Consider the following 271,262-nt stretch of genomic DNA (forward strand, 5'->3'; position numbering starts at 1 on the left):
AGGGTTCAGATCAGGTGAACAAGGAGGCCATGTCATTAGATTTTCTTCTTTTATACCCTTTCTTGCCAGCCACGCTGTGGAGTACTTGGACGCGTGTGATGGAGCATTGTCCTGCATGAAAATCATGTTTTTCTTGAAGGATGCAGACTTCTTCCTGTACCACTGCTTGAAGAAGGTGTCTTCCAGAAACTGGCAGTAGGACTGGGAGTTGAGCTTGACTCCATCCTCAACCCGAAAAGGCCCCACAAGCTCATCTTTGATGATACCAGCCCAAACCAGTACTCCACCTCCACCTTGCTGGCGTCTGAGTCGGACTGGAGCTCTCTGCCCTTTACCAATCCAGCCACGGGCCCATCCATCTGGCCCATCAAGACTCACTCTCATTTCATCAGTCCATAAAACCTTAGAAAAATCAGTCTTGAGATATTTCTTGGCCCAGTCTTGACGTTTCAGCTTGTGTGTCTTGTTCAGTGGTGGTCGTCTTTCAGCCTTTCTTACCTTGGCCATGTCTCTGAGTATTGCACACCTTGTGCTTTTGGGCACTCCAGTGGTGTTGCAGCTCTGAAATATGGCCAAACTGGTGGCAAGTGGCATCTTGGCAGCTGCACGCTTGACTTTTCTCAGTTCATGGGCAGTTATTTTGCGCCTTAGTTTTTCCACACGCTTCTTGCGACCCTGTTAAATATTTTGAATGAAACGCTTGATTGTTCGATGATCACGCTTCAGAAGCTTTGCAATTTTAAGAGTGCTGCATCCCTCTGCAAGATATCTCACTATTTTTGACTTTTCTGAGCCTGTCAAGTCCTTCTTTTGACCCATTTTGCCAAAGGAAAGGAAAGTTGCCTAATAATTATGCACACCTGATATAGGGTGTTGATGTCATTAGACCACACCCCTTCTCATTACAGAGATGCACATCACCTAATATGTTTAATTGGTAGTAGGCTTTCGAGCCTATACAGCTTGGAGTAAGACAACATACATAAAGAGGATGATGTGGTCAAAATACTCATTTGCCTAATAATTCTGCACTCCCTGTAAATAGCATTTAACATATTGGCTGCAGCTCCACGTGATTATTCAGATGCAGGTGTGCCCCTCTTAAAATAATTAGTTACTTATATAAGATCTTGTAAAGCCCAATAAACTTAGGACCCAACTTCCAGGAGGGAACCTTCAGTTTGATATTCTTTGTAGACAACCACACCAGATCACCCACATTTAGGTCCGGACCAGGCACACGTCTCTTATCCACCACACGCTTATATCTCTCACTCATCCTCTTCAGATTACCCTGAATCTTTTGCCAAATAAATGACAAAGACGAGGAAAATCTCTCCTCATCAGGTAAACCAGAAGACCCCTCTCCAGAGAATGTCCCAAACTGCGGATGAAACCCATATGCACCAAAAAATGGTGACTTATCAGAGGACTCCTGGTGACGGTTATTTAAAGCAAACTCAGCAAGAGGCAAAAAAGAATACCAATCCTCCTGATTCTCCGCCACAAAACAGTGCAGATATGTCTCCAGATTGTGATTGACGAGTTTGGTCTGACCATTCGACTGTGGGTGAAAAGCAGAAGAGAACGACAACCGAACCCCCAAGCGAGAACAGAAGGCCTTTCAGAATCTGGAAACAAATTGCAGGCCCCTATCAGAAACGATGTCTGAAGGATTGCTATGCAATTTAACAATGTGATCAACAAACGCTTGCGCCAGCATCTTAGCTTTGGGTAACCCAGGAAAGGGAATGAAATGCGCCATTTTGCTAAAATGGTCCACTACCACCAGAATCACAGTCTTCCCCGAGGAACGAGGCAGGTCCGTAATGAAGTCCATGGACAGATGTGTCCAAGGACGGGAAGGAATGGGTAACGGGAGGAGAGAACCCGATGGCTGTGAATGAGGGAACTTGGCACGAGCGCAGGTCTCGCAGGCTGCCACAAAACCCTCAACCGTCTTACGAAGAGCCGGCCACCAGAATCTCCAAATATCGAGATCCACTGTGGCTCTTCTCCCCGGGTGCCCAGCAAGGACAGTATCGTGGTGCTCCTTAAAAACCTTGTGTCGTAAAGCGAGAGGCACAAACAACCTCCCAGGAGGACAAAGATCAGGAGCCTCTGCCTGGGCTGCCTGAACCGCTGCCTCCAAATCAGGATAAAGAGCAGAGACGACCACCCCATCAGCCAAAATGGAACCCGGGTCTTCAAAGTTCCCCCCTCCCCGAAGGGTATCCGCCTTCACATTTTTAACCCCAGGACAGAACGCAACAACAAAATTAAACCTAGAAAAGAACAAAGACCATCTGGCCTGTCTCGGGTTCAGATGCTCGGCCGATTCCAAGTAGGCCAGATTCTTATGGTCGGTAAACACGGTAATAGGGTGTCTGGCTCCATCTAACCAATGGCGCCATTCCTCAAAAGCTAATTTGATGGCCAACAACTTCCTATGTCCCACATCGTAATTTCTCTTTGCAGAGGAGAGTTTCCTTGAGAAACAGGCACACGGTCGCCATTTGGCAGGAGAGGGACCCTGCGATAAGACCGCACCCACACCCACCTCAGAAGCATCCACCTCAACAATAAAAGGTAGAGAGACATCAGGTTGTACCAAAATGGGAGCGGAAGCAAAACACTCTTTAATACTAGAAAAGGCTTTAAGCGCATCTACCGACCATGAGGAAAAATCCACCCCCTTTTTAGTCATATCAGTAAGTGGCTTAACAACAGAGGAATAATTCAAAATTAACTTTCTGTAATAATTGGCAAAAAACAAAAACCCCATCAGTGCCTTCATGTTTCTCAGGAAGCTCCCAATCAAGCACAGCGCGGACCTTCTCAGGGTCCATCCGAAAAACCAGAAGCGGAGAGTAGAAAACCAAGAAATTGAATCTCCGGAACCGCAAACACACATTTTTCCAGTTTAGCGTACAATTTATTCTCCCGCAGAATCAGCAAGACCTGACATAGGTGGTCCCGATGAGTCTTGAAATCAGGAGAAAAATTCTAAATGTCATCTAATACACCAGTACAAATTTCCCCCATTAAATGATAAAAAATGCTGTTCACAAAATTTTGGAAGAGGGCATAACCAAATTCTCGAAATGACGCTCAGGGGTATTGAAGGCCGTCTTCCATCCGTCCCCTTCCCTGACTCTGACTAGGTTGTATGCCCCTCTTAAATCCAACTTAGAAAAAACTTTAGCCCCAACAATCTGGTTAAACAGGTCCGGGATCAGAGGAAGCTGATATGGGTCACGAATCGTGATACTGTTAAGCTCCCTGAAATCCAGACAAGGTCTTAAAGAAGCATCTAAAAACAAAAAACAGCGGCAACAGGTGACTTTGAGGGTCGGATGTGTCCCTTTCTCAGGCTCTCAGAGATATAAGTACGTATAGCAACTCTTTCAGGTTGGGAGAGATTGTATAATCGTGATTTTGGCAGCTTGGCGCCTGGGATGAGATTAATAGGGCAGTCGTACTCCTGGTAAGGGGTAACTCCTGCACACTACTCTCGGAAAACACATCATAAAAATCTGAGAGAAAATATGGTACAGTCTTGGTAGAAACCTCTGAAAGAGACGCCGTGAGGCAATTCTCTCTACAAAACTCACTCGAATCATTTATTTGCCTTGCTTGCCAATCAATGGTGGGGTTATGTTTAGTGAGCCAGGGTAGCCCAAACACTAGAGGAGTAGGTAATTCGCTTAAGACGAAACATGACATATCCTCAACATGAGCGTCAACCACAGTGAAACGGCTATTGTGAACTATGCCCTTTAACGATCTTTGAGAAAGTAGAGAGGAATCGATGGCAAAAACAGGTATATCCTTTTCCAAAGTGCACACCTGGAAACCATGCGTTGTTGCAAATTGATTATCAATGAGATTGACAGCTGCTTCACTATCTACAAAAATCTCACAAGCAATGTTCTTGCTGTCCAGCGCCACCCTGGCAGGTAGGAGAAAACAGGAACTACAAGCAAACGGCAAACCTTCAATTTCCGCATCAACCTTGCCAATAGTAGCAAATGGAAAGTTTTTAGAGGGTTTATTTCTTTATTTTATTTTTTTATTACCCATTTATTTTTTTATAACTCCATGAACCTCCTAGAGGGGCAAACATTAGCCAAATGATTTATACCCCCACAACAGAAACAAACCCTCCTCTGAGAGCTGAATCCTCTACTATCAGAGGCAAGCAAACCCAGCTGTATGGCCTCCTCCTCAGAGGGGATTGAGACAGACTGAGACCCCTGCGCACTGAATGAGTACAGCCCCACTGACCTTGGGCTGAATAAGACAGGAAAGAGTAGTCTCCTCTCTCTCTCTAAGACGCCTGTCAATACGAACAGCTAGCAACATGGCAGACTCTAATGACGCTGGTCTCTCATGAAAAGCAAATGCATCTTTCAATCTTTCCAAAAGACCATGGCAAAATTGACTTCGGAGTGCAGCATCATTCCAACCAGTATCAGCTGCCCATCTCCGAAATTCAGAACAATATATCTCTGCGGACTGTTTACCCAGGCATAAAAGACGCATTTTAGATTCAGCCAGAGCAATACGATCCGGGTCATCATATATCTGCCCCAGGGCTACAAAAAATTCATCTACTGATCGGAGGGGTCGTGCCCCCACCGGCAGCGAAAAAAGGCCCAAGACTGAGCGTTATCCCTGAGCAGCGAGATGATGATGATCCCCACCCTCTGCTCCTAATCACCAGAGGAATGGGAAAGTAGGCGAAAATGGAGTTTGCAAGCCTCTCTAAAGCGAACAAAAATCTCACTACCCCCGGAGAATGTATCTGGAAGCGAGAGCTTAGGCTCGGAACAAACTCCATGAACGCAAGCAGAACCGGTCACCTGAAACTGAGACACAGTTTTACGGCGTTCTGCTACCTCCAGTGAAAGACCTTGCATGCGGTCAATCAAGGCTGAAAACGGATCCATGCTTAAGCCGGTTTTGGCAGTTTATAATGTCACGGGTGAAGTTGCAGATAGCTGGAACTTATAAATAAACGATGGACTGGCTTGATCCCAAACTAAGGAGCATATAGGTGAGCCCTTTAAAACCCTAAGACCTCTCCCTGCTTGCCATGCACATGCAAGGGTCTCAATGGTAGACGATTGCATGCCCACGTACCTAAGACTGTGTGACACCTGAAAACCCTATAATAGTGAGCAGACACGACCACCGGCTCCCTGCACTTGAAACAGATGAAGTCAGGGTTACCTAGAATCAAGCCAGCAAGGAAACACAATAAAGGAAAAGACTTATCTGAGTAAACAGGAGCAGCAGCCTCCAGCAGTGAACACTTCATCCAGGAAGTAGTATAAACCTCAAAGTGAGGCAGTATGGGAGGGAATATAAAGGAAGACGATTAGTCTAAATAAGTGACACCTGGCAGAAGGAAAGGAGATGACAAAGTGAAACCAAAACAAAGAACATCATACAAGAGGTAGAGAAGAACATCTGTCAGACCTTCTCACAGAACTGGCGGGTGACAGTAATCTACCTTAAGCCACATACTTTCTTGTTCTTTCCTGTCTGCTGAATGTATAATTTTTGGGGCCTGTAGTCCACTGGCCTGCTGTAAAATTGATATCCAATGACCGTGTAATCTACCTCCAGCCACATACTTACTTGTTCTTTCATTTCTGCTGAATGTATAATTTTTGGGGCCTGTAGTCCACTGTTGATATCCAATGGCCGTGTAATCTACCTCCAGCCACATACTTACTTGTTCTTTTCTGTCCACTGAATGCATAATTTTGGGGGCCTGTAGTCCACTGACCTGCTGTAAAATGTATATCCAAGGACCGTGTAATTTACCTCCAGCCACATACTTACTTGTTCTTTTCTTTCTGCTGCATGCATAATTTTTGGGGCCTGTAGACCACTGGCCGGCTGTAAGATTGATATCCAATGACCATGTATTCTACCTCCAGCCACATACTTACTTGTTCTTTTCTGTCTGCTGAATGCAGAATTTTTGGGGCCTGCAGTCCACTGTCCGGCTGTAAAATTGATATCCAATGACCGTGTAATCTACCTCCAGCCACATACTTGTTCTTTTCTATCCGCTGAATGCATTATTTTTGGGGCCTGCAGTCCACTTGCCTGCTGTAAAATTGATATCCAATGACCGTGTAATCTACCTCCAGCCACATACTTACTTGTTATTTTCTGTACAGTGAATGAATAATTGTTGGGGCCTTGGAGGAATTCAACACCAGCGATGACCATGTGTTATCGAATTTCAACTATTATCATTAGGATTTTTTTCAAGAGGGGGAATTTCATTAGCCATGTTTTTAATCCAATTTTATATTTTTAGTTCTTTTAAACATATGTATTTGACCTGCATTTGTACTGGCCTGGAGTAAAATTGATATCCATTGACCGTGTAATATACCTCCGGCCACATAATCACTTGATCGTTTCTGTCCGGTGAATGCCTAATGTTTGGGGCCTGTAGTCCAGTGGCCTACAGTAAAATTTGTATCCATTGACTGCATAATGTACCTCGAGCCACATAATCAGAATTTCTTTTATGTCAAGCGAATGTCTAATTTTTAAGGCCCGTACTCCCATGGCCTAAAATAACATTTTTCTAGGCTCCAACAGGGCACATTTCAGAGAATTTCCCTTTAAGACGCGTATAAATGTACCCTGATTAAGATACATGTTTTTTGTTGTAATTTTTGTCATTGATCCCCCTCTAGTATGTCACTGTCCATGTTGTGCAACTATTTGTGAACATCTACTAAGTATTTGGTGGCTGCAAATATGAGCTGAAGGTTTTTCAGGTTCATTCACACGACATGCACACGACAGTTGTTTTTTGTGCCCGCAAATTGTGCGTCCGCCCCAAAAAACGGATGCAGCATCCGTTATTTTTTTGGGAGGATCCGTTTTTTTTCCCACAGATCCCTTGTAATAAATGCCTATCCTTGTCCGCAAATGTGAAAAAAGTAGGACATGCACTATTTTTTTTGCTGAAGGGAAACACGGACAAAGGACGCGGAACACAAACGGATAAACTATCAGCATTTTTTTGCTGAGCCATTGAAATGAATGGGTCCCTATCCTATCCGCAAAAAAACGGAACGGAGGCCGAGAAAAACAACGTCGTGTGCATGAGGCCTACATCTGTGTTAGTGAGCATTTCTCTTTTGCTGAGATAATCCGTCCAACCTCACAGGTGTGGCATATCAAGGTGCTGATTAGACAGCATGAATATTGCACAGGGATAAAATAGTAGTTCCATAATGGGATCAAAAATAAAATTATATAGTACAAAATAAAAATTCAAAAATATACAAAACACATTGTACCGTGCACATATTAAAACACACACTACACATTTTAGGCATCCACAAGAACCTGATGAATTAATTTATCAAGTTATTTAGTGCAAAACATAAACAGTATTAAAAAAAATAAACAAAAGAACAGTACTGAAAAAAAGATTCTCTATATTTACTCAGGCAGCTATAAAAAGTTAATTTTCTCCCTCATAAAACAAGGCCTTGTAGAGCTATATCAATGAAGAAATTTTAAAAAAGTTATGACTTTGTAAATGAAGATGAAAAAAAACTAAAATAACAAACAGCGTTCTCTTTTTTTATACCAAATGTTAACTCTAGAAGGCAGCTTATTTTCACTTTTAAACAGTGAAACATTTTTAAATATCACTTTCTCCTTGATCATGAGGCTATAAGTGTAGTTACTATGTGGGTTAGATTATTGCTGTATAGAAGAATGAACTGTGATATAGACAGGCAGATAGATAGATAGATAGATAGATAGATAGGTAGGTAGATAGATAGATAGATAGATAGATAGAGAAAAAGTTGATCTATCTATCATTCTAAATTCAATACCCCATAATGACAAAGTGAAAACAGAATGACATTTTGAAATCTTTGATAATTTAATGGAAAGAAAAAATAAAATATTGCACTGGGATAAGCATTCAGACCCTTACTTAGTTAAAGTCCCTTCAACAGTGATTACAGCCTCCAGTCTTCATGGATTTGGGGATTTTCTGCCATTCTTCTCTGTAGATCCTCTCAAGCTCTGTAAGGTTGGATGGGGACCATCGGTGGACAGCCATTTTCAGGTCTTTCCAGAGATGTTCTATTGAATTCAAGTGAGGGCTCTGGCTGTTCGGCTCATTCAGAGTTGTCCTTAAGCCACTGCTTTGTTGTCTTGGCCGTGTTCTTAGCATCATTGTCTTGGTGGAAGGTAAAACCTTCAGCCCAGTGTTAGGTCCAGAGCACTCTGGATCAGGTTTTCATTAAAGGGGTTGTGCAGGATAGTTTATCAATATCTGATTGTCGGAGGTCCGACACCCCTCTTCATTACACTGCACATCATCCCGGAAGTGTAGTGTAATGCAAGTACTCACTCCATTCACTTGAATTGAGTGACTACTTTTGTATTTAGACTATGCCGGTGCTCTACAAGAGACTATGCATAGTGTAATGACCAGGAAGCAGTGCTCGCATAGAGCACCACTTCCTCTTCAAACAGCTGATCGGTGGGGGTTCCGGGGGTTCAACCCCCGCTGATCAGATATTGATGATCTATTTTGTTGCTCACAGTCTGAGAGTCCTTGAATGTGCCATAAATCCCATATTGGTGGATGCTGCATTGATGGTTGACCTTCTGGAAGTTTTTTCATCTGCACACAGGATCTTTGAAGCTCAGCCAGAGTGACCCTTGGGTTCTTAGTCACCTTACTAAAGCCCTTCTATCCTGGTTACTTAGTTTGGCAAGGGGAGTGGGCATATGGCAGCTGTAGGAAGAGTTCTGGTTGTTCAAATTTCTTTAATTTAAGAATTATAGTGGCCACTGTGCTCTTGGGTACATTTCAGTGAAGTAGAAATTGTTTACCCACTTCTCCAGATCTGTGCCTCCACATAATTAAGTCTCTGGGCTCTACAGGCTGTTTTTGGTCTGATATGCATTGTCAGCTGTAAGGCCTTGTATAGGGGTGCGTCTTTCTAATCATGTACAATCAAGTTTACCAAGGTGTAGAAGCATCTAAAAAATTATCAAGAGAAATGGGAGGCCCCTAGAGCTAAATTTCAAGTGTCATAGCAACGAGTCTAAATACTTTCTAAATTTCTGTTTTTGTTTTTGATTTCTCATTATGTAGTATTGAGTCCAGATTGAGGGGGAATTTTATTTATATTTTTTTAACACAAGGCCTGCAACATAACAAAATGTGAAAAAAAGTGAAAGGGTATGAAGTCTCTCCTAAAAAAGGGTAAACTGTGACACTTGCAGAATAAAAATTAATTATTTAATCCATTTAAACATTCAGAACATATAAGCGTTGTAACCTACGCGTTTCAGATGATCATCCTTATGCTTAGTCATGGTTATATTATAAATACAAAACTACAAAACGTGAAGTTAAAATAACCTGACGTGAACACATCACGTCCCGTTCACACAGGTTAAAAAATATAGTCTGATTGCTACCCAGGGGCAGTATTGGCCTTAGACCCTACATGGAAATTTCCTGGTGGGCCGATTTCTAGGGGGCCACAGAAGCCCTCTTGATGGCCGAAGGCCAGGTACATAATGATATGATGCTTAACGGCTGCAGGTGCCCTCCTGAACTCAACTGTATTACTGTCCTCAAGGTGGTGATACAGTTAAATACTGTGGTGAGGGCAGCAGTATGTTGTGCTGTCCTGTAGTATTTGGTTCTGCTGGGGTGGTATTCTGGGCTGCACTACGATATTGCAGGTCCCACCTACTACGGTTGTCCGCACCTACTTGGGTTTAGAACCCACCTACAACATGTTTTTTTTTTTTTTTTTCCAGGGCTACTTTTAGATCCCAATTCGCCCCCGTTACTACCTACTATGCTATTAACCCTTCTGTTCTCAATCTGAACAATTATGAAAAATCCAAAGTATCCTGCTGGACTTAACATGCAGTCTGAACATAATACAAAAAAGTTTTTCTAACACCAACTTGTTATTTAGAACATTATTAATAGAAATACATTAAATCAGTGAGTAGATTCAGGCCATGTGGAAACCTACAATTCTGATTCAAGGTCCACACGGCCTCGCAGTTGTGTACTTTATATTTCCAATTACCACCTCGCTATTTGTGCACTTTGTCTTCTCCAATCACATGGAGTTTATCTGTATTACTATTGAGACACTGCACAAAATGTTTACATGTAGCTGACATATTTCATTTTTTGGAAATATCCCATAAATGCTCCCCAAAGTGTTTACACAGTGATCTTGTAGTACCTCCAATATACTGTAAACTGCAACTATCACAGTTAATAAAGTATATAACATGGGAAGTGCTGCAATTGATAAATAATTAGAATTGTTGATTAGTACTGTAAAATGTTGACTGATGACATTTAAGCATATACTTGCATAAAGAACATCGATTGCTGGTTCATTTCTGAGAACCTGTACTACTTAACCAAGTTTTTTTTTTGTTTTTTGTTTTTGTGTGTGTGTGTGTTTTCTCACCTAGGAGCAAACTAGGAGACAGTTGATTACTTTAAGGGGTTATCCAAGAATTGATAATGATGACCTATCCTCCGGACAGGTCATCATTATCACATCGGCCGGAGTTCTGTCATGGGGCCGCTCCTGCTGTTGTCACATCCCCACTCTGTTATGGGGCCACTACTTGAATCTTGGGGCACTGCACGGTTAAGTCCGCTGCGATAAATTAGACCTGACGGTAACAGAAGGGATTAAAAAGCATGTGTTTGGACTGCCACAACATGCATTAGACCAACATTTATTTTTTTCTCCACTACATTTATTTATTTTGTTCCACTAAGGGGAGGCAATGGGCCCCTATCCAGAGGAAGGGGGGAGTATACTTATTTAAAATATGACTTTTAATGTATTCTAGAAGTAACAGATTAAAAAGACTCACTAACAGTAAAGACATACATACACGGAAAGGACCAACTTAATGGTGCCCTGCTGGTTTAGATAAAAAATTCTGCTCCGTCAATGAAGACGCGAACAGTCTTACCAGACCCTTGGTAGATGGTCGGTGAGGTTCCTTGATGACAGGAGGCAGGAAACACTGGGTGTATGCCAGGCGGGAAAGAGGTGCTTCTGCTGTGTAGTCGGGTAGATCAGACAGTAGGAATGGTCCTATATAACCCTATCAAGGTGAAGGGGCTATTATGCTACTACCTGTCTACACAGAGCACTCGTCTTGGAAAAGGCGACCCCGTCCGGTAGCCTGTCCCTGTAGTGGACCTGTACCCTAGAGCTACAAAGAATATACCAGTGATAGATGGATGATGATACTTCCAGTGGTCTCCCGACGTGGCACGTTTCTGTCCGTGACTTCTTTAGGGGAACGACTGCAGGAGGTAACAATGTAGCCAGCGTGTTTCTGACCTTAGGCTAATTGGACACTGGGGAAAAGGAACAAGCTGTAAAGGCCTGTATTCTGCTTAACCCAGGATGGGATGCAGTGTGGCAGCAGGAGGGGTAGTCCTGTGCTAGACGGTCTGGGGGATATAGTAATCCCAAACACATGGAACCCTTATGGTTGGGGGTAACAGTATAGTAGACCAGCCTGCCCATTTTAGCAGCAGTTTCTCAGAAAGGCATCAATGAAAAAAACAGCCATTAAAAATGGTCCCCTTCTATTGTATGGGGGCTGTTGGTCTGTGAAAATGGACAAAAAATTACGACCTACTTTTTGACGGCCATTATTCACAGGCCATAAAAAAACGGCCACTTTGAATAACCCATAGACTACCATTGTTCTTAAAATGGCCCTGTCTTATACTCTGAGGTCTCCTAGGACTGAGACCTCAAAGTGTCAGACACAACTTTGCAGGACAATCCGAGCAGCTTCAGTTTGGGATGAGTTTCTTCATAGACAAATCAAATCTTCCAACTGATTCCTTAGGATTGGAGCAAAAAGAAATGTCAAGAAATTTGCCAGGATCTAAAAGTAAAGTTTAATTATTGCAGAATCAATGGAACCTGTTAGGGACCTTATTATTAGATATTCTGGATTATTGGATGTTTATAGAATAGCAGGTAAAAGGGATATGGAAATGATAAGAACTCATTAGTAAAAATAAAGGGGGACAGTTACTAATCTATTTATGTCACTTTTGTGGTGTAAATAGGTTGCAAATGTCGCATGCTGTTTATGTAAAATTTGCAACATTGTCCCCTTGACACCACTTTTCAGAAGTGGCGAGAAAAGGGTGCGTGCCAAGGGTGGGCATTGCCGCAGGCCTGCCACATTTATCTTTCTGGCATGAATAAAGATTTAAATCTACGACAGCTAGGAGGCTGCTATAGATTTGTGTGTCGCACTGCACGGCTGGAAGATACGCCAAATATGTGAGATGTGTGCGCCTCTGCATAAATTTGGCACATCCTTCGGTAGTACAGGTGAAATCATGAACCAGCATACAATACAATAAAATAAAAGCTATACAAGATAGTGTAATGACCCAGAGTGCCATTACCACTTCTGTACTCCACTACTATCTCCTTTGGTTAACCTAATGTCATTCTGTATATTTATTGCAGGACTGTCACACTGTGCATTTCCTATTTCTTCAAAATGTTTAAGTTATCATGTAATGTGCCTGGTTCACCAGCAGGTGGCAGCATAAATGGCAGAGCTACAGGTACAGAGAATGGAGCTTTTCTTTCCATTCTAAGACCCCCCTCTGTGGTGTGGTGGGCATGTCCCATTTGCTGTAGGAAGGGTGGGGACCAGTGAGAGTCAGTTTAGCTTACCCCCTGCTAAGGCAGAGTTGCAGTTACCCCCTGTTTGGGGAAGGCAGCAGGTGCATGTCCTGCTGGACGTGCCTTGTCTGGGCCAGCTAGAGCACCTTCTGCTCTGCTGGATGTGGCGGCAGAAGCTTGAAGCCTCTGAAGCCAGGAGTAAAGTTCCCTGGACCAGTTTAGAGACAGACTACAGAAAGAAGTTGCAACTTGCAGCCTACTGCTAAAGTGAAGTTATACAGCTATCCTGTCAGTGCAGCAGAGAGCAACTAATGTAGCATAGAGGAGTTTAACTGCCACAGGTAATGCTAACGCCTGCTGGAACCAAGATAAAGCCTGTAAATCATTTTGGAGAAACGTTCACTGAAAGTAAAGTTGTTATCAACTTCATCACAAGGTCTGGACTCAATTTATTTCATCATCCCCTTCATCAAAAACCCCCTTGTTCATTGCTTTGGAGTCAACACCTGGGGTCCAGCATATCCAGGTAGGAGCACCGTGAGACAGGCACCAACATTAAGGGACATTATAGGCTACCTGGGGGGAGGCGCCCATTGCAATAATAATAATGTTTATTTATATAGCGCCAACATATTCCGCAGCGCCTTACAATTCAGGGGTTCATGTACAAACAGTCATAAATAACATAGTAACAGACAAGTCGATTATTACAACAAGAGGGATGAGGGCCCTGCTCGCAAGAGCTTACAATCATATGCTTCCCCAGGATCATCTGTTATAATCTAAGCAAATCCCATCCACACTGTGAGTATTACTGTTATAAAAATTACTTTAAGATTAATTAGAGGCCATTTACAGATGAGCATATTACAGGTGCATATGTGTGCCCGTAATACGGGCAATTGTACCGGCCTGACCGCAGGCTAACTGACCCAAATCCATGATGCTGTGATTTTGGGACAGTAAACTCATGGTCAGATTGGGAAACTCATCCATATTATACGTGCAGATATATGCCCATAATACAGTTATGTGAAACTTGGGGTAAGTTCACACATAGGTTTTTGTGGCAGTTTTTCTTGCAGTTCAGCCACAGTTGAATCCAGGGAATGAGAAGTACGGTATTTCTTTCCATTAGATTTTTCACTCTCTTCCAACCCATGTCTTCATTTGACTTAAAAAATTGGCACAAAAACTTATATGTGAATCCACCCCTATTCTGTAAAAAACAAACTGCATTCCAGTGTATACTTATTATTTTCCACTAGATGGCAGTATGACCTTAAACAAAAATATAAATTGCCCAAACACACAGATTTAACACAATATATAAAATATGAAAAATAAATCATGAAACATTATTGTGAGGCTCTCTTCACATTGCATTTTTCCTGCACATTCAGGCTATTGCATGGCACTTTACAATCAGAGGGTTCATGTACAAACGAATTCATACATTACATAGAAAAACAACAAGTCATCAATTACAACAAGAAGAATGAGGTCCCTGCTTCCAAGAGCTTCCAATCTATGAGGAGATAGGGTTCATATAAACAGTAAAAAGTGCTTGTTCTGTACAATGGTCCAGCCATTTTAGAGGGGTTCTCTCACTTCAGCAAGTGGCATTTATCACGTAGAGAAAGTTAATGCAAGGTTAATACTAATGTATTGTGATTGTCCATATTGCTTCCTTTGCTGGCTGAATTGATTTTTCCATCATGAAGGGTGGTCATAACCATGGAAACGAGCATTGTATAAAGTGATGGAAAAATGATTCCAGACAGAAAAGGAAGCAATATGGACAATCACAATACATTAGTACATGCCTTGTATTCATTTTGCAGTGTGTATAGTACAGGTAGGGTGGTAGAAATAGATGAGTGTGGAGATATAGGGGATAATGCAGCACCAGTTCTGTGGAGAGCTTTGTCAGAGTGAGCATTTTAGATTGAATCCTGTACTGTATGGGTTATCAGAGTGGAGGCATCTGCGTAGCGGTTAGACATGTGGATGAGCCAGGCTGCTGCATTCAGTATAGATTTGAGAAGGGAGAGTTTAGTGAAGGGAGAGACCAATTCGCAGTGAGTTACAGTAATCAAAATCAAATTTTTGTTGTTTCCAGGGTAGGAAAAGGCAGATTAGAGATGTTTTGAGGTGTAGGTGGCATGATCAGGAGAGAGATTGCATATAAGAAATGAAAGAAAGATCAGTTTAAACGTGACGCCGAGACAGCTGGCGTGCTGCCTAGTCGCTATATTACTACCACACATTTCAGTTGTAAGTAAGTAAGTAGAATGAAAAAAACACAAGTACTTCAGTTTTTGAAAGATTCAGTTTCAGGTAGAGAAAGGACATGGTTAGTGTTGAGCAAATTGAAGTATCTGAAGTGGAATACAATCCGATTTTCTGGAAAAAATGTATTCGCTGCAAAGCCAAATTTCCTTGCACTTCATAGTTATGAATCATTTCTCCCTGAAATGGTGGTGGGAAAAAATACATACTCAGCTCATTCATTTGAGCGTAAAGAGGTCCCCGTGGCCATCTTGATTGAAGATACCGCATGATTTTGTGTGCAGTGTCTTCAAACAAGATGGCCACCGCGGCCTTTATGCGATCAAATGGATAAGGTGATAGGTAGTCACTGGTGTTCTGAAGTACAGCATGAGTAAGGTCACAAGAAGAAGGGTACAGTTGGGTGTCATCAGCATTCAGATGGTACTGAAAACAAAATCTCGTGATATTCTGTCCTATAGGGGCTGTGTACAGAGTAGGAGAGGACCTAGGAATGAGCCCGAGGAACTCCAACAGCCAGAGGAAAAGGAGAAGAAGTAGAGCCAGCAAATGACACACTGCAAGAGCAGCTAGAAAGATAGGAAAAAAACAGCAGTGTCCTTAAGTCCAATAGATTGGCGTATACTAAGTAGAAGTTGGTGGTCTACAGTGTCAAAGGTGCTATTTGTCACTTTGGTAAGGGCAGTCTCTGTAGGGTGTGGAATGGAAACCAGATCGTAAGGGATCAAGGAGAGAGTTAGAAGAAAGATGGGGGATGAGGTGGGAGTAGACCAGGCATTCCAGAAGTTTGGAGATGATGTAACAGAGTTATGACAGAATGTTTGAAAGAGGAGGGGTAGATACCACAAGAGAGAGAGATTGAAAGTTTTAGTTAGCTGAGTAATGACAGCCGAGAAGAGACACAGGAGAAGGTTTAAGGGAATGGAGTCTGTAGTACATGTGGTAGGTTGAGAAGATAAGAGGTTCCTGGAGACTTCTACTGTGATTGGGTTAAATGTAGAAAGAGAAACAGTGGAGGTGTGGGAGGTAAGGGGATTGATGATGTTTTGAGACTGGGAGCTAATTTCATGCAGGATGTTTTCAATTTTCTCTTTACAGTAGGTGGCCAGATCTACAGTACAGAGGTCAGAGATGGGTGCCTTCACTTTATGATGCAGGAAGGAATGAAAGGTGTCAAAGAAGTTAGTTTTTTTATTTTTTTTATTTTTAATTGGATAGTGAAGAGATCAGAGAGGTGAAATAGGTCTGCTTGGCAAGGTTGATGGCAGTTATAGGTCCTTAACGTATAATGGAGAAAATCTTCTGGTATATGAGAGTTTCTACATAGGCATTCAGCACTCCTGGAGCATATAAAAATTCTAAGAGTAGAGACCAATCTTCTTGGGCAGATTTACTAATTCCAGAGATAGTGTAAACTTTGGCAGCCTAAAGATGCGTTATATTTATCCTAGTAGTTCATGCTGGATACAAAATTAGGTCTAATGTTAAAACACCTATTGGTTGACTTACTTTGCAATTGAATTTTGGAGCAAGATTTTGGCACAATTTTTATATAAAATGTTGCATATTAGGCCATGCCCCTTCTCTACTAAATCTCATCCCCTTACTAGGTCACACTCACTTTGCAAGTTTAGCACAGTGGATTCCTCTAAATCTATGACATGATATCAGCCTAACCACATTAGCAAATGCAGTAAATGAGTAAATAAATATAGTTAAATAAAGTTACAAATTCAGTAATAGATTTAATAAATAGCAGATAAACTGAAAAATAAGAATACTTTCATATAAACATTTTAGCTTTCTTTGCCTCTTTCAACAGCTCTTAGTCAGAAGTAATTCACAGCAACCTGGCTGGCCCTCCCCCCATAACAGCAGTCTGGCTGTGTAGTCTGGACCTCCCCCTATAACAGCAGACCAATTATGTAGTCTGGACCTCCCCCTATAACAGCAGACCAATTATGTAGTCTGGACCTCCCCCTATAACAGCAGACCAATTATGTAGTCTGGACCTCCCCCTATAACAGCAGACCAATTGTGTAGTCTGGACTCGGTTCTCCTATAACAGCAGTCTGATTGTGCAGTCTGGAGGTTTGCCTATAACAGAAGTCTAATTGTGTCGTTTGGAGGTTCTCCTATAACAGCAGTCTGATTGTGTAGTCTGGATCCCCCCCCCCCCCCCCCCTATAACAGCAGTCTAATTGTGTAGTCTGGAAGTTCCTCTATAATAGCAGTCTGGTTGTGAGAGCTACATATTTCCCTATATTGGCACCTTCACTGTGTAGTCTCAAACTTTCCCTATAACATATAACAATGACAGTTGTTTACAAGACTGCAAAACATGACTTTAACTACGGTATAGCAATTACTTTCCCAAGTCCTAATCAATGACGCTTGGTACTCACTCCCTATAACTTGAGTAGTGCAGAATTATGTAACAACTGGACAGTCATTAAAAAAGATATTCAAAGCATGTATCAGATTGAAAGATATCTGTTACAGCAGTGGGTTTTCAGCCACTGTGGCAACCGACTGATTTGGCCTTGGGCTACTCCTAAGGGTGTATTCACACGACCATATTTCTGTGCCCCCATCCGTTCTGCAATTTTTCTGAACGGATGTGGGCCCATTCATTTCAATGGGGCAGCAAAAGATGCAACAGTACTGTCCGCATACATACTTTTGTTCTGCGGCCCCGCAAAAAATATAGAGCAACGCAGGCAATGAAGTGTTCATACAGAGATCAGGCACAGGTCAGGCAGCAGAGGGTCATAATCCAGTAAACGGGCAAAAAGTTGGTACACAGGCAGACAACAGAAACAGCACACCTTCACAGGACACCAGCAAGGTGACCAGCCATTGACTAGTGTGAAGTAGAATACGTGTGCTCTGTCCCTTTAAGAGCTGGAGAAAGTACGTGTGCCTTAGGGTCCATATAGACATCCGTAGAATGGGTCCGGATCCGTTCTGCAATTATGTGGAACGGGTGCGGACCCATTCATTTTCAATTGGGGCGGAAAAGATGCGGACAGCACACAGTGTGCTGTCTGCATCCACATTTCCGGTCCGCAGCCCCGAACTTCCAGTCTGCGGCTGCGGACAAGAATAGGAATCCTCCCCCTATAACATCAGTCTGGTTGTGTAGTCAGGACGTCCCCCTATAACAGCAGTCTGCCTGTGTAGTCTGGACCTCCTCCTATAACAGGAGTCTGGCTGTGTAGTCTGGACCTCCTCCTATAACAGGTGTCTGGTGGTATCGTCTGGATCTCCTCCTATAACAGGAGTCTGGTTGTGTAGTCTGGACCTCCTCCTATAACAGCAACTCCCTCAAACACAGTTAGTGAGAAACATATATGAAATATCTGTTACTCATTACCTATCGGCAGTCTGGCTGTGTACTCTGGACCTTCTCCTATAACAGCAGTCTGGTTGTGTAGTCTGGACCTCCCCCTATAACATCAGTCTGGTTGTGTAGTCAGGACGTCCCCCTATAACAGCAGTCTGGCTGTGTAGTCTGGACCTCCTCCTATAACAGGTGTCTGGTGGTATAGTCTGGGCCTCCTCCTATAACAGGAGTCTGGTGGTATAGTCTGGACCTCCTCCTATAACAGGAGTCTGGTTGTGTAGTTTGGACCTCCTCCTATAACAGGAGTCTGGTTGTGTAGTCTGGATCACCCCTATTACAGCAGTATGGTTGTGTAGTCTGGACCTCCCCCTATAACATCAGTCTGACTGTGTAGTCTGAACCCCCCATCCCTATAACAGCAGTGTAGCTATGTAGTCTGGACCTCCACCTATAACAGCAGGATGGTTGCGTAGTCCTGGTCCTCCCACCATACGAGAATTTTGGCTGTGTAGTCTGAACCTTCCATATAACAGCAATCTGGGCCTCCCTCTATAGGAGCAGTCTAGTTTTGTAGTCTGAACCTTCCCCTATAACAGCAGTCTGACTGTGTATTCTGGCCCTTACCCTATAAGAGCAGTCTAGCTTTATAGTCTGGACCTTCCCCTATAACAGTAGTCTGGCTATGTAGTCTGAAACTCCCCATAACAGCAGTCTAACTGCGTAGTCTGGACCACCCTTATAACAGCAGTATGGTTGTGTAGTCTGGACCTCCTTTTATAACAGCAGTCTGGCTGTGTAGTCTGGACCTCCCTCTATACGAGCATTCTGGTTTTGTAGTCTGAACCTTCCCCTATAAGAGCAGTCTGACTGTGTAGTCTGAAACTCCCCATAACAGCAGTCTGGCTGTGTAGTCTGGACCTCCCACTATAACAGTAGTCTGGTTGTGTAGTCTGGACCTCCCAATATAATAGTAGTCTTGTTGTGTAGTCTGGACCTCCCCCTATAACATCAGTCTGACTGTGTAGTCTGGACCCCCATCCCTATAACAGCAGTCTAGCTATGTAGTCTGGACCTCTACCTATAACAGCAGTATGGTTGCGTAGTCTGGTCCTCCCACCATACGAGAAGTTTAGCTGTGTAGTCTGAACCTTCCATATAACAGCAGTCTGGGCCTCCCTCTATAGGAGCAGTCTGGTTTTGTAGTCTGAATCTTCCCCTATAACAGCAGTCTGACTGTGTAGTCTGGCCCTTACCCTATAAGAGCAGTCTAGCTTAATAGTCTGGACCTTCCCCTATAGCAGTAGTCTGGCTATGTAACCTGGACCTCCCCCTATAACAGCAGTCTGGCTATGTAGTCTGAAACTCCCCATGACAGCAGTCTGACTGTGTAGTCTGTACCACCCCTATAACAGCAGTATGGTTGTGTAGTCTGGAGCTCCCCCTATAACAGCAGTCTGGCTGTGTAGTCTGGACCTCCCTCTATAAGAGCAGTCTGGTTTTGTAGTCTGAACCTTCCCCTATAAGAGCAGTCTGACTGTGTAGTCTGAAACTCTCCATAACAGCAGTCTGGCTGTGTAGTCTGGACCTCCTCCTATAACAGCAGTCTGGTTGTGTAGTCTGGAGCTCCCCCTATAACAGCAGTCTGGCTGTGTAGTCTGGACCTCCCTCTATAAGAGCAGTCTGGTTTTGTAGTCTGAACCTTCCCCTATAAGAGCAGTCTGACTGTGTAGTCTGAAACTCCCTATAACAGCAGTCTGGCTGTGTAGTCTGGACCTCCTCCTATAACAGCAGTCTGGTTGCGTAGTCTGGAGCTCCCCCTATAACAGCAGTCTGGCTGTGTAGTCTGGACCTCTTCCTATAACAGCAGTCTGGATGCATAGTCTGGAGCTCCTCCTATAACAACAGTCTGCCTGTGTAGTCTAGACCACATCCTATAACAGCAGTCTGGCTGTGTAGTCTTGACCTCCTCCTATAACAGCAGTCTGGCTGTGTAGTCTGGACCTCCTCCTATAACAGCAGTATGGTTGTGTAGTCTGGAGCTCCTCCTATAACAGCAGTCTGGCTGTGTAGTCTGGACCTCCTCCTATAACAGCAGTATGGTTGTGCAGTCTGGAGCTCCCCCTATAACAGCAGTCTGGCTGTGTAGTCTGGACCTCCCACTATAAGAGTAGTTTGGTTGTGTAGTCTGGACCTCCCAATATAACAGTAGTCTGGTTGTGTAGTCTGGACCTCCCACTATAACAGCAGTCTTGCTGTGTAGTCTGGACCTCCCAAAATAACAGTAGTCTGGTTGTGTAGTCTAGACCTCCCACTATAACAGCAGTCTGGCTGTGTAGTCTGGACCTCCCAATATAACAGTAGTCTGGTTGTGTAGTCTGGACCTCCCAATATAACAGTAGTCTGGTTGTGTAGTCTGGACCTCCCACTATAACAGCAGTCTGGCTGTGTAGTCTGGATCACCCTATAACAGCAGTATGGCTGTGTAGTCTGAAACTCCCCATAACAGCAGTCTGGTTGTGTAGTCTGGATCACCCCTATAACAGCAGTCTGGCTGTGTAGTCTGGATCACCCCTATAATAGCAGTCTGGCTGTGCAGTCTGGATCACCCCTATAACATCAGTCCGGTTGTGTAGTCTGGACATCCCTCTATGACAGCAGTCTGGCTGTGTAGACTAGACCTGGCTGTGTAGTCTGGACCACCCCTATAATAGCAGTCCAGCTGCATAGTCTGGACCTTCCCTATAACAGTAGTCTGGCTTTGCATTCTATTCTATACCTGAACTGTAATATGCACCATAATTCACTTGGATGTGTATGTTTACGTTGCTGTTTTGAAAAATGCTTCAATAAAAGGCTTGCTTCAAACTGTTAAAGAAACTGATTTTTGGCATGTACAGGGTGAGGCAAAAGCATGGATGCAGTCTTTTAACTGGTGTAGCATGCAGAAAATTGACTGCCAGTGTGTGAGAGTAATAATTGGGAGGGAGACTGCATTATTTGGTGAAGGAAATATTTTCAGCCTCCATATTGAAATCCGCCAAATAGAATTCAGCTCAGGGTTTTAATGTGATATATTAGTCTTATCTAGAATTTACTCTGAAACACAATAACACTGTCAGTTTTGACCCATCTTTACTTGTTTAGGGGGTTGTGAGGTCATAGTTTCCTACGGTGATTTACATGACGTGTTCAATGTATCCAGTAAAGATTTGATATATTACATGATCCCTTTTCCCAGTGGAAAAACCTGAGCTGAATTCTATATGGCAGATTTAAATATGGAAGCTGAAAATGTTTCCTCCACCAAACAATGCAGCCTCCCTCCCAATTATTACTTTCATACATTGGAAGTCAATTTTCTACCGATTATACCAGTTAGAAAGGTGTGTCCAGACCTTTGCCTCGCTATGTATGTCATAGGCACTTATGCAGCGGAAAATTCTCTTGAAATCAGCTCTGGATCAGTATATGATATCAGTATCATATTTTCAGCTTGACTATTGAACACAGTATGGTTTAACATCTTCTTAACAAATCATACAGCTTTGTGGCATTTTATAATTCTGTTTTTTGAGCCAAATCCAGGAATGGATACAGTAGGATGGAAAAGTATAGTTCATTTCAATATATTTTCCTACCTTTTGAATTCACTTTTGCTTTCAGTTAAAAATGGGAATGTGTCATCAGAAATGACCAATTATAGACATGTGGCAATAGGACTGAAATAAACACCTGAATACCGTATTTTTCGCCCCATAAGACGCACCTAGGTTTTAGATAAGGAAAATAAGAAAAAAATATTTTTCATTACACCTCATGTCAGACCACCAATCAGACCCCCAATATTAATCAGACCTCAGCTCACAGCCCCAATCAGGTCCACAATGTTAATAAGACCTCAGATCACACCTCAGATCAAAGCACAATATAAAGAAGACCCCATGCCTCAGTTCCCAGATGAGACCTCCATGCCTCATATCAGTCTTCCATGCCTCATAAGCCATATGTGATCAGCCCCCAGTTTAATATAATTCATCCCCCAGCCATATGTAATCAGCCCCCAGCCATATGCTAATCAGCCCCAGCCATATATAATTCCGCCCCCAGTATTATATAATTCATCCCCCAGCCATAATGCAGCCCCAGCCATAATGCAGCAGCCCCCAGCTTCAGATCACAAAAAAATAAAGCACTTACCATATTTTTTGCCCCATAAGACGCAATTTTTCACCCCAAAGTGGGGGGGAAATGCCCCTTCATCTTATGGGGCGAATACTAATGAGCGCTTCCAATATGGAAGCGCTCATTAGTACTGGAGGACCAGGAAGCAGTGAAGGCTCTGTACTCACCGCTTTCTGGTCCTCGGCTGTCGGCTGTGAAGGCTGCGTACAGCGTGAGGGCGCTCTGTGACCTCACGCTGTGCACGCCAGTTCACAGCACAACCGACGGAGGAGGAAGAAGATCGCGGGTGGTGAGGAGAGGCGGCGTCCAGGAGCAGGAGAGGTACCGTACTTGTGTCCGTATAGTGTATTTTAATATAAAAGGTTGATTTAAATAATGGGTTATCAGTAATTAGTCACAAAGCTAATTTTTTTGTAAAATTCGGCGAAGCAGCCGAAGCAAATTTCCTATTACTTAGCTTATCTCTAGTCATCAGTATTAAAGTCTTGGACAACCCCTTTAAAATCATTCCCTCCCCACCACTGGCCCCTTGATCTAAATAGCTAATTATAGCCCTAGAGATCACAAATGCATCTACACTCTTTTTATCCCAGTTTACCGAGCCTTATGTGTAATTCAGTTTATATTGCCTCTATATATAGTGGCTTGTTTTTATTGATTTTATTCTCAATATATCTGAATGAAACACGTTTGGATCTCATCGTCCAACGGACACGAAGTCTAACAAAGATAACTGTTCAGTTGTTACCAATAAAGTTAATTGAAGGGGGGGGAGCAGTAGACAGGCGTGACAAAAGCGTCCAAAAAAAGAGAGAGAATTGAGCAGCTGTTGTCTGGATGGGAAACACACTGACATTGTCTGCCTGCTAGCATCATCACATAATCAGCCAGCCCTGCAAGCTTAATAACCTCCTCAGTGCTGGAGCCGGCGGCACCGTCAGGCTAACGATTCCTTTATTAGAAGACACGCAAAGGTAAGCTCTGATAATGGGGGCTGCACGGCTTGGAACTTGCATGCATCCCCTCTAGTTCTAGCTGCGGAGCTCTTACAGGGTCTTGCATTGAGACATTCACACAGACCTACCATTGAATGTGTGGTAGGAGGATATTGCCATCATGGAGAAGATTCTCTGCTTCTGTACAATGCAGCTTGTCAATTATTTAATGCGTTATGCAATCATCGCCGGCCTTTTATTTTATATGAATCGTATATCAAACCCGTCTCATCATATACGTCTCGAAGGGGTGCATGCCATGTCTGTTAGAGGATAGCTGGGGTCGCATGTCCTACATGTTTCCGCTCCCCTGCTTACATCCCAGTGATTAAAGGCAACAGTGAGGGATTCTCTGGTTTAGTGTCCTCCATAGGGCGCTCGCTATGCAACAAAATCTTGAGACCTCCTGGTAGATGATTAATTATTGAAATCATACAACGGCCTCTTTTTTTGTAGCATGTGCACTGGATGGGGAAAAGAATCCTGCTAGCCATTGGTTCATAGGACGGGTACCAAGTAGGCCATGCACTGTTACCAGGCAACAGCATCTGCTGCTCCTAAATTACAGATAAGCATGCACAAAGCAATCCAAAAAATTGAGGAATGTTAATGTTTTTAATTTATATAATTTTTTGGGGAAAATGACTTGAGCAAATATTTGTCACTTAAATACTTGATTTAAACTAAACTACCCCCGCGCCTTCTCAGTCAGCGACGAGCTGCTGGTAAATTGCCGGGAAATTTTGGGATTTGCTGGGAAAGTGATCTATTATTTAGGCTATGTTCATACTATGTTTACAGTGGTTGCATGCCGTATGCGCTGAAAGCGTATCCATAGGCCTCTATTTATCTGACTGAAAGGTTGTCCTTTTGGCCTCCATCGGGCATGTTCTCCTGTTTGGAATAGTGCAGGCTCAGCTATTCCATGCATAGGCTATCTTCAAAATATACCATATGGGGCCTATGAACGACATTAGTCAATGTGTGCTTATCCAGTATAAACTATGACATCTGCCAGAAGTATATGTCAGGAAGTCCTCCTGATGTATATATCCTGACGTAACCTGTTATAAGGGGGCATGGAGCAAAAGGAAAGAAAAGTCACCTGTAACGAGCACTTTGGTCCAACACCAAGCTCCTTTGCCCTCTGGACCAAATGTTTGACGGGCCGTGTACATGCACTTGACCACTGCCATCCAATGAATGTCCTCAGCCATGACCTTTAGACCAAAGCCATAGGTTCTGGTCTTGGAGAACCCCTTTAAAGGGTAATTCCAGCTTAATAATGCCTACTCTGCAGAATTTCATTGATCCCCTTAACATCATCCTGACTGAAGCAAGTTGTGGCAGAAGCTATTCACACTTGGTCAGGTCTCAAACAATGCCTGTTGGACAGCTGTTCCCTGAGTTACTAGAATATGTAGGAGGTTAGTTGAATCTCTGTGAGGCACAGCTTGATTTTGTCAGATCTACGATTATAATAAATGTTACGCTACTTGTCATCTACATGTATTTTTTTTTTATAAAACAGGTTGAGTGAAATTAGGTCACTACTCTAAATAGCAGTAAGTAACCAGAAGTAGTATAGGAGCCAGCTGAAGACTAAGGAAAATGCACAATTAGTCATATCTTTTATTTCAAAGCCAGATGACAATAAATATGGCTACCATTATAGATCACATAGCTTTCTTGAAGCAACAATATAGGTATAGGTATGCAACAATATAGGATAAACTAATGTATCATTGACTAACAAGAGTAATTTTTCATTCATGTCTCTTGGGACATTAACGGGAAATTAGGTTATTCCTGTAAGAAGCTGGATAGCGCCAAAGGAATTTTTGACATCTTGGCCGAAATACACTTAAAGGGGCTTTCCTGTACTCAGGATAGTCTATCAGTATTTGATTGGTGGGGTCCAATAACTAACACTCCCATCAGTCAGATGTTCTTCGTGGTCCTTCCATCCATTATTTAGTGGACATAGCTGGTTACTGCAGCACTACTCCCACTGAATGGAATAGGTGAAGCACTACAGTAACTAACTCCGTCCACGGCAAAATGAGAGTGGGAGATGTTACTCGACAAGTGTACCACGGTTTACTCCGATTGAGGCAATAAACTTGACGGTTGCATACAGTATTGTAGTACTGTGCGTGGTGGTTATCTGTAGCCTCTATGTCTCTATGTGCAAGTATATACACAGGTAGTTGCCATCAGTAACAGAGCAGTCTCTATACTTCCTAAATGGTTGCTACTGGTATCAAGACAGTCTCTATACTCCTCCATGTTTTTGTCAGTAGTAACAGAGCAGTTTCTACACTCTCCAGGTGTTTGACACTGGCCTAATGATGGACTCTATTCTCCACAGAAAGATGCCACTGGTAGCAGGACAGTCTATATAGATTCACATAGAATACATGTACCGGGCAGTTTTCCCTTGTAACAGGGCAGACTTCTCCACACTCGTAGTCTACTCACAGCAGGCTTAAAAGGTAGTCACCACTGGCCAGCCCAGTCTGTTTACTGAGCTCACGTTGTGTCTCACTATGCATCTTAACAATGTCATTATTCACAGTCCTCAGTACACAGAAACTAGGTGGTCGCAGGGCCTAGCAGGTTGGCCGAGTCACAATCTCTGGTCACTATTTATTTAACAGTATTAGGTTGGGTTCAAACCAAATTATAATCTCTAGGCCGAAAATGGTCTGGAACCACTTGTGTTATCCAGGATGATCTCCTCCTCCTCTCCCAGCAGCCCAATCATTGCTTCTCAAACTGTGAGATGAACATCACTTGTTCGATTCCGCAAAGTTGTTGGTGAAGGGCATGAATCGCAACAGGGGAGGCTTGTTTCAAAGAATATTATATATTGGATTGATGAGAAAGATTTGAAGATCATTGAAGATGGTGTTGGGGAAGTGGGTATGTCAGAGCTGATTAAGATTCTGTGTTTACTGTCAAATAACCTGCAGGATATTGCAGGCAAGAACAGCAATAATATGCATATTGTCCCCCCACCAAACCAGCCAAACCCAATACCAGCAACAGCCCCTGTTTAAAGGTGCCGTGCAGCCATTAACAATGAAGTAGAACTATACAGTGCGGTCTTCATTATTACGGTAAATGAAAAGCATCTGCAGGTTAATTGGCCAGGCAGTAGAGTGGCCTGGGTATACCTGAATTCTAGCAATTCGTGATGAATTAATTCAGAACTAAGCAAATTTCTTGCCAACTTCGGCAAAGTCGCTGAATCAAATTTTTAACAACTTCGCTTATCTCTAGTATTTTGAATAACCAGTGATATTAAACCCTGACATCCATCTTTAACTTTAATCTTGATCCCAGGGGTAGTCATGGTGGCTGATATCAGAATACTACCCGCAGTGACAACATGGAGGCGGTAGTCTTACTCGCTTACCTACACTATGCTCACACCTGTAGTTTGACATCAGCACGGTGTAAGTGACTAAAGTAGGAGAAAGGGTTGGAGGAGGAATGGCGGAGACATGAGATAAAATAATCATAATGTAAGGTAAAATAATCCCAGTAAAGACTATGCATACATTGTAGAGGGATGCAATATTTAGTGGTGGTAGGACTGCAGCGCATACTGTGCATTGTTCTAATGCTTTGTACTCTGACTCTGTACTAGGCTCAAGGGACTGACACCATCTTTTATTGGTAGCAGTGGCTTCTCACAACTGTATCTGCATCTGAAAACAGTAGAAATGAAATGAGCCCAACTCGTGGCTTGGCAACTCGTAGCCTGCTATGTGGAGTACTGGGGACCAACTAACCCCTCGCTGATGTACAATCTCTCCTATAGGCTGAAGCTTCCCCTAGCTATCTTTATGGGGAGCCTTTTGTTACCTGTTGCTTGAGAAGGGTGCTCAAACCTGGAGACATCTGCAAAGTTTGGCTTATTATATAGTGTTTATAGTGTTCATGCTATGTACTGTGCACAGGACTAAAGGAGAAGGAGTTACATGGCTACAGTGATAGAGAGAGACAGCAAGGTAACCCCTCTTAAGGCAATCCAGTCCCTGCTGCTGCAGAGGGATAACAAGTTAAGACACCCTATGGACCCCAGAATAGTGGACACTACAGCCATGGTTGCCAGAGCACAGCTAATATCCAGGGATCCCTATAGCAGATATTTTAGGCCATGTAATTGGGCTGTAGTTGTCTGCTTACATCATGGTGGGACATCTGGATGGACTTTGCCTTGTATACAAACTACTGCTGTATGGGCTACAACTTCAAACCTGCATACAGTAAAGAAAAACTAAACCGGTTTCATCTATCTTGCTTTCTGACACTCTTAAAGGGGTTTTATGAGACTTTTATACTTATGACCTATCCTCTGGACAGGTAATCACTATCTAATCAGTGGGGTCTGACACCAAGGACTCCCACGGATCAGCTGTCTGAGAAGGCACCAGCACTTGTGGTACAACCATGGCCTCCTCACAGCTTAGCCTAGGTCATGATGACATCAGGTTCATGAGTCACATGGCCTAGGCGCCTCCTAGACCCATTGAAGTGAATAAGGCTGAGCTGCAATGCCAATCACAGCTGCTGTACAATGTATGTCTCTGTTCTTGGTGAGCTGAGAGAAATTACCATCAGGCAGGGAGCCCACAGCTACAAGGAGTGCTCCAAGTGAACACAGGGTGACTCTCCTTCACTACACTGACCCCAGAGAGGGAGTACACCATGACACATCAGCATCAGGGCCACCACCACTCCCATCCTCTACTCTCGGGCGCTCACTGCATTTTCTGCACTGCTCTTTGGCACTCACTCTCCTCTGAGGCCTCACTTATCTGGCTCTACCTGGATCCTCTTCTGCTACTTCTAGGCAATGGAGAGGTAAAGTCTAGCGGGTACCTGTGTCATAGTTTTTTCAACTTGCTCTCTCTTTCTAATAAAGACAAAAAGACTCAAACTAAAAATACCAAGGGCATGTACGTATGTATAATATAACCAATATAACCTACAAATATGTTCCCAAAAAGAACAAAAGGAGCACACCCAAATTTGTAAATAAACTAATATCAATTTATCAAACAAAATCAAAAATACATAATAAAAAGCGTACAAAGTTTTAGCAACGTCAGAAATAGGTGACAATAACCTAATGTTGTACTGAATCACTGGCCACAGGCCTTACAACCCCTGAAAAGAATATATAACATGTCCAAAAAGGATCACGGTGAGACCCAGTTGTAGTAGACATAGTATGTATGCTTTGGATAGCCTATGTCAAATACAGTCAGGTCCATAAATATTGGGACATCGACACAACTCTAACATTTTTGACTCTATACACTACCACAATGGATTTGAAATTAATAAATGAACATGGTGTGCTTTAACTGCAGACTGTCAGCTTTAATTTGAGGGTATTTACATCCAAATCAGGTGAACGGTGTAAGAATTACAACAGTTTGCATATGTGCCTCCCACTTGTTAAGGGACAAAAAGTAATAGGACATAATAATAATCATACATCAAACTTTAAATTTGTAATACTTGGTTGCAAATGCTTTGCAGTCAATTACAGCCTGAAGTCTGGAACGCATAGACATCACCAGACGCTGGGTTTCATCCCTGGTGATGCTCTGCCAGGCCTCTACTGCAAATGTCTTCAGTTCCTGCTTGTTCTTGGGGCATTTTCCCTTCAGTTTTGTCTTCAGCAAGTGAAATGCATGCTCAATCGGATTCAGGTCAGGTAATTGATTTGGCCATTGCATAACATTCCACTTCTTTCCCTTAAAAAACTCTTTGGTTGCTTTTGCAGTATGCTTTGGGTCATTGTCCATCTGCACTGTGAAGCGCCGTCCAACGAGTTCTGAAGCATTTGGCTGAATATGAGCAGAAAATATTGCCCAAAACACTTCAGTATTCATCCTGCTGCTTTTGTCAGCAGTCACATCATCAATAAATACAAGAGAACCAGTTCCATTGGCAGCCATACATGCCCACGCCATGACACTAGCACCACCATGCTTCACTGATGAGGTAGTATGCTTAGGATCATGAGCAGTTCCTTTCCTTCTCCATAATCTTCTCTTCCCACCACTCTGGTACAAGTTGATCTTGGTCTCATCTGTCCATAGGATGTTGTTCCGGAACTGTGAAGGCTTTTTTAGATGTCGTTTGGCAAACTCTAATCTGGCCTTCCTGTTTTTGAGGCTCACCAATGGTTTACATTTTGTGGCGAACCCTCTGTATTCACTCTGGTGAAATCTTTTCTTGATTGTTGACTTTGACACACATACAGCTACCTCCTGGAGAGTGTTCTTGATCTGGTTGTGAAGGGTGTTTTCTTCACCAGGGAAATAATTCTTTGGTCATCCACCACAGTTGTTTTCCGTGGTCTTCCGGGTCTTTTGATGTTGCTGAGCTAACCGGTGCGTTCCTTCTTTTTAAGAATGTTCCAAACAATTGTTTTGGCCACGTCTAATGTTTTTGCTATCTCTCTGATGTATTTTTTTTTTTTTTTTCAGCCTAATGATGGCTTGCTTCACTGATAGTGACAGCTCTTTGGATCTTATCTCGAGAGTTGACAGCAACAGATTCCAAATGCAAATATCACACTTGAAATGAACTCTGGACCTTTTATCTGCTCATTGTGATTGGGATAATGAGGGAATAATACACACCTGGCCGTGGAACAGCTGAGAAGCCAATTGTCCCATTACTTTTGGTCCCTTAACAAGTGGGAGACACATATGCAAACTGTTGTAATTCCTACACTGTTCACCTGATTTGGATGTAAATACCCTCAAATTAAAGATGACAGTCTGCAGTTAAAGCACATCTTGTTCGTTTTATTTCAAATCCATTGTGGTGGTGTATAGAGCCAAAAATGTTAGAATTGTGTCGATGTCCCAATATTTATGGACCTGACTGTATATAATAAGTCAAGAGGGGGCTGTCCCAATCATTTTCAAGTAACAAGTAAAGGCTATAAAATAATGTCACATCAAATACTACCACCCACAAGATCCACCTGTAGACATGATTAGGGGAAGGAGACCAAAAAGTGGCCAGACAAACGCCTTGATGCGCGTTTTGCTTGCTCAGCTTCGTCAGGAGGTCCTCTCTTTCTAATGCTCACTATCTCTTCACTCTGCAGCCGTGTGCTGCCCTTCCTAACATCTTCACGGACTCTTTAGGGAGGTCTGTAGGAAGGTCTCTCATCACTGTTCCTGACGTGGTGGTCAGTTGCCTGTAATGGTATGTCAGTCCCATCCATGTTGTGGATGTCAAAAAGCTTGCCCTGGGCTACACATGCCCTAGTTATTCAAAACAAAAAACAATTAATATGGCAGCTGAAAAATAAGTTCTGGCACCGACCTCCTGTTAACAAGCTTGGAGGCAACCCTAAGTAATATGCAGTCTTCGGAGGGAATGTGACTGGTATAATATGTACTGAGTATATCTGCAAAAGGTTAATAAAATAATACTTGTATTTGTCTTTATGCTACAAAATATACAATAAGTAGGTTAATAGGTTAAAGAAGATTCTGAAGTGGTAGCCATCTATGTGCAAGCGGCAGCATTTAGATTAACAGGAGGGCAAAAACACAAGTGTCTTTTAGAAGATCTGGGAGAGTTGACAGTTCATTCATGTGCTAGATTCTTACATAATGTTCTTATCAGAGAGATTTGGTTAATTTTGATTAGAGACAGATTATATAGCTTGTGACTGTGTTCTGTTTAGATAGGATCTTCATTTCCTAATTGTCCCCGCTTCTCACATTCCTGGTCAGTTGCAGCCCTTTTAGACAAATATATCTAAGAAGGCTTCATGTATATGATATCCATTTTGCGGTCTGCAAACCACAGATCCGTGAAAATCAGACACAGGCGGTGTGCATGCTGCATTTTTCTCACTCCCTTCACTAGAACTGCCTATTCTTGTCAGCCAAATGGACACAAATAGGACATATTTTATCATTTGTGGATGTGGACAGCACACATATGACATCTGTGTGGTGTCTGGAAGTTTTGCAGACCCATAGAAATAAGTGGGTCCACGCGGACCAAAACCACAGTTGTGTACATGAGGCCTTATACTGATATCAGAACAGCACTGATTGCCTTGAAGGGGCTATCCCATGATTAATGTGAAAAATAAAAGTCAGACATCATATAGTACATGACAATCTCTGTCTAACAAAGCTAGAACCAGCCCTGTACCTGACATGGATCCAGAGGTCTCCCCATTCATTGCTCAAGCTGGCAGCTCAAGGGGAGTGTCCTTTCTGCTGCAGCTCTCTTCCTATCAGTTAGGCAGTTGAAGTATGAAACTGAGCATGTGCGACCATCTCAGTAAGCCGGATACAGAAATAGGAAAGAAAAACAAACAGCAGGTGGCGCTATACAGATACATTTTATTGAATAACTCAGTACAAAGCACAGTCGCTCTTTAATGTACAGTATAGTGCAGTGCTGGGTATCCTGTGAGGAGGCCACAGAGCTCACCGAAGCGCCGCCGCCTCTTCAAACAGCTGATCGACAGAGCTATCGGGAGTCAGACTCTAACCGATCAGACATATTGAATTCCTGGAAAACCCCTTTAAAGCGTATGCCAGCAGCAATGCCAAGTGCCTGGATTCTATATAGAAATACAAAGAGCCCCTACTGGTCTGTATGCCAGTCCCTAAGGGACTGGGCATATTGCCTCAATGAAGCAGTATATCCTCCCCTTAGATGAAATACTGTTAGGAAAAAATCGGGCACATTTATTTAAGACACTGGTCTTAATAAAGCCCTGCGCTGGAGGAGGATCCACCACAGTTATGTAAAGGCGCAGGCCTCTCCATATCTTCGGTGCATCCAGCGCCAGTTCTAGTTATAAGACAGCTTCCTTGCTGATTTACATTTAGACCATTTTCTACACCTAAGGCTACTTTCACACTAGCGTTCGGGTTTCCGTTCGTGAGCTCCGTTTGAAGGAGCTCACGAGCGGACCCGAACGCAGCCGTCCAGCCCTGATGCAGTCTGAATGGAGGCGGATCCGCTCAGACTGCATCAGTCTGGCGGCGTTCAGCCTCCGCTCCGCTCGCCTCCGCACGGACAGGCGGACAGCTGAACGCTGCTTGCAGCGTTCGGGTGTCCGCCTGGCCGTTCGGAGGCGTGCGGATCCGTGCGGATCCGTCCAGACTTTCAATGTAAGTCAATGGGGACGGATCCGTTTGAAGATGCCACAATGTGGCTCAATCTTCAAGCGGATCCGTCCCCCATTGACTTTACATTGAAAGTCTGGACGGATCCGTCCCAGGCTATTTTCACACTTAGCTTTTTTTTGCTAATATAATGCAGACGGATCCGTTCAGAACGGATCCGCCCGAACGCTAGTGTGAAAGTAGCCTAAAACAGGCGTAGAAAATGTCCTCTTCCCCGTCCGCGCCCCCACGGGAATAATAACATTTTTTATGTAGAGGCACAACACTCATTTGTGGAATATAAGCATAATGGGTACAGTTTCCTTCATAGATGCACAAACTTGACGGTTCCTCTCTCACTTGTTGGGTAAATACACAGTAGAACAGCAGGACAGTTCAGAAAAGTCTACAATCTCTATTGGTCAAGTTGCACCCAAGGCTAGCAGCTCTTGCTTAAGCCAGGCTACGTCCTACGCAGCATGTCCCACCTAGGTGTTATTCCTGGAGTTGCACCAGGTTCTTGTACATTAAGCCTTTGCCATAATCTCATTCACCATTTCACCGATATAAATAACATTACATTTCTTATAATTACAGATACCCCAGGTCTGAGGTATTGTACCTGTATCTGATCCCGTATTAGATGCCAATCTGGTATAAGTTTCTCCCTACTGTGGCCACCAGTAGTTACAGTATGTTCCCTTGCTTTCTCCACTCGCAGCACACTCTCTCATAGTCTGAGTCTCTTCTGGACCTATGGGTAGTGTAAGGGATCGCTCTCTCTCAGGGGTCAACAATGACAGACTTCTCATCAAACAGGGGGTTTTCAAGCTGAAACGGTGCTTTATTTGTCACACAGCACATGACATTTCCAAGTTTGGCATCGCTCGGTACCATGAAGTCGCAGCTTCACCTCAAAATCTGTTACATTAACACAAAACAACAAATGCTTACCCGGCTAGGCCATCACTATACAGAGGTCTCCCTAACTCACCTCTAAGATGCAGTTCAAACTGTGGTATTGTCACGACCCTTGGTCATGGTCGTGACTCTTGTGGCCGCATGCAGTTGCCTGCGGTCTTGGTGTTGTTGTCAATCACAGGTGAGGGCTATAGTATGTTGCCTCACCTGTGGTTGCCGCTGGCAACATTGGGTATGCGGCAGCAGAGCAGCGTGAGCGGTGCTAGGCAGCTTGCTGCAGTAGGCATGCGGTTGCATCTGGCAACCTCTCCTATAGGTGTGCCTTTTATCAGTGTGCACGGGGTGTTGTATGTATTGTGTGCACTTCCCCTTTAAGTTGATGTTTTCCCTTCCCTGGTGTTGGAAGGGTTAACTTCCTTCTTTCTGTGTGAACCCTGGGTGTGTCTGACTGTTGGGTGTGGCTACTTGGCCCTATATAGCCTCAGTGTAAGGCAGTAGTCAGAGAGGGTGCTTCAGCCATGCTTGCTGGAGACATCCTCCTGGTTACTTTACCATCTGCCAGTGGGGGCCACCCTTCTGGTCATAAAACTATGTTACACGGTGTTATGAAGGTGTGTGTGGGGTTTCCTTATTATTGCAACTTATGGTCCTGGGTTCCTGTGTGATGTCTGGTGTGTGCTGTGTTCGTTTGTGTTCTGAACAGCAGCACTTGCACATGGGTTCCAGGTTTTGTTGTCTGTGGCAGGTGAGTGTTGTGTTTGTTGCATTTGCCTGTCACTGCCATAAGTTGTTTCTGTTTCCCCTTGTAGCTTGGCCAAGTTAGACTCCTGTTTCTCCGTGTCCAGGAGGAACGGGCTGTCTACCCAGCTCCTAGCTCAGGGAACGACGGAGGGTCAGTAGGGATCCGAGGTTCCTGAGTATGGGCCCTCCAACCTTTAAGGGCGGCCCATGCAGCTAGGAGTTAGGGTCAGGTTAGGGACACTTTAGGAGGTGACCTGCTCCCTAATCCTGTCGTCCTGGCCGAGCAGCCTAACATCTTCTGGCATCGCACGGCTGAGAGTTTTCCCCATCCGCAGCCGTGACAGTATGACCAGAAAGGCTCCTCACCTGGTTTCCCTCGAAAGAGGGTGAAGCATGCATCGCCATAGGCTGATGGGGTGCATGCGCGTTCTCCGGAGGGAGAGCGTTATGGGGTTTACCGTTAACGGCGCGGTTGGTGGCTTTTTCCCCGCCACCTTGCTAACCGTGTCCGTGTTGGTGACCCCTCGTCCCTCTCAGGGTTCCTATCTCTGGTCGTCTGCTGGCAGCATTCCTTTGGTGTTCCGGCGGTGTGCTGGTTGGGGAGTGTCTGCTGGCAGCGACCTGGAGTAGGAACGTTTTCCTGAGTTGGACGCGGTGTCCAGTGTCCCTCCTCCAGACTGCTTTGGTGGCTGGCTGCCTGGGACTGAGGTGTTGGTCCGGGTATGTTGGCGGCAGTTCTGGAGGAGGATACGGGTACCTGTCTGGCAGTGCCTCCAGTTGTTCTTTCCTCCAGTCTGCTTTGGTGGCTGACGACCTGGGACCGTTGTGTCGGTCCAGGTTTGTTGGCGGCAGTTCTGGAGGGAGACACTGGTGGTTATCAGCCATTGCCCCTCCCCCCCTCCCTGTTGTTTGGCCCCACCAGCTTCCCTTTTCAGTTGGGGGGGCTTTGAGGGGTGGGAGTGTCACGACCCTTGGTCATGGTCGTGACTCTTGTGGCCGCATGCAGTTGCCTGCGGTCTTGGTGTTGTTGTCAATCACAGGTGAGGGCTATAGTATGTTGCCTCACCTGTGGTTGCCGCTGGCAACATTGGGTATGTGGCAGCAGAGCAGCCTGAGCGGTGCTAGGCAGCTTGCTGCAGTAGGTATGCGGTTGCATCTGGCAACCTCTCCTATAGGTGTTCCTTTTATCAGTGTGCAATGGGTGTTATATGTATTGTGTGCACTTCCCCCTTTAAGTTGATGTTTTCCCTTCCCTGGTGTTGGAAGGGTTAACTTCCTTCCTAGTGTGTGTGTGCACTGGGTGTGTCTGACTGTTGGGTGTGGCTTCTTGGCCCTATAAAGCCTCAGTGGAAGGCAGTAGTCAGAGAGGGTGCTTCAGCCATGCTTGCTGGAGATATCCTCCTGGTTATTTACCATCTGCCAGTGGGGGCCTCCCTTCTGGTCATAAAATTATGTTACACGGTGTTATGAAGGTGTGTGTGGGGTTTCCTTATTATTGCAGCTTATGGTCCTGGGTTCCTGTGTGATGTTTGGTGTGTGCTGTGTTCGGTGGTGTTCTGAACAGCAGCACTTGCACATGGGTTCCAGGCTTTGTTGTCTGTGGCAGGTGAGTGTTGTGTTGGTTGCATTTGCCTGTCACTGCCATAAGTTGTTTCTGTATGTTGTATTTGTTCCCCATTCCTTGCAGCTTGGCCAGTGAGACTCCTGTTCCTCTGCGTCCAGAAGGAACAGGTCGTCTTACCCTCACTCCTAGTTCAGGGACCGGTTGGAGGGTGAGTAGGGATCTGAGGATCCTGAGCATGGGCCCTCCTACCTTCAAGGTCGGCCCATGCAGCTAGGAGTTAGGGACGGATTAGGGATGTTCTAGGAGGTGACCTGCTCCCTAATTCTGTGGTTCTGGCCAAGTAGCAACCTTACCATCACCTGGCACCGCACGGCTGAGGGTGTTCCCCATCCCCAGCCGTGACAGGTATTCAGCTTCGGTCCGACAGCCTCCTAGCTGTCGCCCAGTGCAACTGACCAGTCCTCGTGGTAGAAGCAGCTAAATACCTTGGGGGGATATGGTCCAGCAATCCTCCTGACTCCTCCCTTCTCCAGGCGTCGCTGGGTCCCCCCAAACTCAGGCTTTCTCAGACTTGTAGCCCCCAGCGCTCCTGGCTGGAGCCATACAGACCCATCATGATCCTGAATACAGGTGAATCTCTGTGGAAATGGAGAATATGAGGAGATATAAGAGGAGGGTGAGGTGTGGCTAATGAGCAGCAACACTTGTTTACAGTCTCCATTATCACAGCCCCACATTACCACAGTCTGTCCTGTCTGTCCTTTCTGTACTTCATGTCTCCTCATGAACTAAATTCCCCAGAGATTCAGCTAAAGTTCTTATCATCTGTATTCAGGATCATAATCCCTGACAAGTAGAGAGGAGGATGAGGCACCTCTTTACCTCAGTGTTGTAAAGTAATTTTTCCTCATTTGTGATCAGGACAGGTTTTGTTTGAACTAATGGGAGAGCGGCCATTTTGTTTCACCTGATGATTGCTCCCCAGACAAAACAAGCCATTATAAATAATGAAAGGTATTTGAGAATATATTTATAATAAAGTAATATTTAGGTATTTTCATTTTCTTAATTCCTGGAGAACCCCTTTAAATGATACAGCAGCTGGCTCTCTTCAATAGTCTCACTCTTTCTTTTAAACGCTGTGCGACCCTCCGGAAGCCTTCTAACTCCAGACGTTGCCTTAGACTCTCTCTCTCTCTCTCTCTCTTAGAATGTCGGCAGTACACCAGACCTGGGGGTATCTGCTAACGCTGTATATTGTTATGTCATGTATTTTAATGTTTTGGCCATTCATTCTACCTAGAAGAGATATGGTTGGCAGGGACAAGGCTAACCACCTTGTTCCTCCCCTCTTGGTAGGAGTGGGTTGGTCCTGCTTCCTGCCAGGAGGGGGAGTACCAGTCCAGACAGTTACGGTAAAGGAAGCATATGTAAGAGCTCCTGGGAACACTATCTAATTCGCCTTTGAGACCAAAACGACAGAGAGACCATCAACATCCAGGACATAGCTTTAGGAAAGCACCAGTGTGTCAAGACAGCAGAGTGATCAAGTATAGAATTGATTACAGCTTTACAAACACTGCTGCAAGGTGAGTGATAATGGCTCAGACACCCATCACACCCACTAGGCCAGACTAACATCAAGTCTGTATTACAGTGGACACCTATATTCACAAGTGCCTGCTAATGTCAATCAATAGCCATCCAACCAGATGTAAAATGTATTAGAAAAGTATATGTTTTTTTTTGTTTGTTTGTTTTTCAAAAGCAGATCCATCCTTGTTGATAGGTTGTAACTGGGATTGCAGCTAAGCCCCAATGGTTGTAAATGGGGATACCACAGACCTCTTACAGATAAGAGTGATGCCCCTTTTGGAAGGCTGCAGTTATTTAACCGCCTCCGGACCGCCGAACGCAGGGACGCGTCCTGGAGGCGGTCGATTCATTCCTCCTGGACGCATATACGCGTCCTCTCACGAGACGCGAGATTTCCTGTGAACGCGTGCACACATGCGCGCGCGTTCACAGGATCGGAAGGTAAGCGAGTGGATTCTCCAGCCTGCCAGCGGCGATCGTTCGCTGGCAGGCTGGAGATACGATTTTTTTTAACCCCTAACAGGTATATTAGACGCTGTTTTGATAACAGCGTCTAATATACCTGCTACCTGGTCCTCTGGTGGTCCCTTTTGTTTGGATCGACCACCAGAGGACACAGGTAGCTGTGTAAAGTAGCACCAAACACCACTACACTACACTACACCCCCCCCCTGTCACTTATTAACCCCTGATCACCCCTGATCACCCCATCTAGACTCCCTGATCACCCCCCTGTCATTTATCACCCCCCTGTAAGGCTCCATTCAGACGTCCGTATGATTTTTACGGATCCACGGATACATGGATCGGCTCCGCAAAACACATACGGACGTCTGAATGGAGCCTTACAGGGGGGTGATCAATGACAGGGGGGTGATCACCTCATATACACTCCCTGATCAGCCCCTGTCATTGATCACCCCCCCTGTAAGGCTCCATTCAGACGTCCGTATGATTTTTACGGATCCACGGATACATGGATCGGATCCGCAAAACACATACGGACGTCTGAATGGAGCCTCACAGGGGGGTGATCAATGACAGGGGGGTGATCAGCTCATATACACTCCCTGATCACCCCCCTGTCATTGATCACCCCCCTGTCATTGATCACCCCCCTGTAAGGCTCCATTCAGAAGTCCGTATGATTTTTACGGATCCACGGATACATGGATCGGATCCGCAAAACACATACGGAAGTCTGAATGGAGCCTTACAGGGGGGTGATCAATGACAGGGGGGTGATCACCCATATAGACTCCCTGATCACCCCCCTGTCATTGATCACCCCCCTGTAAGGCTCCATTCAGACTTCCGTATGTGTTTTGCGGATCCTATCCATGTATCCGTGGATCCGTAAAAATCATACGGACGTCTGAATGGAGCCTTACAGGGGGTGATCAATGACAGGGGGGTGATCAATGACAGGGGGGTGATCAGGGAGTGTCTGTATCTTTGATATGCTTTAATAAAAAACTTATTGACTCTAAAAAATAAAAAATTCTAGGAACTCACCATGCCCCTCACGGAATACCTTGGGGTGTCTTCTTTCCAAAATGGGGTCACTTGTGGGGTAGTTATACTGCCCTGGCAATTTAGGGGCCCTAATGTGTGAGAAGTAGTTTGAAATCAAAATCTGTAAAAAATGGCCGGTGAAATCCTAAAGGTGCTCTTTGGAATGTGGGCCCCTTTGCCCACCTAGGCTGCAAAAAAGTGTCACACATGTGGTATCGCCGTACTCAGGAGAAGTTGGGCAATGTGTTTTGGGGTGTCATTTTACATATACCCATGCTGGGTGAGAGAAATATCTTGGTCAAATGTCAACTTTGTATAAAAAAATAAATGGGAAAAGTTGTCTTTTGCCAAGATATTTCTCTCACCCAGCATGGGTATATGTAAAATGACACCCCAAAACACATTCCCCAACTTCTCCTGAGTACGGCGATACCACATGTGTGACACTTTTTTACAGTCTAGGTGGGCAAAGGGGCACACATTCCAAAGAGCACCTTTCGGATTTCACCGGTCATTTTTTACAGATTTTGATTTCAAACTACTTCTCACGCATCTGGGCCCCTAAAATGCCAGGGCAGTATAACTACCCCACAAGTGACCCCATTTTGGAAAGAAGACACCCCAAGGTATTTTGTGATGGGCATAGTGAGTTCATGGAAGTTTTTATTTTTTGTCACAAGTTAGTGGAATATGAGACTTTGTAATAAAAAAAAATTAAAATTAAAATAAATCATAATTTTTCACTAACTTGTGACAAAAAATAAAAAGTTCTATGAACTCACTATGCCCATCAGTGAATACCTTAGGGTGTCTACTTTCCGAAATGGGGTTATTTGTGGGGTTTTTCTACTGTCTGGGCATTGTAGAACCTCAGGAAACATGACAGGTGCTCAGAAAGTCAGAGCTCCTTCAAAAAGCGGAAATTCACATTTTTGTACCATAGTTTGTAAACGCTATAACTTTTACCCAAACCATTTTTTTTTTTACCCAAACATTTTATCAAAGACATGTAGAACAATAAATTTAGCAAAAAATGTCACTTTTTTGCAAAAAAATCGTTAAATTTCGATTAATAACAAAAAAATTAAAAATGTCAGCAGCAATGAAATACCACCAAATGAAAGCTCTATTAGTGAGAAGAAAAGTAGGTAAAATTCATTTGGGTGGTAAGTTGCATGACCGAGCAATAAACGGTGAAAGTAGTGTAGTGCAGAAGTGTAAAAAGTGGTCTGGTCATTAAGGGGGTTTAAGCTAGCGGGGCTGAAGGGGTTAAAGGCACACAGGCGCGCGCGCTCACAGGAACGGAAGGTAAGCGAGTGGATCTCCAGCCTGCCAGCGGCGATCGCTCGCTGGCAGGCTGGAGATGTGATTTTTTTAACCCCTAACAGGTATATTAGACGCTGTTTTGATAACAGCGTCTAATATACCTGCTACCTGGTCCTCTGGTGGTCCCTTTTGTTTGGATCGACCACCAGAGGACACAGGCAGCTCACTAAAGTACCACAAAACACTACACTACACTACACCCCCCTGTAAGGCTCCATTCAGACGTCCGTATGATTTTTACGGATCCACTGATACATGGATCGGATCCGCAAAACACATACGAACGTCTGAATGGAGCCTTACAGGGGGGTGATCAATGACAGGGGGGTGATCAATGACAGGGAAGTGACAAGCTAGGCCTCTATAAGCTATGGGTAGGTCCGTGATACCTATCATTAGTAGCGCCATCGAGGGAGAAGGGGGGTACAGAGTCTGGAGTGGGTCTGAGAATTGAGCAATAAGGGAGAAGACTTCCTTCCAAAAGGGTTTAACTATTGGGCAATCCCACAAGATATGAAACAGTGTGCCCTTATGCCCACAGTTCCTCCAGCAAAGGGGGGAAACAGACGGATATATGAGATGCAGCCTTTCAGGGGTGAAATACCACCTTAACGTGGTCTTAACAAATGCCTCATATTGAGTCACACAGGTTATGTTTTTGGTGAGAAACTTAAAAGCTGATTGCCATTGCAAAGGCGTGAACTTAGCATTTAAGTCTCGTTCCCACGACAACAGTGGTGCAGACATCGTGAACGTGTCTTTGCGATTGAGTTGGGAATACAAGGGGCGGAGGGTTTTTTCGGTCCGCTTTGGTGATGACCACATCTCCAATATCCGTCCGTTAGCTGCAGGAATGGAAGGATTCTCAGCCAGAAAATGCCTAATCCTAAGGTACTTATAGAAGTCAACATTAGGGACATTAAAGTTGTGATGAAGGCTTTCAAAGGTGTCAAGACTTCCATCTTGTAGTAACTGTGCAATTTCTGTGATACCATAGTTGCTCCAGGCTACCACTCCTAGGTCTGGGATAAGGTGTTCTAGGACTGCTAGCGGGATTGGGCCCAGCGTGGGAAGGGTCCCCGTGGCAGTGAGGGTGTGATACCTAACCCAACAGTCCAGGGCATTGGAGGCTAGAAAGGATAAGCATGGCTTTACAAAGGACTTTGATAGGGAGGCCATAAGTAAGGCTCTAAGGTTACCTCCTGGGACTTCTGCAGAGTCTATATGAGTCCATTGTTTGGATAGGTCTATCCTCCACCAGCTCTCCAGTTGGGCTATTTGGGTCGCCAGGTAGTAGTCATAGAGGTTTGGTAGGCTGATGCCACCCAGTTGTTTCTTAACATGTAATATTTTTGATGCAATTCTAGGTTTCCTGTTCCGCCAGAGAAAGGTGTTTAGCATTTTGTTACACTGAGAGAAGTAGGATACAGGAAGCTTTATAGGGAGAACCCTAAAAAGGTAAAGTAATTTAGGCAGGCAAAACATTTGGAAGGTGGCTAATCTGCCAAGCCAGGATATTTCATATTTGTCATATAGTTCCAGGTCTTTCTTTAGATCCGAAAGCAAAGGGGGGTAATTGGTTGAATAGAGTTTATGTATGGAGGAGGTAAGGTTGATGCCTAAATATTGGATTTGGTCTGATTGCCAGTCTAATATGAATTTTTCCTGGAGGAGTTTGATTGTTTGAGGGGCTAAAATTAGGGGCAGGGCCTGGGATTTGGATGAATTCAATTTATAATAGGAAAGTTGGCCAAATTGAGAGATAATGTCAAGGGCTGCAGAGAGAGAGGAGTCAGGGTCAGTGAGTGTAAGTATCACGTCGTCTGCGTAGAGACTCAGGGTGTGAGTACGATCTGCAATCTGAACTCCCGTCACTCCCCTCTCTAGCCGCAGAGCCTGTGCAAGGGGTTCGATAGATAAAATAAACATAAGAGGGGAGAAGGGGCACCCCTGCCTGGTCCCGTTGGAGATGTCGAAAGGTCTGGACAGGGTTCCATTTACCCAGACTCTGGCAGAGGGATCTTTGTATAATGCCTGAATAGAGGTGAGTACAGGGCCCTGTATTCCCATTTTTGAAAGGACCGCATAGGAAAAGGACCAGCAGATGCGGTCAAATGCCTTTTCGGCATCCAGTGTCACAAAGAGCGCTGGGGTCTTTTTACGATGGAGATGGGAGAGTATGTTTAGGACTCTTCTAGAGTTTTCTTGGATTTGACAACCTTTAACGAAGCCGACCTGGTCAGAATGTATTAACGAGGGGATAAGAGGACCCAGTCTAGATGACAAGATTCTGGCAAATATTTTCACGTCTGTATTCAGGAGGGATATGGGACGAAAGTGTTTTGGGTCATCTGTCGGCTTGTTGGGCTTGGGGATGGTCACTATTAAAGCTTCAAGCATTTCTCTGGGGAATGAACCAGTTTCTCTGGCGGATTGGAAAGACTGCAACATGTAGCTAGAGAGCTGGTCGAAGAATGCCCTATAATAAGAGTTCGACAGTCCATCAGGACCTGGAGCTTTGTGTGGAGGCAATTTCCTAACAATGGCGCGGAGCTCTTCTATATTCAGGGGGGCATTGAGAGATTGTAGTTGGGCAGCGGTCAGCTGCGAAAGACCCAGCCTGTCAAGGAAGGCCTCAATGAGCTCTGGTTTTGGTGGTGTGACTGTTTTGTTTGAGGACAGGTTATAGAGGGAAGCATAGAAGTCTCCAAAAGCGTCGGCTATGTCCGTAGGGGACACTAATTTCTTCCCTGTTGTTGAATCTAGGAGGAAAGGTATCTTAGACTTGGCTGCTCTTTGTTTTAATCAGTTAGCCAACAACCTGCCTGCCTTGTTATCTTGAGAATAGAAAGAGGCCTTTGTCCGCTTCAAACGTAATTCATGCTTATAAAGGAGACAGGCAGATAGTTGAGATCTAAGAGATTTGAGATCATCCGACAGTGTAGGGGACGTAGATTTTTTATTAAGGGTCTCAATTTTCTTGATCTCTTGCAATAGTTTCCCTATTTTTTCTGTGCGTTCCCTCTGAAGCCTACTTCCTATCTTTATAAAGACGCCTCTAATAAACGCTTTATGGGCGCACCAAAGGGTGGAGGGATTAGTGACAGAGCCTTCATTTAAATGGAAGAACTCTACCAATGCGGTTCTCAGTTCCTGGGAAAGTTGTGGATGTTCAATAACATATGTGTTATTTCGCCAGGGAGAGTACGGTTTGGTTAAGTGGGACTCCTTAATTGATAGGGAAATCGGGGCGTGGTCTGACCATGTGATCGTGTGGATAGATGATAGAATTGCATTAGCAATCACTGACCTGCTAGTTAAGAACATGTCAATTCTAGAATAGGATTGGCCCGTTGGTGAGAAGAAGGAAAAATCCCTCTCTGTTCCATGCTGTATCCTCGAGATGTCATACAGGTCTTCCTGTAAAAAAAGGGATGTAACATCTTTCGGGGTATCTCTGGAAGGATTCGTAGAATCTACGCTTGGGTCCATAACGGAGTTGAAGTCGCCACTCCAGATCACATGGCCAGACCTCAGCCCTCGCACCTTTGACGCCAGACGCCTAAAGAAGGACAGCTGATGTCTGTTGGGGGCATATAGAAAAACTAGTGTATAATCGACATTGTTGATAGAGCACACTAATATAACGTATCTACCTCCTGGGTCTATAAACTGAGGTTCGTAGAGAGAAAGCCACCGAATGGCTCACTGCCACTAGCACACCTCTTTGTTTTTTAACATAGTGGGATTGAAAGATGTGTGGGAACTTAGGGTTATGTATTCTATAACTATCCGAGTGGAGTAAATGGGTTTCAGTGGCGCAGAAAATATCGCATTTTAGTTTGCGGATTTCCCTCCATAGCATGGACCTCTTAAAGGGGCTATTCAGCCCTTTAACATTTAAAGCAGCAATGTTAAGGACCATGTCTGCGGGAGGAAAGGCGAAACTGTTAGGTGGGGATCATATATACTACTGAGCATTTCAAGGTCCCCATACATCTACACTCCAGTACATGTAGCTCCGGGGTCATTCCCATTGGTACGTGAGGATAACAAATACAGAATCTATTATGGTAACAGTAAAAGAACAGCGGGAGGGGTAAACATAAAAGAAAAACCAAGATTGAAACAATAGAAAGGCACCTGAAAGCCATCAGGCACAATGGTGTGGGCTAATGAGGCAGTTTCTGCCCGACTGACCACTCGAGCCCTACACAGGATGAATACGACAGTGAAACATACTGACAGTTCCCCGGTCAACGTTGCAATCTGCGCCTTGATGCACGCAATTCACTCCCCTGGTCCGTCTGCCACTCCGACACGATCTGTTCTGGTCCTCTTGATTGGAGATTCAGGATATCTTTAAAAGGAATGTTCCACTCCGCTAGTAACTTTATACCCGAGTCCAGGGAGTGAATTGCGTGTAGTGTGCCTTGGTGTTGGATAAGCACTTTAGTTGGAAAGCCCCAGCGATAGGGAATATTGTGATCCCGCAACGCAGCGGTGAAGGGGGCCAGGCTTCTTCTTTGCTGAAGGGTAGGGGCAGACAAGTCTGCGAAGATTTTAACTCCTTCATGTGGGGCCGGCAGGGGGCCCTTCTTTCTGGAAGCATTCATGAGCATTTCTTCAACATGGAAAAAATGGACCCTAGCAAGGACATCTCTGGGGATGGAATCCGGAAGATGTTTCGGGCGGGCCACTCTGTGTGCCCTGTCCAGGGTGAGATCTTTATCGCTTGTATTCGGCAACAATGAGTGCATAAGGTCCAGAATGTAAGCTTCTAGTTCCTTCGGCGGTACATCTTCAGGTATACCCCGCAGTTTGATATTATTGCATAGGGACCTATCTTCTAGGTCCACCACTTTGTTCCTAAGCCTCTCCACCTCAGAGGACAATTCTTCATGGGAATCCACAAGGTGATTGTGGGATGCCGCGAAATCCCCCATTTTTGACTCAACATGCGCAAGTCTCTTATCTGCCTCAGTGATTGAGGCCTGTAGGGGAGACAGCAGGGCCGCGAGTTCTTTATGCATTGAGCGGCTAAACACCACCAGCATTTCTTTGATCATGCTGCCTGTAGCCAGGTCATCTGTGGTGGGGAAGTCTGCTATAGACGGGATACCCCGGTCACTCACTTCCGCCGGTCCCTGCACGTCCTCATGTAGCCGCGGTTTCTGCTTCTGCGGGCTCTGGCTGGGAGAGCTGGGAGCGCGGGCCTGCAGGCCCGACTGGCTGCATCGGTCCGGTGTGAATATCCCAGGCAGGGTAAGGGGAACCGCCGCCGGCGGCGATGTAGAGGGAGGTCGAGAGGGAGGAGAACTTCTCAGTTGGAGTGGAGGAGTATCTGGGGAGGCATGTTCCGTGGAACTTGGAGAGCGCGTGGAGGCAGGCGATCCCGCGCCATCTTGGTTTCTCAGCCTCTCCACAAAAAAGTCCAATTTCCCTTGTTTCTTGACCGAGCGCTTCCCCCTCGTCATCATGGGTATGAAGCGGGAGACTTCTGCTCCAGGTCTGTGTGGAAAAAACCGGGTGTCAGCTAGTAAAAGCTTGCAGGTCGCTCGGCAGGGCTCGGGAGCTCACAGCTACAGCGGCCATCTCTCTCGGCTGGCAAACCACGCCCCCAGAATTTTTTATTTTTTGTCGCAAGTTAGTGGAATATGAGACTTTGTAAGGAAAAAAGAAAAAAAAATCATCATTTTCCGCTAACTTGTGACAAAAAATAAAAAATTCTAGGAACTCGCCGTGCCCCTCACGGAATACCTTGGGGTGTCTTCTTTCCAAAATGGGGTCACTTGTGGGGTAGTTATACTGCCCTGGCATTCTAGGGGCCCTAATGTGTGAGAAGTACTTTGCAATCAAAATGTGCAAAAAATGGCCTGCGAAATCCGAAAGGTGCACTTTGGAATATGTGCCCCTTTGCCCACCTTGGCTGCAAAAAAGTGTCACACATCTGGTATCGCCGTACTCGGGAGAAGTTGGGGAATGTGTTTTGGGGTGTCATTTTACATATACCTATGCTGGGTGAGAAAAATATCTTGGCCAAATGCCAACTTTGTATAAAAAAATTGGAAAAGTTGTCTTTTGCCAAATTATTTCTCTCACCCAGCATGGTTATATGTAAAATGACACCCCAAAACACATTCCCCAACTTCTCCTGAGTACGGCGATACCAGATGTGTGACACTTTTTTGCAGCCAAGGTGGGCAAAGGGGCACATATTCCAAAGTGCACCTTTCGGATTTCACCTGTCATTTTTTACACATTTTGATTGCAAAGTACTTCTCACACATTTGGGCCCCTAAATTGCCAGGGCAGTATAACTACCCCACAAGTGACCCCATTTTGGAAAGAAGACACCCCAATGTATTCCGTGAGGGGCATGGCGAGTTCCTAGAATTTTTTATTTTTTGTCGCAAGTTAGTGGAATATGAGACTTTGTAAGAAAAAAAATAATAATAATCATCATTTTCCGCTAACTTGTGACAAAAAATAAAAAGTTCTATGAACTCACTATGCCCATCAGCGAATACCTTAGGGTGTCTACTTTCCGAAATGGGGTCATTTGTGGGGTGTTTGTACTGTTTGGGCATTGTAGAACCTCAGGAAACATGACAGGTGCTCAGAAAGTCAGAGCTGCTTCAAAAAGCGGAAATTCACATTTTTGTACGATAGTTTGTAAACGCTATAACTTTTACCCAAACCATTTTTTTTTTTTGCCCAAACATTTTTTTTTTATCAAAGACATGTAGAACAATAAATTTAGCGAAAAATTTATATATGGATGTGGGGTTTTTTTGCAAAATTTTACAGCTGAAAGTGAAAAATGTAATTTTTTTGCAAAAAAATAGTTACATTTTGATTAATAACAAAAAAAGTAAAAATGTCAGCAGCAATGAAATACCACCAAATGAAAGCTCTATTAGTGAGAAGAAAAGGGGGTAAAATTCATTTGGGTGGTAAGTTGCATGACCGAGCGATAAACGGTGAAAGTAGTGTAGTGCAGAAGTGTAAAAAGTGGCCTGGTCATTAAGGGGGTTTCAGCTAGCGGGGTTGAAGTGGTTAAAGGTCCATTCACACGTCCGTAGCGTGTTGCAGATAGTGCTGCACAGTTAGGCAGGTTGGCCAGTCAGCAGACAAAACTTGTCATGAATGTAATGTGGACATGAATGGTGGTCAGACTTCAAAAATCAGTAGGTAAAGGAGCAGATATCATAAAGAAACCAAAGATTAAAGGGTCCCTAGAAAGAGGAAGAAGAAGCACTTGCATATCACGCTCTCTCCTCTCTGAATAAGATGGGCTCCATAGAAGTCTAAGGGCCCATCTCAATTCAATCCTCTGCAATGAGGAGAAAGAGCGTGATATGCGCACTCTTCTCTCCCCTCGTTCGGTGAGGGTCTAAGCCAGGCATGCTCAACCTGTGGCCCTCCAGCTGTTGTAAAACTACAACTCCCGGAATGCCCTGCTGTAGGCTAATAGCTGTAGGCTGTTCAGGCATGCTGGAAGTTGTAGTTTTGCAACAGCTGGAGGGCCGCAGGTTGAGCATGCCTGGTCTAAGCACTCAGACCTCCATTGATCTAAATTTTTGATATGTCTCTATGACATCAAAAGATTTTGGAAAAGTTAGTGAAGTTTTCTGGGTGATCATCATCTTTGCCCCATCTTGCTCAACTCCCCCCAACAGACGTATCTATCACGATCAATGGCTGCACACTCTCCCAGGTAAACCAAGTCCGCTGCCTTGGAGTGACCTTGGATTCTGCCCTCTCCTTCCGACCACACATCCAACCCTTTCTACCACCTGCCTTTCATCAACTTTAAGTCTGCGAGAATTCTTGTACATGGCCTCATCATATCCCGCCTAGACTACTGCAACCTCCTCCTCTGTGGCCTTCCATCTAGCACTCTCGCACCCCTCCAATCTATCCTCAACTCTGTGTCACGAGGGTGTCAAGAGCCACGTCTGACTCCGTTATACCCGGGGTCAGGAAGTCGCAGCGGGTGGCTGCGCGCTCTATCTCTAAAGATCACAGTGTTTCTTAGTGTTTGTTTTCTGTGTTTGCCTTGCTACCCTTTTTGTCTCACTCAGGGATCTGTAGCTTCTCCTCCTCAGCTGTTTCTTGTCTGCCACTCCCAAACTCCTTATATTCTCCTCTCACACTTCTCTTGTTGCCAGTTATAGAGCTTCCTGCCTGGACATCTATGCTGACCCACTGGAGCTGAGAATCTGGTTGTTGTTCCAGAGTGCTACCCTCCGGATCCCTGTTGGGCTTTTGTTGTCTCCTGTTTTTGCCCTCCTGGGATTATATGTTTAGTTTGTATTGTCTGTCCTCCCCTTGGTGTTTTCCTTTAGAGCTAGTGGTGCGGACTAGTGTTCCCACCGCCCTGTTCACTATCTAGGGCTCATCCTAGGGAAAGCCAGGGTTTTAGGCACTGTGATCGGCGTACGGGTGAGGAACCCGTCTAGGGACGACAGGGCAGCCAGGCGCCAGTCGCAAGGTGAGTCAGGGGTCACCACCTTCCCTCTCACTAGGGCAGGGCCTCCCTCTTTTCCTCCCTCCGTGTCACGTATGTGACAGTTACGCCGATCGTGATATTATAACTGGCCCTTATTTTTTTTTTGAGAAAAAAAAAACAAAAAAAAAAATATATAATTTTTTTTTTTTTCTCTACTTAGAATCCAATATGGATCCTATTGCTGCTTTGGCAAAACAGCTTCAAGGCCTGTCTTTGGAGGTGGCAGGATTGAAGGCGTCTGTCCTCCAACAGCAGCAGCAAGTGCAGCAGACCGTAAGCCCAGCGGTTGCTATGGGTAACCAGGTTGTTACAGAACCCAAGGTTGTTCTTCCTGACAGATTCTCTGGGGGAAGGGACAAATTTGTGCTGTTCCGTGAGGCCTGCAAGTTATATTTTAAGCTGCGCCCTTACTCCTCAGGTAATGAAGAACAGCGGGTGGGGATTGTTATTTCCCTGCTTCAGGGGGACCCGCAATCCTGGGCGTTCTCGTTACCCCCTGGTTCCCAGGCTCTCCGGTCAGTGGAGGGATTTTTTGGGGCTTTGGGTCTCATATATGATGACCCTGACCGTGTCGCCCTGGCTGAGTCGAAGTTACGGAGACTCCTACAGGGAGATCGGCCAGCAGAGGAATATTGCTCAGAGTTCCGCAGGTGGGCTACGGATACTCAGTGGAACGACCCGGCTCTCAGGAGTCAGTTCTGCTCTGGGTTATCCGAAAGGGTTAAGGATGCGCTTGCGCTGTATGAGACCCCCCTTTCCCTTGATGCTGTTATGTCCCTCTCTATCAGGATAGATAGACGTCTTAGGGAGAGATCGAAAATTCCTGAGCAATCGGTAACCTCTCCCAAGCAGCAGTTAGTCTGTACTGACTTGGATGAGCCTATGCAGCTAGGAGGAACTTCTCGTCAGGTCCGTCCTCCTGAGGTTCGCCGTAGGTGGGGGGCTTGTTTTTTCTGTGGGGGGAAGGGTCATTTCATTAATGTCTGTCCCTCCTTTTCCCAAAAACAAAAGACCGTCGGAAAACTACTAACCCCAGGCTGTGCAGAGGATGTCAGCCGGGGGGTATACGTTTCCTCCATACGAACATCTCAATTTGTGTTGCCAGCGGTTATTGTTTTTGGTGTTAAGACGGAGTCTATTTCTTTTTTTCTAGACAGTGGTGCAGGGGTAAATTTGATAGATGCCCATTTTGCCCGCACTATGGGTTTGTCTCTCTGTACGCTGCAGAGACCCATTCCCATATTCGCTATTGACTCTGCTCCTCTGTCTCAGAGAAACCTCACTCACGTTGTCCATAACTTACATCTTCGGGTAGGGGACCACCATAAGGAGCGTCTTTCATGTTACGTTCTGGAGGGCCTTCCCTCTCCTGTGGTATTGGGTCTTCCCTGGTTGGTAGCGCACAATCCAGTGGTGGATTGGCAGGCCAGGGAGATATTGGAGTGGAGTGAGCATTGCAGAGAGAATTGCTTAAATAACAATTGCTTAATCGCCTCCATAGCTTCCCTACCTACATTTATTTCGGACTTTGAGGACGTTTTTTCTGAAAAGGGTTGTCAGAAGCTACCACCTCATCGTCCTTATGATTGCCCGGTTAACCTGATTCCCGGTGCAAAATTACCCAAGTCCAGGTTGTATAATCTTTCGGGTCCCGAGAGACAAGCCATGAAAGATTATATCTCCGAGAGTCTGGCCAAGGGACACATCAGACCCTCTTCTTCACCCGTGGCTGCAGGGTTTTTCTTTGTTAAAAAGAAAGATGGGGGCCTGCGTCCTTGCCTAGATTTCCGTGAGCTAAACCGGATAACCGTCCGAGACCCATACCCTCTTCCTCTCATTCCTGACCTTTTTAATCAGATTGCGGGTGCTAGGTGGTTCTCCAAACTTGATCTTAGGGGGGCCTACAATCTGATTCGTATCAAGGAAGGGGATGAGTGGAAGACAGCTTTTAACACCCCTGAGGGGCATTACGAAAATTTAGTCATGCCTTTCGGTCTGACCAATGCCCCTGCTGTCTTCCAACATTTCGTTAATGATATTTTTAGTCATCTCATCGGCAGGTTTGTAGTCATATACCTAGATGATATCTTAATTTATTCGGCTGATCTGAAAACACATGAAGTACATGTCAGGCAAGTACTGCAGGTCCTACGGACGAATAAATTATATGCGAAAATTGAAAAATGTGTCTTCGCCGTTCAGGAAATACAATTCCTGGGGTATCTATTATCTGCTTCAGGTTTCCGTATGGATCCTGGGAAGGTCCAGGCAATTTTAGATTGGGATCTTCCTGAGAACCTTAAAGCTCTACAATGGTTTTTGGGTTTCGCAAATTTCTACAGAAAGTTTATTAAAAATTATTCAGTGATCGTTAAACCCCTTACTGACATGACTAGGAAGGGGACTGATTTTTCTAAATGGTCTGACGCCGCTAAAATTGCATTTTCCTCTCTAAAAGAGAGATTTACCTCGGCACCTGTCCTAATTCAACCTGATGTCTCCCAGCCTTTTATTGTTGAAGTTGATGCGTCGGAGGTGGGAGTGGGGGCTGTATTGTCTCAGGGTCCGTCTCCTGGCAAATGGCGTCCTTGCGCTTTCTTTTCCAAAAAATTATCTGCAGCAGAAAAGAACTATGATATTGGAAATAGGGAACTGTTGGCGATTAAACTGGCGTTTGAAGAGTGGCGTCACTTCTTAGAGGGAGCAATCCACCCCGTCACGGTAGTTACGGATCACAAAAACCTTCTGTACCTAGAATCGGCTAAGCGTCTCACCCCTAGACAAGCTAGGTGGTCGCTATTCTTTACCAGATTTAACTTTGTAATCACCTATCGTCCTGGGGCAAAAAATACCAAGGCAGACGCATTGTCTCGTAGTTTCCCTGGAGGGGGTAATGTTAGTGATCCGGTACCTATTTTACAAAGAGGAGTGGTTGTCTCTGCTGTACACTCTGTTCTAGAGGGAAAGGTGTTAGAGGCCCAGGGGGACGCCCCGGCCTCTTGCCCCTCAGAGAAATTGTTTGTACCGTTAAACCTGCGTCTTGAGTTATTGAAGGAACATCATAATTCGGCACTTGCTGGGCACCCGGGTAGTAAAGCAACCTTGGAGCTATTGTCTCGTCGTTTTTGGTGGCCAAGGTTGCGTCAGGATGTAATAGATTACGTGTCTACTTGTTCTACTTGTGCACGCGCGAAAGTCTCTCATACACGTCCAGCAGGGTCTTTATTGCCACTTTTCATCCCCAATAGACCATGGACACATCTATCAATGGATTTCATCACTGACTTACCTTTGTCTGCGGGTAAAACAGTTATCTTGGTAGTAGTAGACAGGTTTAGCAAAATGGTACACTTTATTGCGCTACCCGCACTTCCTAATGCTAAGACTCTTGCTCAGGTGTTTATCAGTGAAATCGTGAAGCTTCACGGGGTCCCTTCCGATGTGGTTTCGGATCGGGGAACCCAGTTTATTTCTAAGTTTTGGAAAGCTTTTTGTACCCGTTTAGGGGTACACTTATCCTTTTCCTCAGCTTTCCATCCTCAGTCGAATGGACAGACTGAGCGTACCAACCAAAACCTAGAAACATATTTAAGGTGTTTTGCGTCTGAAAACCAAGAGGTGTGGTCATCATATTTACCGTTAGCCGAGTTTGCCATAAATAATCGCCGTCAGGAATCCACTGGCAAGTCACCATTTCTTGGTGCATACGGTTTTCATCCCCAATTTTGTACTTTCAAAGAGGGGGGGTCTTCTGGGGTTCCCGAAGAGGAACGGTTTTCTTCATCTCTTTCATCGGTATGGCAGAAGGTGCAAGCTAACTTGAAAAATATGAGTGGTAAATACAAATGCATGGCCGATAAGAAACGGTCGCCAGGTCCGGACCTAGGAGTGAATGACTATGTGTGGTTGTCTACTAGGAATATTAAGTTGAAGGTTCCCTCTTGGAAACTGGGTCCTAGGTTCATTGGTCCTTATAAAATTGTAGCCGTCATTAACCCTGTGGCTTTTTGCCTGGAGCTACCTCAGACTTTTAAGATCCATAACGTCTTCCATAAGTCGCTGCTCAAGAAGTATGTTCCACCTCTAGAACCATCACCGCTGCCACCTCCTCCTGTTGTTGTGGATGGTAATCTGGAGTTTCAAATATCCAGAATTGTTGATTCTCGTCGGGTCCGCCGCTCTCTTCAGTATCTGGTGCATTGGAGGGGTTACGGTCCCGAGGAAAGAATGTGGGTTCCAGCGTCAGAGGTAAACGCCAACAGGTTGATTCAGGCTTTCCATGTCTCTCATCCGGAGAGACCTGGTCCTGAGTGTCCGGAGGCCCCTCGTGAAAGGGGGGGTACTGTCACGAGGGTGTCAAGAGCCACGTCTGACTCCGTTATACCCGGGGTCAGGAAGTCGCAGCGGGTGGCTGCGCGCTCTATCTCTAAAGATCACAGTGTTTCTTAGTGTTTGTTTTCTGTGTTTGCCTTGCTACCCTTTTTGTCTCACTCAGGGATCTGTAGCTTCTCCTCCTCAGCTGTTTCTTGTCTGCCACTCCCAAACTCCTTATATTCTCCTCTCACACTTCTCTTGTTGCCAGTTATAGAGCTTCCTGCCTGGACATCTATGCTGACCCACTGGAGCTGAGAATCTGGTTGTTGTTCCAGAGTGCTACCCTCCGGATCCCTGTTGGGCTTTTGTTGTCTCCTGTTTTTGCCCTCCTGGGATTATATGTTTAGTTTGTATTGTCTGTCCTCCCCTTGGTGTTTTCCTTTAGAGCTAGTGGTGCGGACTAGTGTTCCCACCGCCCTGTTCACTATCTAGGGCTCATCCTAGGGAAAGCCAGGGTTTTAGGCACGTGATCGGCGTACGGGTGAGGAACCCGTCTAGGGACGACAGGGCAGCCAGGCGCCAGTCGCAAGGTGAGTCAGGGGTCACCACCTTCCCTCTCACTAGGGCAGGGCCTCCCTCTTTTCCTCCCTCCGTGTCACGTATGTGACAGTTACGCCGATCGTGATACTCTGCTGCACGACTAATCCACCTCTCACACCGTTACTCCTCTGCCTCTCCCCTCTGCCAATCCCTTCACATGCTCCCCATTGCCCAGCGAATTCAGTTCAAAATACTAACAAATACATACTAGGCTGTCCACAACCTGTCCCCTCCCTACATCTCTGAACTACTTTCCCGATACATCCCAATACGCAATCTACAATCCTCAAAAGACCTCCTACTCTCCTCTCCTCTTATCACCTTTTCCCACAATCGCCTCCAAGATTTCTCCCATGCATTCCCCACACTCTGGAACTCGCTACCCCAACATATCAGACTCTCACCTACAGTGAAATCCTTCAAAAGAAACCTAAAAACCCACCTCCTACCTCTTCAGACAAGCCTACAACCAGTGACCCATGCTGCCTCTATACTGCCATGACCAGCTTTACCCTCTCCTACTGTGTCCTTCTGCCATACCCAGGGCCGGCAACCCAGGGCCCCAATCCTCTAAAGGGCCCCCTGCTTCAGTCCCCCAGATGGCAGAAGGTTGAACAGTCAGTTAGGAGTTCCTGCTCTAACTCCATATATGGATGTGTCCATATATGGAATCAGTGTTATAAGCAAGAAAGGGGTATTCCCAAGCAAGGTCATTATGCTTGGGGACACCCTGTGAATATAAATCGAATTTAGACTCTATTTTTGAAATGTTTGTGTGGGGATTCAAACTCGCAAACATCTACATTAAAGGCAAAAAACCTTAACCACTGGGCTATGGAGCTCAATGCTATGTATTTTCTGAAAAACCTCATAGAAGTTTCTCTTGTATAATACAAGAGAAACTTCCATACGTTTTTTCAGCAATGATTTAGCCTTGAGCTCTATAGCCCAGTGGTTAAGGTTGCCTGCCTAGAAGTTTGTGTGTTTGAATCCCCACAGAAACTTTTTAAAAATAGAGGATAAATAAAACTTAAATACACAGGGTGTCCCCAACAGTGAAACATTTGATTTTATTGAGAGAAAAAAATGGAGCAAAAAGTTAAATATGATCAAATAACACCCATATTAACCCACACCAACCTTTTTAACTTGTGTAACCAGTATTTTTTGTTGTGAAAGGTGGCAAGCCTAACAGCTCAGGACCTCTATAGGCCCACTCACTGCAGCAAGCTAAACCTCATCAGGACTCACTTCGTAAAAAATGATCATTGCGATATTATGACCCTCTTAACTTTTTTATAGTTATGTCTACGGAGATGTGAAGGGGCTAATTTTTTGCTGGACGTTCTTTTGTTTTTGACAATACCATTTTGGGGTGTGTATGACTTGATCAGTTTTTATTCAATTTTCTTTGGAGATAAAGTGATGAAAGAAATGCAAATCAGCCTTTTTTTTAAAAAAAAATTCTGTTATACCATTCACCATATGGGCTAACTTTTTAAAAATATTTTAATAGTATGGGCGTTTTCGCATGCGGCGATGCCCATAATGCTATTTTTTGTTTGTTTATTTTTATTTTGGGGAATGGGGTGATTTTAATTTTAAATTTTTTAAATATTTTCAAAACTCTTTTTTTTTTTGGAAGCCTAGTACAGGCTGGGGCTTATTTATAGAACAGGGTGCTTTCCCCAATCTCCGCTGAGGGAAAGCGTGCCTGAAGAGGAATATTACGCTTCCGGTTTTTAACACTCTCAGATGCCGTGAGTAAGGAAAAACTCACTGCTGGGAGGGTGTGGAAGTCGCAGCACTATTTAGGGCCTTTAGGGCTGTTAGAAGAATTCTGATATCTCTGACTTTTAGTCTAACCAGACTGTCTGTTACTCTGTAATTCCTCTAGCGCGTCTCTATGGAAACAGTAGGTTTAGAGAGCACACCAAATTCTTGAAATAACTTCTTTATTAACTTCAACTTGTCTTCATATAACACTGCCGCCTCCGCAGCAGATAGTCCATTTACAAAACATGTGTTGCATAAAGATTCATAAAATGGCGGTATACATAAGATGGTGGTTCAACTGTTAAATCTTGTCATTCAACATAAAATGGTGGATATGTTTCTCTCTTCAGTATCTGTACTCTCACTTTAAGTTATTTAAGCACTTTATGATCTCTCTGAGAGGTATATCTGAGGTCTAACTAATAGTTCTACTTGCTGAATCTGGTCGCAATTTGCAGTATGCAGTCAGCAGTAACTATTTGCAGATTGGTTGAGTATGATCTGGTATAGTTGTATGCAATTTGGATTGCAATATGGAATTTGAATTTGCAATTGGTGGAACTGTGAGTAAACACACATATAATTGGTTCAGTATACAGTTATAATCACTACATTAATAATAGGAACATTATATAACTGTTCTAAATACATATTTTGGCCTCTCTGCTTCCATAAAACACAGCTCTTAGTGGAGTGAATGTCTGTTCAGCTCCTCTACTCTGGTGTAATTATCCTGCTAGGGGGATTTCCCACACAGGCTGTGTGTGAGAGGCTGGCTGTGATTGGTCAAACTCCTGCTGTGTCTGAGCTTAGCTTACATTATATATCTTTTCTGCTTCTGTGAACACAAAATATAACAGTTATATGACATCCAAACATGAAGTCACTGTAAATAACTCTGCTTTTGTCTTTAACACACAAAGGTACGAACTGTATTAAGGTTATTGGCAGGTCTAGCTGTATAAACACACAAGCTATATTAGCAACCTAGGACAGGTATTAGCTGGCCAGCTACACTCCCACCAAAATTACCTATAATTCTATGTTCTTAGTGGTAGGACTTAAACATGAATTTGAGGAATTTTCCATCAGGTTCTCAACTTCCAAGTGTCTTTTATCACTCTCAAGTAGAACAACTTTTGTATAGGACGTTCCAACTTGAGTGGAGTAGTGAGACGTCTTCCCTTTTTGTCAAGTTTTGAGTCTCGTATTTGTAACAACACTCTTCTTACTAGTCTGTCTTCATCCTTTTGAACTTCTAGAACTTTGGCCAATTTCCATTGACTTCTAGGTACCGTGTTTTTGCCTTATAAGATGCACTGGCCCATAAGATGCACCTAAATTTTAGAGGAAGATAATAAGAAAAGAATATTTTCTATTTGACCTAAGGTCAAACCAGCAATCAGACCCCCAATATTATTCAGACCTCAGCTGACAGCCCCAATCAGACCCCCCAATGTTAATAAGATCCCAATAAAACCTCAGATCATACCCCCAATCAGACCTCAGATAAGAGCCCCAATATAAATGAGACCCCGATTCAGACATTAGATCAGCCCCCAGCTTCTCATCAGCCCCTAGCCTCTCATCAGCCCCCCACCAGCCCCCAGCCTCTCATCATCCACACAGCCTCTCATCAGCCCCCCACCCTCTTATCAGCCCCCCAGCATTTTATCATCCCCCCAGCCTCTTATCATCTCCCCAGCCTCTACTCAGCCCCCCAGCCTCTTATCATCCCCCCAGCCTCTTATCATCCCCCCAGCCTCTCATTAGCCCCCTAGCCTTTCATCAGCCCCCCAGCCTCTCATCAGCCCCCTAGCCTTTCATCATCCCCTAGGCCTCTTATCATCCCCTTCAGCCTTTCATCATCCCTCATACCTTGTACACGGGTGCAGACAGAGGCGGAGCAGGCATGTGTGGCAGAAACGCCTGCTCAGCACCTCATCTGCCTCTCCTGTGCTCCCACCAACGTTGTTACTGAAATCTGCCAGCAGGTCCCTGTCAACAAGTCCGAGACAGGGTCGGACGGTCTCTGACAGCGTACACCCTGTCTACATCCTGCACGCCACGGCCGGTCCCCATCAGCAAGCCCACGCTGCGGGCGTTGGGCTTTCTTTCTTCAGGTAACTGTTGGGTACATCGCAGACTGATGTTCCTATGCACAGCAGGCTGCGATGTACCGCGCATAGTCAATGCGGCGCACATTTGCTATTTGTTTGCACTGTATTCACCCCATAAGAGGCACTAGGGTTTTCCTCCCATTTTAGGGGGGAAATAGTGTGTCTTATGGGGCGAAAAATATGGCAAATCTTCTTCTTTTACTAACACTATGTCACCAACTTGGACATTTCTTCTGGGTGTTTGCAATTTGCTTCTTAGCATCAGATTAGATAAGTACTCTTTCCTCCATCTATTCCAAAACTGTTCTGATAGATATTGAACTCTTCGCCATCTCCTTTTAGCATATAAATCCTCTTTGGTGAACTTGCCAGGTGGTGGCTGTATGTAATCAGACTTAAGTTGAAGTAGATGGTTGAGAGTTAAAGGGTCTAAACTTGTTGGGTTGTTGATGTTATCAACTGTAAGTTGTCTTTCTCAAAGTCCTCCTGTATGGCTTGCATGTGAAGCATTCATGTGAAGATCACACTGTTTCTCTAACAAATAGTTACTTTTTCTTTATCAATCTCTTTTAGAGCTTTCTTCAATTTATTCTTTGCTCTGACAAAATTAGATCCTTGGTCAGATCTAAGCTCTCTGACAGTACCTCTAATGGCAAACATCTCAAGGCATTGATGAATGCGTCAGTTGACATACAGTATCTTCATACATTTCCAGGTGAATTGCTCTGAAGCTTAGACATGTAAATATTAGTCCATATCTCTTGTACTCCTTGCGGTTCTGTTTGGTGATGAATGAGCCAAAACAATCCATTCCGCTATAAAGAAATGATGGTGATGGGTTTACACGATCTGCCGGTAAATCTGCCCTTCTTTGCTCTTCGGTCGGTCTACGTGCCTTTCTGCAGACTACACATTTACTTATATACTCTGGTATAACTTTGCTTCCTTTCACTTTCCAGTAACCACCTGTCACAACCAGACAGCTGAGAAGCTCTGACAGAGGCCTTTCAGAACCTCCTCCTTGAATTTCTGTGTTGTGGTATTCAGCTCCTCCTCTCGTCAGCCTCTCTCAGCTGTCATGTCTTAATTGCTTCCCTTTAAATGCCTCCTCAGAATGCTTTTCTGGGCGGCTTATATTTCCTCCTGGAGTGTGTGTGCACGCTGATCTGTCCTCCTCTTTGCTTCAAAGCTAAGTGTACTTTTATATGTTTATATCTGTTTGCTGGATCCCAGATGACCCTGACTCCCTCCGTGTCTTGTGTAGGGAGCCGGTGGTCGTGTCCCCTCACTATAGTAGGGTGCTCAGGGCTTTATAGTCAAGGTTCGTGGATATGCAAACCTCCACCATTAGGATCTTTGCATAGGCTGAGCAGCCAGGGAAAGTGCCAGGTCTTCTGCAGGGGTCTCCCTTGGTTCCTTAGTTTTTGCATCCAGCGAGTCGTTTATACATGTTGCTTTGCCTTGTCACCTGTACACATTCCGTGACATTATAAGCCGCCAAAACCGTCTTAAGCATGGATCCGGTTTCACTTTTGGCTGAACGCTTCCAGGGTCTTTCATTGGAGGTAGCTGACCTCCGTAAGACTTTGTCTCAGCTTCAAGTGACCGGTTCAGCTTGCGTTCATGGAGCTTGTTCTGAGCCTAAGATCTCGCTCCCGGATACGTTCTCCGGGGGTAGTGAGAATTTTGTGCGTTTTAGAGAGGCTTGCAAACTCCATTTTCGCCTTCTTCCCCATTCTTCTGGTGATGAGGAACGGAGGGTGGGGATCATTATATCGCTGCTCAGGGGTAACGCTCAGTCCTGGGCCTTTTCGCTGCCGGAGGGGGCACGGCCCCTCCGTGCAGTGGATGAATTCTTTTTAGCCCTGGGTCAGATATATGATGATCCGGATCGTATTGCTCTGGCGGAGTCTAGACTACGTCTCCTATGCCAGGGTAAACAATCCGCAGAAATATACTGCTCAGAATTTCGGAGTTGGGCAGCTGATACTGGTTGGAATGATGCTGCACTCCGAAGTCAATTTTGCCATGGTCTTTCAGAGGGATTGAAAGATGCATTTGCCTTTCATGAAAGGCCTATTTCTTTGGACTCTGCTATGTCTCAGGCCGTTCGTATTGACAGGCGTCTTAGAGAGAGAGGAGAGATCTCTCCTTCCTGTCATACTCGGTCCCAGGACTGTGCAGCGGTCCCATTCTCTGCGCAGGGGTCTCAGTCGCTGTCAGCCCCTTCTGAGCAGGAGCCCATGCAGCTGGGGTTGATTGCTTCTGACAATAGAAGATTCAGCCCGCATGAGAGGGTTTGTTTTTGTTGTGGAGGTATTAATCATTTGGCAAATATTTGTCCCTCTAGGAGATTCAGGCAGTTTTCTGGGAATAATAAAGAAACAAAGAGGAAAAAATCTTTGAAAAATGTTCCGTCTGTTACTATTGGCAGGATTGAGGCGGAAATTGAAGATTTTCCGTTTGCTTGTAGTTCCCGTTTTGTCCTGCCGGCTAGGGTGGCGCTAGAGAGCAAGAACATTTTTTGTGAGATTTTTGTGGATAGTGGAGCAGCGGTTAATCTCATTGATAATCAATTTGCTATAACTCATGGTTTCCAGGTGTGCGCTTTGAGAAAGGATATTCCTGTGTTTTCTATCGATTCCGCTCCACTTTCTCAGAAGTCATTAAAGGGCATAGTTCACAATATCCGTTTAATTGTGAGTGATGCTCATGTTGAGGATGTGTCATGTTTCGTCCTTAGCGGTTTGCCGACTCCTCTAGTGTTGGGGCTGCCCTGGCTCACTAAACATAACCCCACCATTGATTGGCAAGCAAGGCAAATAAATGGTTGGAGTGACTTTTGCAGAGAGAATTGCCTCACGACATCTGTTTCTGAGGTTGCTACTAAGACTGTACCATCTTTTCTCTCTGAATTTTCGGATGTCTTCTCTGAGAGTGGAGTTCAGGATTTGCCCCCGCACAGGGAGTACGATTGCCCTATTAATCTCATCCCAGACGCCAAGCTGCCTAAATCTCGTTTATACAATCTTTCCCAACCTGAGAGGATCGCTATGCGTACTTATATCTCTGAGAGTCTGAGAAAGGGACACATACGACCCTCAAAGTCACCTGTTGCCGCTGGTTTTTTCTTTGTTAAGAAAAAAGATGGTTCTTTAAGACCTTGTCTGGATTTCAGGGAGCTGAACAATATCACAATTCGTGACCCTTATCCGCTTCCTCTGATCCCGGACCTGTTTAACCAGGTTGTTGGGGCTAAAGTCTTTTCCAAATTAGATTTAAGAGGGGCATACAACCTGGTCAGGGTCAGAGAAGGGGACGAATGGAAGACGGCCTTCAATACCCCTGAGGGCCATTTTGAGAATTTGGTTATGCCTTTTGGGTTGATGAATGCCCCAGCCGTTTTTCAGCATTTCGTGAACAGCATTTTTTATCATTTGATGGGAAAATTTGTATTGGTGTATTTGGATGACATTTTGATTTTTTCTCCCGATTTCAAAACTCATAAGGAACATTTACGTCAGGTCTTGCTCATCCTGCGGGAGAATAAACTATATGCGAAACTGGAAAAATGTGTGTTTGCGGTTCCAGAAATTCAATTTCTGGGGTTTCTTCTCTCCGCTTCTGGTTTTCGCATGGACCCCGAGAAGGTCCGCGCTGTGCTTGAGTGGGAGCTTCCTGAGAATCAAAAGGCGCTGATGCGTTTTTTGGGCTTTGCCAATTATTACAGGAAGTTCATTTTGAATTATTCTTCTATTGTCAAACCACTCACTGATATGACCAGAAAGGGGGTAGATTTTTCTTCTTGGTCAGTAGAGGCGCGTAAGGCCTTTTCTGATATCAAGGAGAGTTTTGCTTCCGCTCCCATCTTGGTGCAACCTGATGTTTCATTACCCTTCATAGTTGAGGTTGATGCTTCTGAGGTGGGTGTGGGGGCGGTCTTGTCTCAGGGTTCCTCTCCTGCCAATTGGCGACCGTGTGCCTTTTTCTCAAGAAAACTCTCCTCCGCAGAGAGAAATTACGATGTGGGAGATAGGGAATTGTTGGCCATCAAGTTGGCTTTTGAGGAATGGCGCCATTGGCTAGAGGGGGCCAGACACCCTATTACCGTATTTACTGACCATAAAAATCTGGCCTACTTGGAGTCAGCCAAGCGTCTGAACCCGAGACAGGCCAGATGGTCGTTGTTCTTTTCTAGGTTTAATTTTGTTGTCACGTTCCGCCCTGGAGTTAAGAATGTGAAGGCAGATGCCCTGTCACGTTGTTTTCCGGGAGGCGGGAATTTTGAAGACCCGGGTCCCATTTTGGCTGAAGGTGTGGTGGTCTCTGCTCTTTTTCCTGAATTGGAGGCAGAGGTGCAGGCAGCCCAGTCAGAGGCTCCTGATCTTTGTCCTCCTGGGAGGTTGTTTGTGCCTCTCGCTTTAAGACACAAGATTTTTAAAGAACACCACGATACGGTCCTTGCTGGGCACCCGGGGGTAAGAGCCACACTGGATCTCATCGCTCGGAGATTCTGGTGGCCTGCGCTTCGTAAGTCGGTTGAGGGTTTTGTGGCAGCCTGCGAGACTTGCGCTCGTGCCAAGGTCCCTCATTCACGGCCATCAGGTCCTCTCCTTCCCTTACCCATTCCTTCCCGTCCTTGGACACATCTGTCCATGGACTTTATCACGGACCTGCCTCGTTCCTCGGGGAAGACTGTGATTCTGGTGGTGGTGGACCGTTTTAGCAAAATGGTGCATTTCATCCCTTTTCCTGGTTTGCCCAATGCTAAGACGCTGGCGCAGGCATTTGTTGATCACATTGTCAAGTTGCACGGTATTCCTTCAGACATAGTCTCTGATAGGGGCACGCAGTTTGTTTCCAGATTCTGGAAGGCTTTCTGTTCTCGCTTGGGGGTTCGGTTGTCATTCTCTTCTGCTTTCCACCCGCAGTCGAATGGCCAGACAGAGCGCGTCAATCAGAATCTGGAGACATATCTGCGTTGTTTTGTGGCGGAGAATCAAGAGGATTGGTGTTCTTTTTTGTCCCTTGCTGAGTTTGCTTTAAATAACCGTCGTCAGGAGTCCTCTGATAAGTCACCATTTTTTGGTGCATATGGGTTTCATCCACAGTTTGGGACTTTCTCGGGAGAGGGGTCTTCTGGTTTACCTGATGAGGACAGATTCTCCTCGTCTTTGTCATCTATTTGGCAAAAGATTCAAGAGAATCTAAAGAGCATGAGTGAGAGATATAAGCGTGTGGCTGATAAGAGACGTGTGCTTGGTCCGGACCTGAATGTTGGTGATCTGGTGTGGTTGTCTACCAAGAATATCAAATTGAAGGTTCCCTCCTGGAAGTTGGGTCCTAGGTTTATTGGGCCTTACAAAATCTTGTCTGTCATCAATCCTGTTGCATACCGTCTTGATCTTCCTCAGACTTGGAAGATCCATAATGTTTTTCATAAGTCCTTATTGAAACCTTATGTTCAACCCATTGTACCCTCGCCTTTGCCTCCTCCTCCGATTATGGTTGATGGGAATCTTGAATTCCAGGTCTCTAGGATTGTGGATTCTCGTCTTGTCCGCGGTTCTCTTCAGTACCTTGTTCAGTGGGAGGGGTATGGTCCTGAGGAGAGGATGTGGGTCCCAGTGACGGACATTAAGGCCTCTCGTCTCATCAGGGCATTCCATAGGTCCCATCCTGAGAAGGTGGGCTCTGAGTGTCCGGAGTCCACTCGTAGAGGGAGGGGTACTGTCACAACCAGACAGCTGAGAAGCTCTGACAGAGGCCTTTCAGAACCTCCTCCTTGAATTTCTGTGTTGTGGTATTCAGCTCCTCCTCTCGTCAGCCTCTCTCAGCTGTCATGTCTTAATTGCTTCCCTTTAAATGCCTCCTCAGAATGCTTTTCTGGGCGGCTTATATTTCCTCCTGGAGTGTGTGTGCACGCTGATCTGTCCTCCTCTTTGCTTCAAAGCTAAGTGTACTTTTATATGTTTATATCTGTTTGCTGGATCCCAGATGACCCTGACTCCCTCCGTGTCTTGTGTAGGGAGCCGGTGGTCGTGTCCCCTCACTATAGTAGGGTGCTCAGGGCTTTATAGTCAAGGTTCGTGGATATGCAAACCTCCACCATTAGGATCTTTGCATAGGCTGAGCAGCCAGGGAAAGTGCCAGGTCTTCTGCAGGGGTCTCCCTTGGTTCCTTAGTTTTTGCATCCAGCGAGTCGTTTATACATGTTGCTTTGCCTTGTCACCTGTACACATTCCGTGACACCACCTTCTCTCAAACAGCTTTAGGTAAAGCTTCTTCCTTGATGCAAGGATTTGTTGTGGTAGTGATCAATAATCAATCTTGTGAAGGTAGAGTTTTTGGGTAGAATTGTTGGATGCTTCACTCTGCTAGGTAATGATGCATTTTCCAGTCTCCCTCCCACCTTCAGTATACCATCCTGCAGATCAAGATTAAGCTTGTACAATGGGTGGTTGTTTGGAAGCCTTTTAGGTTTTTGACTAAGTCTCTTCAACTCTTCACTGTAGAATCTCTGTTGAATGAGTCCTATTACAATTCCATCTTTCCGATTCCCTTTGCCAAACGTTGAATACAAGCTACTACATTTATGACCGTATTCCATTTTGACCGTAATCCATCTGGCTAGTCTTTCAAGTATGTCATCTTGACACTTGGCAACAGTGCTCAATGTTTGTACAACTTTTACTTCTGGATCACCCATAGACAATTCTGTGTAACCTTTACTGGGCGTGATTTCCTTTTCCCAAAGGAAATCTGGACCGGTGAACCAGTTTACATTTTTCAATTCAGTTATATTTAGGCCTCTTGAAGCATGATCTGCTGGCTTATGCTTTGTGTCAATGTGATGCCAATGTTCTGGATTTGTTATTTCCCGAATTTTCTCAACACTGTTGGTGACAAAGATATGAAATCTTCGAGCTTCTTGTTTATGTATCCTAGGACAACTTGTAAGTCTGTCCAAAAATATTCTTCATCTATTTTCAATTCCAGTTCTTCTTTCAGAAACTTGATTACTGATGCTGAAACTACAGCTGCTTTAAGTTCAAGTCTTGGTATTGTCTGAATACTGGTAGGTGCAACTCTGGCCTTCCCCATAACCACAGTGTATCTTTTCTTCTCCTATCACTCTGATGTAGGAGCACTGACCATAACCATAACTACTGGCATCTGAAAAGTGATAAAGTTCTATTTTCTTGTACTTTCATAAATCATGAGGTACAAAACATCTGGGTATCCGAACTTCCCTCAAGTTTTGCAAGTCTCTTATCCAACTCTCCCACCTTGGCCTCAAATTTTCAGGTATGGGCTCGTCCCATCCCAACTTCTGCCTGCATAATTCTTGTAGTATTTCTTTTGCTCTGAGGATTACTGGGGCCAAGAATGCCAATGGATCATATCTAGAAGCCACTGCGGAAAGAATCTAGTTGCAAATTTCTCTTCAATAGATACTTCAAAGAAGAACTTGTCATTCTCTACATTCCATCCCAATCCAAGTATGTTCTGAACTGGAAGATGATCATAATTGAGATCTACATTCTTCATTGTTGATGTAAGTTCAGAGTCACTGATGGATTCCAGTACCTCTCTGTTGTTTGAGATTAATTTGTGAAGCCGCAGGTTTCCACTTGCGCATAACTCCTGGCTTTCTTTCACTAGTTTGATTGCAGATTCTGTGGACTTTAGACTTATCATCTACATAAAAGTTTTTATTTGGAAAATTTGCTGCTGATGGGCAATCCTTTTCATTCTGATTGGCCAGGTAATTCATACCATAATTGGCGCATCCTGGCGATGCTGCTGCTCCAAACAAGTGTACTTTCATTCTGTATTCTGCCTGCTCTGTATCTGTATCTCCGTCCTCCCACCATAGGAACCTCAGGAAGTCTCTATCTTCATTCTTCACATGAAACTGGTGGAACATCTTTTCAAGTCACACATGACCGCTACGGTATACTTTCTGAATCTACAGAGTACTCTAGGCAGAGTGCTTGTAAAATCTGGTCCTTTTAATAGATGATTGTTCAATGCAACACCGTCGTACTTTGCTGAGCAATCAAATACTACTCTAATGTTATCTGGTTATTTTGAGTGATAAACACCTTGATGTGCGATGTACTACACTTTTCCTTCTTTAGGTTGATTATTAACTTTCTCTGCATGTCCTTCTTCAAGGATGTCTTCCATGAATTTCAAATAATCATTCTTGAGTTTGGGATCTCTTCCTATCCTTTTCTTCAAACATTTCAATCTTGCTAGGGCAAGATTTCTGTTATTTGGCAGACAAGGTCGTTCTCTAAAATGTAGGGCATTTCAAGATGACCTTGTTGATTCTGCTTAATACTTTCTTCTAGAGTGTGTACAAACTTTATGTCTTCTTGGGATACACTCTTTTCTTTAGAACTTATGTCTGCAAAGTCGGATTCAAGGATCTTGATTACTTTTGCTGGACTTACAGTTGGTAACTCTTGAACAGATATTCGATTACACAAACCTGTCACCTGTTTTGAGTTTGCGATCTGCTGTTTTCCTCCAACAACACATCCTAGATTAGTTTGAACAGCGTAGGGTTCACCCTTTCCTCCTGTAAATATCTTTCATGGTACCAAGGCTTCGGGACAATCGTAGCCTATCAACAGTCCAACACCAAACTCCTTCAGCGGGACATTTCATGAGATATGACAAATAGGTGCTCCCATTTATTGGCATTTTCATAGGTATGTATGAGATCTCAATCTATAGGTATATCGTCTTTTGTATAAGCTGGAGGTAGATCTAATGTGCAGTTTGAATGAAGTCCTCTAACTCTCAGTCCTTTGACCCTTTGTCTGTTCACTAATATGTCTCTCCCCGTCATTGTGGTGAGTCTGAGCTTCACTGGTTCTGTAGCCACTTGTAATTTCTTGCAGATTCCTTGATCAATGAAGGTGACTTCACTCTGGGCATCCACTAGCGCATAGGCGTATACCTTCTTGTTCCTCCTTTTAGGATTTGAAATGCAAACTGGTACAACCATTGATGTGCCGTCGCTTTCTCCTTCCCTCACTCTGCAAGAGAATACAGATACTTTCTTTCCTTCCTCAGTATCTTTAGGTATTGAGGATTTATCCTTCTTTGGACATTCTTCATATAGTGGTGTAGGATGGTGTCTTTTGCAAATGCTGCATGTGGCCTTTTTCTTACACTCCTTAGTAACATTGCCTTTTCTTAGACATCCGAAACACAGTTGTTACAAACCTTTTCTTTTCATCTGGGGACTTCTCCTTCAATTGTTGGCACTTGTGTATGGAGTGGTTCACTCCACAGAACATACCTTTGAAGGTAGTCTGAAGATTTGTCGCTTCTGTCTCTCTACTGATCCCAGTAGTGACTTTGGACTTGCTCTCGTAGGTATCTGGACCTTTAGCTGCTGTGTTGGTTGCAAAGCTAGTTGCTCTTGCACGTCTTATATCTCTCACAGGCCTTTCTTCTAAGGGTTTTAACCCCTTAAGGACTCGGCCCTATTTCACCTTAAGGACTTGGCAATTTTTTGCAAATCTGACCAGTGTCACTTTAAGTGCTGATAACTTTAAAACGCTTTGACTTATCCAGGCCATTCTGAGATTGTTTTTTTGTCACATAGTGTACTTCATGACACTGGTAAAATGAAGTAAAAAATAATAATTTTTAGTTATAAAAAAATAGCAAATTTACCCAAAATTTGTAAAAAAAAATAGCAAATTTCCAAGTTTCAATTTCTCTACTCCTATAATACATAGTAATACCTCCCAAAATAGTTATTACTTTACATTCCCCATATGTCTACTTCATGTTTGGATCATTTTGGTAATGATATTTTATTTTTTGGGGATGTTACAAGGCTTAGAAGTTTAGAAGCATATCTTGAAATTTTTCAGAAATGTTCAAAAACCCAATTTTTAGGGACCAGTTCAGGTCTGAAGTCACTTTGCGAGGCTTACATAATAGAAACCACCCAAAAATGACCCCATTCTATAAACTACACCCCTCAAGGTATTCAAAACTAATTTTACAAAATTTCTTAACCCTTTAGGTGTTCCACAAGAGTTAATGGCAAATGGTTTTAAAATTTCAGAATTTCGATTTTTTGGCAAATTTTCCATTTTAATCCATTTTTTCCAGTAACAAAGCAAGGGTTAACAGCCAAACAAAATGCTATATTTATTGCCCCGATTCTTTAGTTTGCAGAAACACCCCATATGTGGCCATAAACTACTGTACAGGCACACAATAGGGCGTAGAGGGAAAGGTGCGCCGTATGGTTTTTAGAAGGCAGATTTTGCTGGACTGGTTTATTTATACCATATCCCATTTGAAGCCCCCCTGATGCACCCCTAGAGTAGAAACTCCATAAAAGTGACCCCATCTAAGAAACTACACCCCTCAAGGTATTCAAAACTGATTTTACAAACTTTGTTAACCCTTTAGGTGTTGCACATGATTTAATGGAAAATAGAGATACAATTTCAAAATTTCACTTTTTTGGCAGATTTTCCATTTTAATATTTTTTTTTCCAGTTACAAAGCAAGGGTTAACAGCCAAACAAAACTCATTATTTATGGCCCTGATTCTGTAGTTTACAGAAACACCCCATATGTGGTCGTAAACTGCTGTACGGGCACACGGCAGGGCGCAGAAGGAAAGGAATGCCATACGGTTTTTTGGAGGCAGATTTTCCTGGACTGTTTTTTTCGACACCATGTCCCATTTGAAGCCCCCCTGATGCACCCCTAGAGTAGAAACTCCCAAAAAGTAACCCCATTTTAGAAACTACGGGATAGGGTGGCAGTTTTGTTGGTACTAGTTTAGTGTACATATGGATTTTTGGTTGTTCTATATTACACTTTTTGTGAGGCAAGATAGCAAGAAATAGCTTTTTTGGCACCGTTTTTTTTGTTATTTACTACATTCATCTGACAGGTTAGATCATGTGGTATTTTTATTTGTGTAAGTTTTACACAATGATTTCATTTTTGAAACAAAAAAAATCATATTTTAGTGTCTCCATAGTCTGAGAGACATAGTTTTTTTCAGTTTTTGGGCGATTACCTTGGGTAGGGTCTGATTTTTTGTGGGATGAGATGACGGTTTGATTGGCACTATTTTGGGGTGCATATGACTTTTTCATCGCTTGCTATTACACTTTTTGTGACGTAAGATGACAAAAAATGGCTTTTTTTTTAATTTTATTTTTATTACGGTGGTCACCTGAGGGGTTAGGTCATGTGATATTTTTATAGAGGCGGTCGATACGGACACGGCGATACCTAATATGTATACTTTTTTTTATTTATGTAAGTTTTACACAATGATTTCATTTTTTCATGTTTTAGTGTTTCCATAGTCTAAGAGTCATATTTTTTTCAGTTTTTGGGCGATTATCATGGGTAGGGTGCGATTTTTGCGGGATGAGATGACGGTTTGATTGGTACTATTTTGGCGTACATGGGACTTTTTTGATCACTTTTATTACCTTTTTTGGGAAGTAAGGTGGGCAAAATTTTAATTTTCTCATCATTTTTATTATTTTTATGCCGTTCACCGTGCGAGAAAAGTAACATGACCGTTTTATAGATCAGGTCGTTATGGACGCGGCGATACCTAATATGTGTAGTGTATTTTTATTTTATTTTTTATTCAGTGATAAATGTTATTTTTTTTAATCTTTACTTTTTTCACATTTTCTGGACCCAGACCCTAGTTCTTGAAGATCCAGTGGGTCTGATGTCTGTATAATACAGTACAGTACACTATATAGTGTATTGTACTGTAGTTTACTTACACTTTGTCTGAACAGATCTATGCCTTTAGCACAGATCTGTTCAGCACCATGGACAGCAGGATGCCTGAGAAGGCGTCCTGTTGCCATGGGAACCTTCCCCGTCTGCTCAGTTCTGGCCACAACTGAGCAGACGGGGAAGGGTAAGGAGGGGGGCTCCCTCATCCTGTCTGGGGGCTGCAAAGGCTCAGCAGCTCCCCGATCGGAGAGGGAGGGAGCTCCCGACTGTTAACCTTTGCTCTTCCATATCGCGGTCCGTACGGACCACAGTATGGAAAGGGTTAAACGGCTGACATCGCATCACAGATGTCAGCTGTTTAAACCAGAGTGTCAGCAATGTGCTGACACTGGTATAACCACTAGCCACCAATGATTATTCAAGAGGAGGCGGGCGGGGGATTGCGATCCCACCTGCCGCACCGCCAGCCTCCCGCACCGCCCGCAAGGGGGGGGGGGTGAAAAATTTATAGTTTCCGCACATTAAAGTTTCTGATCGCGGGGATCAGAAACTGCAGAAAACGCAGCAAACCGCAGGTCTGAATTGACCTGCGGTTTGCGGCGATCGCCGATAGGGGGGGGGGTCACATGAACCCCCCCTGGCGTTTTGACAGGATGCCGGCTGAATGATTTCAGCCGGCATCCTGTTTGGATTAACCCCCGCTGCGCCGCAATCGCGATTTAAACTTAGGACGTACCGGTACGCCCTGAGTGCTTAAGGATTCGGGAAATAGGGCGTACTGGTACGCCCTAAGTCCTTAAGGGGTTAAAACGTAAGATGCTGCTACTAGATTACATGCTATCCATGCTTCCTTATTGATGAACTCAGAGAACTCTTTAAAACTTGGGAAGTCCTTACCTAGATCTAATTGTTCAGTCACATAGCGATTCCATCTAGAAGCCACTAGCTTAGTTAGCATCCTGTGGTTTTCTAGATAATCGTACAGTACTTCTATTCCTTGTACATGTGGGATGGCATTTCTGCATGCTTGCAGGAAGTCACCATACTTTTGGAGTTTGAAGTGTTCTTTAGGACCTATTTTAGGCCAGTTATTCAGTTTCTCTCTAAAGGCTCTCTGTACTAAGAAAGGATGACCATATCTTGCATTAAATATTTCCCAAGCTTGCTTGTAGGCTTCTTTGTCTTTTCTATAGAAGTTACCTTCAAGAACTTCCTTGGCTTCTCCACCAACATGTTTTTCTGAGCAGGGATGGAACAATAATGACTTATTTCCTCACTACAAGCTGGAGATTCCCTTCCATTCTCCTGGGCGTATGAAGGAAAGTAGGAGTTTGTTTCTGCACTTAGTACAGATTTGAACCTATGACTACTCTGACTCATATCCTCCTCATGTACTCTGAGTCTGGCTTCTATGATCTTAACTTCTTTCTGCCTTTCCAGACTTTTCATCTGTTGGTGCTGTGCATCCATTTCAGCTTCCATCTGATGGCGTTGTGCATCCTTTTTAGCTTCCTTTTCAGCCATCAGTTGGCACTGCACCTCAATAGAAGCCTCCATCTCAATCTCTGCTCTCTTGACAGCAAGTTGTTCAGCTAATTCCTTTCTTTTGGCTGAAGTATTTGAGGAATCTGATATGTGGGTGGCACTTCTGCTAGCAAAGGAAGTCACACTTGAGATTGTGTTACCACCTAAGGAATTAGCATAGTCTCTCATAAAAAGCTCATTCATTCTACTTCTTGCTTTAACTTCATCATAGGTTTCTGCAGATGATATTTCTCTCATGAGCTTTACCAAATCTTTAGTGACCGCAGTACATGTGTCCATGTTCCTTACAATATCCTGGGAAGGTGTCGTAAACGACCACGGGTTGACATATGCTGCCATAAGCTCTGATTCAGATTCTTCTACCGTCTCTACCATATCACTCAAGTTCTTTTTTATACTTTCTTGCCTTAGCTTTTGTAGGAAGGCGCAGGGCCTCGGCCTCGGTGAGATAGGAACCGGTTCCTGGCCTCGGTGAGATAGGAACCGGTAGTTTAGTGTGTCAGCAGCAGCTAGGCTGGCTGGCACAGTGTTTTTTACTTAGTGTGGCTGTAATGCCGTTCCGGACCGGTTCTTATTGGGAGCAGCCATAGAGCAGGATGGGTGGCTGTTCCCGACATTCGAGGACAGGATTGGGGCTGGGAATAAAAACCCAGCCAGCAGTCACAGCTGTGTGTGGATTACCCTGCATTTTCATAGTGGAGCTGTGAAGCACTGTGGTCTTGGGTTCCAACCAGTTGGTAGCGTGCTGGAGAGCCGCACGCTGAAAATCAGGCGCCATAAAGCCTGCTGTGGACAGCTGTGGATTGCCATGGACAAAATAGTCCACCAGGTGACACGTTTGTGCTGTGGACTTTATGTGGTGTGAATTAACACCAGGACTCTGCAAGGTGTTGTTTTTGCTTTATTGCTTTTTGTGTGAATAAACACTGAACTTTTGCTTTACTACCGTGTTCTTGCCTCTGTACTGCATCCGCTTACCCTGCCTACCAGAGCAAATCCCTACAATTGGTGGAGGATGCGGGCTAGCGCGTTGTGAGGCTGGCGTGAACGCCGAAATATTTTTGGTTTACATTTTTGGGCACGGTTGTATGTCAGTTATTAAACCAGCTAAAATCAAGCCTGTGTCACACGACAAAATGGAGGTTGTTGTGAAGGCCCTCATGGAGGCTAATTTGAAGCAGCGAGATACCAACCTGTACCAGCGAGAGGCTAACAAGCAGCAGAAAGAGACCAACCAGTTACTGCTACAACACGTGATGGCTCTGCAGACAGCAGGTGCAACCCCAAGCGTCCACGATGCCCAGAAAGCAGTCCGTGCAGCGATCCCTAAGATGACACCCACAGATGAAATCAAAACCTACCTTCGAGATGTATGCGAAAGTGGCCACCAGGGAAAGGCTGCCCCAGGACTAGTGGGCTGAGGTCGTCGCTCCTTTCCTGGCATCAGAGTCTCAGCGGGTGTATTTTGATTTGCCGGACGATCAAGCGGCCGACTACCCAAAGGTAAAGGGTGAGATTTTGGCAAGACTGGGGGTGAATGTGCTGGTCTGGGACCAGCGGGTGCATCAGTGGGGGTTCAACCCGGCTGAGCCCGTGAGACCCCAGTATTATAACCTGCTCAACCTTTTGCAAAAGTGGCTACAGCCTGACCTGCTGAGCCCCACTGCTATGCTGGACCGGTTGTTAGCAGATATGTTCTGGAGGGCTCTGCACCCCCTCTCCAGCAATGGATTGGCCAGGTCTATCCAGGTAATGCGCTTGAGATAGTCAACTTGGTGGAGCGCTATGAGGCGACCCGAAACTTGAAGGGGGGTTCTTTTGGGAGGGGGCAGTCAAATCCTGTAACTCTCCACCCCGAACCCGGCGGTGTTGTTAGTACATTATTACAAGATTTGGGGCCCCAATTTTGATTTTGCCCATGGCCACAATTTGTCTAAAATCGGCCCTGCCCATCCATACCATGTAGATGGGTGGGCAGGGCCCTCTCTTCTTCTGTACCAGTTTGTAACTCGTCTTGTTCATGCTTAGTGCAATTGTCTGTGTTATGTATGTATACCCCTTATCATATGTACAGCGCTATGGAATGAACAGTGCTTTAATAATAAATCATAATAATAATAATTAGGGAGGTGCGAATCGACTTCAGATGAAACATCCAAAGTCGATTTGCATAATACTTCGTTTGAATACTGTATGGAGCAGACACTCCCTACAGCAGGCATGTCCAAACTGCGGACATGCCTGCCCTACAGTATTAGACTGTATTGGCTCCTATGAGCCGAAGTTATTACTTTGTGAAGTCTCACGACACTTCGGGTAATAACTTCATAAATCAATTTCTACTGTAATAAACTATTTCCCGAACTCGGGTTTGGTTCCAAGTAGTACCCTAATAATAATAATCTTGTACTTTAGGGGGCATGCTCTCTCTGCTATGAATATTCATCTCGCTTGTGTTTAGCAGTTAGTCATTATTTGTATTGTTTGCTTTGTGAATTAGGAAAACATTTGCTGTTTGACTGTCTGGATATGGTTTGTTACATACGGTTGGAATATGTGTAATTTCTTCAACCCAAACACTAATGTCTGGCTCATCCGCTGGCAAACATTAGGCAATATGTTCAAGTGGGCACATCACAACATCACATACTTACAATGGTTATTGGAAAAAAAATATTTGCAAAGACAGAAAATTCTGTCACAAATAAAACAATAATAAATGGTGACGGCACGAAGCATTAAAGGGGTGCCATGCTGCCTTTTTTTACTTCAACAAGAGATCAGTCACGCCATGCATAGTGCAGCAGTTTTCTGCCATGCACATTGCTCAGGGCAAACAGTTTTGCTATCCTTGTCCTGCACATATATCATTGTATAATACATGTCCCTCGCAATAAGACCTTTCCACCGTGGAGATGAAATTAACAGAAAGGCTCGCGAGGAGTGGCAAAATAATGACTTACCTGAATATTGGAGTTATTTATCAAACTGGTGTAAAGTAGAACCGGCTTAGTTGCACATAGCAACCAATCAGATGCCATCTTTCATTTTCTATAGGAGCTGTGAAAATTGAAAGGTGGAATATTATTGATTGCTAAGGCCAACAAAGCCAGTTCTACTTTACACCAGTTTGATAAATGACCCCATATGTCCTATTTATGCATTGTTTAGACATTCACCAGTCATCATGCTTTATGCTGCCACTGACTTCAATATGAAGAGAAAAATGTCCAATATCTTAACTGTATCTTAACTTGTACAGGTCATGATTAAGAACCCGTCGGTTCAAAAGGTGTTGATCATTTAATGGTGTCTTTCATAGAGCTGTAATTTTAATGGATGCTAATAAATTCGAGTTTTAGAAGATTTCCATTACTGGACATTTTTTCTTCACTTTGAGGTTCTCACTCCAGGAGTCCGTGGCAGGTTTTCTTCCAACAGAGAGAGAGAGTGTGCATTTGTATTTGTTTCAATAACTTCAAAGGTCCGTCATTCATGAGCTAATTATTAGATGATTTTTAAGAATTTATTTTAAAATAATCCCAGGGGCAGACTGGGCCCTGGAAAAAGCTTTGCCCCAAAGGCTATCCCTCTGTGGTGGCCATCAATAGCTGCCATTTACCATCCTTCTCCTCTAGTTGTCTCTGATTAATGAAGCAGGGGGATAATGGATATGGAGCAGGGTGCTTAAGAGGTGAAATGTGGGCCATAGGAATTGAATTCAGGAGGTCATGTGTGGTCACTGGCCAGGTACGTACATGAGTTCCTGATTCTCACAGAGTTAATTACCACTGAGAGCTCATTATGAGAGGAAGGCTTGGGTGGCCTCCTGGGCAACGGCCCACTGGGAAATTTCCCTGTAGGGTCTATGGCCAGTCCACACCTGATAATCGCGGTCCATGCTGGAGAAGAATCATGTTTATTCATGAGTTGGCGCTCCTGCTGATGACTAACAGTTTTTCCTGGGGAGAGAATTAATGAGAAAAATGCCAATCATCAGTAGTTGGGCAGAGAGATCAGGAGCTCATGAATAACTGTGACTCCTCTTAGGCAGCCCATGACTCTTCTCCAGCATGCACTCGAAAGAGCAATCAATGTGGACAGTATGAAGACGATGACAAGTCCACTTTTTAGATTTTTTATAAAAAATATCAGTATAAATGTACTTTAAAGAAAACTGTACACCAGATACACCTTGCTTGTCACAACCTCCCTTGTCCATTTTGAAGAGAGTCATTAGGCAAAACACTTAGAAGAGGTCGTCCAGATCCTGCCAGCGAAGCCACTGGTGCTCCATCAGTCAATGTGAGTGACATCACCGATTGTATATTAGTAAGGAGTAAGGAGATTTGTTATTGTCTGATGTGATCTGATTATTAACGTCTGATTCTAGATAGAGGGTTGGGCAGACTGACCCAAACCACTATACACCCAAGCCCATAGCATCTCATTAAACCTGATACGATCGCTTAGAATTGGTTCTTCTGATGGGCCCATAGTTCAGCTCTGCTTACTCAACCAAGCAGACATTTCTAGCTGAAAGGTCTGCTTTTGAAAACTTACATAAAAAAACATAAAAACTATTTTAAATTATTAGATGAGTCAATGGAAATAAAAAACACTATCCATCTGGATGCAATGCATAATGAGTAGTATCACATGACAGATGTTCTCCCACATCTTATGTTTGCCATTTTGTGCCCTCTTAAACACTTACAGGGTATGTTACTGTTCCTAGGTCTCTGTGAGATTTCTTTTTGTATCACAACAGCTGATAACCCTGTCCCCTTCTCATATTCATTCTTGCCTGGCACCAAACAGCAGCTGTTTCCGTATGTACCAGATAAAAATTCTTCTTAACAACATTAAATTAACCCCTTCGTATTTTTCATTTTTGTGATTTTTTTTAAACACCCCAAATTGGTGTAACCAGTTATGCACCTTGCTACTGTCTTTATTGGTCTAACATTATGTCATCTTATGCATTTATTCCAGGTCCTCCACAATGTGCATCTATAATATTGTTCGCAACTGTTATGTTCACATATAATGTGCCTGGTTCACCAGCAGGTGGCATAAAATATGGCAGAGCTAAGTTAGATAGAATAGAACCTTCCATTCCAGTCTAACCCCCCTCTGGAGAGAAGTGGGCAAGTCCTACTACCTGCAGGAAGATTGGGGACCAATTCTAGTTAGTCTAGGGGACAGGTGTGCAGGGGGCACGTCTCTGCTGGACGTGCCCATGCCAGCCAGAGCACCTTAAGCTCTGCTGGCCATGGAGGCCAAAGCTTAGAGCCTCAGGAGCCAGGAAGAAAGTTCCCTGGCCTAATCTAAAGACAGACCATACAAAGAAAAGTGCAGCATACAAGAAGAAGCAAAGTCATACAGTCAGCCTGTCAGTACAGCAGAGCCAGAGAGAAACAGATGAGTCGAGTTTGCCTGCCAGTTTTAATGCTAAAGCCTGCTGGAACCAAGACAAAGCCTGTAAACCGTTTTGGAGAAACGTTTACCAAAGTAAAGCTACTGTTCAACTTAATACAATGTCTGGACTCAATCTTTCTTTAAAATTCCTCAATTATTCCCCCTATTTTTTGGTTCAGAGCCAAAGTCTGGTGCCCAGCGGTATCCAGGTAGGAGCACTGTGACACACATAAAGAGACATTTTAGGCCACACTATACCACTCGGCATTCCTATACCTGGCACACGCGACATAGAGGGCCCTAGGGGGAGGCGCCCGTTGCAATTTCATTTTTCACTCCCTGCCACCCTGGAACTATAACTTTTTTATTTTTCTGTTTACAAAGCCATATAAGAGTTTCTTTTTTGAGGTGCAAGTTATACTTTATTGTATTGTTGCATACAATATAGGGAGAAGGTGGAAAAAATTCAAAATGAGGTGGAATTGGGAAAAAAACACAATTCCTCCACATTTATATGGGTTTTGTTTTTAAAGCCCCCTATGCGGTAAAACCAACCTATTCCCTACATTCTCTGGGTCAGTATGATTACAGCATCACTTATTTATATATTTTATATATTTTTATAGTCTTTTACTACTGGAACAAAACGTTGAATACATTTTTTTTTCTTCTCATTGCCATTTTCTGACCCTCATAATTTTTTTATAGCTATGTACGGTGTACAGAGCTGTGTGAGGGGCTTATTTTTTTGCAGGGCGATCTATATTTTTTATTGATACTATTTTGGCACATAAATAACTTTTTGGTCGCTTTTTATAAAAAAAGAAAATTATTCACCGTATGGGATAAATATTTTTACATTTTGATAGTACGGACGTTTTAGGACATGGAGATGCATATGATGTTCATTTTTTACTTTTTATTAAAAAATAATAATTCTAAGGAATAGGGGGTGATTTGAATTGTAATATTTGTAAAAAAAAAAAATCTATTTTTAAAAGCTTTTTTAGCCCCCCAGGGGGTCCATAATATGGGGTCCATAATATGTGATCTTTCGATTTTTAGCTTACATTGATGTGCATTAGCTCTACTGTACATTGTAAGCTCCATTTGCTATCCTATGGATTATTGCCACCTGGAGGCCTCCATAGGAACTGCAGCTATGATAGAATGTTTTTATTTCAGAGCATCAGCACGAATGAACAGCATGCACCAATTGCCATGTGGGGGAGCCATTCCAGGTGCTCGCTTCTGGGTTTTCAGTGTTAAAGGATAACTGTTACATTTAGACCCTAATTTAAATTTTCATATATGTAGTTACTAATAACATGATATTCCAGAATCAGTTACTATTAGACTGACTTACCCCATATTTAATAAGATTCAGCCCTTAGCAACCAGTCTGCATAAAACTGCAATTTCACTATTCAGTTAAGATGGCCGCCACTGCCCTCACCCTGAGGCTAATCCCGCCTGCCCTCACTAGCCAGTAACAATAGCCCCCCAAAAGTGTCAGTAACCAGAGCCCTCCCCCCTAAAGGGTTAATCTCCTGCAGCACAAAGGGGTCCTCTTACCACATGTTGCTTTCATTTATACACTGAGCAGAAGGCAGATCTCCCTTCCCTGCTCTGCGCTGCTTCGGCTCTGCATTGTCCCAGTCTGCTGAGTGAGGGAGCATCTGCCAAGCGCAGGGACAGGGAGAAGTGCACACAGCCCAGGCACTGTTATCAGCTGCTGGGGAGGACCTGGCTCTAATCATTTACTTACAGTCCCTGGCTGTCAGTAATCTGACCTTGCAGGCTGCCTGCTCCTCCGTCCTTCAACAGATACCATGCCTAGCAACCCTATTTTAAGCACAGGTAAAAGTAGGCAGCACAGGGAACAAAAATGTGGAATTAAGGGGTAATTGAATACACAGTGAAAAGTTGAAATAGGGCCACCAAGGAGATAGTAATCACCACAATCCAATACTCAAAAAAAAAAAAAAAAAACGAAAGTTATCCTTTAAGATGGCATGGTCCCATTTGACCACGGCATCTTAGGGGTTAGATTTCTGCGACATTATCTCTGACAGCAGACCCAGTGGCTATGGCGTCCACTGCGCTTGCAAGCAGGCACCATATTTAAAGCGACGACTTGCGACTTACATGTATGGCGGCGGTTGTTTAAGGGTTAATATCTCGGGACATTTTGCTATTAAAGTGGTTGTGTCATAAATTACTTTTCACTCTAAAATTTATTTTCATCAATTACTCAAGCTCCCATTCCTCAGATTTTTTTTTTCAAATTTACCTCATTTGCAGTTTTCTCTTATCCCCCATGCTTGTATCCCACTTCCTGGTTTGTCATGTGTCTACTGTCCCATCATGCCTTAGGGCAGTGAGATGTGTCCTGACACCAACAGGACATGTGACTCTAACCAAAATCAGTTGTGGCGTTCCCGGAGTGCACCAAAAGGGTGGGGTTTAGCCTCGGTTCCTCAGCTTTCCAGTACTGGCCACATTCCTCAGTGCACTGAAGTCGTCATTTGCAGAAAAAGTAAACATAATTTTTCTCAGATATCTATTTAATCAAGAAAAAACAAAGAACTGAAAGCTCTTAGACGTCCAATGGTGAAAAAATAGTATGCTTTATTGAAAACTCAATCAGTGAATAATAAAATGCCATAAAAACAAGGGGAGTAGGGAGCACAGACGCCTTCCCAGCTCTACAGTGTCGACAGAGAAAATCACAAATCCATTAAACATTGATCCAATTGAATATGAGTCCAAATATAAGATGTGGCTATTTACTGAGATAATGTAATTATGGTGGGTAGTGACCAGAAGGTAATCCACACATATACACAGCCCGTGAAGCAGGCGGTAGTGTGACCCTGCTGGACCTATATCCCTCCTATATAGCAGTAAGCCAGACAAAAAGAATGGAATGTAAATCAAGGGACTCACCAAAAGTAACTGTGACCTGGATGTCTGGGATGCCAATATACTGTGTTTGTGGAGGTGGGCTGCTATAACCTGTGCACTAAATAGCTTGTACATAGCTACATTTCCATAGTTGCCAACTGTCCCGAATTTATTGAGACTGTCCTTGATTTTCCATTGTCTCGGGCTGGAAATGGGGTGGGGCTGATGCAAACTCTGCCCACAACTGGGTGTTTCCTGGAAGGTTGTAGGTGGTCCTGGGGGTGGGGCTTATATGTCCCAATTTTACCAATTGCACTGTTGGTAAGTATGCATTTCCTGTCTCTGAAGATAATGAGAAACTTGAAAAACAGGGACCAGGCAGAATATCTGGAAACGCTAAAGCATTGCAATGCCATAAGAATAGATGCCATATGTGGCGTGCACAGGCAGTGGCGCCACATGGTGCATATACGACAATGTGGAGGAATCTGAGTGTGTTTGTGTTGGATCTAGAAAGTGGAGAACTGAATTATCTGGCTGTGTGGACTATGTCATTGGTTAAAACACCACTTATGGGGACAGCTGTCACAGTCTTTAGCAAGTGATGACATAGCAAACCATAAATAGACCGGCAGCAATGGATGTCGCAGGGTGCCAGGCTTGAGATGTAAATATCACCCTTAAGGCCTCCTCCACGAGGATTCTGTAAGCAAGAAACCGAAAAGTGAGTAGATTTTGCCATCGGTTGTAGTGAAGTATGTGCTGTTACCGACCGGCTTGCACTTTATTGTCTGCATATAGGTCAGGCTCATGGATCGTAACATGAATCACAGGCTGAGTGCTCATATTTCATTACATGCTGAAGCTTAATACAGTATCATATGCCTATTTAATAGACTCCGTTTTATGCTTTGTGATATATTTTTGCATACTGCTGCTGAATGACAGCATTAGATGCATTCTAATATTTGCTTTGGTTGCATATTGTGTGTACACCGGATCATCATATTCCTAAAATATCTCATAGATATAAACCGATATAGATAATCTGATAATGCCAAGTCCCAAAAATCAAAATATAACCAAAACAAAAAGAAAGGACCCTTAAAGTACCCTAATTTATTGCGTTCATTTAAAATAGACCCAATGAGACTTACTACGCATATACGCAGCACTAGACCGTAGGTAAGTATATGTTAGATAATGAAATTTTTTTTTTTTTTAATTAAGCAAAATACAAGAAATAGAAAGTCCAGGCCTGAGGTCAATAAGGGGATGAGGGGAGACAATTTGGTAGGGAGATGTCCCTGAAAACACCCTATGCTCACCCTTAGCCCGGAGACAACCCCTGATGGCGGAGTCTCTCCGTCCTCCTTCCTCTCCTGATTGACCCTATTAAGGCCCTAATCGACAACCTTACGTCTTCTTACTCCAACCCGTTTCCCCCCTCAAGGGTTCATCAGGGGTTCCATATGAGTAAGGTACTGACAAAACACAGTAAACAAAAACAGATACCTCATGATACAAGCCTATACATAAATAAAAAAAAATACTGTATTATTGACCTCAGGCCTGGACTTTCTTTTTCTTGTATTTTGCTTTTTCATTATCTAACATACTTACCTACGGTCTAGTGCTGCGTATATGCGTAGTAAGTCTCATTGGGTATATTTTAAATGAACGTAATAAATTAGTGTATTTTAATGGTCCTTTATTTTTTGTTTTGGTTATATTCCTAAAATATGCTTATCACTATGCATTATACGGATGAGTATAATTTTATACCTATATTTATTTACCGTAATATTTTACCATCTGCCTATGTGTAGTACCCAAGACTTGAGAGTATTACAATATTGTATATAGTTATTGTTTTATATTGTTATGTACTTTATATGTGTTATCTGGCCGTTTGTTCCAGTAAGGAATGGATGCCTATGGTTGGCAAGGAACAGAGCTAACCACCCTGTTCCTCCTATCTTGCCGGGAGTGAGCTAGTCCTGCTTCCTGCCCGGAGGAGTTCCTGTAAATACTTAGTGTGGAGAGGAAGCACACCGCAGAGCTCTAAGCACCCCGCAGAGCTCCTGCTCTTAAAGAAGATTCTCCATAGAGATCAAAGAGATACAGTCTCAAATAAATCCTTGAAATGACAGCAGAGTGAACAGCTATATCCAGCATTAAAAACACTGCTGTGAGGTGAGGGACTATGGCTAAGACACCCAACACCCAAAATACTACTAGGCCAGTACAATACTAGTGCTAAACTGCAGACATCCAACCTGCCTCCAATATTCTTACTGGTGCCAGAGAATCACACTTGAAATCAGCAGCTAATGAACATTTTTTAGGTTCTATGTTGCACTTAGTAAAATAGACTTTTATACATTTAATTCTGGCCTCGTTCTTCAATGCTACATTTCCACTGCACCGATCCCCAGGGAGCAACGGCCTGAGGAAGTACACTGTGACACAACACTTCATCAGGGCCACTACCACTCCCATCCTCTGCACTGGCTCCTCCGGGACTTGCTGCATATCTATCTATTCCATATCTATATATTATCTATCTCTCTCATATCTATCTATCCATCTCTCAATCGCTCTCTATACCTAAAGTTCCTTGCAGTGTCTTCTGCACAGATTTACCCCGCCCTGCTGTACTCCTGTCCATCTAGCCCAGGTGGCCGGGAATGCCGCTGTGCACAGAAATAGCCCTTAGTGGCTTCTTACCATGCAGGTGATCAGCAGGCCCTAGAGCTCAGATGCCTACTAGTCATGCATTGATGGCATTTCCTAACAATATACTATCACTAGTGTTGGACGCGAGTATTCGAATTGCAAATTTTAATCACGAATATCACCACTTTGAGAATTTGCAAAGATTTAAAATATAGTGCTATATATTCGTATTTGCAAATATTCTATTTTTTTTATTTTTTATCTGAAATCATGATCCCTCCCTGCTTCTTGCTTGTGGGCCAATGAGAAGGCTGCGATGTCTTTGTTAGAGCTTAGCAACATCCCTAGCAACCATTTGGAAAGTTGCCTACCCCTTACTATATAAGAACATCCCTAGCAACCAATAGGAAAGTTGCCTACCCCTTACTATATAAGAACATCCCTAGCAACCAATAGGAAAGTTGCCTACCCCTTACTATATAGGAACCTCCCCAGCAGCCCTTGTATGCAGTATTTTGCAGATCTGAGAGAGACAGCAGTGTTATTGCTGTGCTCTGTGCTTTCCTGTGTCATTACATTAGATAGTTAGTTAGTTATCTTATCTATATATAATACAGATAGTTAGTGGGAGATAGTCAGTGTAGGTTAGATAGTGATATAGTGTAGCTGATAGGTTCTAGTGCAAGGTGTTAGGTAGTATGATAGGAATTACTGTTTCTCTGCTGTCCATACATACATGCTACAGACGTAGTGCTGTGATGTCACAACAATACTTGTGCACCAATCAGTTATATGTAGTCAGACCTGCTAAAATGTGAAGTTGCACGTATTGTGCAAAAATATGCACATCATTAATTGCCGATTTGCGCAATCGCGAATATATTGGAGCACTCTATCTGCATATAAAGCTATTGTAATGTTCTGCCATGCCAACCATTTTCTCCAGTCTCAGGAAACTTCTAGCAGCTTGGATAATGTAGCAAAAGTGACCCAAGCCTGTATTGCGGATATTACATTGCCGATTTTCAAGAAAATCAAGAAAAAAATCAAGAAAAAAATTCTCAAATTCTCAAACTTATGACAAACATTCGCCCAAATATTTGCCAAATATTGCAAATTCGAATATTCCCCCTGCAGCTCATCACTAACCATCACCTCTTATGATGACAATGCCCCTTTTAGATTCTTCATTGTTGTTTTTAGAAGGAACAAGTGACAATGTTTCAGAAAACCTCTCCTGAAATAATGAAACATCTTGTTCAGAATTTACCATAGACTAAAAAAGCAGCACAAACTAAAAAACTTGCTCTGGTTCTTCTCATAGATTGTATCTGTAATAGTTCAAGTCATGACCCGCACAAAACATTTCATGATACTTTATCTGTCACGTGCAGTTCTTGTACAGGGAGTTGGCGACATGAACACTGGGCCTCGTGGCGCTGTGACAATAATTAGACTGCCCGAGTTATTCAAAAACGAGGCCAAAACCATTCTACTTATATAATAAAATAAGCTATTCTCCACAGTTTAAAGGGGTTATCCGGTAATCCTACCGTATCCTCTGGATAGGTCATTAATATTAGATCGGTGGGTGTCCGACACCCGGGACCCCCGCAGATCAGCTGTTAGAAGAGGCCGGACATTCTGTCAAGTCAATGGGGCTGAACTGCAAAATCAAGCACAGCATCTATACAACGTACGGAACTGTTCTTGGTAAGCTGCCGCGAACCTGCTGCGCTCAGCCCTGCCGATTGCCTATCCTGAGGATAGGTCATCATTATCAATTCCTGGATAACCCCTTTAATCCACTTTGGCTCCCAGCACCATGGCTCCAGTCCTCTCTGGCACTTGTCTCATTGCTGAATTCTGTCAGCGACTTGCACGTCATCAGTGGTATAACAATCATGATTGCACCGCATGAGACCACGCCTGGGCCCACAGGGGAAGGGGGCTCACCCAGATCCCCAGGCAAGCACCAGTTTCAAGTATATCTGCATCCTCAGGATATGGATCTATTTGAAAATGATTGCCATTAGCTCTCTGCCCAGCCATATACTCTGGTAAGTGACAGGCTGCTTTAGGCCTGTCACCTACCAAAGGCCGGGGGGACACAGAGGACATCAGGCAGCACAGTGACGTCACTGCATTGCAATCCTTGCTCCAGCCCATGGACACAAAGACAGAGGAAGAGGACCAAGTCCAGCGATCGTTGTGGGAACATGAATAGGTGAGGAGGCATGAGGGGGTGCAAAAGGGGCATGAACTGGGATATTATCCTTGTAGGGGGACACAAAGGGGAGCATCATTATTGCATGGAGACATGTAGGGGGACATTATTATGGCATTGGAAACAAAGAGAGACAATATTATTGGATGGGACACAAAGTGGGCGTTTTATTGTATGGGGACTCATGGGTTACATTATTATGGCATGGGGGAACAACAAATACATCAATATTGCATGGGGACGCAAAGGGGGTATCATTACTGCATGTGGGCACAAAGGAGGACGTTATTATTGCACTGGGGCACAAAATGGGACATCATCATTGCATTAGAGCACAATGAGGGACATTATTATGGCAGGCTGCACAATGGGGCATTTTATTGTATAGGGACTCATGGGGAATATCTATTACTGTGTGGGGCACAAAAGGGGGGTAGTATTACTATGCAGGGCACCCAGGGCACAATCTGAGGCACTATATGGACGATGAGTGTAGAGGTGGGGAGGCGACTGGAAAGTAATGAGCCATGATGTCTGTGTGTTGTACTCTGAGGACATATGTTGTGGCTGAAAGAAGTCTTCATTGCAGTCTGGCAGAAGCAAAAGGAATGGTAACAACTTCAATCCGAGACGTCACCTATAAGTCAATGGATATAATTGTACTGTCATCACGTATGTAGCTTGCAGAGCCTGTGTACAACTGGCATCTACCACTATTCAGTCACTGTATGGTGGTCATTTTGATCTCAGCCCAGTAGTATGGTGGGATGATAAGTCACTGTCTGGTGGTAATTTGTGTTCACTGTCTGGCTTTTGTTTTTGGGGAGGGGAAGTTGAACTAGTGTTGAGCGAAATTATGAAAAATTTGATTTGGCTGCTTTGTTGAATTTCACAAAGAAATTTGATTTGTGACGAATGACTTTGTCACAAAGCGCTTTCCTTTGTATGTAACGAGCGCAATAATGGGGAACGGCGATCGAGCCGCCCTGCATCATTGAACCCCTCAGATGCCGCGTTCATCTCTGATTGTGGCATCTGAAGCTCCAATTTTGCCCTTTTCAGGGGTTAATCAGGGTAAAAAAAATAAAAAAAATTCTCACCTTATACATTTGTCGCATAGAGGCCGTTGCGACTATCTTAATTCAAGACACTGCATGAAATCTTGTAATACATGACCCTGCGCAAAATTTTGCACGGTTCCTGCAATCAAGACGGCTGCAACAGCCTCTTTGCTGTCAAATAGACAAGATGAATTTCATAGTTTTTTTTAACGCCATTTCAGAAAAAATAGATTTGTTACCACAGAGCGTGAGGAAATTTGGCTTTGCGGCAAAGCAAATTTTTCCTGAAATTCGGATTTAGGTCAGTTCGTTTAGCTTCGATTTGCTCAACACTAGTATGGACCATATGTCACTTTAGACCCTTGCAACAAAATGGCTTGCACATCTGAGCAATGTGGGGAGGCCCAGATCCAAAATTTGTCCTGGAACCCATAGGACCCTAGTTACGCCTCTGCAAGTCATCACTGCACATGAATAAACAAAGCCTTTCATGACTGGAGCTGGAAGCAGAGGGGGAGCTAAACTGAGGGCAGCACGGTGGCTCAGTTTAGGGTTTGCGAGGGTTTCCTCCGGGTTCTCCTGCATTCCATATACAGTGCTGCCCATAATTATTCATACCCCTGGCAAATTTTGACTTAAAGTTAGGGTACTTTTATTCAACCAGCAAGTAATTTTTTGACGGGAAATGACATAGGTGTCTCCCAAAAGATAATAAGACGATGTAGAAGAGGCATTATTGTGGGGGAAAAAAAACATTTCTCAGCTTTTTTTTTTTTATTTTTTTTATTTATTTATTTTTTTCAATCTCCATATTTTATTTATGATACAAAAATACATATCGACATGACATTTATAATATCTTAAATGTTGAAATCATCCCCAACCCGCCCCAGCCACCCCCCTCCCTCCCAACCTTGCAGGGAAAAAAAAAAAAAAAAAAAAAATTAATGAATTAAGCCGTAACCCACTCTCCCCACAGACCACTCCATTTTAAGTAGGCTCCTCTTTGTTTATACAAGATCTTCTCGTAGTTTTTCACCTTCTCAACCATAGCCATCCAGTTACCACAATCTGGGATGGAGGAGCTAAGCCACAGTCTAGCAACAATAAGCCTGGCCAGGAACATAACCTTAATCAATAATTGACGATTTATGGGCTGATAGTTAACCTCCGATAGGTCTCCCAGGACCCATATCCTGGGGGACAAAGGAACAAGCATATTCAGTTTGCAGGCCAAAGTGGTCTGGACTGATCTCCAATAACCACCCACCATCGGGCAATCCCAGAACAGATGTAAATGATCTGCCCCGGAGTCGCCACAGCGTGGGCAATCGGAGGAGGTCCTAAATCCTCTTCTATATAACCACATAGGTGTCACATATATTTTGTGCAGAATGTTAAATTGTACAACAGTGTGATTGAAGTTGTGTGAAACATATTTTAAGTTTTCCCCTATAGTTTCCCAATCTGGGGGACCCACCTCTGAAAGTAGCAAAGACCAGGACTTCTGTCCTGGAGAAAGAAGACCCATAAAAAAGTGTTTCATTAAGTGTCTATAACAATATGACATTTTGATTTTTGTAGCAGTTTTCTTAATAATAAGATTGTGTAAAAATTCAGGAGAATCTATAAAAAGAAGGTGACTATTCAAAGTGCTGGAGAGTGCAGACCTCAATTGGAAATATGCATACCAAGCCACCTCACCCATATCTGCCCTCTCCCCTATTTCCCTTGAGGACAGAATTTGTCCACCACTAACCACCTGATGTAAATACTGAACTTTCTTCGTCCTCCAATACTGGCAGCACTTCAGGTCCCTTATATTCACAAGCTTTAGGTTATGCCACAGTGGGGTGCAAATAAGCGATGCCTCAACTCCACACCAGCTCCTGATGACCCGCCAGGTCTTTGTAGCCATTCTGCAAAAAAGTGTATACCCGGTCTGTGAATTTAATAGATAGTCGGACTCCAATACAGTAAAGAAATCCGTAAAGCCTGAGTCTTTCACCACCTTATTGCAGAAATGGCTATTCTCCCAATCACTAAAAAGGCAGAGCTGAGAGGCCATGAAGTAACCCCTAAAGTAAGGGAGGTTAAGGCCTCCCTGACTATAGGGCATAGAGAAGTAGAGCGCCTTCAATCTGACGCGCTTCCTCCCCCACAATAGATCGTTAAGCATCCGCTCAATTAATCTAAAGTACTTGTCTGCGATCCATACAGGCGAGTTGCGCAGGACATAAAGAACCTGGGGCAGTACTACCATTTTGATTAAAGAAATTCTATCAGCTTTCGTATGCAGAATTTTTTGCCATATCTTGGATTTAGCCCTCAGCTTTGTCAGCAGGGGAATCAAGTTAAGTTGTAAATATTCCAGAGGTTTGGCAGAAACTAAAATCCCCAGGTACTTTATTGATTCAGAGACAGTTAGCTGATCATCCCAGTTACCTCGCAGCTCGTCTATAGGAAGGAGAGCAGTCTTCTCCCAATTGATCTCTAGGCCAGACGGAGCAGAGAAAAAGCCAACCAAATCCATTATACGAGGGAGACTAGTTTCTGTTTGCTGAAGGAAAATCAAAATGTCATCTGCGTAGAGAGATACGCGGTCGTGCTTCCCCATTAAACTAAGAACAGTCTGCCCACACTCGGGGGCGGCGGGATGACGTGAGCGCATCACGTCTCGCTCTCCCCTCTGTGCTGGCCTCCTCCCTGCAAGCGCTAATGCCCTGACGCTGAACAGCTGATACCGGCGTCCCCTCCCAAGCTCCGAAGCTCCGACGCCCTGCTCCGAACAGCTGATGCTGGTGCCCTCCGATGCGCTGAGCTCCGATGCGCTGAGCCGGCCAGCTGATGAGGAGAGCAGAGCTGTGTGCCCGGCTTGATCCTCGTACAGCTTACGTCTCCGCACGATAAGTTAAGTGGAGGACGTAGATGCCGGCTGTGGCTGTCTTGCTCCCTGGTTTCCTCTAGACTTGCTTGCCCTGCGCTGCTGTATCCGCCTCACCTGTTGGATTTTTATCTGCTTGTCCTTGTGGTTGCCCGTCTGGTTCCTTTTTGTGGCCCCTGTCTGCTGTCGCTGCCTCGCTGCTCTGCTTGACGTTGGACTGCTGGACTGTTTGTCCCTTTGGATTTTTGCCTTGCTGGGCTTTTCCTGCCTCCTGTCTGCTGGCGTGTTGGTGTGCCTGCTGCTGGACTCCTTGACCCCCTGCTGTTCGCCTGCTATCGGTCTCTTTGCCACTCGGACGGATGCACTGTATCTGGGCCACGGCTTGGACTTGCTGCCACGGCCACGGCGGATACTGGGACGACAACGTCGGTCACGTGAGGATTGAACTTTGATTTTGTACTTATTGTACTGTTAATATGAGGTGGATATAGCTTTTGCCAAAACTGCTCCCTGCTTGTGGTTAAGGAAAAAAAAGAAAAAAAAAAAAAAAAAAAAAAAAAAAAGAGGGAGGAAAAAAAATAAATAAATAAATAAAAAGAACTAAAGGAAAGAAAGAGAAAAAGAGAGGGGGGAAAGAAAAAAGGAAAGAAAAGGGGAAAAAAAAAAAAGGAAAAAAGAACGAGAAAAAAAAAAAAAAAAAAAAAAAATAATATATACACCATATAAGGTGTTGGAAATGGCCCCAAAACGACGTTCAATTGACTCCTCCACTACTAAGCTGGGGGCTAAGACTCCAGAGAATAAAATTGATAAATTTTTAAAATCGCCCTTCCTAGCTGAAAAAATTCCAGCCAAAATTAAACCTCCAGCCAAGATGAAAAAACTGGCGAATACTCGTCAAACTGCTGATCTCTCTGAGGATGGATCAGAGGACGCTGACCAGGAGGAAGGCGAGGAAGGCTCCTCTACACAAATACCAACGGGATACGACCCATCGGTCTTGGACAAAATCCTTTGCGCTGTGGAAAATAATGGCACTCTGGTGCAGGGAATGTCCACGCAATTGGGGTCAGTGCAGAGCGATATTTCCTTAATAAGAGAAGATCTAGGAAAGATGAGGGAGCGAGTTCTTAGCGTGGAAAAAACTATTGATTCCCTGCAAACAGGCATGGGCATGCTAAAATCCAAAATGACAACCCTGGCATCAGAAAATCAAGCACTACAAAATAAGCTAGAGGACCTAGAAAACAGGTCAAGACGCAATAATGTGCGTATAATCGGTTTTTCGGAAGGAGCTCAGGGCCGACAACTAGAGGAAGAAATTAAAGATGTGGTCATGCACAGCTTTGGGAGTGAGAACTTTTCCCCTATGTTCCAAATAGAAAGAGCACACCGAATACCAGGAGGGAAGCCCATACCAGGGAGACCGCCGCGTGCAATTTTAATCAAACTTCTACTGTCTGCTGATAGAGACATGATTTTGAAAAGAGCAAGAGAATGTGCACCCATTGAATATCAGGGTACTAAACTGCTCTTCTTCCCTGATTTTGCGCGGCAGACCCAGGAGAAAAGAAGAAACTTTATAGAGATAAAGAAACGATTGGCGGCCAAGGAGATCAAATACTCTCTACAGTATCCAGCGAAATTGAGAGTAATCCACAACGGGACTTCACTTTATTTTGAGACACCACAGCAGGCGCTAAACTGGCTGGAGCAAATGGGCATCTGAAATTTTGTATTAGCAGGAATGAAGGGGGGGAGGGGAGGGAGGGGCGCCCAATGATGTTAAACATTTGCTATAGTATCCAGCGATCCAAGAATGATCCATAAGGGAACTGCTTAATCCTTTTTAGATAGAAAGAAAGGAAAGAAAAAAAAAAAAAAAAAGCAGAACAAGCGTCAGAGTAGCTGGAGAAAACGGATACTATTATGGAAGGGAGGGGCCAGGGCAAGGGAGAATGGCCGTGGGTTTAGAGGTTCGCTGACCAGATCGGGCGGATCAATGGAGAGGGGAGCGGGATGGGCGGGTGGGAACCCACCTTGCAGGTTCGGGGAGGGTTGTGTTTTTTTTTTTTTTTTTTTCTTTTGCATAGTGAAGGATGTCTACTCGGATTGTAACCTGGAATATCAGAGGGCTCGGTGAAAGGGTAAAAAGGCAAGCCATTATGGATGCACTTAAACGATATCTTCCAGCAATTATTTGCATGGTAGAAACCCATCTTACCAAAGAAACCGTGTCCCGCTTGACAACGGGATGGTACTTGCAGTCTTATCACTCCACTTTTAGTGGCGCCTCTAGGGGTGTGTCAGTTCTGATCCATAACTCTGTGGACTTTATCCTTATTAAATCCTATATAGATGACCAGGGTAGATTTATTTTCTTGCATGGTAAGTTGTACGGCCATAGCTATATTCTCGCTTTTTTTTATATACCTCCGCCCTTTTCAATGTACCCATTGGTCCAGCTAACACTCTTTTTTGAAGGGAGATCTGAATGCCGGCTAGTTTTGATGGGGAACTTTAATGCAGTAATGGACCCCAAGAAAGACAGATTCACACTAGATGCAGAAGGTGGGAGGAATCTATCTGCCTCCCCGCTGCCACAATTCTGCCGGGAAGTTGGACTGGTGGATATATGGGAACATCTTGGCGGAGGCAAGCGAGTATACTCTTGCGTTAGCAGGGGTGGCAGAGCTATGTCTAGAATTGATTTAGCATTTACCAATGAGAATAATCTCTGTAATATCCGCAGGATACGATATGGGGTAAGAACAATCTCGGATCACTCACCGGTATTGATTGAGGTTTGTACTGGGAAGAACAAGGATAACAGGGGGCTAGGATTTAAGCTAAACCCATATTGGTTTTCTATTATGGATAATTTACAGTCCACTAAATCATTGATATCCTTTTTTTGGGAAGTGAATCGCCCCTCTGCTAACATCAACATAGTATGGGATGCCCTGAAAGCATATCTGAGGGGGGTCTTTATAAGCGAGATCGCTGCAACAAAGAGAACATTTAAAAAAAAAGAGGAGGAATTGACCAGGGCTGTAGCAGGCGCAAGCGAGCGTTTTATCGCCCAACCCACTGAGTATAATAGGGAGGAGATGCAGAAGGCCAGCTGCTCCTTGGATAAATACATAACAGAGAAAGCAACTCACAGAGTATTTTTCAAGGGTTTAAAATATTTTTCGGAGTCTGGACGCCCCGGCAGGTTGCTGGCTAGGATAATTTCACAACAAGGCAAGAAAAATCAGTCTATTGTTTCGATCCGTAATACAGCAGGGGAAACTATAACAGATCCAGAAGGAATCAGGGACACCTTCCTACAATATTTCACCCAGATATATAGCCCCTCTCCTGGTTTGCCGCCTGACCTAGCGACGCGGTTTCTTGAGAGGATCTCACTTCCTGTATTAAATGAAGCCCAAATAGAATATCTGGAAGAGGAGTTATCCCTTTTGGAACTTCAAGAGGCTTTGGGATCCATCACAGGGAACTCGTCGCCGGGGATGGATGGCTTTCCATATGAGGTTTACCGCAAGCATAGCGACGTGATTCTCCCTCAGCTGTTAGAGGTCCTTTCTCAGGCAACACAGGGAGGAAATCTACCATGCACTATGATGGAGGCTCTGATTGTCTTAATTCCTAAAAAGGATAAGGATCCGCTAGAAATGAGCTCCTATAGACCGATCTCGTTATTAAACACAGATGTTAAGCTACTATCTAAAGTTTTAGCTAGGAGGCTTTCACAGGTTATATCAACTATTATTCACCCAGACCAAAATGGCTTTATGCCAAAAAGGGGCACTCACCACAATCTGCACAGGTTATTTATTAACATTCAGTCTCCGGGGTGTGGGGCCCGCTCCATCCTGTCGCTGGATGCCACCAAGGCCTTCGACAGGGTGGAGTGGACTTTTCTCTGGGCGGTAATGAAAAAAATGGGCTTTGGCCCTAGATTTATGGCGATGGTTCAGCTATTATATAGCTCCCCAACTGCTAGGATCAGGATTAATGATACGGTCACAGAGAGCTTTTCCCTAGGAAGAGGCACCCGTCAAGGCTGTCCTCTTTCACCTCTTCTTTTCAATATCTATATTGAACCTTTAGCAGCCAGCATAAGACAGGATATGCAGGTGGCTGGCTTCGGTTTAATGGGGAAACATTTCTCAGCTTTTATTTACATTTGAGCAAAAAGTGTCCAGTCCAAAATTATTCATACCCTTCTCAATAATCAATAGAAAAGCCTTTATTGGCTATTACAGCAATCAAATGCTTCCTATAATTGCAGGCCAGCTTTTTGCATGTCTCCACAGGAATTTTTGCCCATTCATCTTTAGCAATGAGCTCCAAATCTTTCAGGTTGGAGGGTCTTCTTGCCATCACCCTGATCTTTAGCTCCCTCCACAGATTCTCAATTGGATTCAAGTCTGGACTCTGGCTGGGCCACTCCAAAACGTTAATGTTGTTGTCTGCTAACCATTTCTTCACCACATTTGCTGTGTGTTTTGGGTCATTGTCATGCTGAAATGTCCACTGGTGCCCAAGACCAGGTTTCTCTGCAGACTGCCTGATGTTGTCGATGAGAATCCTCATGTATTGCTCTTTTTTCATGGTGCATTTACTGTGATTAGGTTCCCTGGTCCATTGGCTGAAAAACACCCCCAAAGCCTCAGGTTCCCACTGCAGTGTCCCAGGGGGTCAGTAGTGTAGCCTCTGGGTATGCTGGGCTTTGTAGTGCAGAGTAACCCACTAACCTGGGATTCACTGTCGTCTTCAATCTGGGCAGATACTGGAACAGGCAGTACGTAAATGTTCGTGACGCCAGTGTCAATTAAACGGTGACACGCCGTGTAAAGTAATGTGGAATAACGGAACAACCACGGGATAGCCAACCAAAACTGGAACTTTACTGAATGTCAGTGATAATCATGCATGGACATCATTGGAAGCGCAGTTCCATTGAAGACAGTTGGTTTCTATTTGAATACAGTTGGTTCTTAGAAGTACAGACTGGCCGGTTATAGCAAGGTTCTTTACAGAGTGTTAATCACAGGAGTTGCAGTACAGGCGGCTTGCACTCTATTCCTGACTGGTCCTGAAACATGTGACTTATTCTCCAAGGTCTAATGCCCTATCTCTGGCGTATCCTTGAATCTGTCCTTATCGAGTACCTCCTCTGTTATCTTGAGTACCTCTTGCTTTATCAGGTTGGCCTCTGTTTACTCTGTGTCCCGGCTGGTTGATTATGACGTTTCGGCTAAAACGGCTGATGACTCAGGAGGGGAACCTTTTCCTTGGATCCGGAACCCGGTTACAGGGCCTATACTACCCTCTCCTAGTCGGCAGGCTCCAGGCCTGCTCTACTCTCACAGGCCCATGGCCTGGCCTTGACTCAGACGCAGGATCATCTCTGACTCCTTCTCCCACTGTCTGCCTGCTTTCCACTCCCTGACTGGGCCTTATATAAACTAGGGCTCCCTAGCTCCCTCTAGTGACTAAGAGCTGGAATGACACCCCTAGCCGGCCTGCACATACACATTTCACAGTAACAGGGAAGTACATAGCATTACATTAGCAAGATGTTTTATACCAACCTCCCCATAAATACAGGGGGAACGACAGCACACAAGTGACCCTTCTGTAGTGACGGGGTATTACTCTCCCGTACACTACATACCCCGCTGCTTTAAGCTGAGTACGACCTCGTACTCCATCAGAGCCCGCCCAACTGGAATCATGACCTGAAATAGAGAAAGACACATGCAGGCATACATATATGTCATTTATACTCTTATCAGACCCAATTGGCAAAGGTGAAGTGCGGTGACAAGGGGCGTCGTTCTCTTCTCTCAGGATAGTGAGTGGAACTGGGGCGCTGACCTGGCACAGCGGATGTTTAAAGAACCAGGATAGTCCATGACAATAAATAAGTCCATAATAAAATCAACCTCTCAGAGGCTTGCACATAGGAAGTCCATCTCTGGGCACATAGACGTGAATAAAAACCGGTTATTAAATACTGTCAGCAGCACATATATAAAATGACAATACAGGACTCTGACAATACCAGGGCCATGTTATCCTGGCAAGTCCTGCTTACCCTTTAAAATAGTGCTGACATAAAAATGTCTTTTCAACCTGAAATGGGGGTTAAAAGGGGAAATTGGTGCAAAACTTAAGGCACAACCGGGATATTGTTAGCAGCAGGCCGGGTGTCCCAAACACAACATGGGCAGGCTGGGAGCTGTGGTACATAGTGGCACTTTCTCTTGGTCATCATGCCACCGGCCGTGTAGAACTGGCAGCGAGCTTCACCAGCTTTGCCAAACGGAGGGACAACTCGGCCATTATGGAGAAAAACTTATAGCAAGGCCTACTCACAGACGAGTGTCATACTCCTCATCCGATGAAGACTCAACAAGAGGTCCTTGCAGCAAATGTTCAGGTAAGGCAGGCCACATCTGAAATCCGTCCCCTCTGATGATCTTTAAAGGGGGAGGCTTATCTTTCATCGCCTCCATCTCTGCATCGGTTCTGGGAAACGGTATACACTGGACGCATCCTGCGTACCCGAGGTCCTCCACCCAGTAAATTCTCTTCCGCAGGGCCTCTATATCTGCCTTGGTACTGGTCAGCGGTTCCACCGGGGGTCCGGTAACAGTGGCCTCTAGGGTAACTGCAGCAGCTGCTGCTAGACGCCGGGCCTCAGCGCAGTCCTCCGCCCGCTGGTAGCTGTCTAGCCTCTCTTTCTCCACCTCCCGCTTCACCGCCTCAGGAGGGGGGTATGGCTCAGCCAGCCCTTGTAAAACTATGGGCTCCCAAAAGACATCAGATCCCAGGTAGACCTGGCTATGCAGGTGAGTGGTTCGAGCCGGCCCCGTTCTCGCCTCCTCTGCCTCACTCGGGTCAACATCCTCCTTGTCTTTGTCCCAAGTTTCGGCCGGCGCCTTCGGGCGAGTGACGGCGGTAGCATAGGGGCCCCTTAAGCTCTCTGCTGGGGTGTATTCAACTATTTCCCCCAATGTTAAGTTATGGAGGCGCTCCGGGAGATAGTGACGCTTTACGGAACGCCGGTTGACAAAGAAGTCCCGGCTGGTCCCCAGCTCCTGGATGAATCCAAACCCCCGCTCCTTATAAAAGGCTACCACGATCCCGCGGCGCCTTTCCAGCTGGGGCTTACCTGGGAAGGAGTCCCCTTGAATGGATTTAGCCATCTCCTCGAATCTCTTCTTCTGGTTGGTGTTTTTTGTCGCGACCGCGGCTTTTAATTCGGCCATTATTGTCGGCCATTGCGCATGCCGGCGACGGGTCACCCGAAGATCCACAGCTGGCTCTTGGACCTGGAAACCGGCCGCCCAGGCTGGGGGATCGCATGCCTCCAAAGCAGGAAAGTCCGGTGGAGTGGCGCCCCACTCACACGTGGCATCAAACTCGGGCCTCTCAGCGTCCGCCATTGCCATCTCCTCTTCCGCTGTGTTCAGAGTCCACACTGGCTCCTCCCTCGGAGTGGGCCGGTCTACCTCCATCTCAGGCCCGCCTCCCAGGCGTAACTCTCCAGGGAAGTCAGCCACCTCATGACTCAACAAGGTGGGTGGCGCTCCAGGGCAATCTCCTCCTCTCTCTTGGAGGGTTTTGGCGCCAAATATTCGCGCCTCTGTACATCGTGATGGCGCAGTAAAAAGCTCCATGGCGTCGGCGGCCATCTTGGGTGTCCTGATGCCGCAATTCAGTGACAGCAAGCAGGTTGATGAAAAGTTCAATAAATTACAGTCCAACAATTCAATTTTCTCTCTGGGGGTAGCGCAACACAGTACAGCGCCTCCGATTCCTCCCAGGCACAATTGTAATCCACCGGCTTGGAAATAAAGGGTACAATCCTTGCAATACGGTGGTGGAATAGTTAAAGCACACAGTTCACACTTCTCTGCACTTCAGAAGTATGCGGATCCTGTTCGTGACGCCAAAAAGAGCGATGCAGTGTCCCAGGGGGTCAGTAGTGTAGCCTCTGGGTATGCTGGGCTTTGTAGTGCAGAGTAACCCACTAACCTGGGATTCACTGTCGTCTTCAATCTGGGCAGATACTGGAACAGGCAGTACGTAAATGTTCGTGACGCCAGTGTCAATTAAACGGTGACACGCCGTGTAAAGTAATGTGGAATAACGGAACAACCACGGGATAGCCAACCAAAACTGGAACTTTACTGAATGTCAGTGATAATCATGCATGGACATCATTGGAAGCACAGTTCCATTGAAGACAGTTGGTTTCATATGAAGACAGTTGGTTCATAGTAATTACAGACTGGCCGGTTATAGCAAGGTTCTTTACAGAGTGTTAATCACAGGAGTTGCAGTACAGGTGGCTTGCACTCTATTCCTGACTGGTCCTGAAACATGTGACTTATTCTCCAAGGTCTAATGCCCTATCTCTGGCGTATCCTTGAATCTGTCCTTATCGAGTACCTCCTCTGTTATCTTGAGTACCTCTTGCTTTATCAGGTTGGCCTCTGTTTACTCTGTGTCCCGGCTGGTTGATTATGACGTTTCGGCTAAAACGGCTGATGACTCAGGAGGGGAACCTTTTCCTTGGATCCGGAACCCGGTTACAGGGCCTATACTACCCTCTCCTAGTCGGCAGGCTCCAGGCCTGCTCTACTCTCACAGGCCCATGGCCTGGCCTTGACTCAGACGCAGGATCATCTCTGACTCCTTCTCCCACTGTCTGCCTGCTTTCCACTCCCTGACTGAGCCTTATATAAACTAGGGCTCCCTAGCTCCCTCTAGTGACTAAGAGCTGGAATGACACCCCTAGCCGGCCTGCACATGCACATTTCACAGTAACAGGGAAGTACATAGCATTACATTAGCAAGATGTTTTATACCAACCTCCCCATAAATACAGGGGGAACGACAGCACACAAGTGACCCTTCTGTAGTGACGGGGTATTACTCTCCCGTACACTACACCACCACCATGTTTGACAGTGGGGATGGTGTTCTTTGGGTTGAAGGCTTCTCCTTTTTTACGCCAACTGGACACTTTTTGCTCAAATGTAAATAAAAGCTGTAAATGTTTTTTTTTTTCACAATAATGCCTCTTGTACATCGTCTTATTATCTTTTGAGAGACACCTACAGTATGTCATTTCCCGTCAAAAAATGATGTGCTGGTTGAATAAAAGTAACTTTAAGTCAAAATTTGCCAGGGGTATGAATAATTATGGGCAGCACTGTACATGCTGATAGGGAATTAGGTTGTGAACCCCATTGAGGACAGCCCGATGCTAATGTCTGTAAAGTGCTGTGGAATATAGCAGAGCTTCTGTTTTTAGTAATTCTTTAGCATTCTTTTATTAAGGCCCAGTCACACGATTGTATTTTTGGTCCGTATCCAATCCACATTTCAATGGGTTTGCAAAAAATGCAGACAATACTCTGTGTGCTCTCCACATCCGTATGTCTGTTCCGTAGTCCTGCAGTGTAAAGGTGATCACACTTGGCCCTGTCAATCAAAGTGCAGGGGGCGTGGCATTTGCAGAGAGAGCAGAGCCTCTAGGTGTAATGGCAACACCCCCGTTGCTCTTAGAGGCTTATTTGAATATATTAAAAAAAATCTTTTTTCTCAGCAATGCGGGCACATATGAACATAGGACGAACACAGATTCCTTCAGCTGCCAAGCGCAAATAGAACAGGTCAGCCAGTTTCATAGGTACAAATCTGCTGACAGATGACCTTTAACCCCTTAGTGACCACCCATACGCCTTTTTACGGCAGTCACTAAGGGGCCTTAGGCTGGGCCACCGCTTTTTTGCGGTGGCCCAGACTAAGCACTGCTTGGGTCCCCCGAGTGACGATCCGGGCCATTTAACACTTTACATGCCGCCCACCGCATGTAAAGTGCTGACAGAGGGAGTGGACTCCCTCTGTCGCCCATCAGCATCCTGCAAATGCGATCGCAGCGTGCCGATGTATGTGAAGGCTGGAAGGGCTCTGATGTAGGCCCCAGACCAGACTTCAGCAATTTCCAGCAGGCTGCACCTCCCTGCTGGTCAATGTTAGAATAGCATTGCCATTAAAATGCAATGCACTATAAAGTAATCAAAATACTGTCTGTTATAGTCCCCTTGTGGGACTATTAAGTGGCAAAAAAAGAAAAAAAAACATTTATGAAATAAAAAAAATCATGAAAAGAAAATTACCCTTTTTTTCCATTGAAAATACGCTTTTGAATAAAAAAAATTGCAAAAAAAAATCTCACCCATATGTTTGGTATTGCCGCGTCCGTAACGACCCGGACTACATAAATATCACATAAATGATCCCCTATGGTGAACGCCATAAAAAAAATATATATATATACAGAATTGCTCATTTATTCTTAGTTGCCACTGAATTTTTTTTAATAACAAGCGATAAAAAAGCGCCATTTACTCCAAAATGGTACCAATGAAAAATACAAGTCATCCCGCAGAAATCAAGCCCTCACACAACTCCATAGAAATAAAAATAAAAAAGTTATGAGTCTTGGGAAGTGGTAATTTTATTGCAAAAACATAGTAAAACATAAAAAAAACTATATGTATTTGGTATCACTGCAATCGTACTGACCCAGAGAATAAAGATATTTTGTTATTTATACCGAAAAATGAACGCCGTAAAATTTATAACGTAAAAACGCAGTGGCAGTATTGCTGTTTTTCCCATCTCCCTCCCAGATAGAGATAGTAAAAGTTAATAAGAAAGGTATGTGTACGCCAAAATGGCGCCATTAAAAACTACAATTTGTCCCGCAAAAAACAAGCCCTCATAAAGCTATATAGACGGAAAAATAAAAAAGTTATAGCTCTTGGAACGCGACGATGAAAAAATGAAGAAAAAAGCTTGGTCAGTAATGCCCAACACAGGCTGGTCACTAAGGGGTTAGTGGTGTAAACCCCAGGTCACTTGCCCCTTTAGCACATACAACAATTTGGCTCCACTATGTAATTTACACCACAAACCCCAAATTGTCGATAATGATAGCAAACCGCAATCCTAAACAGTATAAATACATCAGATACTGTAGATCTCTTTCCTCGGGGTGCTGAAGGTTATCACAGTGAATATCTCATTACCCTGCATTCGGGTTAATCCTTTATTTTTAGAACAGTACACACTGTGATTTCTATTACTACCTGGATCGTTATATAGAGAAATATTCATTCTGGTCAGGGGTGGACGTAGACAGCAGAGGGCCCCTGGGGAAGACCAGTATATGGACCCCTTGCTCTCCAATAGCTCATCATAAATAATCCCCTTATGTCTATCAATCCACTAGTTAATGTGGATTCAGCCCTTTACATGCCATGTAATAGTTAGTAGGGAGCTGCTTTTAGGCTGGCAGTGGGCTCTCGTACCTACATTTTGCTGGATCATATTTGGAATGAGTTAAATAGGAAACGATCTAACCATCGTATAAACTTCTAGCACTCTTAAGGCTTTGGGAGCAGAAATGCAAATGATTACCATATTTATCATTGAAGTGAAGTTTCAGCTCTGCATACTAGTTCCTCAGTCCTGTAAGAGTTGCAATAACACATTTTAGTAATTATAGACTCCCCTAAAGTGCTGAGGGTGGCATAAGCTAATGCCAGACATCTCTGCCAGTGGCTTATCTCCCATGGAAATGCATAGTTGCCAACAGTCCAGAATTTCGCGGTGACTGTCCCTAATGTTTAGATGCAGTCCTGGCAAATTGAGTCTGTTCTGGGCAAAAATGGGCGGGGGCTATAAGTGGGCATTCACGTTTGGGCATTTTAAAATCCAACTTGTCCCTTGACAGCCATGGGCCCAGAAATATTAGTTAAATTTACAATCCTGCCCAAATGGCAGGTTTGGCTGACTTGGATCTAATAGTTATGGCCATTTTATCTTATTTCTTTGGCGTTAGTAGCAGGCCTCAATTTTCTTTGTCTTTATGGGTCCCCTCTAAGCAATTTGGAGGCCCATTTAGTAGATACAATTACATCCAACACTAAAGATTTGATCAGTATATCGTTCACTTGTTTAAATCTAAAATGATCCTACCCTTGAAAGGGTATGCCAAACCAGAGGCACCCATATGTAGACAGCACTGTCACAATGGTTCACTCTGTGGGATGTGCTGGTGACTTCCTATTGTTTTTTTTATTTGGAAATCCATTTTTAAATCTGATTTGGGAGAAATCTATTTGTCAAAATGCTCAATAAAAGTTATTGTGCTATATCACACTGGCTAATGGCGCAATGCAGGAGGCAGACCAAGGCCACTTCTGCCATGAAGTGAGATGAGCATATCACCTCAGGCGGTGGCCAACCTGCCTCTAAGGGTGCAGCAGTTTAATGAAGGGAACAATTAGGGGGGGAGGAGAGCATTATATATATTACCACTACAGGGGGTGCATAATACTACAGGGGGACTATGGGCAAGAGAATTTTATATATATACAGTACAGACCAAAAGTTTGGACACACCCTCTCATTCAAAGAGTTTTCTTTATTTTCATGACTATGAAAATTGTAGATTCACACTGAAGGCATCAAAACTATGAATTAACACATGTGGAATTATATACATAACAAAAAAGTGTGAAACAACTGAAAATATGTCATATTCTAGGTTCTTCAAAGTAGCCACCTTTTGCTTTGATTACTGCTTTGCACACTCTTGATGAGCTTCAAGAGGTAGTCATCTGAAATGGTCTTCCAACAGTCTTGAAGGCGTTCCCAGAGATGCTTAGCACTTGTTGGCCCTTTTGCCTTCACTCTGAGGTCCAGCTCACCCCAAACCATCTCGATTGGGTTCAGGTCCGGTGACTGTGGAGGCCAGGTCATCTGGCGCAGCACCCCATCCCTCTCCTTCATGGTCAAATAGCCCTTACACAGCCTGGAGGTGTGTTTGGGGTCATTGTCCTGTTGAAAAATAAATGATGGTCCAACTAAACGCAAACCGGATGGAATAGCATGCCGCTGCAAGATGCTGTGGTAGCCATGCTGGTTCAGTATGCCTTCAATTTTGAATAACTCCCCAACAGTGTCACCAGCAAAGCACCCCTACACCATCACACCTCCTCCTCCATGCTTCACGGTGGGAACCAGGCATGTAGAGTCCATTCACCTTTTCTGCGTCGCACAAAGACATGGTGGTTGGAACCAAAGATCTCAAATTTGGACTCATCAGACCAAAGCACAGATTTCCACTGGTCTAATGTCCATTTCTTGTGTTCTTTAGCCCAAACAAGTCTCTTCTGCTTGTTGCCTGTCCTGAGCAGTGGTTTCCTAGCAGATATTCTACCATGAAGGCCTGATTCACACAGTCTCCTCTTAACAGTTGTTCTAGAGATGTGTCTGCTGCTAGAACTCTGTGTGGCATTGACCTAGTCTCTAATCTGAGCTGCTGTTAACCTGCGATTTCTGAGGCTGGTGACTCGGATGAACTTATCCTCCCAGTTTCTTGGTAGCGCTTGATGGTTTTTGTGACTGCACTTGGGGACACTTTCAAAGTTTTCCCAATTTTTCGGACTGACTGACCTTCATTTCTTAAAGTATATGTGTGCACGCCCTCTTATCACTGGGGATGTAGCTGTGTTCAGAATTAAGCAATCACATTCAAAATCATGTTAAATAGGAGTCACCTGCCATCATTTAAAGTGACTCTGATTAACCCCAAATAAAGTTCAGCTGCTCTAGTTGGCCTTTCCTGAAATTTTCTTAAGTCGCATCCCACAGCAAAAGCCATGGTCCACAGTGAGCTTCCAAAACATAAGAAGGATCTCATTGTTAAAAGGTATCAGTCAGGAGAAGGGTACAAAAGAATTTCCAAGGCATTAGATATACCATGGAACACAGTGAAGACAGTCATCATCAAGTGGAGAAAATATGGCACAACAGTGACATTACCAAGAACTGGACATCCCTCCAACATTGATGAAAAGACTAGAAGAAAACTGGTCTGGGAGGCAACCAAGAGGCCTACAGCAACATTAAAGGAGCTGCAGGAATATATGGCAAGTACTGGCTGTGTGGTACATGTGACAACAATCTCCCGTATTCTTCATATACCAGGATTATGGGGTAGAGTGACAAGACGAAAGCCTTTTCTTACGAAGAAAAACATCCAAGCCAGGCTACATTTTGCAAAAACACATCTGAAGTCTCCCAAAGGCATGTGGGAAAAGGTGTCATGGTCTGATGAAACCAAGGTTGAACTTTTTGGCCATAATTCCAAAAGATATGTTTGGCGCAAAAACAACACTGCACATCACCAAGAGAACACCATACCCACAGTGAAGCACGGTGGTGGCAGCATCATGTCAAGGGGCTGTTTTTCTTCAGCTGGAACTGGGGCCTTAGTTAAGCTAGAGGGAATTATGAACAGTTCCAAATACCAGTCAATATTGGCACAAAACCTTCAGGCTTCTGCTAGAAAGCTGAACATGAAGAGGAACTCAAAACAACGACCCAAAGCATACATCCAAATCAACTTATGGCTTCACCAGAAGAAGATAAAAGTTTTGGAATGGCCCAGCCAGAGCCAGACCTGAAACCGATTGAAAATCTGTGGGGTGATCTGAAGAGGGCTGTGCACAGGAGATGCCCTCGCAATCTGACAGATTTGGAGTGTTTTTGCAAAGAAGAGTGGGCAAATCTTGCCAAGTCAAAATGTGCCATGCTGATAGACTCATATCCAAAAAGACTGAGTGCTGTAATAAAATCAAAAGGTGCTTCAACAAAGTATTAGTTTAAGGGTGTGCACACTTATGCAACCATATTATTTTATTTTTATATTTTTTCTTCCCTCTACCTAAAAGATTTCAGTTTGTTTTTCAATTGAGTTGTACAGTTTATAGGTCACATAAAGAGTCCATTCACACGTCCGTAATTTGGTTCCACATTTTCGGGATCCGCAACAATTTTTTTCAGGATCCGTTTTTTGGGATCTTCAATTCCATTCCTGAAAAAAATAGATCATGTCCTATTCTTGTCCGCAATTGCTGAATAGAAAAGGCATTTTCTATTATAGTGTCTGTGATGTGCGGTCCGCAAATTGCGGATCGCACATTGCAGGTGTCCGTGTTTTGCGGATCCGCAAAACACATACGGACATGTGAATGGACCCTAAAGGTGGAAAAAGTTCTGAAATGATTTATCTTTGTCTCATTTTTTTACATCACAGAAACCTGACATTTTAACAGGGGTGTGTAGACTTTTTATATCCACTGTATACATATATATATATATATATATATACACATAGTATAAAAAAGCGAGCAGCACTCCAAACGTAATAAAGTAGAAAAGGATACTTTGTTCACCCATGTGGTGTAGCAACGTTTCTGCTCTATACTAGAGCCTTTCTCAAGCAAAGTAAAGTATCATTTGATGTCACATAAGGGGTTAAGTTCACTGATTGATACATTGGTCACATGACACTATGATGTAATTGTTTGTGGGTATATAGTTTGTTCACTTTGTCCTGTTACTTTGCTTGAGAAAGGCTCTAGTGTAGAGCAGAAACGTCGCTACACCACATGGGTGAATAAATTATCCTTTTCTACTTCATTACATTTGGAGTGCTGCTCGCTTTTTTATACTCTTCATATTGGGTAAGCTTATTCCCATTGAGCGTGCACCCACTTCATATTTTGTTTTTCAGTCTGTGCTGCCTTTGTTTTTCTTTTGTATACATATATATATGTATATATATAACCACAGGGGGCTTTATAATACAGGCCGCAGAACTGCAGGTGGAATTCTACATACAGGCATACAGGCACTACAGGGTGTGCATTATATGTTATATATACTAGCTGAAGGACCCGGGTATATTTAATCTATTTCATTTAATGTTTGTGTGGGTCATTAAAAGATATGAACACTATCCACTATAACAGTGACATCTACAGTACCCCGCCCCCTTAACAGTGACCTCCACAGCTCCCCACCCCTTAACACAGACCCCCCCCCCCCCACAGTGTCCCGTCCCTTAAAATTGGACCTCCACAGCAGCCCACCCCCTTAACTTTGACCTTTAAAGCAGCCCTCCCCTTTAACAATGAGTTTTACAGCACACCACCCCCTTGACAGTGACCTCCACAGGGGCCTTTACAGCTATCTGCCCCTCAACACTGACCTCCATAGCGGACCATCCCCTTAACTGTGACCTCCACAGCAGCCCGCCCCTAAGGTGGCCTAACCAGATCGGGGCATGGCTTAGCGGAACCAGTGAGTTTCTGTTGGCTGATAATGGTCATGTGACCAAGCTTCTATTGGCTAATGCATTTTTTGGGCAATATCTCAGAAACGGTATGTTCTAGAGAGCTGAGACCTGCTCTAAAACTTTCCCGGACACCTGATGTACCTGTGTGCCAAATTTCGTGATTGTAAATGCAACGTTGTGGATTCCTTTAGCGGACATACATACACACACATACACTCAGCTTTATATATTAGATGTACTGGCACTACAGAGGACATTTTAATACAGGGGGTACTACAGGGGTCATTATAGCTACAAGGGGCACTGCAGTTGGGCTTTATAAAAATTGGGGTGATTGTATGGGGCATTATAAATACTGGGACCACGATAGGGGGGGGGAAGCATAATAATGTTGGGGCACCAGGAGGGGGAGGATGGCAAAAAAAGAGGAACCTAAGGAACCTGGTAAACTCTGCAGAGATATGGCTGAAAGAAGTTGTTATGGCGGTCTGATCTCTGAATAGAGAAGATGAGGAAAGAGAATGTCTACATCAGAGGAGGCGCAATTTCAATTTTCACCTCAGGCAGCAGAAAGGCTAGATGCATCCCTAAGACAGACCCAGGTTAGTCTGAAGCACTCGGCACCTGCTGAAGAGCGTGAGTCATGTGTATCCCACACAAAGTCCACAACACTGAAGAATTATTTGGAAACTAAACAGGTTTATATTTTTAGAACATTTATGGAGTAATGGACCTAAAATAGAAGCACTGAAGCGATGATAATATTACTTCTCACTGAACTTTATGCATGGATAGCTCTGTGTTTAATATAAAAGTAATCATCCCCTCACAGTACAACATAAGCTATAAGTGGGTTTCAATATATTTTCCTCATCTATGCCTCGCCCTGAAATATTATGACTATATCCTCATAACCGCTGAGAAAGTGTCCCCATCCACAGCTACACTATCCTGTAAATCCAGAAAATACGTATACTGTACAAAGATCTTTTGTACATGGCTGTTTTATGGCCCTATTAGACTGCCGATATACTGGCAGGACGAGCGCCAATGGACAATAAACACGTCCATCTGCGCCTGTTTGCATCAGCCTATTACACGGGCCGATGCAAAGTGAATGTGTGGGGGACAATTGCTACCGCAGTGGTTCCTCCCTCATTCAATAGACTGCATGTCTTTTTAGCCTATTTTTAAAGTGGTCAGCCGAAGACATCTGTGTTGGTCCCATGTTCATGTGTGCCCGCATAATGTTTTAATATATGCAAATGAGCATCTAGGAGCAACGGGGGCGTTGCCGTTACTCCTAGGGGCTCTGCTCTCTCTGCATCTGCCGCACCCTCTGCAGGACTGACAGGACCAGATGTGATGATGTTTATACTGCCTGGCACTGTCCATGATAACCCCTTTAAATACAGTATATATTGTCCAGAATGAGTTAATACAACATAAAGAGAAAACAAATTAATATAGTTTTGAATAACCCCTTTAAACAACCAAACAATCAAAAAATAATCATACTTATCTCATCATCTCCCATGTGTTTCTGACACCGCGCACTGTCACTGGTATCTGCGCCTGGCCCAGGACTTCACACGAGCAGATGCTGTCTGCTTCTTGGTTTTGCTGGTTTCTCATTGGTGCCCCTACACCACTACCTCGCATTCTCTGTAACTTTAAATGCGTACCTGAGTTTTTTTTAAAAAGCTTGCATAATAGTTGTGCTTGTTTGTACAATCATAATGTCATCTCAGTAGAGTAGATATGGACAAGGACAGTGACGCCCTGGACTGCAACCCTCACTGTCACTATCTACTTGCAGTACAAGCCCTAAATGGCTAGACCGCAGCTGGTCAACGGTCCCTACACTACTTAAGTGCATAGAGAGATAAACAAAGACAAACAAATACAATACCAGAATGATCAGATATGTGTCAGAACCAGACAGGCTATGCAGTACCAGAACGGGAGACGGAGGATAGTCAGAAGACAAGCCGAGATCAGAAACACTGGATATTTATAAGCATAACAGGAAAGAGGAAAAAGGAATCTAGCTAGTGAGCCAAACAAGACTATCACTGGCAATGGTGTATGGCCAGGAAGAGGTGTAAACAGAGCGCCGAGTCCCTGGATCATAACCTGATAGGTCCCTGACTCTGCACTACTAGTCAGAACGCTAGCAGGGGCGGACTGACCGGTCCGGCACTTCAGACATGGTCCGAGGGCCTGGCCGGGATGGGGGCCCGCCGCAGAATAACATTATGTGCAGTGGCGTAACTACCGGGGAAGCGACTGCAGAGCTGACAGGCACACACTCTGAGCTACGAGGTGGTGTATTTAAATCTCATTTAGCATGTCTTTCAGAAAAGTTTCTCCTGGGATTTGAACTCACAACCTTTCACATCAGAGGCAAGGAATTTACCCACACAGCCATGACAGCTGTATTACCAGTTACTTGGGGGCAACTGTCATGTGTATGGTTGTACACTATCAAAGTTAGAAAGTAGAAAGGTTTTTTTTTTTTTTTTTTAATACCGGACTGTTACTTTACTGCCACGGGGGAGGGGGGGATATTGGCACCATGATACTGGCACATGGAGGGGGGAGGGGGGAGGGGGAGGAGAGAGGCACTTGACACTGGAACATTAGGGAGCAGGGGGAGAGGATGGCACTATGATATTGGCACATGGGGGGGAGAGGAGAGAAGCACTTGATACTGGCACATTAGGGGGCAGGGGGAGAGGATGGCACTATGATACTGGCACATGGAGGGGGGAGGAGAGAGGCACTTGATACTGGCACATTAGGGGGCAGGGGGAGAGGATGACACTATGATACTGGCACATGGAGGGGGGGGAGGAGAGAGGCACTTGATACTGGCACATTAGGGGGCAGGGGGAGAGGATGGCACAGTGGCACTATGATACTGGCACATGGAGGGGGAGGAGAGAGGCACTTGATACTGGCACATTAGGGGGCAGGGGGAGAGGATGACACTATGATACTGGCACATGGAGGGGGGAGGAGAGAGGCACTTGATACTGGCACATTAGGGGGCAAGGGGAGAGGATGGCACTATGATATTGGCACATGGGGTGGGCAAGAAATGGACATGAAACATGAGGGGCATAAATGTGAAATTTGGGGGGGGGGGGCCTGGATAGGTGTATAGTGTGAATCCAGCACAGTAGTGTGTGTGGTGTATGTAGCAGAGCTGTATGCGACAGAGGCATGTATAATGTGCACAGCGTAGCTGTGTATGTAAAATGTGTAACACAGTGATATATAATGTGCCACTCAGAGCTGTGTGTGTAGCAGAGCTGTGTATGTAAAATGTGCAAAAACCCTGATGCTCTCAAAAAGAGTAAGCAATATAAAACATTGTAGTTTGATACCTTTTACCTCTTAAAGACCGGGCCCATTTTCATTTTTACATTAGCTATAACCTTTTTATTTTTCCATTCACATAGTCATATGAGGGCTTTTTTTGTGTGGGACAAGATGCATTTTTTAAATGTCGCCACTTAATTTACCATGTCTTGTATCAGAAAGCAGGAAAAAAAAAATTATTTGTGGGTTAAAAAAATAAAAAATAAAAAACACACACAATTCCGCCAAGGTTTTTGAGGTTTTGACATCACGGCGTTCACTAAAAATGACGTCTTTATTCTGCGGCTCAATACGATACAAAACTTGTATAGTTTTTATTTGGTTTAATTACTTTAAAAAATTACTTTTCTATATTTCGGTCTATGTGAGGGCTTGTTTTTGTGTAACGATCAGTAGTTTTCTTGGGGGGGAGGGGGCCCCATACAAAAATTTGCTTATTAAAGATTGTGTAGGGTGTGGCTAGAGGCGTGGCATGGAGGCGGGACAAGGGTGGGGTTTGCAGCAGAACATGGGTGGGGCCTGTAAGGGGGCCCTTGATTTATTTTGCCCGGGGGCCCTGAGGGTTCTCAGTCCGCCCCTGAACGCTAGTACACATTAATAGAGCAGGGGAGCAATCAGCCCACTGCTAATCTCCCCCAGCACGTGTTTGCTGCAGGGAGAAACAAGAGAATTGCATCCTGTTACTAAGGATGCATTCGCATCACAGGGGTCGTAGATCAGCAGCGTGTCTCTCCCAACACCAACATGCCGAGGCTGGAGCCTGGACAGGTACGTTTCTTACACATAACTGTAAAGGAACAGGTGTTTTTTGGGCTTCCCTCATGTCTTCATCAGTTATATTATTCCCTATTTCAGCAGCACAGCTAGATGCATTTATCTCACAAGCAATGTCTCTATTCTGTGGAATCTGCCAGCAATGTACTGCTGTGATGTTCTTTCCATTGTTTTCCAAGCTCCTGTGATCTTCAGAAGCAGTGTAGAAGGTGGTCTTTTATCAGGCTCAGGATCTAAGTTAGCGCTGACATGCCCCCATTTCCTGTGAGCCATCTTCTGTGTCTCTATTATGAGGGATGGATATTGCTTGACAGGCAGTGGAATGCAAATTAGGTGGAAGTGAGACCCCTAGTGGCCATAACTTTTTTAGCTTTTTTTTTTTCAGGTGGATGTAGGCAGATTTTTTAAATAAAGTGATTTAGAAATTTGCTAATTACACCATTCTCTATTAAATGAAATGAAATTGTGTGAAAGTCACTCTTTAACCACCTCCGGACCGCCTAACGCACCTGTGCGTTCCGGTGGTGGCAGGCTGGCGCACAGTCACGCATATACGCGTCATCTCGCGAGACACGAGATGACGCGAGTATGCGCCCGCGCGTGCGCAGTTCGCGCCGGCATTTCATCGAGAGGTATTTCGTCAGCAACCTGCCAGCCAATGATCGTGGCTGGCAGGTTGCTGATTTTTAAAAAATCCAATCAAAGTGCCAGATAGCAGATCATATTTGTAAATATGATCTGTTATATGGCTGCCTGCTCCTCTGCTGGTTCTTTTCGTCGGTTGGATCCAGCAGAGGAGCAGGCTTCACAGTGAGTACACCAAACACTACACTATAGCCCCTGATCACCCCCCTGAACCCCTATTAACCCTTTGATCACCTCTTTGATCACCCCTGTCAATCACAAGTGAAAAGAAAAAAGTGATCAGTGCAAACTGTCACTTTTTTTTTTCACTGTTATTGACCGTTAGGTTTTAGGGATAGTTTAGGTCCCTTGGTTAGGTAGTTAGCGATCAGTTAGCGCCCAGCCCACCGCACCGCAGTCCGTTATTCGCTGATTAGCGTATCGCTAATCAGCATTTGTACTTTTATAGTATCTGGAAGTGATCAAAACTGATCACGGTCAGATCTATAATAGTACTAGTGTCACTTTAGTTCGCCCTCCACCCAAAACGCAGTGTTTGCCCGATCAGGCCTGATCGGTCGCCCACACGTGCGTTCGCCCACACCCGCCCCACCGCAGTGACAAAAAAAATATTTTTTTTTGATCACTGCACATTCACTTTACACGCACTGCGGCGATAAAAAAATCAGTTTTGATATTTTTTATCAACCGCAGCGGCCTCCGGTACTTCGCTAGCCTCCCCTTTGTAAGACAGGCTTGCTTTTTTTTTCTTGGGTAGTCTCAGGGAATACCCCTAAATTTAGTTGCCCACATGTCAAACAGGGGGTATTCCTCTGAAGAGGCCTACAGGCTTCTGACCCAGTCGGATGAGGAGTGGGAACCCTCATCTGATGAATCCAGCGGGTCAGAATACGAACCTGTAGAAAGCAGTGGCTCTCTGACCCAAAGTTCGGACGAGGAGGCTGAGGTCCCTGATACCACCAGGCGTACCCGGCCCCGTGTCGCTAGACCGCAGGTTGCGCAGGATCTGCTTCAAGAGCAGCAGAGTGGGGCTGGTGCTGTCGGATTACGTGGTGAGGCATACACCAGCAGCCCAGCCCTCCCTGGACCTAGTACCAGCACTGCCGTACAACCTGGTGAAGTAGCGAGCACCAGAAGGGCAGTTGAAGCTGGTACGGTGGCACGTGCAGTAGTGACCCCGTCGCAGCCACCGCAAAGACGTGCCCGTAGAGCCCCTAGAATCCCAGAGGTGCTGGCAAACCCTGATTGGCAGTCCCCAACTTCAGCCGCACCTGTAGTTTTCCCTTTCACTGCCCAGTCTGGAGTTCGGGTTGAGACGGCTCAGATCGGTTCGGCCCTGGGATTTTGTGAGCTGTTCTTGACTGCGGAGCTTTTAGACATAGTTGTGGCCGAAACAAACAGGTATGCCACACAATTTATCACCGCTAACCCGGGAAGCTTTTATGCCCAGCCTTTCCGGTGGAAACCAGTCCAAGTTTCCGAACTTAAAACTTTTCTGGGCCTCCTCCTCAACATGGGCCTGACAAAAAAGCATGAATTGAGGTCATATTGGTCCACGAACCCGATTCATCACATGCCCATGTTCTCTGCTGCCATGTCAGGGCACGTTTTGAGGCCATCCTGCGGTTCCTGCACTTTAGTGACAACACCGCCTCCCGTCCCAGGGGCCACCCTGCTTTTGACCGGCTCCATAAAATTCGGCCCCTCATAGACCATTTCAACCAGAAATTTGCAGATATTTATACCCCAGAGCAAAACATCTGCATAGACGAGTCCCTGATACATTTTACCGGGCGCCTTGGCTTCAAACAATACATCCCAAGCAAGCGCGCCCGGTATGGGGTCAAATTGTATAAGCTCTGTGAAAGGGCCACAGGCTATACCCACAAATTTCGGGTCTATGAGGGAAAAGATCAGACCCTGGAGCCGGTCGGTTGCCCTGACTACCTGGGGAGCAGTGGGAAGACAGTTTGGGACTTGGTGTCACCCTTATTCGGCAAGGGGTACCATCTTTATGTGGACAATTTTTACACAAGTGTGGCCCTCTTTAGGCATTTGTTTCTAGAACGGATTGGCGCCTGTGGTACCGCGCGAACTAGTCGCGCGGGCTTTCCCCAACGGCTCGTTACCACCCGTCTTGCAAGGGGGCAGAGGGCCGCACTGTGTAATGAAGAACTGCTCGCGGTGAAATGGAGAGACAAGCGTGACGTTTACATGCTCTCCTCCATTCACGCAGACACGACAATACAAATTGAGCGAGCAACCCGTGTCATTGAAAAGCCCCTCTCAGTCCACGACTATAACCTCCACATGGGAGGGGTCGACTTCAATGACCAGATGTTGTCTCCGTATTTAGTTTCCCGACGCACCAGACGCTGGTATAAGAAGGTGTCTGTATATTTAATTCAATTGGCTCTGTACAATAGTTTTGTTCTCTACAGTAAGGCTGGGAGAACTGGATCCTTCCTCAAATTTCAGGAAGAGATCATCGAGAACCTCCTGTATCCAGGAGGTTCCGTGGCCCCAACCACCAGTGTAGTTAGCCGTCTACACGAGCGACATTTCCCCAATGTCGTTCCTGGTACCTCAACCCAACCGTCACCCCGAAAAAGATGTCGTGTCTGTAGCAGGAGTGGAATAAGGCGTGACACCCGCTATTTCTGTCCTGACTGTCCGGACCACCCTGCCCTATGCTTTGGAGAGTGTTTCCGGAAGTACCACTCACAGGTACACTATTAGCATAGGGATCATCTCACCAGGACAGGCACACAGGGCTATTAGGGCCCATTCACTCACTGCTGCTGCAAACGTCTCCTTTCACATGGGACAAAGTGCATAACGCACTTCGCCACATCTTTGGGCGATTTGCGCTTTGCACATTGACCCATGGGGAAGGAGAGGTTTGTTCTATAAAGGTAAAAAAACAAAAAAAAAAAAACAGGTAAGCAAACAGGTTAATGTTTAGTTCCAAAAGTTAAAGTTACATGTTCTGTTCCAAAGTTAATAAAATTATTGCGTTGTGGCCTGTTTTTTTCATTTTTTTTTTTTTCTTTTTTTACCTTCCAGGTGGACCAACCGATCTACTAGCTGCAGCACCGATGTGCATTCTGACAGAAGCATTGCGCTGCTGTCAGATTACACGCAAGTCGGTGTATGCGGCGCTGCAAGACGGGATTTTCTCCTCTGCAGTGACAGATACGTTTGCCAAGGCATACGAGCTGAGGAGGAGGCGGCGTTCCTATGCTTTGGCAAGCACTTTGTATATATATATATAAAAAAAAAAATCCCGGCAATGATTTATTCATCCACATCGATTGATGCGAATGGAGAAATCTGGTTTGCCAGGGCATACGAGCTAAGTGGGTATGGATGTAGGGCGGAGCTCCTATGTCCTGGCAGACGCCTTTCCCCTCCATTTTTTTTTTTTGGCAGAGATTTTTTCATCCACATTGATCGATGCGAATGAAGAAATCTGTGCCGTTCATTTTTTTCTTTCAGCCCAGAGGCTGAACGGAAAAAAAAATCTCATTACCTGTATGCTCAATATAAGGAGAATAGCAGAAACTCCTAATGCTGGCCATACATGTAATGATTGCGGAGACCCTCAAATGCCAGGGCAGTACAAACACCCCACAACTGACCCCATTTTGGAAAGAAGACACCCCAAGGTATTTGCTGAGGGGCATATTGAGTCCATGAAAGATTTAAATTTTTGTCCTAAGTTAGCGGAAAGTGAGACTTTGTGAGAAAAAAAAAAAAAAATCAATTTCCGCTAACTTATGCAAAAAAAAAAAAGATTCTATGAACTTGCCAGGCCCCTCATTGGATACCTTGGGGTGTCTTCTTTCCAAAGTGGGGTCACATGTGGGGTATTTATACTGCCCTGGCTTTTTAGGGGCCCTAAAGCGTGAGAAGAAGTCTGGGATCCAAATGTCTAAAAATGCCCTCCTAAAAGGAATTTGGGCCCCTTTGCGCATCTAGGCTGCAAAAAAGTGTGACACATCTGGTATCGCCGTACTCAGGAGAAGTTGGGGAATGTGTTTTGGGGTGTCATTTTACATATACCCATGCTGGGTGAGATAAATATCTTGGCAAACGACAACTTTTCCCATTTTTTTTATACAAAGTTGGCATTTGACCAAGATATTTTTCTCACCCAGCATGGGTATATGTAAAATGACACCCCAAAACACATTCCCCAACTTCTCCTGAGTACGGCGATACCAGATGTGTGACACTTTTTTGATGCCAAGGTGGGCAAAGGGGCACACATTCCAAAGTGCACCTTTCGGATTTCACCGGTCATTTTTTACAGATTTTGATTGCAAAGTACTTCTCACACATATGGGCCCCTAAATTGCCAGGGCAGTATAACTACGCCACAAGTGACCCCATTTTGGAAAGAAGACACCCCAAGATATTCCGTGAGGGGCATGGCGAGTTCCTAGAATTTTTTATTTTTTGTCGCAAGTTAGTGGAATATGAGACTTTGTAAGGAAAAAAGAGAAAAAAAAAAAAATCATCATTTTCTGCTAACTTGTGACAAAAAATAAAAAATTCTAGGAACTCGCAGTGCCCCTCACGGAATACCTTAGGGTGTCTTCTTTCCAAAATGGGGTCACTTGTGGCGTAGTTATACTGCCCTGGCAATTTAGGGGCCCAAATGTGTGAGAAGTACCTTGCAATCAAAATGTGTAAAAAATGCCCTGCAAAATCCGAAAGGTGCACTTTGGAATATGTGCCCCTTTGCCCACCTTGGCAGCAAAAAAGTGTGACACATCTGGTATCGCCGTACTCAGGAGAAGTTGGGGAATGTGTTTTGGGGTGTCATTTTACATATACCCATGCTGGGTGAGAGAAATATCTTGGCAAACGACAACTTTTCCCATTTTTTTATACAAAGTTGGCATTTGACCAAGATATTTTTCTCACCCAGCATGGGTATATGTAAAATGACACCCCAAAACACATTCCCCAACTTCTCCTGAGTACGGAGATACCAGATGTGTGACACTTTTTTGATGCCAAGGTGGGCAAAGGGGCGCATATGCCAAAGTGCACCTTTCGGATTTCACCGGTCATTTTTTACAGATTTTGATTGCAAAGTACTTCTCACACATATGGGCCCCTAAATTGCCAGGGCAGTATAACTACGCCACAAGTGACCCCATTTTGGAAAGAAGACACCCCAAGGTATTCCGTGAGGGGCATGGTGAGTTCCTAGAATTTTTTATTTTTTGTCGCAAGTTAGTGGAATATGAGACTTTGTAAGGAAAAAAGAGAAAAAAAAAAAAATCATCATTTTCTGCTAACTTGTGACAAAAAATAAAAAATTCTAGGAACTCGCAGTGCCCCTCATGGAATACCTTAGGGTGTCTTCTTTCCAAAATGGGGTCACTTGTGGCGTAGTTATACTGCCCTGGCAATTTAGGGGCCCAAATGTGTGAGAAGTACCTTGCAATCAAAATGTGTAAAAAATGCCCTGCAAAATCCGAAAGGTGCACTTTGGAATATGTGCCCCTTTGCCCACCTGGGCAGCAAAAAAGTGTGACACATCTGGTATCGCCGTACTCAGGAGAAGTTGGGGAATGTGTTTTGGGGGGTCATTTTACATATACCCATGCTGGGTGAGAAAAATATCTTGGTCAAATGCCAACTTTGTATAAAAAAATGGGAAAAGTTGTCGTTTGCCAAGATATTTCTCTCACCCAGCATGGGTATATGTAAAATGACACCCCAAAACACATTCCCCAACTTCTCCTGAGTACGGCGATACCACATGTGTGACACTTTTTTGCTGCCAAGGTGGGCAAAGGGGCGCATATTCCAAAGTGCACCTTTCGGATTTCACCGGTCATTTCTTACACATTTTGATTGCAAAGTTCTTCTCACACATTTGGGCCCCTAAATTGCCAGGGCAGTATAACTACCCCACAAGTGACCCCATTTTGGAAAGAAGACACCCCAAGGTATTCTGTGAGGGGCATGGTGAGTTCCTAGAATTTTTTATTTTTTGTCGCAAGTTAGTGGAATATGAGACTTTGTAAGAAAAAAAAAATAAAATAAAATCATCATCATTTTCCGCTAACTTGTGACAAAAAATAAAAAGTTCTATGAACTCACTATGCCCATCAGCGAATACCTTAGGGTGTCTACTTTCCGAAATGGGGTCATTTGTGGGGTAGTTATACTGTTTGGGCATTGTAGAACCTCAGGAAACATGACAGGTGCTCAGAAAATCAGAGCCGTTTCAAAAAGCGGAAATTCACATTTTTGTACCATAGTTTGTAAATGCTATAACTTTTACCCAAACCATTTTTTTTTTGCCCAAACATTTTTTTTTATCAAAGACATGTAGAACTATAAATTTAGCGAAAAATTTATATATGGATGTCGTTTTTTTTGCAAAATTTCACAGCTGAAAGTGAAAAATGTCATTTTTTTGCAAAAAAATCGTTACATTTTGATTAATAACAAAAAAAGTAAAAATGTCAGCAGCAATAAAATACCACCAAATGAAAGCTCCATTAGTGAGAAGAAAAGGAGGTATAATTCATTTGGGTGGTAAGTTGCATGACCGAGCGATAAACGGTGAAAGGAGTGTAGTGCCGAAGTGTAAAAAGTGGCCTGGTCATGAAGGGGGTTTCACCTAGCGGGGCTGAAGTGGTTAAGGTGTTCATACACATTATATTAGTGCCAGCCGAACTCACCAATTTGTGAGGAACTAGCCAAGCATCTATAGCATATGGCAATGTCCCAACTTGGGTATGTTAGATTTCAACTTCCCCCTGCCTCTTGTTCTTAAAGAAGATGTCTGAAAGCAGCTTATTCTCCTCTCCCTATTGATAACACATGCATCTTTGGCCAAGAGAAGTATGACCACATTTTAATTCATGCGTAAAGGGGCTGTGCAAGAATGGGGGTGGTTGGGCAAACCCCATCCTGCCGACTTGCAAAGGGAAGATGACTTACCTGCTCCTTCTCCTGCAGGCCTGCGATGCTCTGCTGGGCTCCATTGATGTCAACGTCATGACAAATGGTCACATGACGAACAACATTGCAGCCAATGATTGGCTGCGGTGATGCATACCGGATGTAGACATTGATGGAGCCCAACGGAGCATTGCAGGCCTGCAGGAGAAGGTGTGGGGAGCTGGTGCCGGGAAGCAGGTAAGGCTACTTTCACATCTGCATTTTCCTTTCCGGTTTTGAGATCCAGCATGGGACCTCACAACCACAGCAAAACGCATCCATTTAAATAAGGCTACTTTCACACTGGCGTTCGGTGCGGATCCCTCTTGTATCTGCTCAGACGGATCCGCACCGATAATGCAAACGCTTGTATCCGTTCATAACGGATCCGTTTGCATTATTCATTCAAAAAAAGTCTAAGTCAAAACGGATCCATCTTGACTTACATTGAAAGTCAATGGGGGACGGATCCGTTTTCAATTGTACCATATTATGTCAGTGAAAAATGGATCCGTCCCCATTGACTTACATTGTAAGGCTACTTTCACACTTGCATTCGGAGCGGATGCGTCTGGTGTCTGTACAGACGGATCCGCTCCTACAATGCAAACAATGGTATCCGTTTGCATTATATTTTACAAAAAAAGTCTAAGTGTAATTTGTATTCAGACAGATCCGTCCAGACTTTACATTGAAAGTCAATGGGGGACGGATCCGTTAGAAAAATGCACCATATTGTGTCACCTTCAAACGGATCCGTCCCCATTGACTTCCATTGTAACTCTGGACGGATCCGTTTAGCTCCACACGGCCAGGCGGACACCCGAACGCTGCAAGCAACGATCGGGTGTCCACCTTCTGAGCGGAGGCCAAACGGTGCCAGACTGACGCATTCTGAGCGGATCCGCATCCACTCAGAATGCATTAGGGCTGGATGGATCCGTTCGGGGCCGCTTGTGAGAGCCTTCAAACGGAACTCACAAGCGGAACCCCGAACGCAAGTGTGAAAGTAGCCTAAGTGAGGACGGATCCGCTTGGCTCTGCATCATCAGGCGGACACCAAAACGCTACAAGCTGTGTTTTAGTCACCACCTAAAGAACGCAACGGAGACCAAACGCAGCCAAATTGATGCATTCTGAACGAATCCTTATCCATTCAGAATGCATTGGGGCTGAACTGATCCGGTTTGGGCCGCTTGTGAGAGCCCTGAAACGGATCTCACAAGCGGACCCAGAAACGCCAGTGTGAACGTTGCCTAATACAACAGGCTGCATCTGTTCATCACATGCCATTGTAAGTCAGTGGGCGCCAAATCCCCCAAGTGCTTTCCTCCAGTTTTGAGATCCTCTGCCAGATCTCAAAACGGGAAAGGAACACGCAGATGTGAAAGTAGCCTTAAAGGGGTATTCCCATCACAGACAATGGGGGCATATCGCTAGGATATGCCCCCACTGTCTGATAGGTGTGGGTCCCACCTCTGGAACCCGCACCTACAATGAAAACGGAGCGGGAAAATGAACGGAGGGCGCACTGCGCATGCGCAGCAGCCCTCCATTCATTTCTATGGTACTGCTCGGCTATTTCCGTCTGCCCCATAGAAATGAACAGGAGCAGGGGCCGCGCGTGCGCGGTGCGCTCCCATTCACTTCTATGGGAGCAACACTTGGTGGTGGACGGACCCCGGGAAATCCGGGATCCTCCAGCCACAGCTCTCTCCGCTCCGTTCTTTCCCAGAGGTGGGACCCGCACCTATCAGACAATGGGGGCATATCCTAGCGATATGCCCCCATTGTCTGTGATGGGAATACCCCTTTAATCATCTTCCCTTTGCAGATCAGACAGAATGTGGGGGGGATGGGGGTTGTCAAAACCCACCCCATTCTTGCTCAAAGCCTTTAACAACATCTTTGGTGTCCAGTGTTACTTTGAGCTCTCACATAAATTGATGTCTTTCTCCGCAGGCACTGCTATGTGGATACTTGGTAGCAATGACTGATGTGGAATCTACATATGCAGATTTCATAGCCTCTGGGAGAACTGGAAGAAGGAATGCTTTGCATGATATACTTGTCTCCTCTGCAAGTGGGAACACAAGTGAGCTGGCTCTAAAGTTATCAGAGCTTGACATAAACAAGCCAGGTAAGAAATGTATTAAGGAGGTTACCGTAATGATTAACACAGGGGCAGCTTCAGAAAGCTATTCTAATTCTCTGCACTCCTTCATGTGTATTATATGAATGCTTTTAATGCTTAACCCCTTCCCTAAGATCCACTGTACACATATGCCAACTCCTATCATAGACACAATTGACTACAGCATCTGAGTGGTCATTTAGAGAGAGCAGGATCCTTAGGTGAGTGAACGCCCCCCGCCCCCCCCCCCCCCCCCTCTTCCCGTGATAAGAAATGAGGTAGCTGTTTGGTTGCTTTTCCAGGCACCCACTCCTGCCTGAATAGAGTGCCTATTACGCCCTTCCTCAGGTAGGGCTTCATAGGAATATAGCCATCGTACCATAGACTGCAATATTATATTATTGCAGTCTATGGTATAGGCACTTCAACAGTTGCATGCTCAAGTCCCTCTAGGGGGACGAAAAATAAGTATCCTGGACAGTAAAAAAAAAAAACTCAATGCCTGAATGACAATTTTTGGTTGCTTTGTCTCCCCCCCTCCCCCCAGAAAAATGTAATAAAAATTAATCAAAAAGTCATACATACCCTAAAATGGTCTCAATAAAAACTACAGCTTGCCGCAAAATGAGCCGTCATGTAGACGAAAATATAAAAAGTTATGGGTGGCAAAATATGGCAATACAAAGAAAACAAGTTTTTTTCAAAGTTTTTATATTTTTTAAGTATTAAAACAAAAACGATATAAATTTGGTATCGCTGTAATTGTGCTGACCTTCAGGATAACTGTAATGTCATTTTAAACACATTGTTAACACTGTGAAAATAAAACCTGTAAAATCGCAGAATAGCATTTTTCCAGTTCCACCCACTAATATTTTTTCCATCTTGCCAGTACATCATATGGGAAATTATTTGGTGCCATTAAAACACGTCCCACAAAAATAAGACCTACTATATTAGAACAGAAAAATAAAAAAGTTATGGCTTTTGGAAGGCAGGAAGTAAAAAAAAAAAAAATGGGAGAATGGCTGCAGTGGGAAGGGGTTAACACTTTTCCTGTCTGTGATGTAATATTACGTCAAAGGTATTCAGTTAACACTCAGTGCAGTAATGATGGGAATGGGCTCAGGAACTGGGCACACTACATCGCTTGTGCTGGCTTTATTATACAACTGATACCCACAAGCAATATATTAGATGTATCCCAAAATGATGCCAAATTTAAAAAAAATTCAACTTGTCCTGCATAAATGTAATGCGAAGCTGAAAAAAACACTGTGTTTTAAGTACCAAACTAGACTGCATTCTTAAGGGGTTAAAAGGGGTTAAAATATACCTCTAGTGAAATATAAATGTACAGTACTTTTGTGAAGCCTTTGGCGGAGATTTATCAAAACTGTTATAAAGGAAAACTGACTTAGCTGCCCATAGCAACCAATCCGATTCCACTGAAAAATAAAAGGTGGAAACAAATTGGTTGTTATGGGTGAATAAGCCAGTTTTCCTTTCAACCAGTTCTGATAAATCTCATTTATCTTTAAAGTTCAGCTGCTGTAGACCCCCCTAATTCACTATAAGGAGCTTCTCATGTCTGTCATGGTACAGACGTAGTGCAGCTATGGACTAGTCAATGTCTCTACAAGCCTACTAGCACTTCACATTGCATGTCACCCCCTCATACCTCACCTTATTCTGTTATACACTCTAACACAACTTAGACTGCCTGGTTGAATTACTGCCCTTGCTGCTGTAATCACAGGACTTTATTAACTGCCAAGTTCTCTCTACAGACTCACCAATAGCTCTATCACTCACTCACTACCTCAAGTATCCTCATGCTCTTGTTGAAAATAATTGAGTGTGCAGCTAGCAAGTAAATGAAGCTACAAAACAACATTTCTAGAGTAGAAACTTGGATTTATAAACAAAGGTTTTTAAGTGGCTCCCTGGAGATACACATAATACAATAGGTAGTTAAAGTAGCTTTTTCACACATTCACAAGTGTTGACTAACATTTAAAACTATAATATAAAAGAGGGTAAAATATATAAAAGTAACTTGACATGTAAGATAGTTTGTCTAAAACAATAAATGAAAATTCCAGTTGACAACATTAGTTAACCTCTTTAGGACACAGGGCATACAGGCACGCCCTGATGTCCTGGTACTTAAGGACACAGGGCGTACCTGTACGCCCTGTGTATTTCTTATCACTGCCGTTCGGCGGGCGGTGATCGGAACCCGGTGCCTGCTTAAGTCATTGAGCAGGCACCTGGGGCCAATGCGCCGGGGGGTCCAGTGACCCCCCCGTGGAGGCAATCGCAGCAAACCGCAGGTCAATTCAGACCTGCGGTTTGCTGCGTTTCCGGGTTATTCGGGTCTCTGAGGACCCGATAACCCGGAAAAGGATGGTGATCGGTGGTGTGATAATACACCACCAATCACCATCCTGCAATCCTGAGAGGTGATGGTGACATCACCTCTCAGGATCGTCTCTGATTGGTAGGTGGGCGGGCGGCGGGACGTTCAATTCTTGGCAATGCTCCTCTCCTCCTCCTTTTGTGTCCGGGGAGCAGAGGAGAGAGGAGCGCTGCCGCTGCACGTGTGTATCTCAGCCAGCATCACCCCATCTGTTCCCCAGCACCCATCCGTGTCCCAGCACCCCTCATCTGATCAGCCAGGTAATTAGGGACCGGCTAGGGAAAGGTTGGGCAAGGCAGGGATATAAAAGGGAAAGTTAGTGGGAAAAAAAAGTTGATTGTATCACCCTAAGTAGGGTGTCTGGGGTCGACAGCACAGCTGTGTGACCCTAGACCCCCCAGGGGTGCTGCCGCTTGCCCCCCTGCCCCCCCTTCCCCTGCATCGCACACCCCACCGCTGATCAACTTCGGACGGTTGATCAGCGGTTTTGAATTTTTTTTTTTTTTTTTTTTTAATTCACTTTTTTTCCCCTTTTTTTAGTTAGTCTTTTTTTTCCTGTTAGTTTTAGGGATAAGTACGCGAAAACCCATACCCCCACACAAACTGAATAAAGATTTACACGCACACACACACGCAGACACTCACTCCCTTATGGGCCGCCGGATGTTCTCGGCCGAGGAGGCATGTGCCCAGCTTGCCTCTGAGTCCTAGTGAGGACGAGGATGACCCCACTTTCCTGTTGTCATCTGCGTCCTTCTCATCTAGCGATGATGATGAGCCCCCAGGCGGAGCAAGGGGACCGCCATGCTAGGGACCCTGTGGCCCACCCTAGTACAAGCAGCTCTGGGGCTCATACTAGTTTTCCGGCCCACCAGTTAAATCCACCGGAGCCCCCTGACGGTAAACTTGTCTGGTGTACCCCAGAGCGATTTGAGCCCGTGATTCCTGATTTTGTAGGCCAACCAGGAATCCAGATTTCCACAGTGGGCTTCACTGAATATTACTTTTTTAGTCTTTTTTTCAGTGACCAACTGGTAAATCTAATGGTGGAACAAACAACAGTTTGTTGCTCAACACCCGGGCTCCTTTTTGGCTAGGCCCGGTGGCTGGACCCCGATCAGTGCAGCCGAGATGAGGACATTTTGGGGCCTTGTGCTGCACATGGGCCTAGTCAAGAAACCTAGTGTCAGGCATTACTTGGAGTGGGAACGTCCTCTACCAGACCCCACTTTACAGTACGGCCATGACACGTACCCAGTTTGAGGCCATCCGGAAATGCCTGCATTATTCAGATAATGCAGCATGTCCCCCCCCAAGGTGATCCTGCCTATGACCGCCTGTACAAAATCAGGCCGGTCATCGATCACTTTGGGGCCAAATTTGTACAGGCCTATGTACCTGGAAGAGAGGTCGCGGTTGATGAGTCTCTCATTGCGTTCAAGGGGAGACTCATTTTCCACCAGTATGTTTCCTCAAAGCGGGGGAGGTATGGCGTGAAGCTGTACAAACTTTGTGAGAGTACCTCAGGGTACACTTACAAGTTTCGTGTGTACGAGGGGCGAGATTCTCGTATTGAACCCCCAGAATGTCCCCCCACTCTGGGTGTTAGCGGGAAACTTGTGTGGGACCTTATGCACCCACTGCTAGATAAAGGTTATCACCTGTATGTGGATAACTTTTATACTAGTATCCCCTTGTTCCGGTCCCTCGCCGCCAGATCCATGTCCGCTTGTGGGACCGTGCGGAAAAATCAATGCGGCCTCCCTGCCCACCCCCTCCAGGTACCTATCCCCAGGGGTGAGACCCGTGCCTTTACCTGTGAAAACCTGTTGCTGGTCAGATATAAGGACAAGAGGGATGTCCTTGTACTGTCCACAATTCATGGTAACGGCATCACCCCTGTCCCTGTGCGAGGTACCGTGGCAACGGTCCTCAAGCCCGATTGTATCGTCGACTACAATTGGTATATGGGAGGAGTTGATCTCTCTGATCAAGTTCTCAAGCCATATTACGCCATGCACAAAACCCGGGCATGGTACAAAAAAGTTGCGGTCTACTTGGTGCAGGTTGCCTTGTACAACTCTTTTGTGCTATCCCGGAGCACTGGCAACACAGGGACATTCCTTCAGTTCTATGAGGCAGTCCTCAAGGCCCTGATCTTTTCAGACCGGGAAAGAGCAGGCCGGAGTACCTCGGGAACTGGAGGCGCCCGGATCGTCCCTGGCCAACACTTTCCAGGTGTGGTCCCCCATACTGGAAAGAAGGGACAGACCCCCAAAAAAGTGCAGTGTGTGTCGTAGTAGGGGGATACGGAAGGACACCACTACTCAGTGCGACACGTGCCCCGATCATCCGGGCCTCTGCATTGACAGTTGCTTCAGGGAGTACCACACTTCCATGGAGTACTAAATTTATATCCCAATTTAGCCACTGACAATCGGATAAAAAAAATGGTTCTCAGACTTGAGACACTAAAACAAACAAAAAAAAATAAAAAAATATTATTTAGTAAAACTGAAACAAATAAAAAAAGTTGACTTATTAGGTATCGCCGCATCCGTAATAATCTGCTCTATAAAAAATGCCCCCCTAACCCCTCAGATGAACACGGTAAAAAAAAAAAAAAATGGTTCAAAAAAAAGTTTTTGGGGTCAACTTACATAACAAAAATTGTAATAGCAAGCGATCAAAAAGTCATATCCCCCCCCCCAAAATAGTGCCAATAAAACCGTCCTCTCATCCCGCAAAAAATGAGCCCCTACATAAGCTAATCGGCTAAAAACAAAAAAAATAATGACTCGGACTATGGAGATACTAAAATGTTATTTTTTTCTTTATAAAAAGATAATATACTGTAAAACTTCAAATGGGACATGGTGTAAATAAACCAGTCCAGCAAAATCTGCCTTCCAAAAACCAATACGGCGCACCTTTCCCTCTACGCCCTACCGTGTGCCCGTACAGTAGTTTACGGCCACATATGGGGTGTTCCTGAAAACTACAGAATTAGGGCAATAAATATAGCATTTTGTTTGGCTGTTAACCCTTGCTTTGTTACTGGAAAAAATGGATTAAAATCTAAACAGTTAACAAAATTTGTAAAATCAATTTTGAATACCTTGAGGGGTGTAGTTTCTTAGATGGTGTCACTTTTATGGAGTTTCTACTCTAGGGGGTGCATCAGGGGAGCTTCAAATGGAACATGGTGTAAATAAACCAGTCCAGCAAAATCGGCCTTCTAAAAATCATACCTCACACCTTTCCCTCTACGCCCTACTGTGTGCCCGTAAGGTAGTTTACGGCCACATATGGGGTGTTTCTGCAAACTACAGAATCGGGGCAATAAATATAGCATTTTGTTTGGCTGTTAACTCTTGATTTATTACTGGAAAAAAATGATTAAAATGGAAAATTTGCCAAAAAATTGAAATTCTCAAATTTCATCTCCATTTGCCAATAACCCTTGTGCAACACCTAAAGGGTTAAAGGGTCTGAAGTCACTTTGTGAGGCTTACATAATAGAAACCACCCCAAAATGACCCCATTCTAGAAACTACACCCCTCAAGGTATTCTAAACCAGTGTTTCCCAACCAGTGTGCCTCCAGCTGTTGCAAAACTACAACTCCCAGCATGCCCGGACAGCATTTGGCTGTGCGGGCATGCTGGGAGTTCTAGTTTTGTAACAGCTGGAGGCACACTGGTTGGGAAACACTGTTCTAAACTGATTTTACAAACGTCGTTAAAGGGAGTCTTTCAGGCAGATTCACCCTATTAACCTAATAACAGTGTTATGTCCACGGCATCCCCCCTATTAAAACGGTGCTTACCGTTTGTTCCTTGCTAGCATTGTTGTGGAGAAAAACACTTTTAATCCGCATGCAAATGAGTTTATGAAGCTGCCCAGGGGTGGCGTTACAACGGCCGGTGCCCAGGCCCTTGGGTCATTTTCATACGAAGGCACTCCCCCTCCACCGTGTCTGCCCGCCCTTAGTCTCTGTTCTAACCTCCCTCTTCCCGTCCGTAATCCCATGCATGTGTCGATGAACACGATATCAGCGCGTGAGCATTGAATGAGCACTGTCGGGCCGGGGTATCGCAGTTTATGTTTTTCTCTACAACGATGCTAGCAAGGAACAAACGGTAAGCACAGTTTTAATAGGGGGGATGCCGTGGACATAACACTGTTATTAGGTTAATAGGGTGAATCTGCGTGAAAGACTCCCTTTAACGACGTTTGTAAAATCAGTTTAGAACAGTGTTTCCCAACCAGTGTGCCTCCAGCTGTTACAAAACTAGAACTCCCAGCATGCCCGCACAGCCAAATGCTGTCCGGGCATGCTGGGAGTTGTAGTTTTGCAACAGCTGGAGGCACACTGGTTGGGAAACACTGGTTTAGAATACCTTGAGGGGTGTAGTTTCTAGAATGGGGTCATTTTGGGGTGGTTTCTATTACGTAAGCCTCACAAAGTGACTTCAGACCTGAACTGGTCCCTAAAAATTGGGTTTTTGAGAATTTCTGAAAAATTTCAAGATTTGCTTCTAAACTTCTAAGCCTTGTAACATCCCCAAAATATAAAATATCATTCCCAAAATGATCCAAACATGAAGTAGACATATGGGGAATGTAAAGTAATAACTATTTTTGGAGGTATTACTCTGTATTATAGAAGTAGAGAAATTGAAACTTGGAAATTAGCAATTTTAAAAAAAAAATTAAATTTTGTATTTTTTTATAAAAATGTTTTACTTCATTTTACCAGTGTCATGTAGTACAATATGTGACGAAAAAACAATCTCAGAATGGCCTGGATAAGTCAAAGCGTTTTAAAGTTATCACCACTTAAAGTGACACTGGTCAGATTTGCAAAAAATGGCCTGGTCCTTAAGGTGAAATAAGGCTGTGTCCTTAAGGAGTCAAAATTGAAAGTGTAACTGCCATTCTATTTTTATTTTTCAATGTATAGGGGCAGTGATACAGACTATTTTTGCAATATACTTTAATTACTGAAATTGTACATTTCTATTCGAAAAATAGCTCTAAAGTGGCCCAATTTGAGGCTTAGCAACGCTCCTCTGTCTTCTGTTTACATAACACAGTCAGTGTTAGCAAGTCTCCACAGGTATGTAAACAGAAGACAGAGGAGCGTTGCTAAGGCTCAAAATGGGCCACTTTAGAGCTATTTTTCTAATAGAAATGTACAATTTCAGTAATTAAAGTATATTGCAAAAATAGTCTGTATCACTGCCCCTATACATTACATAAATAAAAATAGAATGGCAGTTATACTTTAATACAAAAGGATAAAAAAATACATTAAAATCAGCAGTGAAATATACAAGATACCACATGATGAACTTAGACACAAGTACTTATACTTGGCATTGGTCACAGTGACAAATATATGCCTCTGTACCTCAGAAGCTACATCTCAGTTTGTTGTTCCTTCACTGCCATCCTTTAATAAGATATGTATGATTATAAATACACATTATGAAATGCAAGAAAGATTACCCTTAAGGATAAGTAGGGATTGAAGTATACAAACAGGTGTTGCATTAGTTAGTTGGAATCAAAGCCCATGCATTAGGAAACACAAATTAATGAAGTGGCGTTAGATATCTGTTGGTCAAAGTTCCATAAAAGTAACACTATCACTATATCATCCAAGCTGTGTGGAGAAGTGAAGAGGAAGTTATAGGAGAGATGAAGCAGCTGTTACTGGCTGATTACCTGTGAAACAGGGTATGAAGACTGACAAAATGATACAGATGGGATCTCTGCTCACGCATGTCTTGCTGGACCCATACACATACAGACCTATTTACAATGCATACAGTGCCAACAAGGATAACTAGGACGGTAGCTCAAGAAAAAAACTGGATTTTCAGAGACACTTACTGGAAAAATGATACTTGGGGTGAGGATAAATAATCAAAATTGTCTTTATTTAGGCTATGCGTTTTGGCACAAGGCGAATAGCCTAAATATACACAATTCAGATGCTTTATCTTCAACCCAAGTATCATCATTCCAGCAAGCACCCCTGAAAGTCATATTATTCCTTTAGCTACCTCACCTTCCACAGGGAAGTTTTGGATACAGTATATACTCCCTTCCTGGTACTGAGATGACTGCAGCTGGTAGACGCACCACCTCAGGGTTGGACTAGGGTTCCTTGCGCCTACCAGAGGAAATTATTCTAGGTGCCCAACCCCTATATCATCCATAAAGTTTAAAAGATAGACCCTAGTTGCAATTTATTGTCCCCAAATGTCTTTTACTCCTGGAGCATTGTGGCTCGCTATGGTATCAAAGCCTGGACCCACAGGAGCATCCTGTGGAACTCTGGTGGGCCAGTCCAATGCTGCACCACCTTATATCACACCAACAAAAGACTTGTGTATGTTTAAAACAACCAGCGCAGGGTAAGTGCATAGAGTTTCAAACTTTACACCACTATAGCCCAATGATCCTGTGCCGTGAAGTACCTTTTGTGCCATTTTTTTCTTCTAGCTCCAAAAATAGAGAGTAGAAAGTAGAGTCAACTTACTATATTACCTGATGCTTCCATTCTCCCTGGTCTTCCTTCTCCTTTCAATGACTGCAGCAGAGTACATGTAGTACTATTTGAAGTCATTATTACACTGCTATTGTATATTATGTTTTCTTTCATTTTTATTTTATTTTTTCTGGAGAAATGGGTCTTGAGTTTACAACCCTTTCAATTACGAAGGTTCTCTTCCAATGAAAAACGTAATAGATTTTAATCACTCAAATGTGTTCTTCTGATTACAGAAGGTGATGAAAATGAACAGACAACTCCTACTGAGAAAACTACGGACGAACAAAACAAAGCGCCAAAACAGGAGAGCTGACCACTTCTTCTAATAAGTAACAGAGGCGTTGCATCTGAAGGGTCTTAGCCTCAAAGCAATATGAAGTTATCTAGCATGGTAAGGAAAGAAATGGAACCGGAGATGAGAACTGACCGGAAAATATCAAACAAATTGCAAGCAACGGAGATGGCTGAAGGGCTTTTTGCCAATTTTATCATAAGCAATGGCTGAGATGTTTGAGGCACAGTTAGCTACTTGAGATTTTAATGAAACACCGATGGGTAGCCACAGAAATTCTCTTTGTGGTTGTTTATACCCTCTAAGGATTCAGTTCTGTGCTGTTGTAATGGCTTCCACGATTTTTACAGCTCAACTAATTATTCAGATGTCCCAATCACAGAAAAATAACGTAAAAAAAATGAATTGAATAATGAACATTGTGTTAGTGCTTTAAAAGTTTTGTTGTTTTGTATGGTACACTTTAATATTTTACACTGCTCCGGTATAAAAGTGCACATAAACTTGTGGCCTCACACACAAAAGGGCTGTTTTGCATTTTTCTTCTTTTTTTTTTTGTTAGTTTTTTTTGCTTTATTTATTGTCATTCACCAACAAATTACTTAATCACCTCCAACTCACAATCTTTTATCGGTACCGTAGCTCGGAGCGGTGAGTCTAAAGTGATGCACTGTATTTAGTAGCAAATTAAGTCACTGCCTTATGTGATATTTGTCAACTTTTAACTCACTATGACTTGGATAAATATTATCATTGTCACTATAGTACATCTGAATTTTCACGATGCAAGTTTATTCAATAAACTTTTTGTCACTTTTTTTATCTAGAAATTCACGTGAAACGCTTTTGTTGCGTTAGGAAGTTAAGCACCACACTAAGGGTTGGAGAATAGGAATGCACTAAGGATGAGTGTGTCATTTTCTGGTCACACCACTTCCTTCCAAAATGAATACCTATTTCTAACACTGTTCTGGTTGCGGATATAATAGTGCACTTTTTAATGTTTGTACATTTTACTAATTAATCGTGTGGTTGTTCATCAGTTACAATAACCAATAAAGTTAACCAAATATCTTAGAATTGCTGGCTGCATTTTATTTTTGTATGTGTTACCCAGAGGACAATTAAAATGACAAATACATAATTTATAATGTTCATTCATGATTTCATTAACAGGGTTTTCTGGGATTTTAATATTGATGACTTATTCTTAGGATAGGTCATCAATATCAGATCGGCGGGGGTCCGACACTGAGGACCCCCGCCGATCAGCTGTATGAAGAGAAGACTGCGCCGTGCTGTCTCTCTTCCTGCTTGCCATAGACATAGCAGCAGCAAGCAAGCATTGCGAGTACCTTCTCTTAATACAGCTGATCGGCAGGGGTGCCTGGTGTCGGACCCCCGGTGATCTCATATTGATGACCTATTCTGAGGATAGGCCATCAATATTAAAAGCCTGGGAACCCCCTCTAAATACACCACTGACATTAAGAGCACTTTCTGGATACGTAGCTCTACTTGAAGGGCCATTCCATTACCCTATTCAGAGCCTTTCTGTACTTTCAGAAAATTGGGCCCTGGGCAAAAAGTCAAGTAGGACTTCTTACCTACCAGTTTTATATAGTTTCTCCTCTAATATCAAAATCTACATTAAGAAGCACACATATAGATGTAGCAGTTCTAAACATGAGTCCAATGCCACATTTCATTATGATATCATGTCACAAAAGCCATTGCAAACCATTCGAAAAGTCTTATTTCAACAGATTACACATCTTTTTTTTTTTTTAGGAGGGGGGGGGGGGGGCAAACTCATCCTCCTGAGTAGACCTTTCAAGGGAAATTACCATATACTTACTTGCTTCCCTCCTATACTCTCTGGCCTCAGCTGTTCCACTGGGCTCCCTGGATGTAAACTTCATGTTTGTCACCGCTGCAGCCAATTGACCTGCACCCCTTGCGTCATGACGAATGGTCATATGATGTAAGGGGAGCAGATCACTGCTGCAGCCAGCAATTGGCTGTGGCTGCGTCAAACAGGACATTTACATCCAGGGAGAGCAGCAGAGCAGCCAAGGCCCTATGGAGCTGGGAGCTCTCTGGGGGCTCCTGCTTGCTGATAGATGGGGTGCCCTTGTTGGTGGATTTTGGGCAGGTTGCAAAGCAGGAGGTCAGGTGTAGGGGCTGGTGGATGGTAAAGACAATGAGCAAGGCCCATTTAATTGAAACAACTAACAGTCTCTTTACTATGTAAATAGAGGTTCGGTCTCTTCAGGGCATACACTTTTTTCAAGACTGTATAAGGGAAAGCCTCTCTCTAACAAACTTTTCAAATTGACCAAAGGCGTGTAAGGCCCTCACCATAAATGTGATGTAATTCCCACAGTTGGGTGCAGATATCCCACAGGCAGCCAGTCCGGGCTAAAAGTGTATCAGGCGCGGAAGCAATGTACCCTTACCACAGGCAGTAAGGTCTTTTGTCATAGACAAGCATTACCTTACTAACAGTCCTGTCACTCTCCCTCTGGTCCTAAACCTAAAGAGCTTCAGGTAGTTCTTAGCAGCTTCCAGGGATGATGCGTCTCCTGGAGTAGGCCTCTTATTGAACAGACAGGAGGCAACTAATAACTTATCTGTGTTCCCATATTCAGGTCTTGGAATCACGTAAAGGGCACAAAAAGTATACACTGGCCCCAGATGGTAAATGTTAAGTGATCCATATAATTAACCCCTTTTTAGCAGTGATCTACTGGGTCACTGCACATGGTTCGTTGCCATTGGGTTTGTACTCGCACATGGGTGTAGTGGGCGGGGCTACAGCTGGAGCAATGTGGAGAACGGGGCGGAATTGGAAGGCAGCGGAGAGTTGTAGTGGGTGGAGGCAAACAGATCTGGAGGATGCACAAAGCGGTTTCCTTTGCAATATCTTGAGCTGAAATATGCTCAGAGACTTGAAATAACCAAAGGAAGGCAGCAGCAGGTGGCTGGTGACCAGTCAGGGGAGAAATGTAGGCAGGTAAGTAGCTTTCTTATATCACTTATCCTATATCACACTAGGCAGGAAATGGCAGTCAATGCTTTCATTTATTTCCCAGATAACCCCTTTAACTCATTAGGATTGAAAGGGGTTATCCAGTATCTACAACAGCCCCCCCCCCCCTCATGTGCCAGGGCCCTCCGTGGGAATATACTTACCCCGCTCCCTGCGCCGCTCCTGGTCCCCGCACCGCCGCTACTACTTCTCTATGTACACAGATGAAAACACCCGATGTCGGGGGGGAGCAGCCAATGGGAGACGGGGACGAGCCTCCCTAGCACCGCGGGTGACGCTAGAGAGGCTCGTCCCCGTCCCTGCCTGCCACTGGCTGCTCCCCCCTGACACCAGATGTTTTCATCCATGTGCAGGGAGAAGCAGCAGCGCAGGGACTAGGAGCGGCGCAGGGAGCGGGGAGCAGGGTAAGTATATTCCCACGGAGGGCTCGGCACATGGGGGGGTTGTTGTAGATCCTGGATAACCCCTTTAAGGTTACTTTCACACTTGCGGCAGAGGATTCCGACAGGCAGTTCCATCACCGGAACTGCCTGCCGGATCTGTAAAAACGTATGCAAACTGATGGCAATTGTCAGAGGAATCAGGATCCTGATCCGTATGACAAATGCATTGAAATGCCAGATCCGTCTCTCCAGTGTTGTCCGGAAAAACGGATCCGGCATTTATATTTTTTCACATTTTTGCCGGATCCGTTTTTTCCGGAACACTCGGGCTGGATCCGGCATTAATGCATTTCAATGGGAAAAAATACCGGCATTCCGGCAATTGTTCCGGAATTTTAGATGGAGATAAAACCGCAGCATGCTACGGTATTATCCCCGTCCTGAAGAGTCAAAAAAACTGAACTGAAGACATCCTGATGCATCCTGAACGGATTGCTCTCCATTCAGAATGCATGTGGATAAAACTGATCAGTTCTTTTCCCGGTATTGAGCCCCTAGGACGGAACTCTATGCTGGAAAAGAATAACGCAAGTGTGAAAGTACCCTAAGATGATGATTGCTACATCTGTATATATCAATTGTTACCAGAATACTTCAAGGGGTTGGCCACTTTCTGGCTACTGCTGATGAATGTTATGCAAGATGACTATAGGGGCGCTTAGTCTTTTATGCTGTCTACATGGAGGTCTACATAAAATGGCTGCTGATGGAGGGTCATGTGACCAGGAAAAAATAACTCCAAACACATCACTCAGACTTCTCCATTGAAATACACTGCCCCTGTCACTTGCATTTGCACTGTAGGGAGTTTAATGCAAGTGCAGTGTGTCTGAATGGAGAAGACTGAGTGGTATGTCTGGTCACATGACCCTCCATCAGCGGCCATCTTATAGACAGGACCTCTAACCACACAGTACAGAAGATTTGTCCAACAAGGGACCATGGCTTATAAAAAAGAATAGCAAGTGGCAAAGAATATCAACAAGGGCTATATTAGTAAGTTCCATTTAGTCATCTTACCTACACATTCGTCATGAGTTGCCAGAAAGTGGCAAACCCCTTTAAAGGGACTGTCAAGCTTTCAAACTGTTTTGGGCAGCCCCCTTCTCCACTGGAACTGTGAAAAGAAGCAAATTTACCTGCTCCTCCCCAATCGGTTCCAGCTACTTCAATCCACCACTGCATTTTCCGTGTTCTGGTTCTAGCTTGGGGGACTTGTCAAACGTAACCCTATTCTTGCCTGAAGTTTACAAGCTGGGACCAGAGCAAGGTGAACGCATTGGGCGAAAGGAGTTACAACTTAGTTGCGGGGAGCAGGTATGTATGTATGTATGCTTCCCTCCACAGGTCCAGCAGGGAGAGGGGGCTGCCCAAAAATGTTTGGATGTTGGACAACCCTATTAAGCCAGAACACCGGCCATACAGTGTCAAGTAATAGTTTAGACAGTGCCCAAATAATACCACCATACAATGCCTACATACAGTATCAGTTACGGTATACAAAAAATATGGTGGACACATAATAACAAAAATAATATAACCACCAAATGTCAATATAATTTCTCAGAAGATATACAATTAATCTGCAGCATGCAAATCATTTTCCATAAATCATCCAAATAATACCACAAATCAATGCTTAAAGGAGTATTCCCACCTTGGACTTTTATGCCACAAAAGTCTGACAGATGCTGATCGCCCCTCTGGGACTTGCATCTATCTTGAGAACAGGGCCCGGTTGCGGGCTGCAATGTATGAAGAGGTGGTCATTCATTTGTGGCTCTCGCTATTCACTTCCATGACCTAGCCACGTATGGCAGCCACGTCTTCACACACTGCAGCTGACAAAGAAACATTTCTTTCCAGAAAAATAAATCTACATTTAGGGAGTCCAACTCTGCAACATAGAAGCAGAAAAATACAGAGGTATGAAAAAACATTTCAATTACAATGAATTTCTCTAAGTGTCAATGAACGGTTTTAATACTAAGGAAGCTAATAAAAAAGCCTCAACATCTAAGGAGCTTTCATATCCCTGGCCCGAGGGGCATCTTGTAGGGTTGCCCAGAGATAGCTTTGACTGATCACACGCATCATCACCAACATGTGGAGGAAGCTGTCTACATAGACAGGGGTGGCATTCTTACGACAAAATACAGGTTGAATTAAAACAGCATTTCCATCTGAAAAATGTATGACCTATTGACAAGATGTGTGAGAGTTACACTTCTGGGACCCTCGCAGATTGGAAGAAAAAGGGTGCAGTGCCCCCCTCCACCCCCTCTCTTGCTGATTGATAGTGCTGAGTGAATCAAAGTCCACAAAGTCATGGAAAATTAGATTCGCCACAAAGCGGAATTTAGTAGCAGATTTAGTAGCGAATCAATTTTCCCTGAATGGCAGTAAAAATTGGCTGTGCGGGAATGCTGGCAGTTGTAGTTTTGTAACAGCTGGAGGCACACTGGTTGGGAAACACTGATCTAGCAACCCATGTCCTCAGCTCTATACACAAAATCCCGGTGACAGGTTCCCTTTAAAGACGAGCTCTCCCCTCTCTTCACACGTCTGTTTTATTAATTACTTGCATCCCCCATATAAGGCCTCATGCACAGGACAGTATTTTTTTGTGGTCCGCAAAAAGGGGTTCCGTTGTTCCGTGATCCGTGTTCGTTTTTGTTTCCGTGTGTCTTCCTTTATTTTTGGAGGATCTCCAGACATGAAGGAAAGTAAAAAAAAATCTAAGTCAAGTTTGCCATGCAAATGATAGTAAAAAAACGGACGCGGATGCCAATCTTGTGTGCCTCCGTGTTTTCTCACGGACCCATTGATTTGAATGGGTCCGCGAACCGTTGTCCGTGAAAAAAATAGGACAGGTCATATTTTTTTCACGGACTGGAAACACGGATCACGGACGCAGATGGCAAACAGTGCATTATCCGAGTTTTCCATGGACCCATTGAAAGTCAATGGGTCCGCAGGAAATCACGGAAAACGGAACAACGGACACGGGACACAACAACGGTCGTGTGCATGAGGCCTAATACCAATTCTGGAGCATTTATTCTTATGACTTAGTGCTGTGTCATTCCTCTATTTTTCCTTCTCAACGTTTATGAATGGATTGCAAGCAGTCTGTTTTAATAAAAAGTCCAGATTTATTGACCTGAATAAATACATGGATACTTTTCTATGAACAGATAAAGTAAAAATTGAGGATAAATGAATCTGAGTATTAATACTCTGCCTAAACCTCAGTTGCAAGGAGGGAAGAGCCACAAGTGGAAAAGGATCTGCACATTCAGCTGCTGCTAAAGCCACTATGTTGGGTGAGGCTACTTTCACACTCCGGCAGGGTTCAGCAAAAATGCTTCTGTTACTGATAATACAACCGTCTGCATCTGTTATGAACGGATCCGGTGGTATTATCTGTAACATAGCCAAGACGGATCCATCATGAACTCCATTGAAAGTCAGTGGGGGACGGATCCATTTTCTATTGTGTCAGATTGTGTCAGAGAAAACTAATCCGTCCCCATTGACTTGCATTGTGGGTTTTGCTGCGCATCCCAGCATGCTGCGGTTTGCTCTCCGGTATGAGAACAGAACGGAATGCATTCTGGTGCCCTCCGTTCTGTTCAGTTACGTTTTGTCCCCATTGACAATGAATGGGAACAAAATGGAAGCATTTTTGTTCAGGTATTGAGACCCTAAGAGGGATCTCAAAACCGGAAAATATTAACGCCAGTGTAGCCTTAGTCATGCAGCCCTTCCTAGTTTTACTCTGCACAGTGGAACCCCTGGCCAACCACTCTGCAGGGAACTGTAGGGTCGCCCCATTCACTTGAATCGAGTCATCGTCATCAGTAGTGATTGGTCATTGGCTTTGAAGTCCTGGAACTATTTTCTTGCCAATTCAACACACAACGCTCACTATAATGAGTGCAGAATAACCCTCATCAGAATCTTCCCGACTGCATCCCAAGATTTTTGGGCCAAAGAAAACAGAACTTATTCTAATGGAAGATGCTTAACTTCCGAAAAGCCAATTAACTACCACTTAAAGGGGTTGACTTATCTCGCCATTACTAAGGCGAGATGGAACTAAGTACGGACTGGGACGTCACTCCGGTCATCACATCACCATCGTAAAAGATCATGTGATGGACCATGTGATGACCGGAGTGACGTCACCACAGGTCCTGTTCAGCAAAGGAGACAGAAGAGATGCCGGGCTACGCGATCAAGTGGACTAAGGTGAGTTCAATATTTTATTTTTTTAACCCCTCCTGCGCTATTGTACTATGCATTCTATATTCAGAATGCTATTATTTCCCCTTAGAACCATGTTATAAGGAAAAATAATAATGATCGGGTCTCCATCCCGATCGTCTCATAGCAACCGTGCGTGAAAATCGCACCGCATCCGCACTTGCTTGCGAATGCTTGCGATTTTCACGCAACCCCATTCACTTCTATGGGGCCTGCGCTGCATGAAAAACGCACAAAGAGAAGCATGCTGCGATTTTCACGCAACGCACAAGTGATGCGTGAAAATCACCGCTCATGTGAACAGCCCCATAGAAATGAATGGGTCAGGATTCAGTGCGGGTGCAATGCGTTCAACTCACGCATCGCATCCACATGGAATACTCGCCCGTGTGAAATGGGCCTTAGACTGACTTACCCAATATTTAATAAGATTCAGCCCTTAGCAACCAGTCTGCATAAAACGGCAATTTCACTATTCAGTTAAGATGGCCGCCATTGCCCTCACCCTGAGGCTAATCCCGCCTGCCCTCACTAGCCAGTAACAATAGCCCCCCAAAAGTGTCAGTAACCAGAGCCCTCCACCTAAAGTGTTAATCTCCTGCAGCACAAAGGGTTCCTCTTACCACATGTTGCTTTCACTTATACACTGAGCAGACAGCAGATCTCCCTTCCCTGGTCTGCGCTGCTCCAACTCTGCATTGTCCCAGCTCTGCTGAGTGAGGGAGCGTCTGCCAAGTGCAGGGATAGGGAGAAGTGCACACAGCCCAAGCACTGTTATCAGCTGCTGGGGAGGACCTGGCTTTAATCATTTACTTACAGTCCCTGGCTGTCAGTAATCTGACCTTGCACGCTGCGTGCTTCTGCGTCCTACGTCCTTCAACACATAGACGGAGCATGCCTAGCAACCCTATTTTAAGCACAGGTAAAAGTAAGCAGTACAGGGAACAAAACTGTGGAATTAAGGGGTAATTGAATACACAGTGAAAAGTTGAAATAGGGCCACCAAGGTGATATTAAAGGGATTCTGTCACCTCCCCTAACCCAAAATCCGATTTTAAAGCAGCCATACAGCACAGCTTACCTTGATTAGGCTGTGCTCTTTTATCTTGTAATCCGTCCAGTAGTTTCTGTAAAAAACGACTTTTATGGTTATGCAAATGAGTCCTGAATGTGCCCAGAGGGGCGTTTTGTTCCCCTTAGAGAGCCCAGTACCGCCCCTCTTACAGTGCCCAGCTCGCCTTCCTTGCACTGTCTAACCGCCGCACCCAGCCTGCCACAGCCTCTCCTCCCTCTCCTCCCCCTCCCTCACGTCGAACGAACTCTCGCACAGGAGCAGTACCCACTGAGGGCTGCGCCTGTGCGATCAGCAGGAGACTGAGGGCAGGAGCTTCATCCTCGTCACTGGGCATGCGCCGAGCCCAGTGACGTCCGATGCTCGCTCTTCCCTGCTGACTGAGGGAAGAGCGAGCATCGGACGTCACTGGGCTCGCGCATGCCCAGTGACGAGGATGAAGCTCCTGCCCTCAGTCTCCTGCAGATCGCACAGGCGCAGCCCTCAGTGGGTACTGCTCCTGTGCGAGAGTTCGTTCAGCGTGAGGGAGGGGGAGGAGAGGGAGGAGAGGCTGTGGCAGGCTGGGGGCGGTTAGACAGTGCAAGGAAGGCGGGCTGGGCACTGTAAGAGGGGCGGTACTGGGCTCTCTAAGGGGAACAAAACGCCCCTCTGGGCACATTCAGGACTCATTTGCATAACCATAAAAGTCGTTTTTTACAGAAACTACTGGACGGATTACAAGATAAAAGAGCACAGCCTAATCAAGGTAAGCTGTGCTGCATGGCTGCTTTAAAATCGGATTTTGGGTTAGGGGAGGTGACAGAATCCCTTTAATCACCACAATCCAATACTCCCCAAAAAAATATATGACAGTTATCCTTTAAGTTTCCAGTCCACCCCTGTGCACAGCTCCTAGGGCTTTTGTGAGGATAGAGCCAACAATTTCCAGAATAAATAATATGATGTCCGACATTCCTCTAGTAGGCCGAGGGTTCTCTAGAACCTTTGCCATTGGCCCCAGCAACCTCTAGCATGCACGGGAAAAGAGAAAGAAGACACCTCTAATAGTGAAGTATATGGGATCCGTACTCTGCATGCTGAGAAAACTGAGCGGAATACCTAGTGCAGAGTGCTCTGAGAAGTGCTGCTGCACAATCGTGGTTTCACAAAAAGTTTAGGTCCCCTTTAAGGAGTAATGGAGACAGGGGGCACACCATCTCATTCTTCTACCTAATTTAAATGCAAACTACCCTAGAAGTATCTCAAACATAGTCCAACTAGACATGATCAAAAGAAAGGCCCTTGTCAATTAGCTGATCGCACAGTGGCCCCCTGCTGGAATCAGCAGGCATTACCACAGTAGAAAGTAAGATAGGGCCAGGGACTATTCATAGTATTCAGTATATTGGGCAGACTAGATGGGCCAAATGGTTCTTATATGCCGACACATTCTATGTTTCTAAGTATTAGTATGAATGGGTCCGCATCCGTTCTCCATATTTGCGGAACAGGTGTGGACCCATTCATTTCAATGGGGCCGCAAAAGATGTGGACAGCACACAGCGTGGTGTCTGCATCCGTAGTTCCGTTCCGTGGCCCCGCAAACATATAGAGCATGTCCTATTATTGTCTGAAATCGCGGCCAAGAATAGACATTTTTTATATATTGCGTACCGCAAAACACGGCATGGTTGTGTGAATATAGCCTTACACAGTACCCATTCAAATATATAGGTCGTCTGTGTAATGGAGAGCAGGACAGGTCCTTCAGAAAGAGATGTTCTATGTCACTGCTGTCCACTCTGGACGACAGAGGAGGATCCCGCAATCTATTAACTCTAGAGAACCCCTTTAATGGAATATTATCACTAATTTAGGTTTCCAATGAAAGCTCCACAAAAGTCTAAACCGAATGGAACAAGTCAACGTAACCTGACTGCACTTGTGATTACCTGAGCGGAGGCAGCAGCACAGATATTAGTAATGCAGCTTATTGCAGAACATCTCAGCAGCGCATTCTAGTGGTGAAAAGGGGAATAGGCACTACCAATTCTGTGCAATTAATACAAGCTTGCCCAGAGCCCAGTGGCATTTATTAGCAAGCTGGTACATGGAAGGCAGATATGTGATTTCTATGGCAACGCCAAAAAGATTGTGTTATATGTAAAGTGGGTTTCTGAGACCTCAAACAAAACGGCAAGAACAAAGAAACTTTGCAATCACATGATGATATCACATGGTAAACTAGACATAATGCCATCATAGTCCCTTGTTATTAAAGCATCAGTAGAAGTGGTTCATTACCATTAAAGGAGGTCATTACCGATAAAGTGCAGCTGCAGCATATACTATAGTTAGAGAATAATGGTCCTTGTGGATGCCTTGAGCAGGGGTGGGTTTGGCTGGAGAGATGGTTCTCTTTCCGGGGAGATACCTCACTGCATATTTTTTTCCCATGGTGCATTGCCACTAAGTCTCCATGTCATGGAGAATTGCGTACAAAACCCGCATACACAGCTGGTCTCTTTAAGAAGAGCCAGTACCCTGCCTAAGATGCATCCAAGGCATCTCACTCAGACAGAATCCCGCTCCCTACTGATGAGGGGAAGCACCCCAAAACAGCTGTCTATGGATGGGTATTTGACATGACTATTTTCCCTTGTCATGTCCCAAGGCTTGTTAAAAAGTCAGACTTTGACTTATGGGAAGTCACTTCCAAAAAGTGGCACTAGCAAGGTGGTTCTCTTTCCCTTGGAGATACCTCATTGCATATTATTTTCCCATGGAGCCTTGCCAATAAGTCTCCATACACAGCTGGTCTCTTTAAGGAGAGCCACAAAAAAAAAGGGGGTTAGTCAGCACCTCCCAGTGCGCAGGTGCATGCTGCCATGGCAAAGACCTAGAAGAAAAACAGACAATGCAGCAGCACCCTGCAAATCAGATGAAGTACAACAATGCCATAGTCACAAAAAACTATGATTACAATAATAATGGTGCTAATGCTACGCTTATTTATAAAGTGAGATGCTTGGCCAATGCATTCTGTACAAAACCATCTAAGCCCGTCTGCCGAACGTCAAGGCGATCTCTGTTAGACGGGTCCTAACACTAAATACTACCTGTTATGCGCCATAATGGCCGCCATAAAATTCAGGGAGTGTTGGATCCGCATGCATGTTGGATCCAATCTGCCTTTTACCCTTTATTTGTGCCATAATGGCCTCCATTCCAAGGGATGCAGGTACCAACATGCATGCCGAGCCCACTCTATACCTTTAGACTCTAGACGAGCTCAGATGGTTTTGTACAAAATGCATTGGCCAAGCATCTCACTTTATAAATAAGCATAGCATTAGCACCATTATTATTATAATCATATTTTTTTGTGACTATGGCATTGTTGTACTTCATCTGATTTGCAGAGTGCTGCTGCATTGTCTTTTTTTCTTCTAGATCTTTGCCATGACGGCGTGCAACTGCGCACTGGGAGGTGCTGACTAACCCCCTTTTTTTTGCAGATTTACAATGCTGGAGATGTGGTGTAGTGTCCCACTAGGTAAATGTGGGCACTACACAAGGGTCAATTGGGCCACGTGGTTCTCCTACTCCTGAGGGACAGTGGCAGTGTATTTAACAGTCCAGTTTAATGTATTTTTATATGTATTTATGTGTATTTTCCCTGTGATGTGTGTAGCAGGCCTATTAGGGTATAGTTCAGCATCCTAAGCACTAGAGGAAGCTAGGGAACCCCGAGTATATATATTTAGGCCCAGACAGGGAGCAGTCAGTCTGTGTAGAGTCAGAAGCAGTGTGGACTTTAGCTAGGCAACAGCTGAAGGGCGCTTCTGACATGCAACTTGACAGCCAAGGCTTCTAGTTGCCACCAGGAGGCTAGTGAGAGCAGTCTAGCCTGCCTGCAGTTCCTGAGCCAGAGTTAGCTCAGAAGATTGTCACCAGGGGGGAACCAAGTTCCCATAAGCACAGAGCAGAGCAGAAGTATCCCAGCCAGACAAGAGAGCTGAAGGGCAGAAGGATTTTACCTATAGCAAGGATATATACCTGAGGAAGTTTCTACCAAGGATAAAGCCAGCATTAGGGCATACGGGCCTTGGGATCAAGACAGCCAGGAGTTCTGAGGAGTAGTGCACAGGATTTCTGAGGAAAGGTGCAGCCTGATCTGTAAGTGTTTTTACCCTCTGAGTATCTTGCAAGAACATTGTGCCTGCCATATATATAAAGCCTGCTTATATCTGCTGCTGTTATATGGAACTTTGCCAAAGACTGTATAAAGTTAACCGTTTTCAGTAAAAGGAAGTTTTGGTTCACCACAACAACGTGTTCCTCACTTATTACCATCAACCGGTGTGCCACTGTTACAGGTACTGGCGTCACAAATCTTAAAGGGATCTTGCCACCGGCACATTAAACACCTGCAACATCCAGGGCCCCTCACCTACCAACAGGCCTGGTCCCTATACACTGAGAGTTCCCCAGAGGTCCCCTGTGCCAGCCTCTCCATCACTGCTGTACGCCTGCCCAGGGTCTTCCAAGAAACTGTGAGTAACCCAGAGCAACCCTCGTTTGCCTAAGTAACCGTGACCTCACTATCGCAATACCCTGCAGGTCTTCGTACTGCATATTTTGGCATCACGAACAGGCTCCAATCATTCCTGCGCCATTGTGGAATATAAACTGTGTGCCGTTATTGCCCATAAAGTGATACAAGCCCTAACTGTTTATTTAAAAAATTGCTGGGCCAAAGAACTGAAAAAACGCGGTGTGAAAACTGTAATTTATGAACTGTTTGCCGCTTGGTTAAGTCACCGCTTGCTGTCAGTGAATAGACAGCGTTATGCACAAAGATGGCCACCTAACCTGACTGGAATAATTCCTGCGTCATCTTTGTACTTTGTTGGCGGAAAAAAAATTGCGCCTTCTGCTAAAAAGAGCGGGAAAGACTGTATGTCCGCGCCACCGCCCTGTCTGCAAATTTGCATGTCTGCTATAATAGGCTCCGCCTCCCCTATGCTGGAGTACCTGGGGGGCGGCCTCCCAGAGGAGTGGGAGGTCTTGACTGAACTAATGGGTACCGCCCTGTCGCTCTCCGGAGAGGGATCGAGCGTGCTGCAGAGTGAGGAGCGCTCTGAGTTGTCAGCTGCACTAATTGTCACAATTATGGACACTGCCGTGAGTAAAAAAGAAGGAGCGTCCCCAGCCTACTCTCCGGAACCGGAGAAACCCACCTGCCTGCCGCCAGGATCACAGCCTGAGCCCTAATTTGGCTCGTGGAAGGACTTTGCTAGGCCTCGTATGCAGTGGTCTGCCCTGATGGCGGAGGTGCGGGAAGCAGCTATTAAAAAGACCACTCGCACGAAAATGTATTTCGAAGAATTAGCTAAGACTGTCTACGATCGTCACGCCACTACGCAACCCCGCCTGGAAAGGAGAATGGGGGTAGTGGTGGCTTTTGACAAGGACCGAGGCTTCGGTTTCATAAAGGATTATTACGACGGGCAGAGACTTATATGTGAATCGAAGATCCGTTAAGCGTAGTTACCTCCCTGACCATCTACATAACCTCCGCGAGGGAGAGGAGGTAGAGTTCACCCCTGCCGAGGGCCTGAGAGGCCCCTACGCAACTGCCGTGATTCGTCCCAAGCCGGAATCTGAAGACTGGGAAGAGCCAGAGGAGCATTCCAGCCCGGGACGCAAACCGGAGCGTTCCCCCCAAACCGCCCATAATACCTTCCAGGAACGGGGTTCCTTGATCGGTCCGAACGTGTTCTGGCAACTGACCGTATTAGAAAAATGGGTGAGTCCGCATCCCTCACTTGAACTGCCCCGCCGGGAGAAAACCATAAAGGAGCTTGAGGACTTATAAAGGTTCCATGCTGCGCTAGACAATATCCGGCGAGGGAAAAGTGCAGACGCGGCGCCGGAACCTACGGCGGCCGTGCCAGACAGTCCAGATCCCTTACCTGACCCTGATGTATCTGCGAATAATCCCCGCAGCGACGCAGTATCCGAAAGTTTAGAAGACCAGATTGTTCGACTGGAACTTCAACTTCGTGGCCTGCGCCAACTTGCCACATCCCGAGCGGCGCCTCCATCGCCTGAGAGGAAAGACTTCTTGAAGGACACGGATGCCCCTGAGCCAGTAGTCAGGGTCCCAGTCTCTGCCAGCCAGGGTACCCTTGTAACTGCGGCTGCTGTTGCAGCACCGGAGAGACTTACCTATGCCAGGAGCCGTCGCTTAAAGCCAGCGCCACCTAGACACCTGGAGCCTCCTGCCGTGATGTCACCTGGACCCATAGACCCACCTGCCATACTTACACCCAGGTCCAGCGATTCTCTTGAGGCATTAAGGCCTCCCGCGGCATTCACCCCTAGGCCTATGGGGCCCATACCTGTAAGGGGTCCATTTATGCTTCAGTTGCCGCCTAACACTATTTTGTGGGCCCAACCCTACATAGATCCTTGTGTCAGGCCCAGTCTGCAAGCAGAATCAGGATGTCCCACTAGTGATGACTCTAGTGGACGGGATACAAGCCTGTAAGTAGGCCTGTAAGGCCATGTTTGATTTTTGCTGAGGGACCCTTATTACAGCGGATTTACCCTCTCAGGACAGGAGTCCTTTGTTTTGGCCCTATGAGCTGCTGCCAGTTACCCAAGTGCTCTAAAGCCATGCTGTTTACAGGACCTCCTGCCTGCTCCAAGTATACCAAAGCTAAGTTGTGATGTTTGTTTATTTGCACCTGAACCCTTTTTAACCCCCTTTTCAGGTTGAATAAGGGACATTACAGCACTTCTTTTATATCCCAGGACTTGCCAGGGAAAAATATCCCTGAGATGTGGACTTCATGTGCTGTTACTTTTATGTATGCAATATTTAACTTAAAGTGATGTACCCAGGGATGACCCTTCAAGTGGGCCTCTGAGATGCTGTTTTTATGGGACTATTGTATTTTATTATGGACTATCAGCGCCCCCTGTTCCCTTATACTATCCTGAGAGAAGAGAACGACGCCCCTTTTCACCGGACTTGTTCCTTTTTCCAGTGGAGCTGCTTGATATTTATTGCAAATGTAGATGTGTGTGCCTGCTTTGCATTATTTTTGTTTCAGGTGCAGTCTCCAGTTGGGCAGGGCCCCTTATGTTGCGCCGAGGACGGGCAACGTCACAGCAACGGGCTATGTAGTGTCCCACTAGCTAAATGTGGGCACTACACAAGGGCCAATTGGGCCACGTGGTACTCCTACTCCTCAGGGACAGTGGCAGTGTATTTAACAGTCCATTTTAATGTATTTTTATATGTATTTATGTGTATTTTCCCTGTGATGTGTGTAGCAGGCCTATTAGGGTGTAGTTCAGTGTCCTAGGCACTAGAGGGAGCTAGGGAACCCCTAGTATATATATATATATTTAGGCACAAACAGGGAGGAGTCAGTCTGTGTAGAGTCAGAAGCAGTGTGGACTTTAGCTAGGCAACAGCTGAAGGGAGCTTCTGACATGCAACTGGACAGCCCAGGCTTCTAGTTGCCACCAGGAGGCTAGTGAGAGCAGTCTAAGCCTGCCTGCGGTTCCTGAGCCAGAGTTAGCTCAGAAGATTGTCACCAGGGGAAGAGTTACCTCCTGAGAAACCAAGTTCCCATAAGCACAGAGCAGAGCAGAAGTATCCCAGCCAGACAAGAGAGCTGAAGGGCAGAAGGATTTTACCTATAGCAAGGATATATACCTGAGGAAGTTTCTACCAAGGTTAAAGCCAGCATTAGGGCATACGGGCCCTGGGATCAAGACAGCCAGGAGTTCTGAGGAAAGTTAAGCGTTTCCAGTAAAAGGAAGTTTTGGTTCACCTTATTACCACTATCAACCGGTGTGCCACCATTGCAGGCACTGGTGTCACGAATCTTAAAGGGATCTTGCCACCGGCAGATTAAACACCTGCAACATCCAGGGCACCTCACCTACCAACAGGCCTGGTCCCTATACACTGAGAGTGCCCCAGAGGTCCCCTGTGCCAGCCTCTCCATCACTGCTGTATGCCAGCCCAGGGTCTTCCAAGAAACTGTGAGTAACCCAGAGCAACCCTTGTTTGTCTAAGTAACCGTGACCCCACTATCGCAATACCCTGCAATGGCACTCCAACAAGTCGTGCACTCCTGATTAGTCTGTCTGTCCCATAGGCTGATTTTAATTACTTTCAGTATAAAGCTGTGGCCGGCTCTCGCTACATTCATTGGAAGTTGTCTGGCACAAGGAAAGGTATAGAGTGGGCTCGGCATGCATGTTGGTACCTGCATCCCTTGGAATGGAGGCCATTAATGGCACAAATAAAGGGTAAAAGGCAGATTGGATCCAACATGCATGCAGATCCAACACTCCCTGAATTTTATGGCGGCGATCATGGCGCATAACAGGTAGTATTTAGTGTTAGGACCCGTCTAACAGAGATCGCCTTGACCTACGGCAGACGGGCTCAGATGGTTTTGTACAAAATGCATTGGCCAAGCATCTCACTTTATAAATAAGCGTAGCATTAGCATCATTATTATAATCATAATTTTTTGTGACTAAGGCATTGTTGTACTTCATCTGATTTGTAGTGTGCAGCTGCATTGTCCTTTTTTCTTTAAGGAGAGCCAGTACCCTGCCGAGGCTGCAGCCCCAGGCAAAGCTATGTTTTGAGACCCAAGTCACACTACTAGGCCCGACAAGCTTTGCAGTGTAGACTGGTGCAACGTGTCAGTCCGCAGAGGTAGAACGCGTGAGGTTCACGGTGGGCCGAAGTGTACAAACAGTTCATCGGTTACTCACAGTTTAGCAGTCGCCTCCCTGGGCCAGCAGTGAAGAGGAGAACAGCACTGGATTCTCTGGGGCACACTCTGATATGACGGACACAGGCCAGATGGTGGCTGACGTGCCCTTCATGGTAATTTGGCTTTATGTGCTTATGGCTAGGTCCCTTTAGTTGTGACGCCAGTACCGTTGTGGTACAACAATGATGAGAGTAGTAGTTGAATTAAGGAGTAAGACATCAGTTGAATCCAACCACAATGTTTACTGTTTTGCTGGTTCTCAGTAGCAATGACATTCACAGATAGCACAGTCTCTCTTGTATGCAGAGGTAATAAATTGTAATCCCAGGTAACAGGCTTCTTGTAGATAAAAACTTCAGATCAAAGTTCAGTTATGTTAGTGAAAACCCAACTGGCTGGTATCTAGCTCCTTGCCTTATTCTAATCCCAATAATGGTGGTTTCTGATCCTTCCTTCCACATAAGTGACATAACAGATTGGCCTTTCTGTCTTCTATATACCTAGCCTGTAGCTAGATTGTCCTACACCGAATTCAAAGGAGCTCATAAACCTGATAAGATGGCTGTTATCTTCCTTTGTCCTTTCTGTAGTCAAAACACAATTTACCACTTGTCCTCCCAGAGGGATAGTCTGCAGAAGGGGGTCTCACCTCAGCCTTGCTTCTTGGCCTAAAACTTGGGGAAAATATCAATTGGCTCCTCTGGACCGTGGGGGCTCAGAATGGGAGCTGAGAGGAGGGGGAACTCTGTCCTTCCCCCTGCTCAGTGGCATAACTACCGGGGAAGCAGGGGAAGCGGCTGCTTCGGGGCCCAGGCTGACAAGGGGCCCAGCGCCTGGCCGCGTGTCAGTCAAGTTTCATCATTTTAATTTATATGCAAACTACCTTCTTAACGTCCGGGCCCGTGCGGTGTCCTGGCAGCAGCCTAAAGTAGTGTAATCGCGCATGCGCCAGCTTTCTCCGCTTTCTGGCGCATGCGCGATTACATTACTTTAGGCTACTGCCAGGACACCGCGCGGGCCCTGACGTGAGTAACATCGACGCATGCGCGAGACTACAGCGCACTTAGAAAAAAAAAGACGAGTACAGCAGTGAATAATTAACAGTGGGATGGCGCTGGGCACAAACGGCCGGAGGGACAGCCCCTTGGGCACGTTAGGAAGGTAATTTGCATATAAATAAAAACGATATTTATCAAAAATGAAAGGACAGGTGAGGTAAATATAGTATATTTTTTATTAGATCATGGAGATGAATATGATGATATCAACAGCTCAATATCGAAAATTGGGCAGGGGGGGGGCCCATGCAAAAAATTGCTGTGGGGCTCAGTCACTTCTAGCTACACCCGTGCCCCTGCTCCTCACTCCAGCAACTACATGTCTCCTCTCCTTTCTACTAACTTCTTCTTTTTTTTCTAACACTAGGCCTGAACTCAGGCATATACAGTCAGGTCCATAAATATTGGGACACCGACACAATTCTAACATTTTTGGCTCTATACACCACCACAATGGATTTGAAATGAAACAAACAAGATGTGCTTTAACTGCAGACTGTCATCTTTAATTTGAGGGTATCTACATCCAAATCAGGTGAACGGTGTAGGAATTACAAAAGTTTGCATATGTGCCTCCCACTTGTTAAGGGACCAAAAGTAATAGGACAATTGGCTTCTCAGCTGTTCCATGGCCAGGTGTCTGTTATTCCCTCATTATCCCAATTACAATGAGCAGATAAAAGGTCCAGAGTTCATTTCAAGTGTGTTATTTGTATTTGGAATCTGTTGCTGTCAACTCTCAAGATGAGATCCAAAGAGCTGTCACTATCAGTGAAGCAAGCCATCATTAGGCTGAAAAAAACAAAACAAACCCATCAGAGAAATGTCAAAAACATTAGGCGTGGCCAAAACAACTGTTTGGAACATTCTTTACCACCTCAGCTCGCCTAGCTTAAACACCCTTAATGACCAAACCACTTTTTACAATTCTGCACTACACTACTTTAACCGTTTATTGCTCGGTCATACAACTTACCACCCAAATGAATTTTACCTCCTTTTCTTCTCACTAATAGAGCTTTCATTTGGTGGTATTTCATTGCTGCTGACATTTTTACCTTTTTTTGTTATTATTTGAAATTTACCAAAATTTTAGCAAAAAAATGAAATTTTTCACTTTCAGTTGTAAATTTTTTCAAAAAAAACTACATTTCTATATAAATTTTTCTCAAATTTATTTTTCTACATGTCTTTGATAAAAAAAAAATGTTTGGGTAAAAAAAAAAATGGTTTGGGTAAAAGTTATAGCGTTTACAAACTATGGTACAAAAATGTGAATTTCCGCATTTTGAAGCAGCTCTGACTTTCTGAGCACCTGTCATGTTTCCTGAGGTTCTACAATGCCCAGACAGTAGAAAACCCCCACAAATAACCCCATTTCGGAAAGTAGACACCCTAAGGTATTCGCTGATGGGCATAGTGAGTTCATAGAACTTTTTATTTTTTGTCCCAAGTTAGCGGAAAATTATGATTTTTTTTTTCTTACAAAGTCTTATATTCCACTAACTTGTGACAAAAAATAAAAACTTCCATGAACTCACTATGCACATCACGAAATACCTTGGGGTGTCTTCTTTCCAAAATGGGGTCACTTGTGGGGTAGTTATACTGCCCTGGCATTTTAGGGGCCCTAATGCATGAGAAGTAGTCTGGAATCCAAATGTGTAAAAAATGCCCTGTAAAATCCTAAAAGTACTCATTGGAATTTGGGCCCCTTTGCCCACCTAGGCTGCAAAAAAGTGTCACACATGTGGTATCGCCGTACTCAGGAGAAGTAGGGCAATGTGTTTTAGGGTGTATTTTTACATATACCCATGCTGGGTGAGAGAGATATCTCTCTAAAAGTCAACTTTTCCAATTCTTTTATACAAAGTTGTCATTATAGAGAGATATTTCTCTCACCAAGCATGGGTATATGTAAAAAGACACCCCAAAACACATTGCCCAACTTCTCCTGAGTACAGCGATACCACATGTGTGACACTTTTTTGCAGCCTAGGTGCGCAAAGGGGCCCAAATTCCAATGAGTATCTTTTAGGAGGGCATTTGGATTCCAGACTTCTTCTCACGCTTTAGGGACCCTAAAATGCCAGGGCAGTATAAATACCCCACATGTGACCCCATTTTGGAAAGAAGACACCCCAAGGTATTCCGTGAGGGGCATGGAGAGTTCATAGAAGTTTTTTTTTTTTGGCACAAGTTAGCGGAAATTGATTTATTTATTTTTTTCTCACAAAGTCTCCCTTTCCGCTAACTTGTGACAAAATTTTTTTTACATGAACTCGCCATGCCCCTCACAAAATACCTTGGGGTGTCTTTTTTCCAAAATGGGGTCACATGTGGGGTATTTATACTGCCCTGGCATTTTAGGGGCCCTAAAGCATGAGAAGAAGTCTGGAATATAAATGTCTAAAAGATTTTACGCATTTAGATTCCGTGAGGGGTATGGTGAGTTCATGTGAGATTTTATTTTTTTGTCACAAGTTAGTGGAATATGAGACTTTGTAAGAAAACAATAAATGAAAAAATCAATTTCCGCTAACTTGTGCCAAAAAAATGTCTGAATGGAGCCTTACAGGGGGGTGATCAATGACAGGGGGGTGATCAGGGAGTCTATATGGGGTTATCACCACCCTGTCATTGATCACCCCCCTGTAAGGCTCCATTCAGACGTCCGTATGTGTTTTGGGGATCCGATCCATGGATCCGTGGATCCGCAAAACACATACGGACCTCTGAATGGAGCCTTACAGGGGGGTGATCAATGATAGGGGGGTGATCAGGGAGTCTATATGGGGTGATCACCCCCCTGTAAGGCTCCATTCAGAGGTCCGTATGTGTTTTGCAGATCCACGGATGCATGGATCGGATCCGCAAAACACATATGGACGTCTGAATGGAGCCTTACAGGGGGGTGATCAATGACAGGGGGGTGATCAGGGAGTCTATATGGGTGATCACCCCCCTGTCATTGATCACCCCCCTGTAAGGCTCTATTCAGACGTCCGTATGTGTTTTGCGGATCCGATCCATGGATCCGTGGATCCGCAAAACACATACGGACCTCTGAATGGAGCCAGCCTTACAGGGGGGTGATAAATGACAGGGGGGTGATCAGGGAGTCTATATGGGCTATATGTCATTGATCACCCCCCTGTAAGGCTCCATTCAGACGTCCGTATGTGTTTTGCGGATCCGCGGATTCATGGATCGGATCCGTAAAACACATACGGACGTCTGAATGGAGCCTTACAGGGGGGTGATCAATGACAGGGGGGTGATCAATGACAGGGGGGTGATCGGGGAGTCTATATGGGATGATCAGGGGTTAATAAGGGGTTAATAAGTGACCAGGGGGGGTGTAGTGTGGTGCTTGGTGCTACTTATTACATAGCTGCCTGTGTCCTCTGGTGGTCGATCCAAGCAAAAGAGACCACCAGAGGACCAGGTAGCAGGTATATTAGACGCTGTTATCAAAACAGCGTCTAATATACCTTTTAGGGGTTAAAAAAATCGAATCTACAGCCTGCCAGCGAACGATCGCTGCTGGCAGGCTGTAGATCAGCTAGTTTACCTTCCGTTCCTGCCCCGGCGCGTCCACTCGGAATAACAGGGCCGCCGCAAAGACGCAATCCTGCGTACGGCAGTCCTGTAGTGGTTAAAAAGAAGGAACACACCAGTGAGCTCAGCAACACCAAAAGACCAGGAAGACCACGGAAAACAACTGTGGTGGATGACTGAAGAATTATTTCCCTGGTGAAGAAAACACCCTTCACAACAGTTGGCCAGACAAAGAACACTCTCCAGGAGGTAGGTGTATGTGTGTCAAAGTCAACAATCAATATGCTCTGTGTCCTATCTAAGAACAGAAAGTGATAGATCAGTGATAAAGAATTTACGTCTCCTAAAGCTACTTTCACATTTGCATTTTCCTTTCCTGTATTGAGATCCATCATAGGATCTCAAAACCAGAGCAAACGGCTTCAGTTTTGTTCCCATTCATTGTCAATGGGAACAAAACTGAATTGAATGGAGTGCACCAGAATGCATTCCGTTCCATTTTGTTGCATTCCCATGACGCACACACAAAAGAGCTGCAAGCAGCATTTTTGAGTGCATCATGGGATACGGAGCAAGATGTATCAGGCATGAAACACAATGTAAGTCAATGCTGCAGGATCCTTTTTCTCGACACAAAAGAAAATGCATCCGGCACCCATTGACTTTTGAATAGTTTTAGTGCCCAATCCATCATGGCTATTTTAGAGACAATACAACTGGATGCATTCATAACGGAAGCAGACGGTTGTATTATCCTAACGGAAGTGTTTTTGCTGATCACACACTGATCTGAACTCACACAGCAGAGTGCCAGTATATGTCAAAGTGACGCAGCTTTAGCCTGTCTCCATCGCCTTGTGTTTGTGATATTTTTCTCCATGTCAGCTCTAACACAGAATTGGAGGGCATATAAAGCTAAATCTCATAGAATACACTGGAGATTGCGCACACAGCATACAAAGATAGCAGAGACAGACAGTGTAAGTCAGTTTTTAAAACATAACTGGCTTGACACTAGATGCCAAAACTGGATTTCACATATAGCAGTCACTCTGTAGCAGTCAGGCAATACTCTGAGACCCCCAAACCTACAGTAGGACTAAATAGTCACATAAACTGACAGTCACATGACCAATAATACAAAGCATGTATCAACACTAGCAGGTAACATGAATGCAAGAGAACTGGAACTCTCCAATAGATGACAGGAACTATATTCTGAAAGAATGATAAATGGATGATGGCCCAAACAAATTATGGTCAGGTAATGGAGCAGATGGGTAATGAGAACCACTAATTTAACATACCTTACAATAACTAATTCTCCCTGAATCTTTACCTAGATCTATCCCTAACACAAGGGATAGATAGTCTCTCCACTACTATTTGTACTATTTTTTGTGGATCGGTGCCTGCAGATGGGTTGCTCCTTGTCATGCGCATATTTCGAAACGTTTAGCTCATTTCTGGAATGGGCGGTAGTGGATTAGTCTGGGTGTGAATCTATCATTCACTACTTGGACGATTTCCTTTGTATCGGCCCCCCGGATTCGAACGTGTGTGCACCAGAGAAGACGGTAGGGCCGGTCACTGAATTAAGTTTTCTGGGGATTGTCATTGATACCTTAGGATGGAATGTAGATTGCCGGGGGACAAGTTGGAGGACTTAAAGGGACTCTGTCACCAGTTTCTAACCCCCACTTTTAAAAATATTGTTCTGTCCATGGAGTCCTTGTGATTACAATGGTGTTGTTATAAGCTAAATCTGCTGGCTCGTTTTGTTAAAAAAACGTTTTATCTAACCTGTCAGTCATATTGTTAAGGTGCCCAGGGCGTTGCTCATGGCCTGAAGATGCCGCCCGCCGCCGCCGTTGGTGCCCAGCTCCTCCTCTGCTCTTGTCAGCGCCGCCTGAAAAAACTCAGATACGCCTCCGGCTCTCCCTCACTCCCCCCTCCTTCTTTTCTAAGATCCCGTGCGTGCGCACAGGCCTGTGCCTGATGCGCCTGTGCGGACTTTTCGGTTCAGCCTCATTGAGCGAAGTGCGCATGTGCGCGCACTTCGCTCAACCTCCTGATAAGACGAACACTGCCGCACGCGCGGGATCTTAGAAAAGAAGGAGGGGGGAGTGAGGGAGAGCCGGAGGCGTATCTGAGTATTTTTAGGCGGCGCTGACGAGAGCAGAGGAGGATCTGGGCACCAACGGCGGCGGCGGCGGGCGGCATCTTCAGGCCATGAGCAACGCCCTGGGCACCTTAAGAATATGACTGACAGGTTAGATAAAACGTTTTTTTAACAAAACGAGCCAGCAGATTTAGCTTATAACAACACCATAGTAATCACAAGGGCTCCATGGACAGAACAATATTTTTAAAAGTGGGGGTTAGAAACTGGTGACAGAGTCCCTTTAAAAAAAAGAGGAAGCAAGGGCAGCTTGTGTAAAAAAGATAAAATTGCGCGAGCTCCAGTCACTCCTGGAAAAACTCAATTTTTCATGCCGGATTATGCCCATGGGGAGGGTTTTTAGCAGGAGGTTAGCGGGGGCGACGGCGGTCGTTGTTTCACTACATCACTACATTCGATTGGCAAGGAATTGAGAGCGGACTTGCAGGTTTGGAGTTCCTTTTTGGAGAAGTATAACAGTCGCTCGCTATTTATGGGTGAGGTGGTGAACTCGTTTGATTGTGAGCAGTTCTCAGATACGGCAGGGGGTGTAGGGTTTGGTGTTTATTGGGGGGAGCATTGGTGTGCTGGAGAGTTGGGCAGAGAAGGGATGGTTAGCCAAAATTTAGCTTTGCTGGAGCTTTTTCCCAGTGTGGTGGCAGTTATGTTGCGGGGGGAGGTTTTTCAGAATAAAAAGGTACGGTTTCACTGTGATAACTTGGGTGTGGTTCAGGCGATAAATGGATTGTCAACATCGTCGGCGTTAGTAGTATGGCTACTACAGCGGCTGGTATTAGAGTGCTTGTCAATTAATGCTTGGGTGGTGGCAGTACATGTGTCGGGAGTTAACAACTGTGTCGCTGATGTTCTCTCTCGTTTACAGTAGGATCGCATAGGTGTGAACCTGCGTTTCTTGTGCGATTTATTACTTTATCAAACGGGGTGCCGTGTGTGAATAGATTCATGCTTCCCCATAAAGGTGGCTATCCTGTAGATACTAAGAGGACACCTCAATATTCAGCCAGCATGTCAGTATAAGGGCCCCAAAATGAACTATGATCCCAACTATATCCTGTTTGACAGGGACCCTCTGAACATGGAGATCCCCGTCCACAGAAGAAAATGAGGATGATGTAAAAGGGAGAGCCGAAACGCGTGTCGGGGTTACACTATACTATGGGTATGTAGATATGTAATGCTCTTGTGGATCTTTGGGGATGTGTTTACTGGCTCTGGTGCTTAGCTATACCCACTTGGGTTATCCATAGGTGGATGTTGCCGTGTACCTGAGACATATCTTTATGTATATGGAGTTCTAAGTTGTAACATTTTAATTTTCTATTGTGATATTTGACTATTTATGTGGTGACTCTTTATGCATTTGCACTTTAACTTCCTTTTGGCTGCTGTATGTTCCCATATATTTATTGGATCTATTACACATCCATATGTTGCGGTGTAGTCTGTAACCATTTACTGATGTGGTGTTTTATCATTTGCACTTGCACCTTAGTATCTTTAAGGTTTTTTTTACCCCCATACACTAAGTAATTGTGGTTACAGAAGTACACGCAGAATTTAGTGAGGCATTGTACTCTCTTTTTCTGCCTCCGTTCTTGTACTCCATTCCTCCCCTTCATGTTTCACCTGTGCTGATATGCCTCCTCAGATTAGAGTTGTTGCGATACCAATTTTTTGATTCGGTTTCGATACCATGAAAAAGTATTGCGATACTCGATACCATTCGATACCACGCGAAAAAAATAAACAAAAAAAGCCACGTGCATTCCTCATTTTTAAAAATGGCGAATCGCGCAGTTTTTATTTTATTTTTTCTGTTCCGGCATTCACCACCTAGATTTTTTTTTATATATTTTAATAGTTTGGACTTTTCTGACGTGGCGATGTAATATGTTTATTATTTAAATATTTTATATGTGAAATTGGGAAAAGGGGGTGATTTATACTTCATATTTTAGTGTTTTTTGTTTGTTTTTTTTACACTTTTTATTTAATGACTATTTTCCCCCTTAGGGGCTAGAACCTGGGATCTTTCATCCCTTTTCCTATTCAGCCTGATAGATCTCTATTAGGGTGAATAGGACTCCACACTGTCCCTGCTGCTCTGTGCACACAGCATCAGGGATGTTACCATGGCAACCAGGGCTTCTGTAGCGTCCTGGCTGCCATGGTAACCGATCGGAGCCCCAGGCTTACACAGCTGGGGCTCCGATCAGAAGCTGCCACTGCACCACCAATGAGGGGGGGGGGGGGGAAGAGGTCCCTGTGGCCACTGCCACCAATGATTTTAATACTGGGGGGTTGAGAGGGGCCGGCACACTGTGCCACCAATGATTTTAATGGGATGGGTGGGTTGAGGGGGGGGGGGGCAATGATAACTACCTCTTTATACAGGAGGCGGGTACTGGCAGATCAGCGGCAGTTAACTGCCGCTGATCGCAGCTCCCTGTCAGGGGCAGGGTGCCGGCAATGCGATTCTGCTGCCGGCACCCGCCTCCTGTATGTGTTAAAGACTGACTACTGTATATGAGTCCAGACTTTCACTATCAGGCCACACAGAGCGGCGCCCAGCAATGTCCCAGCACTCACCATTAGTCCTGGGCGCCGCTCCGTTCGCCTGCAGTGCTCCATTACTGTCTCCTGTCCTGCTCCACATGCTGCTGATTACTATCGGAGCGATGGGAGGAGACATCAGATTCACTAGTGGGCGTTCCTTCTCCCTGGCTGTAGCGCTGTCCAATCGCAGCGCAGGGAGAAGGAACGCCTACTAGTGAAGCTGATGTCTCCTCCCATCGCTCCGATAGTAATCAGCAGCATGTGGAGCAGGAGAGGAGACAGTAATGGGGCACTGCAGGCGAACGGAGCGGCGCCCAGGACTAATGGTGAGTGCTGGGGCATCGCTGGGCGCAGCTCTGTGTTGAAATAATCCTATCATTGGTGGCGCAGTGCGCCCGCCCCTCCTCCGCCCCTCTCTTCTCATTGCCGGCGCCGCCCCTCCTCCGCCCCTCGCTTCTCATTGCCGGCGCTGCCCCTCCTCCGCCCCTCGCTTCTCATTGCCGGCGCTGCCCCTCCTCCGCCCCTCGCTTCTCATTGCCGGCGCTGCCCCTTCTCCGCCCCTCTCTTCTCATTGCCGGCGCCGCCCCTCCTCCGCCCCTCGCTTCTCATTGCCGGCGCTGCCCCTCCTCCGCCCCTCGCTTCTCATTGCCGGCGCTGCCCCTCCTCCGCCCCTCGCTTCTCATTGCCGGCGCTGCCCCTCCTCCGCCCCTCGCTTCTCATTGCCGCCCCTCCTCCGCCCCTCGCTTCTCATTGGTGGCAGCGGCAGCAGCAGCACAGGGGGAGGGAGGACAGCTTCCTTCTCCCCGTGCTGCTGAGAGAGAACATGAGCGCGCCGATAGCAGCGCGCTCATGTTCAGAGATACTAGACTGCGCAGAAGCGCAGCCCAGTATCGAAAAAACGGAAATCCCGGTATCGTATCGATACCGGGACAAAAGTATCGATTGGGTATCGAAATTTCGATACCCGCAACAACCCTACCTCAGATGTAGCCATTTTTTATCTGTTGTCTCACGTTCTCGTCTAAATATGTTATTTATTCAATAAAGGATTTATTTTTGATGATATACCCGTTTAATCTCAGTTTATTCTCGTTGTTTGATATATTTGATATATACGTTGTTACAATATACAATAGATGCAGTGTCTACAGAGATATAGTATATACAGTAGTGTACTGATATATGAGGTACAGTGTACAATAGATGCAGTGTGTACAGATACTTAGTATATACAGCAGTGTACTGATATGTGAGGTACGTGATATAATAGATGCACTATGTACAGATACATAGTATATACAGCAGTGTACTGATATGTGAGGTACGTGATATAATAGATGCACTATGTACAGATACATAGTATATACAGCAGTGTACTGATCTGTATGAAGTATAATAGATGCAGTGTCTACAGAGATATGGTATCTACAGCAGTGTACTGATATGTGAGGTACAAGCTGTAATGTATACGTCATACGTCACATATCAGTACACTGCTGTATATACTGGCCGAGAATGAGCAGTGGGAGGAGCTATGAATGGGGGCCCAATTTAGGTTCTTGCTATGGGGCCCAGTGATTTTTATGTACGCCCCCCATGCATAGTACTGCAAAAAAAGGAGCCCTGATCACCATTTATTTCCCTACTGTCCCTGATTCCCCTGCTATCAGAGCTTAAAACTGCACTGAAAATACATACAGAACAACACATAGTGCAACAGCACTCTACAAACCAAATAAAGTACAATGGTATATTATATTGCAAATGCTATGCTAATAAGTTAGAGATGTATTTGCTAAGCATCTCTAATTTATTAGCATAGCATTTGCAATAAAATATTTGGACTTTATTTGGTTTGTAGCCATGTATTTTCAGCCATAGCGACCTGCACCTGCGCATTGGGATGTGCTGACACCCCCTCTCCCCCCCCCACATTTTTTGTTTTGTACTGAAATACAGTCCGGACTGCTGTGCTGTTCTAACATAATGTGCGCGGCAGTCCTGAGAATGGGCGCTGACAACGGAGAAACCGGGGACGGTAAGAAAATAAAAAATAGTGATCTGGGCCCCATATCTGCAGTACTACTCGTGTATTACTGCAGATCATGGTCCAAAATTTGGGTGACAGACAAGAGGGGGATCACTGAAAACAGTATTGTCCATTTGAAGCCTATTTGGGCAGGTCAAGCTTCATAGAGTTACAGTGTAAATTCATTAAAGTACAGAAAAGCACTGGACACAGGGGCGTAGCTATAGGGGGTGCAGAGGTAGCAGTCGCTACCAGGCCCAGGAGGCTGAGGGGCCCAAAGACCCTTGTGCCACATAAGAAGACACACAACGCACTGAGGGAAGAGGGGTCCAAGGTGAACTCTTGCACCAGGGCCCATGAGCCGTTAGCTACGCCCCTGACTGGACAGCCAAAAGTATTACAAAGCTTACACCTCTAATGTATACATTACTGCAGAGCAGTTGAAATTCAAGAAAATCTGCATTAAACTGACGGCAAACAGATAGCTTCTCGCAGGTTGGAGCACATACGGGCAGACTGCTGGTACTGGCCTGGAGCTTGTCTATTCCAGACCATTTCCTGATATTTTTGTATAAGATGCCGTCAGTTTCAGTAATTAAAGGGGTTGTCCAGGTTCACAGCTGAACCCAGACATATCCCTATCTTCACCCCTCCGGCCCCCCTGATAACCCTTTTAAGAATATTAGGAATATAATTCTCCTGTAATATGCAATAATGAACGTACTATGTACTCCAGGTGTAGTCACTTCTATATATGTCGCTTCTCTGAACCCTCTTCTTGCTGAACTATAGAGAGGAAATAAAGGAAGGACATTACATCAGACTACACAGCTTGTTTGTAGTCTGTAACCATAGAGACACATACTGTAGGTCTGCGTAAGGGCCCATTCAGGCAAGCAGTGTTTTGCAGCCGGCCTGAGTGCGTTCCGCAATTTGCAGACCACACATGGTCGACACTGTGATAGAAATGCCTATTCTTGTCCGCAATTGCGGACAAGAATAGGACATGCTCTATCTTTTTTGTGGGGTCGCAGAACAGAATTACGGATGCGGACAGCCCGCGGTGTGCTGCCCGTATCTTTTGTGGCAAAATTGCAGAACGGATGCGGACTCATTCATACGGTTGTCTGTTTTATACACAAAATAATAGGATTTTATTTAACCAAATCTATATTCAATTTTGTGAAATGTTCTTTATTTCAAATACATCGTTGGATAAAGTGGGGAAATAAATTGCAAGTTTAACACTTTCAGACTTAGTTACTAAGGTTTCTGCCATGTCTACACAGAATGGTGACCCCGATCCAGTATAATGCAGCATGCAGTATCTTACTTTGTAGTTAATTGGACCGGCACTCGAACATACGGGTTCACGCAGTGAAGCTTCGATCTTTTGATCATAGATTGCTATCAGTAGCCAGCCGCTAGTAAAGTCGACCACCAGTCGGTTTTCTTTTGTTTTTTCAGAAAATAGTTTCGTAGATATCTTTCAACGTTGCATGGCCATGCTTAAAATTTCGGACTCTATGAATATCCCATCGATCCCAGACGTGTTTCGAAATAGATCACTATTTCTTCCTCAGTGGGTTTACGCTATGAGACTGTTTGCTATGGATTTTGCCCAATAGGAACTATTAGCCTAAGAACGGGACTTAATCCATTTTCCATCCAGCTAGGCTTGATCCAACTTCACAGATATACCTGCACCTTACGGACTTGTTACAGGAGATAGTCCATGTTTTTTATGTTTTAATAAATTGCACTATTTTACTTTATATTGGTCTTCTGCGTGAACTCTTATGTTTGAGAGCCGGTCCAATTAATTACAATTTTACTGCTTTTGAAGGGGTGATTCATTTTGGACATTGGCGCCCATCCGTGTTTATAGCGAGTGAGCCGTCCCATTACTATTCATACAAGTATCTTACTTTATTCCTCAGTGGAGCTGCTGGGAATATAGTGCGTGCTACATTACAATTTCTCCCAATATGTTTCACTTATGCACATGACTGTATTTTTGCTCTGCATCTGATCCGCTTTTTTGGCGATCAAATATGTGCCCATTCAGGTCAATGGGGCCACAAAAGATGCAGACAGCACACTGTATACTGTGCACCTATTCTTCTTCTTTGTGCAGACAAGAATCATCATTTTTAACATAGGGCGAAATGTACAGAATGGGAAAATGTGGGACGCACACGGGCGGTATCCGTGTTTTGCAGATCTGCCATTTTCAGGCCGAAAAATGGATACGGTTGTGTGCATGAGGCCTTAGAGATATTTGACACTACGGGTAAGTCTTCATTTAACATGTAATATGGGTTGTGACTTCTTCTGGCCCATTGTAGTGGTCACCAGAAATCAAGTCTTCGTCTTCAAGCCATTGATCTAGTTTTACACTAGCGTTAAAACTATCCGGCAGATCATCGGGGGACCTGGCGGAGATTCGGCGTGTTTCCAGCATGAGTACAGGGATTCAGCATCAGTACCTCAAAACTGTGCTAAGCATCTCCATAAAGAGCTCCTGAAGATGGATTTCTGATACATGTATGTGCGGCCCAGTCTCGTAACTAGAAATTACTGGGCTCCATTCCTGTGGCTAGTCAAGATCGCTCTCTCAGACAAGGCCCGGAAGCCGCTCCGTCTGCTTCCTACAGTGTCTCTGTAGATAATGTTGAGTGGGCCCTGACAAGAAAATCTTTTAGTCCTCCTCCTGAGTGGACCCCTTCTAAATTGGGGCCCCTAAGCAGCTGTTTCCCCTATAGCTACGCCCCTGGTGCGGCCCTTTTATGCCTGTCTGCCCTGACCTATATACATGTCTCTTTTGTTGTGAGCTTCCATTTATCAGTTCTAGAACCCATCTATGGTAATGTCATCTGTAGGCCATCAGCAGTAGCTTTTAGAGACTACTCTGGGGCTGCGATCTAGGGATTTCTTGTATAAAGTACCCTGTCAGAGGGGCATTTCATGGTGAAAATCTCCAAATCCTTTAGACTGGCTCCTCTAGTCTGGCCCTTTGCCAAATGTTGTTGTTGGAAATGCCACATATCTCCAAGAAGAAATCTGCACCAAGAGTGTTCATTTTAGATCTGCTACCTCCTACTCCTCTGCCCTTCAAAAACTAGCTGGGCAAAGATCAGATCAGCCAGGAAGCCCAAAAATAGAAGTAAAGTCATCACCAATACAGCCAAGACTTGTGCGAATCCAGACATGAACATGAGGTAATTGTTTTGCTTGGCTGAACACACAAAGTAGAAAATGACTAGATTTGTCAGTAAAGTTTTCTATAAGTAATAATCTGCAGTGCACTCGATTGGCTATGTGATGTGTAGCGGCAGACATGTCCCATGTGCAGTGACCCTCTAGGCATGAGGGACCACCGGTGCACCATAAAGACAATGCTAGCTCTTCCTAAAGTCTTCTGCATTCCATGTAAGGGACTCTGTTACAGGCATTGTCCAGTGTTGAAAAAAAGGGCTCAGAGTGGGATGAAAAAATAAGTAATACTCACCTCACCGATCCTCGCCGCTCCCTTTCCAGTGCATACGGGGTCAGTCTCTGCTTCCTGGTCCCATCTCAACACATAGGACATGCCAGGAGATACCTGCTCAACCTGCCACTGATAGCCGCCATCCTATTAGTGCACACAAAACCAGTCCTAATCACACAGGAGGACAAGTTACTTCACAACACTGAGGTAAAGAGCTGCCTCATCCTCCTCTCTTGGCAGGGATTATGATCCTGAATACAGATGATAAGATCTTCAGCTGAATCTCTATAGGAATGGAGTTCATGAGGAGACATGAAGTGCAGAAAAGAGGTGGGGATGTGGCTGATGAGCAGCAGCACTTGTACGCAGTCTCCATTACCAAAGCCCCACATTACCACAGTCTGTGCTGTCTGTCCTCTCAGTACTTCATGTCTTGTCCATTCCTATAGAGATTCAGCTGAAGATCTTATCATCTGTATTCAGGACCATAATCCCTGACAAGCAGAGCAGAGAGGAGGAGGAGGCAGCTCTTTACCTCAGTGTTCTGAAGTAACTTTTCCTCCTGTGTGATTACGACAGGTTCTGTTTGCACCAATAGGATGGCGGCCATTTTATTTCTCCTAATGGTTGTTCCCCAGAAAACATGAGCCATTATAACTAATGAAAGGTATTTGAGAACATATTTATAATGAAGTAATATTTATGTATTTTTATTTCCTTAATTCCTGGAGAACCCCTTTAAAGAGGACCTTTCATGGGTCCAGACATTATGAAATAAGTAGCAGGATATGTAGGGCATAGAGCAGGGATCTAAGAGTGCTTACGATTTTCTTCTGGGCCCCCCCCGTTCACTATTCCCGCCTGGTATTCTAATTAATGGCATCGATACAGAGAGGAGGGGACTGCCCTGTTTCTCAATGGGCGTCTCCTCCCCCCTGGCGGTAGCGCGGTCCAATCATGGCGGAGAGCGTCACAGCCAGGGAGGAAAAAAAAACCTCACCTTCTCCCTGGCTGTGATGCTCTCCGCCATGATTGGACCGCGCTACCGCCAGGGGGAAGGAGACGCCCATTGAGAAACAGGGCAGTCCCCTCCTCTCTGTACCAATGCCATTAATTAGAATACCAGGTGGGAGAATTCAACAGGGGCACATAACCTGCTACCTATTTCATAATGTCTGGACCCATGAAATGTCCTCTTTAAGAAGACAGAGAGGCGAGGAATTCATTTTCTGTCTGTTTGACCCAATGAAGTGTGTTCCTTTTAGTCATTTTGGCTCACATTACTTCAACCTTCTTTCATAGGCTGTCATAAGATCTTGTGCCAGTCCTCATGCATAGTTGCCAACTGTCCCATATTTACCAGGACTGTCCCTGATTTTCAGAGTCAGTACAGGGAAAATTTGCAACATCCCGGGACTGAAACGGGCAGGGCAAACAAAAAACCCTCCCATAAGTGGGTGTCCCAGGAGTAGTTGGGGCATTCCCATTGCCAGGGCTTATATGCCCCAAGTTTACCAACAAAAACGGTAAGTATGCTCATGTGCCCATACACCTGTACGCTGGGCATCTCATGGGGCTCCACATGTATGTGTTTTCCATGGCATGAGAGAAGAAGGGTCCCGGCTTCCTGTATCTCCTTCCAGAACAGAAGGACTCAAGTTGCCCGATCTTTCTTTTTGTGGGTGGGTTGTCTGGGGGCCCCTGTACACATAAGTTAGCCGGTCCCGATGAGTTACCTTTAATTAGCCGATCCCGATGAGTTACCTTTTAATGAGTTACCTTGGGCTTGTTTGCCTGCACAGCGGCATACATTGGTGCCTTCTGTGGGGAGGGCCACCTGCCGTATACCGCTGACGCAAGGCTCAAACATGGTGTGAATAGCGCTTTATCTGAATGCTGCCATTTCAGAGATCATCTATCACCCTCTGCTGGGTTATACAGGCTTAGGGCTCATACTGGGCAGATGTGGCGACACAGAGACCGTGTTTCCTGATCAGATCACAGTCATGTGCCTGAGCTCGGTGCATTGATTTGTGCAGGTGAATTTCTGACAGCTCCATAAATAAGGGTGCACTTCCCCTTTAAGGAGGTTAGAGTTACCATTATAGGAGGAGGAGGAGCCTCCCCCTTTACATTCAGTCCCCGCTTCATAGGAGCTTCCACATTCACATGTCTGACAGATACACATGGAACAGCCTCCACCCATTGGCTGATGGTCCAACGACCGGCCAACCAAGACACACCCTCTCAGGCGCTGATTGGAGGATGCTCACCACTACAGACAGCACACGCCCATAACTACAGCCGGAGGACACGCCCCTCGCGTACTGGCAGCCCATAGGGTGCAGCATTGTTCCCACAGGTTATACAGTCTATACTGGCGGTGGGTTTACATGACCACACCCCCTCGACAGTTAGAACACGCCTCTTTTCAGACTGACGTCGCTCTCCCCCCCCCCCCCCCCCAACTAGACACGCCCACTGTTGTGTGCTCGGTGCTTGGTGACACAGCTCCTTCAGCCAATTAACGTCTTGGTTCCCGGGAGCCGGGCGTGCCTCCGTTACCGTGGTAGCGGGAGAGTGCGGCGGAGCGACACATAGAGGGGGGGTCACCATGGAGGATGTGGAAGGTAAGGAGGGGCTGTGCTAGAGACATGTCACCCCGGCTGGCAGGAGGGTCACCCCGACACAGAGCATCAGCTGATCGGCAGACAGAGGTCGCTGCGGGCGCGGTGTGTCATGCAGAGATGCTGTGATCCCAGGAGAATCAGGGCAGGCCTGGAGCACCGCCGCCGACTGCTGCTGCCTGCTGCCTGGCAGGGCCCCTGCCTCCTCACCTCTGTCAGGGGCCCCTGCCTCCTCGCTTCTGTCAGGGGCCCCTGCCTCCTCGCTTCTGTCAGGGGCCCCTGCCTCCTCGCTTCTGTCAGGGGCCCCTGCCTCCTCGCTTCTGTCAGGGGCCCCTGCCTCCTCGCTTCTGTCAGGGGCCCCTGCCTCCTCGCTTCTGTCAGGGGCCCCTGCCTCCTCGCTTCTGTCAGAGGCTTCAGCCAATGGCCGCACAAAAAGAATCGGTGCCGCGGCCTGCCGGACTGTTTGGCCTTAGAGCTCATGCACACAAACGTGTTTTGCGTTCCGTATATGGCCGTATTTTGATTCCGTATACGGAACTATTCATTTCAATGGGTCCGCAAAAGATGTGAACAGCACACAGAGTTGCTCCGTTGCGCGGCCCCGCAAATTATGAGACATGTCCTATTGTCCGTTTTGCGGACAAGAATAGGCATCTTTATAATGGGCCTCCTGTTCCGTTCAGCAAATTGCGGAAGGCACACGGGTGGCATCCGTTTTTTTGTGGATCCGCAATTTTCGGACCGCAAAAAAAACGACACAGTGGTCTGCATGAGGCCTTACACTGTCCAATCAGTGCTGCACGCAGCCATGCCCCCACTATAATGGAAATGGTAACGTACAGCTGTTACCGGGGGAATAACAGAGGAGCGGCACAACACACTCTAGAATAGTTCCTTAATGCCCGGAGATGACAAGTCTTCTCTGCCTTCCATAAGCCCTTACATCCCATCACACGTCTGGCGCATTCTTTCTCCCCAGATCTGCTCGCAGCATATCCATCACAATATCCGCAGGTCCTACACGCGGATCGGTCACGGACTTGCGGATTTCATTTGTAAGGTCCCTTTCACACGGGCGAGTATTCCGCGCGGGTGCAATGCGTGAGGTGAACGCATTTCTCCCGCACTGAATCCTGACCCATTCACTTCTATGGGGCTGTTCACATGAGCGGTGATTTTCACGCATCAATTGTGCATTGCGTGAAAATCGCAGCATGTTCTATTTTGTGTGTTGTTCACGTGAATGGGGCTGCGTGAAAATCGCAAGTATCCGCAAGCAAGTGCGGATGCGGTGCAATTTTCACGCACGGTTGCTAGGAGACGATCGGGATGGGGACCCGATCATTATTATTTTCCCTTATAACATGGTTATAGGGGAAATAATAGCATTCTGAATACAGAATGCATAGTAAAACAGCGCTAGAGGGGTTAAAAAAATAAATAAAATAATTTAACTCACCTTAGTCCACTTGATCGCGAAGCCGGCATCTCCTTGTGTCTCCTTTGTTGACTAGGACCTGTGGTGAGCATTAAATAGAGGTAAAGGACCTTTGATGACGTCACTCCGGTCATCACATGGTCTTTTACCATGGTGAATCACCATGGTAAAAGATCATGTGATGACCGGAGTGACGTCATCAAAGGTCCTTTACCTGTATTTAATGCTCACCACAGGTCCTAGTCAACAAAGGAGACACAAGGAGATGCCGGCTTCGCGATCAAGTGGACTGAGGTGAGTTAAAAAAAAATTTAACCCCTCTAGCGCTGTTTTACTTTGCATTCTGTATTCAGAATGCTATTATTTTCCCTTATAACCATGTTATAAGGGAAAATAATACAGTGAATAGACTGTCACCTAGCAACCATGCGTGAAAATCGCACCGCATCCGCACTTGCTTGCGGATGCTATGCGATTTTCACGCACCCCATTCACTTCTATGGGGCCTGCGTCACGTGAAAATCGCACAAGTGATGCGTGAAAATCAACGCTCATGTACACAGCCCCATAGAAATTAATGGGTCAGGATTCAGTGCGGGTGCAATACGTTCACCGAACGCATCGCACCCGCACGGAAAACTCGCCCGTGTGAAAGGGGCCTAAAGGGTGAAATCTGCAGCCAGGCAGCGGTAAATTCACATGTAACACAATTCCAATAGTGCCCTGTGTGAATCCACCCCTATGGAGGGGCACAGCCAGGAATCGCGGGCCCCTATAATAAGGAGAGCCCCACTGCACTATGATTAATGGAGCCGCGGACCAGAAGATCGGGGGTGCGCTCCGGAAATGCGGATGCGGACAGCACACTGTGTGCTGTCCACATCCATTCCTGTCCCATAGAAAATGAATGGGTCCGCGGAACAGATGTGGACCAATTCTACGGACATGTGAATGGATGAGTGTGTAGCCTGTGGGAACCCCCCCACCGCCACCACTTGTCAGTGTATTGATACAGTTCTAGGAGGATTAACAGAGGAACAGCACGATGAAGAGTTGTGAGAAAAGATGCTCTAGAATTGTTATGTCAGGTGGGATACAGAGAGGTGGCTCCCGATACAGAGAGGTGACACCCGACCAGAGAGGTGGCTCCCGATACAGAGAGGTGACACCCGACCAGAGAGGTGGCTCCCGATACAGAGAGGTGACAAGCCCCCGACCCTGAAGTGGTCCGGCAATGATCGCGCTCTTGTCAGGGTTTACATAGCAGTCACTTGTGAACAGCAGCCGAGGGGACAGCTGAGAATCTGCTCTGGAGGTCACCTCTAGTGAAGACTAGGAAGTCGGCTCTTTAATGGCACTGATTGGGGGGGTTACCAGTCAGATAAAGGGACACTCTATAACGCCCCTCCTCCCATGTCACTAAATATAAAACTCAACCTCTAAAAATACTCTTCAGCCGCCATTTCTCCTTAATCAGCCTCTAGATGACTGGATGTATGGGACTGTTATCCTCCAGCTGCTTCTTATCTGTCACTGTCCTTGGCTAAGTGACAACCAGTATGGCCGCATCACAGTCCGTCCTAGGCTCCTCAATGGCCGTTCTGCCAAGATATGCAGTCGGACATCCGCGGCTCCGGTGCTGATGCATAACTGCGGAGATCTGCCTTCAGGATTCTGGGAAAGCTGAGTGCCAACGCCTGTGGAGATTTCATATTACCAGCGCTTTTCCTGCAGATCTCTCATCAGGAATTAGATTTGGCTTAAAGAGGACCTGTCATGTTATTTTTTTTTTATTCTAGATAAATGCCTTTACTTGCAGGGTACCCCCACCCTGCCTGTTTTTTAAAAATATTGCTCCTGCGCCCGCTGTAGTTTTCCCGCTCAGTAAGTGAATAGTGAGCATGGGTACAGGGAGGAGGAGACGCCAGGGTTTCTCAGGGGGCGTCTCCTTCTCCATGGCTGTGCCGCGATCCAATCACAAAGGAGAGCATCACAGCCAGGATAAAGGGGACGCCCCCTGAGAAACCCTGGTGTCTCCTCCTCCCTGTACCGATGCTCAGTATTAACATAGTAAGCGGGAAAACTACAGGGGGCACAGGGGGGCGTAATAGTTAAAAAAAAATAATAATAATCAGACTGGGTGGCAGCATCAGAGGGTGGTACCCTGCACGTAAAGGTATTTATCTAGAATAAAAAATCAAAAAAAACATGAAAGGTCCTCTTTAAAGGGGTTGTCTCAGCTTGACCATTGGTACCACATTATCAGGATATGCCCCCAATGTCAGATAGGGACCCGCACCTATCTCTAGAGCAGAGCGCCAAAAGTTTAGGAGAGCGCATGCACTGCCGACCCACCATTCATTTCTATGGGAGGTCCGAAAATAGCCTAGTGACACACTTGGCTATTTTCGGAAGAAATAAATGGAAAGTGCACTCCACAGGCACGGCTACTGCTCCATTCCCTTCTGTAGGACTGCCGAGACAGCCAAAATGAATGGAAAGCGGCCAAACCTACGGGGTACGCTCTTCCGGACTTTGGGCACTCCATTCTAGAACTAGGTGGGAGCCACTCCTGTCCGACATTGGGGGCATATCCTAGCAGATGTGCTGACCTGGGGTGGGAAAGCGTCTACTCAGTGCTTACTCCTCCATCGCACTGCTGATGCCATTGTCTCCGCTGCGCTCAGACCAGCTGTCGGCTCCTCCGCTCTAATGCTGCATATGAAGCTGAACAGGAAGACTCAGGAACACAGCGGGAGAGCCCGCATCCAGTCCCAGTTACTGTGGCATCGGTGGCATGACGGAAGGGGTAAGCGCTGGGCACAGTATCCTCCCATCACAGGTCAGCACACAACATACTTTTCAAGAAATGCCATAGAAACCCTTTAAGTTTTATGGGGGGGCAACTCCGAGCACCACACCTATGAGCTGTTGGAAGGTGGTGGGATACTTGGGCGAGCACTGCAGACTCTTCCTCGGCTTGTGACGTCACATCCATTGCTTACCTGGCCATTGTGCAGGTCAGTCCTATTCAAGTGAATAGGATCATGCTGCAATACCGAGCACAGCCACCATAAACTGTACGGCGCTGTACTTGGTAATCATCTGAACACTGCGGCCCCTTCAAAAAGGTGATTGGTGGGGTACTGGGAGATGGAGCCCCACCAGCCAGATATTGATTACTTGAGGCTATGTCATCAGTATTTAAAGGGGTATTCCCATCTCGAGCATTGAGGGCATATTGCTAGGATATGCCCCCAGTGTCTGATAGGGGCGGATCTCACCTCTGGGACCTATCTTTAGAATGGAGCCCGTCATGCGCGGCCACCCTCCATTCATTCCTATGGCACAGCTATTTTCATCAGTCCCATTGAAATGAATAGGAAGCGCACCTCGCAAGCGCGGCCACCGCTTCATTCACTTCTATGGGGCTGACGGAAATAGCCACGCTTTTCGGCTCTCCCATAGAAATGAACAGAGGGTGGCTTCACATGCGCAGTACACCCTCCTTCACTTTGCTAGCTCCGTCCTAAAGATAGGTGCAGGTGCCAGACCCGCCGCTATCAGACACTGCATAGCCCAGCAATATGCCCCCAATGTTCCAGATGGGAATACCCTGTTAATTCCTAGAAAACCTCTTTAAATGGATAGTGTCCTGTGAATATGGTGCTCCCCCCACCATGGCAGGTATCGTTTGGGGGAAAGAAGGATTGGGCATTGTTGAATTTTTAAATGCCTGATCCTTGTCACAGGAGATAAGTGGCCATGGAAGGTGCCTGGCAGAGGCTTGTTCCCCTTTCTCCACTGAGAGCACATGCACACTCGGCTGAAGAGCGCCTGCATGTGTCTGTCATGGTACGTCATCTGTAAGATCTGGAAGTCTTTTTTTGCTGCCCTTGGAGATTTCAGACCTCGGAGCCGGCCCTGTGGTGCTCCTTCTCCTTTCTCCTGATGTTACATGGTTTCTTCCTCGGCAGATGTGAAATCCCTATAACGAGGACCTCAGTCCTGTGACACTTTCTTTCCATGGGAGAACTTTTTCCGGTTACGTGTGATCTGCAGACCTCACGGCAGATGCAAGGATTATTGTGTCCTGCAATGTACGTCCTGCAGTCTCCTGTCCACGTCGGGGACTGGGCAGCTTTAAAGGGCTTGTGCCAGATTTAGAAGTTATCCCTTAGGCCTCATGCACATGGCCGTTGGGCGGCCGTGGCCGTGTTGTGGCCCACAAATGACGGGTCGGCAATCCATGGCCCGCCGGCCTTGTGCACCACGCATCACAGATGTGGACCCATTCACTTGAATGGGTCCGCAATTCCAGAGATGCGGAACAGTCATGGAACGGAACATCGGAAGCACTACGCAGTGCTTCTGTGGTGTTTCTTTCCGTTGTTCCGCACCGCAAATAAATATGACATGTCATATTTTTTTGCGTTGCGGACAGACCACGGACGTATTCAAGTTGAATGGGTCCAACCCGCTGCACGGATGTTGCCCGTGCTTTGGGGGCCGCAATTGCGGTCCCCAATGCACGGAACGGCTGCACAACGGCCGTGTGTATGAGGCCTTATCCACAGGATAGAGGATAACTCTCTGATCGCTGGGGGTTCAACCGCTGGGAACTCCACCAATCCGAAGAACGAGGGTCCTGGTACCCCGATCTGATGGGGCAGCAGGTCGACCATGTGCCTTGCCCTTCCATTCATTCCTTATGGGACCGCTGGTAATAGCCGAGTACAGCACTTGGCAGCCCCTTAGAGAATGAATGGTGCAGCAGGGTGCATGCTCGACCTGCCGCTCCATCAGATCCGGAAAACAGGTCCCCCATTCCAGGATCGGTGGCGGCCCCCAGAGATCAACTAGTAATCCCTTATGCTTGGATAGGGGATAACCTGCAAACTTGGGAGGCGTGAGCCGGTCAGCTTCAGGGAATATCCGAAAAGATGCTGACCAGGCGCGAGCAGTAGACTGGCAGCCGTATCCTTACTGGATGCCGGTACCATATACGCTCTCCCGAAATCTGTTTGTTAGCGCTTTGTAATGATCCGGATAGATGCCTCCGTCCACGCTTGCGCATTGCAATAAAAGCCTTTGCCGTCTACAGTACTTAAAAAATAAATAAAAAATAAGCATCTGTATTTAGAAGTGTGGGTCACCAGCCAAGACCACCTCACTAAATAGTCACACAAGGCTTTAAGGGGGCTTTCCTAGGAGATATTAAAAAAATGTCCAGAAAGAGACCCATGTTGTCTGCAATGCTCCAGATCTTAGTTGAAAGAATGAGGAGACATGATTGATGGTGGCTTTAGAGTCTTTCTCCACCTCTCTGCCCACTCCAAACGGCAGAGGACTCCTGGAACGTGATCCGTACAACATAAAAATACTAATAAAGCCTCATTCACACTTCAGTGTTTGGTCAGTGATTTCCATCAGTTATTGTGAGCAAAAACCAGGTTTGGAGCCTCCACGGACATAAGGTATAAGGGACAGATCTTCTCTGTTCTGTGTTTAGAGCCGTACCTGGTTTTGGCTCACAATCACTGATGGAAATCACTGACCGAACACTGACTGACGTGTGAATGAGGCATTAGCCAATAGGAATGTGACATGTGGTTTGGCACGGAGTGATGTGTACACCCTCATAGAGCACATCTGGACACAGTTAGGAATGTCTAATGCCTTGTCCAGATACAGGAGGTTCGCTCTATTGCCATCTAGCTGTCACACCAAGTATTGCACTCTAGCTATGTTCAAGATTTAATTCCGGTATGTTAAAAATAATCCTACTATATCAGCAAGTAGAATTTTTTATATATATATTTTAACACTTTCCTGGCTGATTGTTGAATAAAACAGAATAGAGCAGCACTCTCAAACCATTAAATGCAAACTCTATATATATAAACTTATGCCACATTTGATATGATTATGAAACATGAGATATTTTTTATTATATATAATTACAATTTATTTTATTTTTTAATAAAAACATATGTGCCAAGCCCTTTAACAGAGGGGGGGTGGATCTTGACACGTCTCTTTTGTATTTAGTCTACAACCTTTATTTTACAGAAACGTACTCGGCTGACGACTTTAAGCCCTGCAAAATCTGCGGTAGAACTTTTCTTCCGAATGCTTTGGTATGTATGATATGAAGCTTGGGTATGTAGAAGACGCATCGACAGAATATCCTGTCTATTAAGGTCCTAATATAATTGTCATGTAATGGGAGAGATTTATCAAAAAACAGGTTGCAGATTTCATTCTCCAGAGAGCTGGAATCTTGTTGGTTCCTATGGACATGTTGCGCACTTTTCCTCTCTGGTTGGTTTGATAAACCTCCCTCAATAGAGAAGATTTCTTAAAGGGCACCTATCAGCAGATTTGTACCTGTGAAGCTGTCTGACCTGTTGCATGTGTGCCTGGCAGCTGAAGGCATCTGTGTGTGGAAGATATTGGATCATTAAAGATGGCGCCCGCTCAGGTGCTGAGCAGGCAGCCTAGCCGACAGATGCCTGCTGTTTTACACTATACTTAGGCCTCATGCACACGGCCGTTGTTTTGGTCCGCATCCGAGCCGCAGTTTTGGCGGCTCAGATGCGGACCCGTTCACTTCAATGGGGCCGCAAAAGATGCGGACAGCACTCCGTGTGCTGTCCTCATCCGTTGCTCCGTTCCGTGGTTCCGCAAAAAAAATATAACATGGCCTATTCTTGTCCGTGTTTTGCGGACAAGAATATGGAATTATATTAATGGCTGTCCGTGCCGTTCCGCAAATTGCGGAACGCACCCAGACGCCATACGTGTTTTGTGGATCCGCGGTTTGCGGACCGGTGTGTGCTTGAGGCCTTACCTAGTGGCGAAAACCATGATTGGAGACATAGATTCCTAAAGGCTCTAAGTCCCGCCTTAGCAAAGGCCCTATGAAGTCCTGCCCTGCCATGATTTTCCCATAGACGGCAGTGGTAAGCCATTGCAGCCTATGGTACAAGCAATATAAAGATTGCATGTTGAAGACCCCTACAGGGATTAAAAATAAAAGGTAAAAAAATATATATAAAAAGGCCCACAAAAATGAAAAATTCAAATGGCTTCCCTTTCCCCATTTTCAAATAAAAATAGCAATACGAAAATAAACATCATTGGCATCTCTGCATCCAAAAGTGCCCAAAAAATTAAAATATAAAAGTTTTTACACCATACGGTGAATGGCGTAACAGAAAAAAAGCAATGCACTCATTGCCTTTTTTTGGCTGCTTTGCCGTCCCAAAAAATACAAAAAAATTATGGCTTATGGCAGGGAGTAAAAAAAGAAAGCGAAGGAATGGAAAATGTCAGCCAGGGGTTAATTTGGAATTTAGATTGTGAGCAGAATATTTCGCTGATTCTTCCTGCCCCCAAATGAAGGAGGAATCGGTTATTAAAGAGCAAGGTGGCCGATGGCTGATTGTCTGAGATCATTGATGCCCGGGGACTAATATCATTCTGTACAGAAGAGCATTCATTCTAATTCATGTGACAGAGCGTCTGGTAATCCAGCACAGTTCTTGCTTAATAATCTGAAGCAGCACCGTCATCTCTCCCGACCTCTTAGAATATATTTGTATTCACCATTAAATCATCATTCAGCCGCAGCCATTTCTTAGAACTCTGTTCTCTCCCTCTTTTATTCCTCCTGGAAATATATGAATAAACTGACAACTGGGAGTTACCGCTCCCCTAGGATGTGTTCTTCCATACACTGATTGGGCGGCATCAGGCGTGTCAGGAGACCGGACTTTCACCTAGTAGTCACTAGACTATCTTTCGTTGCACGCCATCACTGTTTCTCTCTCTACTAAGTTCTCTTTTCTTCCCTTTTTTATGCAGGTAAAATTGAATTAGCCTTCTATTGAAGTAATCAAAGGGTTAAAGGATATCTATCAGCAGACTTATCCCTATGACACTGGCTGACCTGTTACATGTGCGCTTGGCAGCTGAAGGCGTCTGTGTTGTTCCCATGTTCATATGTGTCCGCATTGCTGGGAATAATGATGTTTTATTATATGCAAATGAGCCCTTAAAGGGATTCTGTCACCTCCCCTCAGCCAAAAAACGATTTAAAAGCAGCCATGCAGCACAGCTTACCTGGATTAGGCTGTGCTCTTTTATCTTGAAATCCGTCCAGCAGTTACTGCAAAAAACGACTTTGATCGATAAGGAAATGTGTCCTGAAGGTGCCCAGAGGGGCGTTTTGTTCATCTTAGAGAGCCCAGTACCGCCCCTCTTACAGTGCCCAGCCCGCCTTCCTTGTACTGTCTAACCGCCCCCAGCCTGCCACAGCCTCCCCTCCCTCTCCTCCCCCTCCCTCACGCCGAACGAACTCTCGCACAGGCGCAGTACCCACTGAGGGCTGCGCCTGTGCGATCAGCAGGAGACTGAGGGCAGGAGCTTCATCCTCGTCACTGGGCATGCGCCGAGCCCAGTGACGTCCGATATTAGCTCTTTCCCTCAGTCAGCCTGGTAGGATGCGCAGAGGATTGCCGATCGGCTGCTGCACCCTGCGCTTTCTCCAGTCTGCCTGCCACAGTGAAGACGGCCAGCGATTTCTTTCCCCACCCTCCCTTCAGGAAAGAAACAAGTATTTGTTGGGGCGAATTAGGTATTATTATATTAAGTAAAGCTTTACTGAATTTATACATTTTCACTGAGCAAAAACAAATACTTATTTCTTTCCTGAAGGGAGGGTGGGGAAAGAAATCGCTGGCCGTCTTCACTGTGGCAGGCAGACTGGAGAAAGCGCAGGGTGCAGCAGCCGATCGGCAATCCTCTGCGCATCCTACCAGGCTGACTGAGGGAAAGAGCTAATATCGGACGTCACTGGGCTCGGCGCATGCCCAGTGACGAGGATGAAGCTCCTGCCCTCAGTCTCCTGCTGATCGCACAGGCGCAGCCCTCAGTGGGTACTGCGCCTGTGCGAGAGTTCGTTCGGCGTGAGGGAGGGGGAGGAGAGGGAGGGGAGGCTGTGGCAGGCTGGGGGCGGTTAGACAGTACAAGGAAGGCGGGCTGGGCACTGTAAGAGGGGCGGTACTGGGCTCTCTAAGATGAACAAAACGCCCCTCTGGGCACCTTCAGGACACATTTCCTTATCGATCAAAGTCGTTTTTTGCAGTAACTGCTGGACGGATTTCAAGATAAAAGAGCACAGCCTAATCCAGGTAAGCTGTGCTTCATGGCTGCTTTTAAATCGTTTTTTGGCTGAGGGGAGGTGACAGAATCCCTTTAAGAGCAACGGGCCCTTTTCACCTACGGGCTCAGCTCTCTGCAACTGCCGTGTCCTCTGCACGTTGACAGGGCTAGGCAGGTGTGATGACAATGCCCTTTAAAAAATGTAAAGTCTTTTATTTTATATATTTATTTTTGCTATGGTCATCTTTAATGATTATTGAAAAAGAACCTGATCCATTATCCTATAGGGTTTGTTTAATGTACAGTAAATTACATATGGATTTTTTTCACGTTTAGCTGAAAAATAAATCCGTGGGGAATTCAGAGCTGTAAAGTTTCTAATCTGCATCATGCGTATTTTCACTGTAGATGTCATTGTTTGAAGCGCAGTTTCTTTGCCGTCCGATTTGTCACCAATTCTGGTCTGTACCCAGCCTTAAAGGGGTTGTCGGGTTGGAGAATTTGATTGACAACTTGCCCCTTGGATGTTTGTACTTATAAAACACACTTTCTTTCTATTTCTCTAGAGAAAACATCTCCCAGTATGCCAGAAAACCTTAAGTAAAAAAAGGAAAGTATTTGACTCCAGCAGACAGCGAGCAGAAGGGACAGACATTTCCACTATCAAACCCATAAAGCAAAGGGTAAGTAGTGGTAGGTAAGTGCTGCACTCATAAAATCCAGGGTTCTTCTTCTACTGTAGAGCCATGCATTTTAAATGGAAAGAAAGATGTAAGCACATTGGCTGATTTATTTTTTTTAGCTACCTTACCCCGAAACCTTTACAAGCAATGGCCTATACTCAGGATAGTCCATCACTATCTGATTGGTAAGGGGTTGCCCCTCATCGTTAATGAGTTGCCCAACCCTTTACCAGCGATGGCCTATACTCAGGATAGGCCATCACTATCTGATCGGTAAGGGGTTGCCCAACCCTTTACAAGTGATGGCCTGTACTCAGGGTAGGCTATCACTATCTGATCGGTGAGGGTCTGACACCCTACACTGTGCTGCAGTATCTCCGTGCAGGGACTTGATACCAGAACTACACTGTTCCATCCATTGTGCAGTAGACTGAGCTGCTTAAAGCAGCACTGCTCCCACTGAAGTGAATGGGAGCAGTGCTGCAGTAACTAGCTCTTCCACAACACAATGGACTAGGCTGTGTAGCTCCAGAGCTGCTGTAGAACAGCTGATCACATGGGTGCGAGATATCAGGCTCCCACTGATCAGTCATCGCCTGTCTCGAGGACAGGTCATCACTTGTAAAGGCTTGGACAACCCCTTTAAAGCTGCATACGTGTAAACTAGATTTAACATCCTGACAGTTTGAGGTTTTACATAGCCCATGGGAAGAGTGGTTCTGTATCAGGAAAAATAACCCAGAAAACCCCTTTTTTTCTAATGTTAGAGAATGTGTTTTTTTTTTTTGTTTTGTTTTTTTACTGTGATACAAAAAAGAAACCATGTCAAATTCAGCTCCACTACATCTGTCTGCATAGTCCCAAGTACCCGTTAAGTCGTGTTCCATTCTCCTTCAGTGAGACAGACTGCTTCTAAAGTAGAAGTGGCTTTACATTGTACAGTACAGTATGTGGCATGGCTACTGCGTAGACCTGAAAATACGCTATTTTTTTAGCAATTCCATTTTGTAACATTTTAGCCTGCTGCCACACTATGTTTTTTTGTTTGTTTTTTCTCCCGGCCTTCCTTTGACTTAATGAAATTTTTTAATGAGGTGTTTTTAGCTACACTTTATTTTTCTTGTATTGTTTTCTTCATATAGAAAAGCCTATGATGACATGAACACCGTGTAAGGCCTCCCTCACCACTTGCGGCGGGCCTGTTGACAACATATGCTCAGGCGGTCTGCATTTAGCACTTGCATGCTAATTGTGCATCTGCAGGAGCAGCGGGGGAGCAGGGATCCATAGGAGGATGGGACATTATTTGATCATCCCTGTATACACCGGGCACAATGACCCTACCTGCTCTAATGATCATGTGATTGCGGGGTCGGCTCTGTGAGGAGGCTTAAGAGCCTTGTACAACCTGGATGCTGTATTCCCACTGTAACTGGAGTAATATGTCAGAAGTTACAGGAGAAATCAGTAAAAATCTACCACATGCCACGCTGCAGCTTCTAGCCCCGCTGCCGGTGGCCACAAGCTATAGATGCCCCTATATCAAAATCACTATTACAGAGGGCCAAAATTTAGAGTTTTTTTTGGGGGGGCTTTTAATATTGATGACCTATTTTCAGGATAGGTCATCAATATCAGATTGGTGGGAGTTCGACACATGGATACATCAGCTGTATGAAGAGAAGGCATGCTCCGTGCGCACGTGCCTATGTCTATAGCGAGAAGGGAGACGGCACACTGCGCGCGCCTACAGCTGATCGGCGGGGGTGCCGGGTGTCGGACCATCTCCGATCTGATATTGATGACCAATCCTGAGGATAGGTCATCAATATAAAATGCTCGGAGAACCCCTTTAAAAGGTTCCTATGGTATTAAAAAAAAAAAAAGAAAAATTCAATAAAATAAAAATATAGCCCCATGCATCACCGAAAAAAGTGAAAGAATTAGTTAAATCTTTGGTTTTCAGAGATGCATGTACAAAAAAAATGAAAATGTGCCTGGTCAGGAGGGGGGTAAATGGCCCAGTCTTGAACTACATTTTTAAACTATTTAGTGTTTTTTTTTTTTTTGTTTGTTTTTTCTCATTTAGAGTTTTTAGGGGTTTTAGCTGTTTATTTACAAGCTTTTTAAATGTTGGCCATGGCTTTTGGCCATGGCTTTTTTGCTTAAAAAAAACATTTTTGAAAAAAAGAGACATAACAACAATAAAGCATGCATTTGCCTTTTCTGGTCCTTGTGAAGTCCTGTAGAGAAGCCTATGGGAATAAACACCAGAACAAAACACCAAAAAAATGACAAAAAAGTCTAAATGCTGTGTATGTAGAGTTTCAGCAATTTGCTAAAGACTTTAAAGTAACATCTGACTGCAAAAGGTTTATATGTCATAGCCAAAAATGAATCTTCACATGAGAGGTGCTAACGGCGCCCAGTGCACCCCATTGACAATAATAGGGCATGTCAGGTATCCGTCATGGGGGTCCAAATTTTTTTGTCATTTTTGACAGAATCTGTGACCAAGGCTCTGTAGCAAGGTTTCTGTCTATACCTTAAGACCACTTGCCTTGAACATCATGTCATCTTCTCCACATATGTATAACCCGGTAGACCCCAGTAAATTACATATTGTCTATACTTCTCTTATTTCTTTCAGCTGGAACCTCCAAAGAAGCAATCCAACTGGAGAAGGAAGCACGAGGACTTTATCGCCACTATAAGAGCTGCTAAAGGTCTTACTCAAATTTTAAAAGAAGGAGGAGACCTTCCGCCACCGCCTCCACCTTCATATGACCCAGGTAGGTTTTGATGAGAGTGGACTGGCAGATTTTGGGTGGGAGATAGATAATGAAGAAAGCAACACATGGTTCAGTCAAACAAAATGGTGCAAGTGATCCAGACCGTGGTCAATGTCCAAAGATAAATGCAGAAGGGATGACAGCACTCTCAATGGCTAGTGATTAACTTGTTTCCATAACAATGCAATGTTCTGCTCCCACCTTTATCAAGCGTACAGTGATATATAGCATACGCGTACATAGAGCCCAAACAGGAAGTGACATCATAATAGATAGAGTCGCAGATTGCGGCACAAATAACCTTTCCACCACAATATGCGCCAGAAATATGCCTAATATAGAAAACGCCCGTGTAAAATAAATAAATAAAGTTTTGAAAAAATATAAAAATTCAACCCCCCTTTTCCCCAAAATAAAAAAATACACATCATGGGTATTGCCACATGCGAAAACGCCCATAATTTAACATTATAAAAATATTTTCCCCATATGGCAAAACGGAAAAAACATCAAAATGGCCCATTCGCCGTTTTTGGACGCTTCATTTCTAACAAAAAATTAAATAAAAAGTGATCAAAAAGTTGTACACCCCCCAGTGGTATCAATGAAAAGTACAGATCGCCCTGCAAAAATGAATACTCACACAGCTCCGTACACATAACTACATAACCTTTTCCAAGGTTTTTATTATTTTATCAGTATCAAAACGCAAGAAAAACTATACAGGTATCGCTGGATTCATACTGACCTGTAGAATGAAAGTAACTGGTAAGTTTTATCTCCTATCAAACATTAAAAAAAAACTTAAAACTGTAGCAGAATTGCTTTCTCGCCCAGTTTCCTTGGGGGACACAGAAGACCTTGGTATAGCTCATCTCCCTAGGAGGCGTGACACTAAGAAAAAACTGTTAAGCCCCTCCTCCACAGCTATACCCTCAGCCTGGAGAGAGAGGCTGCCAGTTTTAGCTTAGTGTCCAAGGAGGCAAGACACTCCCTGCTACTGCAGGGCTGTTTTCTCCTTGTTTAAATTTTGATTTTTACTTTTTTCTTTTCTTTTTGTTCCAGATCATCAGGGACAACAGAGACGCACTAGACCTCTCTGTTTCTCCCGGGGTTGAGCTGCGCCAGTGCCGGTCATCCGCACTGCTGCCTCCCCCACAGAAGACAAGGTGGATCAGGGCAGCCCAGCTCCCCTACATCCCGCCAGCGCAAGGGTCGCCCGCACGCCAAGTCCCTCTTCCAGCGTCCTGCCACTACGGTGCCAGTAGCTGAAGGGGCGACCCTGCTGGAATGGACCGAGGGTGAAGACGACTATGGTGAGAGAGTGGCTTCTCCAGCCCTACGTCCCCCACCCCCCACCCTGGTCTCCTGCGTGCCTGACCCCCCATACTGGGCCTCTGGACCCTTCGGTCACTGCTGGACCTAGGCTGGCCCCTGGGGTGCTGTGGGGCGACATTCTACTCCTGCTCCCTCTCCTCCCTTCTGGCCCTCATGGGACGTTTTAGCAGCAGAATGCTGAGAATAGGCATTCACTTATCAGCGTCCCTCCTGGGAACGCTGTGCTCGCATCCTCACGGGCACCCAGTCAGGGTCCCCCCATCCCCTCACCGATGCGCTGCTCTGGACCGGGGGCTTTTTCCTGACGGCAGTGCTGCTTGGGTTTTTTACTTCCCGGCCTGCTCGGCCGCACCTCCGGCGCTTCTTCCCGGCCTGCTGGGCCGCACTCCGGCAGGGGGCGGGAACTTCTCCGGGCGCGAATCCTTCCCGCCTGGAGGTTCCCCGCCCCCAGGGGATCACGGCGCCGCCTCCTCCTCCCTTCCAGGTTGGTTGGCTGTTAACCCTTCGGGTACCGGCGGCTCCCGATGGGCCTATATGGCTGGCGCCCCTCCCCCCTCTACTTCTATGCTGGGCACCTGTATGGTGGCACTTCTTTCTGCCTCAGTGAGGCTATTTTTTATTTAGAAATGCATAAAATGGTTAACTAATGGATATCTTGTGCGCTGCGCAGGACGCTGCAGCCTTATCTCGGTAGCGCCGCCTGTATGCGTGCTCCTTCCATGAGCGGCATTGTGTCGCACTCCCCGGCTGGTGCATGTTTCCCTTCTAAGTGGTTCTTGCCCTCTCCGGGATACAGCGCTGGCCAAGTGCATGCGCTCTCTTTTTTTCTGTAGGCAGAGTTCGTCACCCTCCAGCTATGGTGCCTGCCATGTGCAGACAACCCCTTCCTAGGCGGGATACTGCACTCTCTCGGGTTGCAGGCTTGCCTGGTGCATGACCCCCCGCTTAGGTGGAATACTGCACTCTCACCGAATACGGTGTTGGCCATGTGCACGAGAACTCTGCACTCATTGGATTCGCTGCAGGCCATGTGCACAACCCCCTTCCATAGGCGGAATGCTGCACTCATTGGATTCGTTGCCGGTCTTGTGCATGTCCTCCTTCCATAGGTGGAATCTGCACTCTCACCAGATACGGTGTTAGTCTGGTGCACGACCCCCTTCCATAGGGGAACGCTGCACTTTCACTGGATTCACTGCCGGCCATGTGCGTGATTCCTTTCCATAGGCGAAACGCTGCACTCACTGGATTTGATACCGGCCATGTGCATGACCCCCTTCCGTAGGCGGAATGCTGCACTCACTGGATTCGCTGACGGTCTTGTGCATGACCCCCTTCCATAGGCGGAATGCTGCACTCACTGGATTCGCTGCCGGTCTTGTGCATGACCCCCTTCCATAGGCGGAATGCTGCACTCACTGGATTGCTGCCGGTCTTGTGCATGACCCCCTTCCAGGGGGGGAATGCTGCACTCACTGGATTCGCTGCCGGTCTTGTGCATGACCCCCTTCCTTAGGCGGAATACTGCACTTCATTGGTTATGGTGCTGGGCAGCCGGCCATGTGCATAACCCCCTTCCATAGGCGGTATGCTGCATTCTCATTGGATTCGCTGCCGGCCTTGGGCATGCCTTCGTCCCTCAAGCGCCATGCATACGCCCTCACTGACTGGGGTCGTTCTCTCGCTGGTAAGTTGCTGGCCGCGTGCATGACCCCCTTCCATGGTGGGATGCTTGCAACTCACTAAATCCACTGCCGGCCATATACATGTTCCCCCTTCCGTGGGCGGTGTACGGCACTCTTTCTGGATTCGCTGCCGGCCATGGGCATGTCTCCTTTCCTCAGGCAACATACACACACTCTCACTGACTGTATTTGTTCTCTCGCCAGTGTGCTGCTGGCCAGGTGCCTGACCCCCATCCATGGCGGGGTGCTCGCATTCTCCCTGGTTGCAATACTGGCCATGGGCATGGCTCCCCCTTCTGGGCAGCATACTGCACTCTCACCAGATACGTTGCTGGCCTCTAAGATGGGTGGAATGCTTGCACTCCCATTGGATACGGTGCTGGCCTTGTGCGTGACCACCCCTCATTCCATGGGTGGACTTTTTGTGCGCTCACAGGACTCACAACTGTCCTTGTATATGCTGTGCTGGACTTGTACTTGTCCCCATTCATTGGCGGAGTAGTTGTACTCTCACAAAATTCGGTGTTTGGTGGATTATTGCACACTCACTTGATGCTAGGATTACCCTGTGCATGTCCACTTTTCACTAGGTGGACGTCCTGCTGGATGCGGTGTGGCCATGTGCATGGCCCTCTTCTGGGCGGAATATGGTATGTCTTACTTCTCTGAAGTAGGTGCTGGTCTTGGGCATCACCCCCTTGTGGGGCGGGCTTTGCATGCTTGCTGCCCGCAATGTTTGCCAAGTACATTGCCCTCTCTTCTGGGCGGACTGCTTGCGTTCCGTCGCATGCCATACTAGTCCTTTGTGTATGTCCCCCCTTCCGGTTGCACTTTGCACTTCCGTGGATTCTGTGGGACTCTGTGGCTGGCCCTCCTTGCTGTTTGACTATTTCGCAGTGGGCGGACGCTCTTGGGCACTCTGTGCTTTGTTGGGCCGTGTATGCCTTCTCCTTCCGTAGGTGGGTTGGCTTTCTCACTGCTTATGGGGCTGCTTGTACGTATGCCTCCATTCTTCCTGCGACTTGACGTTTTTCTCTTGGGATACGGTGATTGCCGCCGGCCTGGCATTCTTCTCTGAAGAGATCTTTCTGTTCACCTGGCCTGGACGGGCTCTATTGCTCTCTACTGCAGCGAGCTGGGTGGTATCCATTCTCTGTTCAGAGGGTATATTTGGTGTTTCCGTTGTGACGGTATCCACCATATTCGTTGGCCCTTCCGCCTGGGGAGTGTTTGTGGTTCCTAGATGTGTACCCATTAGTTAACCTGTGGCATTGCTTCCCAGCGCAAGCGGTCACATGGTCGAGAGTGCTGTCTCCAGCGTCCCTCGCAGTCTACGTTGGCTCTGGCGGGATTACGGTTCCCTCGCCTGTTGCCTTTCCTCCTCTTGGATGCGTTTTGGTTTGAGTCCTTCCTGTTGGCACCCTCCGTGCTTCAGTTTGTTTTGCTACCAGGTTCTAGCCGCTCTTTTCGAGCAGGTCGCCCAACTTCTCTTGGTTGCTCGATTACCCAGGTCTCAGGGACCTCCACTTTCGATTCGTTAGGGTATTCGCCTTCTGCGAATTGGTGAGCCGGACATCTCGGAGTAGCGGAGTTCTGCTTTTGAGCGGTCCTGTGGCTTCCCTGTTGCCCGCTCCTCCTTGCGGTTGGAGGCTGTCATCCGTCTTCTCGGCTATTTTTCTCTCGACGGCTCTGTTTTGGCTTCTCCGGGGTCAGTTTTACTCCGATGTGGCTTCTGCCCCGGCCAGGCTTCAGGGGCTGTTCCTTCACTGCCCTCCCCCCTGGGGAGACCATGGTTGTTCATATGGATGGTCCCGGTGTTCCTTATGACCTCGTACTGTCTCCATGGTTCACACTGGCTGTACTAGCTGTCCGCCTATTACCGGGTTTGCCGCATTCTGTCCTCCCGCTGGGTGCAGATTACTTTTACCTTTCTGGGCGATGGTCCTACTTGGACTTTACCTTCTCGGTAACCTGGCGGGCCTACTTTCTTCTGTCAAGATTACCCTTCAGGCCCCCACACCGGGACTGTAGAACACCACCTTCTTGTGGTGGCTACAACGACAAGGACTTTAGCCTGACTTGTCCTGGAGTCTGTTGGATACTGGCCGGGTCCCTTTCGGTTCCTTCCGTTTGTCCATCTGCTCCCCCACTCCGCGTGGATTCGGGACGGCGTTGCTCGGGGGCCGACGGGACCAGTTTTCCCGACCTTTTTGCCCGTGTCATTGATTTGCGCTTACTCGCATTGGGTTTCCTCCCGTCTGCCCAGACGAGTCCAGCGAGCACACTAGTGTTAGCTCCCGGCCGTGCTTCGTCCAGGTTCTGTTGTCTGACTTAGGGTCTTCCCTGGGGTTCTTTAGGAAGCTGGTCATTCACCCAATTCTGCCTTTCTCTTCCCATGATTCGGTCTTCTCCAGTCTGGCCTGGACCTGCGACTGGGACTCTGTTACTTGAAGTGTCTGCGGTTTTTTGTTTGGACGTCTCCGACTCTTGTCGACGCTCGTCTCTTGTTTCCAGGAGGTCCGCGCCAAGGTTAACGGCTCCTGGGTGCTTTCCTCCGCTTTAACCAAATGGCTATTGCTGTGGTTACTGCTCAAGGGCAGGGTTCTGTTTTTTTTTTGTGTCACCGTTCATTTCACCAGAGCGGTTGGTGCCTCCGGGGCCGGAGGCCTTGGGCTTCAGCCATGTCATTGTGCAGGGTGGCCACGGTCTTCCTTGCACTCTTTACCAGGTTCTCCTGAGTGCGTACTCTGGCTTCGGCGGCGGCTGCTGCCTTGGGCCGCCTGGTTTTTGCAGGCGGCATTTCCTTGCTGCCTTCGGGTGCTTCGCCTTGGTGCTGTGGTCCCTCCCCTCTTGGACTGCTTTTGAACGTCCCAAGGTCTTCTGTGTCCCCCAAGGAAACTGGGCGAGAAAACGAGATTTTTGTATTACTTACCAGTAAAATCTCTTTCTCGCTCTTTCCTTGGGGGACACAGCACCCACCCATTCTTTGGTTTTCTCTGCACGGTTTCCGAGTTGTTTTACCCGTTGGGTAGTTGGCTTGTTGGTTCCACTTTTGGACTTTGCCTTTTTTCACTACTTGGACACGCAACTGGCAGCCTCTCTCTCCAGGCTGAGGGTATAGCTGTGGAGGAGGGGCTTAACAGTTTTTTCTTAGTGTCACGCCTCCTAGGGAGATGAGCTATACCAAGGTCTTCTGTGTCCCCCAAGGAAAGAGCGAGAAAGAGATTTTACTGGTAAGTAATACAAAAATCTCGTTTTTGTTTCCAATTCCACCCCTTTTTTGAATTTTTTTTTCCTGCTTCCTACTAAGTCATATGCAATATAAAACGGTGGCGTTGGAAAGTACAACTTGTCCCGCAAAAAGCAAACCCTTATACGGCTATGTGAACGGAAAAATAAAAACGTTATGGCTCTGGGAAGGAAGCGAGCGCGAAACGAAAACGCAAAAAAACTATTAAAAAAAACCTACAAAAGGAGGGTAGAAAGGGTTAAATGAATGAAATACAACTTATACTGAATCTGTTCCCTCTGCTCGGCTCTATGACATGCTGCCTGCAGATTACGGTAATTCCCATTTTTCATGATTACAGGTTTCCTCCAAGTTTATAAAGGTCCAGGCGCCGGAATAAATGGATTTTTTGTACTCACCGTAAAATCCTTTTCTCGTAGTAGACATTGGGGGACACAGCACCATGGGTATATGCCCAGCTGCCACTAGGAGGCTGACACTAGAAACAAAAAAAGTGTTGGCTCCTCCCAGGTGGGCTATACCCCTTTGCCAGAGCCGAGAGAGATCAGTCGGTACAAAAGCAGTAGGAACGCCACACCTGAACCAAAAAGAAAAAACGAAAGCCAACAAGTCTGCAACTGGGGAGAACCGACGACCACTCAGGCAAACGCCGGAATCACAAACAAGTAGAAACCCAAGAAGGGTGGGATCTGTGTCCCCCAATGCCTACTACAAGGAAAGGATTTTACGGCGAGTACAAAAAATCAATTATTCTCGTGCATGGCATTGGGGGACACAGCACCATGGGACGTCCAAAAGCAGTCCCCGAGGGAGGGAAGCAAAAAAAACACCATGCCGCAAATCTAAAGCACAGCTGCTTGCAGAACCTTGCGCCCCAGGCTGGCGTCAGCAGAAGCCAGGGAATGAATATGGTAAAACTTAGAGAAAGTGTGAATTGACGCCCAGGTGGCAGCCCGGCAGACCTGGGAAGCCGATGCCTGATGACGCACCGCCCAGGAAGACCCAACTGCCCTAGTCGAATGAGCGGTCAACCTGGAAGGGGGAGCACGGCCCTTAGCGACATAGGCCCCCTTGACGGCCGACCGAACGCAGCGAGAGATGGTGGCCTTGGAGGCAGGCAAACCTTTACGAGGGCCCTGCCGGGACCACAAAAAGAGAGTCAGAGCGACGGAAGGGTTCCGTGAGACGAAGATACAGGCGCAGAGCCCGAACAACATCCAGGCAATGGAGGGATTTCTCCCTAGAGTGAGAAGGATTAGGGCAGAAGGAAGGAAGGATGATTTCCTCATTAATATGAAACGAGGAGACCACCTTCGGGAGAAAGGAGGGAACTGGGCGCAAAACCACCTTGTCCTGATGGAACACCAGGAAAGGCGAACGGCAAGAAAGCGCCGCCAGTTCGGAGACCCGGCGGATGGAGGAGACGGCCACGAGGAAGGCCACCTTAAACGAGAGATCTCTGCCAAGGGCTCGAAGGGTGAAGACTGATGGGCGTCGAGGATGAGATTCAGATCCCACGGCTCCACCGGAAAACGAAAGGGAGGGGCTCGACGGGCAACACCCTGTAGAAAAGTCCTAACCTGAGCCCGCGAGGCCACAGGACGCTGGAAGAGGACCGATAGGGCCGAAATCTGCCCCCTGAGAGAAGCCAGGCGAAGACCCTTCTCAAAACCGGCCTGAAGGAAGGCCAGAATGTTAGGGACTGAGAAACGGAGAGGGCAAAAACGCCCGGACTCACACCAGGCAAAATACGATCTCCAGGTCCGGTAGTAAATGCGAGCCGACTGGGGTTTGCGAGCGTGAAGCATCATCTGGATGACGGAATCCAAAAGGCCACGGGACTTCAGGACCGCGGTCTCAACAGCCACGCCGTCAAACGAAGCTGAGATAAATTCAGGTGGAACAGAGGGCCCTGAGAAAGGAGATCGTGGCACAGAGGAAGTCGCCACGGAACGTCGGCGAGCAGAAACACCAGATCTGCGTACCACGCTCTGCGGGGCCAATCCGGAGCCACCAGGATCGCCGGAACACGGGCTGCCTTGAGACGCTTGAGTACTCGGGGCAGGAGAGGAATGGGGGGAAACAGGTACAGAAGGTCAAACTGAGACCAAATCAGAACTAGGGCGTCGACCGCGATAGCCTGAGGGTCCCTGGACCGCGCGACCTAGCGCGGGAGCCTGTGGTTTAGGCGCGACACGAAGAGATCCACGTCCGGAGTTCCCCAACGGTGACAAAGTTGGAGGAACACTTCTGGGTGGAGAGACCAGACCATTCGCCCGGGTCGACGAGCTGACGACTGAGGAAGTCTGCCGCCCAATTGTCGACCCCGGGAATGTGTACGGCGGAGAGGACGGGGACGTGCCTCTCCGCCCACCTCATGATATGGGAGGCTTCCTTTAGGGCCATCACATTCCTGGTGCCCCCTTGGTGGTTCAGATAGGCCACGGCGGTGGAATTGTCCGTCTGAACCCGGATCGGAAGACCGTGGAGACGTGGGGCCCAGTGAGACAGTGCCAGGAAAATTGCCCGGAGTTCAAGAACATTGATCTGCAGGGAAGACTCCTGAGCAGACCAAAGACCCTGGACAGTGAGGGACTCGAAACCGCCCCCCAACCCGAGAGGCTGGCGTCCGTCGTGATCACCCGCCAACTGGGGGGAAGGAAGGACCGGCCCAGGGACACCGTCCGAGGATTCAGTCACCAGGAGAGATCCTGGCGAAGCTGGGGAGGGAGACGAGTCCGGTGATCGAGGCCTGCCGGGGACTTGTCCCACCTGGATAGGATGAACAACTGAAGGTCCCGGGAGTGGAATTGGGAATAGGTAATTGCTTCGAATGAGGCCACCATCCTCCCCAGGACGCGCATACATATCCTGATGGTCAGAGAGGACGGGCCGCGGAGACGAGTCACCCCCGCCTGAAGAGAGGCAATTTTTTCCGGGGGAAGGAACACCCGCCCAAGGCGAGTGTCGAAAATCATGCCTAGAAAGAGCATCCTCCGGCATGGGACGAGAGAGGACTTGGAGCGGTCGATGATCCACCTGAACTGGGTAAGAGCCGAGAGGGTGATGTGTAGGCTGGACAGGTTGTCCTCCAATGACGGGGCCCGAATCAGAAGGTCGTCAAGGTAAGGCACCAAGGCGACCCCCCTGGCACGGAGAAGGGCCACGAGAGGCGCTAGCACCTTGGTGAAAACCCTCGGAGCAGAGGCCAGGCCGAAGGGCAGGGCGACAAACTGAAAATAAAGAGAACCCACCGCGAAGCGAAGGAACTTTTGATGGGAGAGGGCAATGGGGACATGCAGATAAGCTTCCTGGATGTCGATGGACGACAGGAACTCGTCCGCCTCAGAGGAGGCGATCACCGACCGGAGGGATTCCATACGAAAATGATGGACCCGGACAAAGTGATTGAGCGCCTTCAGGTCCAGTATTGGACGGAGTGAAACCGTAAACAGATTAGAGTAGAAACCCTGAAAGGTCTGACTCCGGAACCGGAACGATGACCCCTAGAGAGCGAAGTGAACGAATGGCCTGAAAAAAAAAAAATCTTCTGCCCCGGCGGGAGACCTGGGAGGCGCACTGAGGAAGAACCGTCCCGACGGAATATCGGAAAATTCGATCTTGTATCCGGAGGTAACCCACCTCCAGAACCCAAGCGTCTTCCAACTGCTTGCCAGACATCTGAAAGGCGAGAGCAGGTGCCTCCCACCTTGACCAAGGCATGTGGAAGGAGGCTTAGCGGACTGGGGGGCGAGCAGGTTTGGGCTTGGCCTTAAAGGAAGGCCGGTTGACATTCTTGTATGAGCGGGCAGAAGGCCCGAAAGGAACGAAAGGACTGCGCCCGAGAGGACGACCCAGGAATGCGACGGCGGCGAGGCTGGTTCTGGGGAAGAAGAGAACTCTTACCGCCAGTGGCCTCAGAGATGAGCTCCTCCAAACGCTTCCCAAAGAGCTTTCCACCAAGAAAGAGAAATTAGATCCTTCTTGGAGGCGGAATCAGCCACCCAAGAACGAAGCCAGATGGTGCGGCGGATGGCCACAGAGTTAGCGGCCGCACGGCCGGAGCGGCGGGCCTATTCTATAGAGGCATCGCAAAGGAACTTGGACGCCTGGTAAATTTGAGAGGCAAGCACCACCAGATCCCCCTGGACCGAGTCTGGAGGTAAGGCTCGGACAAGCTGTTTAGCCCAGATAGCGCAGGCCTTAGCCACCCAGGAGGCGGCAAACGCAGGACGGATGGCGGCACCCGCTGCCACGAAAACAGACTTGGCCAAAGAATCGATCCGTTTGTCAGCGGGATCCGACAAGGAAGCCGCGTCAGCCAGGGGAAGGGTAGTAGCTTTCGCCAGGCGAGGGTCTACCTGAGGAGGAACCGTCCAGAGATTGACTGATTCCTCAGAAAAAGGATAAGGGACATCAGAAGCCTTGGTAAGGTGAAGGTGCCGGTCAGGGTGACGCCACTCCTTAGCCAGAAGTGCGTAAAGATCCTCGTGATTCGGGAAAACCACAGTGGACCGTCTAGAACGGCGAAAGGACACCCACTCCTGGGAGGAGGAAGAAGGATCGTCCTGCACATGGAGCGCGTCCCGGACAGCTTTGATGAGATCCTGTATGGCTGCAGACATCGCCGAGCACCGCTCTGATTCAGAATCAGAAGCAGAGGAGTCCCCAGGAGAGGCGGAATCTCGCCTGTCTCAGACTTATCCGGGGAATGGTCCGAGGAAGCTGCGGAAGAGTGGGAGCCAGCCGAGACCGTACGAGGTCGTTTGCGTGCCAGAGTGAGAATGTACGTCCCCAGCCGGGGGGTCCCTACCAGAGGCGGCCGCAATCTGAGCAGGCAGACTGTGCAAGGACTGCGCCAAGGATTGGGAGAGGCTGGCGAGGTTACCTATGGCTTGGGACAGGGTAGCAGCCCTTTCCGGAAGAACCGACAAGGAGGGGGCCGACTGGGCGGGCCTGGGGTTGAGGCACTGCGCGCAGAGAGAGGTAGACTGGCCGCATGGGAACTTCCTATTACACATGGAACAGGCATAATGAGTGGAAATGGCGGCAAAGGGAGTGGGGTCTCGACCAGAGGAAGACATGAGGGAGGAGAGTGGAGCCTGCAAAGAAAAAAGTCAGCCAAAGGCTGCCTACCAGACCCAACATCATCAGAACCGATCATCAGGAAAGGATGCAAGATGGCAACCAGCAGAGACTGCAGGAAGGAAGGAGCCGGCAGAAAAAAGGAACGCCCCCCCCTAGCAGCCCGTGCTGATACAGGGTTGGGTGAGACACAAGCGCCGCCCAGGGCTCCACCCACAGAAGGAGGGTGAAAGAAGAAAAAGCCCGGGAAGCAGGGAGAATGTGGAGCTCCGCCCCACGTGACCAGCGGCCTAGCCGGCCGAAAAAGCCGGGGCCTAGAGTGAAACTTGCGGCCGGAAACGGACGCCCACGATCGCGGAGACGTCCGGGGGCAGGAGCTGAAGCGCGGACACAGCGCCGATGTGTGGTGGCCCGGAATAGGCCAGGTAGGTGCAGAAAAGAACCCCGTCAGTGCTGGAAGGCTCCAAACGCCGCGATAACGGCCATCTTAAAGGGCCAGGCCCAGGAAAAAACATGTGCCCCAAAGCAGGAGTCCCGGCCCAAAAATGACACCCCTGGAGGTGAGAAGTGCCGCAGGCAGTGCCCCATTGGACAACAGCTACTCTAAGGGGAAGGAGGGGAGGGGGAAGGGGACTACAGGATCCCCGGAATGGATCCGGATCCCTACTCACCTTCCGACGTCTTCAGGCGCAGGAATGACCATCCCCTCGGCGGACTCAACACGGGAGCCGTGGGTCCACCGGAATTCCACTATGGAAGCAGATCAAGCGGGAACTGGGTGGCTGCCAGGTACCTAAGTACACGCCCGCAGGGGGGCAACTAAAGTGGAACACGATGGAGCCACCCCTGCAGCAGGCCGAAACCTGCAGAGACAAAAGAGAAAAAAAATAAAATAAAAAAATGAAATTAGCAGGATGACCTGCGAAAAAAGATAGCAGGTCATGTCTGCCTCCTATGGACACTAAAACTAGACTGATCTCTCTCGGCTCTGGCAGAGGGGTATAGCCCACCTGGGAGGAGCAAACACTTTTTTTGTTTCTAGTGTCAGCCTCCTAGTGGCAGCTGGGCATATACCCATGGTGCTGTGTCCCCCAATGTCATGCACGAAAAAGTAAATTTGTCTAATAGTAACACTGTGATTCGCATTCTTAAACAAAGGAAAAGTGCAGCACTATTAGTAAATCCGACCCATGCATCCTCTAGTTTATACTAGAACTGCTAACTTACATACTATACACATATTACATATACACGTATTTGTTAGATTACATTTATAGATAAGAAAACGTAGGGTCTATTTGCAGCTCTGGTCTCTTCACTTTCTGTAGGTGGGCAGCAGCTTCTCACATGTGTCCTAGTAGAATTTTTGTATGATCTCTAAACAAGGGATCTAACCATGTCTGCAATGCTCCAAATCTTACATTTTAAAGGGAACCTGTCATCACATTAATGGCAGAATAAAGTAGAGACAGGTGAGTTGATTTCAGCGGTCTGTCATTAAGGCCTCATGCACATGACTGTTGTTGTGTTCCGTGTCTGTTGTTTCGTTTTCCGTGATTTTCTGCGGACCCATTGACTTTCAATGGGTCCGTTGAAAACTTGGATAATGCACCGGTTGTCATCCGTGTCCATGATCCGTGTTTTCAGTCCGTCAAAAAAATATGACCTGTCCTATTTTTTTCACGGACAACGGTTCGCGGACTCATTCAAGTCAATGGGTCCGTGAAAAAACACAGAGGCACACAAGATTGTCATCCGCGTCCGTTTTTTTCCCTATCATTTGCAAGGCAAACTTGACTTAGACTTTCTTTCACTTTCCTTCATGTCTGGTGATCCTCCAAAAATCAAGAAACACACACGGAAACAAAAACGGATCACGGAACAACGGAACCCCGTTTTGCGGACCGTGAAAAAATACTGTCGTGTGCATGAGGCCTTATAAGTAAAAAGTTGCCGAGAACCAACATCACAATCATTACAGCCCGGGGCAGGAAAAGAGACCCGGCCACCTGAGAAGAGTCCTGGTTATTCATGAGTTCCTGCTCTCCTGCCCACCTGCTGATGGCTGACAGTCTTCTACCTAGTTTTCTCTCTTACTCTGTAGGAGAGAACTGCCAATCATCAGCAGATGGGCGAGAGAGCAGGAGATTATGAATAACCAGGACTCTTCTCAGGTAGATTTGACTCTTCTCTAGGCCTGTGCTGCAATGATTGTGATGCTGGTTCTCAGCAACCACTGACTTTTAGCTGATGAGTGACACAGCGCTGAAATCAGCATTTCTGTCACTATTCTATGCTGCTCTGAGTGAGGTCAGCAGAAAATTGATGACAGGTTCCCTTTAATCTAGGAGTAACAGAATGAGAAGACGTGACTCTTGGTGGTATTTGAGTCTTCCTCTTCCCAAACGGCTAAAAAAAAAAGTTATATTAGCAAAAACCTGGGTGCCACCCTTACAACCTAAACCTACAAGTGAGCCGATAGGATTGGGACCTGTGTCTTCACAAAGAGTGATGCACATGTCCTCGTAGTATACATCTGGGCACAATTAGGGTTCTCCGGGCAGGAAAACCAAGGCAGAGGAATTCCTAGACATGACATCCTCTCATACCAAATATTGCGACCTAGGTATATCCAAAATGTAATTCTGTTTAATGAATCCTACTACATCACACGAGGCAGTCCCACACCTTGCATCTCCCAGGATTGCATTGCAGGCAGCTCTGGTTAACCCTTTCCTCCCCCGGATAGAAAGTAGTCCCTCGCATACAGCTCCAGCGATGCCACTAATCTATAGCACTAGTAGTCTCCCAATTTCCTTCTTCACTGTCTAGAGAGATATAGGTATATGTATGTCAATGAATTCAGAAGTAGGGATGAAGAATGAATGGAAGGTGTCTGGGCCGCTTCTCCGTAAGATGACTGTGCTGGCACTGAGAGGGGGAAGAAGGCAGGGGAGTGCCCCAGCTTGTTTGTCCACCTCTGAATGCAGACAAAGATGGACCACAATTTTAGCAGCAGGAGGCACTACAAGACAGGAAAGTGGGATGTACATAAAAAGCTGGTTATTTTTATTGTATGTATATTGCAACAATGCTACATTTTGAAACGCCCTATTCATTGCATAGTAATACTTTTTGTGGAATAACCCCTTTAAAGAGGCTATCCGGTAATAAACATTGGTGACCTATCCTCAGGATATCAGATCGGTGGGGGTTCAATCAAATATTAGAATAGGACGGCACTCTTCCTAGCCCAAGTAACGTCACCGTTCATAGAAGTGAATGGGGCTGAGCTGCGATACCAAGCATAGCCGCTGTGCAGTGTACATGTACATGTGCTTGGAAAGCCGCTGAGAGCTCTGGTGAGCGCAGCGGCTCCCCGTATTAGACGACCCCTGACAATCTATTAATGATGACTCGTGCTGAGGATAGGTCATCATCATTATTATTACTGGATAATCCCTTTAAGAAATATTCAGCATGATACTTCAGGCATATTTTGTTCCCCGTAGTCAGTTTGGCCCACCTGGTGTGTTCTGCATTTTTTGTGCATAACTTTAGCTGTGGCCTCATCCATATTTAATCCGAAAACCTTTTCTTTATAAAAAACGGCTGTGAGTAACGCTGACGCTGCATGTCCTCTTTCTGCTTTATTTATTCAGACTATGTTCAGTGCCCGTACTGTCAGCGGAGGTTTAATGAGAAATCTGCAGACCGGCACATCGGCTTCTGCAAGGAACAGGCAGCTCGCATAACCAATAAAGGCAAACTTGGTGGAGATACAAAGGCGAAACCAGCTGCTCGGACTCCGGTAATAAATCCGTGATGGGCGAACATTTAAAGGGAACATATCACATTGAACATGATGTTTGGTATATAGTTTAGTGGGAATTTTTTTGGGTCAAAATCCTTGCTCAGAATGATACAAATGGGAAAATGACTTTACTTTGAATACCCGCATCAGACGTGTGAGAATTAGTGTTGCTTCCTATGACACTGGCTGACCTGTTACATGTGCACTTGGCAGCTGAAGACATCTGTGTTGGTCCCGTGTCCATATGTGTCCGCATTGCTGGGAAAAATGATGTTTTAATATATGCATATAAGCCTCTAGGAGCAACAGGGGTGTTGCCATTGCACGTGAAGGTTCTGCTCTCTCTGCTACTGCCATGCCCTCTCCACTTTGATTGGCCGGGCCAGGTAGTGAAAGCATCGTAATGTAGAGTGGAGATGGCGTGGAAGTTGTAGAGAAAACGGAGCCTCTAGGTGTAATGGTAACGCCCCCGTTGCTCCTGGAGCCTCATTTGCATATATTAACACATCATTTTTCTCAGCAATGCGAGCACATATGACATGGGACCAACACAGATGCCTTCAGCTGCCAAGCGCACATGTTACAGGTCAGCCAGTGTCATAGGGACAAATCTGCTGACAGATGCCCTTTCATATCCATTGACAGTTTGGGCAGAACTGACAGAACTATTATCAGGGAATGGTTTCCAATGGTCGCCAATAATCTCATTGTACTGACAGATCTGGCAGAAAGTGGTTTTCCATTCTAAATGGAAGCCACAATGCAAATGTGAACCTAGCCGAAATCCTGCAGAAATATCACGTATGGATTTTGCACTCAACTGCTAAATCTGCCTATTCAATGACAGCAAGCAGAGATCCTGAAAATCACAAGGAATTTTATGCAGATAGTATATTGGAATATTGTATAATTTTTCATTATACAGACAAATAACCTCTAGAACAGTTGTGGTAGGACTGGTGCGATCTGATAACACTTCTCACTGTATCTTTATAGTTGAAGCCCCCTTCACTCAAGAAGACTAATTCCCCGGCCTCCGTGACCACAACAAATTCCCGCTTGCCTCAGCCACCTAACTTGGGTAAAGCGGCTTCAGGTATGACATTTTGTGTGTAATCTTTATCATATGTCATATACTCTACTCGCGTCCATCCGGGTCCCAGGAGCAAACTGATCTCTGCCTGTTCCGCGTGTCTGACTCTTTGGAGAAATTGACACCTTATTATTGCAGCGCTTACAAAGCAGCACACATTTCAGCCACTCATTTCTCCCTGTGCCTTCGCACGTTCGCATGGATTTTGCGGTCCACAAAATGCAGATCCGCAAAATACATCTGTGTTGCATACTTTTTTCCAATGGCTCTGTGGCCCACATTTGTGGCCAAGAATAGGACATGTTCTGTCTGCTACGGATCAACTATATGGACATGGAAACCACTCATTTATGTGTAATAAAATGTGGAAATTAGTGCCCCTCGATCGAGCTGCAATTTTTATTTTTTTTACCTTATCTTCTCACAGTTCGTGTGGGATTCACCTAGAAGTCCCGTTGCAGGAAGGAGCTGCTGTGATCTCCACTGGTGGTTTTAGGCCACTTTCACACTCGCGTTTGGTGCGGATCCGTCATGGATCTGCACAGACGGATCCATTCAGATAATACATCCGTTCAGAACGCATCCGTTTGTATTATCTTTAACATAGCCAAGATGGATCCGTCTTGAACACCATTGAAAGTCAATGGGGGACGGATCTGTTTTCTGTTGTGCCAGATTGCGTCAGTGAAAACACATTGTGTGTCAGGACGGATCCGTTTGGCTCAGTTTCGTGAGATGGACACCAAAACACTGCAAGCAGCGTTTTGGTGTCCACCTCCAGAGCGGAATGGGGACTGAACTGATGCATTCTGAGCGGATCCTTTTCCATTCAGAATGCATTTGGGCAAAACTGATCCGTTTTGGACCGCTTGTGAGAGCCCTGAACGGATCTCACAAAACGGAAAGCCAAAACGCCAGTGTGAAAGTAGCTTTATCTGCATGCCTACGACAGTATTGTGCAGCACGACCTGATTTGACCAGTAGCTCTCTATCTTGGGGCCCTTACCTGTCGGAGCTTACACTGGAGGCATGTCCCTTCTTCTTGTATGTTTTATACATGCTGTCATTGCAGCAAAAGCTGGCTCCACAAAGTATTGACTTTCAAAGTGGTAGACATAGGGGGGAGTTTAGCATTAAAAAGTGCTAGTTTTCTGGAGTGAAAAAGTCACAAACTGCGTGTTTGTGACTTTTTCCATTGCACTTGTGCGGTCTCTCCTCCGGCCTCGCCACTTTCCCCACGTTTATCGCCTTCTACGCCATTTTTCTGGCTTAGAAGAACACTGAAATCTGTGTGTAATTTATGACGAGGTGTTCGTCATGCGCAGCCTTGTTATCATCGCCTCGTGTACGCCACCGTGTACGCAATCTGGCCCATAGTGTGTAAATCAAATGGTGCATTTACACACTACAAAATTCCATGCATTGTCGGTTGCAATGCAACAAAACAGGAAAAACACTAAAAGGGCAAACACTTATTATGTGGAGTCCAACGCGCCCCAATTCGCGGCGTCAATTCTGCCATTGCCTCTTGATGTGCTATTTTTTAATATCCAGAAGTAAAAAGCATGCTCGAGAAGGGCTACTTCAGGGAAAACGTCGCATTTGGATTAAAACAGTGCTGCCTTTTTTACTTCTGGATATTACATCTCTGCAGTGGGGGTATTGGACCCTGCCCAACCCTTACTAGCTGGGCACTGGCATCGTAACCTGCATTGTTTGATGTGCTATTTTGTGTCATTTAGGTATACCCTCCGGAAAGCCTGCAGCAAGCGCTGCAGGGACAGGGAACCGTCTGCAGACATTTTCTCCAGCCCATAAAAATTCAGCCATATCAAGTTCTCAGACTGGGTAAGAATTATGGAAAGAGATGTAGGTAACGTTGTAATTGTATTTCTGGTAAGCACATTATGGTGGCAAAAAAACAAGACCAAGGATTAAAGCAGGTTTGAACCTATAAAAACTGGCTGACCTGTTACATGTGCATTTGGCAGCTGTGTTGGTCCCATGTTCATACGTGCCTGCATTGCTGAGAAAAATGATGTCTTTATATATGCAAATGAGCTTCTAGGTGCAACGGGGGCGTTGCTGTTACACCTAGAGGCTCAGCTCTCTCTGCAACTTCCGCACCCTCTACAGTTTGATTGACAGGAATAGGCGTGAAGATGTTTTCACTGCAGTTGCAGAGAAAGCTGAGCTCCTAGAGGCTCATTTGCATATAATAAAACATCAGGGAATCAGCAAAAACGCTTCCGTTAGGATAATACAACCGGCTGCATCCGTTATGAACGGATCTGGTTGTATTGTCTCTAAAATAGCCAAGACGATTCCGTCACTAAAAACCTTAGAGGACCATTGACTTACATTGTGTGTCATGACGGATCCATCTTGCTCCGCATCCCATGTCGGACGTTTTTCTGTCCGCCATGGGGATGCAACCAAACGGAAAGGAATGCATTCTGGTGCCGTCCGTTTCGTTCAGTTCACTATTGTACCCTTTGACAATGAATGGAGACAAAACTGAAGCATTTTCCTCCGGTATTGAGATCCTATGACGGATCTCAATAGCGGAAAGGGAAAGCGCAGATGTGAAAGTAGCCTAACGCTGTTAAACTGGTGATGGACTACACGTTTACGGTGGTGGTTTTACCTGGGCCTTCTTCTCGATGTCCCCAAGATGGTGCCAGCATCACTTAGGCCCTGTCAGGAGTATGTGTATGTACACCCACACACATGTAGCCTACATGACTGTCCCCATAATCTGGCATGGGAATATTTTTAGAGCACTGTATTATTAGGATTTCCAAACCTCGAAATACTTTACCAGTTGGGTTTAGTTACTAAGAAAATGAAATATCAGCTGGTGTTACATGGTGTCTATGTTTATGTGTTACCTAGCTGTAGGCCTTCCGCTTACTGTCCTCTGTACAGTGCTGCCCAGGGCTTCTCTTACATGAAGGACAGTGTTGGATACAATTTATATTCCGGCCCCTGGAAGACTTCCAAACACATAAGTAAAAGGATATTTATGTCTCACTCATGTAGGAGTAACGTTGCTGGAATTTTAGAGATGTGAAAAATGGTCCTGAAACTGAGCGATGTACGTATGGAACCAGCGATAGGAAGGTCTTACTGATAAAGGCCACCTGCACACGATGCGGATTATGCATGGTTTTCATGCGGAAAAACTTCAGCGTGAGGCTACATGCCCATGACCGTATGTGTTTTGCAGTCCGCAAATTGCGGATCCGCCCAAAAAAACTGATGACATCCGTATGCCATCTGTTTTTTTTTTCCGGATCCATTGTAACAATGCCTAAAATGGACAAGAATAGGACATGTTCGTTTTTTTTTTGTTTTTTTTGCGGAGCTACGGAACGGTCATACTGATGCGGACAGCACACAGTGTGCGGACCCATGGAAATGAATGGGTCCGCATCCTATCTGCAAAAAGAACTTAACGGACACGGAAACAAACAACGTTCCTGTGCATGTAGCCTAATACAGTACCAGCAAAGTGAATGAGATTACACAAATCTCATGTACACTTTCCTTTTTTCTGTGCAGAAATTGACCTGCCGTGCAGATTTAGAAATGATCAGCACGTCAATTATGTTTGCGATTCTTTTGTACAGGTTTTACCCTTTTCATTGGAAGGGTGAAATCTGCTGTAAAACCACGTCAAATCCACACCAAAAACTGCAGTTATGTATGACTGTTTTTAGTGCGGGAACACACAGAACTTTGTGTGGATCTTCTGCACATTCACCTGCAGCCGTGTATTAGGGGGGCACTGCACCCGGCCTATTTTCTTGTCATTGTTACACCAAAAACCACTTTTTTATGGGGAATTCTGTGTAGTGGGCAGAGTTATATGGCTGTTCTGTGTTCGTGTTGTTACAGGGCTGGTACTACTCTTCTGCCTACATTACTGCACACTGCAATCAGGAGCACCTCCAGTGGCACTGCTGTGTAGGTAGCATTTCATAGCTAGTGTGGGGAAAGTCTGCTATGGTCACTGGCACCACGAGGCACAGTGTTAAAGTAGTATTCCGGTAGGTAAAACTTATCCCCTATACACAGGATCAGATCAGTGGGGGTCCTACCACTGGGACCCCCATCAGTCACAAGAACGGGGCCTCGTACCCCCTGCAGGCCCCTTGCTTCTCCCCTAAAATGACCGGAGAAGCCGGTCACACTTGGGTTCAGTCGATCCATTCATTTCTATGGGAGTTCCAGAGATAGGTGAGTGCTGTATTCAGCTATCTCCAGAACTGCCATAGAAATGAATGGTGCATTCGCACAAAATCTCATGATTGGTGGGGGACCCAGCGATAGGACTTGTACCTACCAGAATACTCCTTTTAAGATTAGAAACAGAATAGATTTTTTTTGGGGGGGGGGGGCCGGGGGGTGTAAGTCTTAACTTGGGGTTACATCTGCAAACTTTCCTGTGGCGTGTGTGCCCGTGCTTCCATGCCTGGAGCTCCTTTGAGGCAGTAAGCCATTATTGCGGCTTCTAATATACAGGCGGAACTCGGAAAATTGGATTATTGTGCAAAAGTCCATTTATTTCTGTAATGCAAATGAAAAGGAATTACATTAATGAAGCTTAAAATCTGAATATTGTGAAAAGGTTCAATATTCTAGGCTCAAAGTGTCACATAGTCAGCTAATTAATCCATATCCCCTGAGCAAAGGGTACCTCAAAATTTAGACTTTGGGGTTTCATAAGCTGTAAGCCATAATCATCCAAATTATACCAAATAAAGGCTTGAAATATCTCGCTTTGCATGTAATGAGTCTCTCATATATTAATTTCACCTTTTAAGTTGCATTACTGAAATAAATGAACTTTGCACAATATTCTAATTTTTGGAGTGTCTCCTGTATAGTTAGCTGGTCTCCCTTGGTATTTATGGGCCTAGGAGAATTATTGAGAAGGCCGAGCAGGCTGCACCCCACTGGTTCTGTAACTCTAATAGCAGTGGATGGGAGCTGCACAAACCATGAAGCACAGCATGCCGCACCATCCCCCTGACTCCTGTGTTACTGGGAGCAGATTGTGGATCCGCAAAACATAGATACCAGGCGTGTGCATTTTGCGGAACGGAACGTCCTGTCCCCTAGAGCAGTGGTCCCCAACCTTTTTTGCACCAAGGACCAGTTTCATGTCAGACAATTTTCCCAGGGACCGGGGGGGCGGGCTTAGGTCTTGGGTGGGGTTTTGGGGGTGGGCGGGGCTTAGTAGGTGATGGTCGGCGCTAACTGATTCACGCGCATAACAAAACACAAGGTTCATGTTAAAATAGATAACTATTACATTTATTATTAAAATGTGGCTCAAAACTGACTAGGGTCTCTGCTGCACTGCTGATATTTTCAAGATGACATGGAAAAGGAACTGCAGGTCATTCTCCCACTCACTCCCTCAGATACTAGCTTAAACTGGATGCCGACAACCCCCCCCTCCCCCCTTCATATTAATTTCCATTGGTGGGGCAATGAGACCTAACCAATCCCTCCCTCACTAGCCCTTTTCAGCTTTCATATTGGTGGCAGTGGCTGGCCGGCATCACAATTGGAAGGAACGAACACTCTTTTTCCGACCCGCTGTACGGCCGCATGCCGTGTGTGATATGCGCGTCGTGCACGCATGCGTCTGGCGCAGTGGCGTAACTAGAATTAATATGGGCCCCAGGGCAACCTTTGAATTTGCCCCCCCTGTGGCAATAATAACCATGAGCACCACCGTGCCCCTCATGTGGCCGACGTGGTTATTATTGCCAAAGTTTTGTCAGGTCGCCCCCTTTCTCTCTATATTTCATTTTGCCCCCACTCCTATATATTTCATTTTTTGCCCCTCTCTGTATATATTTCATTTTCATTTTGCCCCCTCATTATTTGCTGCCCCTGCCCTCATATGGCCGGCGTGGGCCCCCCTTTCCGAATGCAGACATTAGTGCCGGTTATTATATTGTGATATGATATTAGGGCAGGGGCAGCAAATAATGAGGGAGCAATATGAAAAGGAAATATATAGACAATGGGGGCTAAATGAAATATAGGTAGAGAGGGGCCACTGACAAAACTTTGGCAATAATAACCCAGTTATAATTGCCAATGTTTTGTCAGAGGCCCCTCTCTACCTATATTTCATTTAGCCCCCATTCTCTATATATATATTTCAGTTTTTGCCCCTCATTATTTGCTGTCCCTGCCCTGCCCTCCCCTCATATGGCCAGTGCGGGCTCACCACTTTCTAAATTCAAACATTAGTGCCACTGATCATGTGCCCCCGTACTTGCAGGCTGTGGCGGGCTTCAGTTCGATGCGCAATCCCGTGGCTCTGCCTGCGGCGCACCGCCGTGTCATTCCAGCAGTGATCCCGCGACGCGAGACCCGCCGCAGGAGGTCACGGGTCTCGCGGGATTACAACAGGTTATGCAGCGCAGGCGCACTCAAAATATAGGGAGGGCCCGGCCGCCGCACTGAAAAAAAGCACTTGCGGGGCCGCGGGCCCTGCCCAGGCGTCTCCCCTCCGCCCTGGCGTCTCCCCTCCTCTGTATGGCCGCGGCCCGGCAAACAATCTTCCAGGGCCCGGTCCCGGGCCGTGGCCCGGTGGTTGGGGACCGCTGCCCTAGAGAACTGTCCTGTCCTTGTCCGTAAAACATACAAGAATAGGAAAGTTCAATTTTGTTTGCTGGTGCAATAGAACGGACATATGGATACGGACAACACATGGTGTGTAGACCCGTTGTAACAATGGCTATCCTTGTCTGCAAAATGGACAGGAATAGGACATGTTCTATCTTTTTTGCGGGTGCAATGGAACGGACCTATGGATGCGAACAGCATATGGTGTGCTGGCCGTTTTTATGAATGGGCCCCTGTGCGATCTGCAAAAAATGTGGATCGGATGCAGACCAGAAATATGGTTGTGTGAATGGGGCCGAATATTGTGTATATTATATGGACTGTCCACAGGGTGTCGCCCTTCATCCTAAGGCCTCATGCACACGACAAAAACGGGGTTCAGTTGGTCCGTGATCCGTGACCGTTTTTTCATCCGTGGGTCTTCCTTGATTTTTGGAGGATCCACGGACATGAAAAATCTAAGTCAAGTTTGCCATTGAAATGATAGGAAAAAACGGACACGGATCACGGACGCGGATGACAATCTTGTGTGCATCCGTGATTTTTCACGGACCCATTGACTTGAATGGGTCAGTGAACCGTTGGCCGTAAAAAAATAGGACAGGTCATATTTTTTTCACGGCCAGGAAACACTGATGCGGCTGCCAAGCGGTGCATTTTCCGATTTTTCCACGGACCCATTGAAAGTCAATGGGTCAGTGAAAAAAAACTGAAAATGGCCACGGATGCACACAACGGTCGTGTGCATGAGGCCTAACACTGCAGATGGAGCAGATGACTTCTTACTATAATATGGAATAAGTTACCTTCCATACTCTGATCTATAGCAGGTGTGAATCACCATTAGATCAGGTGATCATGTGAGCTGTATCGGGATGTGCAGCAAACATCCTCGCTTCTCTTTCTCAGTCAGAAAGTGAAGGGGAATGACTGACTCAATTAGAGCGTCACACATGACACTGCGCTCCTCTTCTGTGGGCATCTTTATATTGGCCTATCATTAGAGCAATAGATATGTCGTACTGTTATCCCAATTCTACAATCTACTATTCTGCAAACAGATAACATCTTATCCTCACAGCAGCAGTAAAATAGCAATGAGATGACTTTCATCTCTCTGCTGTTACAGGAGGACATTATTTAAAGTGGTTAACCAAGAGTATAAAGTGTCCCCCCATGTGCCGGGCCCCCCACATGGAATATACTTACCCCGCTCCCTGCAGCGCTCCTGGTCCTGGCACTGCCACTGATGCTTCTCCCCGTGCACCGATGAAAACATCTGGCGTTGGGAGGGGGGGGGACGACGACAGCCAATGGCAGGCGGGAATGGAGACTATCCCCACCGGTCATTGGCTGCCCCCCCCCTCTTTCCCGACACCGGAACAGAGAGAAGCAGCAGCAGCGGCGGTGCGGGGATCAGGAGTGCCGCAGGGAGGGGGGTAAGTATATTCCATGTGGGGGGCCTAGCACATGGGGGACACTTTATACTCTTGGATAACCCCTTTAATATTTTATTTCTAATGATATAGTACTGCCCAAATAAAATAAAATAAATTCCAAAAAGTTTGTAAACCAAAAATTGCTTTCTATGAATATTGAATTTAAAAAAATCCCCCATTAAATAGAGCAACTCGCAGAGATAATGTTGGTTGTGAAGAGATGACATAGAAGAATGATGCAGAGGATGACTGCATGGTCCATCTAGTCCGCCCTCATATTATTTCCTTTTCATAGGGTAGATATAGGTTTATGCCGTGCAGGCTTACATTCACTCACTGCTGACTTACCAACCAAATCTGATGGAGGTTTGTTCCAAGAATCTACTACTCCTTCAGTAAAATACCATTTTCTTACATTGCTTCTGATCTTCCCACCAACTTATTTCAAATTGTGTTTCCTTGTTCTTGTGTTTAGTTTCTTATTAAAAGCACTTCCCTCCTGGACCTTATTTCATCCTCTAAAGACTTTGTCTGAGATGAAAGAAAATCTCGGACAAGCCCTAAACCTTCTACAGCGCCGATCTACCGCTGAGGACAGTTAGAGGTTGGGCTAGCTCACACACTGGGGGCATATCGCTAGGATACTCCCCCCCCCCCCCCCCCCAATGTATCTCAGAAACAGCTGAACATTTTTAATAAAAACCTACTGAAAAATGATTCTTAGCCCAAAATGAGTAAAATCCCCCCGAAGGTGTAAGTAGCCTTTAAGTCCACATATAGAAGCCACTTATTCCCCCATGCAAATTGAGGTGCAGATTTGCCTCTGATTTCACCCTACACACTGCAATGTATGAAATCCGGCATAGGACAACTGGTGTTCTCTTTACATCAAACTAAGCCTATATAGAGGTGAGCAATACCACATGTGCATATACATTGCACTAGAAGTAGCAACCTCGGACGGGAATCCCCCTGTGGGCCCCTGAGAAAGGTGGGCCCCCAGTCCACCAGCACCGCATCTAAAATAACCTATATCATTATAAAACAAATATTATTAGTTTATTATTATTATAGGCGGAAGGTTAAGATGGCCTATAGGAGGGCAGGCCAGCCAGTATGCTCTTCCCTGGGGCCCACTTTTTGAAGTTGTTGCAGAGACCCCCCATAATAAATCATCTTGTAGCGTCTTGCTGCTGTCTGCCTCTGTGTGAGCAGGTAATATTTGCCTGTCGCTGTACAGTGGGCCCCCAGAATGAATTTTACTGGTGGGCCCTAGGCATCCCAGTCCGACACTGGTTGGTAGCATATTATCATATGTCATAAAATAATCAAATGAACCAAGTCCACCTTTTCTTTTTACTAGTAAAGTGGGTACACTAGGCCCACCCCTGCGGACAGGAAGAGATTCACAAAGATTGCACGAGAGTGACACAAAAACAGGCAGTTCCATCCCGAGATCTAATGAATTACTTCCCATGAGCAAGTAAGTATTGTGTAGTCAGGAGGCGTTGTACACGCACGAAGTAGTGCCGTCCGCTTCTGTAGCACTTTCCATATCACAAGACAGAAGTATGGCGTCGTAACAAGTACAGAAAAACAGTAGAAATAAAACGAAAAGGGTTTTCTGAGATTTTAATACTGATGACCTATCCTCTGGATCAGCTGTTTGAGAAGGAACTGGCACTCCTGTGATCACCACAACCTTCTCCAGCTCACCAAGCACAGTGCCGTACATTGTATAGCAGCTGTGCTTGGTATCAGCTCGGCCCCATTCACTTCTATGGGGCTGAGCTGCTCCTAGGAAAAGCAGAGAGAAGGCCGCTGACGCACTGGAACGTCGGTGCCTTCTCGGACCGCTGATAGGCAGGGGTCCCACTGATCAGATACTGATGTAGGTAATCGGTAAAAAAAAATATATATCTCAGAAAACACCTTAAAAAAAAAAAAACTGTCCACAAGATACATTTAAAGGAGGTTTCAGTTTTTGTTAGAAAGTTCCCCTGAAAATAGGCTGAAGATCGGGTATACCTCTGCTGACACCAATAGTGGTCAGTTCTCATACGCGGCATATGTTCACTCTTCATTCAGCACCACCGCAGGAAAAATGAGACGTCACACTGTGCCCACTGACATCTCTGGACTGTTCATACACAGACATGCTGGGTCCTCCAGATCGAGAAATGTTCATAGTAACCACGCCGCTTCAAAACCATCATCTACCAGCATGAGCATAGTACCCTGCCTGTGTTAAAGGAGTTCTCCAAGATTTATTAAAATTAAGCAGGAAAAAAAACAAAACTAGTTAACCTTAAAGTAGAACTCCCGCAAAAATGTTTATTCTCTGACCTGTTGGAAAGGTGCATGATGTGATCTGTAGTGAATCTGATCTTCTCATCAGTTACTGTATTTGTGAGTTATAACCTCCCTTCTGATCCTCATCAGTTACTGTATTTGTGAGTTATAACCTCCCTTCTGATCCTCAGCTGTGTCATGTGACCAACACTCTGATCTCCAACTGACACAGGACAGGAAGTCAGTTACTTCTCTATTCATTCCTATGAGACTGAGAGTGAAGCTCCCATAGGAATACAGAGAGAAACTGACTTCCTGTCTGCACATAAGATGCTGTGTCAGTTGGTGAGTCTGATTGCTGGTCACATGGCACAGGTGAGGAGTATAAGGGAGGTTATAACTCACAAATACAGCCACTGGTAAAAAAAAATCACATTCACTACAGATTACATCATGCACCTTTGTAGCAGGTCAGAGAATAACATTTTTTGCAGGAGCTCTTTAAAGTGTCTCCAGTACCTGCCTCTCTGATGCCCAATGGGGCTGTAGTGATGACATCATGTTCATATGTCTTCACTTTGTGACGTCAATGCTGCAGCAGTCACATGGAAATGAATGGTACATCGGGGACTGGTGCAGTAGTGCAGAAGCGGTAGGACATTCTGAAGGTTTTAATTTTTTTTTTTTTTACACATCTCCCTGCCAAATATTACTAGATCTTGGAGAACCCCTTTTACTCAGAATAGCTAGAATAAACAATCCCTTATGGTTTGAGCTCTGTCTCTGTGAGTTTGGAATATATGAATCATAGGACAGTTGCACTAAATACATCAGATCGCGTGATTCTTCTCTTCAGCGTATTGATATCATACGTCATGCTCTATTTGCGTTCATTGACAGCTTGGCTTCTACCAGAAGCTTTACATGCAGGGAGCTCATGTGACTGTGATTTTCATAGTTCAGTAAATTTAACCCCTTAAGGACCCTGCCATTTTTCACTTTAAAGGGAACCTGTCACCGGGATTTTGTGTATAGAGCTGAGGACATGGGTTGCTAGATGGGCGCTAGCGCATCCGCAATACCCAGTCCCCATAGCTCTGTGTGCTTTTATTTGGTAAAAAAAAACTATTTGATACATATATGCAAATTAACCTGAAAAGAGTCCTGTCCCGGACTCATCTTGTATCAAATCCGTTTTTTTACACAATAAAAGCACACAGAGCTATGGGGACTGGGTATTGCGAATGTGCTAGTGGCTATCAGATTCCCTTTAAGGACCAGGCCATTTTGAGCAAATCTGACATGTGTCAATTTATATGGTAATATCTTTAAAACGCTTTTACTTATCCAGGCCATTCTGAGATTGTTTTCTCATCACATATTGTACTTCGTGACAGTGGTAAAATTGAATCAAAAAAATAAATTTTTATTTATAAAAAAAAATACCAAATTTACCAGAAATTTGGAAAAATTAGCTAATTTCAATTTCTCTACTTTTATAATAGATAGTAATAACTCCAAAAATAGTTTTTTCTGTTATACCTCCTGCGGTAATGTGCTCTGCATTAGGGCCGGAACAATAGATAGGGGAGGGTAGTTATCCCCCCTAGGACGCCACTTCGCTACCCATAAAGGGGGGCGCACTCATGGCCGTCCAACTTCATTAGAACAGCGCAAGAAGGGAGGTGTTTATTTTTTATTTTTATACTAAATGTCCGCACTGCTGGGGGCACCAGGAAAGGGGGGAAGGAGATCATTATATATACCTGGCACTACTGGGGAGGAATGGAGGAGCATTATATACTGGCGCTACAGGGGAACATTTTATATATATATATATATATATATACATACTGGCACTATGGGGGGGAGCATTATATATTGGAACTAGTGGGGGGCACTACAGGGGGACATTATGGTTATATTATTACTACTAGGGTACTGTAGGGGCACCCCCACCAATCAGCTGTTTGAGGAGACGTGCGCATGTGCCGTCTCTCTTCCGGCTCACCGCTGTATGTCTATGGGACAGCAGCAGTGAATAGCATGCGCCACCTGCTCAAATAGCTGATCGGCAGGGGTGTCAGGTGTCGGACTGTGTTTTTTAGCACATTATTACAAGATTTGGGGCCCCACTTTTGATTTTGCCCAGAGCCACATTTTGTCTAAAGCTGGCCTTGCTTACAGCCAGACATGGGATTGAGAGGAAGAGAAGAGAATTTCTTTGAATTCCTGGGATACATCTAAATGATTTCTTTATGTATTTCTCTGTTTTTATTGTAAGATGAAATAGAGGATAAAATGTAAGGATTTGACTTGGTCAGTGGCAGAATTATGAGACCGTATCCTTTAAAGGGAATGCATCCCTCTAATCTGTTTTTCTTGTTTTCTGATTCTGGATTTTCTACCTGCCGCATCCTTTCGTAAGGTTCGTAGGCTGCCACCAGAGGTGTCTGGCCACGGCTTATTCCTCTTTCCCTATTGACAATATATGCATGCTCGGCTGTGACAAGCATGCATGTGCATGAGGGGAAAGGGGCAGGAGAAATAGGTGTTGGCCAAAAAAATGTTGGTATCTATTTTCCGCTTCCATAAATATAGTAGTTCTACATAATTAGATTTTGTTGTAATATTTTTAAACATTGATCTTTTTTTTATTTCAGGGGGTCATTAAAGTCAAGTACACCGCCCAGCATGGCAAGAAACCCAACCTCCGTTCTTTCCGCTAACAAAAGGAAAACATACAATGCAGAAAGCTACTCCAGGTATATTCTCTGGAACTGCCACTGACAGGTTTTCAGATCATTTCATAATCAAAACTTCAGCAACTTTCTAATCCATTGATATGATCTCTGCTTGCTGTCAGTAATTTGAAACATTATTTACATTCTCTGGACCCTTTCCCATCGTTGCCACCAGACACCATCACACGGCTCAGACGGACATGATCAGTGCATTAAATATAACCAGTAATGGTGCACTTGATATAAGGAATGAATGTTTCCATTCCCTGACAGCAATCAATAGTGAGTAATGGACACACTTAAAGGGCATCTGTCAGCAGCTTTGTCCCTATGACACTGGCTGACCTGTTACATGTGCACTTGGCAGCTGAAGGCATCTGTGTTGTTCATATGTGCCCACATTGCTGAGAAAAATGATGTTTAACTCATTCATGACTTCATTGGGTCTTTAAGATGGCGCCCACTCCGTAACAGAGCGAACGCTATAGCCAGCGGGTGCCTGCTATTTTATACAGCAGACAACCGTGGCCAATGTCCACGACCAGCAGTCAAATGTGACCACGGCATCTGAGAAGCCGAAAAAACCTGGAAGCACACGCTTCACATGCTTGAACGCCTCCCCCTGGCGGAAATCGGGGAAGGCATTCATTCATAGTAATGAGCATGAGCCTGTATTCGGCTTCTAGGCTCATTACTTGTATATTAAAGTTCAGAAATTATACGTAACCTTTACTTGTCACCATAAAACTCCCAAAAAGAATTCAGAAAAAATGAAAAGCAACCCCCTGACAAGGGCGATCCCACTCCCTATATTGCCCTGATAATCATCAGGAACTCACTCATTGTATAATAAAAGTAGGGGATACTAGAATAGTTGATAGGCTAGACATGTCCCTTCCCTCTCTCCCAAGGCTTATAGTCAGGATTCAATTGCTAGACACTGAATCAAGGCTACAGTGCACAGAAAAGACGTAGGTTACATTTTATGGGGATTTTTTTTATTTTTTTTGCTGTGATTTATACTATATGTATTACCTCTCAATGATATCTTGATCTTACTAACAAGTGACTGTTCATGGCGGTTTTTTTTCTTTTTTGTACATTATGTACATTACAGTTCAGGTCAGCAGGTGGCAGCACTGAACTGTAATATACAGTAACTATTTCTTTTAGGATAATGGAGAAAATTCCATTACGCTATATGAATTGCAATCTGATGATTGCATGTTGTGGTCCACTTGTTGTGGTTCTAATAAAAAGTAAAAAAAAAATATATATATATTTTTTTTTTAAAGTTCTAAAAAATGTAAATCTATGAAAATTCAAATCACCCCCCCCCCTTCCCCAAAATAAAAATACTTAATAAAAAAAATGAACATCGTGGGCATCGCCATGTGTGAAAACGCCCGTTCTATTAAAATATAAAAAAAACTTAACGTATGCGGTGAGTGGCGTGACGGAAAAAATAATTGATTAGCCGTTTTTTTTTTCATATAGAGACTAAGATAACTGTTAAGCGGCTCACCCAAGAACCCAGTATGCATTAGGTGCACTCCTCTGGGTACACCCACCTCCAAACAATGATAAATTCGTAAAAAGGAGGGGGACTAAATTATTTGAGAACTCTGGGCAGCAAATTCAATGATATAGTTTAATCATCAAAGGACACCTCATATGCATAAAATGGCATCAAGTGAACCATACACATAAAATCGCATCAAGTGAATCACACAGGATAAAATCACACAAAATAAAATAGCATTAAAATCACTTAGGGTGGGGGCGTGGCCAACTACCGCCATGTGAGCACGCATCTTAGACCTGCTCCGATTCCCCGTTTTAATCCTGTCTAATCCTGGCAACCTGCCAACTTGCAAGCGCAAGAGGAAACCCCGCACACCGACAATGGGTCCAAACAAAGCACAAACTGCAGCTGTACGCCAGGCAAGAGGGCCAACATGGTGCAGCCTCGCCTTCACCATCACGCGCGGTGGTCACCCGAGGTCAGGCAGTGCAGCAACTGGAAGCAGAGAGCCCAGAGGAAACGGAGTTGACCCTGAAGACAACCTATATACAGCTCATGTCAGCGATGTCCTCCTGTCAAACATCGCTTACCGGCAAGATTGAGGAGGTAAGGGTGGACCTGGGCCTGCTTTGGCATGATGTCCAGCTGCTTAGAGACCGTGTTAAGAATACTGAGGACAGGGTATCTTCACTTGAAGACTTGACCAGGCCCTTGGTGGAAAAAGTACAAGATCTTGAGCACTCTGTGAATCAGTGGCAGCAGAAGTGTGACGATCTGGAGAACAGAGCCAGACGAAACAACGTCCGAATCCTGGGCCTCCCGGAAAAAGCAGAGGGTCGGGACCCTGCCACTTTTCTCGAGCTCTGGTTCAAAGCATTCTTTCCAGAGGCGCCATTTTCCAACGCATACGCCATAGAAAGGGCGCACAGGGTTCCCGCCAAATCCCCTCCTCCCGGTGCTCCACCGAGGCCTCTCCTTGCAAGATTATTAAATTGGAAGGACAGAGATCTCATCCTTAGCCAAGCTCGGATCAAGCAAGAAAATTTGATCTCTTTATTCCCGGATTTCTCGGCCGATCTACAAAAGAAGAGAGCTACATTTGTCTCAGTCAAGCGGCGACTGCAGGACCTGAATCTGCAGTAGTCTATGGCGTACCCAGCGCGCCTTTGTGTAGTGGATAGGGAGAAAACCATATTCTTTGCTGACCCTAAAGAAGCGGAAGATTGGGTCTCCAGGAAATCGGGACGTTCAGGACTGCACTGACCCGCTGGTTGCGTTCATTGTGCAAGTATTACTGCTGTTTGGTGACTTACTGATCGTTATTTCATCCACTTATTATTGTGTCTGCGGTTGTGGACCACGATGTTCCACATTTCAATCATGTGGGAGTTATATCATAGCTTATTTCACCTTATTGTGCATGCCTTGCCACTATATGTGAATATATATTGTTGTTGCTCATAATAATATGGGATGGGAGCACTACCTGCATAGGTACTCCATCTAATTGCACTATGCAGGTCCCTGAAATATGGGCCCATATACTAGTTGGATCAGACTCCAACGACCATATATTCACCTTGTTACTTCAACGTATTAAGTTATGTTCCTTTTAGGATTTGTTTTCTTCAGGTATGGATTTCTTCTCTAGCAGGGTTAGACAGAGGAATGACAGGACAGTGGTGTATAGTAATGGTTCGCTTCTCTCTAGTGGGAAAAGCAGTAAGACATCCTATAAGATCAGAGATGAACCCGAAATGGCCTCCATGAAAATCCTGTCCTGGAATTTAAGGGGACTGGGAGATCCAAAGAATCCTAGAATGCTTTGAGAGCTTTTACACGGATCTATATGATTCCGTTGTGACCTTCTTGAGGTACCTCATCCTCGGCTTAGTGATCTCGATAGAATTGTATTGGAGGATGATATCACTTTGGATGAGATTAAATTAGCAATCACGGACCTCCCTGCTGGGAAGGCCCCTGGCCCGGATGGCTTCCCAATTGAAGTATACGCCAGATATACAGACATATTGGGCCCGCAACTTCACAAACTATATAAGACAGCTCACACCTGTGGTATTTTGTTGGATTCTATGTATGACGCCACAATAGTGGTTATTCTGAAGCCCGATAAAGACCCGCTGGAATGCGGATCATACCGTCCTATTTCCCTTTTGAATCTAGATTATAAGATTCTCACCAGAGTTCTAGCAAATCGCCTTAATAGAGTGATCACTTCAGAAGTACATAGTGATCAGTCAGGCTTTATGCCGGGCAGGTCCACCTCTGATAACATCAGGAGAGCCCAGGTGATTGCACAGATAGGGACGGCTGAGGGGGCGCATTGGGCTATGGCCTCCTTGGACACCGCCAAGGCCTTCGATTCGATTGAGTGGACATTTCTGCTTGCCGTGTTGAAGAGTTTTGGCTTCGGTCCGAAATTCATCAGGTGGATCGAGATTTTATACAGGCGACCGAGGGCAGATATATTAATAAATGGCCATCACTCCAGCTCCTTCCCACTGAATAGGGGCACGAGGCAAGGATGCCCTTTGTCGCCTCTGTTATTCTCAGTAGCTATAGAACATTTAGCTCTAAGAATAAGGCAGGTTCAGATATACACGGGTATCACCATGGGAGGCAGGTTAGATAAAATAGGACTTTATGCTGACGATTTGCTCCTGTTTGTGTCTGACCCTGAGGCATCGCTCCCTAGAGCAATCGAGATTATTGAACAGTTTGACAGATTCTCTGGGTTGCCCATAAACTGGACCAAGTCAGTTATCATGCCTCTTTGGGACCACACTTGGCCGTCTCACTACCACAACCTACCTGTGGTGGATCGTTTTAAGTACCTAGGGATAGTGATCACTAGAAATGCACATCTATCATGCACTTTGAATATTGAACCCCTGGTGGCTCTCTTTGTGGACAAGTTCAAGTCGTGGAGGTCCCTCCCCCTTTCCATTATGGGCAGATTGAATCTTGTAAAAATGATACTGCTCCCCAAGGGCCTATATATTCTAGCTCATGCGTGCGCTCCCATATCTAAGGGCTTCTTTGATCGTATTCACGCCATGGTTGCCTCGTTTGTGTGGGGTGGAGCTAGAAGGAAGTTATCCTTGGCTGTGCTTCAGAGGCCTAAGACTCAAGGGGTGCTTCTCTTCTGGACTTCTTTCTTTACTACTTAGCTGGTCAGCTTAAGTTCCTGAGGCCCTGGGTATCATCGGCTGATTTGCCCAATGCTGAGTACTTTCTACGGGAGCACTTGCGTCTGGGTACTCTTTGGCCGGTTTTGGAGAATTCAAATTGCCCCTGCGGTCGCTTGCTCCCTCTTCACAGGCTGGCACATCAAGTGTGGCAGGCTTCTAAACTGCATTCATATAAGGACCTGCCTGACGTGGTTCCCTTGTGGGATAATCCCATGTTTACTCATCTGAGTCTGGGGGATGGGGTTGATATGTGGAAGCTCCATGGAGTCTGCACACTGGAAGATTTGTATGAGGGTGGGCATTTACGCTCCTTCTCGCAGATTCAGGATAATTTTTTTTAGGTACCTGCAATTGAGGCACGCCCTGCAGGCTCAGCTAAGAGTGTTGGGGAGGGCTATCTCAAAATACCCTTTGATAGGAGTGCTGAGATCGCAGGGTCCGAGAGGAATCATCTCCGCCCTGTACACCCATCTGCTATGCAACCGCATGACAATGAACCCTCTTGCTATTGAAAACAAATGGAAGCTATCCATACCCTCTCTGACGGAGGATAATGGGAGTGAGGCGCTCCTTACTCCGACCAGGGTTTCACCCTCTATTAATAATAGATTGGTCCAGATGTTTATTCTTCATAGGAGCTACCTCACTCCAACCAGGTTACATAAGATGGGAAGGATCCCTCATAGTAGGTGCCACGGATGCTCGGCCGACTTCTGGCATATGTTCTGGGAATGCAGCTATATTCGCCGCTTCTGGACTTCGTCCTGGGGATATTATCCACAATGGTCCCTGCTGCGATCCCTCTTTGTCCCAAACTTTGTATACTTTGAGTGCTGGATGAGGAGACGTGGTCCCATTATGATAGAATATTTTTAGGGGAATCATTATTCCTAGCTAGGAAAGCTATTGTGCTCCGATGGATGGGAGACAGACCACCATCTCTGGGCCAGTGGAAGTCCCTTGTTAACCACGTAGTGTCCATGGAAAACATTGTCTTTAAACACAGGAAGTGTCCGCAAAAATTCGGTTTGGGGAGAATGGTGTTCCTCCACATTAACCCTGCAAACCTCTCGTATGTACTCAGCGACTGACAATCCTAGTTTGGGTTAAAGGGGACGTGTTCAGTTTCTCATTAATGTGTGAAGTAGTATGCTTTCATTCTCAGCACTTTTCCACATGATTTATTTGGTTTTAAAATGTATGCCCTGTGTAATGCATCACTCTGTACTTGTATCATATCGGGTTACTCCCCTGCGTGGGAAACTAATATGCTTTATCCTACTTGATTCATACCTGAACAGTTTATCGTTAATAAAACGAGTTTAAAAAAAAAAATCACTTAGGATAAAAACATGCGGCTGGATATAGGGTTGTAGGAGAGGGTTATGCTGTAATGCTCTGGTATGAGCCACACGATAGCGTACCTCGTTGATATAAGCCTCAAATGGGACTCGCAATAGAATAACGTATCAGTTATTCTATTACGAGTCTGAGGCTTATATCAACGAGGTACGCTATCGTGTGGCTCATACCAGAGCATTACAGCATAACCCTCTCCTACAACCCTATATCCAGCCGCATGTTTTTATCCTAAGTGATTTTAATGCTATTTTATTTATCACTTGATGCGATTTTATGTGTATGGTTTACTTGATGCCATTTTATGCATATGAGGTGTCCTTTGATGATTAAACTATATCATTGAATTTGCTGCCCAGAGTTCTCAAATAATTGAGTCCCCCTACTTTTTATGTTTTTTTTCCCATCACTTTACCTCCTAAAAGAAAATTGAAGAAAAAGTGATTAAAAAGTCATGCACAAAATGGCATTATCAAAACGTCCAGGTCACCTTGCAAAAAATGAGCCCTTCACATCTCCATAGACATAACTATAAAAAAGGTGGGCAGAATATGGCAATGCAAAGAAAAAAATAATTAGTTTTTTTTATTTATTATTAAAATGCAAGAAAAACTATACATATGTGGTAACGCCTTAATCATACTGACTTGGAGAATGAAAAGTCAGTTTTACCACATGGTGAACGCTGTAAAACTGTGGTGGAATTGTTTTTATTTTTTTTTTTAATTCCACCCTATTTGGAATTTTTTTCCCCGCTACCTTATATGCAATATTAAATGGTGCCATTAGAAAGTGCAACTTATCCTGCTAAAATCAAGCCCTCATAAAGCTATGTGAAAAAAAAAAAAAAAAAAGTTATGGCTCCGGGAAGGCAGGGAGCGAAAAATGAAAAAAATAAATAAAAAAATTGCTGCGTCACGAAGGGGTTAAATATATGTAACCTGCTCTCTGTAACTACCACAGCCTCCCCAGTTTAACATTTTAATTCCCTGTTCCTATCAATCAAAGTGTAGCGGGTGTGGCAGTTGCAGAGAGAGCAGAACCTCTAGGTGTAATGGTAACGCCCCCGTTGCTCCTAGAGGCTCATTTGCATATATTAAAACGTAATTCTTCTCAGTAATGCGGGCACATATGAACATGGGACCAACACAGGTGCCTTCAGCTGCCAAGCGCATATGTAACATGTCAGCCAGTGTCATAGGGACAAAACTGCTGACAAATGCCCCCAATTATAAACTTCTAATCAGTTTTCTAGCCTTAAAAATCATATTGTTTCCCTAATATTTCATAACCTGAAATACACTGTTTCTTTGATTTAGTCTCTGTTACACCCCATAAGTAAAGTGCAGTGTACAAAGTCTTCAGTCACTCCCTGATGTCATGCAGTGTCCGTACCCAGCACTTGTGGGACCCTGGATCCAGTCTCTGCTATGGGGTCTGCTCACTGCACTGTCCCTGCAGGGCTGCAGCTTTATGTCTGAGAAGATGAGAGAGCATACATTCTTCTGAATCCTAGCGAGAAACAGTTGTTGGGTAGTTTCAGGGCACCACGATCTCTTGGACGGGCCAAGGATCGGGGGGAAATAATTGTCCTATGTAAACGTGCAGCCGATGAGCCGGCCAACATGTCCTATATCCATGAGACTTGTCTGGAATACACAATACGACTTTCTAATTATCTGTCAAAGTTGCTGGATATGAAAAGAAGTAATGCAATTTTAGCATACTTATTAAACCAGAATGAGCAGAGCTCCCCCGGCTCTATAACCATCTAGAATTACCGGTCATGTAGTACCAAGGATGGCCGAGCATGCATGTGCTTTCAAGTTCTCATTCTTGGCTAGAGGTGCACTTTTTTTAATGGCAGGTCTCTAGAAGGGGTTACACATTCCAGAAATGCCTCACTTACGACTTGATGAAGACATCTTACTACATTTTGTAGTATTTCCTGAAAAGAAAAAAATTTTTCGCAGCTTCAGTCAACTTCTAAGATGAATTGTTCTTCGCAAAACATTGCCTGAAGAATTTAAAGGGGTTGTTTCACCTTGGACATTGATGGCACGTCGCTAGGATATGCCACTAAGGTCACATAGGTGCAGGTCCGACCTCTGGAAGATGCCACTTTTATTCATAAAATATACAGCAAAGTTTCATGTATTCATATGTGCTACTGGTATATCAAAAAAAAAAAGGATCACATTTGTAATGCCGTTAAGACATTATAAAATCAGCTTTATGACTGAGGGCTGAGCTGCACTTTGAATGGAGCTGTGACTCTGGCTCCTTTCAAAATGGCAGTTCTGGAGCTGTCTGCTGCAGAGAACAGCTTATTGGGGGGGGGGGGGTCTTGCCATGTATTGGACACGCCCCTTTTACAGATAATGTAGTAGTCCTATATAACAGTGAATGCGGGTAATGAGTTCTTATCAGTATTGAGCTATAGACATGTATTACTTATAATCTTTATCATTCATTATGGTTTTGCCATTTGTCCGTAAAAAATGTTGGCTGTCCGTGATTTTGGGATAAGTTGTCCAGAAAAAAATAAAAATTCTGGTTGGCAACTCTGGGCAGTACCTCACTGTGTAGTGCCCTCTGCATTATTGGGGTTCTGTGGGAATGATTTAAAATGGCCTCCATGTGAGCAGGGCTGGTTGCCTCTACCTTCAGAGCTGAGGGGACGGATCCTCACTACACTACCCTCCAATAGCTGGTAATGATATGATCCTAAAGGCAGGCCCTCAGCATCTGGTTCACCATAGATACTCTAAACCATTGATTAAAATCCACATTTATTCTAATACGTAAGTTGTATAAAATCTCAAATGCAATTATTAAAAAAAAGACCTAAAATGCAAATAAACAATGTCAAACTTCCAGAAAATTGCTAGAAAAACAAATACAAAGTTATTCAAATTGCAGATAATGTAAAAACGAAGTAATATCTTGTTAGAAATTTCTAGCTATAGACACATTTGATTCCAAAGGTTGATGTTGCAGTTTTCAAGGTTAATATTTCAGCCTGCGTAGTGGGATAACTTGGGCTTTGTTCGCATTCAAGTAAATATGAAGAAACAGGTAGGTATACAAGTCTTTGTGCCTTTCAGTATATACACTGGATATAAAAAGTCTACACACCCCTGTTAAAATGTCAGGTTTCTGTGATGTAAAAAAATGAGACAAAGATAAATAATTTCAGAACTTTTTCCACCTTTAACACCTTCCCGACCCATGACGTACTATTATGTCATGGGAACCACTGCGTTTCCACAATTTGACGTAATAGTACGTCATGGTGATCGCGTGGGCACCGGAGCTGTGCGCACGCGAGCACTGCAGGGGCCAGGCAGTCCCTGGTAACCGGGCCCCTGCTGTATCCGCCGGCATCGCTGTAAAAGACGATGCCGGTGGATTAACCTCTTCTATGCCGCGATCCGCGCTGACCGCGACATAGAAGGGGTTTGTGTCGTGCGAATGAGTGCAGAGTCCCCGCGCTGCTGTGGCGGGGACTGGATCTCTCAGAAGGCAGTCCGATGCCATGCAGAGGCTGTCCAATGCCTTGCATGGCATCGGGACCTGCCTTCTACGGGTGTCGAGGAGATCCAGCCTCAGGCTGCGTCTCCTAGGCAACCTGTTAGTGTATGACTCACTGTAGTACACGAACAGGCAATGCATTGCAATACAGATGTATTGTAATGCATTGCAGAGGGGATCAGACACCCAAAAGTGAACATCAGTAATAAAGTAAAGAAAAAAAAGTATTTATAATAAAATGAATAAAGTAATTAAATTAATAAAGTAAAAAAAGGAAAAAAAAATGCCCCTTTCCACTTATTTTATAATAAAAAACTGAAAAAACAAAACACACACATTGGGTATCGCCGCGTCCGTAATATCCGGCTCTATAAATATATCACATGATCCACCCTGTCCAATAAACACCCTAAAAAAATAAAAATAAAAACAGCGTAAAAAAAAAATCCATTTTTGTCACCTTACATCACGAAAAGTGCAACACCAAGCGATCAAAAAGGCGTATGTCCCACAAAATGGTATCAATAAAACAGTCACCTTATCCCGCAAAAAATTAGCCCCTACCTAAGATAATCGCCCAAAAAATAAATAAAAAATATAGCTCTCAGAACATGGAGACACTAAAACATCATTTTTTTTTTCCAAACTGCTATTATTGTGCTAAAGTGAAAGACATAAAAAAAAATATTAACATATTAGGTATCGCCACGTCCGTAACAATCAGCTCTATAAAAATATCACAAAACTGTAAAGAAAAAAGAAGCCATTTTTGTCACCTTACATCACAAAAATTGCTACACCAAGCGATCAAAAAGGCATATACCAAAATAGTACCAATCAAACCGTCACCTCATCCCGCAAAAAAATAAAAAAGCTATGGCTCTCAGACGATACACTAAAATATCATTATTTCGGTTTCAAAAATGCTATTATGTGCAACTTAAATAAATAAGAAAAAGTAGACATGTCCGTAACAATCTGCTCTATAGAAAAGTCACATTACCTAATCCCTCAGGTAAACACTGTAAAAATAAATAAATAAAAACTGCGCAAAAACAACCATTTTTTTGGTCCCCTTGCCCCATAAAGTGTAATAATGAGTGATCAAAAAATCATATGTACCCAAAAATGGTACATATAAAAACGTCAACGGTTCCTGCAAAAAACGAGCACCTGCACAAGACGAAAATAAAAATAAAAAATAAATAGGGCGTTCAGAAATGGAGATACAAAAACCTAATTCTTGTTTTCAAAAAATGCTTTAATAAGTAAAACTGAAACAAACATCATAGAAAGTAGACATATTTGATATAATTGCGTCCGTAACAACCTGTTCTATAAAAATAGTGCATGATCTAACCTGTCAGATGAATGTTGTTAAAAATAAATAATAAAAACGGTGCCAAAGCATACATTTTTTTGGTTACGTTGTCTAAAAATAAACATAATATAGAGCAATAAAAAATCATATGTACCCCAAAATAGTACCAATAAAACTAGCACCTTATCCTGTAGTTTCCAAAATGTGATCACTTTGAGTTTCTACTGTAGGGGTGCATCACGGGGGCTTCAAATGGGACATGGCATCTAAAAACCAGTTCAGCTAAATCTGCCTTCCAAAAACCATATGGCGTTCCTTTCCTACTGCGCCCTACCATGTGCCCGTACAGCAGTTTACGATCACATGTGGGGTGTTTCTGTAAACCGCAGAATCAGTGTAATAAATATTAAGTTTTATTTGGCTGTTAACCCTTGCTTTGCTACTGGAAAATTTTTTATTAAAATGTAAAATCTGCCCAAAAAGTAAAATTCAGAAATTTTATCTCCATTTTCCATTAATTCTTGTGGAACACCTAATGGGGTTAACAAAGTTAGTAAAATCTGTTTTGTATACCTTGAGGGGTGAAGTTTGTAAAATGGTATCCTTTTTGGGTGGTTTCTATTATGTAAGCCTCACAAAGTGACTTCAGACTTGAACTGGTCCTTTAAAAAGTGGGTTTTGAAAATTTTCCGAAAAATTTCAAGATTTGCTACTAAACTTCTAAGCCTCCTAACGTCCCCAAAAAAATAAAGTGTCATTTTCAAAATGAATTCAAACATAAAGTAGACATATGGGAAATGTAAAGTAATAACTATTATATGAGGTATCACTATCTATTATAAAAGTAGAGAAATTGAAATGGGCCATTCCAAAACTTTATTTTCTTCTGGTGAAGCCATTCCTTTGTTGATTTGGATGTATGCTTTGGGTCGTTGTCATGCTGAAAGATGAAGTTCCTCTTCATGTTCAGCTTTCTAGCAGAAGCCTGAAGGTTTTGTGCCAATATTGACTGGTATTTGGAACTGTTCATAATTCCCTCTAACTTTACTAAGGCCCCAGTTCCAGCTGAAGAAAAACAGCCCCTTGGCATGATGCTGCCACCACCGTGCTGCCACCAACTGGTGTTCTTTTGGTGATGTGCAGTGTTGTTTTTGCGCCAAACATATCTTTTGGAATTATGGCCAAAAAGTTCAACCTTGGTTTCATCAGACCATAACACCTTTTCCCACATGCTTTTGGGAGACTTCAGATGTGTTTTTTTTTTTTTGCAAAATGTAGCCTGGCTTGGATGTTTTTCTAAGTAAGAAAAGGCTTTCGTCTTGCCACTCTACCCCAGACATATGAAGAATACAGGAGATTGTTGTCACATGTACAACACAGCCAGTACTTGCCAGATATTCCTGCAGCTCCTTTAATGTTGCTGTAGGCCTCTTGGTAGCCTCCCCGACCAGTTTTTTCTTCTTGTCTTTTTATCAATTTTGGAAGGACGTCCAGTTCTTGGTAATGTCACTGTTGTGCCATTTTTTCTTCACTTGATGATGACTGTCTTCACTGTGTTCCATGGTATATCTAATGCCTTGGAAATTATTTTGTACCATTCTCCTGACTGATACCTTTTAACAATGAGATCCCTCTGATGCTTTGGAAGCTCTCTGTGGACCATGGCTTTTGCTGTGGGATGAGACTAAGAAAATGTCAGGAAAGACCAACTAGAGCAGCTGAACTTTATTTGGGGTTATTCGGAGGCACTTTAAATGATGGCAGGTGTATGCTGACTCCTATTTAACATGATTTTGAATGTTATTGCTTAATTCTGAACACAGCTACATCCCCACTTATGCAACCACATTATTTTTATTTATTTTTTGTTTTCTTTCCTCCACCTAAAAGATTTCAGTTTGTTTTTCAATTGAGTGGTACAGTTTATAGGTCACATTAAAGGTGGAAAAAGTTCTGAAATGATTTATCTTTGGCTCATTTTTTTACAGCACAGAAACCAGATATTTAAACAGGGGTGTGTAAACTTTTTATATCCACTGTATATATTACTTTGTTAGTTTTGGATGACTCATCCACATGTATATCACCCTGATTTATGTATATATCGTCTTGGTTTAGGTGGTTAATCCATGGAGGTAAGTGAATGGTTAATAGATATAGAGTAATTAGTACATCCACACAGGTAAGTATATGATTGGCGTTTTTACATGATGAATAAATACTTTATCCAAGAAGTCTGATGTTGCAATTAGTGATTTATACTGTTCATCATGGAGAACTTATTATTCACTGGTTTGTTGATATTAGATGTTAATTCTGTTAGTATATTACTCACTGTTGGGTGGTCTAATGATGGCCAATGCCGGTGGCATCCCCACTCGGCAAACAGCTTCACTCACCTTGCTTGCCGGCACCTGCAGTCTCCAATCCTCCGTCTATGTAGTAGGGTTGTTGCGGGTATCGAAATTTCGATACCCAATCGATACTTGTATCGATACCGGGATTTCCGTTTTTTCGATACTGGGCTGCGCTTCTGCGCAGTCTAGTATCTCTGAACATGAGCGCGCTGCTGTCGGCGCGCTCATGTTCTCTCTCAGCAGCACGGGGAGAAGGAAGCTGTCCTCCCTCCCCCTGTGCTGCTGCCGCTGCCACCAATGAGAAGAGAGGGGCGGAGGAGGGGCGGCAATGAGAAGAGAGGGGCGGAGGAGGGGCGGCAATGAGAAGAGAGGGGCGGAGGAGGGGCGGCAATGAGAAGAGAGGGGGGAGGAGGGGCGGGCGCACTGCGCCACCAATGAGGAGAGAGGGGCGGAGGAGGGGCGGGCGCACTGCGCCACCAATGATAGGATTATTTCCACACAGAGCGGCGCCCAGCGATGTCCCAGCACTCACCATTAGTCCTGGGCGCCGCTCCGTTCGCCCGCAGTGCCCCATTACTGTCTCCTCTCCTGCTCCACATGCTGCTGATTACTATCAGAGCGATGGGAGGAGACATCAGCTTCACTAGTGGGCGTTCCTTCTCCCTGCGCTGCGATTGGACAGCGCTACAGCCAGGGAGAAGGAACGCCCACTAGTGAATCTGATGTCTCCTCCCATCGCTCCGATAGTAATCAGCAGCATGTGGAGCAGGAGAGGAGACAGTAATGGAGCACTGCAGGCGAACGGAGCGGCGCCCAGGACTAATGGTGAGTGCTGAGACATTGCTGGGTGCCGCTCTGTGTGGCCTGATAGTGAAAGTCTGGACTCATATACAGTAGTCAGTCTTTAACACATACAGGAGGCGGGTGCCGGCAGCAGAATCGCATTGCCGGCACCCTGCCCCTGACAGGGAGCTGCGATCAGCGGCAGTTAACTGCCGCTGATCTGCCAGTACCCGCCTCCTGTATAAAGGGGTAGTTATCATTGGTGGTGCAGTGTGTTCAACCCCCCCATCCCATTAAAATCATTGGTGGCACAGTGCGCCGGCCCCTCTCAACCCCCGAGTATTAAAATCATTGGTGGCAGTGGCCACAGGGACCTCTCCCCTCCCCCTCATTGGTGGTGCAGTGGCAGCTTCTGATCGGAGCCCCAGCTGTGTAAGCCTGGGGCTCCGATCGGTTACCATGGCAGCCAGGACGCTACAGAAGCCCTGGTTGCCATGGTAACATCCCTGATGCTGTGTGCACAAAGCACAGAGCAGCAGGGACAGTGTGGAGTCCTATTCACCCTGATAGAGATCTATCAGGCTGAATAGGAAAAGGGATGAAAGATCCCAGGTTCTAGCCCCTAAGGGGGAAATAGTTATTAAATAAAAAGTGTAAAAAAAACAAACAAAAAACACTAAAATATGAAGTATAAATCACCCCCTTTTCCCAATTTCACATATAAAATATATAAATAATAAACATATTACATCGCCACGTCAGAAAAGTCCAAACTATGAAAATATATTAAAAAAATCTAGGTGGTGAATGCCGGAACAGAAAAAATAAAATAAAAACTGCGCGATTCGCCATTTTTAAAAATGAGGAATGCACGTGGCTTTTTTTGTTTATTTTTTTTGCGTGGTATCGAATGGTATCGAGTATCGCAATACTTTTTCATGGTATCGAAACCGAATAAAAAAATTGGTATCGCAACAACTCTACTAAGTAGGTGGTGCGCCTCATCTTTGCAGACAGCTTCACTCACCCCGCTTACTCTGCTTACCGGCCTCCTGTGGTCTTCGGGTTCTCCAGCCACTTAGGTAATACGCCACGGTTGATTCCCCACGTGGTACGTTCGGTAGTCTTTGCCATATAAGCTATGTACTGAAGTCGGCGTCTCACAAGTTGCACTCTGCGTCACGTGCTTCTTGGATAGATATTATATATCTGTGTGGTTGTTCCACTGTTTCTGTCGTCAAAGACTCAATTCCTTGAAAATTATACCAACAATAGTTGTACAACTCTAGCAAAGTGGGTCTTGGTGGGTAGTCTTGTATACCTACCTGTTTCTTTATATTTACTTGAATGCGAACAAAGCCCAAGTTATCCCACTACGCAGGCTGAAATATTAACTTTGAAAACTGCAACATCAACCTTTGGAATCAAATGTGTCTATAGCTAGAAATTTCTAACAAGATATTACTTCGTTTTTACATTACCTGCAATTTTTATAACTTTGTATTTGTTTTTCTAGCAATTTTCTGGAAGTTTTACATTGTTTATTTGCATTTTATGTGTATTTTTGAATAATTGCATTTGAGATTTTATACAACTTGCGTATTAGAATAAATGTGGATTTTAATCAATGGTTTAGAGCAGGGGTCTCAAACTCAATTTACCTGGGGGCCGCAAGAGGCAGAGTCTGGGTGAGGCTGGGCCGCATAAGGGATTTCACTTTTTTTTTTTTACACTCCATAGTGTTTCCATGGGATTCCGATCCATGCGTTCGTTCTGCATCTCTGTGATTGTGGAACCATTCAAGTGAATGGGTCCACATCTGTGATGCAGAGTGCACGTGGGCCGGTGCCCATGTATTGCGTTGCGGACCTGCCGTATGCGGGTCGCAATACAGCCATGGGCACACAATGGCCGTGTGCATGAGGCCTAAAACATAAACTCCTATAAGAAAATAATAATCAATAATACACTTTATTGGCAAAAATTCATAAGAAGAAAATTTCCTCCTATGAATTTTTGCCAATAAACTTTATAATTGATTTCAGGCATTCTGGTATTTTCTTATAGGAGTTTATATTGTGTTTTACAGGCATGTGTGCTGCTGAGCAAAGCAACACATGGTAATTGCCCTCTATTCAATTATTGGCTCCTCTGACCCTTTATTTTGGTGTACTGTAGAGAGAGCCCCCATGTAACACATGTAACTGGTCTTGGTCTGTTATTTGATTCTTTAGTTCACCTGAATTCTAAATGTAAAACTCCAGCAGCAGCTTCTGCCTTCTTCAGCCAAGTTTCCTCTGGGCTCGGCTCGGCCAGGTTTCCTCTGGGCTCGGCTATGCGTCCTGAATCCTGATCGTGAATCTTCTGGCTGCCCCTGCTGATCAGCAGCTCAGTGGCTCCTCCCCTGTGTCCTGCACTGCTGCTGGCTGAGGCAGGCTTACATACGTTACACAGCTGTCACTCTGTGGAAAGTGTACTCGCGGCGCATAGACTCTCTGCCTGGAGTCGGCCTGGAGATCATGTGAGAGAGGGGCCGGGCGCTGCGCTGATTTTTATTTATTTTTTCATTCATTTTTGCGCAGGCTGGCCGTTGGTGCGGGCCACAAAATATTGTACTGAGGGCCGCAAATGGCCGCGAGTTTGAGACCCCTGGTTTAGAGTATCTATGGTGAACCAGATGTTGAGGGCCTGCCTTTAGTCTTATACTTAAATTTTTTTTTTTGCTATTAGTAACTGGGTGAGTCACATTAGACAGAGCACCAATTCCATGACAACAGCAAAGGAGATGCAAAGATAAATATATACATATCTTTTAAAATGATATGATCCTGCCTATGATCTCATTATGGCTGAGCAGCCTGACAGGAACGCTCACCAATGTGTAGTATATGCAAGTGCCAAGACATAGTGTGTAGTGAGGCCCCACCACCTCACCCTCCTAGGCAGTTCTGCAGGTGGGGCCAACCAGTCCTGCTCACATATTAGGACAGGTTGCTGGTGGCCATTTTAAATCATTCCCAGAAAACCCCTTTAGGCTACTTCACAGCCCCTTTCCTCTGCTCTGAGTGACAACTGTGGTGGTCTCCTGATTGGATGCTACAACTGTCACTCAGAGCAGAAGGAAGGGGCTATAGAAAAAAAAAAAAAAAAAAGCTAAAGGCCGCTTTTACACAAGTGTATTGAAATCCTTCAGTATTCTGGCTCTGGAGTACGCATGGATTCCAGATGATATACCATCAGTATTGCTTCAGTGTTTCATCAGGATCTACATGTGTATTCTTACCACCTTGATGCATTCCCATAGGCTTTAATGGGCATATTTGGAAACAAATTTGCACATAACTCGGACATGCTGCGGATTTCAAATACTGATGGAAATTATACGCCCATATGAATAGCCCTATTCATGAACATTAGCAGCAGATTCCGCTACATAAAATACAGGCCATATACGGATTGCAATTTACTTATGTTAAAGCGGCCTTATTGCCGAGAGCGCTGAGGAACCGCCTCCAGGGCACCTGCAGGGAAGGGGCCCCACAAAATAAAGCTTCATTTTCTCAGTCCTGCCAATAATATAACCGAAAGGAATTAAAGGAACGATTACCCACCTCACCCTGACTCCTACCTACCTTGCAGGTTCATAACTGCTGACAGGCACCCTTTAATTTAGGCCTTACTAAGTTTATTTCTTGGCTGTGACCTGTTACCCATGAGATTCCTCTACGGCCTTTGCAGTCGAGGTTTTTCTATATCTAGTACTAAATCTATGAAACCAAGCCGACATCCGCTCCACGGAATGGCTTTGTTTGCCTTCTCTCTGCTGATGTCTTTGCAGCAGGATACAGATCCCAGCAAACCCTCCGCTTACAGGGAAAGTCGGAGCTCCGATCAAGGCTTTTTTTTTTTTTTTTCAATTAAAATGCATAGTTTGCAAATAAAAATGCAAATCAGTTTCTCAAATGACTTTCTCTTCATTAGCCCTTAACTGTTTATCTCTGGTAGAATAGCTTAAATCCCATTATGCCACCATGCCCACTGTCATGCCCCCTGCAGGTTTCTGTAACCTAGTTCTTCATTGCTCTCCTTTAAAGCATCATTTATATTTTTCATCTAAATTGGTCTAAAATTCTGTACGGATTAATTTCTTTAGATATTCTTACTATCTATATCAGGGAGAGAAAATTCTGTGTTCGTGTAACTTTTAGGGGGCGTTAGAAAGATACTTCATATTGTTTGTTTCAAAGGTGTTATCCTACAAAGTTCAAAACTTTAGGTGATAAATACTAGGTTGGTGGAGGTCTGACTGCCAGGTCCCTCGCTGATCGCCCTAACGGTTGAGCGTATGCCCTGCTATTTTAGGCAACGTCTATGGCATTGGCAGACATAACGGAGTGCTGTGCTCATCTGTTTCCACCAGTGCCCTAGAGTTTGAATGGAGAGGAGGAGCACATACCGGACCGCCACTCTGGTCTTTCTGCGGGAGAGAATGAATAAGAAGATACCCGTATCATGTATTAAATGTTAGTTTCATTCATTAAATGGATTTTCCAGGATCAGAAAAGAATGTCTGTTGTCTTCCATAAATAGTTTTAGTCCTGTCCACAGTTCAGCTCATTTTACATAAGTGAAGTTTAGCTGTAAAACCAATCACAGGCCATGGATGGACAGGTATGATGCTGTTTTTGCAAGAAAGTAGTCATGTTTTTCTAATCCTGAATAACCCCTTTAAATCTAACGCTGGAGACATTAACAAATCAGCACAGGAATTAATGACAGTACTGTTATACTGCTGAAGACCCAGATAAGACAGGAAAGCAACACTATATGCACAGATAATATTCTGTACCTCTCAAGGTGACTGTACTTTTCATAATAGGGAATATAACCTTTCATGGTTCTTCTCACACAAAGAAAACAATGTTCTGGACATATGTCATAAACCGCTTAATTTATTTGAATTTCTTTTCAAACTTTAGGCCTGATAACAGAGTGGGTTACGATACTGGAGACTGCTCGGATGCCATGAATGGAGGCCGCATGAAAATTGGAGATAATAATGGATCAGGGCAGCTGACAAAGTTTTGCCATGAGTGTGGCACCAAATACCCAGTTCAGTCTGCCAAGTTCTGCTGCGAATGTGGCGTCAGAAGAATGGCTATGTGATAATTTCCTTATTTATCCTAAAGGAAGCCAAACATTACAGTATATCAACTAAAAATGGGCTTACTGTGACTGCTTACCTTTATGGTATATAAATTACTGGACTTGCATAACGACCAAGAGATAACTCAGCCGAAGTTAAAAAAGTTAATGACTTTAAATTAAAAAAAATACATTTATTATCATACTAGAATATTAAAATTGGGCCTAAAATTTTAAGAAAAAATTATCTTTATCCACATCGCACTATATTACCTTTAAGTATCAGTTAAGTATTCTTTAGTATGATGTGACAACAGCTTAAAGGGAACCTGTCACCGGGATTTTGTGTATAGAGCTGAGGACATGGGGTGCTAAATGGCCGCTAGCACATCCACAATACCCAGTCCCCATAGCTCTGTGTGCTTTTATTGTGCAAAAAAAACGATTTGATACATATGCAAATTAACCTGTACGAGTCCTGTACGTGACTCACCTCAGGGACAGGACTCATCTCAGGTTAATTTGCATATGTATCAAATCGTTTTTTACACAATAAAAGCACACAGAGCTATGGGGACTGGGTATTGCGCATGTGCTAGCGGCCATCTAGCAGCCCATGTCCTCAGCTCTATACCCAAAATCCCGGTGACAGGTTCCCTTTAAAAGAGCGCATTACGACCTTAGCTGGAGCTTCCAAAAGGATAAAGCTGACCATATTCATTACATTTTTGTTGGCGGGGGATGCCAGATGCTTCCAAATCTTGATCCGAGGTTGGATTTTTCTGGCAGCCATGTATTTCCCATTGCTATATTAATATATTTATGTATTTGGCCATGCAATATAGGCATACTAATTGGGCAATCAAGAATTTCAGCCCATGGTCATCATATGTCTATGGCCAGCTTAGCAGAATAGCCACATGCAGTATATTGCACTCAAAAGTCCTGGCACTGGAAGCTTTAACTTGTTATAATAATTGCATGTGCACTAATACTAGGATTATTCGAAGAATGCTGACGATGCAGGACTGAAATTTTTTATTTTATTTTTTTTGGTTGCGTACTCTGATTTCTTGGCGTTTTTTGTGTATACAGTACCTTTTATATGTTTATTCTCCAAAATCTACTTGTAGGATTTTACCATTTTATCTGAATGTTTTTTATTTTATTTATTTGTATTGCTTTTGTGTGGCATTGGGTAAGTGGGTTCATCCATACACAATAAATTACAACCTTACTCTCAGTTTTCAAACAAGATCCACTTTTATTTGCAGATAAGATCTGAGTAGAGGCACCCTTGTAAACAATCACCTTGTAAGGCTCCGACAAAGGACAGCCTGCCAGAGTTCTGCAGATCCGACATAGCCGAATAGTTCTGCATGTCCGCCAATTCCTATTGACTGTAATAGAATTCCGTGGAGATCCGGCCACTTCTGAGCATAAATGCTGGGATTCGGCTGGACAAAAATCACTGCACGCAACAATTATTGTCCGACCAAATCCCAGCATTTATGACGAGGAGCAGCCGGATCCCATTATAGTCAATGGGGTGTGGCAACACGAGGCACTATCTGGCTAGGTCGTATCCAGAGAAGTCTGGTAGGCTGTTCTATGCCGGAACAGTCCGCAGGATTAGCTTTGCCGTCAGTGTGAAAATAGCCTTAGGTGAAACATGTCTACTGATACTCTCAGGTGGAATATCGGTGGCTTTAACAGTACTGTATGTAGAACTTGTGAATGTACTGTGTTAAATTTTGTCAAACTGTGATTGTCTGATTGATTATACTTATACCTTTGTGGTAAACATACAAATTGCACCTTAAGTCATTTTTATGCATTTATAATACAGGGAGATCACTACATGGGGGTGTTCCTGCTCCAGGACACATTAGTTAATGGCATTTATAGCTATATGTAGAAGTGCATTCTATGGACCCATATGCTGTTTGATATCACAGCCCCAATTCCAGAAAAGTTGGGACACTTTGTAAAATGTATATTAAACAGAATGCAATGATTTGCAAATCTCATAGACCTATATTTCATTCACAGTAGATATCAGATTTTGAAAGTGAGACATTTTACCATTTCATGAAAAAAAAAAAAAAAGCTCATTTAGAACTTGATGGCAGCAACACATCTATCTCAAAATACTTGGGACAGGGCCATGTCTGCCATTGTGTAACATCCCCTCTTCTGTAAACGTCTGGGAGGAGACCAATTACTGGAGTTCTGAGAGAGGAACGTTGAACTATTTTTATCTGATTCTAGCTTCTCAACAGTCCTGGGTCTTCTTTGCCAGATTGTTTGTGCATGATGTGCCAAATGTTTTCTGTTTGTGCAAGGTCTGGACTGCAGGCAGGCCGGTGCAGCACCCGGACTCTTCTTCTGCGAAGCCATGACGTGTCTTGCTGAAATATGCAAGGCTTTCCCTGAAAGAGACGGTGCCTGGATGGGAACATATGTTATTCTAAAAGCTCTATATTGATAAGGCCTTTTCAAATTAGGCACTAATGCAACCCCGTACAATCAGAGATGCAGGCTTTTGAACTGAGCACTGATAACAAGCTGGATAGTCCCTCTCCTCTGGAGTCCGCAGGACACGGATCCATAGTTTCCAAAAATAATTGGATTCATCTGGCCACAGAAAAGTTTTCAATTTTGCCTCAGTCCATTTTAACTGGACTTTGGCCCAGAAGATGATGTTGTTTTTGGATTGTATTGACATATGGCATTCTTTTTTGCATTATACAGCTTTAAAAAAGCATTCCCACAAAATTTTAACAATGAAATGTACATGATGTAAACTGTAGTGAAGGTAATTTTCTTACCTGTGACTCCTTTCCGCTATTGAGATCCGTCATTAGGATCTCAAAAGCGGAGGAAAACACTTCAGTTTTGTCCCCATTCATTGGGGACAATACTGAACTGAATGGAACGGAATACATCAGAATTCATTCTGTTCTGTTTTGTTGCGTTCCCATGACGCACACTAAGGCGCAGCAAGCAGCGTTTTTGAGTGCGTCATGGGATACTGATCAGGGCGGATCAGTCATGGAATACAATGTAAGTCAATGGTGACGGATCCGTTTTTTTCTGACACAAGACGGATCCGGTGCCCATTGACTTACAACAACGTCTTGTTCATTTGGGATATACTACAACCTGATCCGTTCTGAATGGATGTAGACGGTTGTATTATACCGGATGTGTTTTTGCTGAACCCATGATGGATCTAGCAAAGACGCAGATGTGAAAGTAGCCTTGACGAGCCTCTACCCATCCTGTTTCTGAGACGCTCTGCCTCTCTAACATGCTCTTTTTATACCCAATCCTGCGACTTAGTAGCAAATTGCTCCTCCAGCTGTATTTTATTAGTGCCATGTACTTTTCCAGCATTTTGTTGCACCTGCCCCAACGTTTTTGAGATGTGTTTCTGCCATCAAATTCTAAATGTATTATTTTTTTTTGTGAAATGGTAAAATTTCTCCATGTGTTCTATGATCTATTGTGAATAAAATATGAATCTATGAGATCTGCAAATCGATGCATTCTGTTTTTATTTAGATTTTAAGAGCTCATGCACACGACAGCAAAACACGGATCCGCAAAAAAAAACTTGGTTTACTGTTCTTATTTGATATCCATAGGAAATGTTATGTTTTGAGGAATAGTTTAGCTTTTGTAATACCCGTATATTGTACCATCCTGTGTTTGTTCCAGTGCATGTGATGCCATTCACTGTACTGTGCACTGAGATAAGCCACCATGTTTGTCACATTACAGGCATAGTGTACTCTGGCTCCACTACAGTACCACACTCCTTATGTAACGAGGAGAGATTTTTGAATACTTGTCGTACAATTTTTGTTTTTCATATAAATGTATCTGCAGTTTTTCTGACAACATGCTGTTAATTATATATTGTGGTCCATTTAACATATTCTGTTGCTGGGTAATTATGCACTGACCGTATTACTCTGTACAGAGCCCTTTTGCCTAACGGTTGTTATAATCGAATAAAACCTGTCCAAACTGCCTGATGAGGTGGTTTTTTTTTTGTGGGTTTTTTATTTTATTTTTTTTGGGGGGGGGGGGGGTTACAGCTTTTTTTAAAGTTTTTTTGCTTTATTATAAAGTATAACTTTTTAAGGGTGGTTTTCCAGGAGTTAAATATTTATGACCTATCCATAGGATAGGTAATCAACTTTTAGTTGGTGGGGGTCCGACTCCCAGCACCCTCACCTATCAGCTCTTTGAAAGCTCCACAGGACTCAGATAAATGGTACGTCCACTTTACAGTATACCAACCAAATTGCAGTATATTGTATAGCGGCTGCGCTTGATATTGCAGCTCAGACTCAGACGGGTCATATCCCCATTTTCACCCAGGCAGCCCTTGCGATATGAGCATCAGAGTATTTCATGCTCCCATGCTCTTCCTTTCCCTGCGATGTATCGACAGGGCAAGGGCTTCCGCCTAGCAGTGTTCCCGGTAATGTCACTGGCACTTATGGGCGGGCTCTAGCGCTGCCCTAGCCCAGTGACGGCACCGGGCTTACTGCTAGGCGGGAGCCTCTGTCTAGCAGTCCCTATGGAGAGCCTTGTATGTCACCGGATCTCCAGAAAAAGCCTTTGCCCTGCGCGATTCAGAGCCCCATGTCAGAGGGGCTGCCTGGATGAAAACGGGGATATGTCCGGGATCAGCAATGAACCCGGATAACCCTTTAAGCACTCAGTCTCCCATATGTTTGCACAAAGTAGCCCCTGCTCTTTGTCTCCATGCTTGTCAATCTTGTGTGTATGGACAAAAGTATTGGGACACCTGACACACCTCTTAATCATGGAATTACAGTGTTTCATTCCTTTCCATTGACACAGGTGTATAAAATCCAGCCACTAGCCATGCAATCTGCCTTTACAAACATTTGTGAAAGAATGGTTTGGTCTAAAGAGCTCACTGAATTCCAGCATGATCCTGTAATAGGAGGCCACCATTTCAGCAAGTCAGTTCACAAGATTTCTTCCCTCCTAGATACCGTATTCCAACATAAACTGTTAGTGGTATGTTTGCAAAGTGGAAGCATACAGGAACCACAGCAACGCAGCCATAAAATGGCAGACCACATAAGGTTGCAGAGCGGGGTCACTGAGTGCTGAGAATATAGTATATCAAAGCTGCCAATTCTCTGTTGCCTGAATAATTGCAGAGTTCAAAACCCTCCTCTGGCATTAACATCAGCACAAAAACTGTGTGTCTGTAGCTTGATGGCATCAGTTTCCATGGCCAAGCAGCTGCACACAAGCGTAATGCCAACTGTCGGATGAGGTGGTATAAATCACAACCACTGGACTCTCGAGCAATGGAAATGTGCTCTATCGAGTGACGAATCACGCTACTTTATCTGTCAGTCTGATAGATAAGTTTGGATTTTGCAAATACCAGGAGAACCTTACCGGCCTGATTGGATTCTGGTGGAGGAGGGATAATGCTGTGGGGTTTTGGGGTAAGAGGGTGTGTTCTCCAAAACGTCACACATGATGGCGAGTGGAAACTCAGTCTTTACCTGAATTAAATCTCTATTTCCATGGGCTGCTTTACAAAGATATAATTTTTTTTTTTTTAAAGGCACATTTTTGTTCCTATTGAACTCTGAGTGGTGAATGTTCCTCACTGTGTGGAATGTCTTTTGCCTGGCTTGAACCGATGCGTATTGTGGAGAGCGAGGTGGAGCTCTGTAGCAGGTGAAGAACTGTGTGTAGACGTGGATTATACGAAAAGAAAAAATGTTTTCAGCTCACCATAATGGCATGTGAGAAGCCCACTGGAGTATGATTCCACTCGGTGCCCAGGGAACGCTGTCTTGGCCACAGGTGCTAATCCACAAAATAAGAAGAAAAGTCTCCAGCACTCGAGGGGAAATATTTTGCATAAAACATTCATTTATTGAAAATCCATTAAAAATACATAACACAGAGCCCCGGTCAGTCTGCGGATGTTTTTATGCAAAATATTTTTTTTCCCTTCGAGTGCTATACATTTTTCCACTTATTTGGTGGTGTAGATGTGGATACAATTGATCGGTTGTTCTTCAGAGGCCTGACCTCAACCCCATCAACAACTTTGGGATGAACTAGAACGGAGATTAAAAGCCAGGCCGTCTTCTCCAACATCCGTGTCTGATCTCACAAATGCTCTTCTGATGAATGGTGAAATCAAAAATTCCCACAGACACTCCAAAATCTTGTAGATTGGTCGCTATGGGCAACTTTTTCCTTTATACCAGTTTTGATAAATCTCCCCCTATGTATTTGAGAACCGCTTATCATCTGCACTAACATTTTATAAAAAGTGCTTTGAGCAAGAAATACCCTGGTAAAAATAAGTGATGAGCGGCAGCGGCAATATTCGAATTTGTGATATTTCACAAATATTTGGGCGAATATTCGCCATATATTTGAGAATTCGTTATCTCGAGTCATTATTTTCTTGATTGCAGAAATTGGCAATTGAAAAATTTGCATTACGAGAATTCGCAATCAACACTACTCCTAAAGTCAAAGATACTGCAGCCTTCTCATTGGCCCACGAGCAAGGAGGGATCATGTGTACTGATTTAAAAAAAAATCTCAAATATTCGAAATTACGAATATATATCACTATATTCTAAATGTTCGCAAATTCTCAAAGCGCCGATATTCGTGATAAAAATTAGCAATTTGAATATTTGTGATTGACACTAGTAATAATGTAATATTATTGGTAATTAACTGGTCATAGATATTAGATTACAACCTTTTCTGCAAAATTTACAGAGAACCCAATAGCTATAGGGAGTTGTTGGAAACCATCAGCATCTCTTCAATTAAGCAGAATTTTTTCTGTCCAACCCTGTTATTTTGCTCTGGGATAAGCAGTGACGGAGATGTCTGCCACCTGCTCCCTTCTCTAGGATATTATATTCTTGTTTATTTGAAAGTTCTCAGGAAAGACAATGCAATGTCTGTCTCTTACTATGGGGAGCTTTGCGTTTCCTCCTGCAATCCCCTGTTGCCTCGATTCCCATAAAAGTGAACTACGGCCTAGGAATAAGCTTCTATCCAGCTCCTGCCTTCTGCGCAGTGTATGAAAACAGCTTACCTGTCTGGAAAACATGGACAGTACTTGCTGCGGAAGCGTTATGTGCATAACCCTGACATTCCACATCAGCATTTCTACTTAATTACTTTCTTTGGAATATGATGATAACGCTCATAGTACGCTCGATATAAATAGCTCCCCTATATGCACACATTTACACTATATCATAGCAGTCAATTCAAGAATTTGCATTTAGAATAATAGTCACGTAGACCTACAACAAGTGTCCTGTCCCGTCCGTTTTAGTAGATATTTCCCCATTAAATAATTGTGGAGCATCATGTCTTAGGACTCTTCCCTGTGACGTTCCTCTGTTATTTCTCCTGGAAACTTATGAATAAATTCACAACTGGTTGCTACCATTTACCCTGTCAAAGTCCTCATACACACGACCGTTGTGTGTTTTGCGGTCCGCAAATTGCAGACCTGCAAAACACGGATGGCGTCCATGTGCGTTCCACAATTTGCGGAACGGTGCGGACAGCCATTAATATAACTGCCTATTCTTGTCCGCAAAATGGACAAGAATAGAACAGGTTATTTTTATATTTTTTTGCGGACCACGGAACGGAGCAACGGATGCAGACAGCACACGGATGCAAACACTGCGGCTCGGATGCGGACCAAAACAATGGTCGTGTGCATGAGGCCATGGGGTGTATTCCTACATAGTTTGGTGCTGACTGCACAGTGTAAGGCTTTATTTATACAGTCAGGGTTCGTTCACACTTCCGTGTTCGGTCAGTGATTTGTGAACCGAAAGCAGATGCGGCTCTAAACACAGAACAGGTGCAGATCTTTCCATTTTATACCTGATCTCTGTGTAGCCTCCACTTCTGGTTTTGGCTCACAAATCACTGCTGGAAATCATTAACCAAAACACTGACTTGTGAATAAGGTCTGATCCACACCCTCATCTGTTAAGACCCTTGCTGATTATCTACTTATACATTTCTTGGAGGAATAACAGGAGCAGCACAATGCAGAGTTCTAAGAAAAGATGCTGCACGATTTTTATATTATGGCAAATCCGAGTATTTATTAAAACAGACATGTCAGAAGATTTCACAGGTTTTCTTTACTGCGCGATTTTACGCTTGAGTTGAGTTCACATGTGTGTAGTGATTTCCATTCATAACTTGGGTTCCACTCCGAAAATAGCAAAGCATGCTGTGCTATTCCTGCTGTCAACTTTGAAGAAACTGCCAGCTTAGGTCTCCAGTGCCAGTGTGAACATAGCCCATGATATATCTCATGACAAGGGGAAGTACAAAAAGTGACAGCTGCTGCTCTCAAGTGGGCCATGACAATTTGGAATTTCCCATTGGTGGTAACTAATGTATGGATTATATAGAAGTTTTTGAGAGACTTTTCTGAAATCTATAAGGCATTGTTCCTTCTTCAACTGCGCTTTACAACATACTGTCAAGTACCGGGCATACGGTATAACCTACAGGCATGTTCTCTTTTCTTCCTGTACATTAATGAAGAGTAATGGCAGCACTCCAGCGTTGTAAAAAAAATTATTATTTTTTCATCCGTCCATGATTCTCAAGCTGTTGGTATAGAGCGAAGACTTTTGGGGTCATTTATCAAACTGGTTTAACGTAGAATTGGCTTAGTTGCCCATAGCAACCAATCAGGTTCCCCCTTTCATTTGGAGCTGTCAAAAATGAAAGGTGGGATCGTATTGGTTGCTATGGGCATCTAAGCCAGTTCTACTTTATACCAGTTTGATAAGTGACCCTATTTGTACTTAACACATTGCTCTTGTTAGCTCACAACCTTTCTTCTTTTTTACTATAAGCAGCTGCCAACTGGCCCCGTTATATGACTACTTGTTTTTGTTGTTATGGTTTATTTTATGATTTACAACCGCATTCATACTAGTTTAAGCTTAACAGAAGTGCTTATTTCCACAGTATTTTTCCATAATCTTCTTTTGAATTGGTACAAACCCCTGGACAGCATCACTCCATAGTTCCTCTCCCTCCCTAACTGAGATTGGGCCTCCTCCCCACTTCCTTTGACCCCATCCATACTCCATCCTGACCTCGACAGTTACCCAACCCCATCTAAATGGCATATTACCCCACATGTACAGTGGCTGATTTTAGGGTTTTCTCTTTTAACTTACAGCTTTTCAACTTGATGATAACAAGAAGCAAAGTATTACACTTTTTGAAAAAAAGAGCAGATTTTCTCCTACTTCAGGTGATACACTTGATTAAACAAAAATCCCCAGACTTCTATAGACATTTCTTTACTGACAAAATCACAAAATAAATTGGTATAAAAGGCAAAAGATGCTCAAGACCCCAAATGCTGTTGTGCATTTCTACCCGGGGGAGCAAATCCTGCCCATGTGATCCGTTGCTAACAGCAATCCCCAGCAATAAAATGCATACATTGGAGGATGCCGGCAGTGGACCACATGTACCACAAAAAACATCCTACACAGGTCTTAAAAGCAGAAAATGCTCAAAACCCCAAATGCTGTTGCACATTTCTAACCAGGGGAGCAAATCCTGCACATGTGATCCGTTGCTAACAGCAATTTCCAGCAATAAAATGCATACATTGGAGGATGCCGGCAGTGGACCACATGTAGCACAAAAACATCCTACACAGGTCTTAAAAGCAGAAAATGCTCAAAACCCCATATGCTGTTGCACATTTCTAACCAGGGGAGCAAACCCTGCACATGTGATCCGTTGATAACCGCAATCCCTAGCAAAAAATGCATATAATGGAGGATGCCGCAACGGACCACATGTAAGACAAATGTGCTGATGTGGCTATAAGAAACAGAAAATCACTGAAAATGGTGCACTGAAATGCTAAATGCAATTGGCAATATATGGCTAAACCCTCACGCTGATATTAAAATGAGACTTTCGCCAATATATTCTTATATCAAGAACATATCGGAGCCAGTGCACCCCGTCAAGGTATCTCAAAATAGCACGGGACCTAACGCTAACCTACCTATGCCGTATGGACAATTTATGATAGGTGCATAAAGTCCGACACACAGCCAGCAGATCCCAGTTACACATACAATGGGAGGATGGAAGAGGCTGTGAGTCCCACCTATAACTGGCTCATGTGACGCAGGCTGCCCAAGTACACCTGAATGTTACCCATAGATGAAAATTAAGGCAAATTCCTGGCATACATATATATTCAGACAAAATCACAAAATAAATGTATATAAAAGGCAAAATATGCTCAAGACCCCAAATGCTGCTGCACATTTTTAACCAGGTGAGCAAATCCTGCACATGTGATCCATTGCTTACTGCGTCACATGAGCCAGTTATAGGTTGGACTCACATCATCCTCCCTCCTCCCATTGTATGTGTGATTTCACATTGGAGGAAACTGGGAGCTGCTGGTTGTGTGTCGGACTCTATGCACCTATCATAAATTGTCCATACGGCATAGGTAGTTTAGTGTCAGGTCCCGTGCCATTTTGAGAGACCTTGACGGGGTGCATGAGCTCCGGTTTGTTCTTCATATAAGAATATATTAGCAAAAGTCAAATTTTAATATCAGCGTGAGGGTTTAGCCATATATTGTCAATTGCATTTCTTTACTGAGTGGTATCACTAATACTCTTCCCAGAAGGGCTCCAGGGGCATCAAAGCAAAAGGTGGCCACTTTGAAGAACCTAGAATATGACATATTTTCAGTTGTTTCACACTTTTTTGTTATGTATATAATTCCACATGTGTTAATTCATAGTTTTGATGCCTTCAGTGTGAATCTACAATTTTCATAGTCATGAAAATAAAGAAAACTCTTTGAATGAGAAGGTGTGTCCAAACTTTTGGTCTGTACTGTATGTCTTTTTTATATAAACATTTCCCTTAGGCACTCCGGTTTAAATCCCCTTATTATGACAAAGTTCTTTTAGACCCCTTTTGCTCTCCCTCCCCCTCGCCCATGCGCACATCCACCTATTCATAGAGAGAGTAGCCTGTTGGCTCCCACTTGCGTTCCAACACCCGGAAGTAGCCGGAGATCCGGATGTGACATCACATCCATCTGACGGCATTTAAAACAAACCATCCCCCGTCTGTTAAGACAGGGCAATACGTATCTACAGCTCTCTCTCTTATATTCGCCCTTCTAATTTAATAGTATTTACGAATATGTTAGCCGTTCGCAAATATTGCGAACCGGAAGTGACATCACCTCCGGTCACGCCCCCTTAGCCGGCGAAAGATAATATGATTTTGAAGTGTTCTGGACCTTCGGACCATATATCTTTATATATTGTTATGTACTATATTACATTCTGTACTATTGCTTGTAAAATATATTCCATCATGTATTTCCTATTTGTTTTTCCCCGAGGCTCCCATCACTTCCGGTTTGCGTTTCATGCTGGAACGCACATGCACATGCAGACCGGAAGTGATGTCACACAGTTTGTTTTTTGGCGCCGAGACCAGCATAAATGGGACAGTAATTCCCTAAGAAAGAATGCTCCTGATGAAGGGGACATATACATGTCCCCGAAACGCGTTGGGCCTTCTCCTCACCCTACCCTGATTTTTTAATAAAGGAATTAACAAGAAGTACCAGCTACAGGACTGCCGTTATTTTCCTGACATCCTAGAAGCGAACCAGGCGCAGGAGGAAGGGTTTGGGAGTGTCTTGAGTTTATCCCCCATCTCTCCTCCTGGGTGAAGTGAGTACAAACCTTGTTTCACATTCCAGATGTGTTTTTTATAATATTGGCACAAATCGATCATCTACTGTGTAATTATGTTTCCAGTTTGTCAGATATATGACTCTGGTAAAACATTCTGATTCACCTAAAGAAAGATTGGCGCCCCCTTATGAGATAAAAACTTTTTTACACTTTCCTCTGATGCATTCTCTTGCCTAGGTAACGTATCCCACTCAAGCTTATCTCATAGGCAGCCTTCTCAATTTATTTTATTTTGCTCTTAAAAGAGTTCTCCTACTCAATATCCAGTGTAAAATTTATTGTAATCTTTAATTTTTTGTTCGGTCCCACACCTTTGGCGCCCTGCGAGTCAGGTCTCCTGACCTTCGTCTTGAGAGCCAGGTGACTAACCCCCTCTTTTTCTCTTTCCTGTCCCTCACAGCAACAGCAGCTTTCCCTACACTGACAAGAGCAGAGTGATGTGCGGCGCTATGTGACTCCAGTTTATATAGAGGCTGGGTCATATGCGGAACTTGGCCAATCACAGCCATGCCATTAGTAGGCATGGCTGTGATGGCCTCTTAGGGCAAGTAGTATGACGCTTGTTGATTGGCTGCTCTGCAGCCTTTAAAAAAGCGCCAAGATATCGACGAACACCAAACCCGAACTTTTACGGAAATGTACTTTACAGTTCGGGTTCTCTCAGCTCTACTTGTAGATAGTTCCCCTGTTGCTGATTTCTTAATCATAATATCTAGAAAGGCCAACGTAGTCTGGTGGATTTTATAGGTAAACTGAAGACCTATGGGATTATAGTTGAGGTACTCTACAAATCTCCCAAAGTCTTCTGATCCACCATTACAAATGACAAACACATTATCTATGTACCTCAACCACAATCCTATATGAGTGGTGAGTACTGATGCCTCACAGTGCACAGGGGCTACCCACCTCAGTGCCCCAGAGCTGGTGGTACACCTGACTGTCAAATAAATAATTCCTAGTCAAGATAAATTCCAGAATTTGGAGAATAAAGTGACTGTGGGCAAGGAACAGACAATCCTGGGAGTTCAAAAAGTACTCCACTGCCCATAGGCCCCACTCATGTGGAATTGCCGAATAAAGGGCCTTAATATCTATGCTTGCCAGGAAAGCCCTTTCCCCTAGTGTGATGCCCTCCAAGTGCTTGAGCAGGTCCATTGTGTCTCTAGCATATAAGGGGAGTGTCATGACAAACAATCCCAATACCTCATCAATGTAAATACCAAGATTCTGGCAAAGACTATTGAACCCAGACACAATGGGCCTTTATGTACCTTTGGCAAGCTATAGAATGTTACCATTTGTGGGTACTTTGGTAACAAAAATTTCAGTTCATCTTTGTTGATTATCTTAGCTTGTGTCAAAATGTCCTTTAATTCCCTACAATATGTGTCAGTTGGATCCTCTGTCTTTAAGCAGGGAAAGGCACATCTCCTTATATTCAAAGGTGTCCTGTTACCGCCAGCTCTCTGAGAAGGTCTGGCAGATGTTCTTCTGTACCTCTTGCATGATGTTCTTTGTTTTGGTTTCACTTTGTCATCTCCTTTCCTTCTCCCAGTTGGCACCTATTCACACTAATTGCCTCCCTTTATATTCCCTCCCATACTGACTCACTTTGTGGTTTATACTACCTCCTGGATTGAAGTGATCACTGCTGGAGAATTCTGTTACTGCTTGTTCAGATAAGTCCTTTCTTGTATTGTGTTTCTTTACTGGCTTGATTCTAGGTGACCCTGACTCCCTCCGTATTAAGTGCAGGGAGCCAGTGGTCGTGTCCCCTCACTATTTTAGGGTTTTCAGGTGTCACACAGTCTAGGTACGAGGGCATCGAGGGCATGCAACCGTCTACCTCTCAGACCCTTGTATGTGCTTAGCAGTCAGGGTGAGCTCTTAGGGTTTTACAGGGGTCACCTTTATGCTCCTTAGTTTGGGATCAAGCCAGTCGGATGTTTATCCATAACTTCCAGCTATCTGCAATATCATCCGTGACATGTCCATGATTACAATGTTACCCCCCCCCCCCCCTTTATCGGAGGGCTTAACTACAATTGTTGTGTCTTTTTCAAGCAAATCAAGTTGGAGTGGAGGCGCTGATTCTCTAAAGATTCAAGATCCGCTGTGGTCAAATTTAGAAACATGTCAATACACAAGATAACTGAAACTGGTGGCATTTTGACACTCTTATTTTTTTTTTAAAAACCTATCCTATTAAAGGGAAACTGTCTTCAGGAAATTTACTGATAAAGAGGTTTTCTGGGGCCCAATGGGTCCTGCAAACCCACCTTAATTACATATAACACCCCTGTAGAAGAAAGTTTGTAATATACTTACATCACCAAAGTTGCATGAATCTGTCTCCTGGGAACCCGGTTACATGGTGCTCCTATACTGAAAATCCATCTTCTGTCATTAAGTAATTTACCATCCACACTTTGGACCTGATGAAGGGAGCAGTATGTTCCAGAAGTGCTTACTTCTAATAAAGTTCATTTCAATGACATCTGCTTGAAGACCTTCTGTGCAAGCAGTGTGGTTGAAGCCCTACAAATCTCTTTCCATATAATTAGTTCTACACCTTGAGGGAGATGCAGTGCTAGAGACATTCTTAGCTCAAATGATATTACCTATGGTGCACTGTGTAGCAAAGGGAGGGGCTGGCAGGGGAAGCAGAAGGAGCAAGGGTGCATAGAATAGCTTGGCTCCACCCTCAGTGCACGTAACTGCTCATTTGCATTTGGATATGTACTTTTTCTCTAGAATGAAGCATGAAAGGTACCATTACATTCAGCCGAGCTAGTCATACAAGACATTGTGCCTGGTTTACTCACGCATTTCCTGATGACAGACTTCTTTTAATGTAATCGCTGAGCATTAGACAAAAAAAAACCTTTACCTAAACATGAAAAACTCCTTATATCACTGTAATCATGTGCTCAAGTGGGGGTGGGGGATGGGAGGGAGGTTGGACATAAGATATAATAAGTGTCTTGTTTTTTTCTTTCATCTGTAAAGAAATAAAAATAAAAAAAATACAGCTGGCACGTGAATGGCGGTTCTTAGTCAGAAAACAGAAATGTGAGAGAAAACTCATTTTTGACACAGTTCCATATTTTAGATAGGAGGGAAATTCTGTGGAAAATTGTTTTGTTCTGACAAATACTTTGACGTAATGAACTCTCAACATTCACTATAAAATAATCGTTTATGGATTTAGTTATGCAATCCATTTCAAATAATGTTCTTTCTTGCATTTGTAGTACAGTGAATTGAGAAAGTCTTCAGACCTTTGCACTTTTTGTTATGTTGCGGCCTTGTGTTAAAAGTACCCCATAATGAGAAAATGAGAACAGAATGTTCAGAAATTCACTAATAAAATCACCACCAATCCTGGTAGGTGCCTGATTGGCTTGTTTATGTGGGAAATATCCTGTGTGTATTGCGAAGAGCTGTACATATACCTGTAGTTACTACACACAGTAGTTTAGGGAGCAGTGGTCGGGCATGCTAGTTGGATTCTGGACATTGATAGCTAGTGCAGCCACAATACACACCTTATTCTTCTCAGTTGCTATTGAGTCGACAGGCTCAGGAGAGGTAGTTCTGTTTAGTGTAAGGTACCCATCTGTAGAAGCCACCTTGACGCCGGTAGATGGGCCTGACACATTTGATCAAAAATGTACGCAAAGAGGTTCCATTTTTCATGTATAGTAGCTATAGTGCCACTTTAATCCAGAATAATCTCTAATCCTTAGTTCTATTGTTTGCATGTGTAATGGTGTGCTGCCATACATCTTTTGTTTAGTGTGTCTGCATGTGATGGTTACCATCATGAAGTGGTGGATTACCAGCCTGTTAATAGGAATTCACAGCTTTACATATTGCACTGGTGACATTACTTTGCATTAAAGTAAGCACATTTTCATAAAACACTTACAGTGTCTAGCAGTGTGCTTCAGGATACTGCATGGAGACTTACTAGAAGTACTCCATTTTTATGGAGACTTATTGGCAATGCTCCATGGGAAACAAATATGCAAATGCAATGGGTGGACCCTAGGGCGATCAAGTCCCAGTGGTTAGGAATGCCGAGTGGTATGTTGTAGCCCTAATAGTTTGTGTCACAAAGCTTCTACCTGGATACCTGGATACTGTTGCTCCCCGGGGTTAGGCTCCGTAGCAACAAAGGAGTTGTAGTTGGTGGAATAAGTAGAGTCCAGACTCAGTGAAGTTTAACTGTTTTACTTGAATAAACTTGTGTCATCCAAGCAATATTTGATCTTTCTCTTGGCTCCAGCAGGCTCAGGGTAAACTGGCGGGTAAACTTGGATACTTTGCTTTCTCTCTCTCCCTCTACTGTGCTAGTCTCTGGATCCCGTCTGATTACTGGACTTTCTAGAGGTTCTGGTACCGTTGAGTGGGGTGCCTTTGGTTGCTGACCCCCTCGTAATACTCAGTCTATAAACTGCAAGGAGTCAGGGTGCTTCCCCCAGAAGACCCCTGCTGCTAGAGGGGAGAAAACCCCTCAATGCACCATGTTGTCTGGTCTCCTTCCAACTCTCAACTAACTACAGCTTCCTGCAACCCCTCCTTTGGCGGGAAGCAGGACTAGCCCACTTCTTCCCAAAAGGGGGGATAATGGAATGGTAAGTGCTGGACAACCAGGCACATTACATGTAATAACAACTTTTGCAGATAACAAAATTACACTTTTCTGGTGGTTGTAAAGTTGGTATACAAACTAATACAATGGCAGCAAACAGGCTAGCAATAGGAATGTAGGAGTGATGGTGTCCCTCTGGGCTACTATACAAAGAGGCATCTTCCAAGAAAGAGAACCATCTCGACAGCACCCCCTATTTCGAATCCCAAGGCTTATTGAAAAGTCAGCTCTTGACTCATAGGGATCCTCTTCCAATAGATGGCTCTGGCGAGATGGTTCTCTTTTTTGGGAGATACCTCTTTGCCCATGGAGCACTGCCAATGGAGTGCTTCCACTAAGTCTCCATACAGGACTGGTCTCTTTAATCTAATGTAGGAAGAAATTGTCTCCTAAACTACATTGTAAGAACTATTTATGTTACTTACGTAGTGCCAACATATTCCACAGGGCTTTATAGACATAGAGGTGTGGGATGAAATCCATGCAAACAGATGGAGAACATAACGACTTCATGTAAGTGTTCTCCTTGGTCAGATTTGAACCCAGAACCCCATGACAATAATTCTTACTCTGCACCTTCAACATGGTACAAAATATGATGTATATGATCATCAAGAGGCCAAAGGAACAAGTCTTTAGCATCACTATTAATATAATTATATTGTTGATGAACAGGAGTTTCTACAACATCTTGAACCAAAGGATGCAACAATATTCAAAGTTAATTTGTGGTAACGAAAATGCTTCAATATCAATACAAAAGACACCTCTTCATACAACACAGCCCAATACAGAGAAAGTAAAAAAATCCCAGTATTTTATAAAGATATCACATCATATTATTAAAAAATTACAGTGCCTTGCAAAAGTATTCACCCCTTGACTTTTTTCATATTTTGTTACATTACAGCCTTCAGTTCAATGTTTTGTTAATCTGAATTTTATGTGATGGATCAGAACATAATAGTCTAAGTTGGTGAAGTGAAATGAGAAAAATATATAAATAAAACTATTGTTTAGAAATAAAAAACTGAAAATTGGCATGTGCGTATGTATTCACCCTCTTTGTTAGGAAGCCCATAAAAAGCTCCGGTGCAACCAATTACCTTCAGAAGTCACATAATTAGTGAAATGATGTCCACCTGTGTGCAATCTAAGTGTCACATGATCTGTAATTTCCTTTTGTGAAAGGCCCCAGAGGCTGCAACAACTAAGCCAGATGCATCACTAACCAAACACTGCCATGAAGACCAAGGAACTCTCCAAACAAGTAAGGGACAATGTTGTTGAGAAGTATAAGTCAGGGTTAGGTTATGAAAAAATAGGCCGCCCACCAAAACTCACGGACCGGGCAAGGAGGGCATTAATCAGAAAGGCAGCAGAGAGACCTAGGGTAACCCTGGAGGAGCTGCAGAGGTCCAGAGCGGAGACTGGAGTATCTGTACATAGGACGACAATAAGCCGTATGCTCCATAGAGTTGGGCTTTATGGCAGAATGGCCAGAGGAAAGCCATTACTTTCAGCTAAAAACAATAAGGCACGTTGTGAGTTTGCGAAAAGGCATGTGGGAGACTCCCAAAATGTATGGAGGAAGGTGCTCTGGTCTGATGAGACTAAAATTTAACTTTTCGGCCATCAAAGAAAACGCTATGTTTGGCGCAAACCCAACACATCCCATCACCCAAAGAACACCATCAGCCAGGACTGGGAAACTGGTCAGAGTTGAGGGAAAGATGGATGGTGCTGAATACAGGGATATTCTTCAGCAAAACCTGTACCACTCTGTGTGTGATTTAAGGCTAGGGCGGAGGGTCTCCTTCCAGCCGGACAATGACCCCAAACACACGGCTAAAGCAACACTTGAGTGGTTTAAGGGGAAACATGTAAATGTGTTGCAAGCTTCTATTGGCTGATAAGGGACATGTGACTGTGTGTATGGCAGTTGGGATATGAAGAGAAAGACTTGCAGGCTTGTATTGGCTAATGCAGGTCATTTTTTGGGATTATCTCAGCAGCGGTATGTTCTAGCGAGCTGTGACCCCCACAATATTTATTTCCAGGTAGCAAGGGATGTGTATACCAAGTTTTGTTGAAATCGATGGTTGTGTTTTTGAGTGATCGCGGAACATACATACATACATACATACATACATACACACACACACATATATACGTCCTTCTTTATATACTGTGTACCATGTGATGTTTTTCTGCTCTCATTCTTCTATGTGTCTGTTTTTTACTGTGTCACTTATTTTGGGTCAAGCCTTTTAGGTTAAAATCCACTGTATTATGCAAGACATTTGGCATAAAATGTACCACTGGGCAAATGTTTATATTTAAATTAGAAGCGATTAGGGTTATTTCACATACCAGGGCAGTTTTTAACATGTGACCCCGCAAAGAGAAGTTTCCATGGTGCTGTGTATACTATAGGTCCTTAATCCTACAGGGAATAATAAAATGGCTGCATGTTCTGGTGTGCACTCCCTTCTCTGACATCACTTAGCTATTGGTTGAAGCTTCACATCACTTCCTGTTGTGGTCATCCCGTCATGCACTCTCCACATAAGGCTGGTAATGCTGAGAGCCTTCTGCTTCAGTTTAGCTACTTCCTCCTACTTCTACATATCAATGTGAAGTAATTAATGTGAAGTAATTAAAATAAAGCATACATCTCTCATTATTAATAGTTATATGTGCAGATCAGTGGCGTACATAGAGAAGTAAGGGCCCCATAGCAAGGATAAAACCAGCCTTAACACAGGACAGAAGGGTTTCTAAACACCTTTCAGTGACCCTTGGGCCATATTTTCCACTGCCTCATTTGCTTAAAGTTGTTCCTTTAGAGTCCTGACCAAGTTTTCACCCCAGTAGAAGAGGAGATAATCCCATCTAAGACTGGGCCCTCTCTTATCCTGGGCCCCATAGCAGTCACATGGTCTGCCGCTATGGTAGTTACGCCCCTGGTGCAGATTAGATGCAGGGGGAAGAGATGTCAGAGAAGGGGACACTGTTTTGGCACTTTGTCTTGTACAGCCCAGGAGAATGTGCATCAAGCCCATGAGGAACCTGTACAGAGGATGAGAATGGCCCTGTTGAAATGTTGTGTCACGGTGTCAAAGCATAAGTAAAAGCATAACAGTCTCTCTTTACTTGCAAAATATAACTTGTGGTACACCCAGCAGCAGTAAATACAAAATGCAATTACTCTTCAGACGAGGAGGTATGGTGGCTGATTGTGTGGCAATAGGTTGGCACCTGCATGCATTTGTGGATATAGGTGTGCACTATAGTACAGGCTTAATCTTAGTCTGGCCTAGTAATGGTATAGGTAAGTGGTGGTGTCTAAGCTGTAGTCCCTCACCTTGCCGCAGTGTCTGTATATCCATATTTCACTGAACATTCTGCTGTCTCAAATGTTAAGTGTTTTCTTGAGGCAGGATCAAAGTATATATGGTTCCTGAGTTTCCCTCTTGAGTGTTGATCTCACAGGGGAATAAGATACGGTTCCTGGGAGTGGAAGTTCTGCATGCGCTTCCTCACAGTCCCACTTTGAGAACGGGGACTCTCTCTCCTCTCTTCGCTCTGTCTCACTAGACTGGAACTCCCCCTCATAGGACCGGCCCAAGAAGGGTGGATCGTGGTGGTTGGGCCTGTTCCTACCAACCATTGCAAACCATTCAACCTCTGCTGGAATAAATGGCATAGCATCACACTACAATACATAACATTGTATATAAAACATTAAAGAATTGCAGATGCCCCCAGATCTGCCCCTGGCATGACCCCTAATGGATTGCTTTGAAAATTTTAAAAAGGGTTTCAACATGGTTTTATGACATTTATATGAAACCAATAAATCATGGTCATAGTACCAAGCTAAAGAAAGTTTCCAATATAACCAATAGCCCAGTAGTGTAATCTGTAGGCCGCCAAAAGCCACATCAGTTTACTACTCAATGTCTATTGGCTACCCTTTTTTCAGTTGATGTGAGTGATGCTGGTCAGTACCTACAGAGGATTCTTACCTTCCGGTTACTTTCATCAGTGTTTGATGCTGTGCTGTTGTTTGGCTCAGATTAAGGCCTCCTGCACACAAACGTGTGCGCACTGTGGCCGTGCTGCGGCCCGCAAATTGCGGGCGGCAATGCACGAACGACGACCGTGGGGCAGCCGCAGCGGATTGCAGACCCATTCACTTTAATGGGTCCGCGATCCGGCTGTTCCACAAAATGATAGGACATGTTCTATCTTTTTGCAGAACGGAAATACGGGACGCACCAGTTCTGCGTTGCGTGAAAAACGCAGCATGTTCTATATTCTGCGTTTTTCACGCAGCCCTGGCCCCATAGAAGTGAATAGGGCTTCAGTGAAAAACGCATTGCGCCTGCAAAAACGCATCAAAGCGCATTGCACCCGCACAGAAAAAGCTGAACAACTGAACGCAATCGCAGACAAAGCTGACTGAACTTGCTTGCAAAATGGTGCAAGTTTCACTGAACGCACCCTGAACACGTCCGGAGCCTATCCGTCACGCTCATGTGAAAGAGGCCTCAGGGTATGACCAAACTGCATGGTTGTGATCAGGTCAGGTTCAGCCATGCTGCGGTCAAGAACCGTGTGGCCCATTAGCCCGCAGTTGCCTTTCATTTAGCTAATGAAGACCGCACTATATAGGGCAACTTCAATACCGTGCGGCTATTAACAATGAAGACCGACTAAACAGTGTGGTCTTCAATAGTGAAATGAAAGGCAGCTGCGGCTAATTGGTCATGTGGTTCTTGACCGCAGCACGGCCACAACCCAACTGGATCACGACCGTGCCATGTGGTCCTACTCTTAGTAAGGCATTGGTTCTTCTTTAAAGCCGACCTAATATCAGCTGTAGATGTTAGATAATATAATGCAGCTAGAAATGTGTCTTACCTGCATATTGTGGTTGTATTTCCTTCTCTCTCTTGGTTACTGTTCACAGTCCCAAGATAACTGAAAAATATGGCACTCACCATATGATTAATGCTCTTTATTGCACTTGCAGGTACCTGGGAGGTGGAGAACAAGTCTCTCATGGTAATGTGCTTGTGGAGTAGTAGAACTCTTCCAGGTTTGATATGAGAGAGGTTCTGTGTGCTCACTCAAATGTCTCCCTCCTCCCCTCTCACAGCATGATATTCTTAGGGAGAGTTACTGATGCTGCAGCCCCCTACTCCCCTACTCTCACTTTTTATTACTTGCATGCAGGGACGTGGCTAAAGGCTCATGGGCTCTGGTGCAAGAGTTCAGCTTGGGTCCCCCTTTCTTCAGTGCTTTGTGGCCAAGGGCAAACGCCTTCATGCTGCCTGAGGCAAAAATTTAAATGGCATCACCCCTCCCCATGCCAAATTCTCGATCTAACCCCTTCCCTCCAGCCTGAGGTGTAAACTGACCATCAAGCACTTTTTACAATACCAGTATCTTCTTATGCACCACAAGGGTCTTTGGGCCTTCAGGCTCCTGGGCCCGCTAGCGACTGCTACCTCTGCACCCCCTATACAGTATATGATATCCTATGATATCCATATTCCTTAAAGGGCATATGAACCGGGGTTGCCTTCATGAGACAATCCCTTTAAATATACGCTGCTTTAATGACTAGTTATAATTAGAGATGAGTGAATTGAAGTTGAAATAGTGGAATTCAATCAGAATTTCAGAAAAAAATCGGTTTGCACCGAATACGAATTTCCTCACGCTTCGTATCACATTGTTTTCTAAAATAACTGCTGCACGTGTTAGGACATGGAGAAAAGAACTCTGGGAACAAGTGATCACCCAGAATGCCATACATGCAACCAATCAGCAGCCAGCCAGCCCTGTGATGTCACAGCCCTATAAATAGCCTCAGCCATCTTGGATTCAGCCGTTTTCCAGGGAGAGACATCAGCAGGCGCTGGGGATAGTGCTAGGAAAGACTTGAAAACTTTTATTTTGCTGAATAGAAGTTCAGGGAAAGAGCATTAGAAGTGTAGGGAAAGGATAGGGAGGAATTATTTAACAGTATTGAAGCAAAACAGGGTCCAATAGGGGAGTGTACAGCCTGGGTAATAGAACCAATCCTATTACACCTTGCTGCACTGACTGGGGATCCAAATTGCCATTTTACTGGTTCTCATTTCAGGTTTGCAATAGATGAAACCTCTGTAATTCCATCAAACCGTTCTTTTTATTGGGGTGCAAGTGCTGTGTGATACAGCTATTAACAGGGTGTATTACAAGTAAATATTTATAGGTCTTATTAGCCCTTGTGCGGTGCAGTTATATTTTCTAAAGTATGGTTGAGCGAACCCGAACTGCAAAGTTTAGATTCATACCGAACTTTGCGAGTTCGGGTACCCGGACCCGAACCCGGACTTTTTCACTGAAGTTAAGGTTCAGGTTCGGTGTTCGGGTGATTTTATTATTTTCCATTATAACATGGTTATAATGGAAAATAATAGCATTCTTAAGACAGAATGCTAATTAAAATAGCCATTAAGGGGTTAAAAATAATAAAAAAAAACTCACCTCATCCACTTGATCGCGCAGCTGGTATCTCTGGTACCAAGTGGTGAGCGCTGTGACGTCATCGCAGGTCCTTTTGCACGTCCTGCAGAAAGAAAAAAGAAGAGGATACCGGCTGTGTGATCAAATGGATGAGGCAAGTTTTTTAAAATTATTTTTAACCCCTCAATGGCTATTTTATTTAGCACTCTGTCTTAAGAATGCTATTATTTTCCGTTATAACAAAAAATAATAAAGTGAAGTTTGGATCCCCATTGACTTTATTGAGGTCTGGGTACGGGGTCAAGTTCGCATCCTGAACCAGATCTTTGACCTGAAGTTCGACCGAACCCGGTGAACCCGAACTTCCACGGGTTCGCTCATCCCTATTCTAAAGCCTTTTTGTTGTGCCTTTTTGTTGCCTCTGTCCTTTTCTGTTCCCTCAGCCAGAGAAGTATTATATGCTGTGGGGTCAGACCCACTATATAACGAGGATGAGGTACTAGAAAACAGTCAGCAGCTACTGCCCAGCCAAGATATGGAGGAGATATCCTGCGCTTCTACCGGTAGGCAGGCAAGTATTGATGAGGAGAGTGGTGTGGGAGCTAGTGTTGAGAGCGGTCAGGCTCCTGACTCAGAGACCGTTGAGGAGGACATCAGTGACGTGCAGACAGTACTCGATGATGATCGCAATTGGAAGCCAGGTGATGAAGGTGCTTCATCATCATTGGGAGAAGAGGGTGGCAGCTTGCGCAACTCCAATGTGGTGGTCCAGCTGCTGCAGCAACCGCTGCATCGCCCAGTGGCATGCGCCTGATTTCAGGCAGTCAAGGCAACACCACCTCAGCCGAAGGAAGCTGTCTGTCCTTCCCATCATCTATCGGTCCTGATGCTCCTGCTCCTTGCCCTTCTAATCCTCATCAGTCATTACGTCAGCAATCGATCACCGAAGCAATTTCCAAGAGACAACAGTATGCATGCACTCATCCAACTGCGCAGAAGCTGAACGTGCTCCTGGCCAAGTTGCTGGTGCTGCAGTCCCTCCCTTTCCAATTGGTGGACTCTGCACCTTTCAGAGAACTGATGGCTTGTGCCGAGCAGAGGTGGAGAGTCCCAAGCCATAATTTCTTTGCCAAAAAGGCAGTTCCAGCCCTGCACACACATGTAGAACAAAAGGTGGGCCAGTTCTTGAGCCTGTCCATGTCTGCCAAAGTGCTCGGCAGCGCCGACGTGTGGAGCTGTAACTACGGTCATGGACAATATAGGTCCCACTGGGTAAATGTTGTTCCTGCCCAGCCAAACCAGCAACTTGGCCAGGTGACGCCGCTTCCGCCTCCACGTTCTCACGCCGTTGGTCCTGCAACAATGTCCGCCTCTGCCTTCTTATCCTTCACCGTCTACTCAGGCTCCACTGCAGGGACAATTCACAGTGCTCCACCAGCAAATCACACGTGCAGGACAGGGCAGTGTCACGCTGTTCTACACCTCATTTGTCTGGGCGAACGGAGTCACACAGGGGAGGAACTGCTCCGTGTTCTTCATCAAGAAATCAAATCCTGGATTTCTACACGACAACTCAAAATCTGAACTATGGTGACCGACAATGGGAAGAACAAGGTGTCAGCGCTTGGTCAAGGAGGGATGAGCCATGCGCCCTGCTAGGCGCACGTGTTTAATCTGGTTATCAAGCGGCTCCTGAAGTCTTCCACCCATCTGCAAGACATCCTAAAAATGGCCAGGAAACTGCATGCACTTCAGCCACTCATACACCGTCAAGCAGACCCCTCCTTGAGCTGCAGCAGCAGAACAGCGTCCCCCAACATAGGCTGATATGCAACGTTTCCACCCATTGGAATTCCACCCTCCATATGTTGGACCAACTATACGAACAGAAAAAGGCCATAAACGATTTCTTAATGATCCAAGCGGACAGGAGTACTCCCCTGTGTAACTTCAATGTCAGCCAGTGGCAGCTCATGCGTGACAATGTCATTCCACTGCTTAATATCCTGGAGACGTGGCGCCTACATCTTAAAGCCACATGAGCCCTGTGGGAGCTGAACTGGAGGAGGAGGACATTGGAGCATTAGCAATGTGTAGCGAAATGGGTGGTTTTTCTACACAGGTGACAGGAGAGGAAGAGCAGGAGCAGCCGGAAGAGCAAGAGGGAGATGAGGAAGACGAGGCAGGTGACCCAGGTGGGGTGAGGGGGTAGGAGCAGTACCAGTGCCATCAGCAGCAGCTTGAGTCTAGAGTCGATGATAAGCAGCTTTCTTAACCCGCCTAGTGAAGAAACTACTCACCAGCAGCAGAAGCTAGACCTGAAGCAGAACCTGAACCAGCAGGTGGTGGCATACTTGGACAGCATCCTGCAACCCCACATTGAAGATCCACTGGAGTTTGCCCTGGAAAACCTGTTTTGCACGTCCAGTAGTGTGGCATCAGAGCGGGTGTTTAGTGCAGCGGGGGCCATAGTTACCCAAAAAAGAACTCGCCTGTTCACCCAAAATTTGGAGAGACTGACCTTTGCCAAGATGATTTAGGCATGGATCAGCCAGGATTTCCACCCACCAATGCCTGATGCATCAGATTAGATCATCCATGCTGTCTCACCCAAACCTTTACAAAAGAGACTGGTTTCTACTGGCTACCTTCCTGAGCTACTATTCTGATGCCTCCGCCCGCTTAATGCCACACATCTGATGCCAAGTGGTCCTTCTTGCACCCACGATCGTCAGTGGGTACTGTTATTGCCACCCACCTCCCCACTCTGTCACTGGGCCACTCTGTGGCTTTTTCATGCTGCTGCCACCTCAACACTATTTAAATGGGTCACTCTGTGGTCTCCTTATGTTGCTGCTGCCGCCACCTCTCCACTATGTCACTGGTCCACTCTGTGGTCTCCTTACACTGCTACTTCCGCCACCTCCCCACTGTGTCACTGGGACACTCTGTGGTCTCCTTATGCTGCTGCTATCTCAACACTAAGTCATTGGGCCACTCTGTGGACTTTTCAAGCTGTTCTCCCATCCTCCCCACTCCATGACTGGGCCACTATTTTGCCTTTTTGGCCAGGTTGACATCATCATTTATTAACTGCCCAAATAAGTGAAGTGTGCAGTGATTCTAAGAGCGACACCTGTCATGTGTGTGTTATACTGACTAAGTCTTATGCACACGGCCGTTGTTTTGGTCTGCATCTGAGCCGTCGTTTTGCCGGCTCGGATGAGGACCCATTCACTTCAATAGGGCCGCAAAAGATGCAGACCACTCTCCGTGTGCTGTCTGCATCCATTGCTCTGTTCCATGGCCCCGCTAAAAAAATAAAACATGTCCTATTCTTGTCCGTGTATAGGCATTTATATTGAAGGCTGTCCTGACCGCTAAACACACCACGGTCGTGTACATGCGGCCTAAGAGTATTGTTTCGCTACCACAGCAGACTCTCTATGCGTGTTGCTGCAAGGCACAGTGTTCTACACCACTATACAGGCTCTCTGCAGCCAGGAAATAGCTGTTTCTTAACATGATTCGCAGCAAATTAATTCGGTTTGAATCAAATATTTTCAGAAAATTTGGCGAACCGGCCAAATTGAATTTTTGAGAAATCCGCTCAGCTTTAGTTATCATAGCTGGTGCAGCAACGTTAGTCACTGTACAAAGTTCAGAGGGTTTACGTTCCACCTTAAAAATACTATTCACTGCCTGAAAGAACGTTTTGTGTATATATGTTAAAAGGTTATACTTTATTTCATTTCTCATTAAAAACGATGTGAAAAAGAAAAGGATATAACAAAACAATAACAAATACAGGTGCACTCTGCAGTCTCACTAAACCCTCAAACTAATTTTAAAATTGAGAGATTAGTCAACATGTCCTACGGTGTAGAACATGTCTAAGCCCGGGCACCACGTCAAGGTTTCTCAAGTAGTCCGGGACCTAACACTCTCCTACCTGAGCCGTATGGGCGATACCAGGAGCCAGTGGGCAAATTACAGGAGCATGAGGCCGACTCAGGGTTTAGTTAGACTGCAGAGTGCACCTGTATTTGTTATTGTTTTGTTATATTGTTATATTGATTATGACATCCGCACTTGTTACCTTGTGTGAGATGTCTATTGTGGTACTTGTGGTTCGCCGCGGGCATCCTCCATGCATTTTGCTGGGGATCGCCATTAGCAACGGGCCACAAGTGCAGGATTTGCTCCCCTGTATATATGCACGACTGCATGTGGGTTTGAGCACCTCCTGCTAATGCCACCTTGTCTTTTTGGTTTGTAGAAAAAGAAAAGGAGTAACTCTCTATGGTCAAAGTAAACTTAGCGTAGGTGGTGTAGGTCATATATCAGGCATATAGCTAGGGCTCATCAAACGCAATAACCTCCCTAGTATCGGTATAAAACCCCAGGGTTTCGTACAGAATAAACCTGTGGGGTACCGGGGAGGTATGAGCCTGACCCAAAATATCAAGCTCGTTGCCCACATAGATACCAACCTCCTGAGAGAGGGGACCTCCCGCACGGTGTCATGGGCATCATCAAACGTGGCAATTATGTGGACCTGATCATTGTCCAATTCCTTCACTTTCGGTACCAGTAGGGCATCGCGGTTCACCGCTAGTGAATGTTGATGTGCTCTGGCCAGTACGTGCTGTGGGTAACCCCTATTTCTGAACCTGTGTTGAAAGTCCCTGGCCTCCACACGATAATCCGACACCTTAGAGCAGTTGCTAAGTAACCGCAAATACTTAGAGATGCCTCTCTTAAGGGCTATAGGATGACAGCTGTCCCACTGTAGTAAGCTGTTGGTGGCGGTCTTTTTACGAAATAGGAGAGTCCCCAAGCACCCCTCCTGGCAATCTGGTCCTCATGATTTTCGGACGTAAAGTACAGTCCCAACTCGTTTTTGTTTAAGTCTTGTACAAAATTGTCAAATTCAGATTTATTTCCCGACCACAAAATGAGCACGTCATCAATATAAGGTTAGCTCTATGGTATATTATCAGCTTTAGCTTTTTAGTAGTGATTAATGTATCAATAGAGATCTTTGTCATATTTTGTGTACAATCCAAATGATAAAATGAAGACAACATTACCGCCCCTCTGTACCCTTACTGCAGACTGCTAGCAATACATGCATAACTTCTAGTAGAAATAATAAAGGAATGGCACAACATGCACACATAAGAATAGATGCTCCAGAATAGTTATTACATGGGTAATGCATGATGCTGACGTGTAAGGAGTGGTGACAGGTCCTCTTTAAACCTGCAAATTTTAATACTAAGTCCCCTTGCAGACAAGCGTGTCCGGATTAGGTCTGGATGCGTTGCGTCTGTGATCAGGGAAAATCGTGCGAGTGCGTATGCAATTTCAGTCCGTTTTGGCTGCGATTGCGTTGCTCAGTTTTTTCCGCGCGAGTGCAATGCGTTTTGCACGTGCGTGAGAAAAAACTGATTGTGGTACCCAGACCCGAACCCGGACTTCCTCACTGAAGTTCGGGTTTGGGTTCGATGTTCTGTAGATTTTATTATTTTCCCTTATAACATGGTTATAAAAGAAAATAATAGCATTCTTAAATACAGAATGCTTACTAAAATGTGGATTGAGGGGGTAAAAAAATAAATAAAATCGCCTCATCCTGCAGCCGGCATCTTCTTCTTTCATGACCTGTCAAAGGACCTTTGATGACATAATCGCGCTCACCGTGTGGTAAGCGTGGTGATGTCAGTGCAGGTCCTGCTGAATGAAGACGTGGTGAGCGCGATTACGTCATCAAAGCTCCTTTGGCAGGTCCTGAAAGAAAAAGAAAGAAGACGATGCCGGCTGAGCAAACAACAGGATGAGGTGAGTTCATTTTTTTTATTTTTAACCCCTCAATCCACATTTTACTTTGTATTCTGTATTAAGAATGCTATTATTTTCCTTTATAACCATGTTATAAGGGAAAATAATACAGTAAACTGACTTTTATCAATTTACTTACATCATGCGGATGCTATGCTATTTTCACACATCCCCATTTCTTTCTATAAGGGCTGCTTTGCGTGAAAATAGAACATGCTGCGATTTTCAGGCAACGCACAAGTGATGCGTGAAAATCACTGCTCATCTGAACAGCCTCATTGAAGTAAATGAGTCCAGATTCTGTCACCGCCACTTCTGTGAGAAGGTCTGTTAGATGTTCTTCTCTACCTTGTTTTCGTTTCACTTTGTCATCTCCTTTCCTTCTCCCAGCTGTCATCTATTTACACTAATTTTCTCCCTTTATATTCCCTCCCATACTGCCTCACTTTGTGGTTTATACTTCTTCCTGGATTGTGTTCACTGCTGGATGCTGCTTCTGCTGATTCCTCAGTTAAGTCTGTTTCCTTTATTTGTGTTTTCTTGCTGGCTTGATTCTAGGTGACCCTGACTCCGTCCGTATTAAGTGCAGGGAGCTGGTGGTCGTGTCCCCTCACTATTATAGGGTTTTCAGGTGTCACATAGTATGAGGTACGTGGACATGCAATCGTCTACCATAAAGACCTTTGCATGGGCATAGCAGTCAGGGAGACCTCTAGGGGTTTTATAGGGCTCACCCATATGCTCCTTAGTTTGGAATCAAGCCAGTCGGATGTTTATTTATAAGTTCCAGCTTTCTGCAACACCATCCGTGACAGATTCAGTAGTGCGGGTGCAAGGCCCCTTTCATACGAGCAAGTTTTCCGCGCGGGTGCAATGCGTGACGTGCATGCATTGCGCCCGCACTTAATCCTGACCCATTCGTTTCAATGGATCTGTGTACTGCATTGCGTGAAAATCGCAGCATGTCCTATAGTCTGCGTTTTTCACGCAACGCAGGCTCCACAGAAGTGAATGGCATCTGGATTTACTGTGTTGCGTTGTAAACGCAAGTAACTTAGCAACAGGGAATGGATTTCAAAGACAGGAAGTGAACCTATCAGTGTCTGTCTGCAGGCACTGCAGGGGAGAGGTATTATTTGTGAGACTTCTCTTGCCCTTGCTGAGCCAAAGAAAAGATGCCAAAGGCCCCAATAGATCTGGATGTCCCCAAATTGATCAGCATGGTGAAGAGCGGCCATGTATTTGGGATATCAGGTCTGCCGAATACCTGGACAGTTCAAAGAAAGAAGCATGGCCAGAAATTGCCAAAGAAATGTTTGCGACAGTTTGGGAGAGTAGTATTGCCCACAGACGGGAGAGGTTTGGTAAGTAAAAACTGGACAATCTATACATGTGTGATTATAGCCTTCCTTACTTTTTAGCATAGCACATGGCATACGTTATGCTCTGTAATTTTTCCAAGGATGTTCTCCAAGGATGCAGTGGCTCCGGCACTTTGAGGAAAAGGCCATACCGTTATAAGGACCAACTGATGTTCCTACGGCCATTAATAGAGCAGGGTCCGTAAGTACGTTATAACCAATGATAACAACATGTATATCAGTACACACTGTATGTTTACTATGTGGGTAATGTAATTTGTTCCAATGTGTAAATTAGAAATGTCAGAGTTGCCGCTAGGAAGCAATCCGATTACTCCTTGTATTTACATAAGTAGTTGAAAAATATTGCAAGTGCAATTGGATTATTTGCAAAGGCCATCTATGACATTTCTAATTTCCATAATGTAGCTGCATGACCATATATGTAATATGTTGGTTACTTAAACATGACCTGTCACCACACCTGACCTGGGGTTTAAAATAGCTTTATGTATTCCCCATGTCATCAAAATTCCAGAGCATATATTCTTATGACTCTTTATGTAGTGTCGTTCCTTTATTATTCCTTCTAGAAGTTATAATTAAATGGGTTCTGCAGTTTTTTTTAAACTGATGATCTATCCTTTGGATAGATCATCAGCATCTGATCGGCATCCAATCAGTGCTGCCATGTTTAGGTGTGCAGGTACACAACCCCAAACTTGTTTCTACCCCTCTGTACCCTTTAAAAATTAATGATAATAGCAATTCATTCATAACTTCTATTTTTCACATAATAAAGGAATGAGCAATTCACAATAGAAGTTCCAGATATTCTATTAAATGGGTAATACATGAAGTAATGAAAGAACACATGTTCTGAGTGGTGATTGGTCTTATTTAAACTAGTGTTATTTTGGAAAAGTATTTTGCTGATGCTAGTAATATAATATTTATTTGGTTACATATTGGTATGGTCATATATTAATTGACATGTTTTTTTTTTAAGAACGGAGGCCAACCTTGAGGAGGAGCCTGAAGAGAGTAGTGCTGAAGACTCCATGACATGCAATGAGGAGCCTCCGGCATGTGAAGGTCCTGAACAAAGAGTGGTAAAGGGCTGACCACCTCCACCAGCTCTCAGCCCCCCCCCAAGTTTGCCATTACGTGGACGCCGCCGTAAAACACTGCGTCCTGCCGAGGCAGTTCCACATCCCCCGGAAGATCATTTTGATCTTTATGCTAGAAGCCTATCACCTTTCTTGCGGAGTCTGCCTCCAGAACATATCTTAAGAACCCAATCAGCTCTCGGGATAGTTCTGGAGGCAGCCACGCCACTGAATGATCCTTGGGAATTTTTTTTCTAGCGCAGCAATGTCCACATGTCTGGCCCCCGCCACATTCAGGTCCACAGGTTCCCCAACAATTACCACAAAATAGACAGAATCATGGGCCCCTACCTTGCTCATATGGGCAGCCTGGCCCATCATCCACACTAGCTGGCCCCTCTCAGCTATCTGGAGCACCTGCCCAACCGACCTACCTTGGGCAACAGTTTCTGCCTCCCCCTTTTTCACCTAGCCGGTTCCTCAATTTGTAAGACTTGATTGTTTTTCATTTTTTTCTGTTTTAAACCCCCCCCCCCCCCCCAAAAAAAAACACTCTGTTGTAAAATAAACTGAGTTTTATTTTCACCAAATGTATTGTTGTTTTCTCTTTATTAAACACATTAAATATTAATATTTAGGTATCACACACACATATAACACTTTAATAATTGTACTTGTTTACTATTAATTAATATAAACTACATACACGTAACTATATAAAAAATATTTATAAATCATTTACGTACATAAATATAAATTGATGCAAAGAAAAAAAAATTATCATTTATTGTACATTTCAGATTTGATAAAACATATCTTCATATACAAATTCTACACAATTTTAGTTCTGTAGGCACAAGATAGTATAGACCAGTGGAGAACCTATGGCACGGGAGAAGCGCCACTCATAGACCTCTCTGTGGTCACCTGCACCCTGGCAAAAGTCTCTGGTGTACCAATATGCTGTAGACTTCCCCATCACTGGTATAGACAATATAAATTGAGTTTTCTCACATGACACAGGTCATCATAGTTTTTTATTTTTTTTAATGAGGCCAAATACTACTTTATTCATTATGATATTGATACTGACATACTTTTAATATTGCTTACATTTGACACTTATAGTAATGAAGTATTTTTGCATATTTCACATACCGTGTATAAAAACATTACATATTGAACCTAAAAATAAAAACAAAATCCACCAACACAAGCAATAATAAAAATAAAAAATTAGGACATTTCATTAAAATAATGTATGCTGGGGGTTTATATATCTCTTGGCATTAAAAAGGTGAATAAAGAGAATGGTTCCGTTTTTTTTTAACGCATGCAATCCGCATGTCACCCGCGCGGAAAAAAACACAACACAAAACGCAATCGCATACAAAACTGACTGCACTCGCAAGCAAAATCAGATGATTTTGCCTGAACACACCCGGCCCTCACCCGCGACGCACGTGTGAAAGAGGCCTAAGGATTCAGTACTGATACCCTGTGCATGTACAGAGAAGCCAGTATGAGCAGCAATTTCCAGTTATCACAATACTTGATTCATTATTCATAAAGCTGCAACACTAAATCTAAAATTCACCTTAAATCATATAAAATAAGGCTGGATGGAAATGTTCTTTTGCTCCATTTATAATAACGAGATATTACAAGATAAAAAAAATAAATAAAAAAAATGAGGATTGCAAATTGATGTTTTTTTTTATCAACTTGAGATCATAGTATTATAGGCTAATCTGTAAGTAATCAGATTTACTAGACCAGGCCTGCAATCAGTGAGTGCAGGGACTCATCTTTACAAGACAGAATATATGGAGCTTATTTTATTATAGATGAGATTATCTTGACATTTCTACAATTTTCCTTTGAGCAGCATACAGCAAATGACTCATTCTCGATTTAATGTGCACAGTCCTGTCTCTTGGTTTCAGTAATAGCTATTGACTCTGCATTAGTTTAGCTGTAATTTCAGTGGTTGATCAGTTAATGTAAGGTTTTACGGGACTTTGGTGAAATAATTGGTATTTAGTATATTCTTTGTAATTAGAGCTCTGATAATGGAAATTATAGTACCCAACTTACGGCTCTTCTGCTGTTGCAAAACCCAAATAAATTACTTTAAAGTACCCCTGGGGCTGGGACTTTGCACTGTGCTACATACACATATATTAAAAGCACATGATAAGAACTATGCAAGTACCTCCTAGAGACATAGGGGGGATATATTATTGTATTTGTGCTTAGATTCTGTCATAGAATGCACCAAAATTATTAGTGCATGCTCCCTGGTACAGAATTTAGCAGTTTTAGAAGTATTTTGCGCCTAGGTGCAAAACACACTATTAACAAATATAGCAGAAAATAAAAATGGCAAAAAATTACTACACTACTAATAAATCTCCCCATGGTGTATACTCCCTGGCAGAAAACCTATAGTCTATATACTGTATACTCAAGAAAAATCACCGCTCGGAATAGTATAGGTATAAGTAAATGGTGTACGCATCTGATTTGCCAATATAGGTAGTGCGCAAATCCCTACTTCCATAATAATAATACTAATGTGTCTCTCAAATGGAATACAAATAGATTTTTGGACATACTGTATAAACAATATTGGGGCATTTATCAAGTATTTTACACCAGAATAGTGTCGCAATAGTGGCTCTTTACTCCACTTTTTTAAAGTGGCGAGAAAATGGGGTGGGGCAGCCAAAAATCTACGAGGCGTTAGGCTGAGTTCACACCAGCGTTCAGCCTTTCCGTTCTCCTGCTCCGTTATAGGAGCAGGAGAACGGAAAGGACAGATTGGGCACATAACTGAGACGAGCGGAGCCTACGGACCCCATAGACTATAATGGAGTCCGTTAGGTTTACGCTCAGAAAATGATTTTGGAGCGGAGACAAAAGTTGTGCATGCAGGACTTTTGTCTCCGCTCCAAAATCATTTTCTGAGCGTAAACCTAACGGACCCCATTATAGTCTATGGGGTCCGTAGGCTCCGCTCGTCTCAGTTATGTGCCCAATCCGTCCTTTCCGTTCTCCTGCTCCTATAACGGAGCAGGAGAACGGAAAGGCTGAACGCTGATGTGAACGAGGCCTTAGTCTGTTTCACGGCTTGCGGGAAGATGCGCAAATCTATGAGAGGCCTGCACCTCTGCATAAAGTTGCACAGGGGTAATCAAGACCGCTGTGGAAAACGATGATCTTGATAAATGTGCCCCTCTGTATGTCAATTATATGATCAGGCAATCTAGTCAAATATAGGGGAGCCTAAGAAATTGTGGCTTGTGAGATTTTCTGTGAAACTGGCTATATTTGGTAAAACATAACTATCCTTTGGAATGTAAGAACCCTAATGAAAAAGCGGGGTTCTGCACTTTATTTTAACGGGACGGTTTGGGACTTGGCTATTTATGATGTACCCATAGGGTTAGGAATAAATATGAGCGTCAGACCCGCTACTCAGCTGTTTTCAGGCGCTAGAACTAGGAACCGCTCCATAAACTGTGTGGTTACATTGAAGAAAGCAGGATACACAGTGTTAACCTTTATATGCACTCACCTAAAGAATTATTAGGAACACCATACTAATACGGTGTTGGACCCCCTTTTGCCTTCAGAACTTCCTTAATTCTATGTGGCATTGATTCAACAAGGTGCTGATAGCATTCTTTAGAAATGTTGGCCCATATTGATAGGATAGCATCTTGCAGTTGATGGAGATTTGAGGGATGCACATCCAGGCCATGAAGCTCCCGTTCCACCACATCCCAAAGATGCTCTATTGGGTTGAGATCTGGTGACTGTGGGGGCCATTTTAGTACAGTGAACTCATTGTCATGTTCAAGAAACCAATTTAAAATGATTCGAGCTTTGTGACATGGTGCATTATCCTGCTGGAAGTAGCCATCAGAGGATGGGTACATGGTGGTCATGAAGGGATAGACATGGTCAGAAACAATGCTCAGGTAGCCCGTGGCATTTAAACGATGGCCAATTGGCACTAAGGGGCCTAAAGTGTGCCCAGAATACATCCCCCACACCATTACACCACCACCACCAGCCTGCACAGTGGTAACAAGGCATGATGGATACATGTTCCCATTCTGTTTACGCCAAATTCGGACTCTACGATTTGAATGTCTCAACAGAAATCGAGACTCATCAGACCAGGCAACATTTTTCCAGTCTTCAACAGTCCAATTTTGGTGAGCTTGTGCAAATTGTAGCCTCTTTTTCCTATTTGTAGTGGAGATGAGTGGTACCCGGTGGGGTCTGCTGTTGTAGCCCACCTTTCTTTCCCATTCTGACATTCAGTTTGGAGTTCAGGAGATTGTCTTGACCAGGACCACAACCCTACATGCATTGAAGCAACTGCTATGTGATTGGTTGACTAGATAATCGCATTAATGAGAAATAGAACAGGTGTTCCTAATAATTCTTTAGGTGTACTTCTCACATACAGATGAGCAACTACTACCCTCAGGCGAAGCAGTTTCACTGTATTGTGATAAATTTGCTAATCACACATTTATTATAATGGGTCATGAAGATTCCATAAACATTATACAAAGGTTATGTATTTCCACAAATAGTATAATTTGCTATTATTTACACAATTTGCAATAGGATTTGTTACTATGTTAGTTGTCACTTTTGAATTATCTTCTCAGAAATGGAAAAAAATCTGTATCTTCTATGATTAAACATAAGCACTAAATGTTGACAACCGTGTAATATATGCTTAAAAATACGGTTGTGTGCATGAGGCCAAATTGTGAGCACCTCTTCTTAAGAAAATGCTGTTTAATAGTGGCATCCATGGCTGTTAGATTACTTATAGTCTAGTATTAGCAAAGAAATATGTACAGAATCACTGAGACTAAAACAAATGAAATACAAGGGGAAGTCAAACAAAATAGGTTCACTGTAAGAGTTTCCCGATTTGCATTGATAGTTGCATTACAAGAAGTGAATTTCGCCTAAACACAGTTGCCAACACTTTACACCAACATAAGTGATGTCTGGTCATCTGGCAGTTGCTTAGGAATCCATGTGCTACACAATTTTCAATATATAAATCCTCAGCAACAACATCCCAGGTGAAATCTCCATTCTGTTTGTCACACTTCATAGCACAATTTCTATACTGTTGCTGGAGGGCCACAGGCTGGAGATCACTGACTTTGTGCACATGTAGCCACAATGGAATTCAGTTGGCACATTGCCTTTGCTTTACTCATTGGACTCCCGTTTTTAGTCCACCTACACGTTGTGGTCATCAGGGACGTAACTACCATAGTCAAACTATATGGTGAACATGGTGTCTGAGCTGAAGACAGCATGTTATAGAGCAGGAGGAGCTGAGCAGATTTATATGTATAAATATAAAATAATGTCGCACTGACAGACAACACCCAGTCTGAAAAAGTGGAATAAATCTAAAAGTAAAAGCGGGGCACTCTCTTAAGTAAAGGGATCTTTAATACACAGTAATATATAGATATAAAATACAATAGAATTAATATAGCAATTAGAATGCAATAGAATTAATATAGCAGCAAATAAAACAGAATATCAGTCCTACAATAATGTTAAAATTTATATTAAATAACCAGCATATAAATAGATCCCAGAATAAATATATAAATTATTCCATTATTTTCCACTCTAGTAATAGTTCAAATAAATCTTCATTCATATAACGATTGATATGTGTTTAAGTGCCGGCAGGCAAGAGTTTCCAAATGTAGCCAGTCTCTTATGAACTTCAGTCTATGACTGAGTAGAAAGTTCTCCTATTAGGAATAATGAACTCCACCTCAATACATCTGCAACATTGTATGCGTGTAGTATCCAAAGTTCAGAGCAATGTAGCTATTCAATGGTTGCGGTAAGAGTTGAAAAAGCTACTAGTGCATACAGCGGCGTCCCGCTGTAATAATCAGAAAGCGATCGCTATGGGGACAGTGTAATCTTACCCGGCGGTCTTTTGGCTGGACAATGAGCCCTCGACTCGGCACACTTAGCTTGTGAGGTCCCGGTCTCAAGAGCTGCAGCTTTGGATTTGAATTATGGCGCCACTTGGGTTTGTTTATACCACGTGTTTTTGGCGTCTCTGATGTCGCAGTTGGTAAGTTGAATAAATCCTTTTCGTATAGCAATGTCCAGGTCACCGGAGTTACACAGTCCTTTCTTTCTTTAAGGGGGGATTCGTACCAGACGCGTTTCGGGGATTTATGGTATTGACCCCTTTCTTTAAAGAAAGAAAGGACTGTGTAACTCCGGTGACCTGGACATTGCTATACGAAAAGGATTTATTCAACTTACCAACTGCGACATCAGAGACGCCAAAAACACGTGGTATAAACAAACCCAAGTGGCGCCATAATTCAAATCCAAAGCGGCAGCTCTTGAGACCGGGACCTCACAAGCTAAGTGTGCCGAGTCGAGGGCTCATTGTCCAGCCAAAAGACCGCCGGGTAAGATTACACTGTCCCCATAGCGATCGCTTTCTGATTATTACAGCGGGACGCCGCTGTATGCACTAGTAGCTTTTTCAACTCTTACCGCAACCATTGAATAGCTACATTGCTCTGAACTTTGGATACTACACGCATACAATGTTGCAGATGTATTGAGGTGGAGCTCATTATTCCTAATAGGAGAACTTTCTACTCAGTCATAGACTGAAGTTCATAAGAGACTGGCTACATTTGGAAACTCTTGCCTGCCGGCACTTAAACACATATCAATCGTTATATGAATGAAGATTTATTTGAACTATTACTAGAGTGGAAAATAATGGAATAATTTATATATTTATTCTGGGATCTATTTATATGCTGGTTATTTAATATAAATTTTAACATTATTGTAGGACTGATATTCTGCTTTATTTGCTGCTATATTAATTCTATTGCATTCTAATTGCTATATTAATTCTATTGTATTTTATATCTATATATTACTGTGTATTAAAGATCCCTTTACTTAAGAGAGTGCCCCGCTTTTACTTTTAGATTTATATGTAGTTTGTGGGAAAACAGGGGATGGCTGGGAACCTAAAATGGCCCTGGAAAAAAACTGAAAGTAGCCTCATGTTGTAGGTGGGTCCAAATTGATAGAAGGTAGGGCAAAACAAGTACACAGGGACAACAGAAGTAGGCAGAGGCCAACAATACTTTAGTGCATCACAAAATACAGCCGAAACAGAATCAAATACCACAGTGCAGCACAAAATACTGCCATGCTCGCCACAGTATTCAACTGTATCACCATCCTGAGGACAGTGATCTAGTTTAATTCAGAAGAGCGGCTGCTGTCCAGGTGCATTTGTATCTGATGCTCCTACTGGCTGTACCAGTCAGAGACCATGAAAAGGGCTTGGGTGGCCACTCTGGCCATCAGCCCAACAGGAAGTTTCCCTGTAGGGTCTATAGCCAGTCTGCCCCTGAGGAGAAAGATTCAATAAAATGTGTATTTCATTAATTTAAATCTCTGCTCATTTTTGGCTTTTAAGTCAAGGAGACAGTCCTATCCATGATTGACAGCCTTCCCTTTATGACTGTGTATATATAGCTGTCAATCACTGATAGGACCAACTGTATGACTTCAGTCACTGATCGGACCCTCTCCTGGACTTTAAAGCCCAAAATGAGCAGAGAATAAAAATAATGAAATAACAGTTATACTGAATCATTTCCCTACAAAACTACATGTCTCTCTGTATATATATATATATATATATACAGACGTGGACAAAATTGTTGCTACCCTTTGGTCAATGAAAGAAAAAGTCACAATGGTCACAGAAATAACTTTAATCTGACAAAAGTAATAATAAATTAAAATTCTATAAATGTTAACCAATGAAAGTCAGACATTGTTTTTCAACCATGCTTCAACAGAATTATGTAAAAAAATAAACTCATGAAACAGGCATGGACAAAAATGATGGTACCCCTAACTTAATATTTTGTTGCGCAACCTTTTGAGGCAATCACTGCAATCAAACGCTTCCTGTAACTGTCAATGAGACATCTGCACCTCTCAGCAGGTATTTTGGCCCACTCCTCATGAGCAAACTGCTCCAGTTGTGTCCGGTTTGAAGGGTGCCTTTTCCAGACTGCATGTTTCAGCTCCTTCCAAAGATGCTCAATAGGATTGAGGTCAGGGCTCATAGAAGGCCACTTTAGAATAGTCCAATTTTTTCCTCTTAGCCATTCTTGGGTGTTTTTAGCGGTGTGTTTTGGGTCATTGTCCTGTTGCAAGACCCATGACCTGCGACTGAGACCAAGCTTTCTGACACTGGCTAGTACATTTCTCTCTAGAATTCCTTGATAGTCTTGAGATTTCATTGTACCCTGCACAGATTCAAGACACCCTGTGCCAGACGCAGCAAAGCAGCCCCAGAACATAACAGAGCCTCCTCCATGTTTCACAGTAGGGACAGTGTTCTTTTCTTGATATGCTTCATTTTTTCGTCTGTGAACATACAGCTGATGTGCCTTGGCAAAAACTTCGATTTTTGTCTCATCTGTCCACAGGACATTCTCCCAGAAGCTTTGTGGCTTGTCAACATGTAGTTTGGCATATTCCAGTCTTGCTTTTTTATGATTCGTTTTCAACAATGGTGTCCTCCTTGGTCGTCTCCCATGTAGTCCACTTTGGCTCAAACAACGATGGATGGTGCGATCTGACACTGATGTTCCTTGAGCATGAAGTTCACCTTGAATCTCTTTAGAAGTCTTTCTAGGCTCTTTTGTTACCATTCGGATTATCCGTCTCTTAGATTTGTCATCAATTTTCCTCCTGCGGCCACGTCCAGGGAGGTTGGCTACAGTCCCATGGATCTTAAACTTATGAATAATATGTGCAACTGTACTCACAGGAACATCTAGTTGCTTGGAGATGGTCTTATAGCCTTTACCTTTAACATGCTTGTCTATAATTTTCTTTCTGATCTCTTGAGACAGCTCTTTCCTTTGCTTCCTCTGGTCCATGTCGAGTGTGGTACACACCATATCACCAAACAACACAGTGATTACCTGGAGCCATATATATAGGCCCAATGGCTGATTACAAGGTTGTAGACACCTGTGATGCTAATTAGTGGACACACCTTGAATTAACATGTCCCTTTGGTCACATTATGTTCTGTGTTTTCTAGGGGTACCATCATTTTTGTCCATGCCTGTTTCATGAGTTTATTTTTTTACATAATTCTGTTGAAGCATGGTTGAAAAACAATGTCTGACTTTCATTGGTTAACATTTATAGAATTTTAATTTATTATTACTTTTGTCAGATTAAAGTTATTTCTGTGACCATTGTGACTTTTTCTTTCATTGACCAAAGGGTACCAACAATTTTGTCCACGTCTGTATATATATATACATACATACATACTCTATAACTTGCTGTCTGTGGATTACACTGCATTTTCATGGTGACATTTACATCTCAAGAGGCTGCAATTGCTCACCAAAGGTGTTGTGGTTCAAAATGTCAATGCTTGGCCAAACACCGTTAGTGACGCTGTGGATCTCCAGGGATGTTTTCCAGGTTTTCACTTCTAGGCTGTGGGTAATATAAAATCGCTTTTCAAAAATAGCTATGTGAGCAGGACAGGTATTTTACCTGCACCAAGGGAGGGTCAAAGCCGCTCTGTGCACCCATGCTTCTCCTGCTTGCTCTGCCAGCCCCTTACCTGCAGGGAGTTCATTCCTTGGTCTACTGGTTATACAAGAGGCACCGCAGAAACAGTGATCATACTGAAAAGCAATCCAAAACTGTCTAAAGTAACAACAAATGGCAGCGAACCTTACTTTTTCACTTCCCATCACAGTTATGACTGGCAACGATAAAGTTATGGAAATACATGGATATATCCAGGAAATATGTCCCTTCCCTGCTATGTAAAACACCTGCAGATGTGGCAGGCGCCTGGCTGTCTTACTCTCCAGTTAGTAATGTCAACTATGCACCAGTGTTATTTTCCCAGACCACACCATAGTAACTAATATAAGCAAACAATTGACTCATATTCTATTATCACAATTAAAGCTGATTTCTCAGCAATCCTATATGCTACTTATCATAGGACACCAGGGGTAGAGGCTTTGAAGCTGACCGTAGTAATGTAAAGGGCAAGATATTGTGGTGAAATATTTTATAATAATACTGCCTCAATGTTGCACCAGCTTTTCGTCAGTACCTAAGAACTGGGGAATTATTCGAACATCCATTTTCAGAACATCTCCTACCAATGGTCAGTGAAAACTACTGAAAGAACACGGAAGCCATCCATATTCTGTCAGTGTTTTTTGCGGACTTCAATTAATTTGCTTGGCCTGCACCATGGACCAAAGTAATGCATGTTTTCATTGCTTTACCACTGACCCAAAGTCACTGGAAATGCAAGGATGTACAACATTTTGAACACATTAAGATCAATGGATCCGTGTGAGGTCACATGTGACTCATCTCTTGGACTACATTCACATGACAGTGAAAAAGGCTATTAAAAATGGATACACTGTCAGTTTTTCATGGCCATTTTGCATCAGTGTTTTCCTACTGTTGAGCTGTTCTTAATGGCGGTTTTGCATCAGTTTTTAATGGCCTTTAAAAATGGATGAATTTCATAGATTTTTTTTAACATCTCAACCTCTGCAGTGCCCTCAAAGTATACGTTATGCATCCCATAGTCCTCCCTGGACATCAAATGGCCCCCGTAAGGCCCCCCCCCCCCCAGTATGATTAATGTTTCCCAGTATTGACCCTCAGTGTGATTAATTAGTGCTCCCCAATATGAAAACTGCCTTCTCTTAGTGCTCTCCAATAGGAATAATGCCCCCTTGTAGTGGTCTCCATTCTGTTTGTGCAGAAGAAAAAAATATATATATAAATCATCCACTTGAACACACGAGGACACTCTTTCTTCATTGGAGACAGCAGGACCTGATGTGGTGATCATGCTGGGAGCGCAGGTCCTGCTGCATCCTGTGAGGAGTTAATGTCCCTGCACATGCAAGTGGATGAGGTGAGTATTATTATATTTTATTTTTCTTTAACCCCTGAAAAGCCACAGTGTACCTGCTTTTAACAGTCATTAGACGGCTGTACTCCTGTGTAAATGGCCAATAAAAACAGCCCCATTGATTTCACTGATGTTCCTCTGGCTGTGAAAATGGAAAAAAAATAGGACGTCCTTTTTTGTGATGGATGCTATTCACTGGCTGTAAAAAAAACGGCCATGAGAATAACCCCATAAACTTCGATTAGTTGTAAAAACAACTGTCACACAGCAATTTTTCACATACGTGTGCATGTAGCCTTAGGCTCCAGACAGAATATAACTCCTTAATACCCCCCCATCCAAATTATTGAGTTCAGGTCTTTCAGCCATACCCATTGCAAGCGGTTGAATGAAATAACACAGTCACGTAATCTCCATAGACAAATAGTGATAGTAATATGAGGCATACTGATGAGCTCATTGACATTAGATGGGCACATTTATCATAGGGTGTCACCTCTGTCAAGTGGAAGTATCTAGGATCAATAACAACTCAGCCACAAAGTGGTGGGCCTCACAGTCTCGCAGGGCAGGGCTGCCGAAGGCTGAAGCTCTAAACTGCCTCTGTAAGTGACATCAGTACAAGAGCTTCATAAAATGTTTTCAGGCTTTGGTTAGAGCCCTTTTTTTTCCAGTGAAGGTTAAAGCTACAGCCTACAAAGATATTTTAGACAATTGCCAACAGTTTGGAGAAGGTTCTCGTCTGTTCCAACATGACTTTGCCCCGTTGCACAAGGTGAGGTCTATAAAAACATGGTTTGATGAGGAGGAACTTGAATGGCTGCACAGAGCTCTGACCTCAACCAAAGATCATAAATCAAACACCTTTGGGATAAATATTATCACTGATTGTGAGGCAGACCTTCTCATCCCACATTGGTGTCTCACCTCACAAGTGCTCTTTTGGCACAAATCCAAAATCTGTGCTCAGCTGCATCTTTCCACCTCTGCTTTTAGATAAGGCATCATTGCTCATGGACTCCTTTTAAAGCAACTACTAATGGTTACATTGGCAAATAAAACCTAGCTTATACAAGAAAAAAAAAGTTGCCTTAAAGTGTAGCCATAAAAAATGACAAACATGCAGATCCAGATTGTATCCAGAAACTAAAAGTATTTTAATAAATGCGTAAGAAAACATATAATTTACAGTTTTCAGAAATTTTTTATAAGAATAGCAAAAGCAAGAAGTACTTACACAAATAAAAAAATTAAAATAAAAAATATATAGTCTTTGGACTTTACATAATTTATTAAAGAGGATTCTGTCATCATTTACTACCTATTACAGAAACACAGTGAAGTGGACAGAACCTCTAAATCATGGCAGAGGTTACTTGTATTCTCTAGGCTGGTCTATGAGGATGTATGGCACTGAAAAATCTCTTCTGCTGACTAGATACAGTACTGTGCCAAAGTATTAGGCAGGTGTGGAAAACATTCAGCAAAGCAAAATGCTTTCAAAAAATGGAAGTGTTCATAGTTTACGTTTAAATTTATTCTGCAGCAGGATAACCACCCCAAACATTCTGTGGTTAGTTCTCTGAGATGTATGGAACAACCTTTCTGCCAAGTTCCTTCAACAACTGTGGAAGTGTATGGAACAACAAGTCTACCTAGAAGAACTGATGATGTTTTGAAGCCAAAGGGTGAGAACACCAAATATTGGTTTTTGTTAATTAATAAAAATAAACTATTAACACTTCTATTTTTGAAAGCAGCCTTACTTTGCAGCATTTTCCCACACCTGCCTAAAACTTTTGTACTCCAGTCCCAGCAGGAAAGAACATATTTGGCTTCTGACCCATCCCATGACTCTACTAATTAGAAATAAGTATCAAAAGCCCTGGTCTCCTCTTACGTGGCAGATGGTCCTTTTGGGCCTTTTGCAACTGCAACCTCCCCACTTTTTATACAGTAGATACACCCCTAGTAACCACCTGGCATTGCACGGAGAACATGCCCACTCCCCAGTGTTCATTTCATAAAGAAGGAGATGGTGGCAGATCCTTTTTAATACATGAAAAGCTTATACAAATAGAAGCACAAGGCTAATACTTTTAAGTCGTTGCGACTACGCTCCCACATAGTGGGGATCATTTTACTTATAAAACATTCATGTCCCGGACAAACATGAAAAACGTTCTGTTGCATTCCTCCCACACTGTATAAAATATCCTAATTCTAATGCAATATGTCCCAATGTCCCAACACTACTGGTTTACCCATGACCATTACCAGATTGTATGACCTTGTACAAGGTTTGCATCAGGTGGCACCTTCGTATTGTTTCCATAGTCTCATAAAGCTCCACTTGCAGTTTCCTGCAATGATCTCTGATACAGACATCTTTGAAGGAATTAGCAGTTACATATGATCAGCCCATTAAAAGGGTGGATCTCATATCAACAATTTTGCTAGACAGCATGGATCCCTATCAAACCATAAAAAAACCAAGTACTATTAGATGCACTCTACTACAGATGTCTTTTGTATGTAAGCTTATGGATTTATCCTTAAAATAGAAATTGTGTTTTTTTTTCCTTCAGGTTACAAAATCTGAACATTGTCCTCTACCACCTTCAATCATGAGGCACCAATATAAAAGATGTATAGACTACATAAAACAATTGCTATGTCTGAACCTAAATCTCAGATCTATACATTAGACTTGCCTGGTCCTATCATCAGTCTCAAAATCAGTCCCACTTTTCACCAACATTAGGACAAAGGACAGTTTTTACATCACGGTATTGCCACATGCTTAGTTCTCTAATAATAATTACAAAAAGCCACACACCACGTGCCTTTTTTTTTTTTTTTGCTATAAATCTAAAGTCTATTGTATCTACAGTTGCTGTAATCTTGAATTTAATATGTTGTGTGAAAGCAGCCAGTTAATGGGGTTGACCTACAATAACAACCCCTGTCCATATGTCCTATTGGTGCAAATTGGCATAATCTAGGGGTTCACCCATTCTGGACCTCCTTTATTACCCAGAACAGAAAGCCTCTAAGAAAGAATAGCTCCAGCTCTGGCAGACTCTCCCCAGCCATACATTACACAATGAGCTATCCATTAACATGGTTTCATGAGATGGCCCTGCAATAATCAGCCTTGTCTCTTGTAGAGCCAGCCCTTGAATCTTGTAGGACTAGCTCAGATGAATGTAATGATACCTTTTACTTAATCCGTTGCTTCAATGTACAAAAAGTACTTTAAATTAATTTGCAAATAAGCAGTTAAGTGCACCGAGGGTTGGCCCAAGGCACTCTGCGCACCCTAGCTCCTCTGTCCTCCTCTA

General features: G+C 44.7%; 2 protein-coding genes across 4 annotated transcripts; both read left to right on the top strand.

Moving 5' to 3' along the window:
- The first annotated feature begins 23,402 nt into the window (after positions 1–23,402).
- On the top strand, positions 23,403–128,728 carry PKIA (cAMP-dependent protein kinase inhibitor alpha). 2 transcript variants are annotated; one of them, XM_044294334.1, is made up of 3 exons: positions 23,403–23,534; positions 118,199–118,376; positions 127,590–128,728. In XM_044294334.1, the coding sequence occupies exons 2-3, from the start codon at positions 118,226–118,228 to the stop codon at positions 127,667–127,669; spliced, it is 231 nt and encodes a 76-aa protein (XP_044150269.1). In that variant the 5' UTR covers positions 23,403–23,534; positions 118,199–118,225; the 3' UTR covers positions 127,670–128,728. The 2 variants fall into 2 exon arrangements, with proteins under 2 accessions (XP_044150269.1, XP_044150268.1); XM_044294333.1 differs by lacking the exon at positions 23,403–23,534 and adding an exon at positions 79,938–80,085.
- Positions 128,729–162,644: 33,916 nt separating this feature from the next.
- ZC2HC1A (zinc finger C2HC-type containing 1A) lies at positions 162,645–225,853 on the top strand. Of its 2 annotated transcripts, XM_044294183.1 has the most exons (10): positions 162,645–162,785; positions 170,293–170,360; positions 173,955–174,071; positions 176,722–176,863; positions 191,884–192,032; positions 193,032–193,131; positions 194,871–194,976; positions 202,585–202,704; positions 206,177–206,278; positions 225,328–225,853. In XM_044294183.1, exons 1-10 carry the CDS (start codon positions 162,770–162,772, stop codon positions 225,512–225,514), a joined length of 1,107 nt encoding a protein of 368 aa, XP_044150118.1. In that variant the 5' UTR covers positions 162,645–162,769; the 3' UTR covers positions 225,515–225,853. The 2 variants fall into 2 exon arrangements, with proteins under 2 accessions (XP_044150118.1, XP_044150119.1); XM_044294184.1 differs by lacking the exon at positions 202,585–202,704.
- The last annotated feature ends 45,409 nt before the right edge of the window (positions 225,854–271,262 follow it).

Source organism: Bufo gargarizans, chromosome 5, assembly GCF_014858855.1.
Source record: "Bufo gargarizans isolate SCDJY-AF-19 chromosome 5, ASM1485885v1, whole genome shotgun sequence".
Lineage (NCBI taxonomy): Eukaryota > Metazoa > Chordata > Amphibia > Anura > Bufonidae > Bufo > Bufo gargarizans.

What these genes read in the sequence shown, in the direction of transcription:
- PKIA (XM_044294334.1), top strand. Translation starts at nt 118,226, where the DNA reads ATGACTGATGTGGAATCTACATATGCAGATTTCATAGCCTCTGGGAGA. An exon ending in GCTTGACATAAACAAGCCAG is followed by an intron (nt 118,377 to 127,589) that starts GTAAGAAATGTA and finishes TTCTGATTACAG; the next exon opens with AAGGTGATGAAAATGAACAG.
- ZC2HC1A (XM_044294183.1), top strand. An exon ending in CTTTTCTTCCGAATGCTTTG is followed by an intron (nt 170,361 to 173,954) that starts GTATGTATGATA and finishes CTATTTCTCTAG; the next exon opens with AGAAAACATCTCCCAGTATG. An exon ending in TCCACCTTCATATGACCCAG is followed by an intron (nt 176,864 to 191,883) that starts GTAGGTTTTGAT and finishes TTATTTATTCAG; the next exon opens with ACTATGTTCAGTGCCCGTAC.